This window comes from Bubalus bubalis, chromosome 10 (genome assembly GCF_019923935.1).
Source record: "Bubalus bubalis isolate 160015118507 breed Murrah chromosome 10, NDDB_SH_1, whole genome shotgun sequence".
NCBI lineage: Eukaryota > Metazoa > Chordata > Mammalia > Artiodactyla > Bovidae > Bubalus > Bubalus bubalis.
In genome coordinates, this window is record NC_059166.1 from 88,789,866 (window position 1) to 89,007,756 (window position 217,891).

At 37.9% G+C, this 217,891-nt stretch overlaps 1 protein-coding gene, 1 long non-coding RNA gene, 1 other non-coding gene and 1 pseudogene across 15 annotated transcripts; 1 reads left to right on the forward strand and 3 right to left on the reverse strand.

Annotated features, from left to right (window-relative positions):
* Positions 1-1,157: 1,157 nt before the first annotated feature.
* On the reverse strand, positions 1,158-132,124 carry SENP6 (SUMO specific peptidase 6). Of its 13 annotated transcripts, none has more exons than XM_025294861.3 (24): positions 131,427-132,119; positions 97,898-97,991; positions 95,838-95,898; positions 84,371-84,513; positions 80,111-80,206; positions 75,004-75,021; positions 64,789-64,859; positions 49,143-49,291; positions 44,308-44,695; positions 38,556-38,794; positions 35,705-35,875; positions 34,733-34,766; positions 33,914-34,108; positions 32,740-32,966; positions 31,292-31,401; positions 31,061-31,177; positions 23,892-24,014; positions 22,264-22,356; positions 12,594-13,024; positions 7,617-7,720; positions 7,288-7,376; positions 6,028-6,096; positions 5,775-5,925; positions 2,089-2,617 (listed from the first exon to the last, which is right to left on the reverse strand). In XM_025294861.3, exons 1-24 carry the CDS (start codon positions 131,476-131,478, stop codon positions 2,408-2,410), a joined length of 3,435 nt encoding a protein of 1,144 aa, XP_025150646.3. In that variant the 5' UTR covers positions 131,479-132,119; the 3' UTR covers positions 2,089-2,407. The 13 variants fall into 13 exon arrangements, 12 of the variants coding, with proteins under 12 accessions (XP_025150650.3, XP_025150646.3, XP_025150645.3 ...); XM_025294860.3 differs by having other exon boundaries at positions 75,004-75,024; XM_025294863.3 differs by having other exon boundaries at positions 44,308-44,605; positions 75,004-75,024; positions 131,427-132,118.
* LOC112587700 lies at positions 68,990-69,093 on the reverse strand. The gene has a single exon (XR_003112194.1). It is a non-coding gene; the product is annotated as a U6 spliceosomal RNA (small nuclear RNA).
* A 16,677-nt stretch (positions 132,125-148,801) lies between the features above and the next one.
* LOC112587653 lies at positions 148,802-149,515 on the reverse strand (annotated as a pseudogene).
* A 4,518-nt stretch (positions 149,516-154,033) lies between these two features.
* Positions 154,034-170,837, forward strand: LOC123327879. Its single transcript, XR_006542556.2, has 2 exons — positions 154,034-154,684; positions 170,474-170,837. It is a non-coding gene; the product is annotated as an uncharacterized LOC123327879 (long non-coding RNA).
* Positions 170,838-217,891: the final 47,054 nt, after the last annotated feature.

Sequence of the window (217,891 nt, forward strand, 5' to 3'; positions counted from 1 at the left end):
TTACTATGCTTAACTGATTTAGGTTTATATAAACCTGAAATAATACTATTAAGTTTTCAGCTGTCTTAGCAATATCAAAGGAAAAGGACTAATTGAATGCCAACTTTGCTCGTAAACTACCAAGAGCTAAGACACATACAAATTTTATGGCAAGTAATCTAAAACCCTTCTAAAAATGATTAAGTGTTATTCTATCCAACAAGAAAACAAATACAACAAATCTATCTAATTAGTTAAGACACCAGATACTGTCATGCAGTTTCAGCATCTAGTAACAAACCTCTAAGCTTTAAAATTCTGTTTCACAACTTCTGAGTACTAATAATACATTTTAAAAGGTTGATACCCACTATAAACTACATGTAGAAGTACCAGAGTACACAATTAGCAAGTAAATGTGCATACACACCAAAGATTCTCAACTCGAATTTTGGAGCTCAACCTGGCAATCTCCAAAGATTTTTATCTCCAAAGCAAAGTCATTAGCATAACTTTTAAATATAGAATTTTATACAGGAGGGGAGAAATATGATCAAACAGCTGGATACTCTGCCTCTAGAAAGTTAACAGACATATCTGTATTTCTCATGTCAAAACATGATGAACTGAACTGGCCCAAGGGACAGGTTATTTTTTTATCTTTTTAAAAATTAAGAGTGAAAAATGTAACCATTATAAACTGAAACAAAAACAAGCATTTTAGAATAGTTCTTTCTGTACCTTAAATTCTAACACAGTACAGTGAAAAAAATATGCCAGTTTTGCGTACTGCCATCAGGTTTTTCTTTTTTTAATTTCTTTCTTGGTCCATATTCAGTAAATAATAAACTTGTCTTTTCATATCTGAGCTAAGAGCTCTAGGGTATTCCTTAAAAAGTAATAATATAATCACAAATAAAAATGTTAAGATAGTTCCAAGTAACAAGTCCATAATCAATACCACTGATGGTGATGTTCCTGAAACTTAACATTTTAATTTTTCCTTTAATGAGTGTGTATAAAGCCGATTTTTTCTTTTTTTTTTTTTTTTTGGTTGTTGTTAACAACACCCCAAATCCACCCCAAACATCCATGGACTTTGTTAAATTCAATAAAGTAGCCTAAAATGTGGGTTGCAATGCCAGAAACGGCCAGATTAAAAATAAAGTAACTGCTGATTAAAAACGGTCTTTCTTTTATTCTCAACTATGTTTGTTATATGTGCTTTTTAAATTATTTAACAAAAAAATGACTTTTCAAATATATAATTTCAAGTCTCAAAGTTAATTTGAAAGAATGTGTAACATTTCATTTGAAAATAATAGTTTAGCAGATATATGCAAGATTCCTACATGAACTGTAAACGTGTCACCACCACCACATTTTAGTGTTTTTAAAGGGCAATTCAAGATAGACTATTATTTTCTGCAGTATGCAACTGATTAAAGATAGTACTTTTACATGTAAAAATAATTTTCACTAAAAAACTCAGGTCCAAAAAGTCTGGTACTTTGTATATCAAAATAACAAGAACAAAATGAGCAATGAAAAAATAGCAAAAGTCATTACAAAAAATAGTAAATTCCTATTTAAATTTCTGTGTTCACAGGTTAAAAATGTTTATCAATTAACTATATCACACAGATTGTAGATACTTTAATATAGGAAGGTAACATGGGATACTTGAAATTCAAGCTGTACTTACCAGAATAGTTTTAACCTGAGTTTTTGATATCTTCAGAAAGGTACTTCACAATAACATATGATATAGTTATTATGTAGTAGTATATAATTCAAAGTTATTTTTCTTTGACTTGCTTCTTCTTAAATAATTGAGTAAAATTATATTTATTATACTTTTGGGGCCAAGTTCTCCAAACACAAGGAAGTATCTGGGTTAAAAAAACCTGTTATTTTTTCCTGCTATACAAGCATATGAAGATGTCTTTCTTGTTCAAAATGCCTTCAATTTAATCTTATTTTTATGTTTTATTTTAAAACAAATGCAAAAGTGAAAAGATCATCATAGATACTCGAATATTCCCATGAAATATATCACACCCACTGAAGAATTTAATTTCACTAAAGAATATCAAATTAATCATTTCCTCCTATAAATATTTTTTTTATTTATTTGTGTTTAGAAGTTGCAGTTTTAAGTACTATTAACAGAAAATACATAACAAAAGCTTCCTAACAAGTGAAAAAAATAATTATAAATGCTGGAAAAATTGGCCTCATTAACATATTTACAGACTTTTACTTAATACATACTCCATTGGAAATTAATTATATGACATTTTTATACAATCATTAACATTTCCAAATCACTCTGAGTAGTGAGTATTTCAGTTCTTTACTGTCTATACCCAAAGTTGAAAGTCACTCAGTTTCTGAAGGCAATACTCTGCAGAAGCATCAGAAATGGTCAATCTGAGATGCTATTGATATATTGTTCTGTTCCTTCACCTAAAGACGTTTCTGTTGAGTAAGTGTCCTTATGCTTCTTTTTCTCTTTGCTCTGATTTTCCTGTAGCTTCAGAATTATGTTTCGGATTTCTTCTCTTTTTGTTCTCATTCTTGGGGGAGGAAACCAGTTTGCCAGATTCATAGGTAATTCAAAATTGAGAATTGGATTCTGAAAATAAAAATATTAAATGCACATCAGAAAATTATAATAAGTAATATTTTAGTTTCAATGACAAAAGCATTTAGTTTCAATGACAAAAGAGTAGAAATGAAAAAAAAATCAGTAACATGCCCCAGGCATTTTGCTAGGCACTGGAGATGTAAGAAAATTTCTGCTTACAGATCAAGGGTGAGCAAACTACAGCCAGTGGGTCAAATCCTGCCTATTGCCTGTTTTTGTAAATAAAGCCTAATTGGAACATCACCACAGTAACTCATCTACATGCTGTCTACGGATGCTTTTTCTTTCACGCACAACAGCAAAATGGAGAGCAGAGACCGTATGGCCACAGAACCTAAAATATTTATGACCTGGCCCCTTATGAAAAGGATTGCTGACCCCAGTCTAGACAGATAACTCAACAATTAAAACAATGGATGTGACAGGTACTAAGACAGGAGAAGCAGAGAGTCCTATGAGAATGCATACCTAAGGGTGTAGCACAGTATCAAAATGTGATATTTATGCTAAGGTCTAAAGAATGAGTAGGAATTAGTCAAATAAGGAATGATGGAAGCAACAGGGAAGAATATTCCAGGGAGGGAAATAGGTATCAATGTCTGGAGGCAAGAGAGAATATGAGAGCCTAAAAGGACATTCAGGTAGATGGTACACAGAATGCTGGAGTGAGAAGGGTAGAAAGAAGGCTAGAAGCTTGGACAGGAGTTAGAGCATGCAGGTCATGTGAAGGATTCCAGTCTTTTAACTCAAAAGCAACAGGAAGCCATTATAAGATTTAAAGCAGGAAAGTAACATGATTAAATTTGAGTTTTGGGAAGACAACTGTGAAAAAAACACGGCAAGAGGCCCAGCAAGCTACATGTAAAAGAATGAAATTACAACACTTTCTAACATCATACCCAAAAATAAACTCAAAATGGATTAAAGAACAAAATGTAAGGGCAAAAACTATAAAACTCTTAAGAGCAAAACATAGGCACCCTGCTCTTTGACATAAATCAAAGCAAGATCCTCTTTGACCCACCTCCCAGAGTAATGGAAATAAAAACAAACAAATGGGACTTAATTAAACTTAAAAGCATTTGCACAGCAAAGGAAATGATAAACAAAATGGAAAGACAGCCCTCAGAATGGGAGAAAACAACTGCAAACTGACAAAGGATTGACCTCCAAAACATACAAGCAACGCACGCATTTCAGTATCATAGAAACAAACAACCGAATGAAAACATGGGCAGAAGACTTTAACGGACATTTCTCCAAAGAAGACATACAGATGGCCAACAAACACATGAAAAGATGCTCAGCATCACTCATTATTCGGGAAATGCAAATTAAAACTAAAATGAGATATCACCTCACACGACTCAGAATGGCCATCATCAAAAAATCTACAAACAATAAATGCTGGAGAGGATGTAGAAAAAAGGGAACCCTCGTGCACTGTTGGTGGGAATGTAAACTGATACAACCACTATGGAGAGCAGTATGGAGATTTCTTAAAAAAATGAGTAAAACGACCGCATGATCCAGCAATCCCACTACTGGGCATATACCCTGAGAAAACCATAGTTCAAAAGGACACATGCACCCCCATGTTCACTGAAGCACTATTTACAACAGCCAGGACATGGAAGCAGCCTAGATGTCCATCGAGAGATGAATGGATAAACAAGTTGTGGTACATATACACGATGGAATATTAGCCATAAAAAGGAATACATTTTAGTCAGTTGAACTGAGGTGGATGAACCTAGAGCTTATCATACAGGGTGAAGGAAGGCAGAAGAAGAAAAACAAATACCGTATATTTAACGCATGTATATGGAATCTGAGAAGCTGTCTGCAGGGGAAGACTAGAAACGCAGCTGTAGACAATGGACTTGTGGACACAGCAGGGGAAGGACAGGGTGAGAGGAACGGAGCAAGTGGCACTAACGTATATACACTACCGTGTATAAAACAGGTAGCTAGTGGGAAGCTGCTGTACAACACAGGGAGCTTGTGTAAAGCAATTATCCTCCAATTACAAATAAATAAATACATTAAAAAATTTTAACAGTATACTAAATGCATATATATGTAATTTAGAAAGACGGTAATGATGACCCTATATGTGAGACAGCAAAAGAGACACAGATGTATAGAACAGTCTTTTGGACTCTGTGGGAAAAGGCAAGGGTGGGATGATTTGAGAGAATGGCACTGAAACATGCAGATTATCATATGTGAAACGAATCGCCAGTCCAGGTTCAATGCATGATACAGGGTGCTCAGGGCTGGTGCACTGGGATGACCCAGAGGGATGGAATGGGGAGGGAGGTGGGAGGGGGTTTCACGATGGGGAACACATGTATACCCGTGGCGGATTCATGTCAATGTATGGCAAAACCACTACAATACTGTAATTAGCCTCCAATTAAAATAAATAAAAAAAAAAAAAAAAAAGGAATCCTAGTCAGAGGTTGGTACAGCACTGTGGAATAGTGATGCTATTGAACTGAACTGAGAAAGTGCTCGCGGGGTTAAGGGACTCAGCATGTGTGACACTGAGTGATGGAATTCACAGAACTTATGGCACAATGGCTGGCGGATGAAGAAGAGGAAGAAGTCAAGATAAACTGTAAAGACTATCCAAGACAGGTATGCACGGTAAAGTCAAACGAAGAGTGTGTTACGAGGAAGGAATGCTCGGCAGTGTCAGTGGTGCCGGGAGGTCAGGAACAATTCCAGCGTAAGGGGGAGGGTCAAGCCAGATTACACAGATTTGAGAAGCAAGTAGGATTTGTGGAAATGAAGACAATGAATATAAATATGTGTCCAGAAATACATTTGTGAAGGGAAGAAAAGAAGGTAAAAAGATAGAGCCTGAATCATGGCAGAGATTTCTTTAAGGCCAAAAGAGCCAGTGGAGAAGAAGAGCTGATCAGTGATAGAAGTGAGTGGATTCGGATTACATGGAGTACAGTCTTTTTTATGTCTTAAATATTCTCCGATTTATGAGTTTTTGCTCCCTGGAATAATTTTTGAAACAGCAGTTTTCAGTCTCTCCAAAATATTTGATTATTGTGTCTTTAACACTAACGTAAGATCAAAAACACCATTTCAGTATTTATTAAGTCAGATCCAACCAACTGAAACCCACCTCAAAAAAGCTCTCTACATACTGCAATACATATACGCCACAGTCACTAAAGTTGTTTTGCTGTGGTACTTTTGGATTAGAGCCTTTCATAACATCTTTGGAAAAACTTCTTTTGCTTCCTTTTTTAACTTCCCATTCCACCTCTAAATACCTGCAATGACATGTATATAGTAAGAACACATACATACATATAAATATACATACTTCCTCATCCCCACCAGAATACAAAGTACAGGTCGAGTTTTGAACTTACTCTCTTAGAATTTTGACAACATTTGATCGAGAAGGGCCTCTGAGTGAGTCCATCAGTAAGATACAAGGTCTGAAATAAAATGGCCAAATATTAATATTTTATTAATGTTTAAAAGGCATAAAAAGATGTACATTAACAATAAAATGGAGGGGGGTATAAACCTTTTAGGCAAAAACACCCTAATAATACTTAACTACCCATGATTATATTAAATACTGAATTATAGAATAATAATTTAGCCATACCTAAGTTATGAATATATTTCACCAAAATTCCATAGCTAGTTCCTAAAAATACTTCAAAATTTAGTACAAAATCAAAACAATTCTGAAAATTTGAACATTTCCTGTTCCAAAGTACCAAAAGTGAGACCACACAAAAGCAGAAGAAAGATAATCCCATTTTAAAAATCTACTGATATTTTAAATACCAAAACAGGTAATCTTCACATAAAAGAATTAGCTTAGAATCCACTGTTTGGGGCAAGATTCCACTTTAGAACACTTACTATAAAAAAACACTTAATTATCAAAATTTTGTTCTTAAACCTAAGTATGTGAGCAAGTTTAATGTAGTACAGGAAGTCCTGAAATGATTAAAGACCTAGGTTCTTCCTGGCTAACATTTTATGGGATTTGGAGAAAATCTTTTAACTGCTGTAGGTCTCTATGTTTTCCTTTATACTGACGTTTGCTTTTCAAATGCTGTTACTAGAATTTCAGACAAGATTTCCTACAAAAAGTCAAGAAGAGATTAAGTGAAATAGGTACTTCATCCCTGAAGTCTGGAGACCCTGGAGAGATCTCAGAATATGTACTTCTGAGAACCAAAACAGACTCACTCTCAGCGTGAGGTTCCCAGGAACACGCCTCTTAGGACTGCCTGAGTCACTCTACAGCCTTCACACAGTGGCTATGGAACGTGTCAACTCCAGTCCCCACGCTACCGACGTGAATCTGAATGAAAATTCTTTGCCCTTTCCTGCTTCAAATCACTACATATCCAAAAGGAATAGTGGCTTTCTATGCACTTGCACAGAGACGGAAAGTGGGCAAATGGAGAACTGAAATGATTTCCATTCTCCCCAACTCAATCCCGACATTAGTAGGCATGACCCAGGTTTTCCTCACTGATTCTGAAAGCCTTTGCGATGTTTGCTTAAGTACTTGTTTCAGTTAAAACAGTATGGCTAATATTTTATTCTAGGAGAGTACGTGAATAAGAGTCCCCAGCTGGTTTACAAGATGCAGTCGCGCTTACTGTTTACAGAGAGTAGGCTTTAAATGCCACTGTCCTATTTCTGAACTGCAGCTGTCGTCAGCAAGGAGTCCATCATCACTGCTATCATCCTACAAAGACAGCCTACTGTTAGTACTGAAGCTATAAAATCTAAATAACTGATAACAAAACAGCACTACTGAGGGTAAAAATCCTTGTGGCAAATATGTATAAAATATATCTCTAATTAGGTGATTAGACTTTAGAAAATGTTGTATGTCACTCAATCCCGAAGGAACTGCATAGGAATCCAAAGAAAAACTTCTAATGATATAAAATATTGGAACTCCTTGCTAAGCATTAAGTTTCACCTGGTTATCCTGGTCTTCTGAGAAGTCGATGAGCTCCTCTTCAAGCATTTTACTACCTTCCGCTGATTCATCACTGTAGTTTAGCCTTATTTTGCTTAAACCATCTGTATCAATAAGAAATATTACATAATTCTTAAAAAGAATATGTACATAACTTAAAAGTATATGATCTTAAAATTAATGCTAGCAATTATAGAGTAATGACAAATATAAAGTTTGTCTTAGCATGTAGTATCACAAATACAAAATAAGTTACTTTTTTAAAAACCTGGACTGTCATACTATTTGCAGAGCTGTTTCTACTACTCACACCCTAAATTCATTAAATATTAAAAACTAGCTATCATTTTATTATTAAAATTTATGTATATTTAAATACATGCCTGTAAATAAAGGTTTTGTGCTAGGTATGCTTGATATCTTTAATAACAGAAACTACAATAGTTTGAAAATAACTGTTCAATAACAGGAATACTCAGCAAATATAGAACATAAAATGAAATACTGTGTACATGTGAGAAATTAAAATTGTGAAAATATAGAAAATTGTACAAATTGAAAAACATGATTAAAACATAGTAAGATGGGCTTGCTTTTGCACAAATAATTTTTAAAAAACACAAAAATGAAAATAATGATATTAGTAGTTATGGATAAACTCTTCAACTTGGTACACTTTTCCTTCATGTTTGGTTATATTCATAAGATTTTTCAATAAAATAAAACAACACAAGCCAATGTAGATGCTGGTAGTATGAAAGTAAATGACTCACAGAAATATCTGAAATGAATTATTTTAAAAGTCTCTTTTAAGAATCCAAATCCTTAAAAATCAATGATTAAGCTTAAAGAAAGAGAAGACTTAAAAAAATAATGAAAACTGAGTCAGGAACTTTGATGCCAAATATACAAATATTGTTTACTATAGAGCATAAGATTTCCAAGTTTTTTAAAAGCATGACTTCAAGGTATTTTAGACAGGATTTAACTTATTTAGTACAAGTTATTAAAAGAGCATTAAGAATACTAATATTATTAAGCAAGACAAGATGGGAACATAGCAGGATAAAAGTGCTCCTGAAAAGATATATATTTAACATATAGTAAGTTTAAATGTTGTGATCAAAAAAATACTATTTAAAATAATAAAGCCCTATGATTAATCCTTTTATTATGCAAAGAATAACCTTTACAATTTATCTTTTTAAAAATTTGTATTTTAATGTTTTGAAGCTAAAATACCTATATTTAAGTAAAATTTGTCTAAATCCTTAGGTAATTCAGAATTAGTAATTACAATCAAGTTGTTTTAGTAGCAAAATATTCGTAACTATACCTTTTACCCAGAAATTGTGTCATATAAACATGAACTTTATACAAAAGAAAACACATGTGCATTGTAAAAAAGAGAGAAAAGTATATAGTATAGTCAATTTCTTCAGTTATTTCGTTCAGTAAACAAATGCTCTAGTATAAATTGAGTGGCAGTAACTCAATCAGCTATTCTCACAACCAGTCCCAGTTCCTGAGGTTCTCACATAGTGAGATTATCTGAAGATCCCGAACCAAGTGTGATTCTAGAATTTAAACATATTTTTCATGTATTGATACCATACATCGCAAGATAACTATTTCAAATGGTGCCCAACTGAAAAAGCAGCAAATCAAAGTAATAACAACACACATTATTACTTGCCTACAATTGATCTTAAAAACCTAATCCCTGTGTCAATATACAATTCTATTTATTTGCTGTAGCATGTCAACCTACATTGAAGTCACTGTGACTATATGTGTTCAGTGGTTAAATTATGTTTAAACTACCTAAAATGCTTCATTTAAATCCTGTCAACTATCAGACCAAACAGAAATAGATCAATAAGGTACAAATCATTATCACAAAAATTTTTTACAAGCTCTCCTCTTCTTAAATTTTGATGTCATAATTTTATATAGCATAGACTGCTTAAACCATCCTCTCTGAGGCTATTCAATGTTCTTTTGGGTGAGTGAGGCCTTGAAAACATCTGATGAAAAATGAGACTTCATTCCTTAAAAAAAATACAAACCCATTCTAGAGAACTGTGGGACAGTATCATCACTAGATTAAGAAAACATTAAAAAAGGATAGAAAAACACTAAAAAAAAAAAAAAAAACACAACAAAGCACAAACTATAATTTTTCAAAGAATAAAAAACAGATACTGAAAGGGCAAACTAAAGGAATCACTGGGACATATACTCATAATTTAACCCGTTACTTCTCAACTAGAACACTAACTTGTAGGAAAGGGCCACTAGGAATTTCTGGGGTTTGTGTACAAGAAGGAAGCCCTAAGGCTTTGTCTCATTGCTCTAAGCCATGCATTTTAATTCATTTTTTAACTTGAATTCATATTAAACTATATGAAATTATTCATCGAAAAGGAACTTAAAAAATGTTCTTTAGAGATATAATTCACATACCATACAATTCACCCCCTTAAAGTGTACAATTAAGTGGTTTTTGGTATATTTACACATACTGTGTGCAACCATCACCAGAATCAATTTTGAAACATTTTCAAAATGTTTCCAAATCTCAAACAAGCAAAAACAAACCTTAAAACCCTTTAGCTATCACTCCGTTTTCCCCATATTCCTCTCCAATCCCCAAGCAGCCTTAAGCAACCATTAATCTACTCTTATAGGCTTTCTGTTTGGGAGATTTAATACAAATAGACTCACATTAATATGTGGTCTTCTGTGACTACTTCAACTTAACATGTTCTCAGTTTCATCCATGTTGTAACATGTATCACTACTTCATTTCTTTTTATGGCCTAATTATATTCCATTAAATAGATATATCATGTTTTCATTATCCATCTATCAGTTGATGAACATCTGGGTTGTTTCTACCTTTTGGCTGTTGTGAATAATGCTGCTGTAATTGTTCATGCCCAAGTCTTTGTGTGGACATACGTTTTTATTTCTCTCGGGTATTTATCTAAGAGTGGAACTGCTGGATCATATTATAACTTTATGTCTAACTTCTTAAGAAACTGTCAAACTGTCTTCCAAAGCAAGCTGTAGCATTTTACCTTCCTACATTAATAATATATGAAGTTTTCAATTTCCCCACATCCTCACCAACACCTATTGGCATCTGACTTTCCGATTCTAGCCATACTCTATAAAAGTAGGCTTAAGCAGACATTAATCCACTCTATAGGCTTGTGGTTTTGATTTATTTTTCCCTCATGACTAATGATATCTAGCATCTTCTCATGTACTAATTGGCAGGACTTTGTTCAAAGGCAGTGAAAAACAGTGCACACTGCCCTGAAGGCTTAATCTTCAGAGTGCCCATCTAAGCAATGCTTTCAGTGTAGCAAAATGGTAGTTAATGTAGCTATTCAATGCTTTTTATTACTTTTTCTTCTATTCAAGTATTAAAATACTAAAACTGAAAAAAATTACAGTGACTTGGTAACTACCTATTTTGCCTTTCTTCATTCCATTTCCTCCCTGATGAAATATATTAGAAAGTCAGCAATAAAAATAAGTACTGTTGACCTTTGAACAGCACAGGTTTGAACTGCACTGTCCACTTACACATGGGGTTTTTTTTTCGCCCAAGAAAGAGGTCAGTACAGTACTGCACAATCCGAGGCTGGCTGAATCCAGGGATGTGAATCTGTGGATGTGGAACAGTGGTATGACACAAATGGCTGATGGTAAAGTCAGAGGTGGATTTTGACTGTCAGAGGGTCAGCACCCCTAAATCCCATGCTGTTCAAGGGTCAACTGCATTTATCTGCTTGGTTTTGATGCACTTTTTTGCTTTATCTGCTAAATTCCCCCCTTTTGCCTCTTATCTTACACCCGCTAAAAGGCACAAAGACCAATATCCATAGGCCTAATATCAGCTTTATGCAGCTGAGCATGTCAAACAAAAAATATTTTTGTAAGAATGCAGCAACAGCTTTCTGATTTACCAAAATAACATACGCTGGTAGAAGTACCCAAAGTATGCTCAGCATTCACAACTTTTGATAGGTTCTTTCTGAGGTCACATAATTTCTTCTATGTCTTATACTGAGTTTTTTCCTCCAAAGGGAATGTATTAAATCTATTCATAGTTTATTAAGTTTGCTATCTTATATATATAGCATACTATAGTTCGTGAAATGGACTATTTTACTTTGAGGTTGAAGTGGAAATTCTGCAGTTGACTTGATAAAAAATTAAAGTATTTGAAGAGAAACCTTAGATTTCTAGAATAAGTGCTAGTAATATGGACCTCATTCAAGGAAAGAAACAATTTTATTAGAATTGAAGGGAAATAAAAAAGCAAAGGTTGGACCAGTGCCCTTCTTCCCACTGAAAACCATGAAAGAGAGTGAGGAACAGGAACTAACCTTTAATTTGAATGGCAACAACTATTTGGAGGAAAAAGCTTTAATTTTTTGCCTCTTGATCTCAATTTGCCCATCTGTAAATTGAGAAGATCAAACTAATTTGCCTTTTAGAGCTAAGATTGTGCAACTACTGTTTATGCTGAATAAGTAAATTTCCTACGAAATAAAAACAAGTCCAAGTTCCTACAAATGAAAAATGCAGACCTTGTACTATAATTTTAAAACTGTACTCTTTGTAAGGATGAGGGGAGGAGACTCACTATAAAGGGGGCATAAGAGAATTGTTTTGAGTAATGGCAAGGTTCTAAATCTCAATTGCTATAATGATTACATGAATATATACATTTATCAAAGGTCACTGAGCTATATTTATGAGTGAATGTTACTGTAAATAAACATTAAATATATTTATACAATAAATGTTTATACAATAAACATTAATGTTTATACAATTAATGTTTATACAATAAACCTGACTTTAAGAAAAAGTGCACCCTGAAATTTTAATCCTATTTCTAAAAAATCCAACTTCTTCTGAATTCTTTGATTTTTTTTGAAATATTTAGTAACATACCTGTATGGTGCATAGAACTTAAATATTCATTCTGTAGGCCATTCTCACTTTCAGTCCTATCAACAAATTTCTGGCATGTGGGTTCTCCTTTATTCGATTCTTCATTTTCATTTGCAGTATGATTTACTTTTTTCAGACTACATTTCACACTGCTTATGTTTCTCCGGTAACGAGGGTCACTTTCTTCCTGTTCTTTATTTGAATCAATTACAGCTACGCAATGCTTTCTGTTTAGCATCTTCTTAATTACAGGCTTGGCAGCAGAGTTTTGTGAACAACTGTCCATTTCACTGGCTGAAGGAGAAGAAATACAACTGTCCTCTACAGGTGAACTTTTTTGCGTGACTGTATTTTCATGGTAATGAGGATTAGGTTCATACTTTGGTTTTTCCAAACCAGGGAAACAAACAACGGCCAAAAACCAGTGTGCACTGTAAAAAACAAATGAAACTACTGAATATATTACTATAAAAGTTTATTATATTTGGCAATAAATATTAAAATATTTTTTCTAAAGCGTCTATAAACAAATTTATTAAGAATGCCCAATTTTTTCAATTCTTAAATTAATCTACTTGTTTGAAGACTCACTGATTCATTAACAGAGTATAATGTCTATTTAAAAATAACATAATTTTTTTCAGAATTACCTAGCCTGCATTCACTTTTGCAAACAATCCTTTGAACATTTTCTTGCTTTTGGAATGAAAAATTCATCGTTTTCCAGGCGTTTAACAAAATGTAAATTACATCACTGCAATTCATCATTCCCATTTACCTTTCCTTTGTTTTATTTATGCCAAGGGTAAAAAACCAGCAACATTAAAATATCTTCAGAAGTCTAACTAATTAGACTTTATAAGTTTGAACATTTTCTAAATATTGTACATAATAGTTTTTATAAGGCTTTTCATCTGTGTTTTTCTTGTTAATACGGTGAGTGAGTGAGTGAAAGTTGCTCAGTTGTGTCTGATTCTTTGCGACTGCATGGACTATACAGTCCATGGAATTCTCCAGGCCAGAGTACTGGAGTGGGTAGCCTTTCCCTTCTCCAAGGGATCTTCCCAACCCAGGGATCAAATCTAGGTCTCCTGCATTGCAGGTGGATTCTTTACTAGCTGAGCCACCAGGGAAGCCCAAGAATACTGGAGTGGGTAGCCTATCCCTTCTCCAGTGGATCTTCCTGACCCAGGAATCGAACCGGAGTCTCCTGCACTGCAGGCAGATTCTTTGCCAACGAATCTATCAGGGAAGCTTGGTTAATATTAACTAGGTATTATTAAATATTAATATTAGGTATTAATAGATACTAATAACACTTATTAGGCATTAATAACAAGGATTTATTAATACTAAAAATTATTCTTGTCTCATACTCTACTGAAATAAAATACACTAAATTGAAATAATGTATCTAGTCTAATTATCAGTACAGAAGTATCAATAGGATTCCAGCTAGAGCTGAATTCAGGTATCATCATAGTTCCTGATAGTAGGATATAAGCTATGAGTAAAAAGCTATACAGCTAAAAGTGGCTGATATTCATTAATCTAACTAATTTTATTAAGGGTATACTATTTGCTAGGCACAGTGTTATGTGAAAGGGTCTTCCCTGGTGGCTCAGACAGTAAACAATCTGCCTGTAATACAGGAGACCCAAGTTTGATCCCTGGGTTGAGAAGATTCCCTGGAGAAAGGAATGGCAACCCACTCCAATGAACAGGCTAAAGATGTCAGATAATTTATTAGCTGAGCACAATATTTGTCATAGAGTATGGAGTTCAGTAGATATTTGCTGTATGAAAAATGAATGTTGACCCAGACAAAAGTTATTGCATATTCTATTTATGCAAAATATTAAATTCCCCCAAGGTAATACTAAGAAGCACTGTAAGTCTCTTCATTACACACAATAAGTAGAAAAGTTCACAGAGGCTGCCTTCATCCTCAATACTGAAAATCCAGATGGAGAAATGCTTCCCTCCTCAACTATTAATCCTCAGGACCCTATGGACTTAGGTCAGGCCAGGCTGGGAGAAGAGCACACACCATCTTCCTCACTTCCTCAGCCCAAAGACACAGCTGACACTAAGTCACATCTGAACTTCAGAAAGGTTATAAAGTGAAAAAATGTGCTTTAAAAATGGATTAAACATGGTATAACACAGTGACTCTCAACCTACAGCTGAAACTGAAGTCTATCACAGTTATAAACATTTTTCAGCTATGATAATATGGATGAGCCATAGTTTTTCTGTTGTAATAACTTGGGGAAAAAAAATCTTCCTTCACCTAGCTGTAAAGAGAAAGCTGAATCGGATACATCTCACCTCACTTTCAACCTCTGAGAGCCAGAGTTTTGCTTTTATGATCCCTTTTAATGGCAGATACCTTGACCTTAAGCCATTAGTGGGAGACATGGCTAAAACAGGCAATTTCACTTAGTTTAATTTGATGTTTGGATTAGGTCCAAACATCAAATTTCTGTTCCTTGTCCATTACTACAACAATTTTTAACAAATAGCTTATCAACTTTTAGCTTAAAGAAATTACCACCACCAGGAAAATTAAAATAGATGACGAATATAGGGCAGCCTATCTAATTAGTTTTACCTCTTTATAAAAAAGTCCTCATGATCTGGAAGTTATTCTTCCATCTACAAACAGCATAGTTCTGCAGAACACAACTAATTCACTCGCTACCTTTCACCAAGACAACCAAGGTGACACGAAGCACTAAACACAGCATCCGTCCACATCAGATACCACGACCAAGGATGTGCCTCTATTACTAAATTATATATGCCTCAAATTATATTTTTATTTTAAATTTTTATAATTAATTTCTGACAAATGGCTTCCCATGTATACCCCTTCCTTTTACCAAGTGGGCAGCTCATTTGCTACTTGATATGATAAATTAATGTCAAGAAATCTAATTTTGAGGAAAATGAAGAAATTATAAAGATTAATTTTAAACTTAGTTTTAAATTTTATTGATACTATGATACTATGTTTGACTCAAATCATTTTGAAGAGGTTGGGCTTTACAGTCATAACCAATGTTTTAACCTAGTCTACTATCTTTGGCTGGGCTAATTAGAGATCATAATAGGTGTTATAATTAAAGCATGATTTTAAATAAAAAGAATCTGACTATACTACATAGTAAATGTTTTTTATAATGAGAAAGAGAGCACATTCAGAAGCTAGCTTGGCACAGACAGGCGTATTAGACATTAAAATCTTACAGAACACCAACCTCAAACAAGGTTACTCTGCAACCATGATAAAAATGAGACAAAGCAAGGTCATTTCATAATTTGTCTTAGCAGAGACAAATATAAGGTCACAATGCAACCCTTCAAAATACCAAATATCTTTTTGCTTAATGAGTGAATGCATGCCGCTGGAGCGGCTGTGAGGAGATACCCCATGTCCAAGGGCAAAGGAGAAGCCCCAGCGAGATGGTAGGTGAAATCGCCTTTAGAATCAAACTCCATACCCACCAGAGATGCTCAGAGGGCTCAAATATACCTTGAGTACAACAGGACCCAGAGACCCCACAGAGACTGAGACACAACTGTGTTTGAGTGTCTCCTGCGGAGGTATGGGTAAGCAGTGGCCTGTCACAGGGGCAGGGGCTCTGGCTGTAGTGGACCTGGGTATTGCATAAGCCCTCCTTGGAGAAGGCCGCCATTAACCCCACCAAAGAGCCGCCAGAACTTACACAGGACAGGGGAAACAGACTCTCAGAGGGCACAAACAGAAGCTTGTGCATTCCAGGACCAAGGAGAAAGGAGCAGTGACCCCACAAGAGACTGACCCAGACTTTCCCGTGAGTGTTCCAAAGCCTCTGTTGGAGGCGTGGGTTGGCGGTGGCCTGCTGCAGGGCTGGGGGCACTGAGTGTAGCAGTGTGGGCATGGGACCTTTTGAAGGACGTCGCCATTATCATTGTTACCTCCACCAGAGTTTGGACCCAGGTAAATAGCAGGGAGGGAACACAACCCCACCCAGCAACAGAAAACTGGACTAAAGATTTACTGAGCATGGCCCTACCCATCAGAACAAGACTCTGTCTCCCCCTTAGTCTCTCCAATCAGGAAGCTTCTATAACGCTATTATCCTTCTCCAACAGAAGGAAGACAGACTGAAAACCACAATCACAGAAAACTAACCAATCTAATCAATCACATGGACGCTTTATAGTCTGAGCCACCAGGGAAGCCTCACATGGACCACAGCTTTGTCTAACTCAATGAAACTATGAACCATGCCGAGTAGGGCCACTCAGGACAGATGGGTTATGGTGGAGAGTTTTGACAAAACATGGTCCACTGGACAAGGGAATGGCAAACCACTTCAGTAGTCTTGCCTTGAGAACCCCATGAACAGTATGAAAAGGCAAAAAGATAGGACACAGAAAGATGAACTCCCCAAGTCTGTAGGTGCCCAATATGCTACCAGAGATAAATGGAGAAATAACTCCAGAAAGAATAGAGAGACACAGCCAAAACAAAAACAACATCCAGTAGTGGATGTGATTGGTGATGGAAGTAAACACCAAAGCTGTAAAGAGTAATACTGCATAAGAACCTGCAATGTTAGGTCCATGAATCAAGGCAAATTGGAAGTGGTCAAATAAGAGATGGCAAGATGAATGTGAAGTCAAGTGGGCCTTAGAAAGCATCACTACAAACAAAGCTAGTGGAGGTGATGGAATTCCAGTTGAGCTATTCCAAATCCTGAAATATGATGCTGTGAAAGTGCTACACTCAATATGCCAGCAAATTTGGAAAACTCAGCAGTGGCCACAGGACTGGAAAAGGGCAGTTTTCATTCGAATCCCAAAGAAAGGCAATGCCAAAGAATGCTCAAACTACCGCACAATTGCACTCAACTCACACGCTAGTGAAGTAATGCTCAAAATTCTACAAGCCAGGCTTCAGCAATATGTGAACCGTGAACTTCCTGATGTTCAAGCTGGTTTTAGAAAAGGCAGAGGAACCAGAGATCAAATTGCCAACATCCGCTGGATTATAGAAAAAGCAAGAGAGTTCCAGAAAAACATCTACTTCTGCTTTATTGACTATGCCAAAGCCTTTGACTGTGTGGATCACAATAAACTGTGGAAAATTCTTCAAGAGATGGGAATACCAGACCACCTGATCTGCCTCTTGAGAAATGTGTATGCAGGTCAGGAAGCAACAGTTAGAACTGGACATGGAACAACAGACTGGTTCCAAATAGGAAAAGGAGTTCGTCAAGACTGTATACTGTCAACCTGTTTGTTTAACTTCTATGCAGAGTACATCATGAGAAACGCTGGACTGGAAGAAACACAAGCTGGAATCAAGATTGCCAGGAGAAATATCAATAACCTGAGATATGCAGATGACACCATCCTTATGGCAGAAAGAGAAGAGGAACTCAAAAGTCTCTTGATGAAAGTGAAAGTGGAGAGTGAAAAAGTTGGCTTAAAGCTCAACATTCAGAAAACGAAGATCATGGCACCCAGTGCCACCACTTCATGGGAAATAGATGGGGAAACAGTGGAAACAGTGTCAGACTTTATTTTTCTGGGCTCCAAAATCGCTGCAGATGGTGACTGCAGCCACGAAATTAAAAGACGCTTACTCCTTGGAAGAAAAGTTATCACCAACCTGGATAGCATATTCAAAAGCAGAGACATTACTTTGCCAACAAAGGTTCGTCTGGTCAAGGCTATGGTTTTTCCTGTGGTCATGTATGATGTGAGAGTTGGACTGTGAAGAAGGCTGAGCGCCGAAGAACTGATGCTTTTGAACTGTGGTGCTGGAGGAGACTCTTGAGGGTCCCTTGGACTGCGAGGAGATCCAACCAGTCCATTCTGGAGGAGATCAGCCCTGGGATTTCTTTGGAAGGAATGATGCTGAAGCTGAAACTCCAGTACTTTGGCCACCTCATGCGAAGAGTTGACTCATTGGAAAAAGACTCTGATGCTGGGAAGGATTGGGGGCAGGAGGAGAGGGGGACGACAGAGGATAAGATGGCTGGATGGCATCACTGACTCGATGGATGTGAGTCTGAGTGAACTCCAGGAGTTGGTGATGGACAGGGAGGTCTGGTGTGCTGGGATTCATGGGGTCGCAAAGAGTTGGACACGACTGAGCGACTGATCTGATCTGATCTGAAGATGAACATTGACACTTTAGGAATCAACAAACAAATCAGATGGACTGGATTGGGTGAATTTAACTCAGATGACCATTATATCCACTACTGTGGGCAAGAATCCTCAGAAGAAATGGAGTAGCCATCATAGTCAACAAAAGTCTGAAATGCAGTACTTGGATACAATCTCAAAAATGACAGAATGATCTCTGGTCATTACCAAGGCAAACCATTCAATATCACGGTAATCCAAGTCTCTGCCCTGAACAGTAATGCTGAAGAAGTTGAAGTTGAATGGTTCTATGAAGACCTATAAGACCTTCTAGAACTAATACCCAAAAAAGATGTCCTTTTCATTATGGGGGATTGGAATGCAAAAGAAGTCAAGAGATACCTGGAGTAACAGGCAAATTAGGCCTTGGAGTACAGAATGAAGCAGCAAAGTCTAATAACAGTTTTGCCAAGAGAATGATCTGGTCATAGCAAACACACCCTTCCAACAACACAACAGAAGACTCTACACATAGACATCACCAGATGGTCAATACCGAAATCAGACTGATTATATTCTTTGCAGCCAACAATGGAGAAGCTCTATACAGTCAGCAGAAACAAGACCAGGAGCTGACTGTGACTCAGATCATGAACTCCTTACTGCCAAATTCAGACTTAAATTGAAGAAAGTGGGGAAGACCACTAGAGCATTCAGGTATGACCTAAATAAAATTTCTTACAATTATACACTGGAAGAGACAAACAGATTCAAGGGATTAGATCTGATAGACAGTGCGTGAAGAACTATGGATGGAAGTTCATGACATTGTACAGGTGACAGGGATCAAGACCATCCCCAAGGAAAAGAAATGCAAAAAGGCAAAATAGTTGTCTGAGGAGGCCTTACAGATAGCTGTGAAAAAAAGAGAAGTGAAAGGCAATGGAGAAAAGGAAAGAGATAAGCATCTGAATGCAGAGTTCCAAAGAATAGCAAGGAGAGATAAGAAAGCCTTCCTCAGTGATCAATGCAAAAAAAGAGCAAAACAACAGAATGGGAAAGACTAGAGATCTCTTCAAGAAAATGAGAGATACCAAGGCAACATTTTATGGAAAGATGGGCTCAATAAAGGACAGAAATGGTATGGACCTAACAGAAGCAGAAGATATTAAGAAAAGTGGCAAGAATACACAGAAGAACTGTACAAAAAAGATATTCACAACCCACATAATCACGATGGTGTGATCACTCACCTAGAGCCAGACATCCTGGAAGGCAAAGTCAAGTGTGCCGTGGGAATCATCATAATGAACAAAGCTAGTGGAGGTGATGGAATTCCAGTTGAGCTATTACAAGTCTTAGAAGATGATGCTGTGAAAGTGCTGCACTCAATATGCCAGCACATTTGGAAGACTCAGCAGTGGCTACAGGACTGGAAAAGGTCAGTTTTTATTCCAATCTCAAAGAAAGGCAATGCCAAAGAATGCTCAAACTACCGCACAATTGCACTCATCTCACACGCTAGTAAAGAAATGCTGAAAATTCTCCAAGCTAAGCTTCAGTGGTACATGAACTGTGAACTTCCAGATGTTCAAGCTAGATTTAGAAAAGGCAGAGGAACCAGAGATCAAATTTCCAACATCCGATGGATCATTAAAAAAGCAAGAGAGTTCCAGAAAAACATCTACTTCTGCTTTGTTGACTATACAAAGCCTTTGAATGTGTGGATCACAACAAACTGTGGAAAATAATCAGACCACCTGACCTGCCTCTTGAGAAATCTGTATGCAGATCAGAAAGCAACAGTTAGAACTGGACATAACAGACTGGTTCCAAATAGGGAAATGAGTACGTCAAGACTGTATATTTTCAGCCTGCTTATTTTAACTTATATGCAGAGTACATCATGAGAAGCGCTGGGCTGGAGGAAGCTCAAGCTGGAATCAAGATTGCCAGGAGAAATATCAATAACCTCAGATACGCATATAACACCTCCCTTATGGCAGAAAGTGAAGAGGAAATAAAAAGCCTCTTGATGAAAGTGAAAGAGGAGAGTGAAAAAGTTGGCTTAAAGCTCAACATTCAGAAAACTAAGATCATGGCATCCGGTCCCATCACTTCATGGCAAATAGATTGGGAAACAGTGGAAACAGTGGCTGACTCTATTTTTGGGGGCTCCAAAATCACTGCAGATGGTGACTGCAGCCATGAAATAAAAAGAGCTTGCTCCTTGGAAGAAAAGTTATGACCAACCTAGACAGCAATTAAAAAGCAGAGACATTACTTTACCAACAAAGGTCCGTCTAGTCAAGGCTATGGTTTTTCCAGTAGTCATGTAAGGATGTGAGAGTTGGACTACAAAGAAGGCTGAGCACCAAAGAATTGATGCTTTTGAACTATGGTGTTAGAGAAGACTCTTGAGAGTCCCTTGGACTGCAAGGAGATCCAACCAGTCCATCCTAAAAGAGATTAGTCCTGAATATTCACTGGAAGGACTGATGCTCAATCTGAAACTCCAATACTTTGGCTACCTGATGCAAAGAGCTGACTCACTGGAAAAGACCTGATGTTGGGAAGACTGAAGGTGGGAGGAGAATGGGACAACAGAGGATGAGACGGTTGGTTGGCATCACTGACTCAATGGACATGAGGTTGAGTAAACTCTGGGAGTTGGTGATCGACAGGAGGCCTGGTGTGCTTCAGTGCATGGGGTCGAAAAGAGCTGGACACGACTGGGCAACTGAACTGATTGACTGAGTTCTTTACCCAAACAAACCACTGCTTCCTTAGACGTCCCTCAAACCACCAAAACAAAGACCAAATTCTGCTACTGCCTCTTTCAAACACATTTTATTTAGAGCAGTCATGGTCGGCCATGGTATATGTTCTTCCTGAATGCAAGTACTAAACCCATGCTGCCCAATTACAAGAGTATTCCTGGAGGTCTTTGGCTGGAGGGCAGGACAGTTAGAAAATGAAACTCTCAAGTGCAAATTGTATAATAATACTAAGGTATACATCTTGCCTCTCTAGTCACTGGGTGAGAATAACATGAAATGTTTACCACCTCTATTTACTTAGGAAATAGCTTCAGGTAGTAAACATGGTTTTCAGTAAGCAAATGACATAAATCCAGCCACCTTCTCTTCATTTTGGTTGAGTCGAAGTATGTTTTATAAACTAAAAATCCAAATTCTTCTATGTGACCTAATCACCATTCTGTACAAGGTAGTGTTTTCTATAGGATGTCTCCTAGACCACAAGTACCATTTTTAAAAGATGACATTATTCTACACTGATGAATAAAATGAAATTAGGAAGATTTCTTATTGAGTACTTGTAAAATTCCATATCTTACATGATTCACTGAAAAAGTATATTAATTTCCATAAAATAAGGAGTGTAAGTATCAACATATACAACAAATTTCAGAAAGAAGTTTAAAACTGGATGAATTATTCACCTCATAAACATATTTTCTAAAAATTGCCATCACATTTACATAAAGGAAACTGTTACTCACGCTTCATTAAGGGGTACAAAAATAAAATCCTTCTCAAAAATATCTACATGCCGGGTCCATGTTTTCACTCTTCCATGTCGCTTCTGCTGTATCCTGTAAGACAGGAGAACTATCAAACTTCTGAAATGTTTCCAGTGTTGTCACCCTATATGCAGCAATTTATACATTACAGCGATTAAGACGTCAACAGATCAAGTAGCTGTATAAGAGAATTTAACAAGATGTGAAAAGAAAGCAAAATATCTGAGATGGAGCTGGGAAGATGTGAAACTGACCATCACTGAACCTGGAAGAAAGCGATTCTTTAATTCCTACTATTACTTACTAGGGTGCTTATTGTTGCAGAACTGGTTTTCACAAAAATAATGAGTGTGTATCAGACTGTGACCTGTAAGAACTAAAATGAAGAGAGCAGGAAAAGTGAGCACTGTTTTACAGTAGATAAAACAGGACAGATTATCAGCACTGGTCAAAACCAACCACTACCATCAACTCTGGGCTTCCCTGATAGCTCCACTGGTAAAGAATCTGCCTGCAATGCAGGAGACCCTGGTTCAATTCCTGGGTTGGGAAGTTCCCCTGGAGAAGGGATAGGCTACCCATTCCAGGATTCCTGGGCTTCCCTGGTGGCTCAGCTGATAAAGAATTCACCTGCAATGCAAGAGACCTGGGTTTGATCCCTGGATTGGGAAGATCCCCTGGAGAAGGGAAAGACTACCCACTCCAGTATTCTGGCCTGGAGAATTCCATGGAGTGTATAGTCCGTGGGGTTGCAAAGAGTAGGACACTACTGAGTGACTTTCACTTTCTTTCTTTCACCATAAACTCTAAGATACAAAATTAGATATCACTGAAACAGTAGAAAATTTATTTATATCGTACACAACAGCCATTGATTCAAGACACTTAATAGCCCTGATAACAACAATGGACTCTCTGTGTGTATCTTGTAACCAATGACCAGCAACTATTAGAGCTGGATGCACTCGCTATATGGAAAGGCATTATAAATAACTCAGGGCTCATATGTAGAAAACTGTTTCCTTAACTTGTCTGAGAATTATTATCCAAAGAACTTATTAATATTACAGATTCACAGGTTCCACTGTTAGATACTACAGATGGAACATGTAGGGTAAAACAGAGCAATTGGTATTTAATAATTTTCAAGATTTAATCAGATTCAAGTAATTTTCCTTTTTAAACTTTCAGATATATTTGGAAAATATTGATCGACATATTAGACCTAAAACCTTTACGAATCCCAGGTATTCTTTGGGTTTTAAATATTATAAGCTATATAAATTTTGCTAATTGAGACTAGAAGGAAAAAAAGTTGCTTTAATATAAACAAGTGATTTTTTTTCTAAGTTAAACTTAAGTGACTTGCTATGCTAAGTCACTTTAGTCGTGTCCGACTCTGTGTGACCCCATAGACGGCAGCCCACCAGGCTCCTCCGTCCCTGGGATTCTCCAGGCAAGAACACTGGAGTGGGTTGCCATTTCTTTCTCCAATGCATGAAAGTGAAAAGTGAAAGTGAAGTCACTCAGTCGTGTCCGACTCTTAGTGACCCCATGGGCTGCAGCTTACCAGAATCTACTAAATATTTTCAAAAAGCTTGACTTACGATAGATTAGTTGTTTCATGAAGATTTCTCCTCTCCCTTTGATTAAGGCGTTTATAGAAAAAAGAACTGAATATATGAATTCGGTCAGCATCTTCTTTCTTTAATTTTTCAAGCACCAAATACCTGTTTTATAAGAAGCAATTCCAAACAGAATGAATTTAAGTTTGTGTACTAAAAACAGAGTGATCAAATACCTATTCACCACCAATCTGCATTCCTTTAAACTGAAAGACTTTATAAACAAAATTTCATATTCTAGACAATGATTACTATCAGATTATTTCTAAGTAATAAAACATGATATTTGAGAGTAAAACTAGAACTTGAAAGATCTAATCTTTTTAAACAAGGGCACATTTATGAACATTCACATAAACTTTATCAAAGCCAACAAACAGAAATGCTAGAAATGCTCATCAATCAATGAATGGAAAACGTGGTATACCCATACAATGGAAAATTACACAGCAATAAAAAGAAATGAAGTTGATGCATGTAGTTTCATAAAAAGAACCTTGGAAATGTTATGCTAAGTGAAAGAAGCTAGCCACAGAAAAGCACATATTGTATGATTCCATGTATATGAAATGTTCAGAATATGCAAATCCATAGACATAGTGAGGAGACTGGTGGTTGCCAGAGCTGTGAGTAAGGTTCAAGGGAAATGGGGAGTCACTCCTAATGGGTACTGAATTCTGTGAGGGATGAAAATGTTCTAGTATTAATTATGGTGGTGGCTTCAAAATTGAACACACTAAAAACCACTGGAATTATACAGTTGAAATGCGTGATCTGTATGGTATATGCACTATATCTTAATAAAGCTATCTTTATGTATTATTTTGTTTTAAACACTTTAAATAAACCATGATGACCTAGCCATAGACTACTTTTATAAAAACAGAAATGAAACAGAAAGAACCTGTACAGTGGTGAGGTTGTAACAATGACTAATCTTTAAAGTGATCTTATATCAGTTCTAATTTTTCCTTGCTTTAGGTGTTTTTTTCCTGAAGGTAGGTCTATATTAAAACAAACAGACATGGTCCTTTAAATTACAAAGATAAATTATGATACATTAAATTTAATTGTTTATGTCTTAAACTCCCTCAAAGGAGCTATGCAAAGTCAAGCTTATGGCCACATTCATCATATTAAAATGAGGCTCATATGAAAACCTTGTGAAATCTTGCACAGAAACAGGAAGTACCAATAGGGCACACCTTTGAGGCCTGTCACTTTAATCATAATATTCAATAATTCTAAAGCTCAAAAAGGACGTAACTTACAGATTTCTTGCTTTAGGGCAACTCAGTGCGCCCCCACAAAAGATAGAAGACAGTGAATCAGCTCATGACACCGTTTAAATCAACTGCTGAATTCTACATCTTATATTCAAAACAGAGCATGTAGTGAATTAGACTTGAACTTACAGACTGTAACCATAATGGGTGAACCATGCTGCTTTACCAAAAAAAAGGACAATGGCTCTTTTGTAAACTGAACTGAATGAACAATGGGATTTGGTGACTTAAGAAAACAGACTATACTTCATATATAAACAGACCCATGCTTTATTTTTGTAAATGTACGAAATTAATTTAAAGATGAAAGGATTTTCATACAGAAAACTTAAGATCTACAGACGTATTAGAAATGTTTTATCAAGATGGCTGGCTATAAGATCAGAAAATATTTTTACTGAAATACTCAAAAATTAAGTATCAGTCATGTCCAAATTGCATAAATTTAGTGGCACCACTGACATTTTAAGCCAGATAATTCTTTGTTGCTGGGATTGTCCTGTGCAGTGTAGTGTGTTTAGCGTTATCTCTGGCCTCTATCCACTAGATGCTATTAGATTATATCCTTTCCTTTTGTGAGAACCAAAAATGTTCACAGACATTGTCAAACATCCCCTGGGGTCAAAGCTGCCTCCAGTTGAGATTAACTGATTCAGTGCAATCACAAGCAAAATCTCAAAAGAATTTTAAAAATTGTATTTGATGGGCTGATACTAAAATTTACCTCAAAGAATTAAAAAGGTCAAGCATATCCAAAACATTTGTGAAGAATACTGCCTTTTTAGATAACAAGAATAAAGAAACAGTAATCATGGCAGTGTGGTACTGATGCAGGGACAGGTACACGGCCAATGGAGCAGACTACAGAGTCCTGAAGACAAATCTGTGCTGCTGTTATCTTAGTATATGACAGAGGCAGGATTTCACATTGGTGGGGAGAGAATGAACTGTTTCCCAAATACCAGCGCAATTATTTGTCCACACTGAAAAACATGAAATTAGGTCTCTATCTGATAACATGCATAAAAACAAATCCTATAGGAATTAAGGACATAAAAGTGAAAAAACAAAAGTTCAAAAAGCCTTTTAAAGTAACTAGTTCTGTCTCTCTAATCTGATATACATCCATAAGTATTAACACTTCTGTGACTATATATAGTTCTGGGTTTTTCATGTACATGTATGAGAATTATTAATTTTAACTTGAATAACTGTTTCTTATTCTAGAATTAAAGGGAAATCCAAGTTTATCACACACACACACAAAAACAGGAATTTCTTTCACTTTCAAATTTTTCTTTCCGTGTATAAATCATTTAAATATTGAAAGTCATGTACCTGTTATAAGGTGGACAATCTAATAATTATGAAATTTATATTACAGGATGAAGTTAAAATATCTTTCCGTCTGTATTTTATTAACATTCTCTAGATACAATGCCCTTCTACCTCTTATAAGTATGGCAAACTGTTTAAAGGTCTGCTTCTAACTTGTCAAGTTAGAAATGGAAAAGAATGAGCAGCTCTGGAGGCAACTGAATTACTTATTTCAATAGTGAAATTTGAAAAAGTTTCCTCTTTTTAACTCACTTCTAAAAATCATGAGACAAAGATAAACACAGATTTTTTAAAAATCATGCATTTTGTTAGATATTTGGAATAGTAATTTGCATGAGAAAAGGCAGAACTTGTAGATAATGTAAGTTCATTGTAAAAAATTTGCTTTAAAGTTTAACATATGTCAAGAGGCCTACTGAAAATAATTTCAAAAAAATAACTATAAAATCTCTACTCTAAAAAGTATAGACTATTTAATATGAAATACAATAAACTAAAATGTAAACAAAATATAGGAACTTATTTTGTAGATACATCTATATGCTTTCAGAAAGAACTTTTTAAACATAAAGACTTAAATAGGTTAAAAGTAAAAGGATGAAGAAACATACATCATGCAAACATGAACCAAAAAAATCTGGAGTTGCTATATTAATTTTGAACAAAGTAGGATTAAAAACAAGGAGATTGTCAAGAATAAAAAGGAATATTATGTAATGATAAGGGGCTTGATTCTCCAAGAAGACATTAACATGCATGTACCTAACAAAAGAGCTTCACAATACATTAATAGACAAGTCAGTAATTATGGTTGGAGAATGACTTTCTCAGGAATTGAGAGAACAAGCAGGTATAAAATCACTAAGGACAAAGATGACATGAATAGTACTGTCAAACTTGACCTAGCGGACATTCATAGAACACTTTATCCAGTAATGGCATCATTGTTCTACACAATTGCTTAAGATTTTGCAGTTGCTTGGTTTCTTAAGGTAGTATACACAAAGACATAACATCTCTTGAAAAATTATGGAAAATGCAGAACAATTTACAATCTTAGCCATTTTTAAGTGTACAATTCAATAATGTTAGGTATATTCATACTGTGTGAAACAGATCTCCAGAACTTTATTTTGCAAAACCAAAAGTCTATATCCATTCAACAGTAACTCCCTTTTCCCTTGCTCTGCAGCCCTGGGTAATCAGTTCTTTGCTTTTCTATGAATTTGACTACTTCAGTTCCTCATGTAAGTGGATTCATACAGTGTTTGTCTTTTTGTGACTCTCATTTCACACTGTATAATGTGTTCAGGTTCATGTTGCAGCATGCGAAGGGTTTCCTTCCTTTTAAGGGTGAATAATACTCCACTATATATATCACATTTTGTTTATAACCTCATCCATCAATGAACATATGTGTTGCTTCCACATTTTAGCTATTATGAATAGTGCTACTATGAACATGGGTATGCAAATATCTCTAAGATAGCTCTACTTTCAATTCTTTTGTATATCCAGAAGTAGGGCTGCTGGATCAAATGGCAGTTCTATTTTTTAATTTCTTGAGGAACAACACTGTCTTCTGCAGAGGCTGTTCCATCTTATATTCCAACCAGCTGTGTACCAGGGCTACAACTTGTTCACATTCTCTTGTATACTTGTTATTTTGGGGGATTTTTCTTTTTTTTTTAATAAAGCAGCCATCCTACTTAATGGGTGTGAGGTGAGATCTCACTGTGGTTTTGATGTTCATTTCTCTGATGATTAATAACACTGAAGATCTTTTCATATGATTTGTTGGGTATTTTTATGAAATAATATCCTTTAATTTAGTTATCAAGAACTTTGAACTTGTCCTTGAATATGTGTGAGGTTTCAAAAGAATCTACATATGCAAAGTTAGGCATTTAAAATCTAGGACAGTTTCTCTTGCCAGCAAATCTTTATTTTAAAATTCTTACCTCTCAAATACCTTCAGAATCTATTGTCTCCTTACTCGCTCTCTCTTAAAATCTACTCTGCAGGGTTTGTCCTTATAGCACTTTTTCTCATTCTGTATCCCTCACTGTGCAATTTCATCCATTCTCTCAATTAAACTACTATCTGTAAAGCCTTCTATCTCTATGTGTCTCTAGGTCAGAACTCAACTGACCTCGATAATCATATATACAATTGTTTACTGACACGGTCCCTTTTGTCATATCACAGTTCGGTGAGTGGCAAAATCATTTGGACATCTTACTAGTAAGAAAACTAGGAGTTATTTGACACCTATTTATTTATCTTAATACGCAGTCGATCAGTCCAGGACTTCTGCTAAACAACTCTACCTCTTAAAACATTTCATTATTTCTTCTTCACTGCAACTGAAATGCCTTAACTAGGCTTCTTATATCACCTTAATTGAATTTGCTTAAATCATCTCTCATCTAGACATTCACAATAAACCTGCTTGTCAAAATGTCCTTAAGGAAACAATTACATGTCACTTTTCTGATCAAAATCTTTCATTGTGAATAATAATGCTGTCTTTTCCCCAAGTGTGGGCTGCAATCACAGGCTATAAAAATCAATCCAGTGGCTTTTAACAACCAGTTTAAAAATATACATATTATACATTTGAATAAACAAAATATATTGGAGAGCACTAAACACACCGATGGTTTTGTTTCATACACACACTCATCTTGTATCACAAAGCAGTAAACACATACAGTTTATACACATAAACACACTACACATACATGCTATGTATGGGTATTCCAGATCATTGTAGGCCCTTCAAGGAAAGCTTCTTGATTCTTCATTTCTCAACCCCCAAAGAGAATGATGCTTTCTTTTTCTGCTATATTTGTACCATGTTAATGCTCCTGTCAATACTTTAATCCCATATTGTATTCCCTGTAAAATCATAAACTTCTAACACAGTGTGTATGTGTGCTCAGTCACTCAGTCATCTCTGACTCTTTGAGACCACAGCCCACCAGGCTCCTTGGTCCATGGACTCTTCCAGCCAAGAATACTGGAGTGGGTTGCCATTTCCTTCTTCAGGGGATCTTGCTGACTCAGGGATCGTACCCGGGTCTCCCGCACTCAGGCAGATTCTTTACCATCTGAGCCATCAAGGAAGCCCCAAACACTCTAACAGTAACAATGTAATAAGCTACTATGATCACTTTGCATGTGCTATTTTTTCTACCACTTGAAACGTACATCTCAAGTACATTCTCATGATTCTTTTAGATATTATTCCCATTTTAAAAATTCATTTATTTTGAGGATAATTACAATGTTGTGATGGTTTTTGCCAAACATCAACATGAATTTGCCATAGGTATACATGTTTCCCCCACATCCTGAACCTCCCTCGCACAGTCGTCCCCACCCTATCCCTCTAGGTTGTCACAGAGCACCAGCTTTGGGTACCCTGCTTCATGCATGGACATCAAACTCAGGCTGGACATTTTTACACAGGGTAATGTATATATTTTAATGCTATTCTCTCAAATCATCCCACCCTCTCCTTTTTCCACTGAGCCCAAACGTCTGTTCTTTATGTCTGTGTCTGTCTCCTTTTCCGCCCTGCATGTAGAATCATCCACTGGTACCATCTTTCTAAGTTCCATATATATGCATTAATATACAGTATTCATCTCTTTCTGCCCTGCAGATAGATTCATCAGACTCCATATATATGCATTAAATATACAGTATTTGTTTTCCTCCTTCTGACTTACTTCACTCTGTATAATAGGCTCTAGGTTCTTCCACTTCATTAGAACTGACTCAAATGCATTCCTTCTTATAGCTGAGTAATATTCCATGGTGTATATGTACCACAACTTCTTCATCCATTCATCTGCTGATGGACATCGAGGTTGCTTCTGTGTTCTAGCTAATGTAAATAGTGCTGCAATGAACACTGGCTCTGACAATGAAAGCACAGTGTCTCTTTCAATTCTGGTTTCTTCAGGGTATATGCCCAGCACTGGGACTGCTGGGTCATATGGCAGTTCTATACCCCGTTTTTTAAGGAATCTCCACCTTCTTCTCTATAGTGGCTGTTCCAGTTTGCAATCCCACAAACAGTGTAAGAGGGTTCCCTTTTCTCCATACCATCTCCAGCACTACCATTCAACATAGTTTTGGAAGTCCTAGCCACAGCAATTAGGTAAGAAATAGAAATAAAAGGAATCCAGATTGGAAAAGGAGAAGTAAAACCCTCATTGCAGATGACATGATCCTTTACATAGAAAAGCCTAAAGATGCCCTCAGAAATTACTAAAGCTAATCAATCAATACAGTAAAGTCAAGTCACAGGATATAAAATTAATACACAGAAATCCCTTGCATTCCCATTATTCTCATTTTTAAAATGAAGAAATACATACAGAGACATTACTTTCCAAATGTCACACAGTAAGTGGCATTGATGGAATTCAAAATACAACTCTGACTCTAAAAAACAAACATGTACATTATGATGTGTTAAAAATTTGCTGAAAGGCTAGGAGAAAATTAACTTACTTCAAATAAAAGTCTATAATAACATCATTTAAAAATTCTCCTTCACTTAGACAATGCAGGTCCTCATTAGTAACGGAGATGCCTCCCTTAGCTGGAGGTGGTGGATATACTATCAATCTGTAACAAAATTTTAAAAAATAAGCGAACAAAACAAAAATAGGTCTGTATAACACTGAAATGTAATAAAACAGAAGAAATTTAAGTGTTGCAAATGTAAAGGAATTCTCTCACTTTTCTACAGGACCCATGAAGATGGTATGGCTCTCTCCAGTTTCTTCCTCATCATCAAAAAATTGGAATTCTTGTTTGTTTTTAAGTTGTATTTTAGATTCAAGGGCCACCTGGTAAGGAAAATTAAATTACCAGTTCACAAAATCAATTTGAAAAAATTTCAACAGAAAGATCAAGGCAAGAATGCTTTTCAATTAAAAAGGATTAAAAATAAGAAACAGGCAAAACTAGAGTCCACTTTCTTTTTATCTGTAGCTTCTAGAACAATGATACTTTCAATTTTTGTAACTGGTTTTCTGGTATCTTGTCTAAGATCTCTACCATCCATATTAAATTAGATTATGTTAGTAAAATCCAAAGAACAGATAGTGGTTTTTTTCTTCTACAAGTGGAGGCCTACCTAAGTTCAGTGCCTAGGAAATCCATGGAATATGGGAGCAGAGGCTCAGGGAACACAGTCCATTGAGCTTCAGTTCTCCAGAATCAAGGAGTCCTTAAAGAAAGAGCCTTCCATTGAAATCTGAGTCCATCACAGCTGCCTTATGGCTCCAACTGCTCTTTTCTTCCTCTGGAATTATTTCCTGTAGCCAATTCTGCAAAAGAAGGGGAATGGTTCCCCTTCCTCCTTCTGTTCTTTTCTTCAACCCACTAACTGTGTGGATAGTTCTTTTCTGGTGAAGTCTTGCTCAACTTCACCAATATTATGCCTTGGATAGCCCTACTTCCAAATTTGTAGGCAGGCTGCAACATTTAAGTATTTCTAATAAATTGTCAGCAAACTCCAGTTGCTGTGGTAGGAGACAAATTTCGAGTATTTAAGTTATATTTTTATTGATTAACTTATATTGTATGTTATAGTAGTATTGTGGCCTTTGATTCAGGTGGCTTCAGAATTACCTACTACGTGATCCATTATTCTAGAATCAGTTATTCTAGAATTGGTGAGAGTCAGAATCAAAAGGTTTATGTGCTTCCTTTCCAAGTTTTCAACCATGTATGCACGTGTTACACATAAAAGTACAATACATCAGGGACCAAAATGCCTTTATTTGTATTGAAGCCCATGTCACCAATAGGAATCACTAGCAAACGTAAGAACTAGAATACCAGTCACTTTGAATGTAGCACTGCATATATATGTATGCTGATGGTGGGGAGTGGGCGGGGCGGTGAGGGGAAGAAAAAGGGATGAGAGAAAAAGAAAAGGAGACAAAAAGTAAAGACAAGAACAGAATGTGGAAAGAAACTAAAATACTTCTGAGACTTGTACCAAATACTATCTGTGTCACAAATCACCCACCACTGTTAATGTTTTGACACCACATAGTTTACAAATTACACATAAAAGCAAATAATTCTGAAATGGAAATAAAAAGAGCTAACTCCAAATAAGCAATATGATAATGAAACACATTTCCCTTTAAAGTTACCATTTAAAAAATAATTACATTTTTAATTTTGTTTTCTTTTTGCACACAACTTCCTTTGATGCTCTCTTCATAGGTTCTTGTACAGGCAACAAGTCTGCTATTGGCTTCATCAAAGGGAATTTTCACAAAAAAATCTGACACTTTATTCTTTATACCAATGTCAGTAATAATATTTTCAAATAGCATATTTGCCTGAGGATCAAGGCCATTTTGAAAAATTAGAATTATGTATTGTTCTTCCAAATCTGAAAAGAAACCAATATAATTATAAGTCTAAAAGAAAAAAATAAGTAAATAGATACTAAAATAAAAAGTAACTAGTTATTTCCAAGAATATCACCAGAAATCCTGGTATAAATGTTCAAAACAGTGTTTGGCATACAGTGGATATATAATAAATACTAAAATAAGGACCAATAATACTGTCACCTAACAATGTCACTTAAGTTAATTAAGAGAAAGGAACCAGAACACATTACCCTAGCAGCAGCTCTAGAATGAATCTATTCATAGATGTAACTAATTTATTTCGCCTAATAGGATCCAAATATATTGAGTTTTAAACATATAATCCATCAATACTGCTGTCAATTGGCAGTAACTCCAGATTTAACTGTAAAAACCAATATTCACTAATGTGCCAACTCTTGCAGCTTTCATAGTTATCTATCACTTATTTATCATTAAGCTGAAGGAGCAATTAGTGAGGAGAAATATTTTACAACTAGTCACACTATGCCACAAATGTTAGGGGGAAGGGAAACAAACTAACTGGAGAACCACATTGATTTATTGTAGAAAATGAAGACCTGTTAATGAACTTTCAAACTTTCTATTCAGGCTAAGTTTTAAAGATTCCAACTTGATGGCTGATTTACAGTTACAACGTCTCTCAGTACATTAAAACAAAACAAAACACCTCATTTTACTCAGATTATACAGTGTTAAATAAAGACTATGTATGTTTTGGGGTTTCAACCCATTTTGAAAACTTTCCAAATGGCTTAACCTGGGCTTTATCTTCAGAACTTTCATTTTCTATGAACTTTTCCTCTTCTATAAAATGAGGGAAGTAATATCTTATAATGTCATTATCAAGACTGTAGGTAATACAAATATATCTAAGGTATCTATCAATATCAGCTCACAGTCTGCTAACCAGTGTATTGTACCTTTGCTCTACATAACTTACTTGTTAACTTATTTACTCCTTTACAGTCATTCCAAACTTTATCCTCCATGTTCATCTGCAGTTGCATGCTCAGCTTCTGATAAACTGCCGGTTTAGTCTGAAGAAACACTACTGGTAATTTTCGGACACTACACCATTCACATTTTGTTAGATCAGAGGTATTTAAAGTAATCCCTACAGGATCATTTTCTGGTTCTGGAGAAAAAGGAATCAATTCTTAAGAGGGCAAAATCATGAATGGAGGAAACTGTAGGGAATTACAATTTTAAAGTACATATTTATTATGAAAAACTGAAAGTGAGAGTGTTAGTTGCTCAGTTGCATCCGACTCCGAAACACCATGGACGGTAGCCTGCCACACTAACCTGTCCAAGGATTTTCCAGGCAAGAATAGCGGAGTGGGTAGCCATTCCCTTCTCCAAGGGATCTTCTTGACTCAGGGATAGAATCTGGGTCTCCTGCACTGCAGGCAGATTCTTTACTATCTGAGCCATCAGGGAAGCCCCCAAATATTTATTATATTTTGTACATGGTAACTTTAGTGGGAAAATGAAGAAAAATCTTTCATCTTAAAGAAGTATCTAAATACATTTTTTCCCAGATGCAAAGAGAATTCTAATGAAGAATACTTAAAAACTTAAACATAGCTTCTGTGATGTTATAGTATGAAATTTCCACTCTTAAGGTATAATGCCCTTTGTTATGATGCATGTAATAACTAATTATCTTAGTGAATTCTAAAAATAACATTTTTTATTCCAGTAAAGTGTTTTAGTGTAAACAAAGCTTTAGTGAGCAGTAGGACATACAACAGCTTACCTTCTAGCTGTATCTTGATAAAATCTAAACAAAACTAAAAAATAAGATAAATTAGTAACAATCATAGATTTTGGGGGAAGATTTTGCTACAGAGACCCTAAATGACATGCTTTTGGGACTTAGCCTATAGAAGGCAGAAAAAGTGATCCATGTACTGCATTTGTCCATCTGACCTTCACAATACCGAGAATGATGCCAGCCTCTATTCATTAAAAAAATAGTTGGAAACACAGAATTAAGGACACCCGAGTTAAGAAGCCTTATAAAATAAGTACAGTGGTATTGGAAGATAACAATGCACAGGATACATCAAAAAGAAAAAAAAATATGACTTAGAAGGCAGATTAAGGAGATTATGTTACAATCTTAAATATAAAATATACATTTGAATTGGACTGGTAGTAGCAGAATAAGAATGAGACAGGTATGATAGGTAAGATAAAGGGACTAAAGAAAGTTCTTTGGCTTCTCTGGACACTGAACTAGTTCAAAAGCACAATGCCTCTTGGGCGGCCACCAAAGTCCAATAATCTATTTCTAGGAGTCACTATGTCATAAGACATTTTTCTGCAGACCCCAAAGCTTTTGAATTCTTCTTTCTTCATAAAGTTCCTCAAAATAGTGTTTTCATGCATTGGGCTGGCATGAGAATAAAACGGTAACACACTGGAGTGATTTCCAACTCAGTGAGAATAAACATTTTCCTATAATGATTATGCACTACTTTGAATATTATGTTATAATTAAAAAAAAATTTTATCGGAATACATATGATCAAGTTTTTACCCACTAATTTTTATGGTGAGTAGCTATTTATAATTGTCTATATTCCTAAAGCAATTTGAAATCTTGAAATAATTGCAATGTTCTATTAAATATTTTAACTTATAAATTTGAACATATTATATATTAGTCTTAGCCAAGAAATTCTGAATCTTATAATTGGTAGTAAAGAGCATAGTGTGTACTTACAATTACAGGTTCTATTAATAGTCGGAATAGTGTTCCTACTCGTATACTTCGACAGTTTAAAACTACGGTATCAGAGGAACTTTGGCAGCTTAAAGATACAGGATCAACTAAAGTTTCTTGAGAAATCACTCTGCGACGTTTTAGAGGTGTGGTGATAATAGAATTACCAAACTGAAAAAGGAAAAAATTTTTCACTTAGTAAGTTACTAAAACAAGACTGTAAACTAAGTAGATATAGCAAAGAAGACCCAACAGAAGAAATGTAATTATCAAAACATAAAAATGATTTTACTTCAACAGTGCTACATGAGTATTTATTGATTTTATAACAGTAACAGTAAACTCTTCCTGTTCCATCTTGCTACTTTACCTAGTTATTATGTGAAACTCCAGTAACAGCCCAGCAGTGAGAAATGGTACTTTAGGAATCAGACAGCTCAAATCAGACAGTTCAAATCAGTTTGAACTGGGTTCAAAACACAGTTTTACTACCTTTCAATGATTTGTTTTACTACCTTTCAATGATTTGATCTTATAAAACTTATATAATAACTTACTTCTAAACTAAAAATTTTGGTTTCCTAAACTAAAATGTAACAGTATTTACTGAAATGAGCTACTGCATATAAGTAGCTCAGCATGGTGCTTCATGCATGGTAAAATGCTGGATAAAAGTAATCTAGTAAGAGTGGTAGTAGTTGCTGTATTTGGATTAAATTAGCAGCTCTTCAGAAAACTGATAATTCAGGAAAATGGCTATTTACATTTTTATAAAATGATGGTTCTTTATATATTAAAAACTATTAAGTGACTTGATCTGTTAAATTAAGATTTCAGTCATTCCCAAATGCAAATTAATCATAAAAGTGTCTTTACAAGTATATATTTAAATTAAATGTAATTAAAAGTAAAGATGTCAAAATCCTTATCATCAAAAAAAAACAAAACAAAACAAAAAAAAACAAGATCTTGATTAAAATGAATATTTTCCCAGGTTATTAACAGATATCTATTAGAGAGGTTTAAAACCTTAGCTTTAGAATTATTTCTTCAAATGAGATTTTACTTAGCTCAATAGTTAAGTTAGGTAATTTCCAGCAATCTAACACTTAAAAATATATTTTAATTTCTTTTTTTGTACCATACTTAAAAAAAAAAAACAAAAAACCTCTTATTTATATCCTTTACTCATTTTTCTATAGTTGCTTCTATTTTTTGATTTTTAAGAAATCAAAACTATGTAAAGGACCAACTTATACTGTCACATATTTCACTATTTTTTCCCATTTGCATTACCTATTAAATTCTGTGGATGGTGTTTTGGTTCACTGTATTGTACTTTCCATTGAAACAAATATATTCATCTCTTCATTTATTACTTTTGCTTGTGCTGAAATGTTTGGAAAGGCATTTCCTAAGATTACACTAAAACTATCAACCTATATTTTTTCTATTATTATAGTTACTTTTGGTTTTTTCATTTCTTACTGATCCCATCTTAATAATCATATATGTATGTTTCCATATTTTAATCTACAGCTTTCCAAATTCCTGACGTATATACATACAACTTTTTAACGTACAAATTTATTTTTTAGGTTCTTTTTACAAAAATAAGAAAATATGCACATAATTTCTGCATCTTGGAATTCTCACCAAACAGTGCCATGTAGAAAATCCTAAGCCATTGATACAGCTCCAATTTTCATTGACAGTGGCTGAGTAATAGTCCATGGTACATATATACTAGAGTTTCTTCAGTAATTTCTATGAAAGTGAAAGTCAAGTCTCTGTCGTGTCCGACTCTTTGCGACCCTGTGGACTGTACCCTACCAGCCTCCTCTCTCCATGGGATTCTCCAGGCAAGAATACTGGAGTGGGTTGCCATTTCCTTCTCCAGGGGATCTTCCCAACCCAGGGATCGAACCCAGGTCTCCCACATTGCAGGCAGACGCTTTAACCTCTCAGCCACCAGGGAAGTCCCTATGTAATTTCTATATCAATCATTAAAATGATTGTTTGCTAATAATTATATTTATATATATAATCAAAGCACTGGAGGTTAAAGAGTCCTTTGAGTCTAGGGAATGAATTACTTGGTCATTCAGTATACATTTTAAATATTTTAGTAGATACTTTTCCTCTTTTTCCAAAAGGCCACAACTTAGCTTTGTTTCATCAACATATAAGGAAAGTACCCTTTACCTTGGATTTTTGTCAATGTATGTGTTAAGTGATTTTGCATCAATTGTGAAAGTTTGTTAAGTATTTGGTTATATTTCATTTTCTTTGATATGTACTTTTCCTATAAAGGTTTATTATCTGAATTTCTCTTCTTTTGGTCTATTCCTATCTTTTTTTAAATTTTCTTTTTCCTTCTAACTTTTAAAAGTTCTTGGTTTATTATAGACATCAGCGTAGTTTACCTGCATTACGAATATTCCTTTCCAGACCTACTGTTGATTAACAGAATTTCTTTTGTCATCTGAATATTTTAAAAATTTTACAGTAAAACATAAAATATACTAAAACCATATTATGCTATTAATAAAATATACCCAAGTTAAAATGACCTTACTGTCTACTAGATTATACAAATATATGTGTTTTACACTTATATTTTGCTTACTAAAGGTTGATGTTGTTTCTTTTTGTTGAATTTTTACACTTTAAGCCTTTAATTAAAATATATTTTTGTGTATGCTTTAATGTTCTTTCAATAATCTTCCCAGTGTTATTTTAAGTTCTACTTAATGAATAATTCATTTTTTCCTATTGATACCACCAAATTATCCTTGCCCCCCAAATATTTACATATCAAAGGAAAAATCTGAATAAATATGAAAAGTACCTGGTCTTTCATTCTTGCTTTTCTTGGCAATATAACTGTATTTAATTCTGAATCTGCTGGAATGCTTCTTAGTTCATGCTCTATTCTACAAGTGTTTTCATTTAGTGCTGCTTCTACTTTTCCAGTGGACGGTGCTGGGGAAGAACATGCTGAATCAGCGGGTTGAGGAGAGGTGCTTTCTCTTCTGTTAGTCCTGTCGTTGTCATCATCATCATCATCATCATCACTGGACAAAATGACTATAAAGAAAGTGTGAAGTACTTCAGGTATTTCATTCTTGTCAGTTAAAAATGTAAGTACATGACAAAAGTTGGAAATATACCAAATCTGCTTTGGATCGCCTCCTGATCTGAGATTAATAAAAATGAAGATACAATCCATTCTATTTGATGAAAAGTTAAATTTGTAGAGCAATTAGAACTGGCATTTTTTATATAACATACAAATGTAAAATTTATTCTACAGTTCATCACAATCACACACAGAGAAACATAGACAAGTTACAACAAAACTTATATGTTTATCATTAGGTCTATTTCAGAGTTCCAGAAAGTCTTAGGTATGAAGACAATTTGCATACAAATTATTCATAAAATAGCATGCATTTAAAAAGTCTGTAAGACTGCATGTGATCAAATAATTTTTATCTCACACAAGAAATCACTAATATCATTACTAGTCTTTGGGAGAACTTGAACCAGTGCCTGGAATTGAAAGTCACTCAGTAGTGTCTGATTCTTTGTGACCCCATGGACTATACAGTTCATGGAATTCTCTAGGCCAAAATATTGGAGTGGGTAGCCTTTCCCTTCTCCCAGGGATCTTCCCAACCCAGGGACCAAACCCAGGTCTCCTGCATTGCAGGTGAATTTTTTACCAGCTGATCCACAATTATTGGACCAATGCCTAATATGCAGTAAATCTTGTTGAGTAAATGAACATGGGTAAGATATTACATGAAGGTAATTTGCTATTATACCATGTACTTATTACTGAATCTTTTCAAACTCATCTCTGTATCAAATTCTGCAGGGCCAGCATACTGCACTTGCAAAATCCTAACTCCTTACTCTGGTTCATAGATGTATGTAATTTGGACCCAGGCTACTTTCTCATACTACTTCATTTTTTCCTCTTTCTGTTTCACCAACACCAGCTTGTTTCTATCTGACTCTAATTCTCCTAACACTTTTGCCATCAAATAATTGGTTTAAATACCACTTTTTGATTAACTACCCAATCTAAAGTAAGCACACAGGTACTTGCTTATTCACATCAACGAATTTAAATTTCTGTTGTCTTTTGCTGTGGATGTACACTTACTCATTTGTTTCTCCCACTAAAATAAAGTATAAAGAACAAGAATATTGCCTTGTTTACTGCTATATTCCCAGTGTCCAAAATACTATCTGGCAAAGAAAGTCATGTGTTGAAGACTGTAAAAACTTGTAGGAGCAATTCTGTTTTCCCCTATCATATATCATAAACATAAATGCTTAGTTATTATTTCTGAGTCATATAACAAGTCCCAGAGAGGAATCACCACCAGCATCACATCATTCATCTTTTTAATTTTGCTATCCAATCTCAAATGTTTTTCAGAAGTGATATTTTATTAACAGAAAATGTAACAGGCCAGATTAGAAGGCCCAAGACCCTAGTTTTCAAGTCAGTTTATACACACTTGAAAGTTAGGGTCTTGCCACTTACTAGTCATTTGCCTCAGTTTCTTCTCTGTGATATAGGGGACAACAAAGTCTTAGGAACAAATGATTTGATGTGCACAAGGTTTATTAGCATAGTACCTGACGTATAAAAGCTTTAGAAAAATTCATAACTGCTTATATTGTTTATCAAGAGCTACACAGAAGCACATATTCAACAGTAAGCCTAGTGTTCAATCTACAGTCATTTTTTTGTGCTTCAGGAACATTAAAACTTCTACATCTGCTCTATCAAAAACTTATTTTAAAGCTTCAATGCCACAACAGATAGAACTGTACTACATAGTTCTTGTTTTATTAAAGTAAATGAGGGTTGTGCTCAATGTCACCGTAATCACAAAGCAAATAGGGAGAGAGTATGCAAAGATGATAACAGTTAAAGAGCTGTTCTTATAACTGCTTTAATTCCCTACAAAACATGGAATATATTCTACATAAGTATATACCTAAGATTCTGCATCAGAGTCTGTTATGAACTAAATTCTGTCCCTTTAAAATCCATATACTGAAGCCCTAATCCCCAACGTGGCTATATGTGGAAATAGGGCCTATAGAGAGATAATAAAGGTTACATGGTCTTAAAGGTGAATCCTTAATCTGATAGGACTGGTGTTACAGGAAAAAGAGATGCCAGAAATCTCTCTCCCTCTCTGTGCAAGCACAAAAGGAAGGGCATGTAAAGACACAGCAAGAAGGTGGCTGTCTGCAAGACTGGAAGAGAGGCCTCCACCAGACACCAATCCTGATGGCACCTTAATTTTGGACTTCCAGCATCCAGAACTGTAAGACAATAGATTTAAGCCCACTCAGTCTGTGGTACGGAGAAGGCAATGGCACCCCATTCAGTACTCTTGCCTGGAAAATCCCATGGATGGAGGAGCCTGGTAGGCTGCAGTCCATGGGGTCGCTAGAGTCGGACATGACTGAGCGACTTCATTTTCACTTTTCACTTTCATGCATTGGAGAAGGAAATGGCAACCCACTCCAGTGTTCTTGCCTGGAGAATCCCAGGGACGGGGGAGCCTGGTGGGCTGCCGTCTATGGGGTCGCACAGAGTCGGACACGACTGAAGTGACTTAGTAGTAGTAGTAATAGTAGTAGTCTGTGGCATTCTGTTATGGCAAGCTAAGCAGACTAATACTGGTCTTTGCATTTACATTCCAAACTTGTTCCCATAGAAATCAGGCTATCTTCTTTCTCACCTCATCCTAGGCAGTATTCGAAAGTTTCTTTATCAAGTAACTTTTCTACCTACCTATCTAAAATTCTATGATCTAAAACTGCAAGCTTCTTCACTGTGACATTTGTCACTCTCTATTTCCCAGAACTGCTTCACTTTTCTACACAGAATTTATCACTGCTTGAGACCCTGTACATTTTATTTATTATTTGACCACCAAAGACAGAAGAAAAGCTTCATAATAATAAATCATTTTAATAGGAACACAAATTTAAGAATGATAATGTATATAAACAAAAGAGACTTTGAAACCAGAAAAATCATTAAAAAAAAATATCTAAACTCCAACAGCCCATACGTACATAACAATGAGAAGCCTTAAGCGTAGACTGCCTCATTTATAGACTAGGGTTGCATTAGTAACTACCTCACAGGATTGTAAAAAACAAACTAAACTGGTTTGTATATAAACTTTTATAAGCAAGACCAATAAGCATGTAATAAATATCTTAAAACAGAAAATATTTTTTCTATATACATTACTGAGAAATATGGTTTTTGGTTTTTCTGGAGGGGAGGGAAACAAAATTAGGCTTTACGGTTTTAATTCATAGTAAACTGCTTAATGCACCTCAAAACCACATAGATTCACTTTGTTTTTTTTTACTTACCAACTCAGTCTTACTAACTTCCAGTTTCCATCATCCTGGAAATCTCAGCAAGCTGAGTTTCCAACATAGAAGTCTGGCTCAGAATAATACCCAGTAATTGCCTAATAAGTTTTAGAGTTCTATTGATATCTTACGTTAAAATTTTACACAACAACCTCACCATTAGGAAATATTCAAATGATATTAACATATTTAATATTCCATTGGTATAACACTAAAATGTGTCATAAAATATTCATATTCAACATAGACATCCTCATAACATCATAACAGAGTGTTGGCTTGACAGCTATCATACAGAAATTCCTTTACAAATCAAGCTGTTTTGGAAAATAAGCTAATATACTGGTATAGGTTAAGGTTTCTCACATTGAATTAAAATAGGACTTGATATATTTTTGAGGTTGAAAAACTTGTTGATTTTATCCCTTTTATAAGGTGGAGTTTTCTCTCTGTGAGAGAGGAGGTGGATATCATTATGAACTAATTGTGACATATTTAACATATTTCAATACATAGTAGTTATGGTTCCTTTTGTGGCCCAAGCAGATTCAGTCTTGGTCACTGAGAGGAGCCTTTTCATTTTAGCTATGTGCTTCTGACATACCCTTAGTTGTTTGTGACTGTTTCCCGCTTCCTGATACAACTCAATGACTGAGATTTATCTCATACATTTGTGTTCCAGACCTAGAGTCAGCCATTTCTCTGAAGAGCTCTGATTCCTTTTAGTGGAAAATGGTATTCAGAAACACAGATATGGGATATGGGAACTAAAGTTGTTTTTATACAAGGTTTGCTTCCTGTTTCCAGGCATATTTTATGGGTAAAGCTAAGAGATACTTTCTATTCAACAGAAAATATTGATTAAGTTTCAGTATTATCTCCAATTCAAATTCGAAGTTAGTTATTTTTACTTCTTTGGTTTTACTTTTGTATTCCTTTTCTCCAATACTGAACATCTTGGTTTCTGGAGACAGTAATAGAATTGCTGGCTTGTTTTATCAATATGTATTTAAAAACAGCAATATTATTATTAATAAAATTACTGAATCCAGTTAGGAATTTCTCTGGAGTTTTATTTAAACATTAAGGATGTACAGCCACAATATTATTTTAATTTAAATTACTTTGAGATAATTCTGTGCATTCAAGCCACCAACAAGGCATATAAATTCTCCTATCCATCACAAATGGCGAAGGCAATGGCACCCCACTCCAGCACTCTTGCCTGGAAAATCCCATGGACGGATGAGCCTGGTGGGCTGCAGTCCATGGGGTCGCTCGAGTCAGACACGACTGAACGACTTCACTTTCGCTTTTCACTTTCATGCATTGGAGAAGGCAATGGCAACCCACTCCAGTGTTCTTGCCTGGAGAATCCCAGGGACGGGGGAGCCTGGTGGGCTGCCGTCTATGGGGTCGCACAGAGTCGGACACAACTAAAACGACTTAGCAGCAGCAGCAGCATCCATCACAAATAAAGAGTAGCATACTATAAACTCTGATCTGTACCTTGCTTTAATTCATTTGATAAAACAGCTTAAAAATCATTCTATACAATATTAAGTTAGTTTCCCCCCCTTTCCAGCTACCTATACTGAAGTTTATTTAATCAGTCTATGACTGTTTCCAATCTTATGCTATTTATTACAAAAAGGACTGCATTTCATATACATACACATATGTACGTGTGACTAGACAGGAAAAGGACTTAGAGGAGGAACAACAGTAGTAAGGGAGTGAATTTTCAGAGTCCTTTCTTTTGTCAAATGCTTTATTGAGCTATGCTAGGCACTTCATGTTATTTTTAAATTTACTCCCTCAATAACACTATCAGGCAGGAAATATATCCACTTACAGATCAGAGAGATTAAAGTAACTGGGTCAAAGTTAGAAAGTTGGTTCTAACTGGCAGCTGACCTAAGACTAGGGCCAAGATCTATGCTCTTTTTTTCAAAAACTACTTAAAATGGATAGGGTAAGGACAAAGTCTAAGTCAGTTACTATTTTTCAATTACATGGGCAGCTTTAATAATCTACCCAAAAAGCATGTCATGTAGCCGATACAAAAAACCTTTTAAAACTACACTTCAGAAATATGTTCATGCTCACATTAAAAATATATGTGAAAAATATTAGACTCATATAAGCAATACTAAAGAGAGTAAAATACTTACTTGGATCATTTAGGTCTGACACGCTTGTTTTCCTTTCTTTCAGGTTTGTGATTTTGGCTACTTTTGCCCTAGATAAAATGACTTTCCCATTAGTATGTAAATAATTCTGTCCACTCTCATCACAACTCACAATAATATCAATTGGAATCTTTCCCACACTGTTGCCATAAAACTTCTTGGCTGGTAATATTGTGTTTTGTGACTTCTGTCCTCCAGAATTCTGATGAATTGATGTTCTTAATGATAATCCAGCAGAGTCATTCAAAGTTATAGCTTGTCTGCAATTTCTCTGCAAATCCTTAGAAAAAAGAATACCACAACTTTGGCATTTGGTCTGATTTTCTTTTTCTTTCCCACATTTTGGACAAAATTCACACTGTTTAGAAACCTTAAAATCCAAAAGAAAGAAAGGGAAAAAAAAAAAGACTTTGGCATTTTATTCCAACACCATGGAACAACAACAACAATAATCTCAAAATTATTCTCCTATTTCTCATCACCATCACTATGGCTACCACAAAATCCTGAATGTTACTTGGGATTTAGCATCACAATGCTGGAAGGAATTTTCGAAACCATCTAGTCCAGCAGTCTTCAAATCAGACTATGTATATTCCTCAAGGGCTACATAAAGATTTTCTAAGGCATACAGGGCATAAATAATCTTAAGGTAATCAATATTTAGATGTTCAAGTCACACATATAACCCTTCTAAAAACTGCTCTGATTATGCTTATGTCAAAGTATCACCTGCCACAACTGTTCTTCTCATACTTTAAAAAAAAAAAATCCTAAATCCATCTTCCATTTGAAATATTAAAATGGTACATGGCCCTAGGGTATAAAAATCACCAAACGAAACAGAAAGCTAATGTTACATGCTGAAAAAATGAATTGATTCTAAGTTCTGGTTAAGACAATCTTTTACAAGATAATTTATTTCTAAATTATCAGTGCTACAAAAATAGTTCAAGGAAGGCCCAATCTAGGCCTCTTACAATTATGATACCATTAAAAAAGTTTTTTTGACAGTAGAGTATCATATGATTTTGAAGCCTATAATGTAGAAGGAGTTCAAGGTATTTGGTGATGTTACTATAATAAAGCTCTTTCCATACTCATGTACCTATTTATGTGAACAAGGTTCTTCAGCACTTACATCTATAAGAAGGAAAACTTGAATACATGCTGCATCCAGTTTCAATATGTAACATAATATTCATCCATGGACATATAAAATAATTGAGAAAAATAGTCTGTCTCTAATTAAAAGATGAACTTCCAACAATTTTGCTTTTACATCAAACTATTCATCAAACTTTGTATAAAATATATGGTTTTAATCAATTATGTACTATTAAACAAGTGTATATTATTAATTTGGATGTGCCCAGATCCATATATGAGGAGACTGATCTAAATATTCTATTTTAAAAGGTTAATTCCTTTTCACTGTGTCAACTGTTACATCCTATGTGACCTTTTAAATTCAGGATGAAAAATGTTCAGTGTCAACTTAAGAATACATAAGAGGATAATATAATCATTTAAAATTCTTTTAGGTGACAGAAGACATCAAGTAGTTGCAGGACCAACAGATAGGTAGTAATTATATATGTTTAAATGTATAGGATTACATTTCAAAATTCACCAAACTGAATGCTTAAGTTCTATGCATTTTTATTTTATGTAAATTTATGACTCAAAAATATGTACACAAGCAAAAACGGCCTATAAAGACCACTACTCTAGACTTACCTGTTTGCTGTAAAGATGAAAAAAACTGACAGAGAAATTGCTAACTTTGCCCAACTGACCATGACAAAGCTGTTCTATTATACCATGTTACCTATTTGAGGGTCTACCCCAGACAACAAAAAGGAATGAAATTTGTTACCCAGATAACACAAAGGAATGAAAACCAACCAGGGCAAAATTAAACTTAATAGGTACAACACCAGCTCGGCATATGTAGATTGTACTTTTTTTTCCCCCTCTGCCAAGACATAAAGAATTCAATTATGCTATTTTGAATGCATATGTAAGTTATGTGAACAACTGGTTAGATATAAAGGAGCAGTCAAAACCTACATACTACCCTGTGATGAAATATCTAAACCTCTTAAAAGAAAAAAAAATCTAAACCCCCTCATTTTCATGATGAACACAGATCTCCACATCTAGCTATTTAAACACATCCATTTATGTGAAAACTAGACCCTCATTTGTCACAGTGGGAGTCAGCTCTATGTAAGCTAATTCTGTCTTTTTTTAAGAATCAAGGATATCATCAAGCTGGGTTCAGACGGGCTCCAATATTTTAGTGTCTGTAATAAAGGGTAGATTTCAATAAAAAGAACCCTATGGAAAAACAATACTTCCACATATTTGCTTTTATAAAATTGATACTGAAACAGAAAAAGACTTCCCTACTATTAAAAATTTTAATCTTAAAATATAGAGAACTATATCATGAGCTATTATCATATGCCATCCACAGGCTAAGAAACACCTATCTTAGAACTACTTGCAGCAATTAGGAACAAAATGCAGATCAGCTTAACCAAACATGGTATTACACTGTTCACGATAAAAACTAGAGATTAAGAATTTTATCAACCTAGTGATCAAAAAACTAGAATCTCAACATTATTCAATTATTTTTAGTAAAGTAGCAAATTTTCTTAACAGTTTTATGTTAAATATAAATTCCTTCAGAAAACAAAGATTAATTAAAGTGTCATTTCCCCCTTCTTTGGTCAATGGAACACTTTAAAATAAATCCAAATCTCATTATCACATATTATCTGCCAGCCTATACACATTAATAATAACCTGTATACTTAATAAGCATGTCTTTCATGAGACACCACTGAGACAATGTCATATTTTGTTAAATATTCTGAACCTGTTATAATCTCATTAAATACCAGACTTCATTTTCTTACAAGCAGTATGTAATGTGAAATTTCACAGACTATACATGGAAAGAAAAACCACTAATCTTGTTCAAAAATTTAAAATTACATAGAGGATGGCTACAATCTATTCTTTATCTCCACTAAGAAAAGAATAAGTGGCACAGAAGTAAAGAGTAAGAAGAAAGAAAATATATTTTCGATGTTAAAAAAAAATTCTGAGGCTTTTAGCTGGCACGCCTAGGGAAGGAAGGACGGTGTGTGTGTGGGAAGAAGCTTTCTTCTTTTCTCCTCCTTCCCAGGGGTCCAGCAAAGGGCTAAGCAGTGTGGGTGAGGACAGCACAGCCCAAGCCAACCTTAGGCTTGCGTGCCAGAAGCTGGTCACAGAAAACTCAACTGAGCAAATACACTGAGATAAGGGAAGGCAGGTTTCTCAGTCAGAGAAGGGAGTTACAAAAACATGCAAGGCACAAAAGGCTAAAACAAACACTGTGGTGTTGGACTAGAATTGGAGTTATCAATGTAAACTCATGAATTTTAATATATACTAAATATTAACACATATATACACAAATATTCCTAGTTCAGTCTGCTGAGAGGTCCTACATTTGACACCCAGTAGCAACAAGCACAACTACTGCCCAAATAGCTTCCTTTCACTTATACTAACAATGATTCTTTGGAGAAATGCATGACTACAGAGCTGATACAGAGAAATACAAAGAAATCTAGACCACCTGGTTATACCAGAAGGCAGGTACTCAAATAATGATGGGGATATGTCAAAAAGAAAACAGCCAGCTTGAAGAACTTTCCATGGGCCAAATCTAGGGCAATTTGAGCATCAAAATAAACAATGACAGTTGTGGAGAATAACCTTTCTGAGAAAAATAAGAATCCATGTCTCCACGCTGATAAAAATAGAAACTATGGTAAATGTGGGATAAGCAAAAACTCTTATTAACAAGTAAGTATAGAAATACTAGGGACTTCCCAGGTGGCTCAGTGGTAAAGAATCCGCTTGCCAATGCAGGAGATGCAAGTTAGATCCCTGGGTCGGGAAGATTCCCTAGAGTAGGAAATGGCAATTTGCTCCAGTATTCTTGCCTGGAAAATTCCATGGACTGAGAAGCCTGGCGGGTTACAGTCCATAGAGTCACAGAGTCAGACATGAAACGAGTGACTGAGTACACAGAAATACCTATTAAAAACACCTACTAAAATACCTGGAAAAATCTAGAAGAGTACATCTTAAACAAGATAAAAGTGAGTATCAGCAATAATGTCAAAATTAACATTATAGATCTCCTGATACGATGCAATAAGATCATAGCATCACCTCTGAGGAATCTTGAAAAATGTATAAATGATGAAGAACCTGCAGACCAATTCAACTTGAGGTACAAAATAAGTGGCCTGTATTTCTTACAAATATCAAGGTTACAAATGACGAAGGAACATTAAGGAATTATTCCAGATTAAACAAGACTGAAGATCGCCACAACTCAATGTAACATGATCCTGAACTGGATTCTGTTTCCATAAAGGACATGGTTAGAGAAAATGTGAATGGACTTTGTGCATTAGATGATAATTCTGGATCCATGTTAATTAAACATTTTTGACAGTTCTACTCTGGTTATACATGAGAATTTTATTTTAAAAAAATTCTGATTGAGAGCAATTATGTGAAGTATGGTATAGGGAAGTGTTCATACGTCTTTTCAGGAAGATATATATTCTGGACTTGTGACAACTGAAAAATGATCTAATGAAGGCAGACAAGTTTGCCAAAGTAACCTTTTCTAGTTCTCTTTCAATCCTATTTGAAAAGATCACCAGAATTTAATAAATACTAAAAATAGTATTAATAAAAATACCAACTGATTAGCAGCAAAGAATAATTTCTCTACCCACCTCTAAATCAGTTAAACATTTTTTGGAAGCAGGAGACAGAGAAGGTGGGGTAGACTGATATGTACTACTGTGACGTTTCTGTGCAACTTTCCTTTTAATTTCAGACTCCAGGTGTGATTCAGACTCTTCTGTTTTTTTCATTATACGATCTAAAAAACAAAATAGAGGGGAAAGTACTAAAATTAAACTTTATAAATTTCTCATTTTTCACTATGAAAAAAATACTAACTCATATTATCAAATGATGTTTTAGCTAAAAGAAACTAATGTTTCAATATGTACATAGAGAAAAATAGAACTTCAGGCCAGAGCCAGTAGCCATCTCCTGGTTGCTCCTGTCTGCCCTTCACCAGGATCACTTTCCACCCGCTCTACTGTGTACCGCTTTCAAGTGCACCCATTTCTCTTCAGCGTGTTCTGTGCTACCAAGGCAACAGAGCACCTTCTGCACTGAATCTCACACACGTTTCTTCTCCTATGTTACTGTTCTTAAATCAGTAATGAGAAAAATGTGAATTCAAATGTTGGGCACAACTGTTTCGATAAAGGAAAGTAATTCTCAATTTAATGGCTTTTTAAATTCAAGACACACGAAAGAGAATTTTCTTCATTATTTTTCAATGTAAAGTCAATCATTTTCATTTCTAATTAATTCATAATTAGCAGTGTAAAATGATTTCACAAATTCCAAACAGAACAATTTACAATTCATTACAATTTGACTTCATCAGCAAAGAAAACTGAACATGTATCTAAATCAAAAGTTAATGAACCTACGCTGATGACTAATTCATGTTGCTGTATGGCAGAAACCAACACAACATTGTAAAGCAATTATCCTCCAATTAAAAATAAAATGAAAAGGCATTAAATGTTAATAAATCTAAAACAAAAGTGTTCTACCTGCATAATCCCAAGTATGTTAAATACTTCCATTTTCCTATCTTTTAACATCCTCTAAAACTGTCTTAAGAAACCCATGCAATTATTGTTGCTTGGTGCAATCACAGAGTTCCACCTCCTCGGCATCTGCCCGGTCAGAATACCTTTATTTTCCTGGACACCGAAGCTAGGAATCTAAGTAATCGCTGACTTGTCCCAGTGAGTCCTTCCTCACAGTCAAGGGAATTCTACTACAGTCAAGAGTCTTAAACTCATTCCTTCCTCTCCAACTCCACTGCCACTATATTTCAGATGCTTAACTCCTGCCTAAATTGATCTCCTTCATTCCAATTTTGTTTGCTTCAAATCATTCTCCACTACTGCCAAAGTGATCTTTCAAATGATCTAATCATTCTAATGTTTAAAGTGTTAGTCACGCAGTCATGTCTGCCTCTTTGTGACCCCAAAGACTGTAGGCTTCTCTGTCTATGGGATTTTCCAGGCAAGAATGCTGGAGTGGGTTGGCATTTCATTCTCCCTAATGCTGAACATCTTTCAATAATTTCAGTAGCTTAGGAAAAAAGTCTAAACCCCATATCTTAGCAAGGTGAAGTTTGTATTGATGTTCCAGTCTTAATTTAAACAAAAACAAAAACACTCTACCTCAAAGAAGTGCATTTCTCCAGGGTATTTTCTTTCTCACCCTCATATATATGTCATTCTCTTTGCAAGCAAAGTCCTCCCTATTTATCTAGTAAATTCAAACTATTCTTCAGTAAGAAGCTCCTCTGGCCCATACTATGCATGATGAAGCACATCCTCAGAGTTTCCACAGCACTTTCTCCATACTTCTATTAGCACTCATTTTATTCTCTGCTAATTATTTACACTGATGTTTCCTCCATTATACTGTCAGCTCTGAAATAATGTTTTACTCACATGTTTTCTCAGTGTTTAGAAACTGCACAAGGCAAGGGCTCAAAACATGTTTACTGGATTAATGAATCACATTACAAAACATCATATGACACAAGTTTTAGTAACAGATCTAAATATGTCAGGACTCAGCCAGGGAGAGGAAGGAAAAGCTGTTCCCAAGAACACCTGAGGTTACATAGCAGCTGCTCCAGCCAGAGCATCCAGGTGTTAGTTATGTTCCTATGAAGGCTAACATTGGTATGGTGTTAAATGTATTGGATCAGATCTAAAAAGAAGTTTCCATACAAATGAGTATTAAAGAACTAGAATGTGGCACTAAGTTAAAAAAAAAGGAGGCACGCAAGATATGGAATTCAGAAAATATAGAGTTATTTGGAATACACAACCGATTACTGACATAATTTAATTTACAGAGACAGCTGTCTTAAAACATGGGATTTTTTTTCTCCTCCAACTTTTTTTGGTCTTACTAATTAAATTTTTGTAAGTATACAAAAGAGCTTTTTCCTTTTAAGCATATTTTAGGAATCTCTGTAATCTCTAAAAAATCTTTGCAAATCATTTTGTTCAAGTATGTCTCTATATCATTTTCCTGCCAGACCCTACTTAGAGAATGACATTTTAAAAACTATCATCATTTCAATCCAGATCATATAATCACACTCTTCTGTCCACTATAGCTATCTCATCATGTCTAAGTCACATTTTTCTCTACCACATAATTAACAAGGGAGAAACGAGTGGCCCAAGCCCTGAAAGAAACAGAAAATTGTTTATTGATAATAGAGAAAAACAGTGTATGTATGTACCACATCTTTATCCATTCCTGCGTCATTGGGCATGTAGGTTGCTTCCTGGCTATTGCTATTACAATGCTCTATCTATTGCTGCTCTGGCTATTACACTGCTCTGGCTATTACACTGCTCTGGCTATTGCTGGTAGAGCTGCAATGAACACTGGGGTACAAGGATCTTTTTGAATTCTGTGGTTTTCTCTGGGTTTATGCTCAGGAATGAGATAGATAGATCTTATGGAAGCTCTGTTTTTGGTTTTTTAGGGAAGCTCCATACTGTTCTCCACAATGGCTGTACCAATTTACATTCCCACCAACAAGGTAGAAGGGTTCCTTTTTCTTCTTGACAAATATACACTACTATATATAAATAACAGATAACTAAACACACACACACATGCTAGAAGAAAAACCCAGAACCAATATACAAAGTACCAAAAGAGCTAATGTTAAATAATCCAGTACTATGAACTGGCTCACTAATTACTTTGAGAAAATTAATTCTGGAGAAACTAATTTTGGCCAATCAGATAAAAAAGAAACTACTTTCCCAACTTAAAGATTTACACCCTAAGATGGCATTTAAAATATTGCCTTCAATATTGTACTTAATCCTCATTTATGGCCTAACAAGCCCAATCCTGTAATCATTTCATAGGCCCAATTAAATAATGTGCTAGCAATCAGTAATTTCCTCGCCCGGAAATATAAGATGTTCATTCATATTGAACACCTAATGTTCATATGTTCCCCCAAAGCTTATCTTACAATAGCTTATATATATTTAGTATATCCTTTTTCAGCTGGATTATATCTGTAATATGGAAACTTCTGTATCATTGTTATTACAAAATGATTTCAAAGATTTTTATTAATTTTTAAGAAAACAAATTTTGGCACCCAAAAAAAGACAATAGAGGAAAACAATTTTAAAATCTGACCCCTCCCTCAATCAAGATTATAGGGTACCAAAAGAAAGAGACAGAAACAGAAAGAATGACATACTTAGAAGTTTTAAGATGAAGCTTTATCTTAAGGTAAACACAACTACAAAGATTATGATAATTCATGTGAAAATTAACTAGTTTCAAGTTATAGCCAGAAATATAAAATGGCTAAATACTTAAAACTTGATGAGTATAAAAAAACAGCAAATCCCTAACAAGAGGCTCATGAAAGTTTTAGCAGCTGACTATGAAAGTTATTTTTGCTAAGCTATGTATGACACAGCCTCCAAACCCTCAAAGTACTCCAGGGAGGTACTTAAGATAAAACCTATCCTCCCACCCCACCACCTTTTAGGGATGAGAAGGTGAACAGAGTATTAATCCAAGACCACACAAAACAATCACCAAGATTAAGATGGGGCACCATAAAACTCCTAAAAGAAAACATAAGCAGAACATTCTCTGACATAAATCATACCAATGTTTTCTTAGGTCAGTCTCCCAAAGCAACAGAAATAAAAGCAAAAAATAAAAATAAAAAATAAACCAATGAGACCTAATCCAACTAATAAGCTTTTGCACAGCTAAAGAAACCATCAGCCAAACAAAGACAATCTATGAACTGGGAGAAATTATTTGCAAATGATGTGACCAAAAAGGGCTTAATTTCCAAAATATACAAATAGCTCATAAAAAACAAACAACCTAATCAAAAATTAGGCAGAAGACGACAACAGACATTTCTCCAAAGAAGACATACAAATGGCCAACAGGTGCATGACAAGATGCTCAACATCACTAATTACTAGAGATTATTAGAGAAGTGCAAATCAAAAGCTACAATGAGGTATCACCTCACACCAGTCAGAATGACCACTATCAAAAAATATGCAATAAATGCTGGAGAGGATGTGGAGAAAAGGAAACCCTTCTACACTATTGGTGGGAATGTAAACTGATACAGCCATTATGAAGAACAGCATGGAGAGTGCTTTAAAAAAAACTAGGAATAAACCTACCATATGACCCAGCAATCCCACCACTGGGCATACACCCTGAGAAAGCTACAATTCTAAAAGACATATGCACCCCAATGTTCACTGCAACACTATTTACAACTGCCAGGACATGGAAGCAACCTAGATGTCCATCTACACATGAACGGATAAAGAAGATGTGATACATATATACAACAGAATATTACTCAGGTTTGAAAAAGAACAAACGTCAGTTCCAGTGAGGTAGATAAACCTAGAGCCTGTTATACAGAGTGAAATAAGTCAAAAAGAGAAAAACAAATATATTTTAACACAGATATATGGAATCTAGAAAAATGCTATTGATGAACCTATCTGCAGGGAAGGAATGGAGATGCAGATGAAGAGAATGGACTTGTGGACACAGTGGGACAAGTGGAAAAAGCAGCACTTACATACATATACTATCACATGTAAAACAGATGGTTGGCGAGGAGTTGCTATATAACACAGGGAGCCCAGTCTGCTGCTCTGTGATGATTAGAGAGGTGGCATGGGAAAAGCAGAGGGAGGTTCAGGAGGGAAGGGATATATGTACAATTATGGCTGATTTGTGTTGTTGTATGGCAGAAACCAATAAAATGTTGCAAAGCAAGTTTCCTAAAGTTAAAAAATTTTAAATAAAATATTCTTTACAATAAAAAAAAAAAAACTACAATGAGGTATCACCCTATACCAGTCAGACTGGCCATCATTAAAAGGTCCACCAACAATGAATGTTGGAGAGGATGTGGAGAAAAGAAAACCCTCCTACACTGTTAACAGTATGGAGTTCCTCAAAAAACTAAAACTAGAACTACTATATGATCTACTACTATATGATCTAGCAATCCAGACAAAACTCTGGCTCAAAAAGACACATGCTGGCTTCTGGTTAAAGACAATGGAGTAGGACGTACTCCTACAGCAAGGACACCAAAATAACAACTAGCTGCTGAACAACCACTGACAGGAGAACGCTGGAACCCACCAAAAAAAAGATACCCCACATCCAAAGACCAAGAAGCTGCAGCGAGACAGCAGGAGGGAGGCAACCATGATACAATCAAATTCCACACCTGCCAGTGGGTGATGTACAAACTGGAGAACAAGAATACCAAACAAGTTCTCCCACTGTCATGAAGGTTCTCAACTCCACGTCAGGTTTCACAGCCTAGGGATCTGAAAAAGGACTGGGAATCCCCAGGGAATATGACCTTGAAGACCAGTGGGATTTGACTACAGGACTTCACAGGACTGGAGGAAACAGAGACTCCAGTCTCGGAGGGCACAAACAAAACCTTGCCCACACCAAGATCCAGAGAAAAAGAGCAGTGACCCCACAGGAGATTGAACCAAAACTGCCTGGTAGTGCTGAAGGATCTCCTGTGGAGGCATGGGTTGGCAGAGTCGGAGACTCTTTGGGACCCCATGGGCTGTAGCCCACCATGCTCCTCTGTCCATGGGATTCTCCAGGCAAGAATACTGGAGTGGGGTGCCATGCTCTTCTCCAGGGGATCTTCCTGACCCAGGGATCAAACCCATGACTCTTGCATCTCCTACACTGGAAGGTGAGTTTTTACAACTAGTGCCACCTTTGTTGGATCATACATATATAATTACCTTAATCAATAATTACCTTAAATGGATTAAATGCACCAATCAAAAGACACAGACTGGCTGTGTGGATGAAAATAAGTACATGAATGCACTTCCACTTACCACATCACTCTGCTGGAACCCCCAAATTGCAGGTCATTTTATAATGTTAGGTTAATCACGTTCCCATTATGATTTGCAATTGTAATTATCTTTTATTTTTTTGTCTGGCTATTTCTTGTGAAAACTGATAAACATCTATTACTACTGTGATTACATAACTCTCACTCAATAACACTGTATCATGATTGATCAACAGAAAAATAACAGAATTCTAAATTTTTGAACATGAGGGAATATTCTGAAGTGATGGTATCATTTACACTATGTGTTCCCAGGGCCTTGGGTTAGAAAGGTGTGTATACCTGTCAAAATGTATTCAACTGTACACTTATGACTTGTAAATTTCATTATATGTAAATTCTATTTCAAAAACCAAAACTAATGTTTAATAGAAAAGCCTAAAATCCAGATGCAGATTAGAATTATCTTTGAATTTAAAAAAAAATACAAATGCTTGTTTTTTTTTTCACCAAAACTCCAGACACGTTTCTAATGAGCAGCCATGTTTGAAAACAATTGGACTATATTATGATGTTTTACTTTTACCTAGTTGGTTTCCCTTTTGCAATTTCATATTCAATGCTCCCATATCATTCACTTTATATTTTCCAATTTCTCCATCTCTTCCTTTGATATTCTTTCTTATCAAGTGTAGTAGAAAAGCTTCTGTATACATACATACAAATAGCATGTATAATATATATATTTTAGAAAACTTACCAATTTTTGCCTAACTAAAAACCTTGCAATATTTTGATTTCACTTGTTTGACTTAATATGAAAAGAATGTTAGATTTATAATTTTAGAAAAACAGGTATGCAACAAGAAACAAAGGTATACTGTATAGCACAGGTAACTATAGTCAGTATCTTGTAATAATCTATAATGGAAAATAATCTCAAAAATAATATGCATGTATATGTATAACTGAATCACCTTGCTTTGCACCTGAAACATTGTAAGTCAACTCTACTTCAATAAAATATATATATTACAGATAAGAATAAATAAATAACTTAGATTAAGGCAAATTAAAAAAAAAATACATGCACTCCAATGTTCATAGCAATGTTCACTATTTAGAATAGTCAAGAAATGGAAGCAAGCTAGATGTCCATCAACAGATGAACGTATAACATACAGACAGAGGAATACCACCCCACCATAAAAAAAAGAATGAAATAATGCCATCTGCAGCAACATGGATGGACCTAGAGGTTCTCATACTAAATGAAGTAAGTCAGACAAATTATCATATGACATCACTTATATCAATATATGTGGAATCTAAAATATGATACGAATGAACTCAATTAAAAAAAAAAAACAGAAACAAACTCACAGACACAGAAAACAAATCTACGATTAACAAAGGGGAGAGGGATGAGACAAATAAATTAGGAGTTAGGGATTAGCAGATACAAACTACTATATATAAAATAGATAAATACCAAGATAAGGCCCTACTGTATAGCACAGAGAACTATATTCAATATCTTGTATTAATAATAATCTAGTGGAAAAGAATATGAAAAAGAACACACACTATACATATAACTGAATCATTCTGCTGTATACCAAAACTAAAACTGTAGATCAACTATACTTCGATTAAAAAAAGAAAAAGATTAGAGTATTTCCTGGTGGATTTTCTAGCTCAATGTCTTTTTAATATACCACCCTATGTCCAGGTATGCAGAAAAGGTAAATATGGAAGCCATTATGAGATAAGTAAAAGTGGTTGGCTCTTTAGAATAAATTTTAAAATCTATTCTATGCTTTAAAAAAGAATGGTCCTCCATAAAAAGAATGTTTATAGCGGCTTTCCTCATAAAAAACAAACAAACAAACAAACCTAGAAATGACTCAGGTATCCATCATAGGAGATTGATAAATAAACTGTTACAGCCCTACAATACAATACTAAAGAGAAAGAAATTGCTAATGCACGCAACAACACTGGTGAATGTCAAAAATTCATCCTGAGGGAAAAGAAGACTTACATAAAAGTGTACACACTGTATTATTCCACTTATGTGAAAATGGTTACCTATGATGGGGCAGAGATGAGAAGTAACTGGTAGGAACATGAGGGAATACTCTGAAGTGATGGTATCATTTACACTATGTGTTCCCAGGGCCTTGGGTTAGAAAGGTGTGTATACCTGTCAAAATGTATTCAACTGTACACTTATAACTTTTAAATTTCATTATATGTAAATTCTACTTCAAAAGAAAACAAATATATATTGAACTCTAATCAGATGTCTGCTGAAGTGTTTAGGAGTAAAACTAAACTGGTGTTTGTAATTTTAAATGTACTGGAAAAAGAAGATGAATTTATCAAAATGATTAGATTTACAAATATATAATGCTGCTGCTGCTACTGCTGCTGCTAAGTCGCTTCAGTCGTGTCCGACTCTGTGCGACCCCATAGACGGCAGCCCACTAGGCTCCCCCGTCCCTGGGATTCTCCAGGCAAGAACACTGGAGTGGGTTGCCATTGCCTTCTCCAATGCATGAAAGTGAAAAGTCAAAGTGAAGTCACTCAGTCATGTCCAACTCTTAGTGACCTCATGGACTATATACTCAACAATGGTAATTAGAATCCTTACCTTTGGGCTGCTGTTTTTACTACTGCTATCTGTGCATTAGCATGAGGAAAACGTCTTACACTTCCAGAGCATAATGATGTACTTTGTGTATTTTCACTCAATTTCTTATTGTTTATTTATAAATACATAATGCAGTAGTGTTCATTACAGAATCTATGTGGTACATGTAAATTCACTTTTAAAAGTCGGTTTTTTGGTATGTTTGAAAATTTTCATAATAGAAGTTGGAGGTTGGGTGGGGCAAGGATAGCCCTTTATTTTGTTTGAAAATTTAGCTCTGCTGGAAAATATATACCTCAAGGATAGTTAGGATACAAACAGCTATCTTTATTATGGTACTGTGGTTATTTATTTGCTTTTAAGTTATTTTTATCACCTTTTAAAAGAGAGAGACAAATTCGAAAAATGGTTTTCTCCATCATGTCGCTGTTACTATGACCAATTTTCATTATAAAATAAAACTAAAGTCATATATCATATTCTCATTATAATCTCCTTAAAAATCACTTTGGGCTATGCTGAATATGTGTGATAAACAGAGAACACACTAGGCAAAGAACACAACAGGCAGACATGAATAAAAGAAGAAACTCAAATCCACTTAACATATAAAATGCCTGGTCGTTAATGAGGAAATGTGAAAAAACAAATACTATTTCCCAATCGGTCTGGCAAAGCCTGAAAGAATGGTAAGATCTCATACTGCTGAGGAGCATATGAGAAAATAAACATAGATTATGCCTGTTGGGTGCTGATACCCTTTATAGAAAGCATTTTGGCAGAAACATCAAAAGTCTTTAAAATGTACATAACCTTTGACCTTGTAATTTTATTTCTAAGGACTTGATCTAAGGAAATAACATAAAATACACAAAATGTGCTAAATTATTAATCATAATATATAATATCAAAACATTAAAAATTTAATTATACTATATAAATATAGTGGGTCACCTCACATCTATTAAAAAATAAGAGACTTGGCTATAGTCCATTTGATTCTTTTAACTGTGTCTTTCATTGTGGTTTTCCTCTGGAATTCCAGTATCTCTTAATGAGAGTACAGGAACCAGATAATATCATAACAAAGTCAAGATGCAAGTTATACAACAATACACACAGTATAAATGCATCAAAAAATAGCTATATATGCACAGAAGTCTGGCAAGTTATCAATATATGTTAAGATACTAAAAGAAGATACCTTGACTGATTAAGATGAGGGGATATATTTCTTCTGCAAATGAGTTAAACACTGCTAAGTCAGATGATTTAAGTTAGAATCATAATGTAATTACATTAAGAATTTAATTAAATATTTACTCAGAGACAGCATATAACATCTATTAATACTCGGATAAGAACACAAAATCAGAATGGAAAACAAAAAGGAAGCTTAAGAAATCAGAAAAAAAAAGAGAAATCTTAAGACATTATTTTTCATGCTTAGAAAAACTGTAAAAAGAACACCAAACAAAAAATCAACAGGATATGTGACATGTCCAAAAATTACACCAATACTTAATTTTTACAAGTTTTAGTTTAACGGTACAGAACTGTTTATCAGTAATTACTAGCCTAGTGCTGATAAATAACTATAATTCATATTAAATGCCTCTTAAATGCAAAATAAAGGAGAAAAATAATAAAGGAAGTCCTCATAAGTGTTAAGAACTATAAAAAGATAGTGATACCTTTAAAGGAGAAAATTATTCCAGGTGCTATGCCACTAACTACTGATCCTGGGGTGTGAAAATATTATTTTAAAAACTATCTCCAAGGAAATCCAAAAATAAAACACAATCTTTATGAAACAATATACACAACATTATTATAGCCCTATCATTCATAATATATCCAAGTATATATGAACCTACCTAACACAAAACTGCGGAGAAGGCAATGGCACCCCACTCCAGTACTCTTGCCTGGAAAATCCCATGGACGGATGAGCCTGGTGGGCTGCAGTCCATGGGGTCGCTAAGAGACGGACACGACTGAGCGACTTCACTTTCACTTTTCACTTTCATGCACTGGAGAAGGAAATGGCAACCCACTCCAGTGTTCTTGCCTGGAGAATCCCAGGAACGGGGGAGCCTGGCGGGCTGCCGTCTATGGGGTTGCACAGAGTCGGACACGACTGAAGCGACTTAGCAGCAGAGACACAAAACTGAACTGACCTAACACAAAAGCGCTATCAGTTCAGTTCAGTGCAGTCGCTTAGTCGTGTCCAACTCTTTGCAACCCCACGGACTGTAGCACGTCAGGCTTCCCTGACCATCACCAACTCCCAGAGCTTGCTCAAACTCAAGTCCGTCTAGATGGTGATGCATTCCAACCATCTCATCCTCTGTCATCCCCTTCTCCTCCCACCTTCAATCTTTCCCAGCATCGGGGTCTTTTCAAATGAGTCAGTTCTTCGCATCAGATGGTCAAAGTATTGGAGCTTTAGCTTCAGCATCAGTCCTTCCAAAGAATATTCAGGACTGACTTCCTTTAGAATGGACTAGTTGTATCTCCTTGCAGTCAAATAGACTCTCAAGAGTCTCCTCCAACACCACAGTTCAAAAGCATCAATTCTTCGGCACTCAGCTCTCTTTATAGTGGAAAGACCATAGCTTTGACTAGATGGACCTTTCTGGCAAAGTGATTGATGTCTCTGCTTTTTAATACGCTGTCTAGGTTGATCATAGCTTTTCTTCCAAGGAGCAAGCATCTTTTAATTTCATGGCTGCAGCCACCATCTGCAGTGATTTAGATCCCAAGAAAATAAAGTCAGCCATTGTTCCCACTGTTTCCCCATCTATTTGCCATGAAGTGATGGGACTGGATGCCATGATCCTACTTTTCTGAATGTTGAGTTTTAAGCCAACTTTTTCACTCTCCTCTTTCACTCTCATCAAGAGGCTCTTTAGTTCTTCTTCACTTTCTGCCATAAGGGTGGTGCCATCTGTGTATCTGAGGTTATTGATATTTCTCCTGGCAATCTTGATTCCAGCCTGTGTTTCCTCCAGCCCAGTGTTTCTCATGATGTACTCTGCATAGAAGTTAAATAAGCAGGGTGACAATATACAGCCTTGACGTACTCCTTTTCCTATTTGGAATCAGTCTGTTGTTCCATGTCCAGTACTAACTGTTGCTTCCTGACCTGCATACAGGTTTCTCAAGAGGCAGGTCAGGTGGTCTGGTTTTCCCATCTCTTTCAGAATTTTGCAGTTTACTGTGATCCACACAGTCAAAGGGTTTGGCATAGTCAATAAAGCAGAAATAGATGTTTTTCTGGAACTCTCTTGCTTTTTTAATGATCCATCAGATGTTGGCAATTTGATCTCTGGTTCCTCTGCCTTTTCTAAAACCAGCTTGAACATCTGGAAGTTCATGGTTCACATATGCCAGTACACCAGGACTTATGTAGCTCCCAGGACTGGTGTATTCAGTGCCCCTGACCCTGCGGCAGGTCTCTGTTGACCCACAACTCAGCCGGAGACTCCTGGACACTCGCAGGCAAGTCTGGCTCAGTCTCTTGTGGGGTCACTACAGTAAAGAGTCTGCCTGTAATACACAAGTCCAGGGTTCAATCCCTGGGTCAGGAAGATCCTTGGAGAAGGGAATAGCTACCCACTCCATTATTCTTGCCTGAGGAATTCCATTAACAGAGGAGCCTGGAGGTCTACAGGCTATGGGGGCGCAAAGAGTTGGACATGACTGAACAACTGCAACTAACACTGTCACTTTTTTACAAGCTAAATATACCAATATCCCTTTCCCAAAGCTAACATCTTTCATGTGGACAGGTAATATTTATACATATACATACATACATATATATATATTTACATACTTTATTATGAGTCCACAGGCACAAACTGAGTAAGTAAATAAAGCAGCAAGTACAGCTCTTCCCTATAAAAAAATTTCAATTAACACATGTAAAAGAAATAAAATAGAAGACTACCATTAATAAACACTGAGTAATAATTGTTGCCAACAAGAGCTACCAAAAGATGCTAGTATCAGTGGACACAATTTTGAGGAAAAAGAGGGTATGTGCATAGTGTCAGAGTCCCAAGTTATTAATAAGGAGGGGAAAATAGCTGTATGGTGGAAGAACTCACCAGAAACTACCTAAGTAGGAGATCATGTTTAACAGTAATTAAGACAAACCAACATCATACAACCCTTGATATAATGTGTAGAAAAAGACACAACCTAACTTTCATGAAAGTTTTGCCAAAAATGAACAGCCTCAATCTAATCATAAGATGCAAAGAGCTGACTCATTAGAAAAGACTCTAATGCTGGCAAAGATGGAAGGCAGAAAGAGAAGGGGACATTAGAGGATGAGATGGTTGAATGGCATCACCAACTCAATGGACATGAGTTTGAGCAAACTCCAGGAGATGGTGAAGGACAGGGAAGCCTGTAACACTGCAGTCCATGGGGTTGCAGAGTCAGACATGACTGAGCAACTTAACAACAACAAATTATAAGATAACATCATTCAAACTTCCAAACAGAAAGGCATTCTACTAGTATTCTTCAAATTAATCAAGGAAACTTAGGAGATGTAACCAATATAAGATACTCAAACTGGATCTTGGAACAGAAAAAAGTTATCAGTGAAAAACTGGTGAAATGAGACCAATGTCTGTCTGCTTAGTTTAAAATGTTATACCAGTGCCAATCTCTTAGTTTGCAAATGTACTATGACTATAACATGTTAACATTAAGAGCAACTGGGGAAAGGGTAAATGAGTTCTAGTTTTATAACTTTTCAGTACTCATTTAAAATGATTTTAAAATAAAAAGGTTTTTTTAAAAAGGTTATTCTTATCTATTTAGTGAATGTCACTGAATCAACAAAGTTTTTCTTTAATTTCATTATTTTTGGCTCCACTGGGTCTTCATTGCTACACACTTTCCCTGGTTTTGCGGGTGGGCGTTGGGGGTGGTACTCTGCAGCTGCAGTGCTTGAGCTTAGCATCATGGTGGCTTCTCCTATTGCAAAGCACAGGCTCTATCTACACAGGCGGGCTCCGTAGCTGTAGCTCATGGGCCTAGTTGCCCAGTGGCATAGGGAATCCTTCCAAACCAGGGATCTAACCAGTGTCCCCTGCACTTGCAGGCAAATTCTTAACCACTGGACCACCAGGGAAGTCTCTGAATAAACAAAAAATTTTTGTAAAATGTCTGGGGCTCACTGATATCTAAAACCATATAACAGGCCAAATCACTTAACTTACTGAAATGCATCTGGGTAAAGGGAATGATAACCGTACCTATTGTGTAGTTCTTCCCTGAGGATCAGAAATAAGTTTCTTTTTGATCTAGGGAGAAAATAGTAAAGCACAGTGGTTAAGAGAACGTGTGGTCTTTATCATCATATAGACCTGGATTCTAGTACTAGTTTGTGTCCTTGAGCAAGTTATATAATCCCTGCAAACCTCAATTTTTTCCTCTGTACAAAACGGAGGTAAAGTTGGACTTAGCTTATTGAGATCCTGGGTAGGGAACTAGGATAAAAGCAGATAATCAATGTCAAGCATCTGACTCAGCTCAAGTGCAGGGTATGAGTTCAGTAAAGATTTAAGGTATGAATGTTAAAGAGGCTAGTCATTACTACCACATTTAATAAACCTAGTGAGCATAACTATGCATTACAAAGTATACTAATTCACATTCATAACAACTGCAAAATTATTAAGAAAGAATCTATGTCTCAAATATTCTCTTTATAAAATATGTTCTATATATACACAAAAGATTTTCATCCAAGGTATAGAAAAATACAGGTGCTTTAAAAAAAAAAAAAGAAACTGCTGACAACCAGGAAAAACTCAGCTGCTTAAAATCATTCAATTTTGAATAGTAAGAGCCACTACTGCTATTTAAAACAAGCAAAAGGCCTATGGGATTAAGAGATACAAACTACTATACATAAAATAGACAAGCAACAAGAATATATTCCATAGAACAGGAATTATAGCCATTATCCTGTAACAACTTAATGGACAATAACCTGTAAAAATACTGAATCACAACACTGTACACCTAAAACTAATAATGTAAATCAAAGTATACTTCAATTTTTTTTAAAAAAGCCAAAAAATAAACAAGCAAAGGCCTGGGGAAAACAAGATGGACACACAGATTGAAAATCTCTAAATAATGAACATCAATTTGATGGTAGAACAGCTTTCATAAATGCTAATTGCTCTTATTAGTAATTTAAAAAAAAATTATTTCAATGTAAATTAAATTTCTACTTACAATAATATTTCAACATCTACTATTAACACACTTTTATCAGGTATGGTCTCTTTTTAATTCAGTGATTTTCTTATCTAGAATAATTTTGATCCTAAAATTTAGAATATATTAGGCAACCACTGAATTAACACTGTTGCACTATATTAAGATTATAACATAGTTCAACAAAACAAAATTCTGAAGCTATAACCCATCCAGAGTTAATATTTGGATCCTGAATTTAACAACAATGCTAATATAATAAAAAAGACTTCCAACTATCATCACCTGAAGGTGTACTCTCTGAATCATTCTCCAATGATTTCAGATGAGAAATTCTCAAGTCAGTTATTAAAAATGGGTCTATGTATTTCTAGTATAACTGGGAATATTCTAAAGTCAGTGCTACATCCCTAATTTACCTTTCATACAACAACTCAAAACCCTTCACAGGTGTTAACAAATAAAACTGCACACTTACCAACACCTTGGGGCCGACTTAACCTTACAGGGTTACTTTCAAATTTTTGGACATGAGGTGGGTATTCTTTCCTAAAAAGGAAATTCATATAGTTTTACTCTAAAAGAAAAAAAATATTTTTAAAATGAAAAAGTAGAGGGAATACTTACAATATGTTTATCAAAAGCAAATCATAGCTTGTTACATAAAAAGAGGTAATATAAAATAACACTATATCACACAAACATACTAAACCTTAATGCACTACAAGATCCCTAAGGGCAGTGATTATATTTTATTTAAACTGTTATCTATGCCAGCCAACAGTGGGCAGTCTTTCAAATAAACATTTAATAAATGAATCCAAATATTTATCCTTTCAAAGTAGTCACTTTGGGAAGATACATATATCTCCCCAATGCACAAAATTTTAGAATTTTTCTTTTGGAACTACTTTCATAATCCATTTATAAAAACTTAAAAAAAAAAAGAAAGGCTTGTAATATTTCATTGTCACATGCAGTTCTGAAATAAAACAAATTACTCAGCTTAGAATAAATATCTGCCCAATTTTGCTGTAAATGTTTCTAGCTGTTTAACAATCAATGAATAAAGGGAATAAAGACTGAATTTGATCTTGTTCTTCAGGATAATTACAAAAGCAGTAAAAAAAAAAAAAGTTATATACAAAACTAGAAATCATGAAACAAGTATTCATACTGTGTAGTCACAAGTATGAATATTTGTGACTACATAATGGGGTTATAAGTACATTAATACTTTAAAAAGTATATTAATTACATTGTCAGACTTCACACACAACCAATTCTCAGAATTCTGAACAGGAATCCTTAGTAAATAAGGATCCAAAAATGTCAGAGAAGTCCAAATATACACCAGTTTGGGAGAAAAGCAAAAAACCTATAGCTAAATTATGGGATAAAACCATTAAAGAAGGAGATTTGCAACAGACGAGGAAGCTAAAAATAGCTACTTCCCCATCCAAATGAAAGGCTCCAAAAATATTTTTATATTATTTAATGGGGGAATTAAAAGAGATTATTCTGTTCTTTATAAATCCATTCGCACAAGTGATCAAACCTATCACAAAGCAATACAATTCAGCAAAAATTAAACAAAAATCCTAAAGGAGTTTTCCTTATAAGGATTTCATATTTTTATATTGCAAAAGTCAAAGCACCTGAATTGAAAGCAAAATAAGAAAATGACAAGAACATAGTAAGAGCAGTGACAGCAGTGTGCTTCTGATAGCAGCGAGCAAACACTGAGCGTGATGTGCCAGGCACTGTTCTAAGTGCTGTGCATCTATTAATCACTTTGGCCTTCATGATAACCTTATAAAGTATATACTACTGTTAGCACTTGACAGATGAGGAAACTAAGGCACAATGAGGTTAATTAACTTGCCCATGGTCACAGAACTACTAAATAGCAACACCAGAATCTAAATCCTAGCAAACTGCATCAGTACTGGTAAGTAATGGTATTTACATTATTATTGTTGAGCAGTATGTGGTCCAACTGGGTCATTTCCACACTGTCAAAATTTTGTGAGGATACAAATTGTGAAGATGAGAATTTGCCTCAGAGACAGCAGTACCAGTGCTATGAAAAATAAGGTTTTCAGCTCCTAACTACATTAAGCTTTAAATAAAGTACATGTTTTTATATTCTACACATGTTCACACTAAAAATTATATAATATAGTCTTATCCATATACAATCAATTTTCAATCTGTTATAACTTGACACTGGAAAAATAAAAATATCAACTATAAAATACAACCGAGGCAATAAATTTGAAGCAAAATATGATACAACTATAGTAAACTCCAAAACCTCTATGTATTAAAACAGTGGACAATAGAAACAGTAGATATTCTTAAATACTAAGGATTATCAACAAGCAAAATGATTTGACAGAGTGGCCACAAAATCTGGAAATACAGATAATTTGGATTTTTGTCTATTTAAACCTGCTTTACTTATTCTGGGGTATGCTATAAACACAAGTTCATTCAGTAATAACTGGCATAAATCATCTAAGACAACATATCACAGATATATAGAGATTACCAATTCACTCAGCTCTCTGCTATTTGAGAGAATGCACTGAACTATGCATTGCTGATGAGGAACAAAATGAATATATATGTCATATAATGTCCATGACCATCATGTATTGTCATGTTAAAAATTATGTACATGTGCCAACATTTCCAAACCTTATGGCCACTTTGTATCTGATATTTACTGTATTTTGCCCTATGCAGAGCAAATTTTGTTTTAAAAAATAAAATAAGCAAATTACTGAAGTAAAAGCATACCTTAATTTTAATATAATTAAACAAGAATTTCAGAATAAAAGTATTTGTTTAATAAGAGAATTAAAAGAACTTTATAGATATAATCTTGTGTTAACTTTTGTTAGGTAATCAAAAATAAACTTTTACATTAATTTCTCAGTATAAAGGTTCCAACACTCTACAGACATTAAAAATTTCAAACTTCAAACTAGTATGATGCTTAAGGCTAGGATTTAATTTCCCAGTGGATTTTCTTTCCTACCTTAAACCAAGCAGAAGCAGAGAAGTGTCCCTACCAACTGGGAGCATTTTTTCTTTTTTCTTTTGCTTCTAAGTGTTTTGTATTTAAGTTTTAGAGAACCTCATTTCATGGTCATGGATCCGATATTTTAGAAGCTGCATAAAACTAGATACCTTTTCCCCCTTCTGTGCAAAACTGTTTAAGTAACATCAGAATGTTCCGTTTATTAAAGGCTAGATAGGCTTCAACTTTGGAAGTCTTTTTTTTAAAAAAATAAAATTTAGAACAAATTTAGATTTACTGAACAGTTGAAAAGATAGTTCAGAATTCTCTTATATCCCTTACCCAGTTTTTCCTAATGTTAACACCTTCATCACCCTCATATCTATGTCACAAGACCCAAAAATCAACATTTGCACATGGCTATTAACTAAATGCCAGGCTTTGTTTGCATTTTACCAGCTCTTCCACCTTCTTCTAATATCCTCTTTGTTCTAGAATACAATCTAGGATTCACTGTTTTTAGTGATCCTGTCTCCCTAGGTGTGCGTGCGTGCGTGCATGTGTACGGCTCAGTCATGTCTGACTCTGCAACCCCATGTACTGTAGTCTGCCAGAATCCTCTGTCCATGGAACTCTCTAGGCACAGACACTAGCCTGCCAGGCTCCTCTGTCCATAGAATTCTCCAGGCAAGGATACTGGAGTGGGTTGCCATTTCCTTCTCCAGGGGCTCTTCCCAACCCAGGGACTGAACCTGGGTCTTCCGTACTGCAGGCAGATTCTTTACCATCTGAGTCACTACGGAAGCAGCTTCTTTATTTCTCAGACTTAAATTCTTTCTTATGACCCTGGCACTTCGGAAGAGACTGGTTAGTTATTACACAGAATACCCCTCAACGTGTGTCTGGTGTTTCACTCATGACTAGACCGAGCCTGTAGGTTTGGTGGATGTCTCATCACATCCTATCAGAGGTTACATGATATCAGTGATTTAAAACACCAGTAAGATTAACCGTGATCATCTGGCTAAGGTAATGTCTGTCAGGTTTCTCTACTCCAAAGTTACTTATTTTCCCTTTCCAATGTTCTATTTGGAAGCAAATTCAATTAGTCCAGCCCACAGGAGAGGCAAGGGTACTTAAACTCTGAGGCTTCTTCCCTGGTGTCTCAATAGTAAAGAATCCACAATGCAGGAGACGCAGGTTTGATTCCTGGGTCAGACCCCCTGAAGAAGGAAATAGCAACCCACTCCAGTATTCTTACCTGGAAAATCTGGTAGACAGAGAAGCCTGGTGGGCTACAGTCCATGGAGTTGCAAAGGAGTTGGACACAACTTAGCAACTAACAATGCTTCAACTCTATTTCTTTCTGAAGAGGGGAGTATCTACATATATTATTTATTTGGAATTCTTCTGCAGCTGTCAATTTCCCCCAATTCATTTTATGCAGCTTACAAAAATTTTAGGTTAGTTCAGTAAGTAAATCACTTATTCAATTATTTATACCAGTACCACCAATGGATATTTATTTTATACTTTAGGTTATAATCCAATTGTTTTGATTCTGGCCCTTGGGAGCTCTTTCAGTTGGCTCTTGTGTTCCTTTCCTGTGACGTCACCTTTTTAATTCTGATAAAATATACATAAAATTTACAGAAATATGGAATGCTTCACCAATCTGTAGGTTATCCTTGTACAAGGGCCATGAATATCTCTGTACTGCTCCAATTTTAGTGTATGTGTTGTTGAAGTAAGCGCCCTTTGGTTTTTTGAATTGGATTCTGATACTACAAGATACTCTGAGATTATTTTGTATTTTCCCTAACCCATCCCTGCTGCTACTAAGTGGCATCAGTCATGTCCGACTCTGTGCGAACCCATAGACGGCAGCCCACCAGGTTCCCCCATCCCTGGGATTCTCCAGGCAAGAACACTGGAGTGGGTTGCCATTTCCTTCTCCAATGCATGAAAGTAAAAAGTGAAAGTGAAGTCGCTCAGTCGTGTCCAACTCTTAGCAATCCCAGGGACTGAGCCTACCTCTGTCCATGGGATTTTCCAGGCAAAAGAGTACTGGAGTGGGGTGCCCTTGCCTTCTTCTAACCCATCCCTAGAATCAGCCATTTCTCCAGGTTCCTTTTATTAGAATATTAGAAACCAGGATCTGAGTGCTGGTTTATTTTTAGTTGGTTTTAATAATTCACTTTATAAACTGTTCCACTGCTGTAACTGATTGCAAAAGATGTAAACTTCTATAATAAAAATTAAATGTGTCTATTTCCATTAAAATCCATTATTCCAAACTTATGTTTAAACTTCAAATTTTTGAAGATTTATTAGAATTTCCCAAAGTTGTACTCCAACCAAAAACATTTTTGCATTTTAAATATTTTAGGGGAGCTTTATTCATTTCTCAGAGTATGTCCATTATGAAATGCACTCCTTTATCCTATTTAATGCTTCTAATCCTTAATTTGGTCTCATTTGTTGCTAAAATTCTACTCATGCTTTCCTTTTGTTTGCATCTTTAACTTATTTTTAATTGGAAGATAATTGTTTTCTAATAATCTGTTGATTTCTGCCATATTGTTTGTGTCTCTTTTGACTCTAAGAGTCAAGAGACCCTTTACTTACAAACCATTATTTTAGAAGTAGCTGATTCTTATAAATAGTATGATATAGCTGAGTTTAAACAACAGATTTGTCTTTTAATAAACATATTCAACCTGATCACAATTATTGCAGCTGATAAACTTCATGTTTTCCTTTCATCTTACCTTATGAGTTAACTGTTTTTTACATTTGTTTCATTCTTTCCTCTTTTTTCCTATTTTTACTGACACACAATTACTTTTCTTTCTTTTTAAATTTATTTATTTGGCTGCGATGTGTCTTAACTGAGGCATGTGGGATCTAGTTCCCTGACCAGGAATCGAACCCAGACTCCCTGCACTGGGATTGCGGAGTCTTGGTCACTGGCCCTCCAGGGAAGTCCCCACAATTACTCATCACTTATTTTTTTCTCCTCTGGTTAATGTAACAAATACAATAGTTACCTTCCCTGTCTCAACTCTTATTTCAATTGCATACTATGTTCATTAACATGGTATCAAGATTCCAACTATTTCCTCAAGCAAGATATTCTACACACCCCAAAGACATAAAGATCTTTAAAATCCTTTCACTTCCCCATCCTATCCCATTCAATCCCTCTCCCTAAAAAAGCCATAAGATTCCTTTTACCTATGTCTTTCTACCTCTCTAATTCCTAGACTTTGCTGAGCGATTAATAGTTTTGAACAGTCAAAGATTATTACTGCTATTCTATTTGGTAAGTGAAACAAGCTTAGCCTCAATTAAATAACCACATAAACCATACATAAAAGACTATTTTTTTTAAAAAATCTCAGATATTTATCAGGTAGTAATACTTCTCTACCTAAAATGCACTGAAAGTTTTCAGTGAGTGCACCAATGTAAAACTCAAACTCCTGAGATCATCTTACAAAGCCTTTTATGATCTAGGGGTTCTAGCTGACCTTACTAAACCAACCCTCATAACATTTTCCCCTTTGCTCCCCAAGTTCCAGCCACACTGGTCCTTCTTTCTTTCTCTGAACATACCATACTCATGCCAGCAGTAATATCTTAGTACCACCTTTTTCCTATCTGAAGAAGCCATCTCTATGACCACTGGATCTGAGTCTACATCCAGTCAGTCCTCGCTTAAACGGTAGCTTTGTAGCTGAATTTCTCTGAACATCTAAAGAAACCATACTGTCACACTATATCACACCATCCAATTGTACTTTTAAACACAGAACTTATTAGGTGCTTTACTTATTCATTATCAGTTGTTGTCCATCAAAATGTAAACTACAGGAGAACAGAGGTCTTGCCTGTTTTGTTCATCACTGTATTCTTATGCCTAGAATATAGCAGGCACTTGATAAATAGTTGGAAGGAATAAATGTATATAACTAAAAGGCAGTATGTAATTGGAAGTGTATTTATCGGGTTCAACAATTATCTAAATATTGCAGTACAAGAATGACAATGTCAAAACCAAATCATTGGCTACCATGCAGCCACCATAAAGGAATTCAAAATATTAGCCTATGTGAAAATAATATAATTGAGGCCTGGTAAACTGAACATGTATTGATTACACAGGCTAGCTGGGAGTTCAGCACACCTGGATTCTCTGGTCTGTTGACTGTCCTACTCCCTTTTCAGACTTTTTCTAATGTTTCCATATTCAACCACTGTTTTCCTCACAGTATGCTTTATTATGTGGCAAGGCATGTCATTCTTCTCTTCCCTCATTTACTCTTTTTACAAAATTAAGACTGTTGCTCTTCTCCAATATTTACTCTTCGAAACAAACTTGAGTCAACTGGTCAAATTTCCTAAAGTAACAAAGTCAACAGGATTTCTAACTAAAACTCCATTAAATTTACCTTAAGGAGCAATTCTATCAAATAACCAACCAGGAACCAAATATATGCCTCAAATCAGGTTCTTTAGGTATATTTATAAGGGGGCTATACATCATTAATTTTATTATTGAATATTTTAGTTTCTACTATGAATGAAATTTTGATCTTTTCAATATATACTTCAATTGATGAGTGAATTAAAAAAACTTAATTAGTCTTACAATCTAGTATCTTGCTATACTCTTATTTCTCAGATATCAAGATAGTATTTTATAAGGCTAATATAAATTGGTACTACCTGTCTGCAAAACAATTTGGAAGTACCTATCAAGAACATTAAAAATATTTGTAAAGAATCCTTCCTAGAGATTTACCTTAAGAGACATATTTAGAAATTTATATACAAAGTTGTTCATCAATGTGTCATATATAACAGTGAAAAACAACCAGACATGGGCTAATGGGTAAATAAATTATGTATATCTGCAGGACAAGCTATTCTGTGATCATTAAAAATCATTTTTAGAAGCAAAAATTCAGAATATGCAGCTGTACTTTTACTATGACCCCCTGTTAAGATATAAAGGACAGAGGAAAATACATTGTAAAAGAAATGTATAAAGATGCTAATGATGTAGTTTCTATTTTAAGAACTTAAAAATTATAAAATATTTCATTATAACAGTTGTCTTTTCAAACATACCCCATATTTAAGTAAACATGTCTAGTGTTTCTCATATATTCTTTTACTACATTCTTTTCACCTTTGTACCTGTTATTTCAAAAGGCTGTATAATATGAACATACTATTTATAATAAAATATTTTTAGAACTTTTGAAATTACTATGTACCAATTATTTCATAATTGGTCACAGTCTATTTAAAGAGGGGGGAAAAATAGTTCTAATACCAGATTAAGTATTCCAGGTTGCTGGGGTGCCAGCACGTACACTGTATTCATAACCCACTGTCCAAGAGTCAGAAAAGAAGTCACTTAAGTCACCAATGGCACTCACAACAAAGAAAAATGGGAGCAATTTTTTTAAGTTTGAAAGCTCTGGACCTTAAAATGATTGTTTATTATTTATTCCAGCTTGGTTTTAAACCTAAAATGTACCTCATTGTGCCCAGCCTAGTTTAACCTTCCACAGCTCCCTATCTTTCAGTTTATTAGATAAGCTATCCTCTTGTAAAGCAATCATTTAGTTCAGAGATTTTTAGTCCTTCATATGTTAAGGGATAAGGATAAAAAATTTTCTATTGCTCTTCAAACATCAGAAAAACAGATGTGACTTTGCTTGTAAGAAGAGACGGGGAAAGGCTTATGTCAAAAATAGTTCCAGAGTAAAATCTACTGACAGAAAATTTCTCAGCTTAACTCTGACAAAGATAAAATAATTTTAGGTAAGAATCCAAAGGATTAATGGACTAAATTGAAGCTAACAGTAACAAAGGTTCTAAATAAAGCACTCCAGTGTATTTATGTATTTTATAAATACCTGCTGCTTTATGCTAGTCCCTGACTGTAATGTTGGTACAAGAGACAAAGAATTTCAGTATCTATTCCAGATATTTCAAACTTTACAGAATATATGTCACTTTCAAATAATTATCTCATTTGTTCTTCACAAATCTCCTTCAAAATTGGGCAAATATCATTATTCCCATTTTAGAGTAAGTTATATGGTAACACTGGTTACTTAATTCTATACCTTTTGATTCCTATTCCAGTATTATTCCAACAAGACTACAAGCTCCAAGAGGGTAGGAATTTCTGTCTGCTCCTAGAAGAGTGCCTTGGCACATAGAGTCACTAAACATTTGCTGAATGTATCAGTGAATAAATTTCCACAACAGAAATATGCCTAAGAAGCCAAAACAGTGGGGAAAAAAAATCAGTTTAACCCTCCAAGGCTACTGGGAGAAAGAGAATACTCTAAGCTCTATACTATTCTGATAATATAACAATACCTGCATTTTATCTACTATAACACACAGGAAGGAATGTTTATTTCTATAAAACAATAGTCTGGTTCATGTGTGACTGTATAGTTATTTACTGTATATTCTTCAGCAATTTTATTAAAAACATCTTATTAATGGTCTTCTCTCCAAAACGAGTCACTTATGAGTTAAAAATTTTAAAGACATAAAATCTATATCTGAAAAGAAACAATAATTTACTCACAAGAGAAATAGAATAAATTTTCTTTTCCAGGAGATAGGTAATAAAATATCTGCACAACCCATTCATTTAAAACATATAAGAACTGTGAGGTATTTCAGAATTATAAAATAATATGCCTAAATCTTTTGCTGACAGAATCACCTTATAGCTCAGAAACTTGGTGTTCATGAAGTAAGATGGAATATATAGCATTCTATAAAACACTGTAAGTTGTCCTCTTTGCTTCCTCTACACCTTTAAACAAAAGTATAGAATCAAAGTCACACAATTAAATCAAAGTATAGAATGTCCCTTCTTTTGACTGTCACCAATGACACAAAAGTATTGGCTTAATACAAGCGTTGTTTACCTGTTTTGGGAGGGGAGAATTCATAAAAGGTTCCTGAGATTCAGGGAAGCAAGACAAAAAGATACGCACATGCACAAAAATTTCCACATATACATATTGAGGTGAGAGCTATTCTTAAGGGTATTTGCTTCAAAACAACTACAATCATTTCACTATTCAAAGAAATGTGTTCTTAAAGACTTGTTTCTATGTTATTTACGTTACATTATTCAACATTTCTGCTAAAGGATGATGTGTCTGCTAGAATTATTACAAAGGGAACAAAGAAGGATCATAAAATTCTGTCACAAAATTTTGGGTCAGAATAGAGTTTAACTCCAAGCTTAAGGTATTCTATTCAATTTTTCACCTCACTCTAATAAAGTATTAAGCACAAATATTATCAGTAAAATACAACAAGAAATATTTATATTATGTAACTGAAAATAATTTTACTACTAAGATCCTGAAATACTTTATTTAAAGTAGTTACACATCAGTATAAATAAATAATAATCATTCATGGAAAAATGTATGTTGCGAATCATGGTGAAATATTACGCAAATCAAATATCATGTTGTGCTATGTTTCCTTTTATTAAAATAATTAATAAGCTTAACGACGAACTCGAATTCAGTGATTTTTCAAAGCATATAAATAATATGATATTTTATTGTTGTATCCATGCTCTAATTTCATCAATATTAAGCTTACCTTTCCTTTTGGTCCAGACTGCTTAAAACATGAAAAAGAAAAAAAATGTAAGAGGCAAGACCTCATTTTGATATATCACTATAGTTTTAGTAAGTGCAGTCAATAAGGCAAAACTATGATTTACTTGTTTTAAATACATCACATATGTTATATACTAGTGCTTTCAATCCTCTCAGATATGTAAATTGGTTTTCAATTTTTGTCAGTACAGAAACTAATTTATATCTAAACATATTTGAAGAAGAAAAAAGGATGTATAAAGGTCAAAAAATTCTTGAAAGAGCTTTATTTAACAATACAACATTTTAGGACATGTGTTATTTAGAGTGGTTACAGCAATAGTCTCCAAGGAACAATACAATTTTCTAAAAGCTATACAATTTTTAGAGGTCCCAATTCTGTTATCAGGAGTGATTACAGCAGTCCCTTGGTTATCTGTACGGGATGGGTTCTAGGACCCCATGCAGATACCAAAAACAGTGGGTGCTCATGTCCCTTACATAAAAGGGTATGGTATTTCCTCCCATATACAGCAAATCATTTCTAAATTACTTATAGTGCCTAATACAATGTAAATGTTATATAAACAGTTGCAAGCACCAGCAAATTCAAGTTTTGGTTTCTGGAACTTTCTGGAATTTTTTCCTTGAATATTTTTTAATCTGTGGTTGGTTGTATCCACAGATGTGCAACCTCCAGATACAGAAGTCCGACTGTATTTGCTTCTGAGCCAAAAAATAAAAATAAAAATTTAAGGTTGAAACTTTACCACAAAAGCTTTATATTAAATACAAATATATGGCTGGAGACACTAGAAAAAATCCTGGGACTTAAAATCATGGCCTCTATTCAGAAGTCCAAAGTATAAAAGGTCCACCCTTTTCCACAGTTCATGGAAAATTTAAAAAGCTATCAACATCAATTACTCAAGGGTTTTTATAAAACCCTCAATTTAGAATAAGAGTCATATTCTGCAATTATTCCTATTACAAAGAAAAATAAATATACAGAACTGTAAGCAAAACATAGTTAACAAAAATCTCTGAGTCCCCATATTAACTCCTGAATTCCTATCATGTGAAGCATACAAGTAAAATATCCATTCAGTCCTGGCAAATTAAGAAAAAATAATATGGTAAGTTGGTTTTATATCAACAACATTGAAAAGAAACATTTATCTCTTTAAAAAAATTTTTAATGATAAGGAAAAGAAGTATTACAAACTTATATGAATACCATATTTGAAATTTTACTTTTGTTATTTAAAAAATGTGACAATCTGTATAAGATAAATTTATATTGGACAAATGACAGAAAAATGAAGGAAAATTATCTATCATAAACCTATTAAAGTGAAACAAAATATAAACATAAAAGCTCAATCTGTCTGTCCTTATGTATTTATTTGTTATGGTGTTACATTTTTAAGAAAAGTAAAATGAAAACCAAAACTTAGGCATTAATACCTAATCTAGTCATTTCCTACTCTACACTGTTGTGCCCAGAGTTCTCACTGTTGTGAAAAGTGTTTAGTACCACAGACAGAAAGAGGTAGAAGACACAGTAGAAACGGGCTTGGTTCTTTCCAATAAACCAAAGGAGTTAGGAAGAAAACAAAACCCCAAAATATATACATTCATGTTCACATCTCTTACACTTGAAAAAAATGCATTTTCTATGGTATTTAATTATGAGTTATGGTAGTTTTCCAATACTCCTCACCTCAATATGTGTTTATTATCAAGCCCTGCCCTAGAAGAGTTTATATATTCAAAGAAAGAGAGAGAGAAAGAATAAAAGAAGGAATAAAGCTTTTAAAAAATGAGACAGGAAGCCATTATTGGTAATGTAAGACTTCGTAAAACTGTAGATTTAATGTTCCTTTTGGACTACTTCTGCTCTTAAAATTTAAAAAGAAAACAAGCTGATTGATTCTGGTATCTATGATCTGATTTTTGACTTCCTTTTGGTCAAAGTGGTACTTTTCATTAATAATGAAATCTTGCTTATTCCAGGAGCCCATTTTCCTATTTATGAATTACATATGCTTTTGTAAACATTCATGTTCCTCTAGAGTCCTTTTAAGTCTTTCTATCTAGCCTTAAATAAAAATTAAAAAAAGGCGAAAATGTAAACAAAACATAAATCAATAAATAAGCTCTTTTTCCAAGTCTAGTTAAAGTTAGGAGTGGAAATGGTACAGTTATAAAGATTTTTAATTTTCCGCATTTCATTTTTTTCTATACTATCTCCATCACTATTAGTATATAAACAACCTACCTTTTAAATATGAATTAACATTTGGAATAGCAGTAAGAAACCAGACTGCACCCATAATATCCTCCAAATAGTAGTTAATCTGATCTGATACTTTAACACTCCTTTCTTTTAGATTAAAAAGGTGTGATGTACTTATTTCAATATCTTACAAATTATACAAAATGCAGGTCTGATTTACTTAAAAGACCAAGGTACACCACTCACCCCCAGGAAGCATGGATTATGTGTGTGAATTACCAACTAGTGACACTGCCTTTAATTTCAAATGCAGAGGTGAGAAAATAAGAAAAATTAGGTGAAACCGTAAAAGCCAGTGTGCTTTTACACATCTGAGGCCTGACAATTGTGCCAACACTACACTAATTAAAACCAAAAGTTTGCTAGCTATCATCTTGGGTGAAGGTTTTTTTCATGCTTATTGAAGATGTGGTTCCTACCCCATGGAGAGTTCTCTTAAGGCTAAAACACTCAAAAGCTTCTTTAATACTTTCTTTGTGAATTTTTCACTGCTATAAATAGTACTACACATACTTTGCATACTGCTACTGTACTCACCAGGTAAACATTTGCTTACTTGTTACTCTGTCTTCTACCCTAACCAAACTTGAGCTTCAAGGAAAAAACTGTCATACTCATCTTTGACTACTCTGTACCTATGTATGTAGGTACATGTATGTAGCATCCTGCATGCTTAATCATGTTCCACTCTTCACAACACTTTGGACACTAGCCCACCAGGCTCCTCTGTCCATGGGATTTTCCAGGCAAGAATACTGGAGTGGGTTGCCGTTTTCTCCTCCAGGGGATCTTCCCAACCCAGGGAATGAACCTGCGTCTCCTGTGTCTCCTGCACTGCAGGTGGATTCTTTACCCACTGAGCCATAGGTATGTAGCATAAAATCACTTAAAACTTTTGAAGGAAGGAAACTGGGAAAACTCTCAATGACTAGTGTTTGCAAGTCATAATCTTTTTAATGACAGTCACACTGCAGTAGCACTAAGAAATATTTATTCTATGAGAGACAAACCTAAGGAGAATCTGTCCTGTAGACATGACACTTCAGTCTTCCTTAATGCCCCTACTTGTCCTTCACTTGTGTTTTCACTCAGGATTGTTTATTAAATACAAATGAAATCAAGTTTTTTATTTTTCTAAGAAACATTATTTTACTAATAAATACCACTCCTATTAACAGAAACTAATTTTTTATACAGAGGCATAATGTATACCTTATACATGGCAAGGTATAAGTGGTGCCATGACACAGAATTAAAAAAAAAACACAAGCCAATTCCCAAACTGAAATCAATTTTTAACATTACCAATGAACAAACGCGAAATGGGGAGAATAAGGCATAGTGTAAATAATTCTGAACTAATAGATAACTTCTAAACCAGTAATAATCTTGGTTGTAGAATATATCACTTCATTATAAATTAGTATTTCAACTTACACCTCATTTTCAGAATAGAAAGTAGATTTTTCTTAGTGATGAATTATATCAATGTGATCAGTATATGAGAAACAGTGTGTCTATCCTTCTAAACTTCTTTCTTCCCCTTAATTACTTTCCCTTTATTGTTTCTTCTCATGTTGTGCTACGTGTAGGCCACAGAGCTTGATGTGTAAGGCAAGTCAATTTTTTGGTATGTATAGTAATTTGTCCATTTTTTTAGCTGAATTTCTAAAACATCTTACAGTAAAACTATGAAAAATATTTAGGCAAAGAAAAGATTTTCTTATTGTGCTAAAGTATGAGAAAAATTTAAGGTTTTTAAGTTGAAACTCTGTGTTATAGCAAATACAGCAAGCCTAAGAGTCAGGACACATTTTCTCAATGAAAAGCAGTCTAGATCAGCAGTCTAAAAACTGAAGAAAAACATCTAGTACATATTTTAAAATGAACATCTAGCACATATTAAAAAAAACCTTTAAGTTTTACTAGCTATAAAAATTTAATGCAACTATTCAAAATGCAAGAAATAAAGAGATAAATTATTTTGTAATTATTGGAGCCTAAAAAATTTTTTGTTGGCTGAAATTGACTAAGAACTGAAATTCAACTGAAACTTCATTACCATCCAAAAATGGTTATGAAAAACCTCAAAAGCATTTAAGAACATCAACTATCACACTATCCCTTGAACTATTTCAAGATTCAAGTAGCACTTTCATGATCAATGAGAACAGTCATATTTATGAAAACACAGAAATTTCTCGTTTAAAACAATGTGATTTACTTTGATACTATGAAATCTTATAAACCTTACAAAGAAACTAAAGTAATAACTATAGTTTTACTCATCAGAACTAAAGTACCAGCTGAAGACCTCTCTGTTAAATGTAAAAATCAGCTTAATTTAACAGGAATATAATCCAACAGAATGGCTTTTACTTAAAATGTCTCTGTTTACAGACTGCAATTTATTTAAAAGTAGATATAAAATAAAAAAATTGTAGGGTATGAATTATATCAGAAACATGAGTATCTCTTTAGAGACAATGGAAACACAGTGAAATTTTAGAAAGTAAGAAAAAAGGTTCTTTTAAAAAAAAAAGGCAGTGACCAACTCTTATTAAAGAGGATGATAAGTATATACTGCTCCTGCTGCTAAGTCACTTCAGTCGTGTCCAACTCTGTGAGACCCCATAGACGGCAGCCCATCAGGCTCCCCTGTCCCTGGGATTCTCCAGGCAAGAACACTGGAGTGGGTTGCCATTGCCTTCCCCAATGCATGAAAAGTCAAAGTGAAGTCGCTCAGTCATGTCCAACTCTTAGCGACCTCATGGACGAGATACTAAACAACGGTAATTAGAATCCTTACCTTTGGGCTGCTGTTTTTACTATTGCTATCTGTGCATTAGCATGAGGAAAACGTCTTACATTTCCAGAGCATAATGATGTATTTTGTGTATTTTCACTGCAGAGTCAAGAAACAAAGAATAAATTAAACAGGGAAAAATTATATATACAAAAGAAAAATACATCCTTTAAAATCTGAGGACACACACAAAAAACTTGATCACTTATAAGAACTTTTTTATACATAAACCCACTGCCCATGTTAAGTTTTCCAATAGTTTCCACTTTCTGAATTTGTCTCCAAAATGCTTCCAATCCAGTTTATTAAAGAAGGTAAAGAGTAGAACATTAGAACAGAAATGAGGAATCCTAAACATATATTTCACACTGTAATATTTCCTGTAAATTAATCCAGATATATTTCTTCTTATTCTCTCTTTAGGAATATGTATTGAGGGAAAAAAAGCTTTTAAACTATATACTATGAATATACAAAGCTTTCTTATGTGCCAAAATAATAATAAGTGTTAATTATTAAAAAAATTAAAAGTGCTAAATTCTACTTTTGACTCTCCACTGACTTGAAAATTAGTTAGCCTTTATGTTTCTCAAATGACTATAAACTGAGAAAGTAAAAATAAAACAGTGATTTCAATCCTATTTCTGGGATATACAATAGACCAATCATATCAGTAACAGTGGTTCACTATGACAACAACTAGGAAAGATGAATGATATCTAGAAGAAAAGCAGAATAAGAAATCTTAAGGAAAAAAAAGAAAGAAAATAAAAGGAGTGCTTCATTGAGAGTTCTGCCAAGAGAACTCACTGATCATAACAAACATACTCTTCAAACAACACAAGAGGAGACTCTACACATGGACATCACCAGATGGTCAATACCGAAATCAGACTGATTTTATTCTTTGTAGCCGAAGATGGAGAAACTCTACATAACAGTCAGCAAAAACAAGATCTGGAGCTGACTGTGGCTCAGATCATGCGCTCCTTTATTGCAAAATTCAGACTTAAAAAAGTAGATAGAGAAAACCAGTAGGTCATTCATGTATGATCTAAGTCAAATCCCTTACGTTTACACAGTGGAAATGACAAACAGATTCAACAGGTTAGATCTGATAGAGGACCTTAAGAACTATGGACAGAGGTTAATAACACTGTGGCAACCAAAACCATGCCCACAAAAAAGAAATACAGAAGACAAGATGGTTTTCTGAGGAGGCCTTACAAATACAGGAGAAAGGAGAAGAAAAAGGCAAAAAACGAAGGAAAAGATATACCCAACTGAATGCAGAGTTCCAAAGGATAGCACAGAGAGATAAGAAAGCCTTCTTAAGTGAACAATGCAAAGAAACAGAGGAAAACAATAGAATGAGAAAGACTAGAGATGTTTTCAAGAAAATTAGAGTTACCAAAGGAACAGTTCATGCAAAGATGGGCTCAATAAAGGACAGGTAAGGATCTAACAGAAGCAGAAGAGATTAAGACTAAGAAGAGGTGGCAACAATATAGGTCTTAATAACCAAGATAAGCATGATGGTGAGATCACTCACCTAGAGCCAGACATCCAGGAGTGTAAAAATCAAGTGAGCCTTAGGAAGCATTACTATGAACAAAGCTACTGGAGATGACAGAATTCCAGTTGAGCTATTTCAAATCCTTAAAGATGATGCTATGAAAGTGCTGCACTCAACATGCCAGCAAATTTGGAAAACTCAGCAGTGGCCACAGGACTGGAAAAGGTCAATTTTATTCCAATTCCAAAGAAGGGCAATACCAAAGAATGTTCAAACTACCATACAACTGCACTCGTTTCACACACTAGCAAGCTAAGGCTAAAAATCCTTCAAGCTACGCTTCAACAGTATGTGAACCAAGAACTTCCAGATGTACAAGCTGGATGTAGAAAAGGCAGAGGAACCACAGATCACAAACTGCCGACATCCGTTGGATCACAGAAAAAGCAAGAAAATTTCGGAGAAACACCTACTTCTGCTTCACTGACTACTCTAAAGCTTTGACTGTGTGGATCACAACAAACTGTGGAAAATTCGTCAGGAGATGGGAATATCAGACCACCTTATCTACCTCCTGAGAAACCTGTATGCAGGTCAAGGAACAACAGATACAACCAGACACGGAACAATGGACTGGTTCAAAATTGGCAAAGGAATACGTCAAGGCTGTGTATTGTCACCCTGCTTATTTAACGTAAATGCAGAGTCCATCAAGCGAAATGCTGAGCTGGATGAAAGCACAAGTTGGAATCAACTTTGCGAGAAATATCAGTAACCTCAGACACCACCCTAATGGCAGAAAGCAAAGAGGAATGAAAGAGACTCTTGATGAAGGTGAAAGAGGAGGGTGAAAAGCTGGCTTAAAACTCAATGTTCAGAAAATTAAGATTATGGCATCTGCTCCCATCACTTCATGGCAAATAGATGGGGGAAGAAAGGGAAACAGCCCAGACTTTATTTTCTTGGGTTCCAAAATCACTGTGGATGGTGACACTAGCAATGAAATTAAAAGATGCTTGCTCCTTGCAAGAAAAGCTATGGCAAATTTAGACAGCATATTAAAAAGCAGAGATGTCACGTCACTGACAAAGGTTCATATAGTCAAAGCTATGGTTTTTCCAGTAGTCATGTATGGATGTGAGAGTTGGACCATAAAGAAGGCTGAGTGCCGAAGAACTGATGCTTTTGAACTGTGGTGTTGGAGAAGACTCTTGAGAGTCCCTTGGACTGCAAGGAGATCCAATCAGTCAATCCTAAAGGAAATCATTCCTGAATATTCATTGGAAGAACTGATGCTGAAGCTGACACTCCAATACTTTGGCCACCTGATGCAAAGAATTAACTCACTGGAAAAGACCCTGATGTTGGGAAAGATTGAAGGCGGGAGGAGAAGGGGATGATAGAGGTTGAGATGGTTGGATGCCATCACCGACTCAATGGACATGAGTTTGAGTAAAGACGGGAGTTGGAGATGGACAGGGAGGCCTGGCATGCTGTAGTCCATGGGGTCACAGAGAGTCGGACATGACTGAGCGACTGAACTGACTGACTGATCTTTATGTATACTTAAGTATCTTTATCGGAGAAGGCAATAGCACCCCACTCCAGTACTCTTGCCTGGAAAATCCCATGGATGGAGGAGCCTGGTAGGCTGCAGTCCATGGGATCACTGAGAGTTGGACACAACTGAGTGACTTCACTTTCACTTTTCACTTTCCACTTTCATGCATTGGAGAAGGAAATGGCAACCCACTCCAGTGTTCTTGCCTGAAGAATCCCAGGGGCGGTGGAGCCTGATGGGCTGTCACCTATGGAGTCACACAGAGTCGGACTGAAGCGACTTAGCAGCAGCAGCAGCAAGTATCTTTATGACTTAAGTGTGAGGAGTTATTTTTTTTAGAAGATCCAAATAGCATGAATCAGAAGGTAAAAGTTTATTTGTTCATATGAAGATGAAAGCTTTCAGGTCAATGAAGGACTGTACAAGCAAAATTAATAGATAACTATTTGGGAAAAAATATTTGCATTCTTTAAAACGAAAATGGAATTTATCTGTTTTATACATGGAATCCTTCCAAATACAAGGGAAAATAAGGAAGTATAAATAAGAGTCACTCGGACAGCAAGGAGATCAAACCAGTCAATCCTAAAGGAAATCAACTCTGAAAATTCACTGGAAGGACTGATGCTGAAGCTCCAATACTTTGGCCACTTGACGAGAGGAGCCAACTCACTGGAAAAGACCCTGATGCTGGGAAAGACTGAAGGCAGGAGGAGAAGGGGGCAACAGAGGATGAGAGGAATGGATGGGATCATTGACTCAATGGACATGAGTGTGAGCAAACTCCAGGAGATGGTGAAGGACAGGGAAGCGTGGCAATCTATAGTCCATGGGGTAGCAAAGTGTTGGACATAACTTAGTGACTGACAACAACAACACTGAGATAATCCTGGTAAGTACTTCCCAATGGAGACATGACTTTTATGACCAGGATTTTGCTGTCTGAAAGCAAGTTCATTTCATGAAATCCTTGTGTACCAAAATTTTCCTTTCAATATTTTTATTCCAAACCAAGAAATCACTGCAATCCATCCTATTCCCAAAATTCAAAGCAAAGAATTTACACATTAGGGCCATTCTAAAAACAAAAGGTACAGGTTGGGCCAATTGACCAAACGTGGCCAATTAGTTTCTGGTGTCAAACCGTTTATCTTTTCTGTAGGGATGTACAGTAAAGTGCCTATACCTCAATTTCTTATTGCTGCTCAACATGTTAAGTCCAATTGCGTTGCCTTTCAAAGGTTTTAAACTTTCGGTCTTGTTTCGTCTTGCACATGTCTTCCAGGGATCAACAGAACTAGTAGCAACAATTTCAGATTGACGATTTAACTGTAAAAAGATCCATAGATGTTAGAGTCAATAAACAACAAAATAAGATAATTTATCAACAAGTATTTTTGAAAATCCATTTGTTAAAAAAAGTAGTAAAAATATACCAGCTATTGGAAATGGGGGAAAGGGGTGGCAGTGGCACAGACTTAAGAGTATTTCAACTATAGTACTTTTTTCCCCTTAAGCACAACACAAATATGTAGGAACATGGGTATTTATCATATTATTTCCTTTTCATTTCAGCATCACCAAAGATATTTGAGAAAATTATGAGAAAAATAAAAGGGATGAGGGTGGAGCATCTTAAGATAGCTCTTTCCTGAGAACAAAATAAAAACATTTCCCCTGCGTAACAGGCCTCGATGCACCTGTAGGACAGGACAGCCAAATACAGCAGTAAGTTATCACTGTACAAGGACAATGGCTTTAGCCAATTACCTGGATGGTTTGTTAAAACAAACTGCTGTGTCCAACTCTTACAGTTTATTCTGATTCAGTAGATTTGGGATGAGCCAGAGAATGTGCATTTCTAACAAGTCCCCAGGTTTCACAGATAGTGCTGAAAAGGGGACTACACAGCTAACGAGCCTCTGAGCCACAAATGCTGAAGCCTGCAGGCCCTAGAGCAGTGGCAACTACTAAGCCTATGTGCTGCAACTACCGTATCTGTGTGCCTAGAGCCTGTGCTCGGCAACTAGAGAAGTCACCGCAATGACAAGCCTGCGCACCTCAATGAAGAGTGGCCTCACTCACCGCAACTAAAGAAAGGCCCTGTGCAGCAATGAAGACCCAGCACAGCCAAAAATAAATAAATACAGCAGTGTGCACATGCCAAAAAAAATTCTGAGACATTTCCATTAGGACTAACCATTTAATTTCACCCCTCCATATACAGATAATTACAACAAATAAATGACTGCTTATGGCATTTGGCTTCCGAGGTGGTGGCTCAGTGGTAAATAATCTGCCTGCCAATGCAGGAGACTGAGGAGACGTGGGTTCAATCCCTGGGTTCAGGAAGATCCCTTGGAGGGGGAAATGGTAACCCACTCCAGAATTCTTCCTGGGATAATCCCATGGACAGAGGAACCTTCCGAGCTACAGCTCACAGGGTCTCAAACAGTCAGACACAACTGAGCACACGCACACATAGACAGCATTATGATAATTACTACATACTCAATATCTCACTTCATCTGCATATTTTATACATTTCAGTAGTTCTTCAGACTGGGATTCAGAAGCTACACCTAAAACATCAGGCAAATTACTTGACACTACTGAACTGAATGGCAGGATTAATATGCTCAAATTTCCCACTTCAGTTCTCTTTCTCCAACAAAATCTCTTCACCATGTATCACTGAAACTTTATGGGAACTCTGTTCCTAGATTATGAAAGATCACTGAGCTTAGACAGCAAAGTAACTTGTCTAAACTGGTTAAATGGATTTGAACCAAGTATTGACCTGACAACAAACCCTATGCTTTCCCATACTACACTGCATGTAAGGAATTTTTTATAGTGTTACTTGCAGAAATGTGGGCTTCCCTAGTGGCTCAGATGGTAAAGAATCTGCCTGCAATGCAGGAGACCTGGGTTTGATTCCTGGGTTGGAAGATCCCCTGGAGAAGGGAATGGCTACCCTCTCCAGTATTGTTGCCTGGAGAATCCCATGGACAGAGGAGCCTGGCAGGCTACAGTCCATGGGGTCACAAAGAGTCAGACACGACTAAGCAACTTTCACTTCACTTCATTTTGCAGAAATATAAATACTATAAATTATGGAAATATAATTATAGATATTAATTCTTAACCAGAAGAGACAAACCCAAACTATGTTATTCCAAGTTAACACTCAAAATCGTAAATCTCAAAATCAAAGGAATAAAAATTTCTTTATATGTTAATAAATGTAGAAAGCTAATCCTAAGATAAAAAATTATCTTACTCAATATACAGGCACCTAACTCAGCAAATTCAACCATATTTCTTGACTAAGTGCTAACACATTTTCAAATTTCCTTTTTAAGAAAATATTTAGGCATAGCAATAGACAACTCAAAGTTCATCATTAAAGCAAGATTTGCATAAGACAAATTCTTAAATTTCCCAATTCTGCTACCAATAGGTTACTATCAAAAGCTATACACAGTCAGCAGTAAGACAAACAGTACTTTCAGTTTTGTAGATAACTCATGAAAAACATTTAGTGCATTGTTAAATTGCCTTAGAAAAGGGCCCTTACTATCTGTTATACTTAGAAAGTAGCTTGCAGGGGGTGGGGGCAGGGGGAATGTCACCCCATAGGAGAATCACAGGCAGAGTACATCATGAGAAACGCTGGGCTGGAAGAAGCACAAGCTGGAATCAAGATTGCTGGGAGAAATATCAATAACCTCAGATATGCAGATGACACCACCCTTATGGCAGAAAGTGAAGAGGAACTCAAAAGCCTCTTGATGAAAGTAAAAGCGGAGAGTGAAAAAGTTGGCTTAAAGCTCAACATTCAGAAGACGAAGATCATGGCATCCAGTCCCATCACTTCATGGCAAATAGACGGGGCAACAGTGGAAACAGTGGCAGACTTTATTTTTGGGGGCTCCAAAATCACTGCAGATGGTGACTGCAGCCATGAAATTAAAAGACGCTTACTCCTTGGAAGGAAAGTTATGACCAACCTAGATAGCATATTCAAAAGCAGAGACATTATTTTGCCAACAAAGGTCTGTCTAGTCAAGGCTATGGTTTTTCCTGTGGTCATGTATGAATGTGAGAGTTGGACTGTGAAGAAAGCTGAGTGCCGAAGAATTGATGCTTTTGAACTGTGGTATTGGAGAAGACTCTTGAGAGTCCCTTGGACTGCAAGGAGATCCAACCAGTCCATTCTGAAGGAGATCAGCCCTGGGTGTTCTTTGGAAGGAATGATGCTAAAGCTGAAACTCCAGTACTTTGGCCACCTCATGCGAAGAGTTGACTCATTGGAAAAGACTGATGCTGGGAGGGATTGGGGACAGGAGGAGAAGGGGACAACAGAGGATGAGACGGCTGGATGGCATCACTGACTCGATGGACGTGAGTCTGAGTGAACTCCGGGAGTTGGTGATGGACAGTGAGGCCTGGCATGCTGCAATTTATGGGGTCGCAAAGAGTCGGACACGACTGAGTGACTGAACTGAACTGAACTGAAATTTGTAAAAGAGTCTCTTCTCATGCAGTTACAAACCTACAGTACAGAATTAAAGCTGCCAGAAAATTTAGAGCTATCTGTTGAATTAAAATACAACATATAAATTATTTCAGATGCATGGCACATCTACTTTTCTTTATGTAATAAATAATTTTTATTTTATTTTACTCATATTCTTGGTAATCTACATCAAATTATTGAGAGAAAGTTGTAAACAAGTAAAGTTCGAGCCATTTATGACCATCTCATGGATTAGAATACTACTATTATTCAGTCTAAAAGTGAAAGTGAAAGTTGCTCAGTCCTGTGTGACTCTGCAACCCCACAGACTATACTATACAGTCCATGGAATTCTCCAGGCCAGAATACTGGAGTGGGTAGTCTAGCCCTTCTCCAGGGGATCTTCCCAAGCCAGGAATCGAACCAGGGTCTCCTGCATTGCAGGAGGATTCTTCACCAACTGAGCTATGAGGAAAGCCCCAATTCAGTCTAAAGGCCCCCCCAAAACTTTAATTTTCCTTCCCCTCTAACCCTCAGTTTCCACGTGGCAGTAGTGGCAAAGAACCCATTTGCCAATGCAGAGATGGTAAGAGACATGGGTTTGATTCCTGGGTCTGTAAGATCCCCTGGAGGAGAGCATGGCAACCCACTCCAGTATTTTTGCCTGGAGAATCCCATGGACAGAGGAGGCTAGCGGGCTACAGTTCACAGGTCGCAAAGAGTCCACATGAAAAGCCCTAGGTGGATTACAAAGTCTCAGAATTCTCACAACCATCCTATAGTTACATGCAGACCTAAAACCTGATATTCTAACTACTTTAATATGGGCTTCCCTGATGGCTCAGTGGTAAAGAATCTGTCTGCAATGTGGGAGACCCAGGTTTGATCCCTGGTTCAGGAAGATCCCCTAGAGGAGGAAACGGCAACCCACTCCAGTATTCTGGCCTGGGAAATTCCATGGACATTAGAGTCTGGCAAATTACAGTCAACAGGGTTGCAAAGAGTGAGACGCAACTGACCAACTGAACACACACACACGTACTCTAATTCATAGACCATAGGCTGTGGGCCAGATTTGGCCTTTGAGTCTTGGTCTGCTAATCCTTGTATTTTAACATTAATCATTAATAACTAATAAGCAGCCAGTTACCAGAATATAAGCTCCACCGGAATAAGAAACTTGTCTGTTTTGCTCTCCATCATCTAGAACACTGTTAACAATACCTATTTTGCGCCATGATTATTTCACTGGGACTGCTAAATGTGCAAAAGTTACCAACATGTGTGTCTTCCTCCCAAGCTTACCGCACATCACAACGACAATTAAAAACAAAAAACTATTCAGGAAATTTAGCATCTAAGAATATCAGAAAATAAGACAGTATAAAGGAATCTATTAAATGATTAAAGACATTAAAAATATGTTAAAGGTTCTGAAATTCTTAAAATTGAAATGGAAACAAACAGTACAGAAAGAACAAGGTACTATGAAAAACATAAAATTTTAAAAGAGAACCAACAGTTCTACAAATTATATTTAAATTGTTTTTAAAAAAAGAAAAAGAAATGAATGACTAAACAGCAGATTAGGTATAGCTGAAGATAAAAGTGAACTGGAGGACACAACTGAGAAAACTATATAGAATATGGTATAGGAATGATTTTTTTTTTGGCCCTTTATCTTTTTTCTTTTACACATAAAATATACATTAAAGGGCATAAAAGAAAGATGGTCTAATAATACCTAATAAAATTAGTTCCAGAAAAAATGAGGAAAGGCAATATCTAGATAATGACCAAAATTTTTTCAGAATTAATAAAAAACATGCATCCTTTATATAAAGAGGCACAATGAAACTGCAGGAACCCAAAAGCAAAAAGATTATTCTGTGAAAGAGAAGGGGAAGAATACTAAAACACTTTGAACCAAAATAAAGGCTTTCTCCTAATTCTACACTCATTTTCAAATACAGTAAAGGGGCTACATTAAACTAATGACCCATAAGGACCTATATACTACCCACACTATTAAAGAGACTTTCTTTTACACAAAGACTTTCTAAGGGACCAACAGATATGGACCATTTTAAGAAAATCAACTCCTACTGTACAATTGTGCTCATTTCACATACTAGTAAGGTAATGCTCAAATCCTTCAAGCAAGGCTTCAGCAGTACATGAACTGAGAAATTCTACAAGATGGGTTTACAACAGCAGAGAAACCAGAGATTAAACTGCCAACATCCATTGGCACACAGAGAAAGACAAACATCTACTTCTGCTTCACTGACTACACTAAAGCCTTTGACTCTGTGGATCAAACAAACCGGAAAATTCTCAAAGAGATGGGAGTACCAGACCACCTTATCTGTCTCCTGAGAAACCTGTATGCAGATCAAGAAGCAACAGTTAGAACTGGACATGGAATAATGGACTGGTTCCAAATTTGAAAAGGAGTATGAAAAGGCTGTATGTTTTCACCTTGCTTATTTAATTTATATGCAGAGCATATCATGCGAAATGCCGGACTGGATGAAGCACAAGCTGGAATCAAGATTGCCGGAAGAAATATCAATAACCCTAGATATGCAGAGGACAACACCCTTATGGCAGAAAGAGAAGAACTAAAGAGCCTCTTAATGAAAGAGCAGAGTGAAAAAGCTAGCTTAAAACTCAACATTCAAAAAATAAAGATCATGGCATCCAATCCCATCACTTCATGGAAAATAGAAGGAGAAAAAGTGGAAACAGTGACAGATTTTATTTTCATGGGCTCCAAAATAACTGTAAACGGTAACTGCAGCTATGAAATTAAAAGATGCTTGCTCCTTGGAAGGAAAGCGATGCAAACCTAGACAGCATATTAAAAAGCAGAGACATCACTTTGCCAACAAAGGTCTGTATAGTCAAAGCTATGGTTTTTCCAGTAGTCATATACAGATGTGAGACCTGGACCATAAAGAAGGCTGAGCGCCAAAGAACTGCTGCTTTTTAACTGTGGTACTGCAGAAGACTTTTGAGAATCCCCTGGACAGCAAGATCAAACCAGTCAATTCCAAAGGAAATCAGTCCTGAATATTCATTGAAACGATTGATGCTGAAGCTGAAGCTCCAATACTTCAGCAGCCTAATACAAAGAGCTGACTCACTGAAAAAGACCCTGATGCTGGGTAAGATTGAAGGCAACGGTGGCAACAGAGGATAAGATGGTCAGATGGCGTCACTCACTCAATGAATTTGAGCAAACTCCAGGAGATAGTGAAGGGCAGGGAAGCCTGGCATGCTCCAGTCCATAGGGTGGCAAAAGTGTTTGGACACGACTTACTGACTGAACAACAACCACTTTAACACTTTCTTAAAATTGATTTAACACCCATCTATAGAAAAGGCATCATGTAATATCTCCTTTCCCATCTTCACTTTCACAGTAAACTTCTTCCACTTTACAAAAGACATAATTCTTACTGTATTAAGAGTTTAAAAACCTCATGAAAAGAACATTTGTAAATACTGGTATCCGGAACCTCTTTTGGCCCTAGAGTAGAGTTTCCTATCTTTCCCTGTTTTATATATATTTCTGTTAAAATTGAACCTATAGTTGAAAACAGTATTCTGGACCAACTTAGGGTTTTCTTAAAATAACTATTTAATATAATGCAAAATGGAAAAGCAAAAGTGATGAAAACTTTCATTTAATGACTTTATATCTCTACTTTAGTTAGTATCAAGAAAAGCATTGCCCCAAGGAAAAAAATCATGTGAGAACAATGAAAAGAAAGCCCTCCTCCCCCGCAAAAAAATTTAAATTTGCACACATTTATTACAAGCAGGTAAAAAATTCAGGTCAAAACCAAGGCTGTATTTTTCTACTAGAATTCCATGGTAAAATGTCATCATAAGGAGGGAAATTAACAGGTATATTTGAAATAAAAACATGCATATTTGAAAAAAAAATCTACTTATTACAGATCAATAATATGTCTGGTTTAACTGATGGCCTTGTCAAGTAAGTGATGTGAAAGCATTTCCCACAGATCACATGAACTAAATATGCAGTTCCAAAATTTAAGAAAATATACAAAAACAAAATATTTTACAAACCATATGGGCAAAGGCCAATTAATAATGAGCAAGATTTCAGTATTTTCAGTTATTTCTGAGATCATCTGGTTAAAACAAAAGGAAGTAACAAGTATAACTACTGCTGCTGCTGCTAAGTCACTTCAGTCGTGTCCAACTCTGTGAGACCCCATAGACGGAAGCCCACCAGGCTCCCCCATCCCTGGGATTCTCCAGGCAAGAACACTGGAGTGGGTTGCCATTTCCTTCTCCAACGCAGGAAAGTGAAAAGTGAAAGTGAAGTCGCTCAGTCATGTCCGACACATTAAGTACTGATAAAGCCTTTTTAATATATTTCCCCCAAATTCAGACAGACAACAAATCTAAAGACTGGATTACAAATTATGTTAAGCTTTCAAACTTACATTACATTGCCATGTGATTTTTTTTTTTTTTGGCTGCACTGGTTCTTCACTGCAGTGCACAGGATTCCAGTAGAATCCTGGAACTGGCAGCCTCTGGAGCAGTAAGGCTCAGTAGTTATGACACAAGCTTTCTGTTGCATCACACAGGCTTAGTTAGCTGCCCCACGTCATGTGGGGTCTTAGTTTCCCAACTGGGGACTGAACCGGAATCCCTGCATTGGAAGGACTGGACCACCAAGGAAGCTTCTACTATGTGATTTCTGCCATTTAAATCAAAAGGAAAGAACTGAGGGATAAATGCTATAGCAGTTATCACTATATCCATCTATTATGTGACCAAGATTTCTCAGCACTCATATCTAAAAAAACATAAAATTACTGTTGGAAGTTACAGCAGAGCAATTAATATTTATGGATACATAAACTAAATGAATAAGAAAAGAAAATAGCAACGCCATCAATTTTAAGAAATATATTTCCAATATAACTACTCAATAGGTTTAACAATTATAAATTACATGTTTATTAGTAATTATAAATAATTTAATCCAGTAAAAAAAACATTTAACAACTTTTAGTGGCAAGATCACTAAATATTAAATTTCAACAAATGTATATATCTTTTTATTCAGTAAACATATATCTATGAAGTATGATAGAGTAATTAAAATATTTTCAATTGCATAAAAATATATCATGTGAAGTTAAAATATATATATAGGGACTTCCCTGGTGGTCTAGTGGCTAAGATTCCACGCTCACAACTCAGGGAGCCCAGGTTTAACCCGTGGTCAGGGAACAAGATCCCACATGCTGCAACCAAGAGTTCACACGCCACAACTAAAGATCCAGCATTCAGCACTGAAGACCAAAGATCCTATGGGCCTCAACTAAGACTGAGAGAAAAAAAGCACAATATGAATTTTCCAACTGTTAAAAGAGGAGATGGCATACATATTTTTTAAGTTTTTTAAAATTGAAAAATAGTTGATTTGCAATGTTGTTGTACATGTATTTTTAAAACAGATGATGATGAATATCAGATCTGAACTATCTTTAGAGATCACAGGATACACAGTGTTGTGTAAGTTTTATTTTTAAAATATCAACATGTACATCCTCAAAAATGTGTAACAAGGCAAATACTTTATTTAAAAAAGGGGTGGGCAGGGTATCTGCAAGAAAAAAAAAAAGTGAAAGTGGCTCAGTTGTGTCTGATTCTTTGCAACTCCATGGACTATAAAGCTCATGGAATTCTCCAGGCCAGAATGCTGGAGTGGGTAGCCTTTCCCTTCTTTAGGGGATCTTCCCAACTCGGGGATCGAACCCAGGTCTCCCACATTGCAGGCGGATTCTTTACCAGCCAAGCCAAACGGATTCTTTACCAGCCAAGCCAAACCTCCCAAATCAAAAACCTAGACTGAGAAGAACCTCTGCTTATAAACTAATATCTGTATATCTATAGTACTTCTATTCACTGGACTACTACATAGCAATAAGTAGCAATACTATAGAGCCTATCCCTTCTCCAGCAGATCTTCTCGGGAAGATCTTCTCTGCATCGGCCCAGGAATCAAACCAGGGTCTGCTGCATTGCCAACTGAACTATGAGGGAAGCCCATATCTAGCAATAAAACAGATGATAAAGATATCAAAATACTTGGCTATGGAGTGATCTTACAGACTACACTACCAAGTAAAAAACCAAGATACCAAACAATGTTGAGGGTTTCTTCAAGAAGGGTGGCATATTCTAATGTTAAAAAAAAAAAAAAAAAACAACGGAAGGCTAAGCCATATAATATTTAAAGCAGGTCACCCATGGGTAAAAGAGAAGGGAAAAGAGGGAATCAGGACAAAAGTTAGAATTTTCTGAATAAAATTCTTTTGCAGATTTGACTTGGAACCATGAAAACATCTTTTGCATAATTATAAAATACATTAAATTCAAAACATTTTTAAAAAAGCATATCCTCAAAGCAACAAAAAAAAGTTTAAATAAATAAATCAGCATAACTCTCACCCAAATGGTAGAATTACAAACCAAGAAAAAATAATTTCAAGTGTCTTTAAAACACAGTAATTTAAATACACATTTTTAGTGAGATAAACCTAGTGAGATATGCCACCAACAAGGAAATAAAAAGACTTTAAATTATTTTATTAGTAACTATATTTGTATTGATACTGTGAAACTATTTGTCTAAAAGGATAAAGCAAGTAAGTTACTAAATTAACATCATTAGGAACCAAGACACTCAACCCAAAAGCTATGAAAGAAAAATAGTGTTGTATTTGACAGTGTAAGAAAATATCTTTTCTCCAAGGCAATAACCACCAAAAGTGAATTAGCAGGAAAAAACTAGTTTAAATTACTAATAACTATTATTAGTATCACAGCAGTGGGCTCCTTTCTTTAAAATACCATTATTTTGTCAAATCTAAGAAACCATTATAAGATACATTATTATTGTCTATACTAATGTACAAAACATTTTTAACTCAACAAGAGGCATCCAGTTAGATTTTAGAGATGTCAAAAATGTGGGAAAATGTGTCTGAGATTCAACATGAAAAGAATTTCTACAAATTAATGTATTCCAAAGACCAAATGGAAAAAAAGGGCAAAAGATATCAAGTAACAATTATCAAAAGGGAAATAAATGGACTATATGTATTATGAGTGAGGTATTCAAACCACATTCAAAAGAAATACAAAGTAAGACTACAGTGAGATACTATTTTTTATTGCAAAGATCAAAAGGATGATAATATTGCTAAAGTGTGAGGGAACTCAGGCATGCTCTGACATTGCTGGTTAAAGTCTAAATCAGGTATAACAAAATTAGAAATGTACCTGTCCTGATATAGCAGCTGTACTTCTAGAAATTTATCCTGCAGATATGCTGATAAATGTGCAAAATAACCCATATAGAGGCTAGTTTATGCAACATTACTTTAAGTGGGGGAAGAAAGCTGATAGATCTTTCCATATGTTGGTGCTGGATAACAGCAATATATCACACACTGGAACACTATGCACCTACTGAAAAGAATGCTGCTGCGGCTGCTAAGTCGCTTCAGTCGTGTCCAACTCTGTGCGACCCCACAGACGGCAGCCCACCAGGCTCCCCCGTCCCTGGGATTCTCCAGGCAAGAACACTGGAGTGGATTGCCATTTCCTTCTCCAATGCATGAAAGTGAAAAGTGAGAGTGAAGTCGCTCAGTCGTGTCCAACTCTTAGCGACCCCATGGACTGCAGCCTACCAGGCTCCTCCATCCATGGGATCTTCCAGGCAAGAGTACTGAGTGGTGTGCCATTGCCTTCTCCGACTGAAAAGAATGAGGGTGATTTTAATGGACTCTTATGGTTGGTGTCTTAAGATATATTAATTTTACAAAATAAGATTACAAACAGTGTGTACAATATACTACTGGTGGAGAAAGAGTAAGAAAGTGGGATGAGAATACAGATTTTCTTTGTGATAAATAAAATATTTCTGATGAGATAAACAAGAAGCTACGAATACCATTTGCCTCTGGGATGGGAATGTGGGTGGCTTGGACTTACAATCACAAATACAAATCTTCTGATGTATTAGTTTTTAGTATATAACCTAAAAAAAAAATTAAAAAGCAACACTTGCCTTTTTTCCTTTTGAGGTTTCAGAATCCTCATCTTCATCTACACTGGGTAGATTTGCCTCACTACATAGAAAATAAGGGGGAAAAAAAATCTTCAGTGACAATTACAACTCATACATTATATTCAGAAGTTTTATTCTCCTTGTTCACTTAATACAGAGATCAGCAAACTTTCTGTAAAGGGCCAGAGACTAAATATTTTAGAATTTTGCAAGCCATATGGCCTCTGAAGCCACTCCTCATCTTTGCTTTGCAACTAAAGTATGAAAGCAGCCACAGACTAAATATGTGGTTGTGTTCCAATAAAACCATAACAAAGTCCAATGATGGGCCAGACTGGGCCCACTGGCCGTTGTTTATTGACCTCTGCCATAAATGAACACGTAGTTTTTGTTTTCATCTTAACTACAGATTTCATCTACTTTCACTCATTTTTCCTTTCTGTCTTGGATTTTAAATTAGGGGGAAAGGACTCAAAAACAAAACAGAAGTAAAGAAACATACTGTTAAGAAAATCTTAGTTGATGGAAAAAAAGTAATTTCAATGGTATTAACCCAATAAAATTGTTACACCTCTACCATTCTGAGAAATATCAAACCTTCACTGAGAATTATTGACCTCAGATTCTAAAAGACCAGAATCATGTATCTATTAACAGTTCATGTTAATCTGAACACAATGATAAACCAACTGTAATTTATAAATGAAGCATACAGAACAGGGAGCACCGTAAAAGACACATTTTTATACAGGACAAATATTCTATCAAATAAAGTAAAAATAAATCCTTCTGAAGACAACTCTGCTAAACTGTTTTTAGTTAAAATCTTAGCTATTAAAATAAAGATGTAAACTGTTTCAATATTGCTTGTATACAACTTTTTAAATGCTCTCCTACAAACATTTTACAAAAATGTTTAAAAAGTGGTTCATTTTTAACATTGAACATCTTAACATTTAAAGGTGGTCTACTCAATTTCTGTAAATTTTTAACTTAACATTAAACATCTTAACATTTAAAGGTGGTCTACTCAATTTCAGGTTTAATGCCAATTTGTCAAAACAACACCTAAGTAACAAACATCTGTAATAAAAAATAATCAGAAATAAAAAGAAAGAAGGCCATAAAAATGCCAATTTTGAGTGAGAAACTTACTGGTTCAAAGTTCTCCTTCAAATAAAACTTAACTTCAAATTCAACATCTCACAGGTGAAGGCACCTAAAGTGGTAATGATGAACGGAGCTGTTGCCCAGACAGAAGGGAAGTACCTACAATACTTAGCCAATATACTCTGAAAGACTTCTTGCATAAAGTTTCTAAAAAGTACTTGCAGTTTTGGTAGAACTTAAGTGTATATATTTATGTATCTCTTGATTTGCTATTTGTTCTGGCCAGCAGAAACCAGATCAATAACCAAGAAACTAATAGCAATGCTAAAATTGTAATACAAATCTCATGACATGCAAAAGGTTGTATGAAAGCCATTTAAAAATCTACAGCAGTCACTCCAAGTACATTAACAGAGTATAATGAACGCTTCACTTAACTTCTGTCTGGGTCAACACCTGTGTTTAGCATTTATAGGGTTTCTGCTTTCTCTGGTAGCAATCTATGATGAACATGGTTGGGGACGGGGTGGGGGGTTGGGGAGAGTTTCAACTGCAAAGACAGACACTAAACTTTCTTACAAACTTCAGAAACTGTAATCTGCGTTCATTCACTCCTGGTAAATGGTGGCTTTTCTTATCACTACCTGAACAGAGTGCCATATTAAAAAAAAAATAATGTCTTTAATAGGAAATCCACAATATGGTCAACTTTTAATCATAAGATTACATGTATAATATGTACATATTTATACATTGCAAAAGATGAAGAAATATAACCACATAATTATTTACCAATAAAACAATTGCTTTTTCTTTCCTTAATGCTACTGTAAGTCAATGTTTTCTTAAGAATATCATACTCTTAAAAATATTTCCATGGAACATAAATTGTTTTTCTAATGAAAGTTTCATTCTTATAAAATATCTGAGTGGGTAAAAAGAATTCTTACTCTTTATCTGTATCTCCTTCACTTTCTTCTCCATGATCAAAGCTCCAATTATTTTTAAAACCTCCATCTCTTTTAGATTCTGATCTAGCCAAAGCTGAAATAAAAACAAACTCAGATAAGTATTCATTAATAGAGCTATTCAATATAAAATAAAATTGAGCATTTGCCAAATTCTTTACTTAGTCAAGATTTTCTTTTGTTTGCCTTTTGCCTACTGCCTCTAAGAGAAAAAGAACACATTAAAATCTGTTTATACACTTGTCCATATGTGTGAATGTGCTACAGAAAAAAGCTCAAATTCAGTAAAATATAATAAAAAATGTGGACAGGAACACATGAATATGTATGAAACACATACAAATCAACCCTGTATCTCCATATTTGATCACTGGTTCTAGAAATTAGTAACAATTTGCTTGCCTTATTAATGAGAACTAAATCCAGACCACTAGCCTTTTTACTACCTCAGCCAACCGTCTCTGCATTTTAACAGAAAAGAAACAAACCAAGGTTTTTTGGGTTAGCATCAGGGAGAGCTCAATGTTCAAAAAACCTCTCCAAATCAGAACACCAAACATGCTTAACTATGAGATTAAAATCATATAAATGCATGCCTGAAATATCCTGAAGCCATAAACAACTAGAAAGTGGGAACCTGAGAAATAAATGAAGTTCTGAAGGTGGCATTTATTTTGGAGCCACATAACAAAAACCTGAGGCCTAGAGCTTAGGAAGATCACTTCTGGGGGGCCCAGCAAGATGAAAGGTCAGACTGAAGACCAGAAGGGCAACAATCCAATTGGCTGAACTAGTGCGGAAAAAAAAGAAACTTACTGAAGAAAGAGACGGCGGTGGGGGGTGGGGGGGTGCTGATAATTACGATATCATGCTGTTGGTTCTAGGTTCCGGGATTGAACTAAAGACAAACAGGGCTTCCCTGATGGCTCAGCAGGTAGAAGAATCCACCAGCAATGCAGGCGACACGTGTTTGATCCTTGGGTCGGGAAGATCCCCTAGAGGAAGAAAATGGCAACCCACTCCAGTATTCTTCCCTGGGAAAGCCCATGGACAGAGAAGCCTGGCGGGCTACAGTCCAAAGGGTCATAAAGAACTGGACACAACTGAGCGACTATGCATTCATGCAAAGACAATAAAGAATACCTCCACTTCATGTTTAGGGAATACCTCAACATGAGCTCACAGTTACTCAGGTTTGGGACCAGAATTTTCACCACCTACATGGCCCAGAAGAGTCCATAATTAAAATGGAAAAGATGCACAATATCACAAAGATGTTAGGGAAGTGCAAAGCAAAAATATAATGAGATACTATTTCACATTTGTTAGGATGGCTATTTTTTTTTAATGGAAAACAGTAAGTGTTGGTGAGGATGTGGAGAAACTGGAACTCTTATGCATTACCTGTGGGAATAGAAAATGGTGCAGCCATTGTGGAAAATGCTTGGCAGTTCTTCAGAAAGTTAAACATAGAACTACTCTATGATCAGTGATCCTTCTTCTAGAAATATACCCAGAAACAACTGAGAGCATGGACTCTGAAACTTGTACACCAAAGTTTACAGCAGCATTATTCACAGAAGTCAGAAGGTGGGAACAACCCAAATGTCCATCAGCAGATGAAAAGATAAACAAAATGTGCTGTGTTCACAAATACACATACAGAGGATTATTTTCTGCCTTATTTTTTTAATTATAAAGAAACGAACTCTTAACATACTACAACATGGATGAACCTTGAAAACAGGAGTAAAATGCTTTACCCATTTTAACTCATGGGGCTTCCCTGGTAGCTCAACTGGTAAAGAATACGCCTGCAATGCAGGAAACCTAGGTTCGATCCCTGGGTTGGGAAGATCCCCTGGAGAAGGGAACGGCTACCCACTCCAGTATTCGTGCCTGGAGAACTCCATGGACAGAGGAGCCTGGCAAGCTACAAGTCCATGGGGTCACAAAGAGTCAGACACAACAGCAACTTTCACTTTCATTTTACTCATGCCAGACACAGAAGGACAAATATTGCATTATTCCATTTATATGATATATCTAAAAATAGGCAAATCCTGAGAGCAAGTAGAATAGAGGTTTCCAGGGGCTGAAGGGAGAGGAGAATGTAGAGTTATTTTTTAATGGGTACTGAGCTTTTGTCTGGGATGATGTGAAAGTTCTAGAAATGGATAGTGGTGATAGTTACATAACATGAACGTACTTAATGCCAATTTACATTTGTATATTTATAGTTAAAACAATAAATTTTATGTTGTGTATATTTTCCCACAGTAAAAAACTGTAAAGGCTAAAACATAAGTACTAAAACCTCTAAATGACTAGCAGAATCAAATATAAATCTTCTCTAAAAAAACTAAACGTCAATGTCTCAAAAAAATTCAAAAAATACGAGTTTACAACCAAAAATATTACAAAGTAGGTGGAAAGAAGTCATCATGAGCAAATCTGAAACCTCTTTACATGTATAATATACATAAATAAATAGCAGATAATAGGAGCAAGGTTTTTCTTTCAGAAAAAGAAGTTATAAATTAGCAAGAGAGGAGAGCTAGAATGAACTGTTCATTCTAGTGGTGCTAGGTTAGAGTAAGAAGTATCAGTATGAACTTATATTTATTTGATACAAATACAGATGAATAGATACAGAAACAAATACAGACACCTACAAGTGATATCCTAGTAGCAACAAGCACGCTTACAACCAGATTTTATTTTCTGAATACCATTCTCCAATACAAGGAGCCAGAGCTTCCTGGAGAAATGACTGATTCTAGGATGAGGCAGGAAAAATACAAGGTAAGTCTGGAGTATTCTGTAGGGCCAGAAAGCAAGAAGGCGTTTAAAAAAAAAAAAGGATGGTGTAAAGTAATTAGCCTCCAATTAAAATAAATTAATTAAACAAAAAAAAAGGATGGGAAATTTCAAAAGGATTCAAGAGCAACCTAAAAGAAATTCCCAATCACCAAAAGTGGAACAATTTTAACAAAAATAAATGATAACAGTACTGAATTATAATCCCCCTAATAAAATATTCATTATATAAATAACTGAATAAATAAATGGGGAGAAGGGACACATCTTCCTTACAGAATTCCAAATAATACATATACAAACCCCTGCCTTTAAGAGACAGAACTTGTAATTCACTTCCAATGAGTCAACTACAGGAAAAGGTGACTAACAGTAAGAAATCTGATAATCACTACCTGCATCAAGTGAACATCAAAGTTAACATCAAAAGTGATGTTTTATTCATAGCATTCCCTTCATGGATCATAGCCTTGTCGTGGTGAAGGCACTTGCATAACTCAATGAAGCTATGAACCATGCTGTGCGGGGCCACCCAAGATGAACAGGTCACGATGGAGAGTTCTGAAAAAACGACTTCCACTGGAGGAGGGAATGACAAATCACTTCAATATTCTTGCCTTGAAAACCCCACGAACAGTATGAAAAGGCAAAAAAAGATATGACACCTGGAGATAAGCCCCCCAGGTCAGAAAGTGCTCAATATGCTACTGGGAGAGAGCACAGAAATAGCTCCAGAAAGAACAGAGGATGGGCCAAATGGAAATGACACACAGTTGTGCATATGCCTCGGGGTGAAAATAATGTCCGATGATGTAAAGAATACTGCATCGGAACCTGGAATCTTAGGACCATGAATCAAGGTAAATTGGACGTGGCCAAGCAGAGGTAGCAAGAGAGAACATCAACATTTTAGGTATCAGTGAACTAAAATGGAGGGGAAGAGGCATTTAATTCAGATGACCACTGTATCTACTACTGTGGACAAGAATGCCTTAGAAGAAAAGAGTCCAAAGTAAACTCCTTATTGCAAAATTCTGGCTTAAATTGAAGAAAGTAAAGAAAACCACTAGGCCTTTCAGGTATAACTTAAATCAAATCCCTTATGATTATACAGTGGAGGTGATGAATAGATTCAAGTGATTAGATCTGGTGGAAGGAGTGTCTGAAGAACTATGGATGGAGGTTCATAACACTGTACAGGAGGCAGTGACCAAAACCATCCCCAAGAAAAGGAAAGCAAGAAGGCAAAGTGGTTGTCTGAGGAGACTTTCAAATAGCTGAGAAAAGAGAACAAGCAAAAGGCAAGGGAGAAAGGGAAAATATATCCAACAACACACAGAGAGAATAGCAAGGAGAGAGAAGAAAGTCTTCTTAAATGAACAATGTAAAGAAATAGAGGGAAACAAAAGAATGGGAGACTAGAGATCTCTTCAAGAAAATTGGAGATACCAAGGAAACATTTCATGCAAAGATGGGCATGATAAAGGACAGAATCGGTAAGGACCTAATAGAAGGAGAAGAGACTAAGAAGAGGTGGCAAGTATACACTGAAGAATTGTACAAAAAAGGTCTTAATGACCCAGATTACTGTGATGGTGTGCTTACTCACCTAGAGTCAGACATCCTGGAATGCAAAGTCAAGTGGGCCTTAGGAAGCATCACTATGAACAAAGCTAGTGGAGGTGATGGAATTCCAACTGAGCTATTACAAATCCTTAAAAATGATGCTGTTAAAGTCCTCCACTCAACATGCCAGCAAATATGGAAAACTCAGCAATGTCCACAGGACTGGAAAAGGTCAGTTTTCATTCTAATCCCAAAGAAAGGCAATGCCAAAGAATGTTCAAACTACCATACAGCTGCACTCATTTCCGGAGAAGGCAATGGCACCCCACTCCAGTACTCTTGCCTGGAAAATCCCATGGACGGAGAAGCCTGATAGGTGGCAGTCCATGGGGTCGCACAGAGTCGGACACGACTGAGCGACTTCACTTTCACTTTCATGAACTGGAGAAGGAAATGGCCACCCAGTCCAGTGTTCTTGCCTGGAGAATCCCAGGGACGGGAGAGCCTGGTGGGCTGCCATCTATAGGGTCGCACAGAGTGGACACGAAGGAAGTGACTTAGCAGCAGCAGCAGCACTCATTTCACATGCTAGCAAGGTAACGTTCAATATTCTTCAAGCTAGGCTTCAACAATACGTGAACTGAGAACTTTCAGATATACAAGCTGAGCTTACAAAAAGCAGAGGAACCAGAAATCAAACTGGCAACATTTGTTGGATTATAGAGAAAGCAAGGGAATCCCACAGAAACACCTACTTCTGTTTCATTAAATATAAAGCTTTGACTGTGTGGATCACAACAAACTGTGAAAAATTCTTAAAAGAGATGGGAGTACCAGACCACCTTACCTGCCTTCTGAGAAACTTGCATGCAGGTCAAGAAGCAAGTCAGAACCAGACATGGAACAACAGACTGGTTCAAAATTGACAAAGGAGTATGTCAAGGCTGTATATTGTTACCCTGCTTATTTAACTTATATACAGGATACATCATGCAAAATGCCAGGTGGGATGAATTACAAGCTGGAATCAACGTTGCTGAGTGAAGTATCAATAACCTCAGATATGCAGATAATACCATTCTAATGGTAAAAAGCAAAGATAAACTAAAGAGCCTCTTGATTAAGGTGAAAGAGAGTGAAAAAGCTGGCTTAAAACTCAACATTCAAAAAACGAACTCAATGGCATTCAGTCCCACCACTTCATGGCAACCAGAAGGGGAAAACGTGGAAACAGTGGCAGACTTTATCATCTTGGGCTCCAAAATCACTGCAGATGGTGACTGCACCCGTGAAATTAAAAGACGCTTGCTCCCTGGAAGGAAACCTATGACAAACCTAGACAATGGATTAAAAAGAAGAGACATCACTTGGCCAACAAAGGTCCGTATAGTCAAAGCCATGGTTTCTCCAGTAATCATGAATGGATGTAAGAGTTGGACCATAAAGAAGGCTGAGTGCCTAAGACTTTGGACTTCTGAATTGTGTACTGGAAGACTTTTGAGAGCCCCTTGGATTGCCAGATCAAACCGGTCAACCCTAAAGGACACCAACCTGAATATTCATTGGAAGGACTGATGTTGAAACTGAAGCTCCAATATTTTGGCCACCTCAGGTGAAGGCCGACTCATTGGAAAAGACCTTGATGTTAGAAAAGATTGAAGGCAAAAGGAAAAAGGGGCAACAGAGGGTAAGATGGTTGGATAGCATCACAGACTCAATGTATGTGAGTCTGAGCAAACTTCGGGAGATGGTGAAGGACAGGGAAGCCTGGCGTGCTGCATTTCATGGGGTTGCAAAGAGTTGGACATGACTTAGGGACTCAACAACAACATTCATAGCACGTTTAATACGATGTGATGAAAATGTGACTTCAGCTCTCTGTTTTCTTCCCCAAAACCCATGTCAGTTTCGTCATGAGAACACATCAGATAAACCCAAATTGAGGAACATTTTAGAAAATCCTGACCAGGACAGTTTAAAACTGTTAAGGTTATGAAAAAAGAAGATTAAAGAAACTGACATGATCAGAAGAGACAAAGGTGACATGACAACCAAATGCAATGTGGAGTCCTGGACTGGATCGTACAAAAGAAAAAAGACATTAATGAAATAACTAGTGAAATTCAAGTCAAGTCTGTAGTTTATGCCCTTGTTAATTTTCTAGTATTTACAAACATATGATTATCTAAGTCAACAACATTAGGGGAAGATGGGTAAACAGTACAAAGCAACTATAACATCTTTGAAACTTCTCTATAAATCTAAAATTATCCCTCCAAAATATTCAGAAACCAAATGTAAAATAAACCTGTCTTTTTTTAAAAAAGGGTTATGAAGAACGAAATAAACTCTGATGATTACTAGTCTATAAAGACTCCTAAAGGCAGCAACTAGTATCCATCACTGAAAGCCACGCAAGTTACCATAAAGTCCACTAAGCAGTGAAAAACCAAGAGGTTTTTACATTGTGTACACCCTAAAGGAAACAGGGTTCTGTACACACAATTCTAACAGGTCTAATCGTATCATTTCCTAATTGACAGCAGACTAGAACCTATAAATAAGTGAGAGAAAAATAACCTAATGAAAGTGATGATTGCAAATTAGAACAAAATAAATGATAAAACACAAGCAAATTCTAAAAACATAAATTTTAGAGCAGCTTGCACTAAGGAAAAAAACTTTGAACCCTCAGAAATCCTTGAGAGTATCAGCACTTTTTGCTGTCTTGTTATGGTTGACACTCATAATGATCAGAGTGGAAAATTACATCCACTGTATTCTATTTACAAAATTAAAGGAAATACAAAGGCTAAAGAGAGTTCTCCATTAAGCAACATAAATTAAATACTGCATTTTTCTCCATGCACCTCCACTAAAATGACAGTAATGAAAGGAAAGGGGAAAATCAGAAACCTGTAAGAACAGAAAGAACCCAGAAAGAAGATAACAGCAGATGACGGATGTACCTAACTGATGAAAGATGAAAATCTGATGGATGCATAGGAACTGATTTAGTTTGTCTACAGAAAGAAACAAACACCTGTGAGGGCACAAATATTACCAAACTGACAAAAGAAAAATTTTTGAATACTGCTATCAATAAAAGATAATTGAATTATTACAAATCTTTCTGAAAAGAAAAATTCAGACACAGAAGGCTTCTCCCATAATTTCTTTCAAGCTTTTAAAAAATACCAACAAATAGATCTAGACTTTTCCAGAAGAATAAAATTTTTAAAAAGGAACATTTTGCAGCTTTTTATGAAGTCAGAAGACTATCCCAAACCTGCTAATAACATTTAAGGAAGGAAAATGCCATGAGAACATGCTCTCATGAAGATAGATATCTAACTCTAAATAAGATAACAGTAAATCAAATACAGCGATAATAATATATTACAACCAAGTAGCGTTTATTCTAAAAGCGAGTTCACATTTGAAAATCATGAATGTAATTCACAAAATAAAAACTCAGCAAACTAAGTGTAGAAGGAATAAAAAGAAAAGAGTAACTACTGCACAAAACCCTTTGGAAAGCACTGTAACTTCTCGCCTTAAGCAGCATGAACAGTTTTATAACTATGTAGTGAAGGTCCTAGCTGGCACAGCATGGCGAGGGCAGAAAACGTCTGCAAGAGGTGAGGAAAGCAAACAAGAAGCAAACCCCCCATGTACACAGCCCCAGAGCTAAAAAACTGCAGGCACAAGGCATCTGAAGGTAAGAAGAAAATCTGATTTTTTTTTTTTTAAAGAACAAGTATTTAGTAGAATGTGAATTAACAAATACATAAGAAGGATACAACTGGAAAATGATTTGGGAACCATTATAATAAAAACTGATTAAAGCATACATCATCAAGGAATGCTGAAGCTAATAAATGGAAAGAAGCTAATTCTAAGAGTGAAATCTGGTAAGAAATATGTTGTTATATTGTCTCAAAGTAGTTCCCCACAGGATATTAATTACAAAGGAGAATATAGTACCTTTCAGTGGAGAAACCTGGCAAAAACCATCTTAACTAAGTCATCAAAGATAATTTCACCAGTAAATAGGACAGAAGCTCATTACTGTGAAATTACTTATAAAAATGCATAACCTAAATCTAATCATTAGGAAGCATCAGACAAACTCAAAGTACAAAATAACTGTAAAGTTTATGGCTTCCCAGGTGGTGTAGTGGTAAAAAAATCCTCCTGCCAATGCAGGATGCAAGTTCCATCCCTGGGTCAGGAAGATCCCCCTGGAGCAGAAATGGCAAACTGTTCAGAAGAATCTGCCTACAATGCAGGAGACCCAGGTTTGATCCCTGGGTTGGGAAAACTCCCTGGAGAAAGGAATGGCTACTCACTCCAGTAGTGTTGTCTGGAGAATCCCGTGGAGAGAGGAGCCTGATGAGGTTGCAAAGAGTGGGACATGACTGAGAGATTGAGTGCACACACACATCTGTTAAACATGTCAATGTAGAGAGAGACAAAGAAAGACTGGAATACTCTTCCAGATTAAAAAAGACAGAAGAAACATGACTAATAAATGCAGTAAGTGATCCTAAATTGGACCCGGAATCAGAATTTTTCTTTTTCCTAAAAGAACACTTTAGGTCAACTAGTAAAAATTGAAATAAAGTCTGTAGATTAGACAATAGTATTATATTAGTGTTAATTTTCTGATTTTGAGAACTACACTGTAGTAATTTAAGAGGATCTATAGTTCAAAAAACATGAAGAAGAGGCAGGACAATGAAGTAAGTTGGGGTAATGAGCAGTGTGCCTGAAATTTATTTTCAAATAGTTCAGGGGAAAAAAAGTAAGCATATATAAACATATACAGTTAGAGAGAGAAGACAATAAAGCAATGATGGTAAATATCAATACTTGGAGAAATAAGTTAAGGGCAAACGAAAATTCTTTCTACTAATCTTACAACCACCACAGTACCTTGGTAGGAAAGTCTCAACTGTAAATTGACGAACTGTTGGAGGTTCAGTATTTACATGTCTGAGGGTTAAAACTCCAGAGGCACCCAGTCATAAGAGGGGGTCCCACTCTCGTGAGTCTCACCTTCAGGAGCGTGACCAGGTTCTCCCAGTAAACACTGGAGAAAAATCCACCCCCACCCCACCCTCCCCTTCCATCTGGGAAAGGGAAAAAGAAACCATTTTGAAATGCAAGAGAGGACTCTGTTCTTAACAAGGCCTCAGGAGTAAGAAAGAGCCTAACCTACAAAAGTTATATTAAACTGACACAACTCCTGCTGGGAGAAGGGAGATACCAAACACCAGCCCATTCTAGCCATCCCATCCCACCTAAAAGTAGAGAAAAACACAGAAACACGTGTAAAGTTCACAGTTTAGAGGCCTAGGCTCATGGAACTGAAGATCAGACCCAATCCCAGGACTGTAGAATGCTTCCTCTTACCCGAAAACCTGTAGTTCCTTTTATCCAGTATATCATGTCCAGGTATCAGGAAAAAAATTATTAAGACATACTAAAAGGCAAAAAACACAATTTGATGTGATAAACAAGCATCAAGGCAGACATGGCATGGATGTTGGAATTATCAAGCTGGGAATTTAAACAACTGTGATTACTCTGCTAAGGGCTCTAATGGTTAAAGCAGACAGTACAGCAGACAGTTAATTAACAAATTAACACCTCTGCAATGTAAGCAGAGGTGAAAATCCTAAGAACCAAAAATTAATGCTAGAAATAAAAATATGTAACCTCTGATGAGCTTAATAGACTGGACACAGCTAAGGAAAGAATCTCTGAACTTGAGTATATGAATGAAAGGGAAAGTGAAAGTTGCTCAGTCGTGTCAGACTCTTTGTGACCCCATGGACTACACAGTCCATGGAACTCTCCAGGCCAGAATACTGGAGTGGGTAGCCTTTCCCTTCTCCAGGGGATCTTCCCAACCCAGGGATCAAACCCAGGTCTCCTGCATTGCAGGCAGATTCTTTACCAGCTCAGCCACAAGGGAAGCCTAAGAATAATGGAGTGGGTTGCCATTTCCTTCTCCAGTGGATCTTCCCGACCCAGGAATCAAACCGGGTCTCCTGCATTTGCAGGCGGATTCTTTACCAACTGAGCAATCAGGGAAACCAAAGAGAACTGACTGAAGGGGGGCAAAAAAAGAAACAATGCCCAAGGGTTGTGGGAGAAGTACAAAAGGTGTATCCTATGATTAACAGAAATACTAGAAGGAGAATAAAGGAACAGGAAAAATATTTGAAACAATAAAAGAGTGAGAATTTCCCCAAATTAACATCAGACAACAAACCACAGATCCAGAAGTTCTGAGGCAGAATAAATCTAAAAAACTACACCAAGGTGTCGGCTACATATTGGCACTTGCCAAGAACATCTGCCAGCAACTGAACAACAAGGGCCTTTGCCACCTGCCTCTGCAGAGACTGACCCCTGTGCTGCTGTGGCTGCTGACCCTCAGCACCACTGAGGAGAACCCAGGGTGGAGAGTGAGGAACTCTGTGCTCCAGGGAACCTGGTGTAACAGATCTTCAGACAATTAGGTATCTTCAGGAACTGACTTCATGATCCAAATCCTTGCATCTCCTCATACCTAGAAAAGCACTAAATCCCCTTCATGGTGACATCAGCTCCTTGTGACTAGCAGAAAACCTTTTGTAAAATAAGCACTTGATTGCGCTGAACTCCCTTTTCAGCAAAATCTTATACACTGACCATCCCCCATTACCGCTTTGGATCAGTCTCTCAGAGCTCTTTGAGGTGCTGTCTCCCAGGCTGCAGTCCTCATTTAGCCTCAAACAAAACTTAACTCACAGCTCTTACATTGTGCATCTTTTTAGTCCACATAGGCGTATCATTTGCAAACCACAGGCAGAGGTAGGATGGGGGAGGGATGGGCGGGTGATGCTGAAAGACGCCCGGGGGTGGGGCAGGGAACACACCACACACCCACACCACACACACCCCCACCAACCACACATACACACACACTAACCACACACACATACACACACACACACACCAGCCACACACACACACTACCTAAAAAGGACCAAAGGTAAGAATTGTAACTGAATTCTCCTCGGAAATTATGCAAACAAGACAGGAGAGTGAACCAGTATACAGTACAGGGCGGGGGGCCTCTGGGTCTCTGTACCCTGATATTATTTTTCAGTGTGTTAAGTCGCTTCAGTCATGTCCAACTCTGTGCCAACCTAACCAGGCTCCTCTACCATGGGATTCTCCAGGCAAGAAAATAGAGTGGTTTGCCATTCCCTTCTACAGGTAGTAAAGGAAAAATAAGACTTTCTTAGACAAATATCCAGAGAACTTGCTGCTGTTTTGCAAATTTTTTTTTTTTTAAGTTTTTCAAAGGGAAGAAAAATGATGTAGGTTAGAAATCTGAATGTATATAAAGAAAGACTATCAAGAAGGAATAAGTGAAGATAAAATTAAAACTTCAATTTTTCTTATTTCCAGTAGCAGGTAATAGTTTGCTGAAAATAATATAAACAAGGTATTTGATTATATATTTTTTGTGTTGTATTTACAGAGATACAGATTGGGAAGAAAGAAATAAAACTTTGTAGATGACATGATCATCTAGGTAGAAAATCCGAATCACTCAAAAAAAAAAAAAACCCACCCTCTTGGAACTAAAAAGCAAATACAGTAAAGCCGCAGGATACAAGGTTAATGCAAAAAAATTACACTTTCCTATATACCAATAATGAGCAAGGTGAATGTGAAATTAAAAACACAATAACACTGACATTAGCACCGAAAAAATGAAATATTTAGCTATAAAGCTAACAAAATACATATAAAATCTACACAGGAGAAACTACAAAACTCTGATGGATGAAATCAAAGAAAAACTAAATAAATGGAGAGATATTTTGAGTTCACAGATGGGAAGATTCAATACCGTCAAGATGTCAGTCCTTTCTAACTTTATAAATTCAATGCAACTGCAGTCCAAGTTTTAGCAAGTTATTTTATGAATGTTAAGGAACTGATTCTGAAGTTTATATGGAAAAGAAAAAGATTCAGAATAGCCACCACAATATTTGTTTAGTCTGACTCTTTTTGCGACTCCGACTGTAGCCCACCAGGCTCCTCTAACCATGGGATTTCCCAGCTAAGAATACCGGAGTGGGTTGCCATTTCCTTCTTCCGTGGATCTTCCCAACCCAGGGATCAAACCTGCATCTCCTGCATTACAGCTGAATTCTTTACCACTGAGTCACCAGGGAAGCCCAATCACAATGTTTAAGAACAAATCTGGAGCACAGACACCACCTGACTTCAAAGACTTATAAAGGCACAGTAATCAAGTCAGAGTAGTATCTGCAAAAGAACAAGAAAATGAGTGGAAAAGCATACAGAGCCCAGAACAGAGGCACATAAATATAGTCAACTGTTGCTTTTCAACGCTGGAAAGGCAACACAATAGAGCAAAAGATAATCTTTTTCAAAAATGGTGCTGGAACAACTGCACGTTCACATGCAAAGTAATGAATCTCGACACAGACCTTACGCCGCTCACAAAAATTAAAGCAAAAAAAAACTAATTCAAAATGGATCACAGACCTAAGTGTAAAGTATACAACTATAAAACTCTTAGAAGATAACACAGGAGAAAAGCTAGCTGGTATGGAGATGACTCTTTAGCTAAAACACCAAAAATATAATCCACGAAAGAAAGAATTGATAAACTGGACTTCATTACAATTAAAAACTTTTGCTCTGTCAAGAAAACCAGAAAACAAGCCACAGAGTGGGAGAAAATATCTGCAAAAAAAAACAAATCTGATAAAGGACTTTATCCAAAATATACATAAAACTCAATGATTAAAAAAAACAACCTGATTAAAAAATAAGTCAAAGACCTTAACAGACACCTTACCAAAGAAGATACAGACATGGCAAATGAGCATACAAAAAAATTCTTCACATCATATGTCATAAGGGAAATGCAAACTAATGAGATACCACTACTCATCCATTAAAATCGACAAAATCGGGAACACTAACACCAAATGCTGTGAGGATGTGGCACAAGCATGCGCATTCACTGCTGGGGAGAATACAGAACAGTACAGGTTTAGTTTCTTACAAAGCAAAACGCACTGTTACCATACGGTTCACAACTACACTCCTCGATATTCACCCACAGGAGCAAAAAACTAATATCCACACTGAATCCGCACCCAGATATTTACAGCAGCTTCATCATAACTGGCAAAACTTGGAAGCAACCAAGATAGCCTTCAGTAGGTAGGTGGATGAATAAACTGTGGTGAATTTCATGAAATATTATTTGGGGGGAAAAAAAGAAGGAGTTGCCAAGTCATGAAACAACATGGAGGATGAAACAACCTTAAATGCCTATCACTCAGTGAAAACAAAACAAAACAAAAACCAGAAAAGCAGACCCACTGTATGACTTCACCTAGATGGCACTGTGAATAGACAAAACTATGGAGACAGTAAAAAGCTCAGTAGTTGCCAGGGTGAGGTGGGTGTGGGTAATGGAGGGATGAACAGGTAGAACAATGGAGATTTTTATGGCAATGAAAATACTCTGTGATACAATAAAGATGGTACATGTCATTATACACTTGTCCAAACTCACAGACTACACCACACAATGTGCAGTCTATGGGTGAACCATAGTGTAAACTATGCACTCTTGAGAGGTTATGATGTGTCAACGGAGGTTTACCAATTGCAGCAGACGTACCACTCTGGTAAGAGATGTTGATATTGGTGAAGGCTATGCATGTGTTGGGGTGGGAGGTACATGGCAAATCTCTGTACCTTCCTCTCTCAATTTGCTGAGAACCTAAAACTTCTTTTTAAAAAACGAGTAAAAAAAATAAGTAAACCTTTTGCATAGTTAGGAAAAAAAAGTCCTCCCTGCCCAGTTTTATTTTTTATTGGAATATAATTGCTTTACAATGTTATGTCACCTTCTGCTGTACAAGGAAGTGAATCAACTTTATGTAAAATATATCCCCCCTCCCTCCTAAACCTCCCTTCCCCACCCCATCCCACCTCTCGAGGTCATCACAGAGCATTGAGCTGAGTTTCCCATGCTTTAAGCCAGGATTTTACGCATGGTAATGTATACATGCCAATCCAACTCTCCCAACTAATCCCCCCGCCGTGTCCACCCCTGTTCACCATGTCCACATGTCTACTCCTGCTCTGGAAATAAGCTCATCTGTACCATTTTTCCAGAGAAGGCAATGGCACCCCACTCCAGTACTCTTGCCTGGAAAATCCAATGGACGGAGGAGCCTGGTGGGCTGCAGTCCATGCGGTCACGAAGAGTCGGACACGACTGGACGACTTCACTTTGACTTTTCACTTTCACACATTGGAGAAGGAAATGGCAACCCACTCCACTGTTCTTGCCTGGAGAATCCCAGGGACTGGGGAGCCTGGTGGGCTGTGGTCTATGGGGTCGTACAGAGTCAGACACGACTGAAGCCACTTAGCAGCAGCAGCAGCAGTACCATTTTTCCGGATTCTACATATATAAATATATGCGGAATGCATATATATTCCACATATATGCGTTTATATATGATATCTGTTTTGCTCTTTCTGACTTCCTTCCCTCTGCATGACAGACTCCAGGTTCATTCCTGTCCAGCTTCACTGAGTTATAACTGAACAACACTGTGTAAGTTCAAGGTGTACAGCATAATGACTTGACTTAAATATACTGTGAAATAACCTGCATGCAGGTCAATTACCATAATATGCTCAGTTAACAACTATCATCTCATACAGATGAAATAAAGAAAAGGAAGGGAAGGAAAAAAACAAAGAAAGTTTTTTTCCTTGTGATGAGAACTCTTAGGATTTACTTTAACTTCTAAATAAGACAAACTACCACACAATTGCACTCATTCCACATGCTAGCAAGGTCATACTCAAAATCCTTCAAGCCAGGCTTCAACAGTACGTGAACCAAGAACATTCAGATGTACAAACCGGATTTAGAAAAGGCAAAGGAACCAGAGATCAAATTGCTAACATCCACTGGATCACTGAAAAAGCAAGAGAGTTCCAGAAAAACATCTACTTCTGATTCACTGACTATGCTGAAGCCTTTGTGTGGATCACAAATAACTGGAAAATTCTTCAAGAGATGGGAAGACCAGACCACCTCACCTGCCTCTGGACAAACCTGTATGCAGGTCAAAAAGCAACAGTTTGAACCAGACATGGAACAACGGACCGGTTCCAAATTGGGAAAGGGGTACATCAAGGCTATATATTGTCACCCTGCTTATTTAACTTATATGCAGAGTACATCATGAGCAACACCGGGCTGGATGAAGCACAAGCTGGAATCAAGACGGCCAGGAGAAATATCAATAACCTCAGATATGTAGATGACACCACCTTTATGGTAGACTGTGAAGAGGAATTAAACAGCCTCTTGATGAAGGTAAAAGGAGAGAGAAAAAGCTTGCTTAAAACTCAATATTCAGAAAACAAAGATCATGGCGTCTGATCCTATTACTTCATGGCAAATAGATGGGAAAACAATGGAAACAGTGAGACTTTTTATTTTGGGGGGCTCCAAAATCACTGCAGATGGTGACTGCAGCCATGAAATTCAAAGACACCTGCTCCTTGGAAGAAAAGCTATGACAAATCTAGACAGTGTATTAAAAAGCAGAGACATTACTTTGCCAACAAAGGTCTATCTAGTCAAAGCTACGGTTTTTCCAGTAATCATGTATGGATGGACTGGACAATAAAAAAGGCTGAGAGCCAACGAACTGATACTTTTAAATTGTGGTGCTAGAGAAGACTCTTGAAAGCCCTTCGGACAGCAAGGAGATCAAACCATGCAATCCTAAAGGAAATCAGTCCTGAATATTCATTTTAAGGATTGATGCTGAAGCTTCAATATTTTGGCCACCTGATGTGAAGAGCCGACTCATTGGAAAAGACCCTGAGGCTGGGAAAGACTGAAGGCGGGAGGAGGAGACGACAACAGAGGATGAGATGGCTGGATGGCATCACTGACTCAATGCACGTGAGTTTGAGCAAACTCCAGGATATACTGAAGGACAGGGAAGCCTGGTATGCTGCAGTCCATGGGGTCGCAGAGTCGGACACAGACTGAGCGACTGAACAACAATTATGTCATAGAGGACTATTAACTATAACCATCCATAATTTTTTACATTACAACCCCAGTACTTATCTATCCTAAAACTGGAAGTTTGGACCTTGGACCACCCTCATCCAAGTCCCCTACCTCCCTTGCCCTACCTCTGGAATCGCACATCTGATCTTTTTTTTTCTGAGTTTGGGATTTTTTGTTGTTTCGTTTTAAACCTTTTTTTTTTTTTTTTTTTAAAGACTACACATATAAGTGGGATCACACAGTATTCTTATTTCATTAAGCAAATGATCTCAGGGTCCACCCATGTTGTCACATATGGTAGGATTTCTTTTCATGTCTAAATAATATTCGACTGTATATATATCCACATCTTTATCCACTGATGGACATTTAAGATTGTTTCCATGTCTTGGCTATTATAAATAACACTGCTATGAATTGGGGGCACAGATATCTCTTCAACATAGTGTTTTTGTTTTCTTTAAATATATTCCTATAAGTAGAATTACTAGATCATAAGATCGCTGTACTTTTAATCTCCTGAAGAACCTCCATACTGTTTTCTACAGGGGCTGTACCAGTTTTACAATCCCAACTCCAATGCATGGTTACCATGGTTTCATGATAATCATTCTACAAGGCATAAGGTGATATCTTATGGTGGATTGATTCACATTTTCCTAGTAATTAGTGATGCTAAGCACCTTTTCATGTATCTGTTGTCCATTTGTAGGCCTTCTTTGGAAAAAATGTCTATTCAAGTCTTTTGTCTATTTTTGGTTCAATTATTTGGAGGTTTTGCTACCGAGTTTTATGAGTTCTTTTTATATTCTGGATATTAACCCCACTATCAGATTCGGAAGTATTTAATAAAGTCTTTTTAAAAACCTTTTTTTAAATGTAAAGAAAACATAAGAAACAGATACACTAAAATAGATTTTCAAATTCTGTTACCCCAGCCTGGATAACTTATCACTCTGCTACAATAAAAACCAAAGAATTAATTAATAAAAAAAAAAAAGGTAATTAATTAAAAAAAAAGGTAAAGTTACAAGGGACCAATAAGACCAAAGAATTTCATGTATCACAAAAACTGTAAGACATTAAGAAAAAAAAAACCAAAACACTATTTTTAAAATGTGCTCATAAAATTATTCTATGCATTAAAAAATAAGCAATAATTTTATAAGATGTATGCTCAATACATGTAATTCAACCAAGGTTTACTACCCCAACTATATAAAGAACCCCAACATTCCAACAGAAAACAAAATGTGCAGAAGACATGAGCAATTAAGAATAGAGGAAATACACACAAATTAACCTAAAAAACAAAAAGAAACTCATAGATTACCTTTTTAGTTTACTCAAGCACCACAAGCGAACAGAACAGGGATTAACTCTAGGTTGGCACTCAATATTTTAACGCTGCATGAACAATGAGTAAATTTTTAAAATACAGCAATAAAGATACTCAACCTCACTATAAACAGGGGTATTGTGAAAACACTTTGGAGATCAATTTGGCAGTATCTAGGGTGAAGCTGAAATAATACATGACCCAATAATTCCAATGCTAAGAAATACTCTAGATCAGCTGTAAACAAAGTATGGCCAGCCAACTCTGGCCAGCTGCTTGATTTTACAAGGCCCTTGAGTTAAGAATATGGCTTTTACATTTTTAAAACACTCTTCCCTGGTGGCTCATATAGTAAAGACTCCACCTGCAATACAGGAGACCCAGTTTCATTTCCTGGGTTAGGGAAGATCCCTTGGAGAAGGAAATGGCTACCCACTCAGGTATTCTTGCCTAGAGAATTCCATGGACAGAGGTGTCTGGCAGGCTACAGTCCATGGGGTTGCAAAAAGTCGGACATTACTGACTAACACTTTCACTTCACTTTTCACTTCAGCGGGGAAAAACAACAAATCAAACAAGAAAGATGTTTCATGTTACAAGAAAATCACATAGAATTCAAATTTCAGTGTCTATAAAAGTTTTACTGGCACACAGCCACCCTCATTTGCTTATGCATTATCTATAACTACCTTCTTGCTAAATTGGCAGCACCGCTTGAAATGCAAAGTGTAAGATATTCACTATCTGGCCCTTTACAGAAAAACTTTGCTGACCTCTGCTCCAAAGAAACACACACATGTGCACAGGGAAATGTACTTTAAAAAAGTTCATAGTAGCAATATGAGACATCCTAAGACATTCATACTAGCAATGTATGTAAAAGTACAAAAATCAGATACAACCTAATTTCCACAAAAAAAGGAAATGCATAAATATAATGCAGTATACATTCATACTATGAAAAAGAAATAGAGCTATTCTTATCAACATTATTTAATTTCTCAATGCTGTAAGAATGAAAAGTTACAGAAGAATATAGTATGACATGATTTATAATATATTCTAACAATCTGTACGGGTACACAGGTTGAAAGATATACACATAAAGTACAAAGCAATGTATAGGAATAACTTCCAAACAGAGGTTGGTGATTACACCTGGAGTGGAGGCAGGAAGATGCAAAAACCAAAGGGTTCAGCCCAGCTTCACTGTAGCTAACACTCTACTAACACTGGATTAGTAATGTTTTCTTTAGGCGAGGAATTAGAACATGAGTTTTTGCTCTATTATTCCTTATATTCCACACAGACATGAAGTATTTCCTAATAATTTTTTAAACTGTCACTGGTAAGGTTTTAAAATAATAAAAAATAGAATTTTTAAAAAAGTATCACTGACACAGAAGTTAACTTCTGCAAATTAGAAATATAAAAGCAATGACAGAAAACCTAAAGAGAGAATTAAATGCAAAGATCAGGAAATCTCCAGCTTCCCCAGTGACTCAAACGGTAAAGAATCCACCTGCAAAGCGGGAGATATGGGTTTGAGCCCTGAGTCGGGAAGATCCCCTGGGGGAGAAAATGGAAACCCACTCCAGTATCCTTGCCTGCAGAAACCCATAGACAGAGGAGCCTGGCAGGCTACAGTCCATTGGGTTGCAAAGAGTTGGACACGACTGAGCGACTTCACTTCACTTCATTTCACTTTGTAATGCTTTAGTCCCAAACTTTCTCAAGAACCCGTCAAGATTCTCCAAAGGCAGTGTCTTGGAGCCCTAAGCCATGATGTTACAAGTCTGGGTACCCTGCTGCAGAGACCACATGAAGAGGCCTTTATATTGCATGGAGAAATAAGGGCCCAACTTTCCAACCTGCCCATTAGACATCTGAAAACAGCCACCTTGGAACGTTCAGGCCAGCCAAGCTACCACTGAATAACTCCCACAGATGCTACATAAAGCAGAAAAATCACCCAGCTAAGGTGATTTTCTCAAATTCCTAAACTAAAAAAAAAAAACACCAAAACTTTATTTTTTTGATACAGAAAACAGAGTACAGTCCAATATTGTCTGAAAATGAAACCTGAATATATTATATTCTTGGGAATAATATTAAATTAGACTTCTCTGTGATCCACAGTCCATAATATTCTTTGCCTCAGGATGCAGCTCCTGTTCACTGTTCTCTCAGTTTATCTACTCCTTCATTCCATTGAAGAAGTTTCTATGGGTTTCTATGCATCTTTCGGCAGGATGCTGACATTCAGTTAGTTCTGTCCAAGGCCAACATTAGGCAGCAGTTTGGTGCTGCTTGTATTGCTGGAAGCATACTGATCTTCTATGGAATCAAAATATCAGTACCTTAAGCCAGAGTAATGTAGCTGGTAATATCTTTACACAGAATAACAACTCTAAAAATACAGTTATCTTGAGCACACAAGGTCCAAAAAAATGAATAACTTAAGAAATGATCACAAGAGACAGGTGGCTCCAAAAGTTCCTTCTGCTTCAAGGAAAGGAGAAAAGACTGTCAAGATGGCAGGGGAGTTCAATAGTCTTGAGACGGACCAACCAAACACTGTTTAATTCTGAAAGTGCAAATGCAAAATTCAACAAGGAGAAAAATGACAGGTTCATAGTAAACTTAAAAGAAGATAAACTTGAAAGCCAGGTATAAAGCCTAGAAAGGGTGAAGACAAAGGAGACTCAGGAGTTGGTACTCAAAACTTGTGAGGGAAAGGTTGATTAAGATTTGCAGAGTTAATTACTAGAATGACAAAATTAAATCATTCTTTTTTATTTCCTGTGATAATAGAGAATGAAGACCAATGTGAACTGAAGAAAGAAAGTTTAAATGCCAAAACATGGAATCCCACCTCATCCAAACAGTGGCACAGGGGTTTCAGAGGCAAAGATAATACTGGTTTCCATGAAGATGGAGTCACCAGAAGTCACGGTGGTAAAGGGAGTACCTTCACCATATCGCAGATTTACTGGCAAATTCAAACAGAGGAGGTTGTGGAGGCAGAAAGTCTGCAGATCTTTTTTTCAATATAGGAAAGACAAGAAGGTTATTACATAGTCTACAAACAAGTCTCTGGAAATTTCTCGCTCTTCCTGTCCTTAAAACTGGTTTCAATCTTTCCAAAAACTAAAAATGTACATTTGCTATACACTATAAACAAGCACTGTTTGCTTTTTTCTCCTTGCTATATTTCAATGATTATGAGGTTAATGTGAGAAGAAAAAACTCTCCTGTTAAAAACTAAGCATGAAATGTACTTGAAATAACAAAAAAACTCCCCCAAATCAAGATCAGAATATGGCTTGCTCTCTTACTTCTCAAGCCTGTTGTTGCAGATGGTCTCAAGGTAGTTGCCGGCTTGGGAGGAGGCACAGGGTCCACATGTCTCAACTTGCCTAGGGCTGCTCCAATTTTAGTACTGAAAGTTAGTATCCACAGGAGACCAGAGGTCCTAATTTTTGGTGATGAACACAGAAGGCTCTGAGAAGTACAAAACACTAAGGTAGCCCCCAAAAGGGGGCTAAAAGTAACACTGTTGTTAGTGTCAAATGGATACTGCACAGCTACTTTGTTTCTTAGATGATGTAGGCAACCATAATTGGCAGTTCACAATAATGGATCATCCATTGATGCATCACTCCAAGTAACATGACTTAAGTGCACAACTGAAGTGGGTTGTAATTGTGATCAATAGCCTGCCTTTGACTTTCTGGATTAACTGCTGTGTTCTGTACTGAAATAACATTTAATTTTTAGTACTGTAAACAGTGGTGACCATATTTTCTAAGAGATTAGGTGATGAAAATGAGAAGAATTACAGTAACTCCAGCATATCACTGAATGAAAGAAAAAAAGGAAGGAAAAGTTTCTAACTCTCCTCTTTTCTTCCTTATGCTTGCTTGGTTTCAGAAATTCTTGAATCAGTTCCTAATCAAAGAAAAATTAACCAATGACTATGTTGCAGTTTAAAAGACGCTTACTCCTTGGAAGAAAAGTTATGACCAACCTAGACAGCCTATTGAAAAGCAGAGACATTACTTTGCCAATAAAGGTTCGTCTAGTCAAGGCTATGGTTTTTCCTGTGGTCATGTATTGATGTGAGAGTTGGACTGTGAAGAAGGCTGAGCACCGAAGAACTGATGCTTTTGAACTGTGGTGTTGGAGAAGACTCTTGAGGGTCCCTTGGCCTGCAAGGAGATCCAACCAGTCCATTCTGAAGGAGATCAGCCCTGGGATTTCTTTGGAAGGAATGATACTAAGGCTGAAACTCCAATACTTTGGCCACCTGATGCGAAGAGTTGACTCATTGGAAAAGACTCTGATGCTGGGAGGGACTGGGGCAGGAGCAGAAGGGAACGACAGAGGATGAGATGGCTGGATGGCATCACCGACTCGATGGACGTGAGTCTGAGTGAACTCCGGGAGTTGGTGATGGACAGGGAGGCCTGGCGTGCTTCGATTCATGGGGTCGCAAAGAGTCGGACACGACTGAGGGACTGAACTGAACTGATACTGCAGTTTTCATTCCAATCCCAAAGAAAGGCAATGCCAACAAATGTTCAAACTACTGCACAACTGCACTCATCTCACACACTACCAAAGTAATGTTCAAACTGCTCAAGCCAGGCTTCAACAGTATGTGAACCATGAACTTCCAGATGTTCAAGCTGGATTTAGAAAAGGCAGAGGAACCAGAGATCAAATTGACAACATCCACTGGATCATAGCAAAGGCAAGAGAGTTCCAGAAAAACATCTAATTCTGATTCACTGACTACACTGAAGCCTTTGTGTGGATCACAACAAACTGGAAAATTCTTAGAGAGATGGGAATACCAGACCACCTTACCTGCCTGCTGAGAAATCTGTATGCAGGTCAAGAAGCAACCATTAGAACCAGACATGGAACAACAGACTGGTTCCAAACTGGGACAGGAGTACGTCAAGGCTGTATATTGTCACCCTGCTTATTTAATCTATATGCAGAGCACATCATTCAAAATGCCAGGCTGGATGAAGCACAAGCTGGAATCAAGATTGCCAGAAGAAATACCAATAACCTCAGATATGCAGACGACACTACCCTTACAGCAGAAAGTGAAGAAGAACTAAAGAGCCTCCTGATGAAAGTGAGAGAGGAGAGTGAAAAAGTTGGCTTAAAACAACAGTCAAAAAATGAAGATCATGGCATCCAATCCCATTACTTCATGGCAAACAGATGGTGAAGCAACGGAAACAGTGAAGACTTTATGTTCTTGGGCTCCAAAATCACTGCGGATGGTGACGGCAGCATGAAATGAAAACACACTTGCTCCTTGGAAGAAAAACTATGACCAACCTAGACAGCATATTAAAAAGCAGAGACATTACTTTGCCAACAAAGGTCCATCTAGTCAAAGTTGTGGTTTTTCCAGTAGTCATGTATGGATGTTAGAGTTGGACCATAAAGGTGAGTGCCACAGAATTGATGCTTATGAACTGTGATGTTGGAGAAGACTCGAGAGTCCCTTGGACTGTGAGGAAATCCAACCAGTCCATCCTAAAGGAAATCAGTCCTGAATATTCACTGGAAGGACTAATGCTGAAGCTGCAACTCCAATACTTTGGCCACCTGATGCGAAAAACTGACTCACTGGAAAAGACCCTGATGCTGGGGAAGATTGAAGACAGGAGGAGAAGGGGACAACAGAGGGTAATATGGTTGGATGGGATCACTGACTCGATGGACATGAGTTTGATCAAGCTTCGTGAGTTGGTGATGGACAGGAAAGCCTGGCATGTTGCAGTCCGTGGGGTCACAGGGTCGGATATGACCGAGTGACTGAACTGAACTGATTTATGTTGCTATTTATATCTTTGAGAAAAATTACAAATGTGTGCTGTATTTTTTTCTGTCTTCCTTTAGCTTCCTAATCTGTCTAGAAATTAGAAACTTTTGGATCTCAAAAGAACTGTAGTTCTCAAGTTCAAGAAACAATATGACTCTGTTGAAAGTATTTAAACTACAACAAGAACAAAACACCAAAGAGGTATGCGAGAGGAAAAATGGCTGCAAATTCTTTTCCACTGTTCCTGATGAATGATGTTCCCCTCCCCTTGAATCTGAGCTGGCTCTGTGGCTTTCTGGCCAATCAAATGTGACAGAAGTGACATTGTAATTTCTGAAGTTGGGCCTTAAGACATCTGTGGCTTTGGCTTTTGCCCTTGTAGAGAGATCTAATTGAATCAATAAATGTTAAGTCCCCATAATTCCCTATTATTTTTTCCTTCTCTTGTCCAGCCCCCCTGCCCCTAAAGGTTAAATAGGTAAGAAGAATGGGAAAGCAAAGGGATAAAGAAGGAAAGGAGGGAAGAAAGAAGGAAAGGAATGCTGAAGGAGTTTAAGGCTCTAGCACAGGTTCCAGGCTCCAGTTCTGCTGATGCCCTAACTTGCTCTAGATCATATAACCCCTCTAGACCTCCTGACCTCCTCAAATTGTCAACATACTTTTGTAATGGCAACATTACAATATATTACAATATACAATGTTTTTGTATTAACATTACAGTATAATAACAACTAATTAATAGAAGTCTAGATGTAGAATACATAACTTCATTCTCTTTTCCTCTCTCACTAGTCACTCTAGAATATCAAGAACCATCAGCTAACATACCTAGGGAAAGAAAGGTAGTGAAAAGTGAAAGTGAAAGAAAGTAAAAACTAGAATTCAAATAAGAGAGAAGGCAAGCATTAAAAACAGAAAAGCAAGAAAAGTTTTTCTCTTTTCTACCTGCTAAGAAAATAAATATAATACCAACTTATACATAGTATTTGGAATTACATGCTTGGAATTGTTCTAAGAGTTTACTATATATTAACATGTTTAATCTTCAGGGCAACCTTATGAAGTAACTGCAGTTATTATCCTTGTTTTACAGATATGAAAACACAAAGGTTAAATTACCTATCCAAGATCGCAGTGCCAGTAAGTATAGAGCTATAGAAGATGAATCCTAGCATTCTGGCTTTTGACTTCATGTTCTCAATGCATCTCTTATGAAAACTGCTTCCATTTCATGTGAGGTTCTACTCGACTGTTTCATGTGAGTACATGAAATCAAGTGATAAGTAGAATTTATCAAGTCAACTGGAATGCAACTACGAAATATACAGGCTAAAGCACTAAATAAGGAATGACACCATGGTATAGTTTCTAACAGTAGCACAATCAAAAGAGAAAGGAGTGGGGCTAAAACGAAGAACTTTGCGGTGTGACCCCCTGAGCAGGCCAACACTGAAGACCTTGCTCACAACAATGTGAGCGTGCTAAGTCCCTTCAGTCATGTCCAACTCTCTGCAACCCCATGGGCTGTAGCCCGCCAGGCTCCTCTGTCCATAGGATTATCCAAACAAGAATACTGGAGTGGGGAGCCATCTTCTCCAGGGGAACTTATTGACACAGGGACTAAATCAGTGTCTCTTATTTCTCCTGCACTGGCAGGCAGGTTCTTGACCACTATCACAATTTCAGTTCAATTCAGTTGCTCAGTCATGTCCGACTCTTTGCAACCCCATGAACCGCAGCACACCAGGCCTCCCTGTCCATCACCAACTCCCAGAGTCCGCCCAAACCCATGTCCACTGAGTCGGTGATGCCATCCAGTCATCTCATCCTCTGTCATCCCCTTCCCCTCCTGTCCCCAATCCCTCCCAGGATCAGGGTCTTTTCCAATGAGTCACTTCTTCGCATCAGGTGGCTAAAGTATTGGTGTTTCAGCTTCAACATCAGTCCTTCCAATGAACACCCAGGACTGAGCTCCTTTAGGATGGACTGGTTGGATCTCCTTGCAGTCCAAGGGACTCTCAAGAGTCTTCTCCAGCACCACAGTTAAAAAGCATCAATTCTTCGGTGCTCAGCTTTCTTTATGGTCCAACTCTCACCTCCATACATACTGGAAAAACCATAGCTTTGACTAGACAGACCTTTGTCGGCAAAATAATGTCTCTGTTTTTGAATACGCTCTCTAGGTTGATCATAGCTTTTCTTCCAAGGAGCAAGCATCTTTTAATTTCATATTGCAGTCACCATCTGCAGTGATTTTGGAGCCCAAGAAAATAAAGTCTCTCACTACTTCCATTGTTTCCCCATCTATTTGCCATGAAACAAGACTGGATGCCATGATCTTCATTTTTTGAATGTTGAGTTTTAAACCAGCTTTTTCACTCTCCTCATTCACTTTCATCAAGAGGCTCTTCTGTTTCTCTTCACTTTCTCCTACAAGGGTGCTGTCATCTGCATATTTGAGGTTACTGATATTTCTTCCAGCAATCTCCATTCCAGCTTGTGCTTCATCCAGCCTAGCATTCGCATGATATATTCTGCATATAGGTTAAATAATAATCAGGGTGATAACATATAGCTTGACGTACTCTTTTCCCAATTTGGAACCAGTCTGTTGTTTCATGTCTGGTTCTAATGATTGCTTCTTGACCTCCACACAGATTTCTTAGCAGGCAGGTTAAGGTGGTCTGGTATTCTCACCTCTTGAAGAATTTTGCAGTTTGTTGTGATCCACACAAAGGTTTTGGTGTAGTCAATAAAGCAAAAGCAGACTTTTTTTTTTCTGGAATTCTCTTGCTTTTTCGATGATCCAACAAATATTGGCAATTTGATCTCCTGTTCCTCTGCCTTTTCTAAATCCAGCTTGAACATCTGGAAGTTCTCGGTTCATGTACTATTGAAGCCTGGCTTGGAGAATTTGGAGCATTACTTTGCTACCATGTGAGATGAGTGCAACTGTGCGATAGTCTGAACATTTTTGGCGTTGCCCTTCTTTGGGACTGGAATGAAAACTGATCTTTTCCAGTCCTGTGGCTACTGCTGAGTTTTCCAAATTTGCTGGCATACTGAATACATCACTTTCACAGCATCATCTTCCAGGACTTGAAATAGCTCTACTGGAATTCCATCACCTCCACTAGCTTTGTTTGAAGTGATGCTTCCTAAGGCCCACTTGACTTCACACTCCAGGATGTCTGACTCTAGGTGAGTGATCACACCATCATGGTTATCTGGATCATGAAGATCTTTTTTGTAGAGCTCTTCTATGTATTCTTGCCACCTCTTAATATCTTCCTCTTCTGTCAGGTCCATACCGTTTAAGTCTTTTATTGTGCCCATCTGTGCATGAAATGTTCCCTTTTCTGATTTTCTTGAAAAGATCTCTTAGTCCTTCCCATTCTGTTGTTTTCCTCTATTTCTTTGCATTGATCACTGAGGAAGGCTTTTTTCTCTCTCCTTGCTATTTTTTGAACTCTGCATTCAAATGGGTATATCTTTCTTTTTCTTCTTTGCTTTTTGCTTCTCTTCTTTTCTCAGCTATTTGTAAGGCCTTGGCAGACAACCATTTTGCCTTTTTGCATTTCTTTTTCTTGTAGATGGTTTTGATCACTGCCTCCTGTACAAGGTCATGAACCTCCATAGTTTTTCAGGCACTCTGTCTATTAGATCTAACCCTTTGAATCTATTTGTCACCTTCACTGTATAATCATAAGGGATCTGATTTAGGTCATACCTGAATGGTCTAGTGGTTTTTCCCTACTGTCTTCAATTTAAGCCTGAATTTTGCAATAAGCACCACCTGGAAAGCCCCTATTCATATTCATGGAATGACAATCATTTAGGAGAAATGGTACTTTAGTTCAGGAGATGTGATGAAGTATTTACTATCCCCCATAAAAATGACAAACGGATTGGATTCTGAACTTGACTTGTATGTAAAAATAAAGTATAATTAAGGGAAAATGAAAAACACTTTTCATTTGGAAACATAAGCAGTTTTGCTGGATAGAGGACAACACGGCAGTAGCTCAGACCAATCTCTTCAACTAGTAGACAAAGTCCACAAAGGGAGAGGGGCCCAGAATGAAAACAAAGTAGTAAATACACACAGACACACACACATATGAAAGGGGAAGGATAAAAAAATGGGAAAAAATATTGGTTAGGCAGTTAGTTTGTAGAAGAAAAAAGATAAAGGGAAAGAAAGCTATTATAGGATGAACAAGAGCACCATAAAAAAAAAAAGAAACAAATGAGAGGAGTTAGACTTTCCAGAGGTTCCACAGGTGAGAAAAGGAGAATATCAAAAGAGAAGAGAAGGAGCTAACTAGCAGCACCTTTTGTCCTATACCACAAGTCTCCTAACTGACCTCCCTGACCTTCTTCTGCCCCTCCCCAGAGCATTCTACAAGCGGTAGACCTTGACCTTTTTTTTGAAACAAACCTGAGGATGTTAACCCCAGTCTCCTCTTGTAACACTCTCCTTACTACCACCATACGGTCCTCTCAGTTCCCTAAACAAATCAGGTTTCCTCTATTGCATTCGCCCTGATTAGAAAGCGCTCTCTCCACCTTTCCTTCTCCTAGTCACCCTCCAAACTGCCCTCAGTTCACTTCAGTCCCTTAGTCGTGTCCGACACTTTGCGACCCCATGAATGCAGCACCCCAGGCCTCCCTGTCCATCACCATCTCCTGGAGTTCACTCAGACTCACGTCCATCGAGTCAGTGATGCCATCCAGCCATCTCATCCTCTGTCGTCCCCTTCTCCTCCTGCCCCCAATCCCTCCCAGCATCAGAGTCCTTTCCAATGAGTCAACTCTTCACATGAGGTGGCCAAAAGTACTGGAGTTTCAGCTTTAGCATCATTCCTTCCAAAGAACACCCAGGGCTGATCTCCTTCAGAATGGACTGGTTGGATCTCCTTGCAGGCCAAGGGACTCTCAAGAGTCTTCTCCAACACCACAGTTCAAAAGCATCAATTCTTCGGCACTCAGCCTTCTTCACAGTCCAACTCTCACATCCATACATGACCACAGGAAAAACCATAGCCTTGACTAGACAGATCTTTGTTGGCAAAATAATGTCTCTGCTTTTGAATATGCTATCTAGGTTGGTCATAACTTTCCTTCCAAGGAGTAAGCGTCTTTTAATTTCATGGCTGCAGTCACCATCTGCAGTGATTTTGGAGCCCCCAAAAATAAAGTCTGCCACTGTTTCCACTGTTTCCCCTTCTATTTCCCATGAAGTGATGGGACCGGATGCCATGATCTTCGTTTTCTGAATGTTGAGTTTTAAGCCAATTTTTTCACTCTTCTCTTTCACCTTCATAAAGAGGTTTTTTAGTTCCTCTTCACTTTCTGCCATAAGGGTGGTGTCATCTGCATATCTGAGGTTAGTGATATTTCTCCCGGCAATCTTGATTCCAGCTTGTGCTCCCTCCAGCCCAGCGTTTCTTATGATGTACTCTGGATATAAGTTACATAAGCAGGGTGACAATATACAGCCTTGACGTACTCCTTTTCCTATTTGGAACCAGTCTGTTGTTCCATGTCTAGTTCTAACTATTGCTTCCTGACCCGCATATAGGTTTCTCAAGAGGCAGGTCAGGTGATCTGGTATTCCCATCTCTTTCAGAATTTTCCACAGTTTATTGTGATCCACACAGTCAAAGGCTTTGGCATAGTCAATAAAGCAGAAATAGATGCTTTTCTGGAACTCTCTTTCTTTTTCCATGATCCAGTGGATGTTGGCAATTTGATCTCTGGTTCCTCTGCCTTTTCTAAAACCAGCTTGAACATCTGGAAGTTCACGGTTCACGTACTGCTGAAGCCTGGCTTGGAGAATTTTGAGCATTACTTTACTAGCATGTGAGATGAGTGCAATTGTGTGGTAGTTTGAGCATTCTTTGGCCTTGCCTTTCTTTGGGACTGGAATGAAAACTGACCTTTTCCAGTCCTCTGGCCACTGCTGAGTTTTCCAAATTTGCTGGCATACTGAGTGCAGCACTTTCACAGCATCATCTTCCAGGATTTGAAATAGCTCCACTGGAATTCCATCACCTCCACTAGCTTTGTTCGTAGTTAGATCAAATTCTCATAATTATAAATAATCCCCATTTGTTGTACTTGACGTCTGTAATTTTACACTTACAAGTATGATTATTTGATTACTGACTCTCTTCACCGGACTGGAAACTCCACCAGGAAATCCCCCCTGCCTCCACTCTGCCTCTCAGCACAGTACCTACAACATTATAGTTGCTCATTAAGTATCTAATGAATGAATGAACAAAAGAAACCTCCCAAACTATCACAAGAGGGAAAGGGGCAGAAGACAACCTTAAGTGAACAGAAGAGAAAGGAACAAATCAAAGAGGGGGAAGAAAAAAATTCAGTACAAATGGCCTAATTCAATTCACACCATTTCAGTGTGATACTATACTGACAAAATAAAACACAATAGTAACCAGTAGCTCTCTTTTTCCCTAGTGAAGGTAGGAAAAGAATTGGAATTAGTATTTTACTTCACAGTTTATAAGAATGTAAAGCAGTATTTGGAACACGGACGACAAACCAGCATCTCAAACTTAAGATGACGAAAGCAGAGCTATGAGCTTCTCATTCCTCTACTCCATCTCAATAAATGGAGTCCCCCACCCCCACAAAAACCTCAAACCAAAACCCTAGGAGTCATCTCTGATTCCTGCTTTTCTCTGATCCTCAATATGCAATGCATTAAGAAGTTCTCCAACAGATCTTCCATCTATCCACTCCTCTTTCCTGATGGCCACTGCCACCATCCTAAACCAAGCCTGTCTGTTTTTCAGTCTGCTACAATATTCTCCTAACTAATGGCTCTGCTTTTACTGTTACTCTGCTCTAATTTACTCCAGGTGCAAAGTGATTTTTTAAAAAAGATAAATTGTATCATTAACTCCATTGCCCCAAACTCTTCAATGATTTCCTACTTTTCAGAATCAAATAAAAATTCATGAACTTTCATGATCTGCTCTCATATCTGTAGTACTGTGTTCTGTACTTATTACATTTCAGCCATAATGATCTTTTTTTAAACAAATGAAATCCTATATCATCTTGGAACCTTTACAGGCATCGTCGTCTCTGCCATACTCGAGTCTCACAGTTATTACCTTAACACACGTGTGACCTCCTCAGGAAGGCCTTTCATGACCTTAACACAATGGAAAATGGCTTTTTCTATGTATTTCTTAAATAGCCTTTAATACACTATCATCTTCTTGTTTATTTCATTAACAACAAATACAGATGCTCCAGGTGCAAGAAATACGATGGTGAAAAGAAAAAGTTATTGCTTTAATGGAGCTTGTATTTTTATAGGACTAAAAAACATGAAGACAAATTTATCATGTGAAAAGTGCTACCACGAAAAATAAAACAGAGGAATACCATGTTTGTACATGTGAGTGTGGCAGCATGACATTTTAAGTAGGCTGTCAGGTCTGAGCAGATCTAAATAAAGAAGGAAACTATGCAAAAAAAAAAAAAAAAGCGGTAAGATTGTTCTAAATGGATTAATTTTTAATTATAAAAAGTCCCTCCTACTAAAATATAAGTCCTATGAAGGAAAGGACCCTATCTAACTTATGCACTGCTGTCTTTACTTTGGGAAAGTGCCTAGCACAGAGTAGGCTGATATAAATATTTGATGAGTGAATATTTGGCAAGTTATATTGAAGTATCTCATCACTAAAAGCATAAAGAACCAAAAGAATTAAATATAAAAAAATATAAGTAGTCCTAAATATTATTCCACTTATTTAGTAGTACTAAATATCAGCCCCTTATGCTCATATTCTAAATAAGGCACCATTCACTTGCTTATGCAAATGCTGAAAAAGAAGTGATGAAATTCAGTTTCTTCCACTACAGGAATTCATAGACCCTTAAGTTAGAATAAGCTAAAACCAAAAGAAGGCAATGGGAGCCCAGTCCAGTACTCTTGCCTGGAAAATCCCATGGGCAGAGGAGCCTGGTAGGCTGCAGTCCATGGGGTGGCTAAGAGTTGGAAACGACTGAGAGACTTCACTTTCACTTTTCACTTTCATGCATTGGAGAAGGAAATGGCAACACACTCCAGTGTTCTTGCCTGGAGAATCCCAGGGACAGGGGAGCCTGGTGGGCTGCCATCTATGGGGTTGCACAGAGTGGAACACGACTGAAGTGACTTAGCAGCAACAGCTTTAAATTTACCTCAGCCCTGTATCTGTTGGCCTTATTTATGCTCCTTCCACCCTCCCAATGTTCATCACATAGCACCACCTGTACACAAGCTGCACCACTCTCAGCCTCTGACAGGTAACAATCAGCCCAAATGAGAATGGAGGTAGAATGGAAGAAATATGAAGTGAAGCCAGAAAACTCACAAGCTTTCCACATCTTCTTACTACAAATCTCATATAAAACTCTCATCATTTTTAAATAAAGGCTGGTTTGCCTAACAAGGTAAAAAAAATTTTTTTTGTTCTGCTATACTTTAAGGAAGAAGAATTAAGAATATTAATATTTCTTTTCCCACTCACTTCTACTGGTCTCTATTTGTTCACTGGACTGAGTACCTACTGTGTTCCAGGCACTGTTCCCAATGCAGTTAAGAAAACTGTAAACACGGCATAAGCATCCTTTGACAGCCTCTTACAGGACTTTGTACCATAGTGAAGTTGTACTATCTTAATTCAGAATGTTTCCAATTATTTTTAAAGTATTGCCTATATCCCATGTGAAATTCATCTTTGCAAAATCATCCAGAAGAGTTAATCCTTTTTTTTTTAAACAATCACTGCACAGCAGACAGGCCTGCTCTCCCGAACTGATTAATAAACCCAATTACCAGCATAAACAGTGAATCCACAGTCAAATTAAGCAATGAACATTACAGTGCCTGATCCACAACTACAACGAATTTAGCTGTATTGGGGGATCTTTTTACTTGGCCAAAGAGCCAATACTGTTACCCATTACCACCACCTCCAACAATAACATGTAGCTTTTCTTAACATTGGCTTAGTCTACCTACAACAAATGTTTAACTTTTTCCTCACAAGTGAATAAAAATGGAATCACTCGAGCTTTGTCTGTTAGCTTGGGTGACGACCCCCAAATTGATATTGTGTATCTTGTTCTCTTTTCCCAGATAACTTCCTAAAATATGTTCAGTCAAACACATTTCTTAGGGCCAGGCCTAATCTGAATGCTGGCTGCAAAAGGAAGCCTGAAGCTCTGCGAAACAGAAAGGCCCGCGGGGCGGGGGGCAGGGGGGCGTTACAACAAGCTCCAGAAAACTACGTCTCCCCTCCCAAAGTGGTCTGGCCCCCGATTTCACCCAACATTTTAGCAACTTGAAACTCTGCACAAACACCAAACAAGAGCCGAGCGCAGTCGGCTCTCATCCCCAGGCCTGCATAGAGAAAGCAAAAAAAATGTCAAAAAAAAAAGACACGCGTGCAGTCTCAGAGGACGCCCAGAAACTCCGGCTCGCGGCCGGTCCACCGCCGCCCCCTCACAGCCTCCCGGCTCCCGGCCGAGCCCCTCGCCGGGGCGGACTCGAACCCGGCGCCCCCGCAGCACCTTCCCTCCCAGCCATCGCCCCGGAGCCCCCGCCCGCCCCCCCCGGTCCTCCACCGCCCCCCAAACCCACCAGGCGCCCGCCACCGAAGATCCGGGAATCAGGGGCCCACATTTTCCTGTCTCTGCCCACCCCCAACCCCCACAAGGGCAGGAATAGACGTACCTTCCAGAAAAGTAATCTCCCCGGCGCTGCCGTCGCTCTTGCCAGCCGCCATCTTCCTCCTCCCACGCCGCCGCCGCCGCCGCCTTAATCCATGGCCCACACCGCCGCCGCCGCCGCCGCCGCGTTCGCCAGGATGAGGGGCCGCGCCGCAGGAGGGTAGCCGCCGCAGGGTTGCGGGCCTAGGACTCGGCCGTGAGGCGGGCGACGCTGCCTCGTCCAGACGGGCCTACACAAAAGCAGCCGGCTCCCGGGGCCTATCCGCGGGCGGGCGGCGAGGCACGCAGCCCGGGCTGACTCAGGCCCCGCCGGGCGAACGCGAGCGGCGACGGCGGCGTCGGCGCTTCCCGGGCCCGGTGCCTCTCGGCCCGCGACTACCCATCCACCACCCGCCTAGGCCGCCCTTGAAGCTTCCCCCAGCCGCGGGCCCGCAGGAAGAGGGGATCAGAAGACGAGCACACAAATAGGCTTCCCTCGGTCCCGGGCCGTAAAATGGCCGCACCCGCCGCGCCGGAGCGGCGAGGTCTCCGCGCCCCACAGGCGCCCCCCGGGGCCCTCCGCTCCCTGTGCCGCCGCCGCCGCTACGGCCGTCCGCCCACCCCGCCCAGGCGCGAATGCATCAGCCGAGGCCTCTGCGACTGTCCATGTGGACAGGGGTGGGTCTCAGCTGCCACCGCCTCGCGTCCGTCGCCACAGCAGCTCCAGCCGCCGCCGCCGCTCCTCCCCCACGGGCGCTGCTGCTGCTGCCGCCCGGCTCCCGCCCCCGCCCCGCCGCAGCCACCACCGCCGCCGCCGCCCCCAGCGCGGCTCCCCCTCGGGAGCCCGGGCTCTCGCGCGGGCGGAGAGGCTGCGGCGCCGCGCAGAGCCCCGCCGCGTGGCGCCGGCCGCCCGGCCCTCGGTGGCGAGGGCCCAGCGCGGCGCCGGCTCGGCCCACACACGCCGGGTCTGGGTCACTGGCGGGCCGGGCCGGCGCTGCATTCGGCCTCCGTGGCAGCACGGTGGCCTGAGAAGGACTCTGAGTTCATTCCTTTGAGGAGGCCTTCGGGCCAACTGGAGAGAAAAGGTCGAGTGAGGTAGTGCGATCACACGTGTGCAGAGTGATTTGTGGCCTTCTTCATTTTTAAAAAAATGTTTTTCATCAGGGAAGTTGCTACAGTACCCTTTGGGTGACAGTGTAAATTTTTTTTAAAAAATCGTGTCTTTTTGTGTACCTGAAACTTCAAAAGCCGTCCCGCTGCCTTACCAGTCACTCAGGCCTTGTGACTACAGGTGACTGTGTCATGTTCGTTTTTCTTTTTTTTTTTAATTAAAGAAATGTCATGTTCACTAATGAATATTTGGAAAATACAGAAAAGGAAAGAAGTTAGGCATAGTCCCACCACGAAACTCACGACTCCTTTTGGTGTGTAGTCTAACAATCGAACATTTTTCTTAAATCCCTCACTGCCTTCCCTGGAAAAAAAAAACAAAAACACAAATGTATGCTGTATATCCATGAAAATTCAACAGCAACTAAAATGATACAGGAAAACTATGAGTCAATCAAGGAATGAACTATTTTAATTGCCCTAAGGCCAAGGTATAAATCAAAAAACTTTGCTTAAAACTTCTTTTAAAGTCTTTTCTTAAGATGAACTAATAACCTTTCCTGACTTAGTGATATAATGAATATGTTATCATTTGCTATTTTTGTTGCTTGAGGAGACGGAATGGTAGTTGTGATGGTCTATGGCAAAGAGTGTGTCAATAACAGTCTCCTGCTCAGGCTGGTAGATCATAGCCACATGCGGGTGACTGGACTCATCTGTACAGATTCTAAAATGAACTTTTGGAAAGAATTTTTGAGTTTAAAACCCATACATGCGTTGAAAATGGAAGAAGGTGCCAGAAGTCTTGGAATATGTATGGCCTCTGAAAGCAGGAAAAGGCAAGGAAACTAATTCTTCCCTAGAGCTTCCAGGGAGCAAAGCTGACATCTGGATTTCAGCCCAATGAGACAGATGTTGGACCTCTGACCCTACAAAACTGTAAGATAATAAATTTCTAAATTGCCAAATTAATGATAGTTTATTACAGCAGCTGTGGAAAACTAATACCCATGAAATGAGTAAGAAGGTGCAGTTACAGAAAAGATGTCTTTTAAGCAATCTAAGTTAGGATCTTTCAAAGTCCACTATTTTATTTTTAAGTAGTGTGAATTTCAGTTTATTTCTTCGGTATTCCTTGATTCCAGTTTTAAAAGAGAAATACCGATTAAACCAATGGGTCTCAAACTTCAGCGTGCATCAAAATCACCTGAAAAGGCTTGTTAAAACAGATTGCTCTGCCCCTCCCCTGTAGTTTCTGAGTCACTGGGTCTGGAGTGGGCCTTAGATTTGCATTTTTAACAAGTTCACTGGTGATGCAGAGGCTGCTGATCAGGGGACCCACAATGTGAAACCCTCTAGATTAACTGTCTCTAGATTCCTTTCCAGTTCAGTTATTCTTACTCTATGAGTCTGCAATTTACTAATACAAGTGAAATTATCAGTTTCCATATTCAGGTATAAAATTAAAGATATTTTCAGAAATCACTGTTCTTCCATATAAATATGATCAACTAAGAATTGATGGTATCATGTATCCCTTTATCCAGGATTCAGGGCCTAGAAAACTTCAGATTTAGGATATATCCCTGAAACAGGTGTATTTAGTATGTATGCAAATATATACTTAGAATATTTACAAATATTTAATTATTAACTCTTTTATATATACAATTTGAAGCTCAGAGATATTACTGAGAATGCCTTTGGATATTAGAAATATGACTAATTACAAAACCAATTCTCTGAGTTAGCCATTCAGTTTTTATTAAAAGGCCTAACGTGTCTTTATTGTTTAAATATAGCAAATTCCATTCAGATGTCAACGAACTTGTTAGTTTCTGTATTAAACAGTTTAATTCTGGTACATAAGATAAAGAAAAATTAGACTATTTCAGATTTGAGTGAATGAGTAATTACAATGGATATATTAAGCTACTTCATTTTTTCTAAATATTCCATTAAAGAAAATACAGAAAAAAAGGAAAATAAAATCAGGGTACTGCTGCCTAAAATGCTAACTCTAATCCATAGCTTTGCCAATCTCTTCTTACTCACTCTGGTCACCTACTCTCAAGGTTAAACCCTGGACCTACCTGTCTTCCAAACTCCCTGTAATGTGGCTGAAGACAGTAATTCAAAAATCCCTGTCTCCAATCACAACCACTGTGACCATTTGCAATCTCATCACAATCCCTAAACACACCCTAATACCTTCTCAACATTCCCACTCTCCTTAATCCACTAGAATTTGTCTTCTTTGCAGCAGAATGTGCTGATTCTACAATTTACAATCTTTGGGATGTTTTGACCACACCATAGGTTGAGAGCTTTGCAGGCAGTGTGGCCTACTGAAACTGTTTCAAAATCATGTATTCAGGGGTCTCCATGTCATGAATGCCTTCAGTTTATGTGCAATCTGAGCCCTTGAAGAAAGAATAATCAGTGGTAATGACCAGTGGACCAGCATTTTCGAGGCTACAGTCCTGTGCAGGTAGAATTCAGAAGAAAACAGAACTGAACGAGTTCACAGGATTCGTTGGAAGGATGGAAGAGTGTGAGACCCTGCCCAGAGCTACTGCTCTCCTGGGATTGTCTGTCCATTAATAGTGTCGCCATTCACTCAGCTTCACAAACCAGAAACCTAGAAATCATTCCTGACTCTTTTTTTTTTTAATTAAATACATCTTCAATCTATGGTACTTTTTCCCATCCCAGTGGCCCCACCCTAGTCCTAGGATCTATCACCTCTCAGCCATACTGCAGTAACAAGCACTTCAAACAGATCATTCCTTGTTCTCTCTGCCCCTCCTCTAATCCATTTCTCACACAAAAGCCACAGTAATCTTTTTTTTTCTTTAATATGAATCAGATCAAAGCACTTTCAGTTTAAAACCATTCAAAGGTTTCCCACTGCTCTTAGGATAAAATCCTAAACCTTTAATTGATCTACCAGGCCCTCCCTTCCTACTTTACTGACCTCATCTTGCATCATTTTTACTTCTTAATTTTGCTCCAACCGCTTTGTACTTGGCTTCAGTTCCTCAAATACTTCTTTTCTTCTTCAGGGCCTTTAAACATGTTTTACCTTTTATCTGTGTCTACAGAGTCTTACACCAGTAGGTTAATACATTTCTACATTCAGATGAATACAAGTATATATAAACAAGTGGATACAGTATATTTAAAATAATCATTGCCAAGGAAACTTCAGAGTTCTAGAACCCAGACTCCTTAAAGACTAACATAATCCTTTCAGAGGTCCAGAAAATATCTTTGCCCAAAGTTACATTGTGGTAGAAATTTAGGAAAGATACCCTAAAAGGGATCAATAGTCCAGGTATGAACCCAGGGTTTGGCTTTGAAGATTTTGCTGAAAAAACTTGACCTAGGAATTGACAGAAGAAAGTGTGGTATTGGTAATAGATACATAGTAACACAGCTTCCTCTCTGTCTATGGCTATAAATTCTTTGTATCACAGCTGGTGTTTCCTCTATTTTAGCCAGATTTAAAATGCTGTTTGTAAAACTATACTTGAATAAACTGACTCTGACATTGTGCTGGTGGACCTTAATAGTCATTAATAGAATAGTGACCCAATTTTATTTTTTAAAATTTCTTAATGCAGATTTTGATACAGTAGGTCAGGGTAGAGCCTGGGATTCTCAGGTTTTTTGTTTGTTTACCAGGCCACACAGCAAGTAGGATCTTAGTTCCCTGACTAGGGATTGAAACCATGACCCCTTAACTAGAAGTGCAGAATCTTAACCACTGGACTGCCAGGGTAGTCCTGCAACCCACTTTTAATACATATATTTCCTTGAAAATGCACCTATAAATCTTATTCTTTTAAACACTACACTTAGAAGCATATGGTTAGTCCATGACTAAATACAAGTTTCAAAAGACAATTAGAGATTCTGCAAATTATGTCTGGTTGATGGTTTTTGAAGGGCAAAGTACATTTGTGCCAGATGCACAGTGTGGCCAAAAAATTTTGAAAAATAATAAAAAGAAATGAACCTTGAACGTTTTTAATCCATGAGAATCTTGTATATGTTTTTGTTATATGTTTATCTAATGTAATTTACTTTGCCAACAAAGGTCCATCTAGTCAAGGCTATGGTTTTTCCAGTGGCCATGTACGGATGTGAGTTGGACTGTGAAGAAAGCTGAGTGCTGAAGAATTGATGCTTTGAACTGTGGTGTTGGAGAAGACTCTTGAGAGTCCCTTGGACTGCAAGGAGATCCAACTGGTCCAGGAGATCAGCCCTGCAATTTCTTTGGAAGGAATGATGCTAAAGCTGAAACTCCAGTACTTTGGCCACCTCATGCGAAGAGTTGACTCATTGGAAAAGACTCTGATGCTGGGAGGGATTGGGGGCAGGAGGAGAAGGGGACGACAGAGGATGAGATGGCTGGATGGCTGGATCACTGACTTGATGGACGTGAGTCTGAGTGAACTCTGGGAGTTGGTGATAGACAGGGAGGCCTGGCATGCTGTGATCCATGGGGTCGCAAAGAGTCAGACACGACTGAGCGACTGAACTGAACTGAATGTAATTTCCACATTATAATATTCCACTTCACTTTCAACTTGTTGATTATATTATTTTTGCTCTTGTTTAATCCTGCTATGCTTCATCTTCCTTCCAGTTCTTTTAGACAATGCTTTTCTGTCCCTCTTTCATGTTCCAGTCTTTTCCCTAGGAGTTTATCATGCAGCTTAGTTGCTAAAATTTTAATGTTTAAAAATTTTAACTTTTGATTAAGTGAAAAACAAATTTTTTAAAATTATAAATGAATATATCCTCAAAATAACACATTTCTTATAATAGTCAATTTCTACCACATACCTTCAGTGTCAACAATTATAACTACAGATTAATACCTTCAATGTCAACAATTTATATAAACTTATATAAATATTAGTTTTCGGGTGATCAGGGCTGACTTCTTACTTTCCTGGATCCTAGGCACTTTTGTCTGCATGGGCCCTTCCTCCACAAGAAATATATTATTTTTTTTCACAGCCACCAGTATTTATTTTTTATAAGTTCACATTTATAACCATTTTCCCACTAGGAAATTAGCAAAAAATTGTAAGTATATTTAAAGTCGGTAAAGCTACTGTGAGCTGAACATTCTCATTCACTGATGCTATTAATTTAAAGAAGAGTAAACTTTCTGGAAAGCCATTTGACAAAAAATGTAGCAAGGGTTTAAAAGTTCTATTCCATTTGTCTCTATCATATATGCATTTATGTCTGCGTGTGTGCATGTTCAGTCGTTTCCCACCCTTTGCGACCCCATGGACTATAGCCTGCCAGGCTCCTCTGTCCATGGGATTTCCCAGGTAAGAGTACTGGAGTCGGTTGCCATTTCCTTCTCCAGGAAGTCTTCCTGACCTAGGGATCAAACCTGCATCTTTTGCACGTTTTCTGCATTGCAGGCAGATTCTTTACCACTGAGCCACTGGGGAAGCCCCTCTCCCCTATATCTTGGGGATAATAGGCAGTTTTTAATTTGGAATTCTATGTATATATTTTTATTTAATTTTTTAAAGTGAGGTGTAGTTGATTTATATTAGTTTACAACATAATGATTCAAAATTTTTGTAGATTATACTGTTTAAAGTTATTATAAAACATTGGGTATATGACCTGTGCTACACAATATATTCCTATAGCTTATTTACTTTACACATAGGAGGTTTTACCTCTTGATTCCCCACCCTTACCTTGCCCCTCCGCCTTTCCTCTCCCTACTGGTAAACACTAGCTTGTTCTCTGTATCTGTGATTCTATTTCTATTTTGTAATATTCATTCATGTATTTTTTAGATTCCACTTTAAGTAATACAATATTTGTCTTTAACTGTATGGCTTATCTCACTAAGCATAATCCCATCTGAGCCCATCTATGTTGTTGCAAATGCCAAAATTTCACTCGTGCGTGCGTGTGTGTGTGTGTGTGTGTGTGTGTACATGGAATACTATGTATATGAGATATATATTATACACACACACACTGTATGTGTGTTCTGTGTATGATTTACTAGGTATAGTATCAAGATCTCATAACCATCATTTACTGAACATCTACTGTTATTTTTATTTGATGAGGAGAAACTGAGACCCAATAGGCTAAATAACTTTTCCAAGATTTTTTTTGTTTTTCCCCCCTACCTAGAAGAGAATAGAACTGAGATTTGAGCCCACATCCATCTAGCCTCCAAGGTTCATACTCTCCGATCATTATCCTGGATAATGATCCCAGAGGTAGATATAATCAGTGGGCCTAGAAACCAGCTTTTAAACATGAAATAATGCACTAAAAATGGTAAAGAAATGTATTTCCTAGATCATCATTGTATTTTTCCTGTTTATTGAACTCTGCTGATGGCTTTTTTCTTTTAGGCTCTTGATTCCTGAGTCCTTGCTTCCAGTTAATAGCAGCATAAGAATGAAGTAATGGCTTGCAGCATAATTTTCTGAGAGCGCTGTTCTAAAATGCTGACTCCCAACTCAAGCTGATTAGGGTTTTGCAACTTTCATTACTTTCACTTTTCAGTTTGAACTGCTTCCTCTCTTCTGCAAGCCAACACGTTTAATCTTCAAAACACAAAACAAGTAAAGGTAACTTGCACTCAAGAGTTTTAGACTTTAAACATCTTCACCTTGTGAGGTTAAAAGCCTCATTTTATAGCTAACTTTCTCATCCATTTTTCTTAATATTGTCTCATTATAAATATAAACACATAAGATAATTTCTCTTTCTCCATCCACGTGTGTATATGTTCCTCATTCCTTTCTGTTCTCTGATTCTTTTATTCCTCAAGAACATGATGTAAATGTAGGCCATTTTATAAAGTTGTGTTTTTCAAGAAGATGCTTTGGTGACCTCAAAGTTCACAAAACCTTTTCCCCCACCCCAATGTAAAGGGACTACAGTGTTTTCAGTAATCACAGACATAATAAACTAGCTACCAAAAATACTAATGTTTTACAAGGATAGATAAATGATCAAAATGTTATGGAGTATCCACATAATGAAATGCTTTGCAGCTGTTTACCAGTGAAGTAGATCTATTTATACTTTTCAGGAAAGCATCCATGATTGATTGAAAAGAAAAACCAAATTACAGACTAGTTCAATGTCATTTTTAAAGATAAATTTATAAGTCTATATAGCTAATCTGTGTAGTGTAGGCTATTTGCAATGAAAGAGATTAGAAGGTTGATATAGAGGATTTTGTCTTCTTTTTAATGGAATTTTAAGTAGTTTTTGGGTTGTAGGTAACTAGTGTTTTTCAGTATTTTCAAATAATTTTAAGCTAACAAAAGAAAAGGAAATGGCAACCCACTGCAGTATTCTTACCCGGGAAACTCCACGGACAGAGGAGCCTGGCAGGCTACAGTCCATGGGGTCGCAAAAAGTCGGCCATGACTGAGCGACTGAGCACAGCAAATAAATAAATCTATATTTTTAAGACATTTACCTCAAAACTCAAAAGTTTAACAGTATTAGCTTACTGTTTTCATAAATATATATGTTTTCTTGAAACAAAAATATGGTCATTGTGCACTTGCCCAGTTGGTATATTTTTCTTCATCTGTCAGTCTTCATCTTTGAGGACTTAAAATTTTAGATGTGAAAATAAAAGAGTTCTATGATCTTATAAGTTGTAAAACTGTATATAAGTCAGAATTGAATTTGGACAACTGCAGTTGATTCCTCTATTTTCTATTTCTTTATTATGAAGAACTTGAAGAAAAGCTTGAATTATTAAAAATGTAGAACTTATATGGTGACTGTTAAGCTTATAATACAGACATGTACTATGACCTCAGTTTTTTTTTTTTTTTTAAACTTTACATAATTGTATTAGTTTTGCCAAATATCAAAATGAATCCGCCACAGGTATACATGTGTTCCCCATCCTGAACCCTCCTCGCTCTTCCCTCAGTTTTAATTATTAGAAAAACAAAGAGTATAATATTATTAAGAATAGATACCAGCCTTTATCTATAATGTGACAAATTGGAGATTATATTCTTATGAAATCATGAGAAAGATTAGAGGTTAGATAAAGAGGGAAGATATGTCAGGCCTTTAACCAGGAATTACTTAAAGAATGTTTATCATTATCTCCTTTTGAGAAAAAGTCATTATTTAGTTCGGAATGGAATGCATTGTACAGTGAATCAGAGAACATTATATGCTTGTCATCACTCCCATGTCCATGAAAGTATTCTATTTTCTATATACTACTGAAATTTTGATTTGGTTCTGTGAATGAGTGTTCACTATGTGAAGGCCCCAGCCACTTATGTAACAAACTTGGCAGAGTAGGATGAGTTCCTGCTTCTGATCAACAGGAACAGGCTAGGGTGTACTATGTGAAATCTGAACTGTGGCTACAAACACCAGTACTGAGACCCCCACCTTGCCTCTCTGGCCCCTTTCCCCAGTCAGGCTTTGTGGATGACTTATGGACAAGCCATGGTCCTGAAGAAGCCATTAACACCAAGGCATTAGACACTTCTCTCTACCCTGGGAAGGCGCTGTGGACTGTGAGCGCAGTCTGCCCTGAGGCCAGGCGTAAAGGAATAGGGGACAGGGAATTGTGCCATTTCCTTCACACCTGCTGTTGTCACTAAATCAGCCAACTTGAGAAAAATATAAGTACCTGGTCTACTTCTTTCAAGTCATGTGGATACGTCTGTCTTTGGTGTCTTCAATAGATTTAGAATCTGTCTGAAATATGTGGGTTTAGAAATGAACTAGAAATGTGTAGGCTTATCCCTAAGGGGCTTGCCTGGTGACTCAGATGGTAAAGAATTTGCCTGCAATGCAAGAGACCAAGGTTCAATCTCTGGGTCAGGAGGATCCCTGGAGAAGTGAATGGCTACCCACTCCAGTATTTTTGCCTGGAGAATTCCATGGAGAGAGGGGCCTGGATAGCTATAGTCCATAGAGTTCAAAAAGAATTTTTTAAATCACTATAATAATGTAAAATCTTCTACAGTAAAATCTCTCAGTAATAATGAGAGAAAAAAAATACTGGCCCACAGTTCAATCTGCTACCCAATAAAAACAATTACTCTAGTATTATTGATATAGTTGACACATTTAAATAATCTAGGAATCTCTACCTTCCCTCACAATGGCAGAAAAATCAAACCCAATGTAAAACTAGATATAACATTTAATAGATATTCAATAAACATTTGCTGAATTATGTTATAATTGCACTCTTTTTGTTTTTTGGAGCCTGGGCTTATTAAAGGTTCAGTAAGTTGTAGCCAAGCTACCTGGACTGGAATTTCAGTGGTACACTGTGATGTGAACATTTTTTCTCATGTGGAAATAAGATCAGGCCTTGAGCACTAACTTGGCCTCTTCTTAGTGACAGAATTCAGCATCAGGGAACCCCTTCCATTCATTTGTATCATTATATTTTGTTTAATCTCCGCAGTTCGTTCTTTCTTTTTACTGTTTTAATAGTAAAATATAAAATCTTTAAGTCCTCAATCTTCCAACCTAAGTGGCTTTGTGATCATACACTACAAAACTTAGTATTCTTCTGAATACCTGTTTTAATCATTAGGAAATTTCTCTAACCTAATAACAGACTTAGGAGAAGGCAATGGCGCCCCACTCCAGTACTCCTGCCTGGAAAATCCCATGGATGGAGGAGCCTGGAAGGCTGCAGTCCATAGGGTCGCTGAGGGTCGGACACGACTGAGCGACTTCACTTTCACTTTTCACTTTCATGCATTGGAGAAGGAAATGGCAACCCACTCCAGTGTTCTTGCCTGGAGAATCCCAGGGACAGGGGAGCCTGGTGGGCTGCCATCTATGGGGTCGCACAAAGTCGGACACGACTGAAGCGACTTAGCAGCAGCAGCAGTTCTGAAATACACCTTGACAAAGCTATGAAGTTCTCTATCATCATGAAGTTAACATCATCTTGACAAGTTGGCTAACTGGCAGTTTCACACTGATTATGTTAGTCCATTTCAGAGTGTGAACTCTGTAATATTGTCCTCTTTATACACCATGTAGGGTAAGTGTGCATGGCTTAAGGCTGGAGAAAACCAAGAAGTACGGAAAGAGAAAAGTTAAGGTCATACAAAAGGTGGTTTTAGCTGTAACCAACTGGTAGCAGTCCTTTTCTTCTGAGAAGAGAGCTAAGATGGAAGGGAGATTGATCTTTTACCATATATCCTTTTCTACTTTTTGAGTTTTGTATCTTTCCTTTATGTTACCTAGTAAAAAGTTATTTTGAATTGATGTTATAGTCATCTGAAAAGTTCTCTGGACACTTGTGTAGTTCTCACCTCCTAAACTGATTTACTACACAGGTCACAATAATGTTAATGAGCCAGTGCCCCTGGGTGTTTGCTTATTTCAGTTGTCAGTCTGTAGTAGTTGACTTGTAATGATTCATGCACATTGCCTTTCCTTCTTTAACAAGTACAACCACCATCAATTCTCCACTTTCAAAATTATACTCTTGCCTCTTATTTTTTTTTTTAAAAAACCTCTCATATCTCAATCTGACAATATTAAACTCTCCAAGAATGCTTATCTTTAACATTTTTTAATGTCACCAAATATGGACAAAAACACAGTTAATGCTAAAATGATGACATTATATTGTATATGAAAATTGAGCTTTTATTCTGAAAGGATATAAAAACAGGAGATATGATCAACTAACTTTGGACTGCAAGGAGATCCAACCAGTCCATCCTAAAGGAGATCAGTCCTCAGTGTTCTTTGGAAGGACTGATGCTGAAGCTGAAACTCCAGTACTTTGGCCACCTCATGTGAAGAGTTGACTCATTGGAAAAGACCCTGATGCTGGGAGGGATTGGGGGTGAGAGGAGAAGGGGACGACAGAGGATGAGATGGCTGGATGGCATCACCGACTCGATGGACGTGAGTCTGAGTGAACTCCGGGAGTTGGTGATGGACAGGGAGGCCTGGCATGCTGCAATTCATGGGGTCGCAGAGTCGGACACGACTGAGTGACTGAACTGAACTGAACAGCAAATAGCTACAGTTTGGAAGCAACTAAATTCAGTTAAAAACAGGAAGTGTTTTTATAGATTTCTTTATGTCTCCTATAGTATAGTAATTTGAACATGGAAGCTACTTAATAATTGTTCATCTGACGATGAACCAAATATTCTAACATCAAAACACCACAAGATTCTGAATGCACACTCTACTTTAGGTAATACTGCTGTTAATGGAGGTGAGATGTTAACATTTAACATGCACCTGCTGAGATCAGGTTTCCTCTGCTCCTCAGTGTGTGCAAAACAACCAGTCTATATTTTCCAGATATTTCTAACATTTTTGTTATGTTATTTTAACCATTAGTCATCAAAATTAAACTCCTTGCCACAAAATCGTTTTAAATATGTGGCATGTCTGTGAAACAAACTCAGAAGAATCCAAAAGCATGATGTAATCCTGTGCTGATTTCGAATACTAACCACCCTGCCTGCATGCCTTCTTGTGTGTGTATTGCTATTTACATATTCTTATTGTATGTATATAATTTAATCTTTGTTTTGAAAAATATTCAGCCATACTTCTTCATGTATGTTACCCATGAACTTCAAAATACACAAAAATGCTGGAATCCCTGGTGAACGTCCCTATTATCCATGCCAGACTATGGGAGATGACTTAGTAGTCTTTAGCAGGGTCTTTAGGTATTTTGGAAAACAAACCCATTTAGGTGGCTGCAAGTTAGAGCCTTTATGTGACTGAGTCCATTCTGTAATGTGTCACATGACAGGAGGATGTAGACTACACATATATGTGTAAACAAACACCAAATATTCTTCAGACTCAAGGCTGTTGAGATTATTGTTAATAATACTAATACTGATGTGGCCTTTATTACTAATGTGATTAATGTGATCAATATTATTGTGATTATTCTTTCAAATATTCATGGCTGAGTAGACCAATAGACGATCAGCTTTCAGTGCATGAAGAATGTGCTTTGGTTAGCAGACACCAGCATTACCTCAGCCAACATGTGAAATTTCTTTGAAGAAATAGCCTTACTATTAGTTAACAAGTTAATGGGATGAGTTGTTATTACTGACTAATACTCCATAGCACTTGTATGAATTTTAAATCATTACTCTCGGTATAGTTTCTTAATGATCATAATTGCATCAGAGATTTTTTTTGTCCTTTGTTATACTTTGTTTTCATATCTGTACTGATGTTTAGCCTGCACTGACTGGCATTAAATTCTGGTAAATTACTGCTGGCCAGGATATGGTCTCTGTTCTTCAGAGTTCTGGAACTTTAATAATCACAGCGTTCAAGTATCTGGTTTACTCTAGTCAAACATGTAATAGGTCAGTGTGTTTGTGTGTCCTAGAAGATCACTTTATAATTTTTTTTAAAGATCAATGTTTCCACTGGCTGGATTACTTGTATCTTATCTGGCATCCATTTGCTGGTACCAAAGTAACCAAGATATCAAAAATGTTTGGTAAGTGTGAAAAGCAGAGTAAGGGGAATTTGATACTTAGATTCTTCCTTCCAGCTCTGGTAGGTCAAGATAAACAAGGCTTTTCCATCTCCAGTCCTCTTATCTACGGTGTGCAGAGTTTCTCTTTTCTTTGTATAAGTTCTATTTGAAAATCCAGTTTTGCTTTTCAATTCTGTTTTCTGTTTTCTTTATGCATACTTAAAAAAAAATCACTGACATTCCTTTACTAATTCAGAGTTTAACACAAGGATAATAAAGCAAAAGGAGACTTTCATGGTTCAACGTGGGAGTGATTATACTTAACGTGCAGCTCCAAAAAAATTTCAATCTTGAGTCATCTCTCTCTTGGAAGTTTAAACAAATCCAATTGCTTAAATAATGGAATCTCTTAATAAAATTCCCTGTCCACTCTTGTCACCAATACTCTGAAATTCCTAGGGATCTCTCACTACCCTAACCTAAAACAGTGTTCTCAGACTCTAGACTGCCCCTTTACTCCCAGCTTCTGAGCACCAGGCCATATACTCTGAGATATATGCAGTCCCCTGAGAACAGCGGTTCTTTCTATGCCTTTCTTTTCCACTCCTAAAGCAAGAAGCTTAAGTAGGCAGCCCTAGAAAGCTTTGTGGAAGCAGTGGGAGGGAAAGGAGCTATGCATCCCCTATGTTAATAACTTTTATCTTATCACATATACAAGACAATAAGAGAATCCCATTATTTGTGGGATTATGGCAACCACTTTGATTTTAGTAAATGTTATGAATGATTATTTATATTCAAAGAAGTAGACCTGCCTGACCTAAATAGGCTGTCATTTTCCCCAAATACCAGTTAGGGTTGCTCTTTCTAGCAGTCCTCTGATTAGTTACTTAAGTAACTCTTCATTTTTATTGTTGTGCATGCCTATGTGCTCAGTCGTGTCAGACTCTTTTGTGACCCCATGGACTGTAGCCCCCTCAGGCTCCTCTGTCTATGGGATTTTTCAGGCAAGAGTACTGGAATGGGTTGCCATTTCCTCCTCCAGGGCATCTTCCCCACCCAGGGATCAAACCTGCATCTCTTGTGTCTCCTGCATTGCAGGTGGATTCTTTACCACTTAAGCCATTGGGGAAGTCAGTTCCTCCTTTATCTTATTTTAAATCCAATAACAAGATCTATTTCTGTACTCGCCATTTTCTTACATTAATGGTCTTTTATTCCAATGTTACCACTATACCTTTAAGAATATTGTTATTCTGTAATATATTTGAATTATTGGTAAGGCTATTTTTCCCTGTCATTACTTTCTATTCTCACCTAATATATGATTTTCAACATTGTATTTTTTTTCAAGTTCTGATATAACTACCCCATTAGAATATTGACTGGAATTATTAAATCTATGGGGAAAATGCAAAACATGAGGTTTCAAATTCACAAAAAAGATGTTTTGAAGAAAGTGGAGCTATTTTTGAGAATCTAAAGAAATCCCTAGGCTTTTAAAATATTTTTCCCTTTTATTCCCCAAATGACACCAGCTGTGCAGTTTTGCTGCCAGCTAGAATGTTGTTTTCAACTCCCACTGGAAGTTTTTTCTTTCACTCAGTGTGCAGACTTTTTTTCTGTTGTATTTGGCAGCATGACATGTATACCAAAACATATTTTATGACATATTGCATGTAGACAGAAGTTGCATATGTATTACTTATAGTGGTGGTTTAGTCTCTTAAGTCGTGTCCAACTCTTGCCACCCCAAATACTGGAGCCTCCCAGCCTCCTCTAGCCATGGGATTTCCCAGGCAAGAATCCTGGAGTGGATTGCCATTTCCTTCTCCCGGGGATCTTCCCGACTCAGGGATCAAACCCTCATCTCCTGCATTGCAGGCAGCTTCTTTACTGCTGAACCACCAGGGAAGTCCTGAATTACATACACACTGAAGTAAATGGTATTTGCATTGACTTTTATATTCTCTGGACAGTTTTACTGTGAATAACTTTGTTTACTTTTGTCCTTTTTAAAATTTTTACTTATGGTATTCTTTTAGCCTGATTTTGGCCAGTGATCTTTAAGTAAGTTATATTTTATCCCTTTTCTACTGTAACTGAGATCTCTACAGGCACTGCCATAGTGTGAAGCAGGTCACTGTTCACTGAGGAAGGAACAGTCTGCACACAGCTCCAGTGGAGAAAACTGAAAAACACGCCCTTTTGCTGGTACTTCCAGTTCTGCACAGCAAGGTTGCTTCTGGTCTTCTACCTTTCCCTATACATAAGTATCTCTCCTACCGTGAGAAATACAGGTTTCATTATTCAATTCTTTTCAGCGTAATTGCTCACTGTCTCAATCAGTTTATTTTCTCATTGTATCACTCTCCAATGTCACCGTCTCCTTCGCCCCCATGTCCAGGCCCCGTGCCTCCGCTACCACTGAGAGCCTCCTCATGGCATGTAAGCATGGCATCCCTGCTTACACTCCATGTCCTTGGGCGCTGGCAGCTGATGGACCCCTGCACGTCTCCTTCGCCTCATCTCGCTGTGCAAAGAAGGGAAGGGAGGAAAATGGGGAGAACTGAGAACAGAATGGAACAGGAAAGGAAGTGAATAGGAAGGGGAAGAAGGGGAAGAGGAAGGTGAGTCTAAGGTTTCAATTTGATTTTTAAGAGAATAATAGAGTGAGTTGTTAGATTTGTAAATAAACAGGATTCCTGACAACTCCAAAGTTCTGGCGATAAGCGCAACTTCAGTACTTGCCGCTTTCCTTGCGTAAAGTTTATGCAACTTTATTCTGTTGTTTGAGTGTGGCAAATGGGCAAGAGTGTACTTTGGGTTCTTCTTGGCTAGTGTTTCTCCTTGAGCTCTCATTTACCAGGCTTGATTGTTAGGTGGGTCAGGAACAATAGCCGGGCTGCTGTAGCACAGAGACTTTCTTCTCTAACCTGCTTTGCAATGACCTGACCTACACTCAAAAATTTGTACTCCCTGAAACATTTTCCTTTCTTTCCTCGCTCCCTTCCTCCTTCCCTCCCATCCTTTTTTCCTTTGTTACTTAACACAAACTGTTTTTTAATACATCAAAGTAAATAAAAGAATCTGTTACACTCAGTAAGATGAGCAAAATGTGTGATTATTCCTAACTATTAGAATCTATGGTGGGAGGAAGAGAGAAATTGGGAGATTGGGACTGACCTGCTGCTGCTGCTGCTGCTAAGTCGCTTGAGTCGTGTCCGACTCTGTGCAACCCCATAGACGGCAGCCCATTATGCCCCTCTGTCCCTGGGATTCTCCAGGCAAGAATACTGGAGTGGATTGCCATTTCCTTCTCCAATGCATGAAAGTAAAAAGTGAAAGTGAAGTCGCTCAGTCATGTCTGACTCTTAGCGACCCCATGGACTGCAGCCTACCAGGCTCCTCCGTCCATGGATTCTCTAGGCAAGAGTACTGGAGTGGGGTGCCATTGTATAGCACAAGGAACTCTACTCAATACTCTGTAATGGCCTTATATGGGAAAAGAATCTATTAATAAAAAAGTGTGAATATGTGTATAACTGATTCACTTTGCTGTACAGCAGAAATTAATACAACATTGTAAATCAACTATATCCAATAAGATTTTTCTAAAAATAAAGGAAAAATAAATCTCAAAACTCTGTAACTTGATGTATTATTAAAGAGGCAATTAATATTTGTGTGTGTGTGTGTTTCTTTTAGTGCATTATCATTTAAGAAGGAGCATTTGTTTTTTTTACTTTTATTTTGCATTTCTTTTTTTTTGGTGGCATTTATTCCCAGGCTGTAAGGTTTTGTTTCTTCAGTTTCTTCTGGGATGTCTTTTTCTTCTGTGCAACCTCCTCTTCTGGTTTAGGAACAATCTGTTCTTTTTCAGTAAGGATCGTCTCAATGCTGCAGGGAGAGCTCTTATACGGGTTGATCCAACCATGAGCTCTGTAAGTCCTATGCCACATCTTCGGGGCTTTGTTCACCTGGATGTGCTCAATGACCAGAGAATCTACATCTAAGCCCTTCAGTTCAGTTCAGTTCAGTTCAGTTGCTCAGTCGTGTCCGACTCTTTGCGACCCCTTGAACCGCAGCATGCCAGGCCTCCCTGTCCATCACCAACTCCCGGAGTCCACCCAAAGTCATGTCCATTGAGTCAGTGATGCCATCCAACCAACTCATTCTCTGTCATCCCCTTCTCCTCCTGCCCTCAATCTTTCCCAGCATCAGAGTCTTTTCCAGTGAGTCAGCTTTTCGCATCAGGTGGCCAAAGTATCTAAGCCCTTAAGTTCAGCACTACTTTCTGCATTTTTGAGTATGTGCAGTAAAAATTCAGCACTCTTTTTGGGCCACCGACCCTTCATCCAGCCCCACTGTTTGGTCTGTGTACACCTACCAACTCCACTGTTGTAATAACAGAATGGCACACATTGCTTCTTTCAAGTGACAGCCTTCAGATACTTGGTGGCTTTTCAGATATGCATACCCTTTATCGCCTGGGCAGTTTCACGAGTGCTTTTAAAGTGAACACGAAGATTTGAACCTCTTGATTTGCATGATTTTGTGGAGTTTTCTGGGTCGAGTGAATAGTGTACCAGTTTTAGAGGTCACGGAAAAGCCTGGTGGGCTGCAGTCCATGGGGTCGCACAGAGTCGGACACGACTGAAGCGACTTAGCAGCAGCAGCAGCAGGCTGCTTACAGGAAAAGCAAGAAGGAGTTTTTTTTAAAAAAAACTCTGAAGTGTATACTTTAATGCTATAATGACCTCTTTGGGGGTCAACTCAATTCATATTTCCTAAATATCTATATGAAAAACTAGGATAACACCCACTTTTGCTTGTTTTGTAATAGCATTTTCAGAAATTATCCATTATAAAAACAGTGGCTTGGTGGTAAAGAATCTGCCTACAATACAAGAGACCCGAGTTGATACCTGGGTTGGAAAGATGCCTTGAAACAGGAAATGGCAACCCACTCCAGTATTCTTGCCTGGAAAATTCCATGGATAGAAGAGCCTGGCAGGCTACAGTCCATGGGGTTACAAAGACACGACTGAGTGACTAAACGAAAAACAACATCTGCTGTATAGTAAAATTACACTTTAGATATTGTTATAAACAACACAGTTCAGTTTCTAAAGATAAAATTTCCCATTTGTTACCATATTTTATAAGGTGCAAACTTTTATTTTCAGAATATCTATGTACACAGTCTAATAAATTTGTTTTACTGTGGGTGAACAGAAAAAAAATGATATTAACTTAGTGCTGAATTTAAAGTTGAATTGAACTTAAAATTGTGTTCAGTAAATAAATAAAAATAGCATCATTAAAAAAAACCCTAAGTTACAGATAGATGTATGTGGTAGTTTTAAAGTATCAAATAGTTCTATAAGGCAAAAGAAAAGTGGTTATCCACTGTTCCACTGGTTGCATTCAGAATTTCCCTCCCCAGAGGCAAATACCTGCAAATCTTCCAGCTCTTTTTTCTGATATTTGCCTCCATTTATCTAAGAAACACACATAAGCCTTTTACTAATATTTAAGTTGATATTTTCTAATGACTTGCAATGGAGAAGGCAATGGCACCCCACTCCAGCACTCTTGCCTGGAAAATCCCATGGACGGAGGAGCCCGGAAGGCTGCAGTCCATGGGGGTGCTGAGGGTCAGACACGACTGAGCGACTTCACTTTCACTTTTCACTTTCATGCATTGGAGAAGGAAATGGCAACCCACTCCGGTGTTCTTGCCTGGAGAATCCCAGGGATGGGGGCGCCTGGTGGGCTGCCGTCTATGGGGTCGCACAGAGTCGGACATGACTCAAGCGACTTAGCAGCAGCAGCAGCAATGACTTGCAACTAGATAAGGTGACAATTAGCACCTTTATCCAGATGCACCATCACACAGACATTTTCTCTCTTTTTATCCTCCTGCTATTTTTTAATAATAATATTTTAATATTATTTTAATAATTTAATAATAATATTTGTTAGGTGAATCTCTATTGTTTAAATTTATTTATGTGGAATACTAGGACTATACTTCCTTTCTTTTATAATTTATGTATTTAATTTAGTTGCTCAGTCTTGTCCAACTCTGTGACCCCATGGACTGTAGCCTGCCACCCAATGGACTGTATCTCACCATGCTCCTCTGTCCCTGGAATTCTTCAGGCAAGAATACTAGAGTAGGTAGGCCTTCCCTTCTCCAGGGCATCTTCCTGACCCAGGGATCAAACCCCAGTCTCCTGCATTGCAGGCAGATTCTTTACTGTCTAAGCTACCAGGGAAGCCCAAATTTAGAGTTTACAAGTGGTTTTGGTTGCTTAGTTTTTTTGTTTTTAGGTAAGAAGTGGATTTATTTAGAGAGAAACACACTCCACAGAGGGTGGGCTGTCTTAAAAGGTAAGAGCAGCCTTGGGAGAAACACACTACACGCAGGAGACAGCGGGCTGACTTAGAGGGCAAATACCACCTAGAAATGTAGTGTAGTTAGCTTTTGTGGGCTAGATAATTTCACAGACTAATAAGTGGGAAGATTATTCCAACTATTTTGGAGAAGAGTGGATATTTTCAGGAACTGGGCCATCACCCACTCTGTGAGCTTTGATGGTCAGCCTTGGAACTGTCATGGTGCCTGTGGGTGTGTCACTTAGCTTGCTGATGTGTTACAATGAGCATATACTGGGGTGAGAAGGCTGGTGGACTACAGTCCATGGGGTCGCAAAGAATCAAACACAACTTACTAACTAAAACAGCAACACAACAGCATACTGAGTCTCAGAGTTGTTTAGTTTTTAACATATTTTTCACAATGTTACTCCCAAATTTTGCTAGAAATAGAATTCTCAGCACCATATGTTCCAATTCCACTCCCACTGCCTCAATTAATTAATTCTTGTTTTTCTTAGTGACAGCCTTCCTGAACCTGGATCTTCCTGTTCTGATCTCCGCTGGTGGTTTCTGATCTTGGACTCAACTTTAATCTGGGTTTTTGCTTTTGGTTTTTTGATTGAGCCTTATGGCATGCAGGATCTTAGTTCTCCGGACCAGGGATCGAACCTGTGTCCCCTGCGTGGAAGTAAGAATTCTTAATCACTGGACCAGGGAAATCCCTCAACCTGGGCTTTTTCATTTTTTCATTGCTTTCTTAGGGGTGCACTTTGCCTTTCTCTTTTTTTCTGAATCCCACACTTTCTCATTCTTGATTTACTTCCTTGTTTGCTGAAATACACCCCTCAGTAACTTCTAGGAAAGGGTGTAGTAAACAGCCTCCAAAGTAGCCCATAATGATCCCCATTTCCTAATATTCACATCCTTTTATGGTCTTCTCTCAACAGTATCCCTGGAGAAGGAAATGGCAACCCACTCCAGCACTCTTGCCTAGAAAATCCCATGGATGGAGGAGCCTGGTGGGCTACAGTCCATGGAGTGGCAAAGAGTTGGACACGACTGAGGGACTTCACTCACTTTCACTTCACTCAACAGTATGTGAGAAAAGTTATGTTATCTCACTTCTCAGATTAGGTTATAAAAGATTATAGCCTCTGTTTTGGGAAACTGGCCTCTTTGTCTCAAATTCATGCTTGGTGGGAGGTAAGTTGCCTTGTTTTGAGCAGTGTTATATACTGGCCCATGTGCTAAGGAACTGAGATCTCCTACTGATGTAGAAATTGATAGGCAGTCAGTGTAGGACTCTGAGACCTTAGTCATGTTTTCAACAAACATCTTGCTCCATTAACCTAAAGTTATATCCTTTATCCTGAATTCTTGGACTGTGTCCTTGGTCTGATAAATTATCAGATCCAGGGAAGGGCAGTAATTAACTTCTGTTCTGTATGCCTGAGGGAAAAGCAACTGGTGATCATTAATCTGAGCCACCAAGGAAGTCCACCGTGAACTTCCAGATGTTCAAGCTGGTTTTAGAAAAGGCAGAGGAACCAGAGATCAAATTGCCAACATCCGCTGGATCATCGAAACAGCAAGAGAGTTCCAGAAAAAGATTTATTTCTGCTTTATTGACTATGCCAAAGCCTTTGACGGTCTGGATCACAATAAATTGTGGAAAATTCTAAAAGAGATGGGAATACCAGACCACCTGACCTGCCTCTTGAGAAACCTGTATGCAGGTCAGGAAGCAACAGTTAGAACTGGACGTGGAACAACAGACTGGTTCCAAATAGGAAAAGGAGTACGTCAAGGCTGTATATTGTCACCCTGCTTATTTAACTTCTATGCAGAGTACATCATGAGAAACGCTGGGCTGGAAGAAGCACAAGCTGGAATCAAGATTGCCAGGAGAAATATCAATAACCTCAGATATGCAGATGACACCACCCTTATGGCAGAAAGTGAAGAGGAACTAAAAAGCCTCTTGATGAAAGTGAAAGAGGAGAATGAAAAAGTTGGCTTAAAGCTCAACATTCAGAAAGTGAAGATCATGCCATCTGTCCCATCACTTCATGGCAAATAGATGGGGAAAAGTGGAAACAGTGACAGACTTTTTTTTTTTGGCTCCAAAATCACTGCAGATGGTGACTACAGCCATGAAATTAAAAGACGCTTACTCCCTGGAAGGAAAGTTATGACCAACCTAGATAGCATAATCAAAAGCAGAGACATTACTTTGTCAACAAAGGTCTGTCTAGTCAAGGCTATGGTTTTTCCTGTGGTCATGTATGGACGTGAGAGTTGGACTGTGAAGAAAGCTAAGTGCAGAAGAATTGATGCTTTTGATCTGTGGTGTTGGAGAAGACTCTTGAGAGTCCCTCGGACTGCAAGGAGATCCAACCAGTCCATCCTAAAGGAGATCAGTCCTGGGTGTTCATTGGAAGGACTGATGCTGAAGCTGAAACTCCAATCCTTTGGCCCCCTGATGAGAAGAGCTGACTCATTGGAAAAGACCCTGATGCTGGGAGGGATTGGAGGCGGGATGAGAAGGGGATGACAGAGGATGAGATGGCTAGATGGCATCACCGACTCAATGGACATGAGCTTGAATGAACTCCAGGAGTTGGTGATGGACAGGGAGGCCTGGCGTGCTGCGATTCTCGGGGTCGCAAAGAGTTGGACACGACTTAGGGACTGAACTGAACTGAACTGATCATTAATCTTAAGCGCATATATCTGATCTATTGTAAAATAGCCAAGGGGCATGAAAAAGGGTGGTGACTTAATCTAAGGATCAAGAAAAGCCATAGAATTGTTAAGCATCTTGACCTTTAAAGTGATTGGTTAGAAACAGAGTATCTTAAGGACAGGAGCCAACCAAAAATGTACAGATTAAGGATATAAAAACTGCTCTAAGTCCTGACTTAAGGGGATTCTTTACCTCCTCTCAATGTCTATGCAGAGAACTTTGTGCTTTCCTTCTCTTTAATAAATCCTATTTGCTTGCTACCATGGGTGTTTGCATGTTCATGAAGTTCATTCTTCAGCTCTGTGAACAAGAACTCAGATTCCTGTTTTACTACTAGCAGCCAGTGAGCGCCTGAGACCAGCCAACAAACACATGAATGACCTTGGATGCACCTTCTTCAGTCCAAGTGCAGCCATTACTTGACTGCATCCCTGGATGATGGCTTGACTTGCAATCACACAAGGGCTTCTCAGCTATAACCCCCAGCTGACCCACCCTGGAATTGCTGACTCACAGAAATTGGGAGAAAGTAAATGTTTGTTTTCTTAAGCTGTACAAATTTAGGGGAATTTATTTTGTTGCAATAGATAACTAATACAGAGTGAAAAGGAGATAGATCTTTGAGATATTTAAAGTCTAAAAATGTGTTTGTTCTATCCTTGCACTTGTTTGGAAGTTTGGCTGGGTATGTAATTCTGGGGAAGAAATGAATTTTCCTTAGAATTTTGAAGGCTTTGCAGTTGCAGTTGAACAGTTATCAGACATCTTGATTCCTGATGCTTTTCAAATGTCCTCCTCTCCCACTCCAGAATCTCTATTCTGAAGTTTTATGATGACATTTCTTGGAATGGATCTCTTTTTATTTATTATACTGGGGGATATATTAATCTTTTATTTTAGAATTTGTGAGAAGTAGTTTTCTTCACTTATTTCTCTGAAGATTTTCTTTTCTCTTTTTCTCTGTTCTTTCTTTCTGAAACTCATACTCTTATTCAACTCAAGGCTGTTGAATCTTCTACACTGATCCTCTAATTTTCTTAATCTTTTCTCTTCTACATTTCATCGTTTTTTTTTTTCCTCCTGTGGTCCGGGTGATTTTCATCAAGTTTTTATTCCAACTCTTCCACTGAATTTTAAAATTCTGCTATCTTTTCCCTCTTCCCAATCTTTCAAACAATAAGAACTTTATTAGGTAGATCAGAATAGGATAAACTTCCAGGAGGAATAATATACATTGGTTACAGGCAAGATGTTACAGTTATTCGGTTCATCTATTTTATGAACATGTCTCAAATTTGGAAATGCCCATCCCCTGGGATAACACCAAAGATCAACCACTTGCTATTGAAGGATGTATATAAATTCTAATTAGAAATTTTACTTAGATTTTTTTTTACAAGTCTGATTGTATATTGTTGAACAATATACAAAGACTACCATCACATGTGGGTTTGAGTCTTGGATGAAATTGCTTTCCTATTTAATAAGTAGGGATGGGGTGATGAATTCAGTTCAGTTCTGTAAGATTTTAGGCAGGTGGGAAAGTATCAGCTACTGTTCTATAATACATTTACTATTTTTTGTACTTTTCCTCCTTTAGAGCTGAGGTTCCATTTGATATCATTTTCCATCAGCCTCAAGAATTTCCTTTAACATTTCTTGAAGTATAGGTTTCCTGCTGACAAATCCTCTTGAGTTTTGTTTAATCTGAAAATATCTTTTTAAAAATTATTTGGCTGTGCTGAGTTGCAGCATACCGATCTTCAATCTTCACTGTGACATGTGGGATCTTGAGTTGTGGCATGTGAACTCGTAATTGTAGCATGTGGCATTTGGTTTTCTGACCAAAGATTGAACCTGGCCTGCTGCATTGGGAGCATAGAGTCTTAGCCACTGGACCACCAGGGAAGTGTCTGAAAATATCTTTATTTCACCATATTTCTGAAGGATATTTTCACTGCCTGTAGAATTATAGGCTGAATTCTAGTTTTTTGCTTTTAACAATTTAAAGATGTCATTTTATTCTCTTCTTGCTTGCATTGTCTTTTATGAGAAATCAATGATAATTTTATTTTTCCCTTGTAAGTAATGTATTTTTTTTTCTCCTGGCTGTTTGTAAAATTGTTTTTTGTCTTGAGTCTTCAATAACTCAACTATGCTTTGCTGTGGTTTTCTTGGTTTTCTCATTATTGAGACTCCCCCCTCCCCAGTTTTATGGAGGTGTAATTGACTTACAAGATTGTGTAAGTTTAATGGGTGCAACATTATGATTTGATACATGTATATATTGCAAAATGATTGCTACAGTAAGGTTGGTTAACACTTCCATCACCCCACATTGTTATCTTTTTCCTTTTCATTTCTTCTTTCTCTCTCCCCAGGTGGTGGGAATGTCTGACAAACTTTCTTAGAAACCTTCACGTTTGTCGTACAGGATGTCTACCTTTAGTCGCCATGCTGTGCATTAGATCCCAGAACTTACTCACCTGATAACTGAAGTTGGTACCGTTTGATCAACACCTCCCCACTTCCCCCACCCCACAGCCCCTGGCAACCACCATCGTGCGCTTTTATTCCTATGTTTTGTTTTTGTTTTTGCATGTAGACCTTTTTTTTTTTCACTGAAGTATAATTGCTGCACAATATTATATAAGCTGGTCCATCCCAGGTGGAAAGGAAAGAAAGTGAAAGTCACTTGGTCGTGTCCGACTCTTTGCGATCCCATGGACTATATAGTCCATAGAACTCTCCAGACCAGAATACTGGAGTGGGTAGCTGTTCCCTTCTCCAGGGGATCTTCTCAACCCAGGGATTAAACCCAGGTCTCCTGCACTGTAGGCAGATTCTTGACCAGCTGAGCCAACAGGGAAGCCCTATCCCAGGTGTCTCAGTGGTAAAGAATCCACCTACCAATCTAGAAGATGCAAGAGATGGGGGTTCAATCCCTGGGTTGGGAAGGTCCCCTGGAGTAGGAATGGCAACCTACTCAAGTATTCTTGCCTGAAAAATTCCACCAGACAGAGGGTCTGGTGGGCCACAGTCCATGGGATTACAAAGAATTGGACACGACTGAGTAACTGAGCATGCACACACGCATGCACATTATATAAGTTACAGCTGTACAATATGGTGATTCACATTTAAAGTTTACATTCCATTTATAGTTATTATACGGAGAAGGCAATGGCAGCCCACTCCAGTACTCTTGCCTGGAAAATGCCATGGACGGAGGAGCCTGGTAGGCTGCAGGCCATGGGGTCGCAAAGAGTCGGACACGACTGAGTGACGTCACTGTCACTTTTCACTTTCATGCATTGGAGAAGGAAATGGCAACCCACTCCAGTGATCTTGCCTGGAGAATCCCAGGGACGGGGCAGCCTGGTGGGCTGCCGTCTATGGGGTCGCACAGAGTTGGACACGACTGAAGCGACTTAGCAGCAGCAGCAGCATAGCTATTATAAAACATTGGCTATATACAGGAGTATATCCTTGTAGCTTATTTTATACTTAATAGTTTGTTATCTTTTACTCCCCTTCCCTTATCTTGCTCCTCGCCCTTCCCTCTTTTTACTGTTAACTGCTGGTTTGTTTTCTATAGCTGTGTTCAGTTCAGTTCAGTCACCCAGTCATGTCCAACTCTTTGTGACCCCATGGACTGCAGCACACCAGGCTTCCCTGTGTATCAACTCCTGGAGCTTGCTCAAACTCATGTCCATCGAGTCAGTGATGCCATCCAACCATCTCATACTCTGTTGTCCCCTTCTCCTCCTGCCTTCAATCTTTCCCAGCATCAGGGTCTTTTCTAATGAGTCGGCTCTTCGTATCATGTGGCCAAAGTATTGGAGTTGCAACTTCAGCATCAGTCCTTCCGATGAATGATCAGGATTGATCTCCTTTAGAATTGACTGGTTTGATCTTGCAGTCCAAGGGACTCTCAAGAGTCTTCTCCACCACCACAGTTCAAAAGCCTCAGTGCTTCAGCACTCAGCTTTCTTTATGGTCCTACTCTAATATCCGTACATGACTACTGGAAAAACCATAGCTTTGACTATATGGACCTTTGTCAGCAAAGTAATGTCTCTGCTTTTTAATATGCTATCTAAGTTGGTCATAGCTTTTCTTCCAAGGAGCAAGCATCTTTTAATTTCATGGCTGCAGTCACCATCTGTGATGATTTTGGAGCCCAAGAAGATCAAGTCTCTCATTGTTTCCATTGCTTTCCCATATTTTTACTGGTAACTGTTTGTTTGTTTTATATAGCTGTGAGTCTCCTTCTTTTCTGTTATATTCACTATTCTATTGTATTTTTTACATTCTAAGTATAGGTGATATCAGGCTTCTCTGGTGGTTCAGTGGTACAGAATCTGCCTGAATTCAAGAGAAGTGGGTTCGATCCCTGGGTTGGGAAGATCTATTGGAGGAGCACATGGCAACCTGCTCCAGTATTCTTTCCTGGAAAATCCCATCGACAGAGATGCCTGGCAGGCCACAGTCCATAGGTCACAAAAAGTTGAACATGACTGAAGCAACTGAGCACACGTGCATACATGATATCATACAGTATTTGTCTTTCTCTGTTTGACTTATTTTACTTAGCATAATCACCCTCCAAGTTCCACTTTTTCAGATTGCACATGTAAGTGAGATTGTACAGTATTTGTCTTTCTCTGTCTGACTCATCTCACTTAGAATAATGTCCTCTAGGCTTGTCCATACTGTTGCAAATAGCAAGATTACATTCTCTTTAATGGTGAAATAATATATGTATATGAATATTATTGAATGCGAATATATGAAAAAATATACATCTCACATTTTCTTTATTCACGTGTCAATAGGCACTTGGGTTCTTTACAAGTCTAGGCTATTATGAATAATGCTACTGTGAACATGAAAGGCATGTATCTTTGAGATAGTGACTTCAAAGAGCTCTCATTCTCTTTTATGTTTCTACTACTCAGAGTGTAATGAGCTTCTTGATTTATGAGTTGATAGTTTTCACTAAATTTGGAAAAAAATTTGGCCATTATTTCTTCAAATATTTTTTTCCTGCTTCAATCGCTTTTCTTCCTCTTCTGGGATTTCAACTACATTTTAGACCATTTGATTTTGTCCTACAAGTCACAGAGAAACTCATAATTGTATTCAACTTTCCTCTTTCTGTGCTTCAATTTGGATATCACTACTGCACCTTGCCCTCTTTTGTTTGTTTGCTTGTTTTAAACATTTATTTATTTGGCAGAGTCAGGTCTTAGTTGTGGCCATGCAGGCTCCAGAGCAAAGACTCGGTAGTTGCCATGTGCAGACTTAGCTGCCCTGCAGCATGTGGGATCTTAGTTCCCTGCTGCTGCTGCTGCTGCTAAGTCGCTTCAGTCGTGTCCGACTCTGTGCGACCCCATAGACGGCAGCCCACCAGGCTCCCCTGTCCCTGGGATTCTCCAGGCAAGAACACTGGAGGGGGTTGCCATTTCCTTCTCCAATGTATGAAATTGAAAAGTGAAAATGAAGTCGCTCAGTCATGTCCGACTCTTAGTGACCCCGTGGCCTGCAGCCTACCAGGCTCCTCTGTCCATGGGATTTTCCAGGTAAGAGTACTGGAGTGGGGTGCCATTGCCTCCTCCCTTAGTTCCCTGACCAGGGATCAAACCCCAGTCCCCTACACTGGAAGGCAGATTCTTAACCATTGGCCCACCAGGGAAGTCCCCAGCCCCGTTTTTAAGTTCACCAATTTTTTTCCTCTGCAATGTCTAATCTGCTGTGTGATAAAATTTTCTTTTCAGATACTGTATTTTTCATTTTTAGAATTGTTTCTATTGTAAAGTTTTCAAATTTCTCGACTGAGATTTCCCCCATCTTTATACTCATAGGTTATCTTTTTCTTTACATCTATTAATATATTTATGAAATCTTCTTTAAAATCCTTGTCTACTAATTTCCTGATTTTTGCCATTTGTGAGTCTACTTTTAGTTTTCTTCCTGTTTAGAGTAATATTTTCATGCTTCTTTGTATGCCTTGGAATTTTTAATTTAATACTGGGCACTGTGGTTTGTAGATCATTGTGAATCCAGATTTTATTTTCTTACTTTAAAGATTGTAGTTTTTAAACTCAATTTACTTGCAAAATGAGCTTGATATTTTTGAGGCTTTTTAAAAAATGCAGTTAGGACAGGTACAGACTGGCCCTTCCTTTACAGCTTAAGCTACCCTACCTCTAAGGTGTGGGCTTTCTGTGATCTCAATCGTATGCCTAGGCTGTCGAGTGATGTTTCTCCAGTCTGGCAGTTGGGATTCTGTCATCTTTTGGACTATGCAACCTCTGCTCAGCTCATAGGTCTACAGTAGCTGATCTCTACCAGGTCTTGTATTATCTCATCTTTAGCATTGACCCCTAGTCTTAAGGAGTCTTTGATGTAGATTTGTGGTGCTCATTCTCTACTTGAATCCTTTTATTTCAGCACTGTACCCCCACAAACTCCAGCCTCCGGAGACCTGAACTCTGACCTCTGCTTCCTCACAGGCAGGGAGACCTCTGTTTTCTGCTTGGCTCCCACATCTCTGTGCTGCAATCTAGAATGTGCTCCCAGGGGAAAGTTTGGTTAAACGTCTGTGGTTCACTCATTTATGTGTTTCCCTTTACTTAGGGATCCCTGTCCTGTATGCTCTTGTTGTCTAATATCCAACAATTAATTCGTGTATTTTGTCTGACTAGTGTCATATGTTTGTTTTAAATGTTCTAAGGGCTTGTCTAGAACCAGTTACACGGTTGTGAATAGAAGAAGATGTTGATTTTATGTTTTTAACTTCTAAGGCTAAAAATAAATTCCTGACTGTTTTATTCTTCATTCTGCATATGTCTTTATAGATTTATTTTTTACTTTGCTGGGTCTTTGTTGCTGTGTGTGGGTTCCCTCTAGTTATGGTGAGTGGGGAGCCTCTCCCCACTGTGGCCCGTGGGCTTCTCATCGTGGTGGCCTCCCTTGCCCTAGTACTCGGTCCTACAGCATGTGGTTGTGGCCTGTGGCCTCAGTAGCTGTGGCTCACGGGCTCGAGAGAGGGGGCTCAGCAGTTGTGGCACACGAGCCCAGTTGCTGCATGGCATGTGGGATCTTCCCAGACCAGGGATTGAACCCATGTCCCTTGCATTGACAGGCAGACTCTCAACCACTGAACCACCATGGAAGTCCCTCTGCATATATTTTGTTTAAATCTCAAGTTCTTCTTATTTCGTTTTTTCATTACCGTCTTCATGTTAGAGACTTTCCCTCAAATATCTGGTGATCTTAGCAATCTGCTCATATTAAATGGTAAGGCAATGCAAGGCTGTTTGAAATTGTAGGTGCTTATGGAGAACCTGCTGCTGCTGCTGCTGCTAAGACACTTCAGTCGTGTCCGACTCTGTGCGACCCCATAGACGTCTGGCAGCCCATCAGGCTCCCCCGTCCCTGGGATTCTCCAGGCAAGAACACTGGAGTGGGTTGCCATTTCCTTCTCCAATGCATGAAAGTGAAGAGTGAAAGTGAAGTCGCTCAGTCACGTCCGATTCTTCGTGACCCCATGGACTGCAGCCTACCAGGCTCATCCGTCCATGGGATTTTCCAGGCAAGAGTACTGGAGTGGGCTGCCATTGCCTTCTCCATATGGAGAACTAGCTAAATGTAAATTTTATTATAAGATGGCTTGTCAGGGCCTGTTATTAGGATCTTTAAGTAATTTCTCTTGGGCTAGGGGAAGTCCTCCATTCTCCTATGAATAAGGGTCAGAGATCTCATTACTTAGCAAGTTAACTTTCACTTGATCATCTGATTTCACTATTTGTCCCCCAGTTCAAAGTCACTATGGTGCCTGAATTTCCAGAGAGCAAATCTTTAGTTGTTTTCCAGGGTTGGGGAGGGGAATGTAGTAGCTTTGGTGTTGGGAGAAGTGTTGAGGGGTGGGGGGTTAACTACATAGTGCTTCAGTCAATTTTTAAAGATTCATCTGTGGGTCTTTAAAAAAAAGTCATCAACTTTGACTTTTAAATACAGCTGGTCCCTCAACTTTCCCAGCATTGCTAGGATCCTGCAGTCTGTTTCTGTATTTCTCTTGTGCTGGCTTAGGTTTCGGTATTCTCTTGTTTGTTAAGGCAGTTACCACTCATTCATCTCCTTTCCAGCCTCTTAAACATTGTTGCTATGATCTTTTTTACCCTCTTTCTCCTTGTGGTTTTAAAAAATCTGCCTACTGTCATTTTCATGGGGTTTGTGGGGGAGAGGAAGTAAATTCTTATTTTCAGTCTGTTGTGTTTAACTGTATGCCTGTGTTCAAGATTTTAAGTCTACAAACGTCACTATTAGGACTAAATATTTCTGCAGCAGCCACAACTCAATCCTTAATTTATCTGCATTATGGCAGGGTCTGTTTATTTTTTTAACCTTAACTACAGCAATAATTTTGTGAGTTTTCGTCAAATATGATATCTAGGTTTTAAGCCTGAGCTGATATTTTTAAAATAAGGAAAATATTCTTGGTACTAAAAAAGGCAAAGAGGGCTTATGAATCCCCTTGAAGTCTATCCAGAGAACCCCATATGCTAAGCAGCAAGTATATATACATATACACTCTTTGGGGTCACTTCCAGATATGAAATTTTAATAGAGGAAATGTGCATTTCTGAATTCCTTGCTTTATCTGATGTTAAATTTAAGACTTCTTTTACACAGAATAGGCCACAAGAAGGTCAATTTTGATAATGATAAATAATAATTATGATAGAAATAATACCTTACATGTTTCTTTTGACAATTCAAAAAACTTTGGTGCAAATAATTTCATTGGTATGTAAACATATAGACTTATGCTCAGTGTCTTTAAAATGTTACTAATTTCTATTTATTTAAGATTTAAATTACCTTTGGAGATATGAAAATTAGATAAACAAGAAAGCATAAAATAGAATTAACAAATTGTAAGCAAAATGTTAAGATTACATTTATTTTTCAAGTCAATAAAATTCTCATTCCTTCCTTCCCCACTCACCTGGTTTCCTCCCACAATGGTTTATTAGTAAGTCAGTCTTTTCTTTAGACTGGATTAGGCATGATAGGAGATTAAAATCAAGAAGTTAAAAATATAGTCCAGGGCTGATAGAAGACTGAGAAAGTATATTTCTAGGTATAGTATTTGTGTTTATGGTTTGTCTCTATTTAACTTATGTTGATGTTTCAAGTTAGATAAATTCTTTTAAAAGGATAGGTTGCTTTGCCATAGAGGTTATTAATGCAGAGATAACCTGGGAAATTGTATCAGAAAAACTAGGTTTGAAAATGAACACAGGGGTCAATATGACCAATATTTGGCTTAGAGTTTGTGATTTTAACTAGGCATAACCCTGAATTGAGCTTCCCTGGTAGTTCAGACAGTAAAGAATCCTCCTGCAATGCAGGAGACCTGCGTTCGATCCCTGGGTTGGGAAGATCCCCTGGAGGAGGGCGGCACCCACTCCAGTATTCTTGCCTTAAGAATCCCCATGGACAGAGAGACTTGGCGGGCTACAGTCCATGGGTCACAAAGAGTCGGACACGACTGAGCGACTAAGCATAGCACACACAGCCCTTAACTACTCACTATCCAGGAATCCTAGGAAAATGTACTTAATTTTAACATCTGCTGGTTGTTGTTCAGTCACTCAATCTTGTCTGATTCTTTGTGACCCCATGGAGTGCAGCCAGGCTTCCCCATCCTTCACTATCTCCTGGAGCTTGCTCAACCACATATCCATTGAGTCAGTGATGCCATCCAGCTATCTTGTCTTCTGTCTTCCCCAGAATCAGGGTCTTTTCCAATGAGTCAGTTCTTAGCATCAGGTGGCCAAAGTATTGGAGCTTCAGCTTCAGCATCAGTCCTTCCATATTCCAATCAATATTCAGGGTTGATTTCCTTTGCGATTGACTGGTTGGATCTCCTTGCAGTCTAAGGGACACACAAGAGTCTTCTCCAGCACCACAGTTCAAAAGCATCAGTTCTTTGGCACTCAGCCTTCTTTACAGTCCAACTCTCGCATTTGTACATGACTACTGGAAAAACCATAGCTTTGACTAGATGGACTTTTGTAGGCAGAGTAAGTCTCTGCTTTTTAGTATGCTGTCTGGATTTGTCATAGCTTTCCTTTTAGGGAGCAAGTGTCTTTTAATTTCATGGCTGCAGTCATCATCTGCAGTGATTTTGGAGCTCAAGAACAGAAAGCCCAAGAACATAAAACAGACTGTATGTTAACGTATATGTTAAAATACATGTTTAGGTTAACGTATATGTTTCTGTTAATGTATATGTTTCCCTATCTATATGCGGTGAAGTCATGAAACCAGATAGATCCCAAGTCTTTGTTTTTTGAAGGTTGAGTATTAAGCCAGCTTTTTTACTCTCCTCTTTAACTTTCTTCAAGAAGCTCTTCAGTTCTTCTTCACTTTTTGCCATAAGGGTGGTGTCATCTGCATATCTGAGGTTATTGATATTTCTCCCAGCAATCTTGATTCTGGCTTGTGATTCATCTAGCCTAGCATTTCACATGATGTACTCTGCATGTAAGTTAAATAAAAGGATGACAATTTACAGTCTTGATGCACTCCTTTCCCAATTTTGATCCAATCTGTTGTTCCATGTTCAGTTCTAACTGTTGCTTCTTGACCTGCATACAGGTTTCTCAGGAGGCAGGTAACTGGTCTAGTATTCCCATCTCTTTAAAATTTTCCTCAGTTTGTTGTGATATACACAGTCAAAGGATTTAGTGTAGTCAGTGAAGCAAAAGTAGATGTTTTTCTGGAATTCTCTTGCTTTTTCTATGATCCAATGGATGTTGGCAATTTGATCTCTGGTTCCTTGCCTTTTCTAAATCCAGCTTGAACATCTGGAAGTTCTTGGTTCACATTCTGTTGAAGCCTATATTGGAGGATTTTGAGCATGACCTTGTTCACATGTGAAATGAATGTAATTGTGTGGGAGTTTGAACATACTTTGGCATTGCCTTTCTTTGGGATTGGAATGAAAACTGACTTTTTCAGTCCTGTGGCCACTGCTGGGTTTTCCAAATTTGCTGGCATATTGAGTGCAGCACTTTCACAGCATCATCTTTCAGGATTTGAAATAGCTCAACTGGAATTCCATCACCTCCACTTGTTCATAGTGATGCTTCTTAAGGCCCACTTGACTTCTCATTCCAGGATGTCTGGCTCTAGGTGAGTGATCACACCATCGTGATTATCTTGGTCATGAAGATCTTTTTCGTACAGTTCTTCTGTGTATTCTTGCCACCCCTTCTTAATATCTTCTGCTTCTGTTAGGTCCATACCATTTCCACCCTTTATTGTGCCCATCTTTGCATGAAACATTTCCTTGCTGTCTCTAATTTTCTTGAAGAGATCTCTAGTCTTTTCCCGTCCATTGTTTCCCTCTATTTCTTTGCATTGTTCACGTAGGAAGGATTTCTTATCTTTCCTTGCTATTCTTTGGAACTCTGTATTCAGATGGGTATATTTTCCCTTTTCTCCATTGCCTTTTGGTTCTCTTCTCAGCTAAAAGACCTCCTCAGACAACCATTTTGCCTTTCTTTCTTTGTGGATGGTTTTGATCACTGCCTCCTGTACAATGTTACAAACCTCCATCCACAGTTCTTCAGTCACTCTATCAGATCTAATCCTTTGAATCTATTTGTTACTTCCACTTTATAATTGTAAGGGACTTGATTTAGGTCATACCTGAATGGCTTGGTGGTTTTTTCTACTTTCTTCAATTTAAGTCTGAATTTTGCAATAAGGAGTCCATAATCTGACCCACAGTCAGTTCCCAGTCTTGTTTTTGCCGACTGTATAGAGATTCTCCATCTTTGGCTGCTAAGAATATAATCAATTTGATTTTAGTATTGACCATCTGGTAATGTCCACATGTAGAGGCGTCTCTTGTGTTGTTGGATGAAGAGGTTTCTTTGACTACTGTGTTTTCTTGGCAAAACTATGCTAGCCTTTGCCCTGCTTCATTTTGTACTGCAGGACCAAACTTGCTTGTTACTCCAGGTATCTCTTGACTTCCTCCTTTTGAATTCTAGTGTCCTATGATGAAAAGGACATCTTCTTGGGGTGTTAGTTCTAGAAGATCTTGTAGGTCTTCATATGACCATTCATCTTTAGCTTCTTTATTACTGTTTGGGGCATATACTTGGATGACTGTGATACATCTGCTGGCAGTTTTGCATTTTCATATTTTATTTATCCTTTGGAAAATAACCAAACTAGTTTCTCTGAATCAAAAGACCAGCACTAAAACATAGGATGTGAATGGCATAGAAGTCACAAAGGGTTACCCGAAACAAACTTGCAGAGAACAAGCAGTGTGTGACTCCTGCTCAGTAGCCTGGAGCTCTGGAAATGGATCACTGCTGTACTCAGCTAGGTCACAAGATACAAATGTGGGTTCTGGGGCTAATAACGTGAAAAACAGCCATCAGTGTACATACTTCTTCATTAATAATAGGAAAGATAGGGGAGGGCATTGATTTGACTTTGCTGAGGTTCTGTCAGAGGGCAATTCAGGAAAAAGTGAGGTTCTACCAGGAATCAAGTATGGAGCAGATTCTTGTAGTCCTAAAAATTAACTGACATGTTTTATTTTTGTAATGTCCTCATTGAAAACGTCTATAATCTTTTAAAGAATTACATATGGCAGAGATCTTATCTTAAGGATTTGTAATGAGTTCTCTATTGCTGCTTGATGCATTATTTTAAAATTTAGCAGCTTAAAATAATACTCATTTATCATCTCACAGCATTTGTGGGCCAGGTACTGCTTATCTGGGTGCCTCTATCTCAGGATTTCTCACGTGCTGCAAATTGTGGGTAGGGCTGAGGTCTCATCTGAAGGCCTGCTTGCAAGCTCACTCTCCTTGATGGTGAGCTGCTGGCTGAGGACATTAGTCCCTCCCCATGTGGGGCTCTCCACAGGGCAAAAAAGCAAAATGGCTGTCTGAGAAGGCCTTACAAATAGCTGTGAAAAGAAGGGAAGTGAAAAGCAAAGGAGAAAGGAAAGATATACCTATTTGAATGCAGAGTTCCAAAGAATAGCAAGGAGAGATAAGAAAGCCTTCCTCAGGAATCAATGCAAAGAAATAGAGGAAAACAATAGAATGGGAAAGACCAGAGATCTCTTCAAGAAAATTAGAGATACCAAGGGAACAGTTCATGCAAAGATGAGCTCAATAAAGGACAGAAATGGTATGGACCTAACAGAAGCAGAAGAGATTAAGAAGAGGTGGCAAGAATACACAGAAGAACTGTATAAAAAAGATATTCACAACCCAGATAATCACGATGGTGTGATCACTCACCTAGAGCCAGACATCCTGGAGTGCAAGGTCAAGTGGGCCTTAGGAAGTATCACTAGAAACAAAGCTAGTGGGGTGATGGAATTCCAGTTGAGCTGTTTCAAATCCTGAAAGATGATGCTGTGAAAGTGCTGCACTCAATATGCCAGCAAATTTGGAAAACTTAGCAGTGGCCACAGGACTGGAAAAGGGCAGTTTTCATTCCAATCCCAAAGAAAGGCAATGCCAAAGAATGCTCAAACTAACGCACAATTGCACTCATCTCACACGCTAGTAAAGTAATGCTCAAAATTCTCCAAGCCAGGCTTCAGCAATATGTGAACCGTGAACTTGAACTCCAGATGTTCAAGCTGGTTTTAGAAAAGGCAGAGGAACCAGAGATCAAATTGCCAACATCTGCCGGATCATGGAAAAAGGAGGAGAGTTCCAGAAAAACATCTATTTCTTCTTTATTGACTATGCCAAAGCCTTTGACTGTGTGGATCACAATAAACTGTGGAAAATTCTGAAAGAGATAGGAATACCAGACCACCTGGGCTGCCTCTTAAGAAACCTATATGCAGGTCAGTTAGAACTGGACATGGAACAACAGACTGGTTCCAAATAGGAAGAGGAGTACCTCAAGGCTGTATATTGTCACCCTGCTTATTTAACTTATATGCAGAGTACATCATAAGAAACGCTGAGCTGGAAGAAGCACAAGCTGGAATCAAGATTGCCAGGAGAAATCTCAATAACCTCAGATATGCAGATGACACCACCCTTATGGCAGAAAGTGAAGAAGTACTAAAGAGCCTCTTGATGAAAGTGAAAGAGGAGAGTGAAAAAGTTGGCTTAAAGCTCAACATTCGGAAAACTAAGATCATGGCATCCAGTCCCATCACTTCATGGCAAATAGATTGGGAAACAGTGGAAACAGTGGCTGACTCTATTTTTCTGGGCTCCAAAATCACTGCAGATGGTGACTACAGCCATGAAATTAAAAGACGCTTACTCCTTTGAAGGAAAGTTATGACTAACCTAGATAGCATATTGAAAAGCAGAGACATTGTTAACAAAGGTCTGTCTAGTCAAGGCTATGGTTTTTCCAGTGGTCATGTATGGATGTGAGAGTTGGACTACCAAGAAAGCTGAGCACCAAAGAATTGATGTTTTTGAACTGTGGTGTTGGAGAAGACTTGAGAGTCCCTTGGACTGCAAGGAGATCCAACCAGTCCATCCTAAAGGGGATCAGTCCTGGGTGTTCTTTGGAAGGAATGATGCTAACGCTGAAACTCCAGTACTTTGGCCACCTGATGCAAAGAGCTGACTCATATGAAAAGACCTTGATGCTGGGAAAGATTGAGGGCAGGAGGAGAAGGGGATGACAGAGGATTAGATGGTTGGATGATATCACCGACTCAATGAACATGGGTTTGGGTGAACTCTGGGAGTTGGTGATGGACAGGGAGGCCTGGTGTGCTGTGGTTCCTGGGGTTGCAAAGAGTCGGACACGACTGAGTAACTGAACTGAACTGAACTGAACATTTGAGGTACACAGTATGATAATCTGATACTAACGTATGTTGTGAAATGACCACAACATTTGTAAAATTTTAAGTTCAAATGATCTTTTTTCTCTGTAAGTTTACATAAATATTTTCCTCACAAAGAATCAAGATTGATAGCCTTTATATCCTATAAAAATACAGTCACTTCATTGGTGAAAAATTAGTATAAAATTACATTATGTAACTGGTACCCAAATATTTAAAAGAATACAATTTGAATTACTAAAGAACATATTGGATAGAAAGTTAATGTCTGAGCTTATCTGGTATCTCAGTTAAGATTATTTTAGTGGAAAATAACAGACTCAGTAAGGCAAGATTTAGCAAGGAAGGCAAATTTATTATAAGAATATAGGGATGTCTCTCAAAACACAAGGTCAGGGTACAGTTCAGGTCATTTTTAGATCTTGAACCAAGTGTTGGAAAACCATTAGGATTCCTAACAGCTTGTTCCTCAAAAGAAGATCTTCTGTTTCTCTGGTGACACGTGAATTCTCTCATCTCTGCCTCCCTCTATACGTTTGCTCCTTTTTTTTTTTTTTTTTTTTTAACTCAGGCAGTCTTTTCCTGTTTCTCTGTTCACATGACCACCTTACCAGATAACAGCATACATCCTTGGCTCAAGCGGACATCTCAGATTAATGAAAGTATCAAATTCTTAAATACAAATTCCTAGAAGAAAATATATGATGGTCCTAGCCTGAGACAGATGTCCAACTCTGGGTCAGTAATTCATGGACAGAAAGCAGGGTCACAGATTTCTAATGTAAGGGTCTGTATCTGAGGAAGGAGCAGTTCTTAGAGAAAACACTCAGAAGGAGTTGGTCTCTGCCTTTCGTATACATTTCCAGAACATACTTAACATGTCTGTTACAGTGCCTGTTAACACGGTTTCATTCGGTTTTCCTTTGTTTCCCTTCCTCACACCCGCACCCTGAGGAAAAGGACAGGTTGCTTAGTATCCCTAACACCTAGCTGACATGAAATTAAAAGAGTTAATATTTAGTTAGCACTTATTGTAGGCTAGACACGAAAATTTTAAGAAATTAACTTAATTCTTATAGCATCTCTCTGTAGAGAGAAATTTTAATGTATCTTTTAAAAATATGATTAGATGGAAGATCATATTGATGGTGAGTCTTAGACATGTATATAACACTGACTATAAAAATTTTTTGGTCTATCAAATATCCTGTAACAACAATACCAGTTATATTTTTTAGTTAAAGTGTTTATTCCTTTTTTTACCACTTGGTGTCAGACTTATACTATTTGAATATATTAGTGCATTTAGGAAAAGTTTGAGGTTTGTGTGTTTTAAGTTTTTCGTGCTCTAAGACTTTTCTTAGAACATAACTGTTCTTTGCAGAGTCACTGAGGAGACAAAATATTACCTTTGTCTTTCTCTGATATTTTTAGGTTAAACTGCATTTACTGCCAGATTGGAAGGGAAGATTATTACCATAAGAAGTGCACAGAGAATTTATGAGAGAATTCCTGGAGGGTCAAAGAGCTTTTTCAAATCTTTGTAAGAGGTAGGAGTAAGTCAGTCTCTTGGATTCATCCTCTGTTCAGAAACTATTTGAATACTTCTTTATCCTTGTAAGTTGAATCCAAAAGGACTTACCTTGCAAGGCTTATGACAAATTCATCTCTGACTGACGGATCAGAGAAGCGGGATAAATAATGGATGAAAAGATCAAGGATTTCAAATATGGAAACAGTGCTACATGATGATTACAAGTAATTCATTAATTCATTCAATAAAGATTTATTGATCTGCTATAATGTGCCAGGCCCTGCTTTGGGGAGATTTTCCTGGATGTCAGCTTCTCTTCTTAGCCTCCTCTGAGGTTTTATCTATGGCAGCATTCCTCACACATCCTACATCTGACAAATATAGGGAGAAAATTATCTGTTATGGAGACACTCAGTCCAGACATATTGCAGGGTAGAGAGTCATCTTGGCAGCTGAAAAACACAAATATTCTTTTTTTTCTAAATCTTGCTAAAATATACATAATGTAAAATTTGCCCATTTTAACCATCAAGGTATTCTTAAGTGTTTGCCTATGATAGTCAAAGTTTTTGCTGTGAGATTTTAATGAAAATTGACTTCTAAAAATATGATTATTCAGTCATATGTCTTATTTATATAAAAACAAATATGAAGAATTCAGAAGTAGGTAAAGAAAAGAGACTCTAAAAAGAAAAGGGTTACTATGATTACTTGAAAAATAGAAATATGTAGGCCTTATGTTATTTTTTCTTTAAAAAATATTACTTTATTGACTAGGAAATATAATTTTAAGTTTCAAAATCCAAAAACATAGGACATATATATACATATAATAAAACATAGAAGGATATATATAACATAGAAATATATATATACACACGTATTTGTATATATTACTATAGAAGGATATATATATGTATACATATACACATACATATATGTACTTATATAAATATACTTCTTCTCATCAGTAATCCCTCATCACTCCATTTCCCTTGCCAGAAAAAAACTGATTGTGTTAGTATTTAAAAAATCTTTCCAGAGATATGTTATTCATCTATATATCAAAAGGTATACATTCTCTATTCCCACATTCTTTTTACACTTATGCGACCACCTCTGTTCCTTACTTTTTTTATGACTTGATAATAGTGGAGGAGTTCGCTTGTGGTCCAGTGGTTGAGAATCTGCCTGCCAGTGCAGGGGACACAGGCGTGATCCCTAGTCCGGGAAGATTCCGCATGCTGCAGGGCATCTAAGCCTGTACACAGCACCTACTGAAGCCTGTGCCCCAGGGCTTTTGCTCCACAAGAGAAACCACTGCAATGAGAAGCCCATGGACCAAAACTAGAGAGTAGCCCCCTTCACTGTAACAGAAAAAGCCCTCTTGCAGCAGCAAAGGCCCAAAAATAAAGAAATAAATGAAATAAACATTTAAAACAATAGTGGAGAATTGTCCACATCCTTACATAGAATTTTTTCTTACTCTTCCCTATGTCTCAATAGCATTTCATGGCTTGTCAGGCAAAATTGTGAAAGACTTTGAAAAGGGAAAGAGGAAAGAAAGAAAAAAGATTACCAACTGTCTTTTCAATGGAACATTAAGCATCCTTCAGTGAACTCTTCCATGTTGGCTGATTTAGTACCAGTCTATGTCTTTCATTGTCTGTAACAGAGCTATTATAGATACTGTAAGATGGAGAAAACTGAAAGTTATGAATATGAATTTTGTCTGGTGAAAGGCAACTGGTTTCCTTCTTCACCCCCAACTTCTAGGCTCATTTTTATATCTATTAGCAAATTTATTTTAGTATTTTTGATGCTATATCTATTCCAATATCTGTATCTGTTCTTCAGATTCTTCTCGGAACCATTTGCAACATCATACTGGTTCTCTCATCAATCAATGAGTTAAATCTTTGATATGTATTAATTTTATATTTGTATGATAGTCATAACTTTACCTTAAAAAAAAATAATCCTTAAAAGCTTTGGTGGTCATCCGCTGAATTGCCCAGTGACAAAACCAGGTGAACTGCATTGCTTGAAAAGCGCATTTCATGGGTTACTTAAGCCCAGGCATTGCTTTTCTTGGATCCTAGAATAATTCCAAGTGACAGTAGAACTTTAATTTGGCTGTTTCTCCATTTTCCTAGGTTTTTCTTTTGCTGATATTTTGCCTTGTTTTTGTTTGGGGTTTGCACGTGACAAATAAACATTTCTTGTTGGTGGCAGTAATGATTGAGAATTTGATCTTACGGTATGGTCTGTTTGATGATCTCTGTAGATGGATGATAGCAATTTTTTTTGCCATGAGGTGACAGATAAAAGGAAAAATTTTTTTTTTAGTCTTTTTTTGCGTGTGTCTATCTATTTTGAGTTCAAAGCAATTTAGAGTATTTATGCTCACTGAGAAGAACAACTCCTTGATATCTGCACTGCTGTTTTTGCGTTTCTATGTTTACCCTAAAGCTGTTGAACTGAAACTAAGTTTTCTATGTCTATTTATGCCTATGTGCCTGTGTGTTTATATGTCTGTGATACAGAAAAGGCCCTATAGTCTTATTTCATGACTATTAAATGTTTCCCTATCTCTGGAGAATATTAATAAATTAGATTGTGCAAGCTCTTTAAGAAACTTTGTTCTTATTGATTTATAGAGTTAGATAATACTTATATAAATAAAATGTTCCTAAAATTCCCATAAAATAAAAATGCTGAACTACTAACATTTTTAATATGCTAAGCTTAAAAAGAATTCTTACAGAAACTGCAAATCTCAGAATATTTTAAGAATTTTAGTTCACATAATTAACAAAACTCTTTGGCAATGAGATTAGTGTAATTTTGTAATATTAATTAAAATAACGACCATGTATTTTCTTGATTTATCAGTATTGATATATTTATTTTACTTGAGTTTGTTTTTCCTAAACGTATATAGGTTTTCTAATCAAATAAATATTAGCCTCTGTGGGCTTGCCAGGGTCTCAGTGGTAGAATCTGACTGCAGTGCAGGAGATACAGAAGACGCTGGTTCAGTCCCTGGGTGGTGATGATCCCCTGGAGGAGGAAATGGCAATCCACTCCAGTTTTCTTGCCTGAAAAATCTCATGAACAGAGGAGCCTGGCAGGCTACAGTCCATGGGGTCACAGGGAGTCGGACACAACTGAGCACACACACACACCCCTCTATAATGTTTACGAATATAAAAAATGTAAATTTGTGTGCAATAAAATTTGAATTACGACCTTGACAAACTTTATTTCTATATGTTAATAATAATTAAGTTTTTGAACCTGCCAATTTAAACATAATTCCCAAGATCTTCGGGTAGTTTAAAGCTTTAAACTAACATTGGCCTGATTTGTGGTGTGATCTTGGGATACCTAAATAGCTTCTAACTAAGATACAATTCTGAAATTTTGGTTACTAAACATTATCCTCAGTTTATATGCTTTTTGTTTTTTAAAAAATATGCTATAGAGAGACTATATCTTTGGGTCATGTTAATGAATATGTTCACATTTGCTACAATAAGATGTGAAAAGAATGTGTATAGTTGTTGTAAAAAGTTGTGTTATGTATGTTTATGAGCTTTGCTGGTTTGGTTCATGCTTATTTATATTAAATAATTTTCAATTATTTATGGTCCTTCAATTTTATATGTGAAATGGAAGTTAACTATTTTGGTTGAAAATTATGATTAATACAAGTAGCTGAAACTATACTATGAAGATTGGTGAGAAATATAAAGGTTTATGTGCTTTCTTTTTCCAGGAAAAAGAGAATAGTTTTATCTCAATGAAGAGATTATCAGATCTTTTTGTCTCAGGATCCTTTTACATTCTGAACATTTAAAGGCACGATGAACGAGCTTTTGTCTAAGCAGGTTACATTTGTCAGCATTTACCACATTAGAAACTAAAGCCAATAAATCTTTTAAATATTTGATTTTTGAAAATAGCAATAATGAACTGATTTCATGCTAACCTAAGTAACATATTTAATGAGAAATGTATTTTTAAAAAATTAATGAGAAGAGTTGATTTACTTCAAATTTTTGTAAATCTCTGAGTCTGGCTAATCTCTGAGTCTCAGCTTGAGTCTCCTATCTCTTTCAGCTTTCAATCTGTGATATCATATGTCATGTAGCTTCTGGAAAGCTTCAATGCCCACTTATAAGAATATAAGAGAGAAAAAGACAGTCCTAAAGTATCAGTTTGTTCTAAGATATGAAACTTTGAAAGTGAATTTTATTTGCCTTGGCTTATAATATCTAAGTTTGAAAAGAAGCTATGAAATATGTTAAAATTTTGGCATAGTTCATCATGTTTCAAAGGGCTTGCTTTCTTGGTTTACTGACTGATGCATTTGTCAAATGGCAATATGAAAGACTTTTCTTTATATTCTGTGTAATCTATGTAATGCCCCTTCAGTCCACAAAATGTTTTACCCTCAAGATTAAGCAGAATAAAAATTAAATAGGTTGAATGAATGTATGGGAAATTTCATTTTAAAATGAAATAATGAAGTATTATTGCTTCAATGTTCTATACTTATTGGACATAGGAAAAAGCCATTTATCTTTCTTTGTAAGTTATCTTTAATCTGTGATTTATTAGATTCTCCTTATGTAAATGAAATGAAATATTTAAAAAGTATTTCTGAGTGTCATAGACACCCTCCTTGAATTAAAACACTCTTGCTGAAAACCAAAACTTTAAAACTCTTAAAGGAAAATACAAGTCTAAATCTTATGACTTTGGATTAGATGATGAGTGATCTTTTAGCTATGACACCAAAACCAGAAGCAAGAGAAGAGATGGTGGAACAGAGGACACAGAACTCACCTCCCTTCATGAACACAAAAAATATACATCTACATGTGGAACAGTTCTCACTGAAAATTAATTGGAAACTATCAAAAAGATGCCTGTACAACCAAAGCTGTAGGAAAGGTATACATGTAATCAGGTTGGAAGGGAAGAAAAGCAATCAGGTTGGGACCTGTGTCTCTGGGAGGGGACTCGGAGGGAAAAGGAGACTGTACAGATAGATACCTGCCCTGGGGAGTGAGCAGTGACAGCCTCAGATCTGATGCCCCAGTCCTGGGGTCCTACATGGGGGCGACAAGCCCCCGTGGCTGTTTGGAAGATGACTGGGACTAACAGGAGGGCTGTGGGAAGCCTGGACTCTGCTTCTGTGGAGCTCATGTGCTGGCTTGCCGCTGATGCAGGGTGGTGAGGGTGATTAGAGGACTGCTCTGAAGGCTGTGGATTTCCCTGACCCTCTTGACACATATGCCCCAACCCGAGCTGAGCAAATGCTCCACCACTGCTTACTCCTCATCACATGGGTGGCACAGAACCTAGGGGTACGGGTACCATGACTGGGGAGAAAACTCAGATTTTTCTATGGGATGAAGAGGCCGCCTGATCCCAGCGCGGAATCCCAGTGGGGTGACACTAGCCATTGTTGGCATCTAGGTTCAGCTGGTAAAGAATGTGCCTGCAATGCAGGAGACCTGAGTTTGATACCTGGGTTGGGAAGATCCTCTGGAGAAGGGAACAGCTACCCGCTCCAGTATTCTGGCATGGAGAATGTCATGGACTGTATAGTCCACGGGGCCGCAAAGAGTCATACATGACTGAACGTCTTTCACCCAAGGGGTGGGTCAGAAGCTGCCTAGATCTCTGATGATGGCTGCTCCATCACAGCTCGTGCCCAGATACATGCCATGAGTCCACTTGGGCCCCACCTGCCCTGCAGTTGCAGCTCCAGAACAGGGCAGGGGCGGCAGCGGCTGAGGGAAGTGATCAGCTGTGAGGCAGAAAGGAGACTTGGATTTAAGGCTGCATTTGAGCAGAGCAAAGAAAACAATTTCTGCTGCCTGTACAGACTGTTCATTGGAGACAGTTTAGAACTGTCTGTGGCTGACACGAACTGAGAACGTGAATGAGCCCTGCTTGCTTCAGCACTTCCCTCCTCTTGGGCAAAGGTCCTGGTGCTGGAAAATGGGAAAGCACACACTTAAAGGAAACAGAGTCAGCTTGGGCCAGACCCTCAGGGCTTCCACTCCAGCAACTTGTGATCAACCCCACTCGTTGCAGGGCTGTGATGCCACCAAACAGTGGGCAATTCCCTGCTCTACACTTGGCTCCAGCTCTAAGAAATGGAAAGATATCCCATGCTTTTGGATTGGAAGAATTAATGTTGTTAAAATGGCCATACTACCAAAAGCAGTCTACAGCTTTAATGCAATCTCTATCAAAATACACATGATATTTTCCATAGAACTAGAACAAATAATCCTAAGATTTACATGGAACCACAGAAGACCTCAAATTGCCAAAGCAATTTTGAGAAAAAAAGAACAAAACCGTATGTATCACCTTCCCAGATTTCAGAATATACTACAAAACTACAGTAATCAAAACAGCTTGGTATTGGTTAAAAAAAATAGACACGTAGATCAATGGAACAGAATAGAGTCCAGAAATAAACTTACCCATGTATAGTCAATTAATCTATGAGAAAGGAGGCAAGAACGTACAATGGAGAAGATACAGTCTTTTGAATAATTGGTTCTAGGAAAACTTGACAGTTTCATGTAAAATAATGAGATTAGAACATTTCCTCACACCATCAAAAAAATAAACTCAGAACGTATGAAAGACCTAAATGTAAGATACGAAACCATAAACCAGCCAGCAGAAAACATAGGTAGAATACTCTTTGACATTAATTGGAGCAATACTTTTTTTTGATCTGTCTCTGAAGATAAAGGAATTGTAAGCAAAAATAAACAAATGGGACCTAGCTAAAGTTGGAAGGAATGATGCTAAAGCTGAAAACTCCAGTACTTTGGCCACCTCCTGCAAAGAGTTGACTCATTGGAAAAGACTCTGATGCTGGGAGGGATTGGGGGCAGGAGGAAAAGGGGACAACAGAGGATGAGATGGCTGGATGGCATCACTGACTCGATGGATGTGAGTTTGAGTGAACTCCAGGAGTTGGTGATGGACAGGGAGGCCTGGCGTGCTGCAATTCATGGGATTGCAAAGAGTCGGACATGACTGAGTGATTGAACTGAACTGAACTGAAACTTAAAAAGCTTTTGCACAGCAAAGGAAACTATTGACTAAGCAAAAAGACAATCTACTGAATGGGATACCATATTTGCAAATGATACAACCACTTAGGGGTTAGTATTCAAAATATATAGGCAACTCGTACAACTCAATGTCAAACAAACAAAGAAATGGGCAAAGATCTCAATAATTCTTTGAATTTTTCCAAAGAAGACATACAGATGGCTAAAAGTTACATAAAAACATGCTCAACATTGCTAATTTTCAGGGAAATTCAATCAAAACAACAATGAGATATTACATCACACCCATCAGAATGGCTATCATCAAACAGTCTACAAATAACAAATGTTGGTGAGGATGTGGAGAAAAGGGAATCCTTGCACACTGTTGATAAGAATGTAAATTAGCACAACCACTATTGAAGACAGTATGGCATGTCCTTAAAAACTTAAAAATAGAACTACCATAAGATCTATCAATTCCACTTCTGAGTACCTATTCAAAGAAAATACTAATTCAAAAATGTACACACATCTCTATGTTCACTGCAGCATTGTTTACAGTAGCTAATATATGGAAACAACCTAAGTGTCCATCAGCAGATGAATGGATAAGGAAGATGTGTTATATACATATATAATGGAGTACTACTCAGCCAAAAAAAGAATGAAATTTGCAGCAATTTTGGTGGACCTAGAAAATATCATGCTCAGCAAAATAAGAGAGATATGATATCACTCATATGTGAAATCTAAAAAAAAAAAAAGAATGTATATAGCAAAATAAAAAAAGACGCACAGGTATAGAAAGCAAACTTGTGTTTGCTAGTGGAGAAAAGGGAAGGGGAGAGGGGGAAAATAGGGTATGAGAGTAATTAATACAAACCACTATGTATAAAATAGTTAAGCAACAAAGATACATTGTACATCACAGAGAATTATAACCATTATTTTAAATAACTTTTAATGACATATAATCTATAAAATACTGGGTCAACATGTATAACTGAAATTAATATAATATTCTAAATAAACTATACTTAAAAAAACAGAAGCAATAAAAGAAAAAATACATAAATTAGACTTCAGAATTAAAAATTGTGCTTCCAAGGACCCAAGAAAGCAAAATGACAATTTACAGAAGAAATATTTGCAAATCATACATCTGATAAATGTATAGTACCCAGAATATATAAAAATTTCTTATAATTCAAAAATAAAAAGACAAATTGCAGTTTAGAATGGGCAAGAGATCAGAATAGACATTTTTCAAAGGTGGTGTACAAATGACCCTTAAACACCCACTGAAAAGATGCTCAACATTATTAGTATTTGTTGTTGCTGTTCAGTCGCTAAGTCATGTTTGACTCTGTGCAACCCCATGGACTGCACACCAGACTTTCCTGTCTTTCACTATGTCCCAGAGTTTTCTCAAATTCATGTCCATTGAGTCGGTGATGGTCTCTAATCATCTCACCCTCTACCTCCCCCTTCTCCTTTTGCCTTCAATCTCTCCCAGCATCAGGATCTTTTCCAATGAGTAGGTTCTTTGCATCAGGTGACCAAAGTATTGGTGAAATGCAAATCAAACTCACAATGAGATATCACTTCACACTCACTGGGTATAATAAAAAAGACAATGACACATGTTGGTGAGGGCGCAGAGGAACTGGAACCATTATATATTGAAGGTGGGAATGTAGGATGGTACATCATCGGAAAACAGCTTGGAAATTCCTCAAAAAGGTAAATATATATGACCCAGCAATTTCACCTCTAGATACACCCTCAAGAGAAATGAAAACTTCTGTACGAACAAAAACTTGGGCATGAATGTTCATAGCAGTATTATTCATAATAATGAAAAAGTGGAAGCAGTGCACATGTCCATGGGCTGAGGAATGGAGGTACAAAATGTGGTATATCCATTCAATCGTATATTATTCAGCCACATGCAGAAAAATGAAGTATAGATTCATGCTACAACATGGAGGTACCTTGAATATATTATGGTAAGTGGAAAAATCAGACACAATAGGTCACATATTTAATTTACATGCTCATGGTTTAATTTACATAAAATATACAGAATAGGGGATACCCTTTTGGCTCAGATGGTAAAGTATCTGCCTGCAATGCAGGAAACCCGAGTTCAATTCCTAGGTGGGGAAGATCCCCTGGGAGAGGGCACGGTAACCCACTCCAGTATTCTTGCCTGGAATAGTCCCATGGACAGAGGAGCCTTCCTGGCTACAGTCCATGGGGCTGCAGAGTTGGACATGACTGAGTAACTGGAGTTTCAGCTTTAGCATCATTCCTTCCAAAGAAATCCCAGGGCTGATCTCCTTCAGAATGGACTGGTTGGATCTCCTTGCAGGCCAAGGGACTCTCAAGAGTCTTCAACACCACAGTTCAAAAGCATCAATTCTTCGGCGCTCAGCCTTCTTCGCAGTCCAACTCTCACATCCGTACATGACCACAGGAAAAACCATAGCCTTGACTAGATGGACCTTTGTTGGCAAAGTAATGTCTCTGCTTTTGAATATGCTATCTAGGTTGGTCATAACTTTTCTTCCAAGGTTGGTGATGGACAGGGAGGCCTGGCGTGCTGTGATTCATGGGGTTGCAAAGAGTCAGACATGACTGCATGACTGAACTGAACTGAACTGAGTGACTAACACTTTCACTATCATACTTTCACATACAGAATAGAAATATCCCTAGAAACAGAAGTTCAGATCTTCCTCAACTTATGATAAGGATATGTCCCAATAAGCCATCATATGTTAAAAATATCATAAGTTGAAAATGTATTTAATATACTTAACCTACTAAACATCATAGCTTAGCCTAACCTACTCTAAGTGAGCTCAGAACGTTTACATCAGCCCATAGTTGGGCAATTCTGAAAAAGGTGGGAATACCAGGCCACCTGACCTGCCTCTTGAGAAATCTGTATGCAGGTCAGGAAGCAACATTTAGAACTGGACATGGAACAACAGACTGGTTTCAAATGGAAAAGGAGTATGTCAAGGCTGTATATTGTCACCCTGCTTATTTAACTTAGATGCAGAGTACATCATGAGAAACGCTGGGCTGGAAGAAGCACAAGCTGGAATCAAGATTGCCAGGAGAAATCTCAATAACCTCAGATATGCAGATGACACCACCCTTATGGCAGAAAGTGAAGAGGAATTAAAAAGCCTCTTGATGAAAGTGAAAGAGGAGAGTGAAAAAGTTGGCCTAAAGCTCAACATTCAGAAAACGAAGATCATGGCATCTGGTCCCACCACTTCATGGGAAATAGACGGGGAAACAGTGGCAGACTTCATTTTTTGGGGCTCTGAAATCGCTGTAGATGGTGATTGCAGCCATGAAATTAAAAGACTCTTACTCCTTGGAAGGAAAATTATGACCAACCTAGATAGCATATTGAAAAGCAGAGACATTACTTTGACAACAAAGGTCTGTCTAGTCAAGGCTATGGTTTTTCCAGTGGTTTTCGTATGGATGTGAGAGTTGGACTGTAAAGAAAGCTGAGTGCCGAAGAATTGATGCTTTGGAACTGTGGTGTTGGAGAAGACTCTTGTCAGTCCCTTGGACTTCAAGGAGATCCAATCAGTCCATTCTAAAGGAGATCAGTCCTGGGTGTTCATTGGAAGGACTGATGCTAAAGCTGAAACTCCAGTACTTTGGCTACCTCATGTGAAGAGTTGACTCATTGGAAAAGACTCATGCTGGGAGGGATTGGGAGCAGGAGGAGAAGGGGATGACAGAGGATGAGATGGCTGGATGGCATCACTGACTTGATGGACGTGAGTTTGAGTGAACTCCAGGAGTTGGCGATGGACAGGGAGGCCTGGCGTGCTGCAATTCATGGGGCTGCAAAGAGTCGAACACGACTGAGCGACTGATCTGATAGTTGGGCAGAAACATCTAACACAAAGCCCATTTTATAATAAAGTGTTGAATAGGTCATATAATTTATAGACTACTGCACTGAAAGTGAAAATAGGATAGTTGTCTGGATACAGAACGCTTGTAAATGTTTTGGTTATTTACCCTTGTGATCACATGGCTGAGTGGGTGCTGTGGCTTGCTATTGCTGCCAGGCATCACGAGAGAGTATCATCTGCTAGTTCAGGAAAAAATTAAAATTTGAAGTTTGGTTTCTACTGAATGCATTTTGCTTTCACACCATTGTAAAGTTGAAAATTTGTAAATTGAACCATTTTAAGTTGGGGGCTATCTGTGGATTAGTTGTTGCTAGGGACTGAAGTGGGACTGAAGTCACTGACAGTGACTGCTTATAGATATGGGGTTTCTTTTTGGAGTGATGAAAGTGATCTGAAATTAGATAATGGTGATAGTTGCACAACTTTGCAGATACTCAAAACTGATGAATCGTATACTTTAAAAAGGTGGATTTAATGGTATTTGAGTTATATCTCAAACAAAGTTTAAAAAATGCAATTAAAACTTTACTGAGTCTCCTTTTTCATGGCAAAATATTATTTGCATAAGTTCAATAAGAATCTATTCTCTCTCTCCTTTTTTCTTTACCAGAATATAGTTTGACAAACTGATTGTGAGAACAAGGCCCTAGCATATTCAAGAATAATGCTTATTCAAGCATGACATGTCACATCACGAAAAAATTGATTTTACTTATGAAAGACATGCCTACAGAATCCTCCAAGGAAGCATGGCTTGGTAACTTGTTTATAGGATCCCAGCCTCACAGGTGGTAAACATGGCTAATTAGGTCAGGAAACTAGGATAATGTTAGTGACCTCTAGAGAGAAATTCCGGAGAAGGCAATGGCACCCCACTCCAGTACTCTTGCCTGGAAAATCCCATGGACGGAGGAGCCTGGTGGGCTCCAGTCCATGGGGTCGCTAAGAGTCGGGCACGACTGAGCAACTTCACTTTCAATTTTCACTTTCATGCATTGGAGAAGGAAATGGCAACCCACTGCAGTATTCTTGCCTGGAGAATCCCAGGGACAGAGGAGCCTAGTGGGCTGCCGTCTATGGGGTCGCAAAGAGTTGGACACGACTGAAGCGACTTAGCAGCAGCAGCAGAGAGAAATTCACCCAAATTTGTAGATATTTCAGGTTTAACATGGTGAAGGGAACTTCCTAAGCCTCATTTCATAATCTCAGGAGAGCAAATGAACGGCTTTTAGAAGTTCAGTCCGAGATTCCTTGTGAAAATGTCCAGAAAGAAGTTAATATGGCAGCCTTACTACTTGTTTAATACCATATGGCTGTGGGATTGCAAGATCTCAAGGAGGCCTGTATGGCTAATTAGTACTTGCTACATCTATGTGAATAATTAGGCCAAACCTAATGAGATGAGCCTTTTTTATATGTTGTTGTTGTTTAATCATTGTCATGTCTGACTCTTTTGTGACCCCATGGACTGTGACTTGCCAGGTTCCTCTGTCCATGGGATTTTCCAGGCAAGATTACTGGAGTGGCTTGACATTTCCTTCTCTAGGGGATCTTCCTGACTTAGAGATCAAACTTGGGTCTCCTGCACTGGCAGGCAGATTCTTTACCATTGAGCTACCCAGGAAGCCCTACATCTGTGTGAATAATTAGGCCAAGTCTAATGAGATGACCCTTTTTTAAAAAACTAATTTATTTTTATTGAAGGATAATTGCTTTACAGAATTTTGCTGTTTTCTGTCAAACCTCAACATGAATCCCTCCCTTTTGAAACCTTCCCATCTCCCTCCACATCCCACCCCCTAGGTTGATACAGAGCCCCTGTTTGAGTTTCCTGAGCCATACAGCAAATTCCCATCGGCTCTCTATTTTGCATATAGTAATGTAAGTTTCCATGTTACTCTTTCCATACATCTCACCCTCTCCTCCCCTCTCCCCATGTCCATAAGTCTATTCTTTATGTCTATCTCTCCACTGTTACCCTGTAAATAAATTCTTCAGTACCATTTTTCTAGATTCTGTATATATATGTTAGAATATGATATTTCTCTTTCTCTTTCTGACTCACTTCACTGTATAATAGGAGATGAACCTTTTTTGATGTGTACAAAAGTAATTTTTGAGATTATTATGATCACAAGGGTGGACAAAGGAGATTGTTAGAGAAAATATTTGAAATGGACTAAAAAGGATTAGTGGGTTTAATTTCAATGAATTCTATGTATTGTCTAGTAAAGCTTTCAAAGTTTTCTTCTCTACAGTGTTTTTCTCCTTTCATTTTCTTTAACGGAGAAATTTTACAACTCTGTAGTTGTAGAAAATGGTCATTCAAATGAGTTTTGTCTGGGTGGCCACTTTTGTGTCTGTTAATTCATTTCAGAATTTTTTTTTTGACAGTAGGCTGTATGGCTGACACCCCTTTACTTCTTCACACCCCAGTGCCAATTTCCAAAGCACAAAGATATCTTCCTACAAAGCCACAGTACAGTTATTAAACTTAAAAAAGTTAATTGATACAATGCTTTTATCTATAATTCATACTCCAGTTTTGTCAGTTGTCCCAATAATGTCCTTTATATAACTTTTTTTCGCTTCTAGCCCAAGATCTAGTCCAGAATCCCATGTAAGCATTCAGTAGTCATGTGTCTTTGGTCTCCTTTAATCTGGAACTGTTTTTTGTCTTCTTTGCTCTTGACTGACAGTTTGGAAGAATAAAAACCATTTATTTCATAGACCATCTCAGTTTGGATTTATCTGATATTTTTCTATTTTGTTTTATTATGGTTTATTATAGGATACTGAATATAGTTCCCTCTGCTATAGAGGAGGACCTCATTGTTTATTTTACACACAGTAGCTTGTATCTGCTAATCCCAAATCTTAATTTATACATCCCTACCCCCTTTCCCCCTCAGTAATCATAAATTTGTTTGCTATGTCCTTGAGTCTTTTCATTTTGTAAGTAAGTTCATTTGAGTTATATTTTAGATACCACATAGAAGTGATATCATATGATATTTGTTTTTATCTTTCTGACTTACTTCACTTAGTATGGTCATCTCTATGTCCATCCATGTTGTAGCAAATTGCATCATTTCATTCATTTTCAGTTCAGTTCAGTTCAGTTGCTCAGTCATGTCCGACTCTTTGCAACCCCATGAACCGCAGCATGCCAGGCCTCCCTGTCCATCACCAATTCCTGGAGTTTACACAAACTCATGTCCATTGAGTCGGTGATGCCATCCAGCCATCTCATCCTCTGTCGTCCCTTCTCCTCCTGTCCCCAGTCCCTCCCAGCATCAGGGTCTTTTCCAGTGAGTCAGCTCTTCTCATCAGGCGGCCAAAGGATTGGAGTTTCAGCTTCAACCTCAGTCCTTCCAATGAACACCCAGGACTGACCTCCTTTAGGATGGACTGGTTGTATTTCCTTGCAGTCCAAGGAACTCTCAAGAGTCTTCTCGAACACCACAGTTCAAAAGCATCAATTCTTCGGTGGCCAGCTTTCTTCACAGTCCAACTCTCACATCCATACATGACTACTGGAAAAACCATAGCCTTGACTAGATGGACCTTTGTTGGCAAAGTAATGTCTCTGCTTTTCAATATGCTATCTAGGTTGGTCATAACTTTCCTTCCAAGGAGTAAGCGTCTTTTAATTTCATGGCTGCAATCACCATCTGTAGTGATTTTGGAGCCCCAAAAAATAAAGCCTGACACTGTTTCCACTGTTTCCCCATCTATTTCCCATCACGTATTTCATTCTTTTTGTGGCTTATTAATATTCCATTGTGCATATATATTGCATCTTTATCCATTCATGTGTTAATGGACATTTCGTTTGCTTCCATGTCTTGGCTATTGTAAATAGTGCTGCTATGAACGTTGGAGTGCATGAATTTTTTCAAATTAGAGTTTTCTACAGATATATGCCCGGAGCGGTATTGCTGGATGACATGGCAACTCAATCCTTAGTTTCGCTGAGGGCGCTTCATACTGTTTTCCGTAGTGGCTGCATCGGTTTACCTTCCCATCAACAGTGCACAAATTCCTGCACTGTTGGTTCTCATTTGCATTCTCTGGATCCTATACAACTTGTCAGATCCAAGTCTGACACTGGAGAAGAAAGGAAAGATACTGTTTTACTTTTTTTGGACTTCCTGGTTGAGGAGACTAATCAAAAGGCAATAAAATCAAGGTAAACGGAACGGAGCACTCTCTTGAAAGCTGATTCTGCCAGAGACAAGGACAAAATTTTGGGAGCCAGCACAAGCTGAACAAGCAGCCAAAAATGAGGCAGAGGTTGAAAAGAGATGAATATTTCAGTGGAAACGACCCTCAGAAGAACACAAAGATGATGAATTTGAGTTTGCATGACTTTAGGGGAAAAAAGAAAAAAAGAGGACCTGAATCAGTATCCACATTTTGTCACCTTTTACCACTCAGGCCAGAGACTGTGCAAGGCTCTTGGGAGTCTCTCTAGAGTAGATGAGAAAGCTTGATCTCCTCTTAGTAGGTGGGAGAAGGTTGAGGGATTGTAGGTTTGTGGTAGACTTTTGTTGTTTCGTGTTACTCAGATACACTCACCGTTTTAGTGATCATGTTCTAGTTTTTTTTAGAGAAATCATCCTCCATCTTACTTCTAATCCACATAACTTATTACATAATAATTACATAATCCACATAGCTGATTCCCCTGAACAGTTTAAGATTAGGGCTTGGTGCAGGTGGCCTACTTGGGAGGTAATTCCAAGGAGAGAGGGAGTAGGAAGAATGACATATGGAATGAGGAAAAGCCGATTAAGAATGAGTTACCAAACTGGTTACTGTGAGCAACTGGGTTTCAACCCTTACAAAGATCCTCTGAGTTGGGATGTGGCGGAATTAATCTGTTATCCTCATCTCTATTTGGTTGAACATTGCAACTAGGGATGTTAATTCCTCTGTGTTTCTAGCCTGTGCGTGTGTGTGGGTTGAGCAAACTCCTCAAGCTTTGGAAAGCCTTTAGGCAGAAAAGTACAGAAACACAAGGCAAATTGCTTGAGGTGGGATGGGTTCAGGATGCACAGAAGTTTCTGTCACAGTTGAAGCTGAGATAAGAGGGACAAGGTGATGAGACAGAAGTCTAAATTGTCTGCTACAATAGCTTAAGTGGTATAGATTTCCCCCTTTGTTCCAGGAATGGGAATATAATTTAAATGGAAAATCAGAATATTGTGTACCCTGTGTGATTGCTTTAGGAAAAGGCATGTCACCCTGGGTTTCCCCAATGGCTCAGCAGGTAAAGAATGCCACCTGCAATGCAGGAAACACGGGAGATGCAGGTTTGATCCCTGGGTCAGGAAGATCACTTTGGAGAAGGAAATGGCAACCTGCTCCAGTATTCTTGCTTGGAAAACCCCATGGACAGAGGAGCCTGGCAGGCTACTGTCCAAAGTGTTGCAAAGGGTCGGACGTGTCTAAGCACTCGGGCAAATCACCCTATTTGAATTAGAGTCAGGTCCAGGACTTCTCCACACTCACCCTTCCCCAACCCCCATGTTGGTTTTCTGTTGGTTATAATAAAAAGAAACATGACAGAGGCAGAATCTCCAGTTAGACAGGGACTTGGAGAATGAAGGAGAGGCCAATAATGTCTCAGTGGAAGGGCACCACCTTGCAGATGGGCAGTTATGGAAACTAAACTCCTTTATCAACCAAGGAGTCACAAAGCTGTTGAGTTGTACAATCTTTTCTTGTCTACCTGGAAATTTCACTCCCCGCCCCCCTCACTGCCCCTGTAGCTGTAGCATTGAGTCACTTGATTGTCACTTGGATTTTTAGTTTCTGGTCCCTTTTTGGAGAGCTCAATTATGCATCTAAAAAAGATGTTTATTAAATTTGCTGAGAGTTTTTAGACATTTGCAGCAGAAGAGTTTTCTGCTTGTGTCATATATTATTCCTCTTTCCTTCCTTGTCTGCCTTCTTTTTGATATTTGGATATTTTAAATAATTCTATTTTATTTATCTACAGACTTTTTAGCTAGACCTCTTAACATTATTATTTTTTTTTTTTTTTGGTGACTGCTTGACATAAAAATGTATAAACCATGAAACTTTCTTATATATCAATTAACTTTCCCCTCCAGTATCTTTTATGTTATAAATATCATATGTATTACATCTATATGTATTATAAATCCCACAAAACAATGATTAATATGTGTTTTAAATGGTCATGTATTTTTTTTAAGAGAGGAAAAAGTAGTCTTTCATATTTACCCATAGTAACAATATATAAAGCTCTTTGTTTCTTCCTGAAGATTTGAGTTTCCATTTGGTTTCATTTTTCTTTCAACCTACAGAAAAAAAATTTTAAAGCATTTCTTGTAGTGAATTTCTTTTCGTTTTCTGTTGTATGAAAATGTCTTCATTTTGCCTTTATGGTTGAAAGATGTTTTCACTGGATATAGAATTCTAAATTGACAGCTTATCTTTTCTTTCAGTGCATTAAAGATATTGTCTCACTGTGTTCTGATCTCTCTAGCTTCTGGTAAGAAGTCAATGTGTAGCCAAATGGTTGTCCCCCTTTTGGCAATGTGTCATGTTTCTCTGGCTGCTTTTGAGATTTTCTCTTCAATGTTGCTTTCTAGCAGTTTGACTATGATGTGTGCAGGTGGACTTTTCTCTTTGGGAGGATGGGGCTGCCTGGCTTGTAGGATCTAAGTTCCCTGACCAGGTATCTAAACTGTGATTGCTTTAGGAAGCAATCTGCATTTCCCAGTTTTGGAAGTGTGGAACCCTAAACTCTGGGGTACCAGAGAATCCCCAAGTGTACTCTTCTTTGTATTTTTCTTTCTAAGCATCTTGAGTTCTACATTTTTGTCTTTTACTAGATTTAGACTTTTGGGGCCTTTATATTTCGAACATTTTTTTCTTCCCCTTTTTCTCTATGCTTTCCTTTTGGGAGCCTGATATAAGTATGTTAAACTTCCATTACTGCTCTACAGGTTTCCAAGACTCTGGAACTTAAAAAGTAGTTTAATTTAAAAAAGCACTTTTTAAATTGGCTGCACCATGTGCCTTTCAGGATATTAGTTCTCTGACCAGGGACTGAACTCTGGCCCTCTGCAGTGAAAGTGCAGAGTCCTGACTGAACCACCAGGGAGTTCCCCCCCCTCCTCAAAAAAAATCTTAAAAAATATTTTTATCCTTCAGATTGGATACTGTCTATCTATTTTCAAGTTCAGTGATTTTTCTGTCATATCCAATTTGCTGTTAAGTCTATTCAGTGAGATTTTAGTTTCAAAATTGCATTTTTTTAAGTTCAGGAATTTTCTTTTGGTTCTTTTTAAATAGTTTCTCTTTTTTCCCCTGCTGAGACTCTTTACATCTTCATTAATACAAGCATATTTTCTCTTATTTCAATGAGCAGAGTTATAAAATCTGCTTTTAGAATCCATGTCTGCTAATTTCAACATTTAGATCATTTCGAGATCAGACTTGGTTCATGGTCTTGTCTCTTGAAAATAGGTCACATTTTCCTGATTCTTCACAAGTTGAGCAATTTTGGATTTTATGCTAGACATTGTGGGATGTTCTGTAGTAAAGACTCTATATTGTATTTCTCCAAAGAGTTCCCCATTTTTTTAAAGTGAGAAATTACCTTGGCCAAACTCAAACTGTTAAGACGTTTTCTTGGGCAGCAGCTTCAAACCCCTATTTTGCCTTTAGCTGAGGTATTGGAGTCTGCTCCCTTCATATATGTCCCAGTTCAGAGACTTGAGCAGAGTTTATAAATAGAATTCAGGACTCTGTCTTCCTGGCTCACATCTTTCTCCTCATCCTCTCAACTTTTCAGGACCTGTGGTTGCTCTAAATTCCATCTGCTAATTCTTTAGGCCAGAAGAACTGTTTTCTATTAGAGTTTTAGGCATGCTGTGCAGTGCTAACTTTGGTCTGCCCTCAGGGTAAAATTTGTAACGATGGAAAACTCATCCTCTTCTGATCCTTCTTCCAAGTTTTGATTCTTCCAGAATCTGCTTGTTCACTTTCCAGTGACTTCACTTTCCAGTTTTTCTTATTTGTCTTTTTTTTTTTTTTTTGTACAGAGTTTTTAAAAGTTATTTGTGAAAGATCCTGATAGGATCTAACTTGGCCATCTGAGTCATATTCCACATGGTATCGTAGTGTGATTGAGTCTGTTTCCCCAAAACTTCTCCAAATTTTAAGCTATTTAATTGACTTTTCTTATCCTTTATCTCATTCCCCACTTCTTCACAAAAAAAGCTTTGTGAAGCTTTCTAAACTACTCACATCAAGTGTTTATCTCAGGGTCTAATTTAGGGATGATGTAAATTAAGACTTGCTCATTAAATCATTTGGTCATTCACACATTATTTAATCCCCCAATAGCCCTTAGAATTATACTGTGAGAAGAGCTTAACTGTATCTCTGTTTTACATGTGACTGATTTTTAGTGCGATTGTATTATGACTTTGACACTATATTTGATAAGTGGTAGAATCTAACTTCTAAGCTAGATGTGTCTGATTCTAAAATCTTACAGCTTTGTGTGTTTTAGATTAGTTACTTTACTTCTGTTGTATTGCTTTCTCATCATTGCTTTCTCACCTATAAAAAGGGGATAATAAAGTATGTAACACATAGGATTATTTTATCAGTTAAATGAGATATTGTGGATATAGGACATAGTGTTTACAAAATATTAGATATTATATCCATCAGCTTTCATTATATGGTAAGCAATCTCAAATTTTCAGTGGTTTACAATAACAAATATTTATTTCTTTTTCAGGTTCATCTTGTCAGCTACTGTTTAGATGTGATTTTACTCCAGACTGCAAGCTGAGCAACCTCTACCTATATCCTTATTTTGAGACCTAAACTAAAGGAAAGCCTTATGCTTTTCTGATGACAGAGGGCACAGAAGCTAGGAGAGTTTTGAAATCTTTCAATTCCTCAAGAACTTCTGTTTGGAAGTACTACATAGCAAAACGTTCCATTGGCTAAAGCAAGTCAGATGTCTTGAGCCCATAGTAAAAGGGACGGGGGAAACATTTTATTCATGAAGAAAGAGGGAGTGAATAACCGCACACAATAATGCCATCTACCAAAGGTTTAACAATCATTACTGCTCCCTTGGCATACAGTTACAATTTTCCAACAACCAGAGTAGAAAGTGGATCATAAAAATGGCAAGGGTCCAAGGGAGTATTTTATTAAATGCCAAAAAGATAAAAAGAAGTTCAGAGGAGATACTATGGGCGTTCAGAGACAGTTAGTGTGTGAACACAAGGATTGGGAAAGTTCCTGTGAATGAGAGAGGCCTTTAGTTGGGTCTTGAGAGATGATTAGGGGTAATAGTCATTCTAAGCAGTCATAGCAGGACAAGCAAAGGGACAGAGGTGGACTATTTGGCCGTGTTTTGGGGTGTTTTTGGTGGGAGGGGAATCACTAGAGGCAGGTTGGAGAGCTTGGATTTCAGGCAGAAGACAAAAGCGAAACCTTGGGAAATTTAGGGCAAGATTCAGAATTGAAAGGTTGTTTCAGGAAGATTGGCCTGGCTATCCCCTAGACCTGCAGATGGGTGGCAGTGAGCATTTCTCCAGTGTGAGACACAGCAGCCATTCTTCCCTCTGCGAAGTTGTACAGGGGCTCTGTGAAACCAGTATATGACAAAAATGTGGTGAGCATGACAAATATTTCCTCAATGCAGACTTGACGCCCACAAATAAAAAAATGAAAATTGTCTGACTTGTTTTTCTCTGAATCTCCAGTCTGACCAAATAAAGAGCCTGCTTGGGTATGAGACAATACTTCCCACACCAAAACATAATGAAAGTAATGTATTCGATAGGCTGGATGTACAATGAGACCTTGCCAACGGGATGGGAATATCTGCGCACTATCATCTTACTTTGCCTTTGAACTACCCAAGGGAAGACAATTTGAGCACAGTTTTCGGTTGTACACTTCAAAATAGCGAACCGATTTCTAAACTTTTCCATCTTTGAATTCCTTAGCAAAATACAATGCCCAGAAGCTTTTGGAAAGCAGTGACAGTGGCCGTGGTAAGAGTTTCCACCTATTATTTCATTTCATAATCTTTCCATTTGCTGTTGTTGTCTTTCAGTAACAACCTCTATAAGGATCTGTTGTGTGAATATTGCTCTACTTTAGATTTGAAAACTAGTAACAGAGGTTTGAATGAGGTTAGTTGAATTTCAAAATTAGATTTATGACTTAGCCAAGTGAGACAAAAAATGATGCATGTATTTATCAATCCTTAATCCAATCACCTAAAAATTAAAATTCCTTTTCTAATCTACTGGACCATCCTTATTCATGCCACAAGATGATTTGATTATATGTTGCTCATTTTTATATGGCTTTACAATTAAAAGGCATAACTGTCAATCAAAAAATACTAATCATGGCTTTCATTAACTTTGAAAATACATTTTTCCATATAGGAGCTGATGATGACAATCTATAGCCACTATCTAAGGTTATATGCCCGACTGAATACACATCTTGGGAAAAGAAGCATCAGTAAAACTTGGAATAACTTTAAAATTCTCCAGAGTAGTACAGATATTATAAATGAGAAACAAAAACTTAAATTTTATAAATTGAATTTGCTTTTATTTGGGATGTTTATACAAAAGCTTAAAACCCATGGGGTTTTCATCAGTCTTTAATGCTTCCTGTGTTGCAGTGGTGTTATATTCCTGTGTTCCTGTTTTTGCTCAATCAAATCTTTTTTAAAGAAAAAGCAACACAAATTTATTATATTGCAGTTCTACAGGTCAGATGTCTAGTATGCGTCTCACTGGGCTAATGTCAAGGTGTCAATAGGTCTCCATTCTTTTCCAGAGAATTTAGGGGAGAAGACTTTTTTGTACTTATTTATTAATAGCTTGTTGGCAGAATGCAGTTTCCTGTGGTCATGGGCTGAAGCTGACTCCAATTCCTAGCTGGTTGTCAGCTGAGTGCGTTCCCAGCTTCTAGAAGTTGCCCATGAACCCTTTCTATCTTCAAGGCCAGCAATTTTTCTAGCATTTAAATTTTATTTGGGAACTTGTAATGATTAACTTCTATGTGCTTTTCCTTAGAGTGTCCTTCTGGGCCCATCTGAGATGGGAAGTAGAGTGGCTTGTGTATAGGAATTGCTCAATAAGCAGATTCATGGGAAAACCACCATGGGCTCAGTGCTTTAGATTTCACAGCTTTGTGCTAAACATTTCATGAGTCCTGTAGCCTCTCAGTTGTCGTGTCTTCAGAAGGAGGGAGTGGAATTAGATGATTTATAAGGTCCTCCTAACTCAAAACCCTTACATTTAAAAATGCAGTCCCTTTCATGACGTCTTTCCTAATCTCTAGTGACACCCCCATCTTTCAAAACTCATGGTATGTGTAGGCTTCTCTTTTTTGCCTCACATAAGCTTTCAATTTTGTAACAGTCCTAGCAAATAACATAGGGCTTTTCCCCTCCAATTTTTTATTTTGAAAAGTTTTAAACTTACTGGAATTTGAAAGACAAGTACAATGAACACCCATCTATCTCTAAATTCTATATATTACATATATTATGTATGTTAATATGTGAACTATATATTTTATCTATGGATAATTTATATATATGTGTGCATATATATGTATATACACACATGCTAATCCATTTGGAGATAAGTGGAAGGCATCATGACACTCAGCATTCATTTTCTAAGGATAAGAACATTCTCCTACCATTATCATATCTAAGAAAACAATACTTTAATAATATCATCTAACTTCAGGCATTGCAAGTGGTAAAGAACCTGCCTGCCAATGCAGGAGACCTAAGAGACACAGGTTCATTCCCTGGGTCGGGAAGATCCCGTGGAGGAAGGCATGGCAACCCACTCCAGTATTCTTGCCTGGAGAAGCCCACGGACAGAGGAGTTAGAGTCCCACCTTGGGCTAGAGTCCATAGGGTCGCAAACAGTCAGACACAGCTGAAGCGACTGAGTACGTATAGCTCATATTAGAATCTCCCCAATTGTACCCAAAGTAACTCATAACTGGTTTTGATTTTTTGACTCAGGCTATGATCAAGGATGATGCATTATATTTTCTTGCTATGTGATCTAACCTAGAACATTCTCTCCACCTTGTGTGGCTTTTTATGACATCGCTGTGTTTGGAGAGTACAGACTATGTAGTTATCATTTGAAATGTCTCACATTCTGAGTTTGCTCTTTGGTGTCCTTTGATGAGACTTAGATTAAACATTTCTGGCAGAGCAGAATCACAGTTGATGTGCACTTACTGCATTGCACAGGAGGCTCAGCAAGTCCCTTTATCTCATTATCAGCGGTGCACAATGTGATCACTTAGCTAAGGGCAGACTAACCAGATGGCTCCATTTTGAAGGTGTATTTTCCTCTTTGAAGTTAGAACTTAGAGACCATGCAAATACACTGTTCCTCATCAATTTTTAGCCAGTCATTTTATCATCTGTTAATGACTTTTGCCTAAATTAATTATTACATTGGGGAAGGCAAAATGGTTAGTTTTTAAAAATTCTTTCAATCCTTCAGAGTTATTCGTTGTCATTTTTCTATCAGGAAGAGTTTTTCCCTCTCACTCTTTTTTTCCCTCTGCTCACTCTACTTCTTTTGAGTACCTTCAGGGACTCCATTTTTAATTTGACATGCTTTAACCCTTCACTGTTTTTAGTCTTTTTGATGCTCAGGTTATCCCAGATTGAGCCAGTGGAAGGCACTTCAAATCAAGACACTACTTCACTAGTCTTGGAGCATCTCCTTGCCTTGTGGTGTAAAATATTTCATCTCATCTTATATTTTTCTCTGTCCTAAACCTGGAATGGACCACTTCCCCAAAAGAGTCTTGGTTTCTTTCAGTGTGAAATGGGATTTCAGTTAACATGGTCTCTGCCCTAGGAATGCTCATTGCCAATGGGATAATCGTTGTTTCTAGGCCTTTCCAGTAGAGACAGCCAGGAATTTCTTTTTAAGAAGAATGATATACTGAGTTACAATAATATATCCAAGTTTAAGATTATGGGGTTTTTGCTAACTGCTCTGTCTGACATTTTTTTTCTTCTCTCTCATGTCAAGAATTCTGGTTCTCAGTGACACCAAGAATGAAAGGACTAGCATGTCACCTAATTACCCATTTGCTTTATCATGCATTACATGCATAATAATCTCAGAATAACACTACTGTCCACAATACAATTACTGAAAATAGTTGACGAATTTTTTTTTAGTTATTTTCATCCTTAGGGTATATAGCTATATCCAGGGTATATCTCTCTAAAGGTGTACAATCACATTTAGTATTTTAAAGTCACTTAGATATTACTCAGCCAATAAGAAATAAATTTTTCCATTTTCAAACAACATGGGTAGACCTAGAGGGTATTGTGCTAAGTGAGATAAGTCAGTGGAAGACAAATATTATTGATATTACTTACATATGGAATCTAAAAAACAAGTGAACTAAGATAACAAAACAGAAATAGACTCATAGATGTTGTTGTTCAATCTCTAAGTCATGTCCAACTCTTTGTGACTCCATGCAATGTAGCACACCAGCCTCCTCTGTCCTCCACTATCTCCCAGAGTTTGCTCAAACTCATGTCCATTGAGTCACTGATGCCGTTTAACCATCTCATCCTCTGCCACCCCCTTCTCTTCTTCCCTTCAGTCTTTCCCAGCATCAACATTTTTTCCAATGAGTTGGCTCTTCACATCAGTTGACCAAAATATTAGAGCTTCAACTTCAGTTCTTCCAATGAATATTCAGGGTTGATTTCCTTTAGGATGGATAGTTTGATCTCCCTGCAGTCCAAGGGACTCTCAAGAGTCTTCTCCAGCACCACAATTCAAAAGCATCAATTCTTTGGTGCTCAGACTTCTTTATGATCTGGCTCTCACATCCGTACATGACTACTGGAAAAACCATAGCTTTGACTAGATGGATCTTTGTCAGCAAAATAATGTCTCTGCTTTATAAAACACTGTCTAGGTTTGTGATAGCTTTCCTCTCAAGGAGCAAGCGTCTTATAATTTCATGGCTGAAGTCACTGTCTGCAGTGACTTTGGAGCCCAAGAAAATAAAGTCTATCACTGCTTCTATTTTTTCCCCATCTATTTGCCATTAAGTGATGGGACCAGATACAATGATCTTAGTTTTTTGAATGTTGAGATTCAAGTCAGCTTTTTTACTCTGCTCCTTCACTTTCATCAAGAGGCTCTTTAGTTCCTCTTTACTTTCGGCCATTAGAGTGGTATTCATCTGCATATCTGAAGTTGTTGATATTTCTCCTGGCAATCTTGATTCCAGTTTGTGATTCATCCAGCTCAGCATTTTGCATGATGTACTCTGCAAAGAAATTAAATAAGTAGGGTGACAATATACAGTCTTGTACTCCTTTCCCAGTTTTGAACCAGTCCGTTGTTCTGATTGCTACTTTTTGACCCACATACAGGTTTCTCAGGAGACAAATAATGTGGTCTGGTACTCTCATCTCCTTAAGAATTTTCCACAGTTTGTTTCGATCTACAAAGTCAAAGGCTTTAGTGTAGTCAGTGAAGCAGAAATAGATGTTTTTCTGGAATTCCTTTGCTTTCTCTATGATCCAACGAATGTTGGCAGTTTGATCTCTGGTTCTTCTTCCTTTTCTAAATCCAGCTTGTACATCTGGAATTTCTCAGTTCACATACTGCTGATGCCTAGCTTGAAGGATTTTGAACATAACTTTGCTAGCATGTGCTGCTGCTGCTGCTAAGTCGCTTCAGTCGTGTCCAACTCTGTACGACCTCATAAATGGCAGCCCACGAAGCTCCCCCGTCCCTGGGATTCTCCAGGCAAGAACACTGAAGTGGGTTGCCATTAAATGAGTGCAATTGTACCATAGTTTGAACATTCTTTAGGATTGGAATGAAAACTGACCTTTTCAATCCTGTGGCCACTGCTGAGTTTTCCAAATTTGCTGGCATATTGAGTGCAGCACTTTAACAGGATTATCTTTTAGCTCAGATGAAATTCTGTCATTTCCACTAGCTCTGTTCACAGTAATGCTTGCTAAGGCCCACTGACCTCACACTCCAGGATGTCTGGTTCTAGGTGAGCGACCACATCATTGTGGTTATCTGGGTCATTAAGACATTTTTTGGGTAAGTTCTGTGTATTCTTGCCACCTCTTCTCAGTCTCTTCTCCTTTCATTAGGTTTGCGGTTTCTGTCCTTTCTCATGCCCATCCTTGCATGAAATGTTGCCTTGATATTTCCAATTTTCTTGAAAAGATCTTTCCCATTCTATTTTTTCCCTCTATATCTTTGCATTGTTCATTGAAGAAAGCCTTATTATCTCTCCTTGCTATTCTCTGAAACTCTGCATTCAATTGGGTATATCTTTCCCTTTCTCCTTTGCCTTTTGCTTCTCTTTTATTCTCAGCTCTTTGTAAGGCCTCCTCAGACAACCACTTTGCCTTCTTGTATTTCTTTATCTTGGAGATGGTTTTGGTCTCCTCCTCCTGTACGGGGTTACGAACTTCCGTCCATAGTTCTTCAGGCACGCTGTCTACCAGATCTAATCCCTTGAATTGATTCATCACCTCCACTGTATTATTATAAGGGATTTGATTTAGGTCATAGCTGAATAGCCTAGTGGTTTTTCTCTACTTTCTTCAATTTAATCCTGAATTTTTGCAATAAGGAGTTGATGAGTCTGAGCCACACTCTGGTCCAGGTCTTGTTTTTACTGACTGTATAAGCTTCTCAATCTTTGGTTGTAAAGAACATAATCAATCTGACTCATAAATACAGAGAACAAATAGGTGGTTGCCAGAGGGAAGGAGATTGCAGGGATAAGTGAAATAGATAAGGGAGATTAAGAGATATAGACTTCTAGTTATGAAATAAACAAATCACATGAACGTAGTGCACAGCATAGGGAATATAGTTAATAATACTATAATAACTTGTTTGATGACAGATAGTAATTAGACTTGTGTGATCAGTTTGTAGTATATACAAATATTCGATCACTGTATTGTGAATCACTGTTGTCGGTCAATTATACTCCCAAAACAAACAAACCAAAAAACTAATAGAAAAGAGACAAGATTTGTGGTTACCAGAGGTAAGGGATAGGGAGAGGGAGAATTGGGTGAAGGCAATCAAAAGGTACAAACTTCCAGTTATAAGTAAGTCCTAAAGATATGATGTACAATACAAAAAATGGAATTAGCACTGTTGATGTTATATATGAAAGTTGTTAAGAGTGTAAATTCTGAGTTCTCAACATAAGAAAAACAACTTTTTTTCCTTCTGTTTTGTATCTATATGATATGATGGATGTTCACTGAACTTATTGTGGTCATCATTTCATGATGTATGTAAGTCAAGTCATTATGCTGTACACCTTAAACTTACACAGCGTTGCATGTCTGTTATATCTCAATAAAGCTGAAAGAAAAACAAAGTCGCTTGGAAAAGTTATTTTCTGGAATTGGATATAATCCTAATTTCATGTGTTAGAAATTGTCCTCATTTAATTTAAAAATTAATAATACAAATCAAAATGAACATTTCAGTGTTTACTCTTGTTTTTTAAAAAATATATATGCTAAAGTTTTTACAATGAAAATCTTTGTTCATTAGTAGCAGTAACGTTAACTTATTTAGAATGTCCAAAAAAGTATGTAAAATAGTTTCAAGAGTTTCAATACAATATCTCTACTAACAAGGCAATACCAAGCAAAATCTTAACATTTCTTTTTTTTTGTCCTTAGAATGTATCCAATGAAGCACATAGAGTAATGGGTTCAAAAGTTATATGAATTAATTCCTTTTTCTGTTTGGTTTTATAACTTAATTATTTGTTTCTGGCTGCATGGGGCCTTTGTTGCTGTGTGTAACCTGGCCCAAATTAAAATCACTTGGTGAGCATTTGAAATATACTGATCCACGTTACTCCTTTCTAGACTTATTAAATCAGATTCTCTGTGTTTAAGAGAGAACATTTAAAAAAAAAAGCTCTCAGTGTGATTCTAGTTACAGTCAAGGTTGAGGACCACTGATCTGTAGGCAGATGGGAATAACAAGGTAGGCATCACATGTGAATGAAGGGTGTGAGGGAGACGGAAAGGGTCTCCCGGGCTGGGAATATTTGGACTCACAGAGCATACAGGATAGTGCGAAATAGTGAAATAAGAGGATGGATATGACTTTGAGAGGAGGAAGACATGGAAGTGGGCAAGAGCAGTGGATCTGTGACTGATGCATGGATAGGAGTATGTGATGAAAATGAAGGCAGCAAGAAGTTTGTGTCTTATTGTGGTGAAGAGGTCAGTTGGTAAAGAATCTGCCTGCAATGCAGGAGACCCGAGTTCATATTCCTGGGTCAGGAAGATCCGCTGGAGAAGGGATAGGCTGCCCACTCCAGTATTCTTGGGCTTCCCTTGTGGCTCAGCTGGTAAGGAATCCACCTGCAATGTGGGAAACCTGGGTTAGATCCCTGGGTGGGGAAGATTCTCCTGGAGAAGGGACAGGCTACCTACTCCAGTATTCTGGCATGAAGAATTCTATGGACTGTATAGTCCACGGGGTCACAAAGAGTTGGACACGGCTGAGCGACTCTCACTTCACTTCACTTCACTTTAGAATAAAAGAAAATTCAGGTCAGATGATGGGTTAGGGAAGGAAAAGGCAGCAGAAAACGCATTTGGCGTTTCAGAAATCGAAAGCAATGATCTGACAGGATGATGGGTGTACCAATCTCTCTGTTAACTTTTTTGATCTAGAAATGAGAAGGAAGAATAATATCCAGTAGAAGAAATTCTGCAAGCCACACAATTTTGAGCACCAGTGGCGCTGCCCACATCTGACTCTGACCTTCCTCCTTTCCCTGTGGTCCCCTGAGGATGAGCCAGGCTTCTCCAGACCCCTCCACCCCAGGCTTTTGCCCACCACCTTAGGGTCCAGTGACCTCATATTTCCTCTCTTAGGCAGAGGAAGGAGTTGATAGGACATATTTGCTTCTGGGCTTCCCAGATGGGAAGTAAAGAACCTACTTGCCAATGCAGGAGACATAAGAGATGTGGGTTTGATCCCTGGGTGGGGAATATCCCCTGGAGGAGAGCATGGCAACCCACTCCAGTATTCTTGCCTGGAGAATCCCATGGACAGAGGAGCCTGGCGGGCTACAGTCCATAGGGTTGCAAAGAATCTACTATTTTCTCATTAGACTTTTATGGTGTAAACTTTATGGCTGCCTACCTGATGACCCAGAATGCACTGAATATTGATTTTTTTTTCTTTTTTGTTCTCTTAACAGCTCTCTTACTTACTGGGGCATGGGGGAGGCAAGAAATTATGGAGGAAAAAAGTGAATATTTCAAAATTATCTTTTCCTACTCAAAACAAGGATAACTTTCTTCGCTAGCTCAAAGGTCACACTAAACATGTGATTTTAGTTTTCTGATTTTCTGGTTTTCTGATTCCAAATTTCCTAATCCTTTGGTGACTCATGCAACTAAACTAAGATGTTAAAACACAATAGAGTATTTTAAAATAACAAATAACTATTAATGTTTTTGACTTTCTGCTTTTGTATTAGTAGAGCATATTTGACCATTATAGAACAGAACTGGTTATATATTTCAGAATATATATCTAACACAGAATATCTTACTGTGTTAGAAAGTTCAGGAGTCCACTATTTGGGTAGAATGGTATATCTGTCTTGCAAAAAATGTCTTATTTTAATTTAGCATTTGGAGGGTCAGGTTGGTGTAAGGTTGCCTCATGCCAGAGGGACAGAGGAAAATCCCTCTGTAAGGAGGAGGCCAGCCATCAGGTGGCAGTCAAGCACTACCCTTAACATAAGAAGCAGCATCTGCGTTCAGGTTAGTGTGTATGACGGTGAAGCAACTGATTTTGTTGAAAAACAAACGTGTTTAATTTTAAGAATCTTCTGTCTCATATGTAGATAAAATCTTGTATAGACCACAAACACTATTATTAAAATCCATATAAACTAAGATAAAATTTTATTACTTATCTGCTATGAACAGGTAGTTCCATTTCTCCTGCATTTGTTGTTGTTATTGCTTTAGTCTAAGTCATCTCTGACTCTTTTGCGACCCCATGCACTGCAGCCCACCAGGCTCCTCTGTCCATGGAATTCTCCATGAAAGAATACTGGAGTGGGTAGCCATTTCCTTCTCCAGGGGATCTTCCCCACTGAGGGATCGAACCTGTGTCTCCTACACGGATTCTTTACCACTGAACCATCTGGTAGCCCTTCTCTTGCATATTGCAAACAAAGGATATTATTTAGTAATTATTACATATTATTGCCCATATGCTTGAAAATATATGTCAATAAATAGTGCCTAAAAGTCTTCTGTCAGAAAAATGTCCAGAACTTCTTTTGTGCAAAGGGAACTGCAGCGAGATTGATGTACCACTACCTGGCATTTCTTGGGAGAGGCCTCCTCGTCACCTCAGAGCGTGTGCAAACTTGCAAGCCCAGGTCAGAAGTATGGGAACTGATGAACGTGAGACAGTTTCACGCTTCTAAAAAAGCTCATATTTTTATTCCCAAGTTAACTTTTTAGTGATATAAATATCTAACATAGCATTTGAACATACTAAATAAAAATCTGGAGTCTCTGTATATAATTAAAGCTGTTTAGATCCATGCTAAGGTAATTCTTGGGCTTCCCTGGTGGCTCAGACAGTAAAGAATCCAGGTGCAAGGCAGGAGACCTGGGTTCAATACTTGGGTCACGAAGATCCCCTGAAGAAGGGAATGCTACTCACTCCAGTTTCTTGCCTGGAGAATTCCAAGGACAGAGAAGCTTGGTAGGCTACAATGCATGGGGTCATAAAGAGTCGGACACAACTGAGTGACTAACACTTTCTGGTAAATTAATTATATCATAGAAAGTAACTAATGTGAGCATTTTAAAGCATAAAATTGAAATTACATCATCCTTACTGATATAAATTGATTTATCTTACTGTTACTGTTCCTTTCTCTTTTAAATAGAGACTGTGTGATTTTTATTTGGTCAAAGTATCTTTTTGTTTCACATTTTTATTCTGGAAATTTAAAAAAATACACAAAAGAAGAGAGACTAATAAAATGAGCCCATTTATATTCTTGTTTCAGCTTCAATAATTGCCAGCATTCTGCACTATTGTTCCATCTATTCTCTCCAACCTTTATTTTTCCAAGTATCTGAAACATTTTAAAGTAAACCCAAGAGATCATATCGTTTATCTTGTGAACACTTGTTTGTATCATCAGTAATTGAAAATTTAAAATAAAAACACCAACCACATAATCACAACATCGCTATCCCATTACTGGAGCGCTTGATATTTATCTTTGTTTCAAAGCTAAATATGACATCCTTAAGAAATAATATTTAAGTTTTGAGGGCTTAAAATGAGGATATGCTATAGAATGTTGAATAAATATTTATTTTTGAAAAATAGGCAGAACTATTTTTAAATACATTTAGTATATATTGCAGCTGAAGATGGATAAACTCTGTACAGTCAGCAAAAACTAGACCGGGAGCAGACTGTGGCTCAGATCATGAACTCCTTATTGCCAAATTCAGACTGAAATTAAAAAACGTAGGGAAAACCACTAGGCCATTCAGGTGTGACCTAAATCAAATCCCTTACAATTATACAGTGAAAGTGACAAAATAGATTCAAGGGATTAGATCTGATCGAGTGTCTGAAGAACTGCGTATGGCGGGTCATGACATTGCATAGGAGATGGTGACCAAGATCATCCCCAAGAAAAAGAAACACAAAAAGGCAAAACGGTTGTCTGAGGAGGCCTTACAAATAGCTGAGAAAAGAACAGAAGCTAATGGCAGAGGAGAAAAGGAAAGATACACCCATCTGAATGCAGAGTTCCAAGGAATAGCAAGGAGAGTTAAGAAAGCCTTCCTCAGTGATCAATGCAAAGAAATAGAGGAAAACAACAGAATGGGAAAGACTAGAGATCTCTTCAAGAAAACTAGGGATACCAAAGCAATATTTCATGCAAAGATGGGCTCAGTAAAGGACAGAAATGGTATGGACCTAACAGAAGTGGAAGATATAAGAGGTGGCAAGAATACACAGAAGAACTATACAAAAAAGATCTTCATGATTCATGATAACCATGATGGTGTGATCACTCACCTAGAGCCAGACGTCCTGGAATGTAAAGTCAAGTGGGCCTTAGGAAGCATCACTTCGAACAAAGCTAGTGGAGATGATGGAATTCCAGTAGAGCTGTTTCAAATCCTAAAAGATGATGCTGTGAAAGTGCTGCAAATTTGTCAGCAAATTTGGAAAACTCAGCAGTGACCACAGGACTGGAAAAGGTCCGTTTTCATTCCAATCCCAAAGAAAGGCAATGTCAAAGACTGTTCAAATTACTGCACAATTGCACTTACTTCACATACTAGCAAAGTAACACTGAACATTCTCCAAGCTAGGCTTCAGTGGTTCATAAACCGTGAAATTCCAGATGTTCAAGCTGGATTTACAAAAGGCAGAGCAACCAGAGATAAAATTGCCAACATCTGCTGGATTTTCAAAATAGCAAGAGAGTTCAAGAAAAACATCTACTTCTGCTTTATTGACTATGCCAAAGCCTTTGACTGTGTGGATCACAATAAACAGTAGACAGTTCTGAAAGAGATGGCAATACCAGACCACTTTACCTGCCTCTTGAGAAATCTGTATGCAGGTCAAGAATCAACCATTAGAACCAGACATAGAACAATAGACTTGTTCCAAATTCGGAAAGGAGCGTGTCAAGGCTGTATATTGTGACTCTGCTTATTTAACTAATATGCAGAGTACATCATGTGAAAGTACAGAGTACATTAGAGTACATCCAGCCAGGCTGGAAGAAGCACAAGCTGGAATCAAGATTGCTGGGAGAAATATCAATAACCTCAGATACGCAGATGACACCACCTTTATGGCAGAAGCAAAGAAGAACTAAAAAGCCTCTTGATGAAAGTGAAAGAGGAGAGTGAAAAAGTTGGCTTAAAGCTCAAGATTCAGAAAACTAAGATCATGGCATCTGGTCCCATCACTTCATGGCAAATAGATAGCGATACAAAGGAAACAGTAATAGGCTTTATTTTGGGGGTCTCCAAAATCACTGCAGATGGTGACTGCAGCCATGAAATAAAACGACTCTTGCTCCTTGGAAGAAAAGCTATGATCAACTTAGACAGCATATTAAAAAGCAGAGACATTACTTTGCCAACAGAGTTCCGTCTAGTCAAAGCTATGGTTTTTCCAGTAGTCATGTATGGATGTGAAAGTTGGACCATAAAGAAGGCTAAGTGCCAAAGAATTTATGCTTTTGAACTCTGGTGTTGGAGAAGACTCTTGAGAGTCCTTTGGACTGCAAGGACATCAAACCAGTCAATGGTAAAGAAAATCAGTCCTGAATAGTCATTGGAAGGACTGATGCTGAAGCTGAAACTCCAATACTTTGGCCACCTGATGCAAAGAAGTGACTCACTGGAAAAGACTCTGATGCTGGGAAAGATCGAAGGCTGGAGGAGAAGGGGACGACAGAGAATGAGATGGTGGGATGGCATCACTGACTCAATTGACATGAGTTTGAACAAGCTCTGGCAGTTGGTGATGGACAGGGAAGCCTTGCCTGCTGCAGTCCAAGGGGTTGCAGAGAGTCGGACACGACTGAGCAACTGAACTGATCGAGGGACATTCCATTATTTAATTAAACTATAAAAATCTCATGTGTGAGTCATTGGACAAATGAAAAGCATATACATTTCTAGAGATAGGCAAAGTTTTTTTTATTTGCATGTGTATATAAAATTTGGTGCACTTTTATAAGTAAGATAAGTGTGTTCCAATTAGCTGAGTTCTGTTTGATTACCACAGTCCTGGTAAAAGTTATACAAATATAGCTACATTGGTTAAACTGTGTCTGCCATCAGGCTTAAGACTTTCTGATGCACAGCTCTGTTTATTCTGGCTTCCTTTCATTTTCAGACTTTATGTGATGTAATGTTCCCTATAAAAATCTGACATCAATATGGGTAGGATTGGATTCCTTAAACATTTTCTGTAGATAATCAGTGTTGTTAGATATTAGTATTCTCCTCCAGGGCCGCCCATATTGACCTTAGCTTCAACTGAAGCAGGCGTGAGGCGTTTGTCTACCTCAAATAACTAAAGCTTAAGATCATGCCGCAGCGTTTAGTTAAGACCAGGAGAGGCAGGCTATCGCCTAGATGAATGTAATTGATATTGCATATCCTTTAAGGAATGCAATGTTTAGATTATATCTAGTGGTGGCGAAGAGCAAACAGACAGCTTTTTTCCCCCTCTAAGATCTTGTAATTCTTCCACGCTGTTTACAATATTCTATTAACCCAGTATACTGCCGTGTGTGACAACCTTGCAGGGTTTTTCCTGGCAGACGGTTAACTAAAAATCTAAAAGAATGCACAGATTCAATTGCAAACACGAGTATAAAGTAACTGTTCTTTTTTTTTTTTTAATTTTATTTTATTTTTAAACTTTACATAACTGTATTAGTTTTGCCAAATATCAAAATGAATCCACCACAGGTATACATGTGTCCCTCAGATTTTTCCTATCTTCTGTGTATGCCGGCTTTACATGGAATTAGTCTTGGGAGAACTTGTATGAGGAAAAGCATAGGAAAGTTAACTTGGTCTAATCATATTTCATGTCGTTGAAGTTGCTAAGTCGTGTCCAATTCGTTGCGCCATACCATGGACTGTAGTCCACCAGGCTTCTCGGTCCATGGGATTTCCCAGGCAAGAATACTGGAGTGGGTGGCCATTTCCTTCTCCAGCCTCATCATATATCTCTAAATTTTATTTGTTGACTAACTTCTGAAACTCTAAAACCAAAGTTCTATTAATTCTATAGTAGAGAGATTGAATTCTTTGTTCAAATACAACAACTCCTGAGCCCTAAGCCTTGTGAATTATTTATACCTTGATGTGTATTCACCCACTATCCTTTTCTCTGGGCAAGTCTTGATGTTAATGGGAACGTGAGCAGACCTAGGTTGCTCTCAGAAAGAATACATTGGGGCCTCTTAAGAAGCAGGTTTATTCAACAGAATTACTTCTGGTCAGAATTTGACTAACTAAAAAGTACCAAGTAAATTTGTGTCAGCAAGTAGGCTAAAACTACCTGTTTTGATTTCCGTTCAGGCTAAAAACGTCTGTTTAACAAAATGTTATCAGAAGTGTTTTATTGAAAACAAATATTATAGGCTGCTGTAAGAAACGGTTTTGTCTAATTTCCCTGAAATATATCCTCCAACCATAAAACTGCCAACACCATCATCTACTAAAAGTTATACCAGTAGTTCCCCTTCATGGATCACAGCCTTGTTGTGCCGAAGGGGCTTGCATAACTCAATGAAGCTATGAGCAGCGCTGTGCAGGGCCACCCAAGACAAACAGATGATAGTGAAGAATTCTGACAAAACGCTGCCCACTGGAGGAGGAAGGAAAACTGTGACAGAACCTGGACAAAAGCTATGACAAACCTAGACAGCACATTAAAAAGCAGAGACATCACTTTGCCAACAAAGGTCCTTATAGTCAAAGCTCTAGTTTTTCCAGTTCATGTACGAATGTGACAGTTGGACTATAAAGGCTGAGCGCAAGAATTGATACTTTGGAATTGTGCTGGAGAAGACTCTTGAGAGTCCCTGGGACTGCAAGGAGATCAAACCAGTCAATTCTAAAGAAAATATACCCTGAATATTCACTGGAAGGACTGATGCTGAAGCTGAAGCCCCAATACTTTGGCCACCTGATGCAAAGAGCTGACTCACTGGAAAAGACCCTGATGCTGGAAAAGATTGAAGGCAAAAGGAGAAGGGGATGACAGAGGATGAGATGATTAGATAGCATCACCGACTCAGTGGACATGAATTTGAGCAAACTCTGGGAGATAGTGAAGGACAGGGGAGCCTGGTGTGCTGCAGTCCATGGGGTCGCAAAGAGTCAGAATGACTTTGTGAATGAACAACAAAAGCAACATATCCACATATAATTGGAAAACTTCCACTTCAAGTGGAGTAAAGTGTATTAGAACTTGTAAACTTCTGAGTGACACACTCCTGGGTTTTAATTTTAGTTCTAACGCCAACTATTGGTCTATTATCCTCTCATAAGTTTGATTTCTTCACCCATAAAATAGCATAATCCCTGCCTAATAATAATAGCTATGTTGGAGACTGTTTTAGCTGAGATGGCAAATATGAAGTCTGGCTGTCTGAATTTGGGTTCTCCCAGAAGCAGATTGTAAGGCAAGAACTCCAGTGAAATAGTTTGCTTGGAAGTTCAGAGAAGGGAAGTGGAGGAAGGAATCTAGTGATGGGGGGTAACCAATAAAAAGTATGTCCGTGGGTCAACTGGCTACACAAAAGGCACCCAGAGCTTAATTCTGTAGGGAAAATGGTGCAAAGCACACACCTTAGAAATTTCCACCTGAGGAGTGAGGGAGTTGGGATATTAATACACCAGCTTCTGGGAGGCCACTGGTTGAGGGCTTCTCCCTGGGGTATTACTTCCTTAGCACTTTATCCTACACCTGAGCAACAGCCCTGCGGGATGCCGATGCCAGCGTCAGAATCTCACTGGAGCACATGGAAAATGCCTCAGGAATGTGGGCTGGGCACTAATGTGCCTTCTACACCAGCACAATGTTTTCCCAGGCTTCAGCAAAAGATGAGGATTCCCTGGTGGCTCAGTGGTAAAGAATCTGCTGCCAATGCAGGAGACACAAGTTCAATCCCTGGGTCAGGAAGATCCCCTGGAGAAGAAAATGGCTACCCATTCCAGTATTCTTGCCTAGAGAATCCCACGGACAGAGGAGCCTAGCGGGTTACAGTCCATGGGGTCTCAAAAGAGTCAGACACAACTTAGGGACTAAACAACAATAATAAAAGATAGCTATGGAAATAAAAAGTTAAACTACCTTTTATTAGAAGATGTTGTTTTTGAACACTATACTTTTCCCTTTATAACATACTTTCTCTTCTGAATTGGTTAGCATAGCTAAGCTGCTTTAAAAAAAAAATCCCAAATGCAGTGGTTTAAAGAATGAAGATATTTCCTTCTTATGTGTTAGTCCAGGATTCATCAGGACAGATTCACAGACCTCACATTCAGGGAAGCAGGTTCCTTCTATCCTGCTGCTCCACAGTAGGAGCAGGAGGAGACATGAGGGTGATGTCTTTGTTTACATGATCAAAGTAGAATGTGCCATGTCTAGGTTCCAGCCAGTGGGAAGCAGAAAAGAGGGGAGAAGACTGTTTTCCCATTGCCTCAGGCTTAGCCAGACCCAGAAGTGGCCGCATCGTTCCTGCTCTCAAGAGAGAGCTTGGTCACGAAGCCGTGTCTCACTGCAGGGGAGTCTGGGGACGCCGGCCAGCTGGGTGATCAGTGTCCAGCGACAGGTCAGTTACTATGGGAAAGGGGAGAAGGAGGCTCAGTGTCCAAGCAGCACGGTCTGCCACATCTTGGTAGTACAGCATCTATTTTAGGCTTGATTGAGCTTCTTGTAAATCTCGCTAACCACAGAGAGAGGACAGGATATGAACCTGTCCACCTATCTGGTGTCTTTCACTGAAGTTGAGTCACAGAGCTATTTACGTGCTATTGACAAGGGCTTGGATGTCACCACCTCTCTTCTCTTCACCACATCTTCTTCACGTGACCATGGACTTACCCAGCACTTTCCCGGCTCTCGCTCATATTTTTGTACATTCGTAGACTTCAGTGTCTTGGTTTTTCAACGTGCGTGCTAAGTTGCTTCAGTTGTGTCTGACTCTTTGCGACCCTATGGATTGTAGCCTTCCAGGCTCCTTTGCCCATGGGATTCTCCAGGCACTGAGTGGGTTGCCCTTTCTTCCGCCAGGGATCTTCCTGAATCAGGGATCGAACTTGCATCTCTTATGTCTCCTGCATTGGCAGGCAGGTTCTTTATCACTAGTATCACCTGGGAATGATTTTTTCAATAGCGTATATTTGAATGGAGACTTAGCTGATTAATTGATTGCTTGCCTCTCTTCTTCCCCCTACTGTATAAACCCTACTGCTTCATTGATTGGAGAGGAGAGTGAAAGGGAAATGAATGAAGGTCACCACAGGGAGTTCTACAATTCTATACATAATAAATTATAAGAATAAGTACATTTAATAAATTCTAGAAAGTAAAATGCCTGAAAGTCCCCAGTCTGCTGATATATCACACAAGGGATTCTGTTCTCAGATCATAAGCAATGGCATACAATCTGGAGCTATATTTTAAGAAAATGCTTCTTTTGGGGGCTCTAAGCTACCTAGAGAAGAAGAACTAAAGAGCCTCTTGATGAAAGTGAAAGGGGAGAGTGAAAAAGTTGGTTTATAGCTCAACATTCGGAAAACTAAGATCATGGCATTCAGTTCCATCACGTCATGGCAAAGAGATTAGGAAACAGTGGAAACAGTGTCAGACTTTATTTTTTGGGCTCCAAAATCACTGGAGATGGTGACTGCAGCCATGAAATTAAAAGACGCTTGCTCCTTGGAAGAAAAGTTATGACCAACCTAGATAGCATATTAAAAAGCAGAGACATTACTTTGCTAACAAAAGTCCGTCTAGTCAAAGCTATGGTTTCTCCAGTGGTCATGTATGGATGTGAGAGTTGGACTACAAAGAAAGCTGAGCGCCAAAGAATTGATGCTTTTGCACTGTGGTGTTGGAGAAGACTCTTGAGAGTCCCTTGGACTGCAAGGAGATCTAACCAGTCCATCCTAAAGGAAATCAGTCCCGAATATTCATAGGAAGGACTGATGCTGAAACTGATACTCCAATACTTTGGCTACCTGTTGCGAAGAACTGACTCATTGGAAAAGATCCCAATGGTGGGAAAGATTGAAGGTGGGAGGAGAAGGGGACAACAGAGGATGAGATGGTTTGATGGCATCACTGACTCGATGGACATGAGTTTGAGTAAACTCCAGGAGTTGGTGATGGACAGGGAGGCCTGGCATGCTGCACTTCATGGGGTTGTAAAGAGTCGGACATGACTGAGGGACTGAACTGAACTGAAGCTACCCAGATGGTGGGTGCTGGTCCAGGCTGCCTGTTCCTTGAGGGGGAATGGTCTAATCTCCCAGGGGTATACTGCTCTTCTGTAGTGACCTGAGCAGATGGCTGTACAGTCAGCCTGATGGAAATCCCAGCGTCAGGTCTCAATAGGTTCGTAGAGCAGCAGTGGGGGAGATGATCTTTCACCGTCCAATCACATACAGCTGTCTGGTGCATATGTGACACGTGGCAAGGTTCTCCCATCTACTGCTTGCTTGGTGCTCCATCGGTGATGGAGGTAGCAGGAAAATGGAGTGTGGGGGTGGGAGGGGAGGTTGCATTAGGGTGACTGTGGAAAAGCAGATTTTTGCCCCTTGGCCTTTGGGTGGAGCTGTTGGGAGCTCAGGGAGGAGGGGAGGGGGGCTGTACTTATTCTTATAATTTATTATATATGGATTGTAGGACTCCCTGTGATAATTTTCATTCATGTCCTTTTCACTCTTCTTTTCAATCAAAGAAGTAGAGTTTATTCAGTGGGAGGAAGAGAGGCAAACAGTCAATGAATTAGCTTAGAAGCGGAGAGATGTAGGGGACTGCCAAGGGGGCTTAAGTTACCGATTATAGGTCGCCACAAACATGGGCCAGTGAGAAACGCCCACTTCTTGCCTTTTTAATGGTGGCCAGGCTCTTTCTCCCAGTAACACCAGCTTGCAGATAGTACCACCTTGTGATTATAAAATAATTTTTAGTCAAGTGATTGGTGAAACTCCAGTTAGGCCCTGTGATTTGGGGAGATGGATGCATGATGTAAGAAAGTGTGAGATTTTTGAAATTTGACTATAAAACTTGAGACTCTCATAGGTGTATTTCAATCACCTGCATAATTTCTGTCCTCATAATCAAGAAGATTTGAGAAATGGCTAGTCTTTGTTATGTGTGTGGTGTACTCTTTGTCTAATGATTATCTGTCTGCGTCTTTGACTCTAACCAAACCTTTCAAAAAGTTTGTCTTCCTCCCAAGCTCTTGCATTAGAGAAGAATATTTACGATCCTTTGTCCTAATTCTGTTGTGTTGACTTTATGACAATTGTGTGCCTTCTAATTCTCTATCTGTCACATCAGTGAGATGAAATATCTTGACAAGAGGGACAAACTCACAACTTTTTGTTTCTAGGATCAAGTCTTGCTCCTTGTTGATACTCAATGAATGTGTGTTGATAATGTTATTATAATTTATAAAGCAGAATGTTTCCTCCTTTACTTCATTTCTTAAGCCCCTTTTCATACATATGAAGCATCCAAAGATATTTTACAGAACTATCTAGGTTTCCATACAGTTTCCTTTCTTTAAGTCTCATCTGATCTGGAAATGCATTTCTGAGACTATCCAGTGTGCAGCACAAAGTCCCAGGAACTTCCTTTGGGAATCCAGGGATTTAGGCTTTGGAGGGAGTAGTTTGAGTTGATGAATTAATAGAAGCTCTTCTAAATTTGTCCAACTCAACCTTCTACTCCTTTCTAAATAATTTATGGAGGGTATAGAATTCCTTCCCCCTACCCCATGAGATATGGCCTCACATACTTTGCTACTCTTTGAAGCACAGTTGTTCCCCAATAGTTCATTCTTAGCATTTCAAAGAAGCTTCAGATGTTTTCCTTAGGTTTGTTAATCACAGAGGCATTATAAAACCTTTCCAGACAAACTCCACCTGGCCTCTTCTTATTTGGTCCTTCCGTAACTCTGATTACTCAGCATTTGTGTACTTCTCTGCTTATGTTTGGAAACTTGCTCATTGGTAGAGAGAATTTTTCTTTGCTCAGGGTTATCCAAAGTCAACTAAAATAACAATATACATGAAATGCAATGGTTGCCACCGCCTGGCACTAGAACCCATTAAAATGTGAAACATCACAAGATTTGGGGACCTTTTAATAATCCCCGCTCAATTTTGGAAAACCATTTAATGCCACTCTAAAACATTAAAACTTGCAGTTTAGGTTTGAGGTACTTAAATGAGTAAACAAAGCCCTAAGTGGAAACCTGGTATCAAATACTTTTTGTTGTTTATCCATTCCAAATGTAATAGTTTGCATCTACTAACCCCAAACTCCCAGTCAGTCCCTCTCCTTTGCCCCTTCTCACTTGGCAGCCATGAGTCTGCTCTCTGTGTCTGTGAATCTGCGTAGCACAGGGAACTATATTCAATCTCCAGGGATAAACCATAATGGAAAATAATATTTAAAAAGATATATATGTGTATAACCGAGTCACTTTTCTGTACAGCATGAATTAGTACAACATTGTAAATCAACTATACTTCAATTCTTTAAAAAATTTACTTTTTGGCTTGTCAAAGATCAGATCAGAGAACCACAGAGTATTTAGAACAGGATCTTAGTTCTAAAATCAGCTGAACCTTGACCTCTGAGGATCAGCTGAATCTTGACAGAGTATCTGACAGAGGCATTCGTTTATTTGGCTTATCAAGTCTATGTAAAGAATCTTAATTTTGAAGGCATTAAGTACTTTCTCACAGAACATGGCTGAGAATGAACACCTTCTGTATGTTAGTTATTTTATTTTTCAAGTGTTAAGCCAATGCATTTCATTTGCACCCCTTCCCTGAAACTGTTTTTCATTCAAAGTCTTCTCCTTCTAAAGCTGAGTTTTGAGATCTAGAGTTCCAGGGGGAGATGCCGGCACTGGGCTTCTTTAGTAAGACAGTGGCGTTGACTGCAAGGCTTTTTGAAGTTGAGGGTTTTCCCCAGCTTCTTTAGCTGTGATTTAACTTCCTAGAAAGAAAATCTGGGAAACCTGGGTCACAGAGTTTTCCCATAGTAAAGAGGAGATAGCTTCACCTGTGGTATTTGAGCCAGGCTTCCCAGGTGATGCTGGTGGTAAAGAACCCGCCAGCCAATGCAGGAGACTAAAAGATGTAAGTCATAGCCCTGGGTTGAGAAGAGCCCCTGGAGGAGGGCATGACAACCCACTCCAGTATTCTTGCCTGGAGAATCCCATGGACAGGGGAGCCTGGCAGGCTACAGTCCATGGGGTCGCAAAGAGTTGGACAAGACTTAGCACACACACATGTGGCATCTGAGCCATGTCCTTCCTGGAGCTTTCCTGGAAGAGGAGGGGCTGTGTTAAATAGCTGTGTGGGAGGCTATTCCCATTATCCTCTGAAGGTCATTGCCTTTTGAGCTAACATGGGACTCAGCCCTGACAGACTGGACTTGGCTGTGCAATGTCCCTAGTGGGATGCTCAAAGTTTAGCTCTTCCAAAGACCCATCCCCCATCTGTTGTTGCATAATAAGTTCAAGGAGCTCTTGAAATTCTGAAAGGGGAACAGGCAAAGTGGCTAATTTGAGAACTGGTGGGCTTGCCCTATGTCCCAGTTTGAGACTGTCCTAGTTTACCCCAGGTGTTCCCCTGTAATTATAATACACCTTTCTGTCACTCTCATGAGTGTCTCAATGCGGCTGATACATTTTATCTTCAGCCTCGCTGTGGAGCCCGCTGAGATGTAAGAGGTTCTGAAGAAGAGCAGGAGGTGGGCTATGGGGCCACATGGTTGGATGTAGGAAATGCCATCACGTGGGCCGCCTACAGCCCTGCTGGGAGCTGAGCTCGAGCTCTGTCAGCCAGGGAATGCTGCCACATTTATAGTCAGCTAAGAGATCGCATCAAGGATGACTCCAGCTCAAAGTGTTCAGTTCAGTTCAGTCAGTTCAGTCGCTCAGTCGTGTCCGACTCTTTGCGACCCCATGAATCTCAGGATGCCAGGCCTCCCTGTCCATCACCAACTCCTAGAGTTCACTCAGACTCACGTCCATGGAGTCAGTGATGCCATCCAGCCATCTCATCCTCTGTCGTCCCCTTCTCCTCTTGCCCCCACTCCCTCCCAGCATCAGAGTCTTTTCCAATGGGTCAACTCTTCGCATCAGGTGGCCAAAGTACTGGAGTTTCAACTTTAGCATCAGTCCTTCCAAAGAAATCCCAGGGCTGATCTCCTTCAGAATGGACTGGTTGGATCTCCTTGCAGTCCAAGGGACTCTCAAGAGTCTTCTCCAACACCACAGTTCAAAAGCATCCATTCTTCGGTGCTCAGCCTTCTTCACAGTTCAACTCTCACATCCATACATGACTACAGGAAAAACCATAGCCTTGACTAGACGGACCTTTGTTGGCAAAGTAATGTCTCTGCTTTTCAGTATGCTATCAAGGTTGGTCATAACTTTTCTTCCAAGGAGTAAGTGTCTTTTAATTTCATGGCTGCAGTCACCATCTGCAGTGATTTTGGAGCCCCCAAAATAAAGTCTGACACTGTTTCCACTGTTTCCCCATCTATTTCCCATGAAGTGATGGGACCAGATGCCATACTGCAAATCTTTCTGTTTTTTTTTTTTTCATTTTTTTTTTTTTGGTTTGGTCACACCTCACGGCTTGCAGGACCTCAGTTCCCTGACCAGGGATTGAACCCAGGCCCTGCAGTGAAAGTACTGAGTCCTATCTGCTGGACTGCCAGGGAGTTCCGAATACGAGTCATTTTTGATTCTTTCATCTTCAGCATCTAATATATCAACAAATACTACATTTTCTGCTTTCAAAACACCCTTTAAACCATTTTCTCATATTCATTTCTTTCACTACCTCTCTATTTCAAGCCACTGTGATCTTTTACCCAGATTCTTGCAATAGTCTTCACATTTGTATCCTCTTTTCCATATTTGGTCCTCGCCAGTCTTCCCCCCCACCCCTTACAGTGAATGGAGTGTATATAAATCAGAGCACATCATTCTCTTGCTTAAAATACTTCAAGGACTATCCTTGTCTTAGAATAAAATCTAACTTTTTTTTTAAACCCGAAATCGATAAAGCTCTAAGTTAGGAGCTACAAACTCAACCTCCCATGGAGGCCACATTAGCAACACAAATGAATGAAAAAGGCTAGGTTGGGACAACGGTAAACTTGAGGTCACAGGCCTTGTCTTGAGACAACCATCACCTTGTGGGATGGGTCCAGCTGATGGTTGCCGTGTAAGAATACAGGCCCACTGCTGGCAAATCTTTCAAGTTTTTGGCAAATTCAGAAATTGTTATGCAATATCTCATTTTCAATCTCTGGCAGCTAATAAACACATGCGCACGCACAGACACACACACACACACACACACACACACACACAGAGCTGTGAACCAGATCCAGGCCCGAGACCTCTGTTCTACATGACTGGACTCAATGTAGCTTTCCAGACTCCTCTGTCCTATGTTCTGTCCTGCTGTGGCCTTGTTTATGTTTCTTGAAGGTTCTGTGCTTTCTTCCACATGAGAGCCTTTGGACATGGATTACTTCTCTCTGCTATAGTCCGCATGGCCTTCTTACCCTCCAGGTCTCAGGTTAAAACAGCAGTTCCTCAAATAAGCTTTCTCTTACAAGAGTCCTCAATTTAGCTCAGGTTACCTGGAATTCCAGAAAAACATCTACTTCTGCTTCACTGACTACGCTAAAGCCTTTGACTGTTTGGATCACAACAAACTGTGGAAAATTTTCTAAGAGATGGGAATACCAGACTCCCTTACCTGCCTCCCGAGAAACCTGTATGCTGATCAAAAAGCAACAGAACTCGACATGGAACAATGGACTGGTTCAAAACTGAGAAAGGAGTATGTCAAGGCTGTATATTGTCACCCTGCTTATTTAAATTCTACACAGAGTATATCATGAGAAATGCCTGGCTGGATGAATGACAAGCTGGAATCAAGATTGCTGGGAGAAATATCAATAGCCTCCGATATGCAGATGTTACCACTCTAATGGCAGAAAGTGAAGAGGAACTAAAGAGCCTTTTGATGAAGGTGAAAGATTGAGGGCAGGAGGAGAAGGGGGCAACAGTGGATGAGATGGTTGGATGGCATCACCAACTCATGAGTTTGAGTCACCCATGGACTTGAGTTTGAGCAAACTCTAGGACATAGTGAAGCCTGGCATGCTGCAGTCCATGAGGTCATAGTCAGACACGACTTAGCAACTGAACAGCAACCTGGAAAGCAATACCCGAGACAAGGACTATATGAAGCTGTACTTGCTGGGTATCATTCCTGGGCAGTGAGATTAAGAGATGAGAGGAAGGAGGAAGGATGGGAAGCATGTGAGGTGGAGCACCATAGTGCTGACCATGTTCTGTGACGAGCCCTGCAGGGACGTATGTAGCTGGCCCCGAGGGCGGGCTGCATGGATGGACAGATAATCAGTGGGGATCACCAATCTGGAACTTCTTACAGTGACACCTTGAATTGGGGTTTCTCAGATAACCGGAGTGATGTACATGTGCTCATCAAACCTACCTAAACCTGGCTTATGGTAATGAATTCTCAGCACAGGCTATTTTTTTCCCTTGTAGCCCAGGCCAAGATGGATAAGCTTCCTTCTTATTTCCCTATGTCTCCTATTTTCTTTCTTTCTTTTTTTTTTTTTGTAGTTCAAGTATCCTAGCTTTATTCAGGGGTCTCACTTCCAGATCTTAATCTCAGAGATCTGGGGCTTCATATCCTATTTCAGTAAAAAAGATCTCTTGGTTTTTGAGACTAATACACCCCGCTTCTCAAACCCCAGGGATCTCGAGGTCAGTTTACATTCCCTGTTCTTGCTTTCATTTCCCGCTTTGTTTTTGACACTTACTGGTTTCCCCTGGTTCCTTTCATGCTCAGCTGGTTTTCAGAAAGAATGTTAGTGATATTTTAGCTAGCATTTCTAGGTGCTTTGTTGGAGGAGATTTTCAGGATTTTTGGAGGATAGTCTAATATTTGTAGAAATAGAAGTCACACACTGAAATCAGCATTTGCTGGTTTGATTTCTGTCTCTTCCCCACAAGAGATAATATGTTCTCCAAGGGAAGGAACATTGCCTGCTTAAGTTTTGTGCTACACACAGTGTTTGTACATAATTGACTCTCATGATATCTTTGGAGAAATGAATCTTGATAATGTTAACATGCATTTGGAGATGTAACTCTACTCTGAGTGCCAGAGGATGGTGACTCTGTTTTACTCATTTTTCCAGGGAATTTAATGTACTTTCAGGGATAAAGTGAAGTCACTTAGTCATGTCCAACTCTGCAACCCCCGGACTACAAGTCTCCTTCATCTACGGAATTTTCCAGGCAAGAGTACTGGAGTGGATTGCCATTTCCTTCTCCAGAGGATCTTCCCGACCCAGGGATCAAACCCGGGTCTCCTGCATTGCAAGCAGATGCTTTAACTGTCTGAGCCACCAGGGAAGCTCAGTTTCAGGGACAGAGGGCATATTTTCTCTAAGTATTTGGTGGTTAACTTATTATAGAAAACAGAATTATAAAAATAAGTAACTCGTTTATGTTTAGTTATTATCGGAATGTTAAGATGGATATTTACAGTTTTATTTTTTCAAAGTTTCCTCTGACCCCTGAAGTTTGAAGTAATCTTTCGTCTGTCTAGTTTTTATAACCCTTCTTGCTTTGCTTATTTTGTTGTATATCTGCCTCATCCTCATTGCCAGACTCTAAGCTCTTGAAGGCAGTTCCTTCTGTATCCCTGTCTTTAATCCTCTACTGCTTGCTGGGTTTTTCAACCCTGGTACTGTTGACACTCTGGCTGGATAACTCTTTGCTCTGGGCAGCTGTCCTGTGCATTGTAGGATATTTAGCAGCATCCCTGGCCTCTGCCCACTGGATGCCAGTAACATTCCTCAGTTGTGACAACCAAAAATGTCTCCAGATGTTGCCAAATGTCCTGTCGGGGGGTGTGGGGGGAGGACGGAGAGACTCTCAACCGAAAACCATCACAGAGAGGAAATGCCTCACACAGATGAAATGCTCCCCATTTGATCATTACATAAGTTCTATAGCAAATTATGATCGAAGTCCACAAAGGCAAATAGAGAGGTCATGTGTTCTTGAGGAGGCTGGCCCAGCCTTCTTGCCTGCAGGTCTGAACTGGCACTGAGATGAGCTATGCGTCAGTCACCACTCACTGTCAGCTCCCTCCTCAAAGCCTGTCCTCTCATTCCCTCTAGTTGTTTACAATCTGAAAACATCTGGAGGTGCAGAGATTGGGTGTGTGGCTTACATCCACCGCTTCCATAAT

Bases quoted from the DNA above. Each gene is read 5' to 3' on its own strand.
- SENP6 (XM_025294860.3), bottom strand. From the start codon at position 131,478: ATGGCGGCTGGCAAGAGCGACGGCAGCGCCGGGGAGATTACTTTTCTG. The intron at 49,292-64,788 runs GTAAGTGTGCAG...TTTGTTTTTTAG, and splicing joins AAGTCGGCCCCAAGGTGTTG to ATCGTATAATGAAAAAAACA. The intron at 7,721-12,593 runs GTATGTTACTAA...TTATTGATACAG, and splicing joins AAGTTCTATGCACCATACAG to ATGGTTTAAGCAAAATAAGG.